The sequence below is a fragment of the Saccopteryx bilineata genome, chromosome 6 (assembly GCF_036850765.1).
Source record: "Saccopteryx bilineata isolate mSacBil1 chromosome 6, mSacBil1_pri_phased_curated, whole genome shotgun sequence".
NCBI classification, from domain to species: Eukaryota; Metazoa; Chordata; class Mammalia; order Chiroptera; family Emballonuridae; genus Saccopteryx; species Saccopteryx bilineata.
The window spans coordinates 28,515,707-28,804,064 of NC_089495.1; the positions used below are offsets into that span (position 1 = coordinate 28,515,707).

Genomic DNA, 288,358 nt, shown 5'->3' on the forward strand with positions numbered 1-288,358 from the left:
TTCTCTCGGCGAGGCAAAGTCCGGGATAAGTCTATTTAAAGAGCTGTCTTCCCCTTTCTAGAATGTTATCAAAAGGCCAAGGAAACTTGTCTGTATTATAAAGGCAGAAACAAAGAAAATTGTTTCAAGCCTTCACCCCACACACTGCAAGGCTGGAGGAGTGAGGTCAATCAATATGAGTGTTATTGCATTCAGTTCTGGCCGGAACACTATCCAGACAAGCCTTCATTCTTGTTGCTGCTCCTTGCAGCTGCAAAACTCCACTGGGTCTCTTGTGCTGTAGTCTTAGTGGTAGGAGTCTTTCCCTTTGCTGGAAAGTGTCAGTATTCTGTGTATGGACAAGGCTATTCACATCTGTAAATTGATTATAGGAGCCCAGTGAGAATCCTCTTAAAATGACAAAAGCAAGTTAACTTACAACATACACAGAGAGTATAGTAACTGGAAAAAAAATATGAAGATCTTGCTAAACCCTCTGAGTTTTTGATCCACTTCACTAAAGAAAAAGCCACTGACAAGAACAGCAGACCTTTCTAAAAATACATATTGCTTAATAAGTTAGATTTCCTTGCCCATACACTCCAGTAAGTAAATGGAATATTCAAATCTGACTAGTGCTTTTTGGGTTTCACGTGTCATACATAACTTAATTCTCAATAAGACAGGGAGTGAGTTATTATAATAGGCAGTGTGATCTGCACTCATATCTCTCTTGAGGACCCATTACCCATCCAGCAGCCACAGGGGAATATTAACCCTGACGTCTCACACTGCCTTCCTCTGTAGAAACTGCCCGTGGCTTCAGGGAACGGCTACACCTAAGACTTTTGCCTCCTTCCAGGACCTAGTATCTGGTCACCTCCAAAGAGCATTCACACTATTGATGTGGTAGGTGCATTCTTTTTATTCTCTATCAGAAAAGTTGAGAAGCACTTTCCACTCACCTGGGATGGACTGACAACAGGGTCCTTTACACTCAGCTCTGGGCCATCTGGCCTTTCTATTCTATTGATATAATGCTAATGGGTCAAAGTGAGCAAAAATGGCAATTTCATAGGAAACCTTGGTAAGAATGTGCTTCCGGGAGTGTAACATAAAACCTGTAAACACTCTAAGGCCTACCATACTAGTCACATTGTTAGAAATTTGGTGATCTGGGTGTGCTTAGGTTATCCTCTCCAAGGTAAACAAGACGTTGCCCCTAAACCCTCCATCACTCAGAAAGAAACACAATGCCTGTTAGGTCTCTCAGGTTCCAAAAGCAGAATATTCTCACTCAGGAATGCTGCTCTTAATCATGGTGAGGACCCAGTGGGCTCACTGTGAGTCTGGCCTAGGTCAAGATTCCATGTATTATCTGAACCCCAAGTACCTCACTCTAATGGGGGCATGATAACTTGGCATCCCTAGGGTTTTAATGTCAGCATGGACCCAATATCTAATAGATATTGAAAGATGGAAAGGTATAAGGATTTCTTTTTCCCTAGTATACATTTACTTGAGTAAACCATGGTAGGTCCCTCTGGGGTGGACTAGCATAATCACTACCGTATGTTCATGCCAGGGTGTTGCAGAATTTCTTCTTTATTGTGACCCAACTCTCCCCCTTAATAGCTTCTTGGTCTGAGAACTGGCTCATGTCTAGAAACTGAGTAATGATGTTGGTTATTTAGCATGAAATGGGGTAACTTTCTTCAGTCTCTCGATCATCTGTTCTTGATTTATTTGTTCTATAACATAAATATCCTTGGTGGCTGCTCATTTATTTTGCCTCTGAGAATACTGTGTCCTAGTAACCATTTTTATAGCTTGCTGCAGGCCAGGTCTATCAGACTCTATTATAAGAGATCCTGTAATTCCTGCTATCAAAGAGCCCAGTTGTGTATTAACATCTCCTACTCTCTCCCCTGTTCTACAGACATCAGAGAACCATTCAGCTTTCCAACGATATTTTTGCCCATTTCTCCAGGGTATTCCTTATTTCTCTGGTAGCTATAGTATCCTTTGAACTCTCTAGAGTGCAGTTTGCAGGGGAATATTCTGGCTTCCTCTAGCATGCCTATTTCTCTGAGCTTTTTGATTTGTCCTTTCACTATGTGCCATGGAAGTTATAGCACTTCACCTTAACTTAGTGTGGGCCTTAGCTTTCTGCAAGCTTCTAGGAGTATCCTATTAGCATATTTACATTACCTCCTAATGTCTCTTGCCAGGACATTAAATATTATATGTTCATATCTATAAATTCTCCATAAAGTTGAATAACTTTATGTTTTGCCCCATTTGATTTAGTACCATCAGGTTCCTATCCCATAAGTACACTCCATGCTCTTGCCAACTAAATCCTTAGTTCTTTCAAGCTCTTTCCTCCTTTAGCAGGCCAACGCTTCCCAGTCAGGGTTATATATCACTTGATCTTAGTAATTTGACCTGTGAGTGTTATGAAGGGATATGGGGGTAGATTCTAAGGGAGTATTACCATATAAGACAAAGGTCTCTAAACAGTTCCAAAGACCCTTCTCTTGGAACTTTCTCCGGGAATGAGACCAATGAGAATTCTATAGAAAGTGTCCCTTCATAGGAAAACTTACAATATGAAGCAAATGGACTTGATCCAATTAGGAATGCAGTATAGACTATTTTTTTTTCTGGATCACCATTTGGGACCAAACTACCTAGTCCCCAGAACTGGGATTATTAGCTGCTAATAGTTCATAACTGTGTCCCTTGCTGAGTATTGCCTACTGTCAAGGGATCTGCTTTGCCCAAGGATATACCCTTTTCCAGGGAGTGTCCCTCAGGGCGATGACTGGCTGATATAGGGCTATAAAGCCATATCCCCTTGCCTTGACTTGAGACAGTAGAGGTCCAGGCTCCATTGACTGATTTGCCTAACTTCTCTGTAAAATCAGCTGCGTCCTTCGCTGAGACACACTGCAGGGAGCTTCTCTCTTTGCCCAATGCTGCCTTTTCACTGGCACTTCCCAATACACCTTTAACATTCAACTGTCCATCTCACAACTTGTATCCAAGAAACCCAGTCTAAGAGTTACTATTATCATTCTCATTTATACTTTAGGGAAAGTGTTCTATAACCTTATGGTTGAATCTCAGTCTTTTAATGGGCCCATGCTCTCTGAGCTGTGGTCTTTGATAATGTTTCTACCTGATCCATACCCCAATCTTAGGTGAGATAGGGGATTATAGAGGGGATTATAGTGGGATCAATGTCCCTCCTCCAAGTGAGATAAGGCTCAGGTAGTCCTTCACCATGAAAAGAAGGACTTTGGGAGAATGGCCTGATCATGTTTCAGACTGGGTACTTTTCTTCTGCCTCTGTTAGAGCCATAAAAGGATCTTTCTTGGTTCTTCAGTGTGCAAATCTGGTGAGGTTCTTGAAGATTTAATCTATTAAGTATAGTGGTTCCCCTAAGACAGTGGCCTCTAATTCTCATTCTAGTTTATACTCAGCCTCCCCCTAATTGTCAAAATTATTATCTGAGTGTTTCTGTTATTTTATTGCTCAAGTGACAACTACCCCTGGTAAGAAGATCTTGGCTGTGACTTTAGATTTTCCTGTATCTCCAAATTTCAGTGTGGAGGTAATTTCTGAGACCTCAACCCTTGTATCTACAAGAAAGGTTATGTTCAGTTTTTTCTTACTATAATGTTGGGAATAATGACTTCTAGTTCTTTACTTGTCAGAGCAAAAGCAGGAATTCTCCTAGTCTCTTTTAAAAGTTAGTGTCATAAAAAATAAAGATGGAGAGGTTCTAGAGGTCAAGAGCCTAAATACTACCAAATACAATTTGTGTTACTATATTGGATCCTAGTTTGGATAATATGTATTTTTTAATAGCACACATTTTGGCTACAATTAGAAACATTTTAATACAAACTTGCTATTAGATAATATTAAGGAAATAATACTATATTTTGGTGCTATAATGACATTGTTAATGGTTTTCTCAGATGCTATGATTTTTTTTAAATGCATATTGAAAAATTTAGGGTAAAATGCTATGATATTTATAATTTACTGTAAAAATTAAAACAATATAGGCAAAAAATAAATGGCAAAATCTTAATTAAATTGTAAAAATCTATGTAATATATACATAGCTGTTCATATTCATCATATACATAGGTTTATAGATAGGTATGCATGGGTGTTTATTACACTATACTGTGTACTTTTCTAGATGTTTAAACATTTTTGTTATAAATTTTTAAAATAAACCTACAAGTTAATGAAATTTAAAATGTATCTACCTTGCCATGCAAACGAGTATAAAATTGGCACCAAATAAGGTAGAATGCAAAGCATATAGAAAGTGCTCAGTAAGTGTTATGTAATATTATCTCCTAATTGAGAATTCTTTATTCTAAAGTAAGGACTCATGTGTTGGCTTAGAATAACTAATGTGGTCCTCTGAAATTAGTTTCACTTCACCTAACACTCATCTTTTTAAAGTAATGAAGGGCAAATCAATGTTGCCTGCCAAGTAAAAACTATTAGCATGAATGCAGCATATGTTAATGCTATTGCAACTTAATGATAAATGATCAATAAGTGAGGTAGACACCTACAATACCATCCCAGCTGTGAATTTCCTGACATTTGGTAAAGATTCATTAAGTGATTGATGTTTAGTGAGGCAATGGCCGGTCAGCAAATTTCTTGACTTACTGTGCTTCAAAGATTTCAGTCTGTGAAAATATGCATTTAGAAGGTTAACGTGCATTTAATATGTGAATAGTTTACAAGTTGCGTGTCTTCTTATCACCCCAATAAGCTATTTAACAATTTTATATTTTACGAGTTATTAGTTGCTTTTAAAATCATTTGGAACATAGAAACAATCTGGCATAACTTTCTCATTTCAAATATGTGGAAACAAAGTTCAAGGAGATCAAAGGACTGCCCAGACCTGAAAATAGGACTCTCATTTTAAGTTCTATATTATGGTATATAAAACCTGTATAAAAGATGTTTTTACAAATAACTTTAGATGGGACTTCAACATAAGATGGAAACTACTTTTTATTGTATTCTCAAATGATGTTGTTTCCATCCAACACACATTTATTAATTGTTTACCATGTGACAAGTAATCAGGATAATAAAAGAAAATTCTGTGTTTCTTGCCATCAATGAACTCACAATCCAGTGGGTATCATGGAGGAAATAGATTTGATCTGAGTCAATAAGTATGTATTCACTGAATGAAGTAGGAGTGACAAAGGACAACATGAACAATGACACAAAGATACAAACTATAAAAGAAAGGAAAGAAAGGTGGAAATAGTAAATTTATCTGATGAATCAAGAACTTAGAAACTCAGAAACATTGATACGTAAAGACACATGCAGCCCCATGTTCATTGCAGCATTGTTCACAGTGGCCAGGACATGGAAACAACCAAAAAGGCCGTCAATAGATGACTGGATAAAGAAGATGCGGCACATATACACTATGGAATACTACTCAGCCATAAGAAATGATGACATCGGATCATTTACAGCAAAATGGTGGGATCTTGATAACATTATATGAAGTGAAATAAGTAAATCAGAAAAAACCAGGAACTGCATTATTCCATACGTAGGTGGGACATAAAAGTGAAACTAAGAGACATTGATAAGAGTGTGGTGGTTACGAGGGGAGGGGGGAGAGGGAGAGGGAAAGGGGGAGGGGGAGGGGCACAAAGAAAACTAGATAGGTGACAGAGGACAATCTGACTTTGGGTGATGGGTATGCAACATAAGTGAACGACAAGATAACCTGGAGTTGTTATCTTTGAATATATGTATCCTGATTTATTGATGTCGCCCCATTAAAAATAAAATTATTAAAAAAAAAAGAATTTAGCCTGACCAGGCGGTGGCGCAGTGGATAGAGCGTCAGACTGGGATGTGGAAGACCCAGGTTCGAGACCCCGAGGTCGCCAGCTTGAGCACAAGCTCATCTGGGTTGAGCAAAAAAAGCTCACCAGCTCGGACCTAAGGTCACTGAGCAAGGGGTCACTCGGTCTGCTGTAGCACCACGGTCAAGGCACATATGAGAAAGCAATCAATGAACAACTAAGGTGTTGCAACGAGAAACTAATGATTGGTGCTTCTCATCTCTCTCTGTTCCTGTCTGTCTGTCCCTATCTATCCCTCTCTCTGATTCTCTTTCTGTCCCTGTAAAGAAAAAAAAAAGAATTTAGCTTAAATTATTACTTTTAGTTTTTAAAACTCTTTTCAAATCTGTGTAATTAAGTAAACATCAGAATCAGGGTTAAAAAAAAACCCTCAATGTCACCATGTTAAATTTAATTTTTGAAATAAAATTTAGAAAAACCCCCACCAAACTCAATTTAAAATTAAAATACTATTTCCTCAAATTTACCTCCCACTCAAATATCTAACTACACTGTTATTAAAGAAAGCACATAGTAGGACATTCTCAACTCCCCTGAATTTACCAAATCCTCATAATACAATTCAACCCAGAAGTTGTCAAGCATTGTTTTAATTAGATCATTTCAAGGTCTGTTTATTTAAAAAAAACACTTAAAGCATATCAGAGGTGTGTCTGGCATGGACCTAGGTTCTGAGAATGCAACAGTGAATGAGACAACCCCAATTTCTGTACCCAGGGAGCTCCTATTCAATGAGGGAATTTATTTCATTCAGTTTATTTCAGTACTTCTATTTTCACCCTTTAATTTTATAAACAATAAATTTTGGTTTGGATTAAAATATGTAATCATTGTTTTCCATCCCCCCTTCCTATTGTTCCTCTTCCATTTATTGTCTCTATTAATCTCTTTAAGACACTGTCACTGCATGTCACTCCTTGTTCAATAGATTCTGATGGCTTTTCACCATAAGTATGTGGTCATTTTTTAATCTTTTCTCCCATCTCACTTTTCTTTGAGGATCACTCTTGTGTCAGCTCATGTTATTGAGATGGGTGGAACACATTCCCTGGGTTTACTAGGATGGAAAAAATGTACAAAATTCCTTACCTAACTGCAGCCATGCTTGACCCCATAACTTCTTGTTCAACTTTGTCAACCTCTGTTATTCTCATGCTTTCTACATCAATGCCTGAAATCTCTTCTATCACTCATTGCTCCCATCTAAAAAACCCCAGTGCTTTGCTTTCTGACTCTTCCAATTTTCAGCAACTTACTTTTTCTATTTTCTTGAAATACCATTCATGTCATTATTTTCATCTCTAGTTACCTCAGTAGATGAATAGCCTCTTGAAGAATCAGGCCCATATTTCATCATTGTGTGCATTATTCATAGTACCATGAGTAGTGGGCACACAGAGGCAGTTCTGGGATAAAATTGAGAGCTTTGTGCTTAAAATCAGGCAGACCTTGATTGGGATATCTGGTTTAGAATCTGACAGATTTTGATCTATTCAGGTACCAAGGAATAAAAGGAAAACACTAGATAATTTTTAAAAATCACAACTTTGAGTTTATTAATTTACCAACAAGGGAGCATGCAGCAGTAAAAAAAAAAATTACTTAGTTGTTCACTGGATGGGGGGGGGAATCAAGAGGTTTTAAGTGCTAGAAAAGAGTTAAGTGGTAGCTACACTAGTTAACCATTGAAGACTAGCATTATAGATTGAACTGAAAGAACCCATGGGTCCAGCGCAGTAAGTTGAAATAGTCCAACTGTTCATTTGATAGGAGAGTAAGAGTCTTCCGAAAGAGTCTTCAGAGTACTGGAATCATTCAAAGATTATGTTTTCTACCTGCTTCAGCTGCTTAGAGTCTATTATTATGAAACACAACAGTGAATTTTGATATCCCCTGGAAAATTGCTATTTTAAATGAAAATTTTTCTTCATAAAAGGTTGTTTAAAGAAATTTTAAGTAGTAAATATGGATGTCTTGTGTTGCATATTGTAAAACACAATAAAATTGTATGTGGCATTTTTATTATGAGTAATACTTACACATTAATTGATTTTTAGATCAATTTCCAAAGGAATGTCTTTGACTTTTTATTATTTCTGAAGAGAATTTGGAGAGTGAAGAAAACTAAAGATATTAATTTTAATAAATATTATGTAAGGATCTCTGTGGCTGAATAGTGGTCTCCCAAGTTCCTACCTCTAAGTCACAACTGCCATCACCTTAGAATATGAGTATTTGGGGACTAAGGTAAAATGAGATTACCTAGGGAAGTTGGGGAGCTAGTTCAGTGTGACTGTGTCCTTAAGAAGAGGAGATAAGTAGGACTCAGGCACTCACAGAGGAAGGATCTTGTCAAGACATTTATCTACAAGGCAGGAGTAGAGACCTCCAAAGAAACCATCCATACCTAGATGTTGATTTTGGACTTCTAACATCCAGAATTTTCAGAAAATAAATTTTTGATGTTTAAGCCACATAGACTGTAGTAATTTGTTATGGCAATGCTCGGAAAATAATAGAGATTTTGGTTCTGGGAAGTAGGCTGCTGCTATGACATATACCTAAAAGTGCGGGGAGGGGTTGGAACTAAGTGATCAGTGGAGGCTGGAAGGGGGGGTTGAAGTGAATGTTGCAAAAAGCCTAGATTGCCTTGGAAAGACTGTTGGTAGAAACCTAAACATTAAGTGTGTTTCTGGTCAGATCTCAGATGAAAAGAAGAAAGTGTTACTGGAAACTAAAGGAAAGGTGACCCTTGTTACAAAGGGGCAAAGACCTTGGCTCAGTTGTGTTCTAATATTGTGTGGAAAGTAGAACTCGTATATGATGAGCTTAGATATTTTGCTGAGATTTCTAAGTCAAATGTTGAAGGTGTGGCTGGCTGTCTCCTCACTACTTGAATGATTATGTTTGGAATTTATTTTGAAAAGGTTCATCAGAAAATTTATCATATGTATAATTAACTGTTATTTGTATGTGGATATGTATGTCTTTTATACATGCAACTTTAATTTATGATCCATATAGCTATAGATGTACACTTGTGTATGCATGTATATATAATACATATATGGCAAAATGTTGACAATTGTTTGATTTAGGCGGTGGGTATATGGATAATTGTACCATTCTTTCTGCTTTTAGCTGTTTAAAACTGTTAGAAATAAAATGTTAGAAATTCAAGAGGTTAGCAGAAGATTTAAAAAGTCACATGAGACATAAAAGTGATCCTAAACCTCTGAAAAGATAGCATAAAATAGCATAGCATTATTTTGGCACACACACCTGTATAGGGAGCAGTTTCTTTGGTTTGTTCACACTTTTACTAGCTTAACTTTAACAAAGCAAACAAAATGTAGAACTATGAAAGAGGAACATTCACTACGAATCAGAGACAGTAAGAGGAGATGTGGGATAATGAGAGCCCATCTCACTCTTCAAGAAAACATGTTTTCTCTAGAAATCTCATCTGGAAGTCAAGAGAGAAGCTTTAAATTCAATTCTTTTCATTTGCACTAACTTTCTGATCCCTCTATCAAAGATCACTCAAGAATTCTAAAAAGCAATGTGTTTAAAATCTGTCTCAGCAAATATCCCAAAGGGCTACTTAAATTCACTTAAGCTTAACTTTAGTTTGAAGCCCACAAGACAATGATTCTTTTTTTTTTTTTAATAAATTTTTATTAATGGTAATGGGATGACATTAATAAATCAGGGTACATATATTCAAAGAAAACATGTCTAGTTTATTTTGTCATCAAATTATGTTGCAAACCCCTCGCCCAAAGTCAGATTGTCCTCCGTCACCCTCTATCTAGTTCTCTGTGCCCCTCCCCCTCCCCCTAACTCTCTCCCTCCCTCCCTCCCATGTCCTCCCCCCCCCACCCTTGGTAACCACCACACTCTTGTGCATGTCTCTTAGTCTCATTTTTATGTTCCACCAATGTATGGAATCATGTAGTTCTTGTTTTTTTCTGATTTGCTTATTTCACTCCTTATAATGTTATCAAGATCCCACCATTTTGCTGTAAATGATCTGATGTCATCATTTCTTATGGCTGAGTAGTATTCCATAGTGTATATGTGCCACATCTTCTTTATCCAGTCTTCTATTGAAGGGCTTTTTGGTTGTTTCCATGTCTTGGCCACTGTGAACAGTGCTGCAATGAACATGGGGCTACATGTGTCTTCACGTATCAATGTTTCTGAGGTTTTGGGGTATATACCCAGTAGAGGGATTGCTGGGTCATAAGGTAGTTCTATTTGCAGTTTTTTGAGGAACCACCATACTTTCCTCCATAATGGTTGTACTACTTTACAGTCCCACCAACAGTGAATGAGGGTTCCTTTTTCTCCACAGCCTCTCCAACATTTGCTATTACCCGTCTTGTTGATAATAGCTAGTCTAACAGGAGTGAGGTGGTATCTCATTGTAGTTTTGATTTGCATTTCTCTAATAACTAATGAAGCTGAGCATCTTTTCATATATCTGTTGGCCATTTATATCTCTTCCTGTGAGAAGTGTCTGTTCATGTCCTCTTCCCATTTTTTTATTGGATTGTTTGTTTGTTTGTTGTTGAGTTTTATGAGTTCTTTGTAAATTTTGGATATTAGGCCCTTATCTGAGCTGTCGTTTGAAAATATCAGTTCCCATATAGTTGGCTGTCTGTTTATTTTGATATCAGTTTCTCTTGCTGAGCAAAAACTTTTAATTCTGATGTAGTCCCATTCATTTATCTTTGCCTTCACTTCTCTTGCCATTGGAGTCAAGTTCATAAAATGTTCTTTAAAACCCAGGTCCATGATTTTAGTACCTATGTCTTCTTCTATGTACTTTATTGTTTCAGGTCTTATATTTAGGTCTTTGATCCATTTTGAATTAATTTTAGTACACGGGGACAGGCTGTAGTCGAGTTTCATTCTTTTGCATGTGGCTTTTCAGTTTTCCCAACACCATTTGTTGAAGAGGCTTTCTTTTCTCCATTGTGTGTTGTTGGCCCCTTTATCAAAGATTATTTGACCATATATATGTGCTTTTATTTCTGGGCTTTCTATTATGTTCCATTGGTCTGAGTGTCTATTTTTTTGCCAATACCATGCTGTTTTGATTATCGTGGCCCTATAATATAGTTTAAAGTCAGGTATTGTAATGCCCCCAGCTTCATTCTTTTTCCTTAGGATTGTTTTGGCTATTCGGGGTTTTTTATAGTTCCATATAAATCTGATGATTTTTTGTTCCATTTCTTTAAAAAATCTCATAGGGATTTTGATGAGAATTGCATTAAATTTGTATATTGCTTTGGGTAATATGGCCATTTTGATTATATTTATTCTTCCTATCCAAGAACAAGGAATATTTTTCCATCTCATTGTATCTTTTTTGATTTCCCTTAACAATGCTTTGTAATTTTCATTATATAGGTCCTTTACGTTCTTTGTTATGTTTATTTCTAGGTATTTTATTTTTTTTGTTGCAATCGTGAAGGGGATTATTTTTTTGAGTTCGTTTTCTAATATTTCATTGTTGGCATATAGAAAGGCTATGGACTTTTGTATGTTAATTTTGTATCCTGCGACCTTACTGTATTGGTTTATTGTTTCTAATAATCTTTTTGTGGAGTCCTTCGGGTTTTCGATGTATAGGATCATATCATCAGCAAAAAGTGATAGCTTTACTTCTTCTTTTCCGATATGGATGCCTTTTATTTCTTTGTCTTGTCTGATTGCTCTGGCCAGAACTTCTAGCACCACGTTGAATAAGAGTGGAGAGAGTGGACAACCCTGTCTTGTTCCTGATTTAAGGTAGAAAGTCCTCAGTTTTATACCGTTTAATAGGATGTTGGCTGATGGTTTATCATATATGGCCTTTATCATGTTGAGATATTTTCCTTCTATACCCATTTTGTTGAGAGTCTTAAACATAAAATTGTGTTGTATTTTATCAAAAGCCTTTTCTGCATCTATTGATAAGATCATGTGGTTTTTGTTCTTTGTTTTGTTGATATGGTGTATTACGTTAACCGTTTTGCGTATGTTGAACCATCCTTGAGATTCTGGGATGAATCCCACTAGATCATGGTGTATTATTTTTTTAATATGTTGTTGTATTCGGTTTGCCGTTATTTTGTTTAGTATTTTAGCATCTGTATTCATTAGAGATATTGGTCTGTAGTTTTCTTTCTTTGTGCCATCCTTGCCAGGTTTTGGTATGAGGGTTATGTTGGCCTCATAAAATGTGTTTGGAAGTATTGCTTCTTCTTCAATTTTTTGGAAGACTTTGAGTAGAATAGGAACCAAGTCTTCTTTGAATGTTTGATAGAATTCACTAGTATAACCGTCTGGGCCTAGACTTTTATTTTTGGGGAGATTTTTAATAGTTTTTTCTATTTCCTCCCTGCTGATTGGTCTGTTTAGGCTTTCTGCTTCTTCATGACTCAGTCTAGGAAGGTTGTATTGTTCTAGGAATTTATCCATTTCTTCTAGATTGTTGTATTTGGTGGTATATAATTTTTCATAGTATTCTACAATAATTCTTTGTATTTCTATGATGTCTGTGGTGATCTCTCCTCTTTCATTTTGGATTTTATTTATTTGAGTCCTGTGTCTTTTTTCCTTGGTGAGTCTTGCCAAGGGTTTGTCAATTTTGTTGATCTTTTCAAAGAACCAGCTCCTTGTTTTATTGATTTTTTCTATAGTTTTTCTGTTCTCTATTTCATTTATTTCTGCTCTGATTTTTATTATCTCCTTTCTTCGGCTGGTTTTGGGTTGTCTTTGTTCTTCTTTTTCTAGTTCCTTAAGGTGTGAAGTTAAGTGTTTTACTTCGGCTCTCTCTTGTTTGTTCATATAGGCCTGAAGTGATATGAACTTTCCTCTTATTACTGCTTTTGCTGCATCCCAGAGATTCTGATATGTCGTATTTTCATTTTCATTTGTCTGTATATATCTTTTGATTTCTGCGCTTATTTCTTCTTTGACCCATTAAGACAATGATTCTTGACACACATTTCCTATTCCTATTAAAAGTGAATGGCACTGTCCTTAAGGAAGTGCTTAGTTCAGACTTGATCATCCTGCAAATAAAGTTACTGGTCTGGTTCCCATCGACAACTTTGTTATTCTTACACCAGAGACCAGAGATCAGAAAGACAATTCGGTCTCTGATGTCAAGCAATCTGTATAATATTGAATCTCTGGACAAATAGACTTCTATATCTTGACCCCAGATCATTATTTTAAAGGCTGTAATGACTTACTTATTCAGGAAGAGGTCATAATCCTCACCCAGAGAAACAAAATATATTAAATACAAAGTTCAAAATACCCAGTTCTTTTTTTCATAAGTAATTGAGATAAAGCAACTTTTCTTCTAGGTTTTAATTTACCTAGAAAAATATTTTAGTTCTTAAAGAAGTTTTTTTTCTACTTTTGGCCTGAAATATATATACTACAAAAATGTGCTGTTATATATAGAAACAAAACAAGACCTCTTTATAAAAAAGTATTTTTAACTCTACATTTTTCTATTTGTTTCATTTAGATCACATAAAATCATCACCATCACCAATTAAAACCATGTCAATACAATAAATTTTTAAAAAATCAGCATCAGTTGAAGTATGACTTTACTTTCTTTGTATATAGTCATTGGACAGTCAGCTACATATCTCCACATGACTTTTTTCATACATTTTTATAAACTTCTGGGAGGTAAGAGATGTGCTTTACACTGTAGTTTTTATTTTTATCTAATATCACACCTTGCAGATTAGAAATGCAAGATATACATTTGCCAAACTAATCTAGGGGGAAGTATATAAAAAAGCAACATTGCACAAAATACTTTTCTTATATCAACTCATATAAACCCAAAACTATTTACAAAGCATCCCAAAAGACAATAATGATAGACTATAAACAATAAGTGGACCAATTCATGTGGATGTGGATGTGCATTTAACCCTAACAGAGCATTGGAACATGTTAGTTCTCAAAGTTAAATTGTCCATGGAACTTAAATTGTGCTAAAGATAAACATAGTCACTTCCATCCTCAAAACCTTTCACCCAATGTTATCTCTTCTATACTTTATGGTTTAGATTAGTAGTTTTCAACCTTTTCACATTCAAAGATTGGTGAAAGTAAGATAATTATTTCAGTACTAGTAAGGCAGAAATCATGCTGAGCATAAGTGAATTTGAAGTTGGAACTTCATATAAGTTGATAAACCCAATTATCTCAGTCAAATTCACTTATGGAATAGCATAAAATTTCTAGCAGATCAGTCTGTAGACCAGCAGTTGAAAACACTGGTTTATATTTCTCTGTGGGCTAAACCAGGACTTTCTGTATCTTCTGAATAAAAATTTGTCTCCAGAAGAATTATTTAGCAGAGTATTCGTTAAGGTCAAATATGGGAAAATTCTCTCCATTGGTAAGATATGAAAGCTAAGTCTTTTGTTTTCAAAACAGAAAGTCAGTTTTGCCACCCTCCTGCCTGGATATTTAAATTTAATGAATCTTCTTTCTGCTCACAATTCAGACTATTTGTATTTCAGTTGCTTATTCATATCCTAAATTTGAACATTTTTGGCACCAATTTCTAACCTGATAGAATAAAAAGCACATTCATGACTGGTAAAAGGGTAAAATGTCACACTCTTTTGGAAGAATAAATAATAACTAGCACTAAGGACATCTGGGGTAACATCAAGCATAGCAACATCCACATCATAGGCATATCAGCAGGAGAATGCAGCTGATCAAGAACCTACTTGAAGAAACAGTGACTGAAAACTTCTCTAACTTGGTGAAGGAAAAAGACACACAAGTTTAGGAAGCACAGAGAGTCTCAAACAAGACGAACCCAAAGAGGCCCACACCAAGACAGCTCAGAATTAAAATGTCAAAGATTAAAGACAAAGAGAGAACTTTAAAAGCAGCAAGAAAAAAAGCTGTAAGTTTATCTACAAGAAGCTCCCAAAAGACTGTCAGTTGATTTCTTAATAGAAACTTTGCAGGCAAGAAGAGATTGGCAAGAAATATTCAAAGTGATGAAAAGCAAGGACCTACAACCAAGATTATTTTACCCAGCAAAGCCATCATTTAAAATTGAAGCATTGATAAAGATCTTCATCAATATGGAAAAGCTAAAGGAGTCCATCACCGCCAAATTAAGAAGTGTTAAAGGATTTTCTTTAAGAAGAAAAAAATATAAAAAGTATGAATAATAAAATGGGAATAGATACATATCTACCAACAATTACTTTAAATGCATGTAAATTAAATGTTCCAATCAAAAGATATAGGGTGACAGAATGGATAAAAAAACCAAGGCCCTTACCTATGCTGTCTACCAGAGACTCACTTTAGATTAAAAGACACACACAGACCACAAATAAAGGGATGAAAAAAATATTTTTTCATAAAAAATGAAAATGAAAAGGATAAGCTGAGTAACAATACTTATATTATACCAGACCTGACTTGTGGTGGTACAGTGGATAAAGTGTCAACCTGGAAAGCTGAGGTCTCTGGTTCAAAACCCTGGGCTTACCCGGTCAAGGTACATATGGGAGTTGATGCTTCCTGCTCCTCCCCCTCTTGTGCCTCCCTTCTCTCTCTCTCTCTCTCTCTCTCTCTCTCTCTCTCTCTCTCTCTCTCCTCTCTCAAATGAATAAATAAAATAAAAAAAAATACTTATACCAGACAAAATAGACTTCAACACAAAGACTATAACAAAGGACAAAGAAGGACCCAGAAATTCCACTTTCTGGGTGTTTATTTAAAAACAACCAAACCACTTAATTGAAAAGGCATATGCATCCATATGTTCATTGCAGCATTATATACAATAACCAAGATATGGAAGAATCTTTAGTGTCCGTTAGTGGATAAAAGGACCAAAAAGAAGTGATATATATATACAATAGAATATGACTCAGCCATAAAAAAGAATGAAATCTTGCCTTCTGCAACACCATAGATGGATCTAAAGGGTATTGCACTGAGTGAAAAAAAGTCAGAGAAAAACACATGCCATATGATTTCATATGTGGAAACTAAAGAGCAAAATAAGCAAACAAGCAGAATAGATTTAGAGAACATTTTACTATTGCCAGATGGAAAGGGGATTGGGGAGAATGGGTAAAAAAAGTGAAAGGATTAGAAAGTACAAATTTGGGGGAAAAATTCAAGAGATTATCTAAATTGGGTAGAACAAGATTAAAGAAGCCCTTTAAAGTCTCTCAGAAGAGCTTAGACTTATGGTGGAAATAAACAAGGAGCTAAAGTAGCTAAACAAAGTTTGTTGTGGTTCACATACTCCCCACTTTTGGAATTCTTTTGTTCATGTTTCCCTGTTATATATGTATAATATTTGACTGTGATAAACTAGGGATGCTTGTACCTGTTGACCTCAGAGGAGAGTAATGTTATTTCTTAGTAGATTATAAACAACTTCAATATAGCAACATTTTTTGTTCTTTTTATCACTCTTTATACATCTACACAGATAAGTACAGCAATGATTGTTGAGTCACCAAAAGACTCATGAAAGTTGCAAGAGGTAGGTGATAGATCATAAAATATGCCCTAATTCTTCCCTCTGACCTTGCTCCATGCCTCTGTAACATGTGACTTTCCAGCCAGAGACAGAATCTATTCCTTAATCCTGTGCATCTGGCCAGTACTTGCTTTGACCACAGAATGTGGCAGAAATAATGCTTTGCCTGTTCTGAGCTTACTCCTCAAGAAGCGCTGCATGTCTCATTCTCTCCCAGAATTTTCCCAGCCACCATGTGAACTGACACAAGCTAGCATGCTGTGCATTAAAAGATGCTTGACCTATTGCCCCCAGTACCTCAGCTAATGAGTAGCCAACCTGCAGAAGCAGATCCTCCAGGCTGACCAGAAGCCGACCACTGAAGCCTTGCCGAACCACTCTGGAAGCTGAATTCTGACTCACAGAACAGTGAGCTGAATAAACGTCTGTTGAGCTATGCCACTCTCTTGGTGGTGGTGTTTTGCATGCAGGGGTCCCCAAACTTTTTACACAGGGGGCCAGTTCACTGTCCCTCAGACCATTGGAGGGCCGCCACATACAGTGCTCCTCTCACTGACCACCAATGAAAGAGGTGCCCCTTCCGGAAGTGCGGCAGGGGCTGTATAAATGGCCTCAGGGGGCTGCATGCGGGCCCGCAGGCTGTAGTTTGGGGAGGCCTGGAGAGTATGATAAATGATGCAAAGCATGAAGGGGAAGAACAAGGAAAAGAAGAGGCAGAAGAAGGCAGGAAGGGAGAAGAGAAGACCTCACTATGTGAGTGACTTTTTCATGGAAGCTCTGAATCCCCTATTTTATTTAATCCGGGTTGCTGTTGCCTCGGTAGCATTCAGCAAAATCACAAAAGTTATGGTGCATCCCTTTTTCTATTTTATCAAACTGGAGATTTGAAATATTCAGACAGATAAAAGAACTCATTATAATTCAGGAGAAATGTCTTCATTTGCCATTAGTTCACATGTACGGAAGCAGCATCTGTCTTCTAACAATGGGTAGCTACTTAGTCTCACCTAGCAATTTTCCTTTTGATTAAGCCCACATATCAGAACATTATTGCTTTTCTGTGTCTATTAGGATTGTGGTGATTTACCTTTTTAAGACTGTTGATAGAGCATTGAGTGAGGTAATTTTTTTTTTTTTTACAGAGACATTGATCAGATTCCTGAAGCCACCATCATTCTGGACTCCAGTATGAAGCTCCTATTTTTTCCTTTCTCCCCATGACAAATCTCCTCTGAAGATATCTTTTAAAAATTAGGAAATACATGCAAAATAATATCCAGTAGAAAAATATTCAATATTTACAAGGACTTGATAAAAAAGATAGTGTCAAAGTTTAGATAAGAAGAGATCATTTATTTGATCCACTACTGAAATGTCCATCTTCCATCTTCATACTGTGCAGGGAGCTCAGAGAGTATCTGTGGAAAGAGGAAATTAAAGAAAGAAGCACAAAAGGTGAAATTAGAGAAATATCAATCCCTAGCATCACTCTGTTGCTTATCCTCCTGCTAGGGCTTTGAAACACTGGAAGAAACCTGTGAACCAAGGGGATGAGCAAGGCCGCAATGCGGATGTTATCAGAGAATAGATTGGCAAAAATAGAGGAAGCATAGGATACAGGCAGCTGATATTTGTTTCTGTAATTTTGGCTTTAGGCCACATTTCTTAGTCTTGGTGGACTGCTCTGGCAGATCAAACTGAAATTCTGAATGCAAATAAATATAATTCTACTTATCAGTATTCCTGTACCTGTTACACAGACAAGTGGCAGTAGTCAATGTGCTTCCTGCTCCGACAGTCCTCCCTCAGCCCTGAGTGAGAGGGGCTGAAGAGGACTCATGACACCCAAAACACTCGTGCAAAATAAGCTCTCTAGATATTTTCACGAACAAGGAAGACATATTTGAGGGTTGAAGACTGATTATCCAAATTCAGAAAACTCCCCCGGTTAATTTTCTCGCAGCCGTCAGATACTGGTTCATGGCCAGATTTGGGGGAACCACTGGACAAAAATGAAATGAAGCTCAAGATTCTAGGATATGGCATTTGTAGAGCTTTTGGTAGACTAAATTTGTTTCTATGAAGTAGTTTGGATACTTCCAGAAATACACCATTTTAATGAGGCTCCAAAGCATAGACTACAAAAACAAATGGCTACAAAATAAAGCAGGCAAGTGAAAAGTGTAAAAAAAATTAGAGAGCAATGTCCTCTCTAAAAGTCCTAGCCTATTACTGCCATCTGGAACTGAGGCACAGTTTGAGTTTTCTAATACATTGAGTGATCCAGATATTTTAAAGGGAAATTTCTTAATTTTAAAATGTTAACACCTTATTTTTTGAAACTTAAAACACTGTTCTCCTTGGGCCCAAACTGATGGATCTCTGGGCTAGAATGTTGAGCTGCCTGAGGGTATCTGCAGATGTGACATTACCTTTGTATAATTCCACTCTGTAATAAATATTCTAAAGTATTCCAAGTATCAAAAGACTCTAAGCATAGCAAGAAAATTACCTCAGATTTAATAATGACTAATCATTACCAAACATTACCTTTTCACTTATGTGTACATTCATGTAACTATGACCTCATTCTAAAAACAGACTTATATGGAGCTCAGCAACAGCCTTCTGCCCACACATAAACTCTCTCTCTCTCTCTCTCTCTCTCTCTCTCTCTCACACACACACACACACACACACACACACACACATTTCTCTTTCACCATCTTTTTTCTGTGAGTTTATGTGCAGGTGGTGTTTGCTTCTGGGCTGGAGGAAAGCAAGTTCTCCAGAGATACTTGGTGTAGTAAGTTAAAGGAACACTGGCTCCCACTCTTGGTGTTTCCTATGCCTATTCAGTCCTTGTGGAAAACGGCATTAAAACCACAAAACAGAACAGCTCTTTCCTTGGGAGATTGTGTAAGCCTCTGAGCCCAGAGGCTGCCCAGAAAGTCAATGCAGAGCCACAGGAAGATGGTCATTCTCTCTTTCTCTTCAGGTGACCACATGGCTCCAACACCTGGGGAACTCAAATACAACACAGCTTTGCTTGGCACCTGCAGAATGCTGAAGCTCTCAGAGGGTCGGGGTCAGGGAGTCAGTATCTTCTGGGGAGTGGCACTGGCAGTGACAATGACCTACTTAGAGTCAACTGTCAGCAGCCATCACCCACAAGAAGAATAGAGTTGACATAAGCCAAGTCACTCTTGTATATCAATGAAACCACTCAGGGGACAAACAGAAAATTGATCCCTGCTCACCATATACTTGCCACCATCATTACCTGTGGCTCTATTGAATGCATTATTTACCCTAACAATATCTACTAAGGCTGATCTAAAGCAATTGAGCCATTCAGGGTCATCAGGTTCTTTTTTGTAAATATTAGCTGCCTCCAGTAATTAGGGATGGTTGGCAACAATTGTTTCCTTGCATGGTCATTGCCAGATACTACGTTGTTTAATTTGAGTAGTATAAACATTCATGTACATCCTCGTGCCTCCTGACCACCCAGACTACGATCGATTTATTTTAAAAATGTGCAAGGCACCCTGGCGAGTTGGCTCAGTGGTAGAGCATCAGCCTGGCATGCAGGAGTCCTGGGTTCAATTCCCGGCCAGGGCACACAGGAGAAGCACCCATCTGCTTCTCCACCCCTCCCCCTCTCCTTCCTCTCTGTCTCTCTCTTCCCCTCCCACAGCCAAGGCTCTATTGGAGCAAAGTTGGCCCAGGCGCTGGGGATGGCTCTATGGCCTTTGCCTCAAGCGCTAGAATAGCTCTGGTTGCAACAGAGCGATGCCCTGGATGGGCAGAGCATCGCCCCCTGGTGGGCGTGCCGGGTGGATCTCGGTTGGACGCATGTGGGAGTCTGACTGCCTCCCCGTTTCCAACTTCAGAAAAACACACACAAAAAAAAATGTGCAAGGCAACATTTAAAAAAAGGCAAATGTATGTTTTTCTTGTTTCATAAATTGGTTAACAAACAAACATGATTTTAAGTTCATAAAACTGTAACTGGAACTAATTTCATTTTTTGAAAAAAACTCACTCTGGGGGTCAGCAAGCATGAAAAAAACGGACTACGCAAAGGGTTAAAAGAAAAAACCATGCCTAATTCTGCCATAAGTATCAATATTTATTAATGAACAGGCATCAAAACATGCAAATGATGAGGTCTTTCATATTTGTTGAAGTCCCCAATCTTCATTGTTTTCATTCCGTGCCATCTAGGCATGCCACAAGTGCCTGGTGTTAAAGGCTCATCTTGTTATATCAAATATTCTGATAGCAGAAACAGCTATGTTTCTAGTTTGAGTAAAGTGGAAAAGTCAGAAATAAGTCGCGTTCTAGACCAGGATACTACTCAGAAAATATTAGCCTGCTGGGATTGTCAGAATATTCATCAAGCAAGGGTAGATTTATCTGTACAAATGTTTCTGGCTGATATATATTAACACTGTTCATTTCTCCATAACATAATTTAATATTCTTTATGTTAATTAATAACCCCTCTTCTGCCAAATCAGACTGTGGTATGTGAAGCACTTTTTGCAAACCCCTCTGAGGATTATACACCATAAGGTTAAGTTTTCACATTCTAACCAACCACTCCTCTGAAATGTTGTGAAGTATAAATTATCGAGTAGCACACTTCACGTGTCATGTGACCATCCCAGCAGTATAGATCAATGCTAACATAGACATGTACACACACCTCATACTGACAAACTGTAGTACTTCAAATAAATTTTAGAAAAGAGAGCAATATTTCACATAACGTTGTTTAACCGAGAAACGCACTTTACAGGGAAAGAATCCAAGCCCATGGGATTTACTGATCTTACCATTCCACACGTCATCTAGAAGCAGCTAGCTCTGTAGAACAGTAGAATGTCTTGTTAAGACGCACATTAACTAGGAGGAAACATCAAACAAGGCGGGGATGTTACATAGATTTGGTATTCTCCCTGCATCACAATTCAGCAGTGCAACCCCTTTTCCCTGAATGTGCAGGTGTGGGAGTGAAAGCAGCCCCTCTTAGTTTTGCACACATAACGACCCTCCGACAAAATTTCATCTTGTGCAGCAGTACCTATTCCACTTGGATAGTCAATATCACCTCCTTTGCCCAACATCCCAGTGTCACCTTCTTTCTGTTTAATTGGAAGCTGGAGAAGCCCAAATGAGCCAGGTGTACATTACAGCTTCAGATTTATTGGAACCACTTTTAGTGGCAAAACTATGCTCCTGAAATATTAAAAATTTAAAACCATAGAAGCTCAGGGTCTTTCTTGGTATGGGACAAAAGGAGTTATATGTAGCAGTTATAATAACATATTATTATTATATTACATTATTATAATAACATGTTATTCCTGAATGTTATTTGAGACTCCTTTTACTATTTGAGAATCCCTCACATTATGAGTTGACGAGAGGCAAAGTCTACTCTCCACTATCAAAGCTCAAGTACTCCTCCCCCAAGGGCTGTTTGCAGAGAGCACATGAGCACATGATTGCATAGACAATAACTAGCACTCATTCTGGAACTTGAATAAAGAAGTGGTATAACAAGGAAGGAAGACGGGAGAGAACTTCCCTGAAAGTAGACCAGGGGTGGAGGGGGTGTGCATCCACTTTCCAATTGCACCAGCATCTGAAATGCCAGCACTAGCCTTCAATCGAAGGCTGTGACCCTACGATGCTCAGAGTTCATGTCAGTTTCCCATTGTTGTGAAACAAATTACCACCATCTCAACACCTTAAAACAGCACAAAGTTATTTTCTTGCAGTCCTGTAGGTCAGAATTCTGGGCTTGTTTTATCTACTCTGAGTCTTATAAGAAAGAAATCTGGGTGGTTGCCAGCCTGAACTCTTACTGCAGGTTCTGGGGGAGAATCCGCCTGGGGAAATGGCTCTGCTAGGGCACCCTGCTGACCTTGTGTGTATCTACAGAGGCCGTGCAGGCAAAGGCTTAAATCACATCTTATCTGAGCCTTGGCAGAATGCCTTGTGATCCTCCCAGAACACAAGAGGGTGGAAGGATGGTAAGGAGCTGCTATGAGGCTATATTTCCTTGGACTTATCCTCCCTGAGAAGCTTTTATAAGACAGTTTCTCATCACCTCCCAGGTTATAATGAGGTATGGAATGTCCTGTCCTCCCCGCCCCCCATCACAATAGATCTGTAAGATATAAAACTGCTTAGCTGTAGTGTAGAATCAGCTACTCAATAATGATATACAGTAAATACTCACTAAAGTCATCAATAGGTTCTTGGAGCCAAATGACATATAACAAAACCAGTTTTACTGGAGGCAAATTGATATAACCAAGAATTGAGTTTCTATCGCATCTTATCAACATTATAATCAAATGAGTGCCCTGGCTAGGTTGCTCAGTGGATAGAGAATCATCCCAGCATGCTAAGGTTGTAGGTTTGATCTCCAGTCAGGGCACATCTAAGAAGCAACCAATGAGTGCACAACTAAATGGAACAACTTGAGTGGAACAAGCTGATCCTTCTCTTTCTCCCTTTCTCTTTCTCTATTTAAAGTCAATGGGAAAAAATAAAAATGAAATAAAATAAAGTGAGAGATGTGTGACTCTTTATAAAAAAAAAACATTATAACAAATGATATTGAATCAAGCATTATTTGGGGACCTGATGTATCCACAATTTGCTTTATCGCCATCTGATCCCTCTTGCTTTGGTGCATCTTTTCTGGTGTTTGGGTAAAGGACCATAGGAACCAGAGCCTTCGGCTAATCTTCTGTTTGCTGTTTATGTAAATAATAAACTGTCTGAATCTAAAAGTGGTCTTGGCCTTGCCTTGTCAGGCGTGCTTGATAGCCCACTTCCAAGCTCATTCAGGTTGTTGGCAGAATTCAGCTCCTTGTAGTAGTAAGTTGAGAGCCTCACGTTTTGGCTAGCTCTCTCAGCTCCTTACGGACACCTGCACTCAGTATGTTGCTGTCTCCATCTTCAAACCAGCAATGGAGCACAGTCTTACTTGTTCTTCACATCTCTCTGACTTCTCCCCACCACCTTTTTCTGCCTACATTCAGAAAAAAGTTCTCTATTATAGGGTTCATGGGATTTGATTGGGTGCAACCAGATAAAACAGGATAATCTCCCTGTTTTAGAGTCTATCACCTTAAACACATCTGCAAAGCCCTTCTGGCTTTATTAATTAAATACAGGTTCTGGTGATTCGGATGTGGACATTTTGGTGGATCCACTCTGCCTGCCACAATTAGCACGGATGTTGGTATCCTGACAGACCAGATTGATCACACTGTTTGGACTTTTGGACTCTTGCTTTGGCTTTATGGTCCACAAGCTTGTTTGTTTGCCACTCTCGGCTGCTCAAGCTACAGTGTATTGCTCATATTCTTCTATGAACTCATTTTCTTCTCAAAAGGGTCCATTTCTATTTTTTACAACTAAATTCTAACTGATAAAGATACATGTGATTTTCAGCACTGTTGGAAAGTTTGAGTGAAATTTCCTGGGCTTTAACATTCTTTTGAAAACAATTACAGGTCACAGACAGGCTTACAAATATCTTCTATGCAACTCTTTAGTAGAAATGACAGCTCACACCCTCTTTTCTTTGTAGAGACAGTTTCATCTAAGACTTGTAGTATCAGTGTCTATAACTCTCATAGGAAATAATTTCTGTATTCCTGACAGTTCATTATAATAATAATAATAATAAAAGATTGAGAAAATAGGTATCCAGATACCAACATCTTACTTCTCAGACACAATGAGACACTTCCCACCTACTCCTCCTCTCTCAATGCTGTCCCCAGTCAAGACTGTGTTGCAGATATTATATGGAATTGCAGAGGAGAACAATCGTTTGTAAAGCCAGTAGCCACAGCCACCATCACAGCTGCCTGGCCCATGGAGGATCGCATTAGATTCAGATAGACAGTAATGAAACAATGGAACCAAGAACTGGTGGGCCATTACCTTTAATCCTAGCTTGCACACGGTGGGTAAGTAAAAACACACACTGGGCTCCAAAACCCACTCATTCAGTGCTCACAAAGCTACTGACTTATCCGAGTTTCCTAGAATCAAAGGTTTCTAGCTCACTAGCCTTATTCACCTCTGTTCCCCATCTCCTTCTTTCTGCACAAACTGGCTTCTCCTTTAGCATTCTGCCACCTTGGCTGCTTCTCCTCTCCTCCACGTGGCCTTTATCTGCTCTCCTTTCTCTGCTTTATCCTCTAATGCTAATCTCAGGAACCGAGAGAGAGCAAGCTCCCGGTTTGCCCCACTTTATAGTGTAGAAATCAAAACTTCTAATCCAATAAACAAATAAGGAAGTCTCTAATACAAAGTCACTTATATGAGGCATGATGGGATTCCTTATGAAAGTGCACCACCCTACATCATGTAACAGTCAAGGGTGTGGGCAAAAGCTTAGTTTTAAAACTAAGCCTTAGGCTATAATAACTTTGCAAGCTTACAGCCTGTCTCCCACACACAATGCAAAATATAAGTGAGCAAACATATATTGTGAAGCCAGTATCCACAGCCACCATCACAGCCGCCTGGCCCATGCAGGTTTGCATTGGATTCGGACAGGTAGTAATGAAACAACGGAGCCAAAAACTGATGGGCCATCATCTTTAATCGTAGCTTGCACCTGGTGGGCAAGTAAAACTCACACTGGGCTCAAAAACCCACTCATTCAGTGCTCACAAAGCTACTGACTTATCCGAGTTTCTTCAGATAAGCAACCGAATCAAAGGTTGCTAGCTCACCAGACTTATTCACCTCTGTTCCCCATCTCCTTCCTTCTCCCTGCACACACTGGCTTTTCCTGCACAAACTGGCTTTTCCTTCAGCACTCCACCATCTTGGCTGCTTCTCCTGGCCTCCTCCACGTGGCCTTTCTCTGCTCTCCTCTCTAATGCTAATCTCAGGAACCGAGAGAGAGCAAGTTCCCGGTCTGCCCCCATTTTATAGTGTAGATTCAAAACCTTTAATCCAATATACAAAAAAGGGAAAATCTCTAATACAACATCACTTATCTGAGGCATGATGGGATTGCACCACCCCATATCAAAAAGGGCGGGAAAGGCTTAGTCCTAAAACCAAGCCCCAGGCTACAAGGATCCTGCCTGCCCACAGCCCACCCCCAACACACATTGATACAATCACACCCATCCCAAGCAATCACCTGGGCGACGGGCTTTCATGTGGGCAGCGCCATCTTTAACAAAGTGAGCATAATATATTTTATCTGCCCAACATGTATCATATTTACAAACTTATTTGACCAACATCATTCAAGATATTTGTTAATTTTTTGGGACTAAAGCTGAAACTAATTACTCCCTTTTAAGACATCATCAGAAGTAATCCCACAATGCCCTTCTTCCGTGCTTACTGAAGTACTGTCTATAAACTCCTCTTTAATGCTACCTATACTCTCACCCTCTTCCTGCATGGGACACATTCCCCACAGCTTTCTGCTCCTGCAAAGCCTCCAGTGGGCACTTGGATCCCCTCATCTGGAAACCATTTCCTATGCTAACTCTTCATGACTGTGTCTTTGCTGAAAGCTGGCTCTCTTCAAAGGACTCCATTTCTCCAGTCTGTTCTTAGCTGTAGGCCTTTTATCTCCCTGTCTCTGTCACTCCCCCACACTTGCAGGACCAGGAAGCAGCATGAGTGCTCTCCTTGCTCCCGCTGCCTCTTCCACACCACTTCTCCCTGCAGCATTCCAGCTCATGTGATAGGCCATCAGGATGTACCAGGGCACCGCTCCTCATTGCTGCCTCCTACAGACACCTTACTCTTTCTCAATTCATTCCTGAAATGGTGATTCAAGCACCCTCTCCTCAGACTCCGTCTTCTTAGAGGAGCTTCCTGTGGTCACCCCATCAGGAGCCATTCTACCTTGTTGGTCAAATGAGTTTGTAAATATGATATATCTGTTTGCTCGCTTGTGGTTTGTGTTGGGTATGGGGGACAGACTGTGGGCAGGCAGGGTCATTGTAGCCTAGGGTTTAGTTTTAAGACTGGGCTTTTCCCCACACCCTTGACTGATTGTATGTATGATCTGGGTGGTGCACTCTCATGAGGAATCCAATTATGCCTCAGATAAGTGGCTTTGTATCAGAGACTTCCTTGTTTGTATATTGGATTAGGGGTTTTTGGTTTTCTACACTATAAAGTGGGGCAGACCAGGAGCTGGCTCACACAGTTCCTGCTATCACAATTGCAGGGGCTTCCCTGATCCCTTGCCCTTCATGAGAAGAGCTGGTTTTCTGCTTTTCCCTTGTCTTCTTTTGTGGTTTGCCTGTCTTAGTGAGACACCAATAAATAGGATGGCCCACCATCCTCCTACTCCGCCATTTCTTTATTGTCTGCCCGAATCCAATGGGAACCTGCATGTGAATGGCCACGATGGCGGTTCCTGGCCTTACATACCTCCTCCCCATTTCTTTTCTAACTCATCATCATGGCAGTTTCCTCCGTAGCATTTATATTGTAAAACTTTTTATTAATTTATTTTTCATTCATTAAGTGTTTGTTTCTCTTGATAAAATAAGTCAGAGTCTGTGGGTCAAATAAGTTTGTAAATATAATATATATGTTTGCTCACTTATAGTTTGCATTGGGTGTGGGAGACAGGCTATAAGCCAGCAAAGTCATTATAGCCTAAGGCTTAGTTTTAAGACTAAGCCTTTCCCACCCTTTTAATACTAAGATCTTCTCAACACTAAGCTTTTCCCCACACCCTTGACTGTTGCATGATATGGGGTGGTGCACTCTTATGAGGAATCCCATTATGCCTCAGATAAGTGGCTTTGTGTCAGAGACTTCCTTGTTTGTATATTGGATTAAAGGTTTGGATCTACACTATAAAGTAGGACAGACCAGGGGCTTGCTCTTTCTCGGTTTCTGAAAATAACGTTGCAGCAGAGAGGCAGCCAAGGTGGCGGAGTCCTGAAGGAGAAGCCAGTTTGTGCAGAGAGAAGGAGATGGGGAACAGAGGTGAATAAGGCTAGTGAGCTAGAAACCTTTGATTCTAGGAAACTCAGATGAGTCAGTGGCTTTGGGAGCCCTGAATGGAAAGGGAAGTGTTTTCTCACTGTGTGTATTTCTTGCCTACCAGATGCTGTTATAAAGTACTGTACCCCATATTCTGAAAGGCATTGTACCTTACTTTATTGAGTCCACGTAGAGATACCCAGTCCAGATGAATTTTGAAGAGTTTTATTAAAGGAGGAAATTTCAAATATGCCAGCCGCATATGGCTGACACGGGGCATTAGGCCCAAATAGTGCCGTTCCAATAATAGTTCAGGGGCTGCTTATATACCCTTGATCACATGCAGGCAGGGGAGAACATGACATTATGGCACAATTATTAACAAGAGTATAAATTTGTCCAGGGGATATACAGAAACATTAAGACTCTCAATGTAACACAATCAAAGACATTTACAAATCTTTCAGGATTCCTCTTCCCTTACTAGCATAGAGGTGTTTTACTCTCAAGATTCCAGGAAAGGGAGGAACTACAATCATTGCAAGGTGGTATGTAAATTCTGCCTCCTATTGAAAAAGAAGAAGTTTCTCAGTTAACCTTAATCCTTTCAGAGAATTTAAAACCAAATGACCCTAGTGTCCTTGTAAGTCAGACTTTTACATTCCTTTTCCTCCATTTTCCAAGGAAAGCCTGACCTTTTCTTCCTAGAATATTGTTGGGCAGGTAAAATGTATTATGCTCACTTTGTTAAAGATGACACGAGGAGGCCGTCGCCCAGGTGATATTAATGTGTGTTGGGGGTGGGCTAAAGGCAGGCAGAATCCTTGTAGCCTGGGGCTTGGTTTTGGGATTAAGCCTCTCCCACCCGTTTTGATGTGGGGTAGTACAATCCAATCATGCCTCAGAGAAGTGACTTTGTATTAGAGACTTCCCTATTATGTATATTGGATTAAAGGTTGTGAAGCTATACTATAAAATGGGGGCAGAACGGGAGCTGGGCCGCTCTTGGTTCCGGAGGTTAGCATGAGAGAGCAGAGAGAGTAGAGCCAGCATCGGAAGGAGGCCACGTGGAGGAGGCCAGGAAAAGCAGCCAAGATGGCAGAGTGCTGAGTGAGATGCCAGTTTGTACAGAGTTTGTATCTGGGATAAGGAAGGAGATGGGGAACTGAGGAGAATAAGGCTGGTGAGCTAGAAACCTTTGATTCTAGGAAACTCGGATAAGTCAGTGGCTTTGTGAGCACTGAATGTGACTGGGTTTTGGATCCCAGTGTGTGTTTTTACTTGCCCGCCGGGTGCAAGCTAGAATGAAAGAAAATGGCCTATCAGTTTTTGGCTCCGTTGTTTCTTTACCGACTCTCTGAATCCAATGCGAACCTGCATGGGCCGGGCGGCTGCTGTGATGGTAGTCGTGGCCATGGCTCCTGGCTTTACAAATATCAATATTAATTTGCAGCTTTTTGGTACCTTACAACAGTGCAAGCTAGGATTAAAGGTAATGGCCCACCAGTTCTTGGCTCCATTTTTTCATTACCATCTGTTTGAATCCAATGCGAACCTGCATGGGCCAGGTGGCTGTGATGGTGGCCGTGGCAACTGGCTTTACAGAGTCCTTGCCTATTTCACAGTGTATTCTCAGCACCTAGAATCGTATCTGACCCTTAAGTGAAACAGCCTATCTGAAATTGGTTTAAAATAACTCTGCATGTATTTCATAGTTATGTGAACTTGATATTTCACCTAAATAGCCAATTGTTCCGATACTATTTGTGGAATAATAGGCTTCTTCCTCACTAACATGCAAAATTTTCTCTTTTACATGTTGCATGCGGAACCTGACAAGCTCAGTGAAAGCCTGCATAGTGTCCTTACAGACTCTGGAACCTAAAGGAAACACACAGGATGGCCTGAAATGGAAACTTTTAAACTAAAAGTGGTTAGTGGTGTAGTGAAACCAGCGAGGGTATATAGACGTTCTCCACACCAAAGTCCAAATTTAAAAGAGTCTTTTATTCAAAGTTGGCGACTGTATGGAGATCTAAGTCAGTCAAATCATGCGGCCCTGAACACAGTTTGAAGTCAGCTTTTAAAGACAAAAATTACACAGATTGAGGAATACAGAGGAGGGGAAGCATAACAGTAAAACAAAGCAGTGAAACAAGCTCTTTTACAATATTTATCTATAGAATTAATTCAGGGAGAAAGATTCTGGGAACATCTGCAACCTGACGGAACTGTCTCAAGGCCACGCAGCCTGGGAAACCAGCTTCAAGGCCAGGGTAGGGAGTCTTTTAGAAAAAGTAAGTTCTGCTAAGAGTCTCTTTGATTATAGAGAAAGTCGATTCTTTTAAAAGTTACTTATGCTAAGAGCCTTTCTTTTCTACATTTCAGGGGTAGGTAGTCATGTCCTAGTTATTCCCTATCTGAATGAAAGTCAGTGTTTGCTTTGAAGCCTGTCTTGTTTGCATCTGCAATCATGTTCCTGATAACATAACTTTCCATCTACAATAATGTACCTGATAACATGCCTTTGAGGTGTGGGGGTAATCTTTTTCTGCCCCTTCAGGGCAGACTTTCTACCAGAGCAGAAACCAACAAACACTTTCATTGTTGTTATTGTCATGTTAATTAACTTAACCTGTTTTGTGCCTCCCTATGTAAGAGAGGTTTTAATGTACAGTGGTACCTTGAGATATGAAAAGACCAATATATGAATTTTTTAAGATACAAGCTGCAACTCGGTCTGTGTTTTTGTTCAAGATCTGAGCAAAATTTCAAGATACAAGTTGTGATTTGGGAAGCTGCCACTAGTTGGCGCACGGGTCCAGTATCGTATCGGCAGCACAACACCACCATCCCATTCTTTCCCACGTGTTACCCACAGAATCAAGTCGAATCTCATGCACTGTAATCGTTCTTGCATCATTTTGCATTTTTTACTAACTTTTTTGTGTGCTATCATGGAGCTGAAGAAAGTAAGTGTAAAGGTCAGTGGTGAGAAGAAAAGGAGAATGATGTCAATAGAAGTAAAGCAAGAAATAATAGAAAAACATGAGCGTGGTGTACGAGTGATTGAACTGGCAAGGCTGTATGACCACAATACATCTACAATTTGTACCATCCTTAAACAAAAGGATGCCATCAAAAGTGCAAATCCAGTGAAAGGAACTACAATTCTGTCCCAATTAAGGACAAACATCCATGAAGAAATGGAGAAGCTTCTGCTGGTGTGGGTGAAAGAGAAAGAGCTGGCAGGAGATACAGAGACAGAAACCATAATATGCCTAAAGGCACATATTATTTATGGCAACTTGAAGAAGAAAGAACCATCAACCTCAAAAGAGACAGCAGAAGATACGTTTAAGGCAAGTCATGGCTGGTTTGAAAATTTCAAGAAAAGATCTGGCATCTACTCGGTGGTGAGGCATGGTGAAGCTGCGAGTGCTGATGTTAAGGCAGCTGAGGAGTACATCACACGTTTTGCTGCGCTTATTGCAAAGGAAGGCTACATCCTCTTACAAATGTTCAACTGTGAAGAAACAGGATTGTTTTAGAAAAAAATGCCCCAGGAGACTTTCATCACTGCAGAGAAGAAGCTGCCAGGCCATAAACCCATGAAGGACCGTCTGACCCTTGCATTGTGTGCAAATGCTAGCGGTGACTGTAAAGTAAAGCCACTGCTAGTGTATCATTCCGAAAATCCTTGAGCCTTTAAGATTCACAAGATTCTTAAAGAAAAACTGCAGGTTATGTGGCGCGCCAATCCTAGGGCATGGGTTACACGGCAGTTTTTTATTGAATGAGTAAATCTCGTCTTTGGTCCTGCAGTGAAGAAATATCTTCAAGAAAATAAACTCCCGATGAAAGCATTAAAATGCTTTCATCCTTAAAATGCTAATCCTTAAAAATGCTCCAGCCCACCCACCTGGTCTTGAAGATGACATTCTTGATGAGTTCAAATTCGTGAAAGTCCTCTACCTCCCACCCAACACGACTTCAATCTTGCAACCTATAGATCAACAGGTCATTTCTAATTTTAAAAAGCTTTATACAAAGCACTTGTTCTGCCACTGCTTTGAGGTGACCGAGAATACAAATCTAACCCCTTCAAGAGTTTTGGAAAGATCACTACAACATCATGATATGTTTACGCATTATAGACTTGGCATGGCAAGAGGTTATAAGAAGAACCTTGAACTTGGCATGGAAAAAGTTATGGCCTGATGTTGTTGCAGACAGGGACTTCAAAGGATTCAAACCAGAGACTGAGACTGAGGTAGAAGCGTTGGAAGAGATTGTGTCCCTCGGTAAGTTGATGGGTCTGGAGGTAGATGAGGGTGACGTAAACGAGCTTGTTGAGGAACATAAGGAGGAACTCTCAACTGAGGAGTTGAAGGAGCTACAGATGATGCAACATATGGAGTTTCTGCAAGAGATTAGTAGTGAGGAGGACGTAGAGTCGGAGGAAGTGATTTCTACAAGTGAAATTCAAGATATGCTGGCAATGTGGGAGAAGCTTTCAAGTTTCATTGAAAAGAAACACCCAGAAAAAGTTTCAACTGGTAGTGCTTCAGCACTTCTTAATGACACTTGTTAGTCACATTTCTGTAACATTTTAAAAGGCAGGCAAAAGCAAACCTCTTTGGATAGATTTTCATTCAAAAGTCCTGCAAGTGAAAGTGCTGAAAGTGCAGCCAAAAAGGCAAAAACAGGTGATGATTAAAAGAAAAATACGTAATGTTAAGCTTAGGTTAAGTTTAAAGTTAAGAAAGTGCATTTTTTACAATTAAGTTTTTGTGGTTTCATTTTAAGTAAAAAAAGTGCAGTTTTAGTTTTGTTTAAAGTAAAGAAAATGCGGTTTTAATTTACATTTAGTGTTAAGGAAGTGTAGTTTTAGTTTACGTGTCTACAGTGCCTGCATCCCTTCCTCCCTCTCTCCTCCTCTGCCATTCACCTCTGTTACCCGCACTCGTCTGTCTCCAAGGTAAGAATACAGTACTAAATAACACTTTTTTCTTTTATTTCATATGTGATATTTTGTTATGCATTGCTAAAGTATACATGTGTGTTTCTTAATTAAAAACATATCTTTTTTTAAAAAAACACATGTCTTTTTTCATAATTTAGGATGGTTTGGGGATGTCTCAACAGGACTGTAATGGATTGTATCTATTTCAGTTATTTTAAATGGGAGAAATTTGTTTGATAAACAAGTTGACTGACTTATGAGCTAGGTTACAGAATGAATTAAACTCGTATCTCAAGGTACCACTGTATACATTTTCACTTTTATTCAGTCCCATAGAGTCTCCTGCTTTGCTTTCTCCTGCCTCCCTAATCCATCACCAGTCCATTTCATGTAACCACTTTACATCTTCTCCTTCGATTCTGATGTATAAAATAAAAGGTGAAATTGCCATTTGCCAAAGCACTGTCTCAATCTGTTGAGACTCTGCTTCCTGGCAATTGTCGACAGTTTGGCTCAAATAAACTCATAAAAATTCTTACAGGTTTAGAAGTTGCTTTATGTTGATAGTAAGGTCTATTTTGTGGTTTTCTACTCTGTCACTTGGATGCATATGTGTGATTGTTTAGCCAAAGCCAAACTATTTTAATTCTTATGAATTGATAAACTTTGTAAAAACTGATAGGGTAAATTATTACTTTTCCCCTTTTAAGCTTTTCATAGGAAGTCTTTTCCAGATAAAACTGAGAGTTCAGATTATTGGGGTACTTGCAATGTATTGTGACAGTGGAATAAACCATAAAGAAAAAAAGGCTAAATTTGATTACATAAAAATACGGACTTCTGTACACTGGAAAACATCAGAAACAAACTTGGGAAAGTATGTGCATGTCATGTAGCACTGTCTGGGTGGGAGTGAGACCAATGCTGTAAGTGACCATGATACCAGGTCATTCTGGCCCCTGGAGCCCTCCACGCTCTGGCAAGATCAGCCCAGATCAGCCGACAAGCTGTCCAACTGCCATGGAACACTCAGGAGAGGGGAGGGATCAGCCTTCTCCTTGGAAGTCTCCAGGAGCCAGTCTGAAAGAGAGAACATGAGTCTTGAACACATTCAACGGTGTCCTCAGATCTGGACAGAAAGAAGAAGATTGAGGAGTCTGTCTGGAAGAATGTGCCAGAGCCTAGAGGTCAGTGGGAAGGCTGGGTCTAAGGAAAGCATGAAGCTGGCCTGGCCAGTGCCTCCACCGCACTGCCTCGGCCCTGGGATCACCTGTGCTGTCCACACACCAGCGGCCAGGCTTGTGATGTAATCAAGGACCCCAGCTATTCCGGCATGGAAAATCCCTTCCCGAGATCTGGTTAAAATACAGAGGGGAGTCTGCTGCTCCCCATTCAGAGAGAAGAGCCCCGTGTTGGTTGGGGATTGAGGAGAACAGCATCGGGCTGACAGAAGGAGCAGCCATCATGGAAAAGCAAGGATATCTAATCTTCATGTGAGTCCCCCCCTTCCCTAACCAAATTCCTAAAGAATAATGTAGTGTGTGTGGTGGGGGGGAGGGGGAGGCAGAAGTGCTTACTGAAGAGGGGGAGGCTCTGATCATTAATAGCTGTGTAGTTACAGGACATTTGTAATGTCTACTAGGAATCCAGGACACCAATGGGTTACAAATAGACATGGCAAAGGGTTAATATTATCCTTGATATAGAAGAGGCATTTAACACTGAAACAAAGAAAGGACAGCCTTTCTAATGGTAGAAAAGGGTGTCAAAGTACATCAGCAGATAATTTACTAGTGAATGAAGGAAAGCAGAAAATGTTATCCCAAAATATGCCTTTTTTTTTTTTTTTTTGTATTTTTCTGAAGCTGGAAACGGGGAGAGACAGTCAGACAGACTCCCGCATGCGCCCGACCGGGATCCACCCGACACGCCCACCAGGGGGCGATGCTCTGCCCCTCCAGGGCGTCGCTCTGCCGCGACCAGAGCCACTCTAGCACCTGGGGCAGAGGCCAAGGAGCCATCCCCAGCGCCCGGGCCATCTTTGCTCCAATGGAGCCTTTGCTGCGGGAGGGGAAGAGAGAGACAGAGAGGAAGGAGGGGGTGGGGGTGGAGAAGCAAATGGGCGCTTCTCCTATGTGCCCTGGCCGGGAATCGAACCCGGGTCCCCGGCACGCCAGGTGGACGCTCTACCGCTGAGCCAACCGGCCAGGGCCAATATGCCTCTTTTGATGTAGTTTTTTTTTTTTTTTTTTTTTTTTTTGAGCTGAAGGCAATTAAGAAACAGTGAATGCAGAAAAAACTTCTCTGCCTAAAGACAGGATATAAATTCTCCTTTTACTGCAGACAGACTCGATCAACCCAAACATGGAACCTGCAGAACCTGCAAACACACCTTTATTAAGCTAACCCTACTTCTGCGTTCCTTACTCACCATTTACTACCCCGAGCACAAACCCTTTGTCTTGCCAGTCCTAGTTTAACATATGTGCAAAAGCTTCCTAATCTGGTTACTTCTTTGAGTCTTTATTCTCTTGTGAGGTCTCTCACATGCGTGTAAAATTCAATTAAATTTGCATGCTCTTCTCCTTTTGGCCTGTCTTTTCTGCCCTACACAAAGAACTGTGACTTACTAGTGCACATGTACAAACATTTAATTTGAAAATGAAAGAAGAAATAAAAATCAAAGTGATAAAATACATTAAATTATCAACTGAACTAATATTATAAAAACGGTTAACAGTACAGTGTGGATGGAAGGGAGAAGACCCACGAGCTTCCGTGAGAATAAAAACAACCAAGCTTTCCAAGAAGGGATTTGACAATAAATATCAAATGCTTAAAAATGCTTATGTTTTCTGACATAGTTATTTCACTTCCAGGAGTCAATCCAAGAAAGTCACTAAAGTCACAAATATTTACAAAGATACTTATTTTTATAATAAAAACAGCACATTTATAATATAAATATTACAAACCTAAATATTTAGGAAATGGCTAAATAATTAAGGTAACATAAGTATTACACAGTCCTTGGAACAATGTTAATTTAAGGTAATTTTAGTGACATGGAAAGTATTCACTATCTAATGTACAATAGGAGGAGAATAAAAGAATGTAAAACTGTATAGTGTGATTACCTACAAGCCATAAAATCACTGAACTGTAGGCTCAGACATCACCCCGGGCCCCTGCCATCATTTTATGATGAAGAGTTAAGGTTCAAAAACAAAATGAAGAATGGGAGAGGATAAATGACTTCCCCAAAGTCAAAGAGTTAATTAGGAGCAGACCAGGGCCAGAATCCTTGTCCCTCAACTTATGCAGAGTTCCTGGAATTTGCTTACAGAAGTTTCTCGATGCACATCGTGCACTTACAGGGGTTTCCGACCTCCCACCTGCACACCCACATCTCTCTCTTTTCATTAGCATTACCCTTACCATTAGCATCCAGTAAGGGCTCTAGCTCAAGCTACCTTACCTCCAGAATCATCATACCTGAACAGCTAAAGGGAATTCTTTTTCAACTACTCTGCATCCTACCTAAATTCTTTGTCATTTTCTGTACCATATCTTTAGCACTTTAAGAAATACGCATTCCCTGACGGAAATGTCCCTAGGCCTCCTCAAATTCACAAATGTAAAAATACCATTACCTATCACTTTCTCCATAAAATGCTATAAAGTATAACTTCAAGTTTTAAGTGACCCCCTTAGACAATTAATGATTCTACAAATTGAGTACTAAAGCCTTTTATATAGCTATTAAAATAAATTCTGGTGGAAGCAATTGCTGAAATAGTTTCACAGATTGCTTACTCTTGGTTCTCAGTAGAACACCTCAGGATTCTGAGTTGAACTCACCATTTGGGTTCTTAATGTTATTTTCTGGCTTAGAAACAGAACTTTCAGAGCCATTGAACTTTCATTCCAAACTTGTTCTTTAACTTCCTTTCAAGGTCATTTTTCAAAAAATATAAATGTGGTATTTTGTTTTATTTTTAATTTAATCATGAGCAATAGGGAATAGACAGCACTAAGGTAGATAACAGAGTTGAGTCAATATTTTGATATTGGGAAGCCAAGTAAGCTTACCCACTGAGAGATGCCATCATAGCCCATTCTAGAACATTAAGTGTAAATTCATGTGTCTTGCAAAATTACCATGACATGGTCCCAAATAATTGAAATTTTAAATGTTATTCATAAATGCTAAGAATCTACTCTATTGTTTTGTTCTTTATGGTTTTGTATTCTCAGCAGGACAATTTATTATCTACAGGCTGTTTTTTAAAAATTATCTTATGCCTATTGTACCTTTCTTTAAGTTAGCTTAGGTAGATGTTTCACTGTTCCTGACCCCATCCCTAGCGTGATGTTAAACAGTGGCTCAGTACTTACCTGTTTGTCTGACAAACGCTCTGCAACCATAGTAGCCTCAATTGTTAGTAGGGCAAAGAGAGGAAAGACTAAAATGCATGTTCTTGAGATGCCCCATTGATTTTCTGCAGCCAAACCTTTAATTTCCTACAATATCCCAAAGTGGATGCTAAAGGGAAAAGGGAAAATTGTATTGTAAATAAATAGTGGAGGAATCAAATTCCGCTAAACATGCCATTTGCAAATTTCAATATATATTCCATTCACAGAAAGCAGAGGTGAATATTCAAATAGTCACATTCTTCCTTATTTCCCCAGCAAATACCAGTTCACAGAACTGATAGGTATATTAAAACAGTTTAGCTTTGTCATGCTGAGGACTATGAAAGGATTTAGCATATGATCCAATGAGCCAGAAACCCAGACTTCTAACTGGTAACATTAAGACCTGTTTATTGTTACATATGTGTTTTGAGACTTTGAACCAGTAAATTATTTTGACTTGGAATTACTCTTGAATATTTTTCTGGTATAAATTTGCTTTGATTAAAGAAGAATTTTTAAAGATTTTTTTCCAATGATTATAATAAAACTTACCAGCTATTAACAACTTTTTGAGTCCAGTAAATAATTTTAATTAGATTTACATGATGAATACTAGTGTGCTTTATCACCTTTCCCATGCACAATCATGATGGAGTCCTCACAATTTTGCCTCCTAAAGAGCTCTCACATTCATCCTCTAGTCTCTTTTCTTACCAGCATCATCCCATATCACACTGCCATACTCCCTAACTTGGACTTTCACCATCATTTTCTATCCTGGTTCCCCACCAATGTCTTCTCCCCATTAGAGAAAGAAGTTTCAAAAACAAACTGCTGTCCAGTCTCTGCTCAAAATGCTTCCAAGGCTTCCCACAGCTGTCAAGATAATAACCAACACACAGGATATAACACCCACAATCCATCGAGCCTTACAAGGTATGGTCCTGCACACTTGCCACGATTGCAGCCATATCCCGTTCCACTGCCTGCTCCTTCTCTCCCTTCTCTCCGTTGGCCAATGGGTCGAGGTGTATATTCCCTGGAGAGAGGAACCTGAGCCAGAGGAGATGAGGCTGGTGGTGGCGTTGGGATTTATTTGGGGTATTTTAAGTGCCCCCCCATGATTCTAACATTCTTATATACAGCCAGAGTTGGGAACCAAACCTCTTAAGTTGTCTAGGTCAGCTTACTTTATTTTGAATTCTCAAAGAAACTTTTTTACTTCATTTATATACTTGTTTTTATTTGTAATTTTATACTTTTTTAGAGGATTGTCTTCTTGAAACCATTTGGAATCATTGTGTTCAAGTGCCTACCTAACACCACATAGCGGCTTTTCATAACTTGTTCAGTAAGTGAGTAAATGAAGGACAACTACAAGCTAGTTGATTATATTATTTACAACATTTACAACAAAGCAGTACACATTCTATGAGGCAATGAAAAAGGCATACTAAAAAATGCCTATACTTTCACCACTAAAAGATAACAGATATCCCTGCACTATCTTTCCTTCAAATCTTTTTCCCCTATGCATAAATATATAAATATCATTGGGATGATAGTGTACATTTAATGTCACTGCCTTTTTAAAAATAAGTTGTTATTTTATAATTTTCCATACTGTGAGTGGCAGGATAATATACTCTACCATGGATTGCTTTATTATTATTTTTTTCTACTTAATCTTTAGGTACTTTACATTATTTTTTTCATTAAAAAAAATATTTTTAAAGTATTTTGTAAAGTTCTGATTACTTCCTAAGGACAGATCCGTTAATGTAAATTGAGTCAAAAGAAATGAATATTTTGATGTTTTTGCAACATTTACATTTTCAACATCAGTATTTGAGGCACCATGTCTGACTACCCTTTTGAAAAGAAAACTTCTGACCCTGGCCAGCCTGCTCAGTGCTTAGAGCGTCAGCCTGGCATATGGACATCCTGGGTTTGATTTCTGGTCAGGGCACACAACAGAAGCTACTATCTTCTTCTATCCCCCTCCCTCTCCCCCTCCTCTCTCTCTTCCCCTCTCACAGCCAGTGTCTTGATTGTTTCAAGCTCTGACCCTGGGTGCAGAGGATAGCTCGGCTGATCCCAGCATTAGCCTCAGGTGCTAAAAATAGCTTTGCTGGTTCCAGCATTAGCCCCAGACAGGGGTTGTCGAGTGGATCCTGGTCAGGGTGCATGTGAAAGTCTGTCTCTCTATCTCCCCTCCTCACACTTAAAATAATAATAATAATAATAATAATAATAATAGAAAACTTCCTTTTATTAGAATTTTCAGATTGTTTTTAAATAGTTGTTCTTATCTTCATCAATGAATATTCATGTTCCTTTTTATTTTTCCAGTAATGCTTAATGTTTTTTATAAATTTTATAAGTTGTTAATAAGATATATCAAAATTTGGGCCAATTAATTACATTAAAATATTGCTTGGTTTTAATATTATGATGTTATGAAGTATAAAAAGTTGATTCCTATATTATCAAAGAAACTCATTTTCCTTTTGTGATTTTTCTTCTCTTTCATGCTTAGAAAATCTTTTCCCTTGCCAGATCAGATAAATAGCAACTGTATTTTCTTCTGGCTCTCATTTCTTTTCCCCTATTTTCTTCACTCTTTCTCTATATACCTTTCTTTACATTTTTTAGACATTTATTTATAAATATTATTTCTCTTTTATAGAACCAAGCTCTGAAATTAAGACGACAATGGTTTAAAAGAAAGAACACGTACTTTAGGATCAAATGGTTGGGGCTTTGTTGGTCAAATAAGTTTGTAAATATGATATATATGTTTGCTCACTTATAGTTTGCACTGGGTATGGGAGACAGGCTATAAGCAGGCAGGGTCTTATAGCCTAGGGCTCAGTTTTAAGGCTAAGCTTTTCCCCACACCTTGACTGTTGCATGATGTGGGGTGGTGCACTCTTATGAGGAATCCCATTATGCCTCAGATAAGTGACTTTGTACCAGAGACTTCCTTGTTTGTATATTGGATTAAAGGTTTTGATTTCTACACTATAAAATGGGGCAGAGGAGCCCATGCTGGAGGAAAGCAGAGAAAGGCCACGTGGAGGAGAGGAGAAGCAGCCAAGATGGCAGAGTGCTGAAGGAGAAGCCAGTTTGTGCAGAGTTTGTGCAGAGAGAAGGAGATGGGGAACAGAGGTGAATAAGTTTGGTGAGGTAAAAACCTTTGATTCTAGGAAACTCAGATAAATCAGTGGCTTTGGGAGCCCTGAATGGAAAGGGAAGTGTTTTCCCACTGTGTGTATTTCTTGCCCACTGGGTGCGAGCTAGGATTAAAGGTAATGGCCCACCAGTTCTTGGCTCCATTGTTTCATCACCGTCAGTATGAATCAAATGCAAACCTGCATGGGCCAGGTGGCTATAATAGTGGCCGTGGCTACTGGCCTTTCATACCATCTCTTCCTAAAAAATATTATCTGATCTCATGTCCCACCTTAGGGCTACACACCCAAGGGTATAATTAAGTACTAAATGCCTCTCTCTGCTTTTTGTGTGTTTCCTTCTCTGCACAGCAATCTCTTTCACTAAATTCAACATTTAAAATGTGAAGAGATTCTGCAAGATGCTGTGGAGGAGACAAAAGGAGATCTTACAAATCTCAACTCACTGACATTTTTATTCATCACAATAAAATGAGCATACAAGAAGTTAACCATTATGGAAGAAAATATGGTGGTTCCTCAAAAAACTGAAAATAGAACTACCTTCTGACCCAGCAATCCCTCTACTGGGTATATACCCCAAAAACTCAGAAACATTGATACGTAAAGACACATGCAGCCCCATGTTCATTGCAGCATTGTTCACAGTGGCCAAGACATGGAAACAACCAAAAAGGCCTTCAATAGAAGACTGGATAAAGAAGATGTGGCACATATACACTATGGAATACTACTCAGCCATAAGAAATGATGACATTGGATCATTTACAACAAAATGGTGGGATCTTGATAACATTATAAGAAGTGAAATAAGTAAATCAGAAAAAACCAAGAACTGCATTATTCCATACATAGGTGGGACATAAAAGTGAGACTAAGAGACATTGATAAGAGTGTGGTGGTTGGGGGGGGGGAGAAAAAAAGGGAGAGGGGGAGGGGCACAAAGAAAACTAGATAGAGGGTGACGGAGGACAATCTGACTTTGGGTGATGGGTATGCAACATAATTGATTGACAAGATAACCTGGACATGTTTTCTTTGAACATATGTACCCTGATTTATTGATGTCACCCTAGTAAAATTAATTTAAAAAAACAACATAGATCTGCTAAAAAAAAAAAAAAGAAAATGACTTTTCAAAAACTCCTGTGAAGCAGCTGTGACATACCTGCCCTCCAGCTGCACATGCAGCCACTAAACCAAACTAGCCTCCTTCCTTCTGCAATCTGTTGGCAGCTGCCATGACCAATCAGCAGCCTGTGGCTCCAAATGGGTGTCCCAGGGACAAGGATCCACCCCAGTTGTTAAACTTCTCCAGGGGAGGCGATCCAACCTGGCTCATATAAAAATAGACACAAATACAAAGATGAGTTTACTTATGATAAGAATCAGGCCAGGTCTTTAGTAATAAGTAACAGAAGTAGAGAGAAATAACTAACAAGACACATCACAAATTTTTTTACTGCAAAAGAAAATTTCTAGGACAATTCTAAAAGCCAAGAGTCCTTTTACTTTTTCTTTCTTTTTTTTTTATTTTTTAGATGGGATATCTTCATAGACTTCATCTCAGTGCCTCAAATTTGTTTATTTATTTCATTTATTCTTCATCTAACATCAGAATGGAAAGAGCAAAAACAACCTAACATTTTGCTTTTATTGTTTCTAAAAGATTTCCAGGAATATTTTGCAACTAAGAAACATATATTTAATGAAACACAAAATTCTTTATAGGAGAAATTTTCCACTTCATATTTTTACTGACAGGTAACTAAACTCCAAATATTAAAGTGCGTTGAAAATTCAAGCATATTTTTAATCAGAAACTTACCTTGCTTTTTCTACCCATGTAGTTTTTTGCAAACCAATCAGAATCCATGGCTTTAAAATTAGCCAAAATCTGACCCTAGAAGGAAAAATAATTCAGTAAGAACCTTGTTACCAATGTCTCTTGAGGCTTTTTTTTACACAAAAGTTTACCTAACTCTAAAGCTGAGCAAATTTTTAAATCAGTTTTCACTGAAAATTTTCTAAAGAAACCATTTGATACTTTTGAAGGGCCTTTAATAGATAGCCTCGCCCAGCCTGGGGTGGCACAGTGGATAGAGTGCTGACCTGGAACACTGAGGTCGCTGGTTTGAAACCCTGGGCATGCCTGCTAGAGTGAAAGCAACTATATCTCGTCCCCTCCTCCTCTCTCTGTAAAAATCAATAAATAAAATCTTAAAAAAAAAAAAAGAAAAAAAAAAAAAGAAGTTAACCCCTACTTTCAGCCCTATGCTAACCAGGGAACTTGCACCTTAAAAAGAAATCTATTTATAGATATGGAGGTATTTGCCAAATTCCAGCTACAGACACCAAGTATCAATGGCAAACAATGTACTCTAAGTTATTCTCCTTTATCAATGCATTTGAAAGCTGTGGGGCTGTTTCCTTGTTCTGAGTACAGTCTCCAAAATTAAGATCTCAAGTTGAAATACTTCTAGATGGCCTGGGCCCACCGCCCTGAGTACTGTCTTTCCTCCTTCCCAGAAGACCATAGAGCAGGGGTCCCCAAACTACGGCCCGCGGGCCACATGCAGCCCCCTGAGGCCATTTATCTGGCCCTCGCAGCACTTCCAGAAGGGGCACCTCTTTCATTGGTGGTCAGTGAGAGGAGCATAGTTCCCATTGAAATACTGGTCAGTTTGTTGATTTAAATTTACTTGTTTTTTATTTTAAATATTGTATTTGTTCCCGTTTTGGTTTTTTACTTTAAAATAAGATATGTGCAGTGTGCATGGGGATTTGTTCATAGTTTTTTTTATAGTCCGGCCCTCCAGTGGTCTGAGGGACAGTGAACTGGCCCCCTGTGTAAAAGTTTGGGGACCCCTGCCATAGAGATTTCCAAGTACAACAGCCTCCTAGTCTGACTTTTAGAAGAGCTCTCCTAAGTGCAGGCTGCAAATGCTGCTAATTCAGTGTGATGACCGGCCTCATGCCTTCAGTGTGCTTTGCCTTCCCTCTGCTCCATTCCCCACCCTTTTCTCCTTAGACTGAAGAGCTCCCTTTAGATAAGGGATTTCCAAATCAGAGCAGCCGAGGCAATCAGCAGAGTTATGTAAGGCCATTAAAGCTCCTTCATTAGCATTGAGTGCCCAGTGTAATGAACCCTGTGGCCTGAACAGAGGAGGGAGGCTTAACCTCTCTGCAGGGAAGGAGCCTCAGATGCTGAACATTTTACTGCCCAAGATCAAGGCAGGCTTGCTGCAGACCAGTCCCTAAAGTAATATTGGTTAAAGATCATGTAGAGAAGGAAAAAGTTTTCCTTGGCATTCTTGGGGTCCAGGGAAACTAACAAAGACAGACAGCCAGGAAAAAAATCGTAGAAATCCTACTTAATTTTTACATGTACAATGGGAGGAGCCTTTACAAGAGAATGCATACCCGAAGACTTGACCAGAGAAGGAAGCTTTCATACCTTTCAGACAAAGAACATTACAATTGTGAAGAATTGACAAGACAATGGTGTTTGCAGTAGGGTTAGTTCATGGGAAAAGGGTAAGGAGAAAAATAAAGGTTAGTTGAGCAAATCTTTTTATACAGCCTTCTTTCCCTTAAATTTTCTGCCTCTGGTGATAAGAATGCTTCTTTCCACCCGGTATGGTGTAGGGAGGGTACCTTGTACATGGGAGGTCTATGGCCTATTTCAGGGAAAGGCAAGCAGGGAAAGGGGTAGGTCAAAGTGACCTTCTTGTTTCTGCTATTTTAAAAAATTACTTAAGGTAATTAATATGCCAGTGTGCCATAGTTTGGGGTAACATGTCCTGAGCCTCATCAGTGAGTTGACTAGATTGTACACTGGGCTTGAATCAGAATTACCACTTGTTAGCTCAGAGATGTTGGAGAAATTGCAGAATTTCTCTAAACCTCAACCTTTTCGTCTCTAAAATAAGGAGATTATATCTCTTACAGACAGTTGTGATGACTTAGTGAGACAGTCCGCGCAAAATGTTTAATATGAAACTCTATGCACAATATATGACAGCTATTATTATTGAGTGTCCAAAGTACGATCCCACTAAGGGCTTACTACCTTAAATTTACAAAGTGCTTTCCTTCATAGTGTCTAACTGGACCCTCATGTAATCTACAGACAGTGTAGGTATTTTATCTCTTAGGAAAATTGATTTTTGTTGTTGTTTTCAGATCTAGTAAGTAGTGAAGTCAAGACTCAAAGTCATCACTTGACGGCCCAGGGCACGTCCTGTTGGCCACAAAGGACCACTTGACTCCCCAGGGGAGGGGCCACCACCTGCAGAAGCTGTGGCTCCCCTGTAAAGGATGAGTTTCTAAGCAATGTGAGACCTGTGTTGGTTTGGTTTCATTCCATGTACTTGACTCAGCCAGGCCAATAAAAGCTGAGAAGTTCAGCTATGTGCACTGCCCATTTGCCTAATGATTATTCTAGAAGCCAGTGATTCCTGTTAGGGTACAAGTGACAGATTGCCCATTTGATAGAAATGTATATTTCCTTGGTAAACAAGGAAGCAGAGCTGCCTGGTCCCCTACTCCCACCCAACAGAGAGGTTAACCATCTGATTACCACCAGGTCCAGTTGGCTCAGTGGTAGAATGTTGACCTGGCATGTGGAAGTCCTGGGTTCAATTCCCAGCCAGGGCACACAAGAGAAGCGACTATCTGCTTCTCCACCCCTCTCCCTCTCCTTTCTCTCTGTCTCTCTCTTCCCCTCCCACAGCAAAGGCTCCATTAGAGCAAAGTTGGCCCGGGTGCTGAAGATGGCTCCATGGCCTCCACGTCAGGTGTTGGAATGGCTCTGGTTGCAATGGAACAACGCCCCCTAGTGGGCTTGCTGGGTGGATCCCTTTCAGGGTACATGCAGGGGTATGTCTCTCTGACTCCCCTCCTCTCACTAAAATAAAAATTAATTTAAATTAAATAAAAAAATAAAAGTCTAGAAATAAAAAAGTGTCCCAGAAGCTTATTTTCCAGGTGATGAAGAGATTAGGGAGGACTCACAAAACCATGGAAGTGAGTTCTGGACCATCTTTCTTACAGCATCATTGTCTTTCTGGAGGAAACTGTTAAATTTCTCCTAGCTTTCTGTGCTTTGTTTTGCATTGTCACATTAAATGTGAAAAATTTTAAAAGATTCTCCTGCCTATTTCCTGACCTGTGCATTGGGGTCTTGATTGTGTATGATTGAGATCACTCCTGTAAGGCAGTCTTTGCAGCAAGAGAACCCCATGCTAAAGAAGACATTTTGAGTGGAAATGCAATAAAACAATATATCTTTCTGGTTGTTCCACTAAGTTTACCAATCCAATGATAATGCTTCAGGGCAAGGATTAATTTTGTAAACATGTTACAATTCTCTAATATATGAAAATCCAGAGAAGGGAAAGTACCTTGAGTAACCTCTCCCAAACTAATGAGATTCATATGCACAGACCAGATATGTCCTTCTAATTTCATTGAGGCGAGCCAAAGCAGACCAAGGGAGATCCAATGCATTTGCCCCTACTCTGAGCAGGACCTACAAAGGTATGATTTTTTGAAGGGTTTATTGGAATATACTCCAGGGGGAAAATAATATAAAATAAAATTAAAAAATAAAGTCTCTTTCCTTAATAAAAAAAAAATGGACAAAAGTTAGTCAATGTTGCACCCTTGTGGCAAGATTTCCAAAGAGCAATTCTTGCTTTGGTGAATAACTGTGATGACACTTGCAAGATGGGAACCTGGCCCTTGATATTATTGTTTAAAAATAGTGTAAAGAGGAGAGGAAGGAGATTGCTAGCTCAGCGATGGCCATTCCAGGAGGTTGATTTTCTCAACTCACAAAGTCTTGTCACCAAAACGCTACACTGTCTCCTTTCATCATCTCTCTTGGTTACAAAGGATTTGATTCTCTTCTGCAGTACTTTTTCTTCCCGTCATCACTTTAATTTTTCTTAGAAGTAAGATAAAAAGATATTTTAAAATACTCAGGAGGCTCAAAGATTTTATCAAATAAGCTTACCATTATTAGCCTTTGCTGACTACTCACCATCAGAGATTGACCTTTTTTTCTCCCAAACACGATGCATTTGGAATGGGTGGAAGGAGCTCTGCATTCACACACTGAAGAATGCACTCCTCCATCCTGGTCTGGATTTTCTTGTTTTAAAAAGACATAAGTAAGGTTTAGGGGTAAATAGATTTAATGATTAATAATTCTTGTACCTAAATGCTTATCTACATAGTTTTTGCATATTATATTCCAAAAGGTCCTTACTTCAAGAATATCCTGGAAAATAAATGTATCAATGCAACAGTTACATTGAAACTTTACATCAAGGGCATTGCTTATAAAGACTGTTTCTAGAGAAACACAATTAAAATTACGATCCTGATGAAGAATGTCAGCTATACTAATAAAAATGGCAACAGTACTTTTTGATGGGAAAAATCATAGAGAAGGGTGAATAACCAAGGTGCTGTCTTAGAGACATTAGCTCATTTCAGAACAATTTATTTGCTTCATGTTTGCCCGTTGTATCATTTTTAAAAAATGTCTTTTAAATACAGTGTGTCCGTAAAGTCATGGTGCACTTTTACCGGTCACAGGAAAGCAACAAAAGACGATAGAAATGTGAAATCTGCACCAAATAAAAGGAAAACCCTCTCAGTTTCTGTAGGATGATGTGGCAGCATGTGCACATGTGCAGATGATGACGTAACACCGTGTATACAGTGGAGCAGCCCATGGGCATGCCAGTCAAGATGTGGATGGTTCAGAGGAAAGTTCAGTGTGTTCTGTGGCTCGCTAAATTCGAATCCATGACCAAAGTGCAACATGAATATTAGCATGTTTATAATAAAGTGCCACCACATAGGAATAACATTACTTGGTGGGATAAGCAGTTGAAGGAAACTGGCAGTTTGGTGGAGAAACCCCGTTCTGGTAGGCCATCAGTCAGTGACGAGTCTGTAGAGGCTATACAGGATAGCTACCTAAGGAGCCTTTAAAAATCTGTGCATGAGCCCACATTGAACTGCACTGAATAGGTATGAAACTGGGAGAGTTTTCCTTTTATTTGGTGCAGATTTCACATTTCTATCATCTTTTGTTGCTTTCCTGTGACCAGTCAAAAGTGCACCATGACTTACGGATACACTGTATGTAGATTAAAATAAAGTGTTTTTTTGTTGTTATTGTTTTGGTATTTTTCTGAAGTGAGAAGTGAGGGGAGGCAAACAGACAGACTCTCGCATGCACCTGACTGGGATCCACCCAGCATGCCCACCAGGGGGTGATGCTCTGCCCATCTGTGGCATTGCTCCCCTGGAACCAGAGCCATTCTAGCTCCTGAGGTGGAGGCCATGGAGCCATCCTAAGTGCCTGGGCCAACTTTGCTCCAATGGATCCTTGGCTGTGGGAGGGGAAGAGAGAGATAGAGAGAAAGGAGAAGGGGAAGAATAGAGAAGCAGATGAGTGCTTCTCCTGTGTGCCCTGGCCAGGAATTGAACCTGGGACTTCCACACGCTGGGCAGACACTCTACCAGCCAGGGCTTAAAATAAGGTTGATTTTTTTAAAGAAGTTATTTTGTACCTATACTGTTACAGTTTTCTCCTGAGACAATAAAAAAAAAAACACACAAAACTGCTAGGCTATTCTCAAACCAAAGATGGAACTAAAATCCAGTCTTTTCATCTCTCAAATTTGCAAGGAGACATAAAGAGTTTGGGTGAACGTACCAGTCCAGAAGGAGAGAATACAGAAAAGATGACTTTTATCTTCTATGCTGTTGGTGACAACTCAGTTTTTCAACATAATCTTTCAGTTGGATATGATATCTGGAGACTCAAACACACAAAGCTCATTGAAATTGGGATTTTGGAAACCCACACTCACACGCACCCAAAAGAATAATACAACCACCTGCTGGGACAATGCTTGGTGATTTGATGGTAGACCAGAAATTCCAACCAAAACTAGCAGGGAAGATGGGCAAAGGGATGGCCTGATGACCACTGCATTGGAACCATGGCTAGAATTGCTGGTCGCAGTGGCCAGCACACCACTTTAGTTGGTGGGCATTAAGCATTCGGATGAAATCACCAGCTTGATGTTCAGCTAGCCCAGGGGTCGCGAAAGTATGGCTCGCGAGCCATAAGTGGCTCTTTTGATGGCTGCATCTGGCTTGCAGACAAATCTTTTTTTTTAACTTTTATTTATTTATCTATTTTTTCAGAGACAGAGCGAGAGTCAGAGAGAGGGATAGATAGGGACAGCCAGATAGGAACGGAGAGAGATGAGAAGCATCAATCACCAGTTTTTGGTTGCAACACCTTAGTTGTTCATTGATTACTTTCTCATATGTGCCCTGACCATGGGCCTTCAGCAGACTGAGTAACCCCTGCTCAAGCCAGTGACCCCGGATCCAAGCTGGTGAGCCTTTTGCTCACACCAGATGAGCCTGCACTCAAGCTGGAGACCTCGGGGTCTCGAATCTGGGTCTTCCGCATCCCAGTCTGACGATCTATCCACTGTGCCACCTCCTGGTCAGGCCAGACAAATCTTTAATAAAAAAAAATAATGTTAGAAATATAAAACATTCTCATGTATTACATTCCATTCATTTCCTATTGCTCATGTTCATGGTTGTGGGTGGCTGGAACCAATCACAGCTGTCCTCCGGGACAACACCAAATTTTTATTGGATAAGGTGTAATGTACACAGGTTGTTGTGAGGTCAGGAAGTAAACTTCCCTCCTTTTAATCAAGTAGTCAGCTAGCTAATTGCAGAAACCCTTTTGACGAAGAAGATGGCTGAAAGAAAAAAAGATGAAGAGTATTGTACTTTTCAGCAGGAATAGAGAGAAGGAATTTGCCTTTGTGGAGAGAACAGGTTCTGCAGTGTGTCTAATATGCAATGATAAAATTGGATCGATGAAACGGTCAAATATAACACTTAAACATACGCCATATTATATTTGCATTGAAATATCCAGCGGGGAACAGCAGGAAGAAAGCATGTTAAGAGCTACTGTACAGAGTGCAAACTAGTCAGCAGCAACTCCATGTTTGGACCCAAAAAGGTGACTGAAATTGGGCTAGCTTTGCTGGTGCTTTAGCAATTATGAGAAATGGAAAGCCATTCACAGATGGGGAGATGCCAAAATATTCATACTTGATGTTGCCAATGAACTTTTTGATGACTTTTCGGATAAAGACAAGATAATCAAACGAATAAAAGACATGCCTCTGTCAGCAAGAACTGTTCACGATCGTACCATCATGATGGCAAATCAAATTGAGGCAACACAAGTGAAGGACATAAATGCAGCCCCATTCTTTTCTCTCGGTTTGGATGAGTCAACAAACATAAGCCATTTATCCCAGTTCAGCGTGATTGCAAGGTATGCTGTCGGTGACACACTACGTGAAGAAAGTCTTGCTGTTTTGCCTATGAAAGAGACAACAAGAGGGGAGGATTTATTCAAGTCTTTCACTGAGTTCGCTAAAGAAAAAAATCTACCGATGGATAAACTTATTTCAGTGTGTACTGATGGTGCTCCATACATGGTGGGGAAAAACAGAGGATTCCTAGCGCTTCTTTGTGAACATAAAACAAAGACCCACCCTAAGTTTTCACTGCATCCTACATCAGGAGGCTCTTTGTGCTCAGATGTGTGGCGAGCAGGTTGGTGAGGTGATATCACTGGTCATTTGGGTGGTCAACTTTATTGTTGCCCAAGCTTTAAATGATCAGCAGTTTAAAACACTGCTGGATGAAGTTGGGAATAATTATGCTTCTGCACAGCAATGTGCATTGGTTGTCAAGAGGGAAGGTGCTCGCCTGACCAGGCGGTGGCGCAGTGGATAGAGCGTCAGACTGGGATGCGGAAGACCCAGGTTTGAGACCCCGAAGTCGCCAGTTTGAATGCAGGCTCATCTGGTTTGAGCAAAAAGCTCACCAGCTTGAGCCCAAGGTTGCTGGCTCGAGCAAGAAGTTACTTGGTCTGCTGAAGGCCCGTGGTCAAGGTACATATGAGAAAGCAATCAATGAACAACTAAGGTGTTGCAACATGCAACGAAAAACTAATGATTGATGCTTCTCAGCTCTCTCCATTCCTGTCTGTCTGTCCCTGTCTATCCCTCTCTCTGACTCTCTCTCTGTCTCTGTAAAAAAAAAAAAAAAAAAAAAAAAAGAGGGAAGGTGCTCAGACGTATCACGGCTTGTCTGAGCGAAATCCAGACTTCTCTAGAAATGAAAAACATCGAGCATCCTGAGTTAGCTAACCCTGAGTGGCTCCTGAAGTTCTACTATCTCATGGACATGACTGAACATCTGAACCAGCTCAATGTGAAAATGCAAGGCATTGGAAATACAGTCTTACCCCTTCAACAAGCAGTGTTTGCATTTGAAAACAAGCTGGAACTCTTCATTGCTGACATTGAAACAAGTCGTTTACTACACTTTGAAAAACTGTGAGAGTTGAAAGATGCATGCACAGCAAGTGACCCTGTTCAACATCTTGATCTCCAGCAGCTAGCAGGCTTCACATCTAATCTCCTGCAGTCATTCAAAGCATGCTTTGGAGAATTTCGTGAGTGCACTTGTCTTTTTAAGTTCATCATCCATCCACACAAGTGTGCAGTGGACAGCGTAGACCTGAGTTACATCCCCAGTGTCTCTATCAGAGATTTTGAGCTACAAGCTGCTGACCTGATGGTCTCAGACTTGTGGGTGAATAAGTTCAAGTCACTGAATGAAGATTTGGAAAGACTTGCATGACAGCAAGTAGAGTTGGCGAGCAAACATAAGTGGGGAGAAATGAAAAAACTTGAACCCGTGGACCAGCTGATTGTCAAAACTTGGAACGTGCTTCCTGTCACATACCACACACTGCAGCATGTGAGTATTGCTGTACTGACAATGTTGGGCTCTACATATGCATGTGATCAGTCTTTCTCACATCTAAAGAATGTTAAGACCAACCTAAGATCACGTTTAATGGATGGAAGTCTCAACGCCTGCATGAAGCTTAACCTCACCACGTATCAACCAGACTACAAAGCCATCAGCAAAACCATGCAGCACCAGAAGTCACATTAATGGTAAGAAGTACTTTACTCATCATTGGTTAGCAACAGCATAACAACGTTATTAAAAAGAATTCAGAGACTTATTGTACTTTAAAAGTGTTGGTCTTACATAAAATACACACATTTACTTGTTTTTAGTGTTAAACATATTGTATGGCTTTCACAGAATTACATTTTAAAATATGTGGCATTCATGGCTCTCTGAGCCAAAAAGGTTCCTGACCCCTGAGCTAGCCTGATTGCTGAAGAGACTGATTGCATTATTCATTTCTCATAAGAAGATTTAGGACTCTCATGGATCCATAGAGATTATATTAGAGAAAAAAAATACACTACAGGGTTATCAACAGTTTTATCCTTCTATTCTTTCAAAAGGGGCAGTCAGTCACAGGGATAAATAGAACCTGAACAGAAAATGGGTTTTTGGTGAGACTGAGTTTGGAAGCCCTCTATTTTGTAGAATTGGGTATCTCTCTCTTCATCACTTAGTTTCTGTTTCCATGTCTCCTTTCTATTTCTCTTCCAGACAGGTTTTTCATCTTCTAAAAAAAAAACAAAACAAAAAAACCCCCAAAATCAAAGAAATGGAACTCTGCTGCTTGTTAATTATCTATGAAATACTTCCATCTACTGGCCAGATGGAGAAAACTCATGTCTTAACTTTTTTGTTGTTCTACTTGTACCATGATTTATAAACACTGCCCTCCAAATATGTAGTACAATAATTAAGAATAACAAATCAGAATATTAAAGAGGTTGATAACATTCTTCACTTTGTACTTAGCAATTCACCCAAGTACAAGCCTCATGTATTTGATTTACAGATAGACACACATATGCAATCTGCAAATACCCAAAATAAACCATAATTCTGCATTTCCACAAAAAGCAAATTAGTAAGGAAAAGGGATGGGAGATGGGACAGAAAGAAAGGAAGTGATAGTCTCTCTCGCAAACCAGTTAGCATATTTTCTTTATTTTTATTTTTCTATTGAATTTATTAAGATGACACTAGTTAACATAATTATACAGGTTTCAGGTGCTCAATTCTACAACACAACACTGTACACATATTGTGTGTTCACCCCCAAGTCAAGTCTTCATCCATCACCATTTTTGCCCTTATACCCTCCTTAACTTTCCCTCCTCCCAGCAATCACCACACTGTGGTGTCTCCATGAGATTTTTGTTTTGTTTTTGTCCTTTTTTGTTGTTGTTGTTCTACTAGTTTGCATATTTCTAATTGGATCACAAACTAAAAATGCTCTGGATTCAGAGATTGAATCAGAGACTGTGGCCAAGCTAAGCACATTCCCTGTGAAGAAAATTCCATGAAAATAAAGAAGAATTCCAGGTTAATTTATCAAAAGGGGATGCACCTTCAAAAAAATAAAAATAAAGCCACTGAGAATCAATGCTTTCTCCCTTTTGTTTGTTCATTTTTCCAAGAGAATTCATTTGGGGAACGAGATCTGACACTGAAATATTTTAAAAACTTTATAATCTGTTAGAGCTGTAATCTAGGATCACAGCATCAAAGATTCATAGCATGTGAAAGCTAGTAGGAATCCCAAACACCAGCCCAGCGTCCTCATTTTACTGATGAGAAAATGAAGATTGGGGGAGCAGAGGAAGCTCATGCAAAAACTTACACTGCAGAAACATACCAACAAATTCGAAACAAACAAAGCTCAACCTTTCTGGAGAGCCGTTAAATATATTACATTGTTTATAATATCAGCCTCTCCAGAACTGATTGCTTCTAAAAATAAAACCACCAAACAGTATAGACCAGAGGTCCCCAAACTACGGCCCACGGGCCACATGCGGCCTCCTGAGGCCATTTATCCAGCCCCCGCTGCACTTCCGGAAGGGGCACCTCTTTCATTGGTGGTCAGTGAGAGGAGCATCTGCATCCTGTGCTCCTGGAGTACTGTATGTAGCGGCGCCGCAAAGCGCGGCATCGCTCACGTACAGTACTACTTCCAGTGATGCGGGACGCATGCGTTACGGCTCCGGAAGCGCGTCATATCACTTGTTATGGCTAGCAGTGACAAATATGGAACCGGACATTGACCATCTCATTAGCCAGAAGCAGGCCCATAGTTCCCATTGAAATACTGGTCAGTTTGTTGATTTAAATTTACTTGTTCTTTATTTTAAATATTGTATTTGTTCCCGTTTTGGTTTTTTACTTTAAAATAAGATATGTGCAGTGTGCATAGGGATTTGTTCATAGTTTTTTTTATAGTCCGGCCCTCCAATGGTCTGAGGGACAGTGAACTGGCCCCCCTGTGTAAAAAGTTTGGGGACCCCTGGTATAGACAGTCTATGGATTAAAAGGCCTACCACAGTGGAACATCTTGCTGTGGTTTATCCATTTAAAATAAACAGGAAGCAACAGTGAAGAAAGAAATACAGTGCCTTTTTTAAAGGGTGAACTTCAATAGACCATGGATCTAAACAGTATGGATTAAATCATATTCTTTCAAAAGTAAGCTTTCTCTATAAGTGGTTAATTTGTCTTATTCCTTGAAAGTTGAAGAGCTAAAATCAAAATGGAATATTAAGAAACTAATAAATTCATTTGAAAAAATAAAAAGGCAAAAAAAAAGGTGAAAGACAAAGATTTGGTGACTAAAATAGCTTCAGGTAAACACCTTGAGAAACTAATCTTGAAGTAACATTTTCAAATGATAGATACATTAAATCAGTAAGAAGATCTTCACCCCAGAAACACCTTTCTGTGATGTGCTTTCTCTGTGATGTGAGTATTCTGTAGAGAGAAAACCATCTTTATCCTTGACTTTAGACTTGGTTCTGTCACTGACTAAACCAGTATGTCCTCACCAGTGTGTCTGACTGCTGGAGTGGATGGTTTTGGGGGGGTAAAGAATAAACGTCAGCTAGAGGTAGAAGAAGGTAGGGTTATACTATTAGTGGGACAGATGGATATAGGCCCTTAAAAGATAATGTTACAATAGGATTTATTACTTTCAGAAGCATTAAACACCTACACACACACACACACACACACACACACACACGAGTGCTGCTGTATATACTTACAAAATGAAGCTTTTCCCTTTTCCAAGTATGGCACATTCTTTAAGAAAGTAAAATTTTAAAATAAAACATGTTCCATTTCATTATAAAGTATAATTTTCCATAATATTTGAGTGCCCAGAAGTAGATTATGAAGACATGCACAAAGTGAAGCTAGTTTTCTAATCAAATCATTGACATGTTATAAAAAAAAAAATCATCTAGGCCTGACCTGTGGTGGCGCAGTGGATAAAGCATCGACCTGGAACACTGAGGTCGCAGGTTCAAAACCCTGGGCTTGCCTAGTCAAGGCACATGTGGGAGTTGATGCTTGCTGCTCCTCCCCCGTTCTCTCTCTCTCTCTCTCTCTCTCTGTCTCTCTTCTCTAAAATGAAAAAAATAAAAATAATTTTTAAAAAAAGAACTGCTAAAAAAAAATCACCTGAAAAAAGAAATCTTCAATAGGACAGTGTTGTTTGTTTCTTAGCTCTAGTTTTAAAAGGGTAGCAGTGAAAGGCTCCGACAGCCATCCAGAAGTACCAGCCAGAAATGCAGGGCAGCTGTGACATGTCCTCATTTTCGTCTCGCACGGACGTGCAGATCTTACATCCTGGCATTTGCTCGCGCCTGTCCACTTGTCCCACCCACCAGCACACTCACTGGACTGTCCTCTCACGCTGGACCAGTGTCTTCTCTGGTTGGAAGCCAGGGAGACCCTTTTACAGCTGGCATTCGATCATTTAATTCTCTTCTTTAAAATCCTGCAAATGTTTCCTCTTATGATAAAGTGCTTGTATGTATTTTTTTAATGAGGCCTTGCATGATCTGGTTCCCTCATATATAGCCAGCCTTCTCCTGGATCATTGCTTTCCACTGCCCACCCTCTTTGGAGTGCCATCCCTTTTCCACCTTGGCCTACGGTAGTCCTTGGGTCCAATAATACGTGTCCCAGCTCCCCCAGACCACCAGACATCCTGGCCTGGGTAGCTTCTCCTGCTTCAGACCTCAGCGTCAAACATGACAGAGCCTCTGGACTCCTCCTCTACATCTGGTTCCTCCTTCATGTTTCTCCTCCCAAAATTTCCCCAGTTTCTAATTGCAAACGCCTTCCTCAGTTGATGGTATCACCTGTCAAGGAATGAACTACATTTGTTTTAACCACTGTGCTTCCAGTGGCTGGGTCAACACACACAACACACACACACATGCACACCATGTGTGTACCATACATATACACACATTTGAAAATAATTCTGCTTATAGTAGGTAGCCAGTAGAGTAGATGTTATTTTTTATTTCTTTAAATTCTCAAGTGCAAGAAGATTGCCTTCTTAGTTATTGTGAAGGATAAGGTTGCTTCATAATTGTCTACCTCCCATGTTCTGAACACCGAATTACTACAAGTTATAATGGCAGCTTTTCCTTGGTGACAAGCATCTGAAAATGTTATCAAATTCATATCTGTCAGTGAAGATAAAAACACTTTGAATAGCATTTTATCCAAATCAGATACCCTGTCCACTACACACACACACACACACACACACACACACTCACACACACACCACCACCACAGACCACAAACACACTACAAACTGGGACTTCCTTTCTGAGAACAGTTTGTAGTAAGAGATGAGAAAAACAGGGTAGAGAAGTGTGGATAACTTGGGTTAAGTTCCATCCTAAGAAATAATTTTTAAAATTAAAATATTTCTCAATTAGAGTTGACATACAATATGATATTAATTTCAGGAGTACTACATAGTGATTAGACATTTATATACCTTACAAGGTGATTACCCTGATAAGTGTAGTAACCTATTGGACTGCATATATAGTTATTATTATAATGTTACCTAATATTTCAAAGGCTCTATAATCTATTTAATCATCAACTATTAAGTTTCCATGATTTTCCAGGCATGTGACAGGTATATCACCAGACACAAGGTAGTGCCCGATAAAGAATGCAAAAGATAAGATCCCTAAGCATATTGAGCAGCGGTTCTCAACCTGTGGGTCGCGACCCCGGCGGGGGTCAAACGACCAAAATGCCGGGGTCACAACCCACAGGTTGAGAACCGCTGATATAGAGCTTGTGATGGAAGATGGAAAGTGAACCAGGCAACAAGAAAATAATGTAATTACAATTATAAGTGCTGTGACATGCGTTGAAGGAAAGGGTCAAATGCCATACCAGAGAATACTGGGACATGTGACAGGGCCCTCCTTTCTGTAGGATGGTCAGAAAGGCATAATGGGACATTTAAATGGAGACCTAAACACAGCAGCTTTGAGAAACGTGAGTGTCGTAGGCAACAGGAAAAGTGTCCTGTAAAGGCCTGGAGAAAGAAAAGGCTTTGCATGTTCTTGTAGCTAAGAGGAGGCAGTGTGGCTGTAGCTGAGTGTAGATAAAGAAGTGTGGGGTGCAAGTGATCAACAATCCCAGTTTGCCTGGAACCAAGGGATTTCCCAGAACATTGGACTTCTGGTAATGAATCTGGGAAGTGCAGGGGAAACTGGATGGCTGGAACACCTCTGGGTCAAGACAAATTTGAAGAGACTGGTTTTGAAACCACCCACACATTTTTGACCCATCCACAGAAGATAATTATATAACAGTAACAGAATTTAGAGGGTCAATCTCTTTAAATTGAATTAAATATTATTTGTTCTTAGGAATTAATTTCTGGGAAAAGGGAGAAGATGCCTATACAACATCTTCGAAAGAATTGGCAATATTTAATAGTAAGGATAAGGAAAATTAGAAAACTCCTTTGATGATGATAATTCAATCATTACGTAGAGTAATCAGACTAAGTAAATGAGATGAATATTCTTTGACTTGGAAACAGTAATTTTTATTTTCTAAATAGCTTTAGGTATGTGTGTGTGTGTGTGTAATTTTAACAAATAATTCCTTTCTTTCTCCCCCCCTTCCTTCAATCCCTCTTTCCTTCCTTCCTTCTTCCCTTCCTCCTCCTTTTTTTAATAATCAATGCCATTCAAAAGGAACTGAAATAGCTCTTCTTATATTGAGCTTTATGTTTTTCAAGATATAATCATACTAACTTACTGGATCCCTACAATAATTCTATCAAGTAGGTTATCTTCAACACAAAGTAAGACTATAAAAAGGAAAGGGACTTGTTGGTCATCACATAGTAACTTACTACAAGAATTGGGGCTGGAACCTCAGGCTTCCAACTCCTAGACCAGAGTCCTTTACAACACTGCCCCACGCTAGCCTAGCTAGCTTCATGTCAGGATTCCATAGGAACTATAAGTAAGCTTTAAAAAAAAAGAGATATAATGGTGGCAGCAGTTCTAGAAAATGTGTTTATTTCTGAGAAATAGTCTGCTACGCAGTGCGGAGTCACAGCAGACTGCAAAGAACAACGAAATTTCTCCTGGGCCTCATCACCTCATGTCAGGTCATCTCCACAATAACTCCAGGTGAGGGGGGAAAGTAGACCCTCCTCCAGACTCTGACATTTTGCTTGCCACTTGTGTACACTCAAAAGCATGACATTTCTTACACCTTTGAAAACATCAGAGAAAATAAAAGACATTGCTTTCATTCTGAACTTTACCTCTGTTAGACCAAAGGGTTTGCTGACAGGGCAGGGATAGAAACAAGAAAGGGGAAGAGCCCATAAAGAAGAAATAAAAGGAACAGAATTCTGGGTTCACATAACAATTGACTGATGTTCACATTTGTAAAATTGCCTTCTACGATACCTGTGCTTTATAGCATGTCTTTCTTCTTGAGAGAATAAACTAAAACTTGAAGTTCCTCTCTCATCTGTCCTTCCAAGATTACTGAGAATGTGGCATGCACTCAGATGAAGAACCAATTCACTGACTCACTGATAGCTGGATGTCATTTCAGACAAAAAGAATTATTCTGAAATTGTTTGACTGCACACACCAAATAGATAGCCCATTGACCATAACCATAAAGGATGTATTATAGTTTCCTCAAGGTCACAGAGAACGTAAGTAACAGAATCAGATCTAGAGTTCTCATCATCTGAAGACCCATGTTGTGGACCCCAGCTTTCTCTCTCTGTTCATTCATTTGCATCCTTTGAGTCAGCATCTTGTTGGTTAGCCAACCCACATTCTTAGAACCACTCATTGTATCGCACCCAGTGCGAAGACTCCATAATATAATGAATTCTAATTCCTGGAATCATTGCAATGTGATCATGACATCATAGAATTCTGATATTCAGTTTCCTGATGTCGCAAAACAAGCAACAAAATGGAGATGGGGAAGAATTGGGACGACCGTCCTGCACAACTGAGATCCAAATGGCGTTTATTCTTTCCTCCTTAGTGACCTTCTTAAGTGGACTCCTCATCTTACTCATTTTCAGGATAATTTGGAAGGCCATTAAAAAATGGCAAAATATCAAGAAAACAGGAAGTCTTTTGGTCAGTTTCCTTATTTGGGATCCCACTATATGAAGATCACAGACAGGTTTGACATGTGTTGGTGTTTAGAAAATGATTAAGGCTTCCCTGAGTTTTCACAGACTAATGGAATCAGCTTTGCTCTGGTGTCTTAGAAAGGGTTGATACTCTTCAGGCAGAGGTACAGGGCCAGGGCTTCTCTCCTATCACTTGGAGAAGAAAACATCTTGTATGGCTGACGATGAATTTTAGCTCTGGGGACAGAGATCACTTTTCTGAAAAAAATACAAACATTATGTTTATGCTTCTATTTTGAATTTTAAAATGACAGCTGTGGGCCTGGTCAGTTGGTTTAGCGGTAGAGTGTCGGCCCAGAGTGTAGAAGTCCCAGGTTTGATTCTCGGTCAGGGCACACAGGAGAAGCACCCATCTGCTTCTCCACCCTTCCCCCTCTCCTTCCTCTCAATCTCTCTCTTCCCCTCCCGCAGTCATGGCTCCATTGGAGCGAAATTGGCCCAGGCACTGAGGACAGCTCCATGGCCTCCACCTCAGGTGCTAGAATAGCTCTGGCCACAATGGAGCAATGAGCAATGCCCAGATGGGCAGAGTATCGCCCCTTCGTGGGCATGCCGGGTGGATCCTGGTTGGGTGCATGTGGGAGTCTGACTGCCTCCCTGCTTCTAAGTTCGGAAAAAATACAAAAAAAAACCCCGAAAAAGTTATGTTAGGTCCTATGAGGGCAGCAAAAGGAACAGCTAAGTCATCCTTGCTTTCATAAATCCATGCACTCACATGTGTACTCTTTATTTTGTATAACATGTTAACACAACACACTGAATTGCCCATACCTACACATGGACACCCATGCATACATGCACATGACATCCAGTCTCAAATGCAGAGACCTTTACATGTGGAGATAGTTTTACAAAAGTGGGTACTATTGAATAACACCTGGCAAATGATGGTAATGAGAATAAAGGTATATTACCCAGTTCAGATGTTGCTTAAGAGCTTGAAATAAAATTCTCAAATGCTATATAATGGCTATTCTATTACCAGTGGTCCAAGGCAAAGAGCTGTATCATGCCTTATGTTGCTTATTTCCAATATTTGTTTCCCAAACTTTGTTTGTTTCTCCCATTATAGGAATTTCCATAAAAGAGCACATTTCATCAGTGCAATATAATTAACACTGAAAGGCTGCTTAAAACACTTCTCTTAATGCTAAACATTGGCACAAAATAGAAGAATTTATAATAACTTGGTAACTTAAGATCATTGGCAATCTCAAAATATGGAATTCAGGTTTCCGCATTTGAGAAGTACCCAGTGTTGAAGTTTATAGCTTTTTGTTATTAAATAACTTCACTCTATTACTAATTATTTCTAGATTAAAAAACTTTAAGTGGCGACATAAAAATTAGGTACTGACTTAACAATACTGACAGAGTGTACAGATGGGTATAATGCATCTTCCTTTTATTTTATTTTCAATGCACAATTCAACTGACAGAATGAGTTAATCTTAGACTTCTGGTCTAGGAAATATTTTACACCATTATATTCATTTCTGTGTAGTTACAACAATGTGAGATTATATGTGTCCATAAATGTTTGCTGTGTTATTTAACTTGGGTGCAATTCCTGTCTCTTCTTAATCCAGATATACCTTTTCATTTCAAATAAGACACAAATGTTACTAAATGTTAACAAATGAGATCCAAGCTACCAGAATACTATTGTTCTGCTCTTGAATCTTGAGGAATTTGATAAAAGTTGTGTGACTTCTCAATAATTTGTTAATGTAAATTGACAATGATGTGTTTTATTTTCTTTAAGCTTTTGAGAAAGTTGGCCTAAGATAAAAAGTATCAAAGATGGAAACTGTCAAAAGTTGTTTTAAAAATTATTTGGAGAGTCATAATTTTTCTTTTTATTTTTTATTTTTTTATGTTTGACTTCTTTTTTTTTTTTTTAATAAATTTTTATTAATGGTAATGGGATGACATTAATAAATCAGGGTACATATATTCAAAGAAAACATGTCTAGGTTATTTTGTCATCAAATTATGTTGCAAACCCCTCGCCCAAAGTCAGATTGTCCTCCATCACCCTCTATCTAGTTCTCTGTGCCCCTCCCCCTCCCCTAACTCTCTCCCTCCCATGTCCTCCCCCCCCCCCCGGTAACCACCACACTCTTGTCCATGTCTCTTAGTCTCATTTTTATGTTCCACCAATGTATGGAATCATATAGTTCTTGTTTTTTTCTGATTTGCTTATTTCACTCCTTATAATGTTATCAAGATCCCACCATTTTGCTGTAAATGATCTGATGTCATCATTTCTTATGGCTGAGTAGTATTCCATAGTGTATATGTGCCACATCTTCTTTATCCAGTCTTCTATTGAAGGGCTTTTTGGTTGTTTCCATGTCTTGGCCACTGTGAACAGTGCTGCAATGAACATGGGGCTACATGTGTCTTCACGTATCAATGTTTCTGAGGTTTTGGGGTATATACCCAGTAGAGGGATTGCTGGGTCATAAGGTAGTTCTATCTGCAGTTTTTTGAGGAACCACCATACTTTCCTCCATAATGGTTGTACTACTTTACAGTCCCACCAACAGTGAATGAGGGTTCCTTTTTCTCCACAGCCTCTCCAACATTTGCTATTACCCGTCTTGTTGATAATAGCTAATCTAACAGGAGTGAGGTGGTATCTCATTGTAGTTTTGATTTGCATTTCTCTAATAACTAATGAAACTGAGCATCTTTTCATATATCTGTTGGCCATTTGTATCTCTTCCTGGGAGAAGTGTCTGTTCATGTCCTCTTCCCATTTTTTTATTGGATTGTTTGTTTGTTTGTTGTTGAGTTTTATGAGTTCTTTGTAAATTTTGGATATTAGGCCCTTATCTGAGCTGTCGTTTGAAAATATCAGTTCCCATATAGTTGGCTGTCTGTTTATTTTGATATCAGTTTCTCTTGCTGAGCAAAAACTTTTAATTCTGATGTAGTCCCATTCATTTATCTTTGCCTTCACTTCTCTTGCCATTGGAGTCAAGTTCATAAAATGTTCTTTAAAACCCAGGTCCATGATTTTAGTACCTATGTCTTCTTCTATGTACTTTATTGTTTCAGGTCTTATATTTAGGTCTTTGATCCATTTTGAATTAATTTTAGTACACGGGGACAGGCTGTAGTCGAGTTTCATTCTTTTGCATGTGGCTTTCCAGTTTTCCCAACACCATTTGTTGAAGAGGCTTTCTTTTCTCCATTGTGTGTTGTTGGCCCCTTTATCAAAGATTATTTGACCATATATATGTGGTTTTATTTCTGGGCTTTCTATTCTGTTCCATTGGTCTGAGTGTCTATTTTTTTGCCAATACCATGCTGTTTTGATTATCGTGGCCCTATAATATAGTTTAAAGTCAGGTATTGTAATGCCCCCAGCTTCATTCTTTTTCCTTAGGATTGTTTTGGCTATTCGGGGTTTTTTATAGTTCCATATAAATCTGATGATTTTTTGTTCCATTTCTTTAAAAAATCTCATAGGGATTTTGATGGCAATTGCATTAAATTTGTATATTGCTTTGGGTAATATGGCCATTTTGATTATATTTATTCTTCCTATCCAAGAACAAGGAATATTTTTCCATCTCATTGTATCTTTTTCGATTTCCCTTAACAATGCTTTGTAATTTTCATTATATAGGTCCTTTACATTCTTTGTTATGTTTATTCCTAGGTATTTTATTTTTTTTGTTGCAATCGTGAAGGGGATTATTTTTTTGAGTTCGTTTTCTAATATTTCATTGTTGGCATATAGAAAGGCTATGGACTTTTGTATGTTCATTTTGTATCCTGCGACCTTACTGTATTGGTTTATTGTTTCTAATAATCTTTTTGTGGAGTCCTTCGGGTTTTCGATGTATAGGATCATATCATCAGCAAAAAGTGATAGCTTTACTTCTTCTTTTCCGATATGGATGCCTTTTATTTCTTTGTCTTGTCTGATTGCTCTGGCCAGAACTTCTAGCACCATGTTGAATAAGAGTGGAGAGAGTGGGCAACCCTGTCTTGTTCCTGATTTAAGGTAGAAAGTCCTCAGTTTTATGCCGTTTAATAGGATGTTGGCTGATGGTTTATCATATATGGCCTTTATCATGTTGAGATATTTTCCTTCTATACCCATTTTGTTGAGAGTCTTAAACATAAAATTGTGTTGTATTTTATCAAAAGCCTTTTCTGCATCTATTGATAAGATCATGTGGTTTTTGTTCTTTGTTTTGTTGATATGGTGTATTACGTTAACCGTTTTGCGTATGTTGAACCATCCTTGAGATTCTGGGATGAATCCCACTTGATCATGATGTATTATTTTTTTAATATGTTGTTGTATTCGGTTTGCCAGTATTTTGTTTAGTATTTTAGCATCTGTATTCATTAGAGATATTGGACTGTAGTTTTCTTTCTTTGTGCCATCCTTGCCAGGTTTTGGTATGAGGGTTATGTTGGCCTCATAAAATGTGTTTGGAAGTATTGCTTCTTCTTCAATTTTTTGGAAGACTTTGAGTAGAATAGGAACCAAGTCTTCTTTGAATGTTTGATAGAATTCACTAGTATAACCGTCTGGGCCTGGACTTTTATTTTTGGGGAGATTTTTAATAGTTTTTTCTATTTCCTCCCTGCTGATTGGTCTGTTTAGGCTTTCTGCTTCTTCATGACTCAGTCTAGGAAGGTTGTATTGTTCTAGGAATTTATCCATTTCTTCTAGATTGTTGTATTTGGTGGCATATAATTTTTCATAGTATTCTACAATAATTCTTTGTATATCTATGATGTCTGTGGTGATCTCTCCTCTTTCATTTTGGATTTTATTTATTTGAGTCCTGTGTCTTTTTTCCTTGGTGAGTCTTGCCAAGGGTTTGTCAATTTTGTTGATCTTTTCAAAGAACCAGCTCCTTGTTTTATTGATTTTTTCTATAGTTTTTCTGTTCTCTATTTCATTTATTTCTGCTCTGATTTTTATTATCTCCTTTCTTCGGCTGGTTTTGGGTTGTCTTTGTTCTTCTTTTTCTAGTTCCTTAAGGTGTGAAGTTAAGTGGTTTACTTCGGCTCTCCCTTGTTTGTTCATATAGGCCTGAAGTGATATGAACTTTCCTCTTATTACTGCTTTTGCTGCACCCCAGAGATTCTGATATGTCGTATTTTCATTTTCATTTGTCTGTATATATCTTTTGATCTCTGCGCTTATTTCTTCTTTGACCCATTCATTTTTTAGAAGTATGTTGTTTAGTTTCCACATTTTTGTGGGTTTTTCCCCCTCTTTTTTGCAGTTGAATTCTAGTTTCAAGGCTTTATGATCAGAAAATATGCTTGGTACAATTTCAATTTTTCTAAATTTGCTGATATTGTCTTTGTGGCCCAACATATGGTCAATTCTTGAGAATGTTCCATGTACACTAGAGAAAAATGTATACTCTGTCGCTTTGGGATGAAGTGTCTTGTAGATGTCTATCATATCCAGGTGTTCTAGTATTTCGTTTAAGGCCACTATATCTTTATTGATTCTCTGTTGGATGACCGATCTAGAGCCGTCAGCGGTGTATTGAGGTCTCCAAGTATGATTGTATTTTTGTTAGTTTTTGTTTTAAGGTCAATAAGTAGCTGTCTTATATATTTTGGTGCTCCTTGGTTTGGTGCATATATATTAAGGATTGTTATGTCTTCTTGATTCCACTTCCCCTTAATCATTATGAAATGACCATTTTTGTCTCTGAGTACTTTTTCTGTCTTGTAGTCAGCATTATTAGATATGAGTATTGCTACGCCTGCTTTTTTTTGGGTGTTGTTTGCTTGGAGTATTGTTTTCCAGCCTTTCACTTTGAATTTGTTTTTATCCTTGTTGTTTAGATGTGTTTCTTGTAGGCAGCATATAGTTGGATTTTCTTTTTTAATCCATTCTGCTACTCTGTGTCTTTTTATTGGTAAGTTTAATCCATTTACATTTAGTGTAATTATTGACACTTGTGGGTTCCCTACTGCCATTTTATAAATTGCTTTCTGTTAGTTTTGTATCTAGTTTGATTCTTCTCTTTTGTTTTTCTATCATTTGTTTTTGTTTGTTTGTGTTCCATACTTCTTTCCTCTGTTGCTACCTTTTTTAAGTCAAGTGTTTTTGTGGTGGTTTTTTTAAGGGTGGTTACCATTAAGTAATGAAAAGGGTACCTACCATATTCATTGTAGTACCCTATCTTATAAGTATTTCTGCACTTCATCATCCTTTGCTACTGTTAATCTCCATCCTCTCCCCCCTTTTTTTCCTTTGTTGTCACAGTTTAAGTTTGGTTTTATTGTGTTCTTGGTGGAGCTGTTACTTGTGGTGTTGTTTTCTTTTGTTCTTTGAATCTGGTTGGAAAACCCCCTTTCGTATTTCCTGGAGTGGGGGCTTTCTGTTGATAAATTCTCTCATCTTTTCTGTATTTGTGAATGTTTTTATATCTCCTTCATACTTGAAGGATAGCTTTGATGGGTATAGTATTCTTGGCTGAAAGTTCCTCTCTTTCAGGGCTTTAAATATTGGGGTCCACTCTCTTCTAGCTTGTAGAGTTTCTGCTGAGAAATCTGATGATAATCTAATAGGCCTTCCTTTATATGTTGTACTCTTCTTTTCCCTGGCTGCCTTGAGAATTTTTTCTTTGTCATTGGTTTGTGTCATCTTTATTATGATGTGCCTTGGAGTGGGTTTGTTGGGGTTAAGAAAACTTGGTGTTCTGTTGCTTCTTGAATTTGAGGCTTTAGTTCCTTCCACAGGCTTGGGAAGTTCTCGTCTATTATTTGTTTGAGTATATTCTCCATTTCATTTTCTTTCTCTTCTCCCTCTGATATACCTATTATTCTTATGTTATTCTTTCTGATGGAGTCAGACAATTCCTGTAGGGCTTTCTCATTTTTTATTATTTTTGAGTCTCTTTCTTCTTCTCTCTGTTGTGCCTCAAGTTGTTTGTCTTCTATTTCACTAATCCTATCTTCAATCTGGGCTGTTCTGTTAGCTAAGCTTGTTACCTCGTTTTTCAGCTCGTGAATTGAGTTTTTCATTTCTGTTTGATTTGTTTTTATAGTTTCAATTTCCTTGGTAATATATTCTTTGTGTTCATTGAGTTGTTTTCTGATCTCCCTATATTGCCTTTCTGTATTTTCTTGTATATCTCTGAGTATTTTTAAGATTTCTATTTTAAATTCTCTGTCATTTAGCTCCAAGGCTTCCAATATGTTAAGTCTTTTCTCCATAGATTTTTCCACATCTATTTGTGTTACCTCTCTTTCTTTTGTATCCATAATATTCGATTTCCTCTTTCTTATCGGCATCTGAGGGTGGTCTTATTGATAGCACTAATTAGAATTAATAAAGAGTTAAAAGAAAAAAAAAGGGTAAAACACCCCACAAAAAAAAACAGTAATAATTTATTATTTCCCCCTTTTTTTCTCTCTTCTCTTTCCCTCCTCTCCCCTCCTCAGGGAAATATCGTGCCTATAATGGAGGGCCTGATTTGGGGTGAAGAGTTCAAGGGGCAAAAAAAAGGGAGTAGGGACCTACTAAATGCAAAAAAAAAAAAAAAAGGAAGAAAATCTTAGACAAGCATAAGATGATTTGCTTGTAAGTGATGGTCAACTAAGAGATATAATGAGAGGGATAAGAGAGAATCAGAAAAAAGGACCAAAAAAGAATAATAAAGGAGAAAAAATAAAAATAATAAGTAAAAATCTGTTGTATTAAGTGGAGCGAAGACTAAATACAATGGAGACCTTGGGTTGGGAGGAACCAAAATGCCACAAAAATAAACAAACAAGAGAAAAGAAATAAAAACAAAAGCAAAAAAGAGAAATAAAGCCAAAAAAAAGCCTTGAGTCCCAAATTAACTAATTTGTTCATGATTGAGGATTATATGGGAGGAAAGTAAAATGAGAAAAGAAAAAACGAATAGAAAGGAAAAAATAAGAAAAAGAGAAAAACGAAGGAAGAAATAAAATAGGAGGAGAAAAAAACAAAATAAAGCAAGACAAAAAAAAAAAAAAAAAAAGAGGAGAGAGTGAGAGTTAAGTGTTTTGGAGTATAACCTTAAAGGAGGGTGAGGATAAAGAAGAAAAATAAAATGCAACACTCATGGGTAGTGTGGTTCAAGAAAGGGGAAGCATAAGATGGGCAGAGAATAGAAGGACCGAGGTGGAGGAAATAAAGGCAAAAAGATAGAAGAAACAAACAACAACAACAACAACAACAAAAAAAATTAGTGGATCAAATTGTAAAGTCTGTGGGTTTTTCTTGATTTTGAGAGGTTAACTTCTTCCTTTTTCTTTTCTCTCCCTCTTCCTAGTCGGTGACTCTGTACCCCAGGCTCTGCCCCTGTGTCACTCTTAGGTAGGGATTTGCAGTTGATGGGATTCTATGGCAATGTCATATAATTGGCTTTAGTCTTGCTGGAAGTAAAGGCTTGTTGGCGTTTGCAGGGTCCAATGATGAGAGAGTTTGCTTTCCTGGATTCTCTCTCCTAGTCCCCCCTTTCTGAATTAGCAGCCTGGTGATCCAGCTATAAGGCTGCAACTGCTTCTGCCTGGGGAGTAAGAGGCTCAAAGAGCTGGGAAATCCCCACTCTATCCCCACTCAGTGCAAGGCTTTGGGAAAGGCTCTTAGAGTCAGGGCCTCCAGTGTAATCAGGCGGGGGTGGGAGTCAATTGTTGTCAAGGTGGCTGTTCAGCGCCTATCATTTAGTTGGACCTCTCAACCCAGGCTTTCCACACTTTGTAGCCTGTTTTTGCAGGGAAGAAGAGGCACTAGTCTCTGCTTACGACTAGTGTAGTATAGACCTTATTATCTGCCAAGTCCTTCTTGTTAGCGTTTATCCCTGAATATGGAGGCTCTATCAATCAGAAGTTGCCCCCGCCCCTTTAGTGAGAGGCACTAAAAAATATCACGCCTCTTGTCTTGGATCGCTGAACTGAGAGAGATCTTATCAATTAGAACCGAGGGTGCGCAGATTTTATGGGTTAAGCTAATTTCAGTGATTGGGTCGCAGCTGTGTTTCCGAAGGTATTTTAGGCTGCCTGCGCACGCCCCTCCCCCAACGCTTGATTGTTAGCTTGAATGGCTGGGTGAGGTGCCCCGCCCACGGAGAGAATCTCCCAAGCCTCTCCCGCTCACCCCGCCGCTGGTGGCTGGACCGCACCAGGCGCAGGATAATGGAGCCCCCTGGGTGTGCGGGCCAGTAGGGCGCCCTGGGCGCGTGGAATGCCCAAGGCACGCGTGCGAATGGGGCGCTCCGGGCACCGGTGGCCGGCGACCCCCACTCGCAGTGTGCGGGCCGCTGGGAACATCAGCGGTGCTCAACCGGACCGGGTGCGCGCGCGGCGGCTCGCGGTGTCGGCTCGCGTGGGTCGCTCATGGCGGCTCGCGGTTCCCAAGTATATGGGCTGACTCACCGCAGGCGCACTCCCTCGCGGCTTGAATGAGCGTCGCTGCTGCGGTAGCTTCCTCCACACCCTCGTCTCTCAGATTCAAGTGACAACAGTCCTTTTGCTCTCAGTCTGTGTGGAACTCTGGAATGCTCCAAGGATAAATTTTTCTGTTTCTAGTTGATAAATTTGTTGTGATTTAGGGGAGAGCTGTCGGACGCGCTTCTCACGGCGCCATTTCCGTGACGTCACTCCAATTTTTCTTTTTAAATGTGCATTTTTAGAAGATTCACTACATTAGTAAGAATAATTTTATTATATCTTTGGACCATTTTATTTTTCCACAGAAGGCACCTCCAATTTTATAATGAAATTCAAATGAGTGTTCTACATTAATGTCATATTGAATATGTTTTATTAAATAAATTCTCAAACATCATAGGAATGCACATGATGAATCATAGGTTTTAGAGGGCAAATCCTTGATCAAGATATGAACTCTATTCAATAGTCATTTGTTGAGACTTCTCTTCCTACCACCCAGAAAATATGTATAGAAAATTAAGTCATTTCAAAACCTTGGCCCCACATAAAATGAACTTATTCTAAGAGTCAGAGGGTCCCGTCAGCATAGTGTGATCAGTCCTGATTTGCTTGTGTCTTTCTCAGTCATAGTTCAAGACCATCAACAGACACAGAGGCTAGTTAGACTCTAGCTTTTCCTGATGGCTTGCTTATGGGCAAGTCATTTAATTTCTCTATACCTTGGTTTCCTTATCACTATAAAATGAATTTAATCATACTTGGCCTACATCATTGGATTACTATAAAAGCCAAATATAATAAGTAAAGGCATTTTGAAAATGTAAAGAAGGATTATAATTTCAGCAGAATATGTTACTAGATGAGGACTAAAAGCAACATAAGATTCCTAAAGCTTTCTTTCTTTTTCTCTCAAAACAGCAGATATTTAAGTAATCACCTAAAAAAAATCAATTTGTAATCTTTTTTCTTTGTCCATGTATCTTGATGGAAAAGGATAATACACTTGTTCCCAGAGCAAAAGAAGCATGGTACTCCCAGCCCTGATCATTACAATAATGTCAGTTTGAAGGGTCTGAAACCAAGAGTGTGTGAGACAAGTATGATGAAGACTACAGAATACAGCGTTAAAATCTGGGCACACCACCAGTAAAATACAAAGTCAGTAAAATGCATTTCATGAAATACTGAATAAATGACTTCAAGGTTCCCTGGGTTGGACTAGGTGGGGTAATTTCTGGCAGATACCATAGCAGGAGAATGTATATATTAACAGAGTACTTTCTTTGAGGTCCAACTCACACTCAATTCCTTTTTATGCTTATAGAAACTAATCTTGCCAAAGAAGGTCAGTAGTAAACATCTTAAACAAGCTCTCCACGTCCACGGAGTATTTCATGATCAAATAGAAATGTTACTTTCAGCACAGACTTTTGTGGGTCAAGTGTTGGTAAGTACGTTTTCATTGTTACCTTGCTAACTTTGGTCATGAGCATGGTTATAGTCAATATATATCAATATAATTTTTTTATTGGAGTTGTTGCATGTATTAGTAATTTGTTCCTTTTAATTGATAAGTTGTATTCCATGATATGGATATATTACAGTTTACTCAGAAGTGAAGGGTATCTGTGTCGTTCCCTCTTTGGGGAGAGTACAAATAAAACTACTATGAACATCCATGTACAGGTTGTAAGGTTGGTGGATAATGGGGAATGGTCACGTGGGGAACCCAGACCCGTGAACTTTGGCTAGGACCGCCCACAACCAAGTGCGCCAAAAGAAACTTTGCAGGAACCCTTTGGAAAAAAGCTACCATCTGCCAGACAGTGAGATTTCACCATGTCATATTAGCTCAACTTCCTTAGAGGGGCCCTTTAAATATCTCCCATGTGGTTTAATCCTTGTAATTTCCTTGGCCTCCATCTTAGCTCGGGGCCAGGGAACCTTGCCTGGCGGGATGTGTGCTCTGTATTCAATAAAGCCTTTACTATTTCACACTTCATGGCTCTGGGCCCTTCCTTCCTTTTTTTTTTTTTTTTATTAAATTTAATGCAGTGACATTGATAAATCAGGGTACATATGTTGAGAGAAAATATCTCTAGATTATTTTGACATTTGATTGTGCTGTATACCCCTCCCCCAAAGATAAATTGTCTTCTGTCACCTTCTATCTGGTTTTCTTTGTGCCCCTCCCCTCCCCTAACCCCTCTCTCCTTCTTCACCCCATCCCCCCGCCCCCAACCCCCCTCCCCTGTTGCCATCACATTCTTGTTCATGTCTCTGAGTCTCATTTTTATGTCCCTTCTATGTATGGATTCATCTTATTTTTTTTTCTGATTTACTTATTTCACTCCATATAATGTTGTCAAGGTCCATCCATGTTATTGTAAATGATCCGATGTCATCATTTCTTATGGCTGAGTAGTATTCCATAATATATATGTACCAAAGCTTTTTAATCCACTCGTCCTCTGACGGACACTTGGACTATTTCCAGATCTTCGCTATTGTGAACAATGCTGCCACAAACATGCGGGTACATTTCTCCTTTTCGAGCCGTTCTATGGTGTCCTTGGGGTATATTCCTAAAAGTGGGTCAAAAGGCAGTTCGATTTTCAGTTTTTTGAGGAATCTCCATACTGTTTTCCACAGTGGCTGCACCAGTCTGCATTCCCACCAGCAGTGGAGGAGGGTTCCCTTTTCTCCACATCCTCGCCAGCACTTGTTCTGTGCTGTTTTGTTGATAAGCGCCATTCTGACTGGTGTGAGGTGATATCTCATTGTGGTTTTAATTTGCATTTCTCTAATGATTAGTGATGTTGAGCATTTTTTCATATGCCTATTGGCCATCTGTATGTCCTCTTTGGAGAAGTGTCTATTCATCTCTTTTGCCCATTTTTGGATTGGGTTGTTTGTCTTCCTGGTGTTGAGTTTTACAAGTTCTTTATAAATTTTGGTTATTAACCCCTTATCAGACGCAATGTCAAATATGTTCTCCCATTGTGTAGTTTGTCTTTTTATTCTGTTCTTGTTGTCTTTAGCTGTGCAAAATCTTTTTAGTTTGATAAAGTCCCATTTGTTTATCCTGTCTTTTATTTCACTTCCCCGTGGAGATAAATCAGCAAATATATTGCTCCGAGAGATGTCCGAGAGCTTACTGCCTATGTTTTCTTCTAAGATGCTTATCGTTTCACGGCCTACATTCAAGTCTTTTATCCATTTTGAGTTTATTTTTGTGAGTGGTGTAAGCTGGTGATCTAGTTTTATTTTTTTGCAGGTAGCTGTCCAATTTTCCCAACACCATTTGTTAAAGAGGCTGTCTTTACTCCATTGTATTTCCTTACCTCCTTTGTCAAATATCAGTTGTCCATAGAACTGTGGGTTTATTTCTGAGTTCTCTGTTCTGTTCCATTGAACTATATGCCTGTTCTTATGCCAGTACCAGGCTGTTTTGAGTACAACGGCCTTGTAGTATAACTTGATATCAGGAAGTGTGATACCTCCCACTTTATTCTTCTTCTTTAAGATTGTTGAGGCTATTCGTGTTCTCTTTTGGTTCCATATAAAATTTTGGAATATGTGTTCTATATCTTTGAAGTATGTCATTGGTATTTTAATTGGTATTGCATTGAATTTATAGATTGCTTTGGGTAATATAGACATTTTAATGATGTTTATTCTTCCTAACCATGAGCACGGTATATGCTTCCACTTGTTTGTATCTTCCTTGATTTCTTTTATCAATGTTTTGTAATTTTCCGAGTACAAGTCTTTAGTCTCCTTGGTTAAGTTTACTCCTAGGTACTTTATTTTTTTGGTTGTAATTGTGAAGGGGATTGTTTCCTTAATTTCTCTTTCTGACTGTTCATTGTTGGTGTATAAAAATGCTTCTGATTTCTGAGTATTGATTTTATATCCTGCCACTTTGCTGAATTTATTTATCAGGTCCAGTAGTTTTTTGACTGAGACTTTAGGATTTTCTATATAAAATATCATATCATCTGCAAATAATGATAGTTTTACTTCTTCTTTTCCAACTTGAATGCCTTTTATTTCTTCTTCTTGTCTGATTGCTGTGGCTAGGACTTCCAGGACTATGTTAAATAATAGTGGTGAAAGGGGGCACCCCTGCCTTGTTCCTGATCTTAAGGGTATTGCTTTTAATTTTTGCCCATTGAGTATGATGTTGGCTGTGGGTTTCTCATAGATGGCTTTTATCATGTTGAGGTATGTTCCCTGTATTCCCACTTTGCTGAGAGTTTTGATCATGAATGGGTGCTGGATTTTATCAAATGCTTTTTCTGCATCTATTGAAATTATCATATGGTTTTCTCCTTCTTTTTGTTTATGTGATGAATCACATTGATTGATTTACGAATATTGTACCAGCCTTGCCTCCCAAGAATAAATCCCACTTGATCATGGTGTATGATTTTTTCCATACATTGTTGGATCCGGTTTGCTAATATTTTGTTGAGGATTTTAGCATCTATATTCATCAGAGATATTGGCCTATAATTTTCTTTCTTTGTGTTGTCTTTGCCTGGTTTTGGAATCAGAATTATGCTCGCCTCATAAAAGGAGCTTGGAAGTCTTCCTTCCTCTTGAATTTTTTGAAATAGTTTGAGAAAGATAGGAGTTAGTTCTTCTTTGAATATTTGGTAGAATTCCATTGTGAAGCCATCGGGCCCCGGACTTTTCTTTGTTGGGAGTTTTTTGATAACTGTTTCGATCTCCTTTGTTGTAATCGGTCTGTTTAGGTTTTCTGATCTTCCAGATTGATTTTTGGAAGATTGTATGTTTCAAGGAATTTTTCCATTTCATCTAGGTTGTCTAGTTTTTTGGCATACAGTTCTTCATAGTATTTTCTTACAATATTTTGTATTTCTGTTGTGTCAGTTGTTATTTCTCCTCTCTCATTTCTAATTTTATTTATTTGAGTCCTCTCTCTCTTTTTCTTGGTGAGTCTACTTAAAGGTTCATCAATCTTGTTTACCTTTTCAAAGAACCAGCTCCTAGTTTCATTGATCTTCTGTATTGTTTCTTTAGCCTCTATGTCATTTATTTCTGCTCTGATCTTTATTATTTCCTTCCTTCTACTACATTTGGGCTTTACTTGCTGTTCTTTTTCTAATTCTTTTAGATGCAGGGTTAAGTTGTTTATTTGAGTTTTTTCTAGCTTCTGAAAGTGTGCCTGTAGTGCTATGAACTTCCTTCTCAGCACTGCTTTCACTGTGTCCCATAAATTTTGAGTTGTTGTATGCTCATTGTCATTCGTTTCTAGGAATTTTTTTATTTATTCTTTGATCTCATTCTTAATCCATTCATTATTTAACACCCTGCTATTTAGTTTCCATGTGTTTGAGAATTTTTGAGCTTTTCTGCTGTGATTCATTTCTAGTTTCATGCCGTTGTGATCGAAGAAAGTGCTTGATATGATTTCAGTCTTCTTAAATTTGTTGAGAGCACTTTTGTGCCCTAACATGTGGTCTATCCTAGAGAATGTACCATGAGCACTTGAAAAGAATGTATATTCTGCTGCTTTAGGGTGAAAGGTTCTGAAGATATCTATTAAATTGAGTTGATCTAGTGTTTCCAATAAGTCTGCTGTTTCTTTGTTAATTTTCTTTCTTGAGGATCTATCTAGTGATGTTAGTGGGATATTGAAATCCCCTACTATTATAGTATTGCTGTTGATCTCGCCCTTTAAATCCATCAAAGTCTGTTTTATATATTTGGGTGCTCCTATATTAGGTGCATAGATATTTATAATAGTTATATCTTCCTGTTGGATTACTCCCTTTATCATTATGTAGTGGCCTTCTTTATCTCTTACTATATCCTTTGTTTTAAAGTCCAATTTGTCTGATATAAGTATTGCTACCCCAGCTTTTTTTTCATTTCCGTTTGCATGAAACGTTTTTTTCCATCCTTTTACCTTCAATCTATGTGTGTCTTTTGTTCTAAGGTGTGTCTCTTGTAGACAACATATGTATGGGTCCTGTTTTCTTATCCACGCAGCTACCCTATGTCTTTTGATTGGATCATTTAATCCATTTCCATTTAAGGTTATTATTGATATGTAGTTGTTTATTGCCATTTTCTTCTTTAAAGGTGTATTCCTTTTTTTTTTTTTCTGTATTCTTTTCCCACTTTGATCTGTTTACACCAGGCCCCTTAATATTTCCTGCAGCATTGGTTTGGTTGTAATGAATTCCTTGAGTTGTTTTTTGTCTGGGAAGCTTTTTATTTCTCCTTTGATTTTAAATGATAACCTTGCTGGATAAAGTAGTCTTGGTTGTAGGTTCTTGTTCTGCATTACTTTGAATATTTCTTGCCATTCCCTTCTGGCCTCAAGTGTTTCTATTGAGAAGTCAGATGTCATCCTTATGGGGGCTCCTTTGTAGGTGATAACTTTTTTTTCTCTTGCAGCTTTTAATATTTTCTCTTTATCGCTTAGCTTTGGTATTTTAATTATGATGTGTCTTGGTGTAGGTTTCTTTGGGTTTCTCTTTAATGGAGTCCTCTGTGCTTCTTGGATTTGTGAGAGTTTCTCTTGCATTAATTTAGGGAAGTTTTCAGCTATGATATGATTGAACAAAGTCTCTATCCCTTGTTCTTTTTCTTCTTCTTCAGGAACCCCTATGATGCGGATGTTATTTCTCTTCATGTTGTCACAGAGCTCTCTAAGAGTTTCCTCTGACTTTTTGAGTCTTTTTTCTCTTTTCTTCTCTGCTTTCATGCCTTCATTCCAGTTGTCCTCTAACTCGCTGATTCGATCCTCTGCTCTATCTATCCTGTTTTTAATTCCTTCCATTGTGGTCTTTATTTCTGATATTGTGTTTGTCATCTCCAACTGATTCTTTTTTATACTTGCTATTTCTTTATTTAGGTTTTCAAACTGCCCCTCCATTGTTGTTCTAAGATCCCTAAGCATCCTTACAATCATTATTTTGAACTCCGCATCTGGAAGTTTGATTATTTCCATATCACTCAGTTCATCTCTCGAAGGTGTCTTTTGTGGTTTCATTTGGATTGCACTCCTTTGTCTTCTCATCTTCTTTTTTTTGTTTTATTTGTAAAGTTGGTTGAGTCTAGGCTTGGTGTTGTCTGCCTCCAGTTTTCAGTTGTGTTATTTCTAGGTCTTCTTGGGTTGGTATCAGCTAATATTTTTAATCCACTTTCGGATTTGGGCAGCTTTGAAGTCTTGATTTGTTTGTTTTCTTAACAGGTGATAGTCTTGTTAACTGATCTCAGCAGGGGGCTTCCTTGAAACTGTAACCAGGAATGCTGTGGGTGTAATCTGAGACTCTGAAGGTCTCTTCCACCAACTCTCAATATAATTTTATTATGCAGGTAATCACCTAATGTTCCCTGATGGCCTTATTACAATATCACTACCTCCAAATGACCATCTCTGTGTCTACCTTCTTTAGCCATTGTTTTATTTGCTCTTTTATTTTTTGGTTTGAATATAATTGCTTGGCATTATATTTTAGATTTATCATTGGCTTATCCTCCAGAAGAAAAGCTTTAGTAGGGCCAAGGTTGTACACATTTTGTTCTCCTTGTATGGATGTCTGGCATATAGCAGATGTTCAAGAAATATTGATGTGTAGTGGATTATCTGGCCTGAAATGTGCAACTATTTTTCCCATCTTTTGAATCCAATAACATCTTTTCTTCCTTATTCAAACTAGTCATTTTTGCCCTTTCATAATATTTATCATTTTATTTTGTGTTTTAATCTGGGTACATATTAAAACTCAATCCAGACATCATCTCTTTGTGGAAATCTTACCTTATATCCATATTAATCAAAGGGTCTGTCTCTAAGGCTCTAAAATACACACTGAACCCTTATTAAAATTATCTGTGCATATGCCTCTCTCCCCAGTGCACTGTGAGCTCCTTGAGAGAAAAGATTATGCCATGGAAATTTTTATATCCAATTGTCTGGAAATACCAGATGCCCTATAAATGAATATTACACTGATCATCATTTCACTAGAATAGTTTGATCTGAAACATTAGAAGTTGGAATCTGTCATTTGAGGGTATACTGCCATCAGATGGCACTTTGATAGAAGTAGACATATACAATCTAAGTTTCCTCTAATTTTTTGTAATTGGTAAAACATTGTTCTTTTCTAGTTAATGTTGTTTAATTCAGATATAATTAATTTTTAAAACTTATTTGGAAGTACATATGTAATATTCCTTTGATAAAATCTGCCAGGAATGGAATCAACTGGAAAAGTATTTCTCCTTTCTCTTCTTTTTAAAAGTATGCAAATTCCATGTCAGTATGACCAGTTAAAGAAGAATTTTGTAATTCTTTCTGATTATAACAAGGATTTCTTGGTTAAGATTGCTTCAAATGCTCTAATCATGTTTGGATGAGGATACTATTAGCAATAATATATTAAAGGTCACTGGGGTGAGGCAGAAGAAAACTTCCACCATCTACCAAATTTCTCCTTTTTATGAGAACACCAATCACATTGGATCAGAGTTCATCCTATGACCTTTCCTTAACTAAATACATCTGTAAAGACCCTATTTCTAAACAAGATCACTCTTTGAAGTACTGCTACTTAGGACTTCAATGTATATTTTTGGGAAGACATAATTCAACACAAAATCATTGTAATGATAAATGTAACAAACTTCATCTAAAATGTGACATCACAAATATCACCACATCAAAAATGTAACTTAACAATAATGAATAAATGAAAAATACAAGAAATAAAAAAGAAACATTAAAAACACAAAGTTAATAGGAACTTTTAGTTCAGTTATCTCATATCAGGACATACTAAGTAGACAGAAAAAAAATAATCATCTAAAGAAGACCACAGTAACTTAATTAATAAGAATGATGATTGAAATGGTCAAACTCCACATGCTGAAAACAGAAATTAAATTTATAATTGTCTATGGACTATTTGTAAAAATTCATCATATATTAGGCCACAAGGAATCCCAACTATAAAACATACGAGGCCCTGGCCAGTTGGCTCAGCGGTAGAGCGTCGGCCTGGTGTGCGGGGGACCCAGGTTCGATTCCTGGCCAGGGCACACAGGAGAAGCGCCCATTTGCTTCTCCATCCCCCCCTCCTTCCTTTCTGTCTCTCTCTTCCCCTCCCACAGCCAAGGCTCCATTGGAGCAAAGATGGCCCGGGCGCTGGGGATGGCTCCTTGGCCTCTGCCCCAGGCGCTAGAGTGGCTCTGGTCACGGCAGAGCGACGCCCGGGAGGGGCAGAGCAACGCTCCCTGGTGGGCAGAACGTCGCCCCTGGTGGGCGTGCCGGGTGGATCCCGGTCGGGCACATGCGGGAGTCTGTCTGACTGTCTCTCCCCATTTCCAGCTTCAGAAAAAATACAAAAAAACAAAACAAAACAAAACAAACAAAAAAAAAACCATAAGAAGGACAGACAGACAACATTAACTAAACAGATTGTAATAAATAGATAAAAAATAATAAATAAATCCAGAATAAAAGAACCCAAAACAAAGACCTTACAGCTAAAATTAAAAAGAAAATCTTTCTTTAATGAGTCTTTACTCAGAAAAGTCAAAATAATAATTTTGATATATTTAAAGCATAAAAATAATGAAACCACAAAATATCATTTTCACCTAAAATATGAGAGTGGATCTAGATTAAATAAATAACAATAAAAACTTATTTTGATAAATAAAAAATAATTAAAACAAATGGATTAAGTATCAATCTCAAAAAGAGAAACAAAAACAATTAAATCTAAGCAGAATAAAGATAGTTAGAAATTAATGAATTATAAAACAACTGATTATTTGAAACAAAGAGTAAAATGGAGAAACCCATAGCTAGTCTAAACAAGGAAAAGAGGGGAAAGGCACAAAAGCATATGAAATAAGATATTAAAATGAGAATATATATAAGTACAGATGAAGAGAAATTTGAAAGATATGCTTGCAATTAAATTTGAAAACTGGGTGATTCCTTAGGACAATATAAATTACTAAGACTGACCATAAAAAAAGAAGAAGCTTAAACAGACCAAATATCTGGAAGAAATAAAGATGTTGTCAAAGACATACATACCATCACCCACCAGCACCCCTCCACCCCCCTCCTCTGGGAGTCCTAGATGATTTCAAGGTCTAGTTAAAAAATCTTCAATGAGTAGATTTCTCTAATGATAATTCAACACTGCCAGGACATAGAAAATAAAAGAAACACCCACTTTACATTTTCAATGAGGGCACCATATCTACATCAAAACTCTCAAAGATACCAAATTAAGAAACTCTATAGACTAATTAATGTCCTTAATACTTTGGGGGAGGATTCGTAGCCAATCACCCAGTGGAAGAAGAAGAAAAAAAGAAGGATGGGAGAGGAACAGGAGGAGGAGAGGAAGGTAAAAAAAAGAGAACAAGGAAAAGGAGGAGGAAAAGGAAAACAGAATATAAGGAACAGGAGGAAAATTCCAATAATCAAAGGGAAAAAAATACTATTTTCAAAACCAGATACCTTCTAGAGATCCTTCTAGAGATTAGAACATGACAAAGTAACAATCACCCTTGTTTTTCAAAGCCAAAGCACATTAAAAAACAAACAACAACAACAAAAATACAGTCACTAAGAGAATACAGTTTTGATGGTCCCTTTAACTGCTACATAGATGAAACTCCACCTTTGCTTTGAAAGAACACTTTTTCTTTTCCTCTTGGTTTGCACCATTCTCCTCTCACAATGGAGCATTTACTTCTCTTTGGGTCTCATTTTGCCTTGCTGAAAATTTATATATTTCATTAGTCTTATGATCTACATATATATATATATATGTATATATGCATATATATGCATAATTAATATGTCTTATTCTTAATTTCAGTATTCTGTTTTTTCCCCATTTTTGTTCAATTTCCTTTTTTCTCTTATCCAGTTAGTTTTGATGAATGATAATATATCACATACAACCCCACCACTTTAGGGTGAGAATTTTCTAATAAGTCTTTTTTGACACGAAATCTGCTTCTTTCTATATCATCCAAAGGTTCACCCCAAGTTTGGGGAAGAGGCAAGTCCTGAGTGTATTGGAAGAAATTCCCAAGTTGAGATTGGTCAGAGAGAGCTGGCTGTAGCCCCCATAGAAAGGATTAACAAGCAATAAACATGCTGCTCCATCTGGTAAAACTTGCCTTTAAATAGTAACATCCTTGAGCCACAGGTTATTTTTTTCACCCTGGCAGTGGTTCACTGTTTCTGGTGGGGTCCTGGGCTCCTTCTCAAACCTCTCCCTTCCCTCAATCACCAGAGGTAGCTGGCCAAGATGCTGCTATCTTGTGCACATCTTGTCCTATTGCCTCTTGATCACTCGCCCTGGCTGTAGAAAGCCTCCAGCAGCCCCTGCCACGGCTGCTCAGGCACCGCCATCTGTAGGTGCTGCTCTGTCACTCAGACATCATCCCCTTAAAGGAGAAAGCGGCCACACTGGTCTGCTAGTGGCACAGGGACCTAGTAGGAAGAGCCACTCTAGAGGATGGGTCCCAGGCTCACAGTTTTCAGTGCCGGATGGAATTGTGTTCAATAGTGGCCTGTTCCTTTGCAGAAGCAGCATGGTACTTGTCAAACTGCTTCGTTCCACAGCTTCCTGCGTCTGCCATGAAGGTCCCTGAGTGCTTTGTTTCCTCCCAAATGGTCATATTGGGTCTCCAAACATGATGAGCTGAAGTCTTCCCGAGGTATCGCTCAGTCAGCTCTGCCAAGGATTTGCGGTCACATTCCTTGTCAATCTAGGGTCCCTGTATTCAGGACCCTGGCCGCTGTGCTAGTCTGGCTGCTCAGCGTGAATGACGCAGGACTGCACTGAGCATGCCCCGTTCCAGGCCCCACCAGGCGTGCGCAGTCCTCCCGCAGCCAGCGATCTGGGCTGACCTAATCTTTCCAGTTTTTTTTTTGTTGAATTTTGATTTATAAAAAATTTAATCCTCAGAATACTTCATAGCTCATAGGCTTTAGCAAGTGATGATCTTATTTTTATTAATGCCTAATTCGTCTTTACATTGTTTTAAATTTTAATTTCATGTTTGATTCATAAACTGTTGAGAGGAATGTGGTCTGCTTTTATTTTCTTGAGGATAGAGTGGTTGCCTTTCTACTTTGGTAAAATATATGGACCAAGAGTATCACTGCCTTTATGACTTCTAATGTGTAGAATTTATGGGGAAATTGCTTGTTGCCTACTAGTACATGATCAATGTTTATTACTACTTAATGGACTTTTGAAAGAATATGCATAGTATTATCTGTTTGACACATATGCACTCTTAAGTATGTTATATATGCTTTCCATATCCTTAATTATTTGATGACTGATTGAAAGTTGCATGTTGCCTGACCTGTGGTGGCACAGTGGATAAAGCGTCGACCTGGAAATGCTGAGGTCGCCGGTTCGAGGCCCTGGGCTTGCCCGGTCAAGGCATATACGGGAGTTGATGCATCCAGCTCCTCCCCTCTTCTCTCTCTCCTTCTCTCTCTCCTCTCTAAAAATGAATAAATTAAAAAAAAGTAAAAAAAAAAAAAAAAAAAAGAAAGTTGCATGTCAAAATTTCCATTTATGATTTTACAGCTTTATCAAATATTTTTCATTTTCTACAGATATTTTATATTTTTAATAATTTAATAATTCACCAGCAGAATTATTCTCTTTATGGTGACCTGTTTTATTGATCTTTATGGTATTTAGATATTGAATTTGCTATATAATAGAATATCAAATATCAGTGGCTTATAAAATGGAGAATAGACTGATAGCTGTCAGAGGAGATGGGGGTTAGGTTTATTATAGGTGAAGGGATTAAGCAAAGAAAAAAAGCTTACAGACACAAACAACAGTGTGGGGATTGTAGGCAGGAAAGGGGGTGGGGAAGTTGAAGAGGGGTAGAGCGGGAATAGAAGGTAGACGTGTCTTGGGGTAATGGACACATAATGCAGTATATAAATGATGTATTATAGAATTGTGCACCTGAAACCTGTATAATTTTATTAACCTATGTCACCCCAATGAATTTAATTTAAAATTTTAAACACACACACACACATACACACACAAATGGATGTCTATTAGGAAAGAAAAAGGGAGAATGGGTACTGGATACACAAGGAAATTCCATCTCAGTCTAGCCTCCATATCTTACTAGAGAGGCAGAATCATATACTGTGAGAGACATGAGATCAAACATTGGCTCCTCCACTTCCTACTGTGTAATGTTGGGCAAGTTACTTTTTCTAAATCAGATTTAATTCTTATAATGTGAATAATCTCTTTTAAAGTATTGCAGTGAAAATTTATGGACAAAAGAAAGGAGAAAAAACTCACGGACACAGACAGCAGTGTGGTGATTGCTGGGGGGGGGGGGGGCGAGAGGAAGGTATCGGGGAAATAGTGATGGATAAAGACTTGACTAGGGGAAAATGAGCACACAATGTGGTGTACAAAGATGTATTGTAGAACTGGGCACCTATATAATCATATTAACCAGTGTCACCCCAATAAATTCAATTTAAAAAAAAGGAAATAATATGATAATGCGTGTAAATCATTCAGGGTATATAAGCACTAACCATTAGCTGATGTTTTCATTTTTGATTTGCTATATTTTATTACTGTTACTTATTTTCTTGCATTTTTGACTTGGATAATTCCATTCTTAATACAATAGTGTAGACATATTAGGCAAATCAAATTCAGAACAAACTTTCCTTTCTGTATTTTTCTGTCTCTCTGCACGTTTTATATCCATATCTTCTTTTAGCACAAGACCTTTGTCACACCATCCTCTTTCCTTCCAGAAATTGTTGAGCTAATCAGACATTTAGTTCTAGATTACTATTGTTTTTAGCATTATACACTTGTTAAAATTTTTTTCTTAGTTTTTGCTTTAGGGTAAAAATTGCATTATTTTTACCTTTCATTGGGCATCACTTTTATCTTTCTGGGTTATTTTCTTGAGTACTTGTCATATTCATTTGCAAGGAAAAGTTTGGGTAGTATACTCTCTGAATCCTTGAATATACAAAAATGGTTTTTATCTTGCTCTCACAAGTGAACAATTGGTTGAATGTAGAATTCTTGGCTTGCAATGCCATTTCCCAAAATCTTTGTATGAGTTGTTTTAGTGTCTCCTAACACGTAAGGCCAACTACTAAATACTAAGCTCTTAACTCTCTGCTCCAAATCCACCCTCTGTCCTCTGCTTTATGATGTGAGGCCAGGGCTCAGCAATTTGTGTCTCTTTTGTGAGCTCTCTTATGCTCCTCGTTAGGCTCTACTGACATGGGGTACAAGGCGAGGGGAAGGAAGCTGCTCCTTCTGTGTTCTACATCTGTATTTTTCAGCTTCGCTTATTCAATGGCTTTGCACTCCTGTACCAGTCAGTACTTGAAAAACTATTGAAAAAAGGATTTCTAGTGTTTTTCCTGCACGGCCAGAGCCAGGCTCACAGCAGCTCCTCAGAGGTACTATTACCGACCCAGCCAGGATCCCTCCTTTCAGGTCTGAGTTTCAACTCCCAAGAAAACCTCTTGTAACAGGCTTACTGTCGGTAATCCTGACCTCTTTTTGTTGATCTTTCAGTGTTAGGGCGCAGCTTCTTGCAGTTACAACATCTATGTTGCCCCCATATCCTGTTTTTGCCTTTCAAACTTTCCAGTACTATTTCACAGAGTTTTAGAATCTCACTAGGAACAGTAATTGCAATTTTAAAATGTTTAATTATGTAGTCTATGTTAACTCTTTCATTGGAGGTCATTTCATCTATTTTCTCTGCCTGAGCCTCCTGTTTTCTTACACTTCCCATATAACTGTCAATTTTCTATTGTCTGCTAATATTCGTAAGTGAAGATTTAGAGAATTCAGTGTCCCTGTTAACCGCATTGACTGCTGTTTGTATCTTGAAGACACTCATTACTATCCATCAACTAAGCAGGGGGATTTAAGCCCCATTGTGGAAATCAAAGCCTCAATTTACTGTGCATTTTCGTACACAGACAATTCTGGGGGATAATGCTGTGGCCAGCAACTGCAAACGAGGCTCTCTCTGGATTAGGTTTCAAATTCTTTGTTTTTCTGTGACTTCTTTCCATGGTGCTTCTGAGAAAACAAGCGTTGTGTGTTCTTCCACAGCAAATGCTTGGCTACAGAACACCTCCTCAGGTTCCTCTGGCTCTGGGGCTCTATCTTCGATCTATCTGTCAGGTAGACAGCTCTCTATCTTCACCAGATGGCCAGTGTTTCCAGGTTCTGCCCCTTCAATCCAAGAGGTCTTCTCAGAATCATCTCCCATTTCTACCTGACTCACTGAACAGTGTCCATAAGTTTTTGGGTCCCAGTACCCTCTTTTGGTTTGGTATTCGTTTTGCTGCTTGCTATATATTATTTCTGGATAATGTTCTTTAGGTTTGTGACATAAAGTTTGTGTTGTTTTCACTGTTAATCAAACTAATTTTTTTAAAATTTTTTTGTTAATTTAAATGACTTAGAGGATTGTAAACATACAGCCTGCCACCATTTTTCTGGAAGCCTGTCAATATATTATTTATATGTGAAGAATCACCTTTGAAATGTATTAAGAAAGAAAAAAGATTTATATGTAAATAAAAAATTTCATGAAAACTATGTTTTAGTAATTATCAATATGTTGATATATATATCTTCACTCCTAACATTTTTCCTGAGTTTAGCAATATATCAACAATTAATATAGATATTAAAATAGATGCCAATAACTCCCATGTTTTAAATAAGCTGCAACACTGCTATTTATAAAGTGGTCAGAAGAAACCCAGTCGAAGATTTTAGCATATCATATTATCCAATCACATGTAAATTAAGGTCCTTGGGAAATAGAAAAGGATTTTTGGAACAAGTTCTGTTGTGTCAGAGGTGTGGGAGTATACCTTCTCATGTCAAGCCTAAAGAAGGAAGCTTATGAGAACCACTCAGAAATTTCAATTTGTATCTCTTGGAACTTTGGGGACACAATGAACTGACATGTGGCTCATCTGTGATAAGGGACAGTCCAGCTAGCTGCTCTGTGCCAGAGAAGTTGCCACACTGAAGGTAATCTTTCCTTCTAGTGTTGGCTGGGGCAAAGAATGCTTGAGCTGGTCCATGGACCATATGCATGTCCCATGTGAAAGTTTCTCTTACCCACTCAAGAAGGAACCTGTAGGGTAAGGATTCCAGCAGGATGTGGGCATGTGAGGGGTACTGAAAAAAGATTTGACACCTGACCAGGTGGTGGCGCAGTGGATAGAGCATCGGACTGGGATGCAGAGGACCCAGGTTCGAGACCCCGAGGTCGCCAACATGAGCATGGGCTTATCTGGTTTGAGCAAAAGCTCACCAGCTTGGACCCAAGTTTGCTGGCTCGAGCAAGGAGTTAGTCTGCTGAAGGCCCGTGGTCAAGGCACGTATGAGAAAGCAATCAGTGAACAATTAAGGTCTTGCGATGAAAAACTAATGATTGATGCTTCTCATCTCTCTCCATTCCTGTCTGTCCCTGTCTATCCCTCTCTCTGACTCAGTCTCTGTCCCTGAAAAAAAAAAAAAAGATTTGTGAGCAACCAGTGAGAGGATACGCTTACACTAGTTCTCAGGAACCTCAATGGCACACATAACATTTAATTATTATCAAGACTGCAAATCTTCTGCCGCCTCCCTTGCATTTCTGATCCCCTTTACTTCGTTCTCCTTTATTTTCCTGACATGTGTCTTCTAACACACCACAGCAGTTAAGCTCCATATAGGTCGGGATCTTTGTTTTGGTTGTTCCCAGATATATCCCAAACACCAGAATAATACTTCGGTCATAGTAGGTACTAAAGAAATAGTTCTTGAATGACTTGTATCAGGTTCTCCAAAAAGCAATGAAAGAACTCATGAAAGTAAACATCAGACATCTCCCATGCTCAGAGAGTCCCAGGGTGAGAACATAGTGATCTAAGACCAGTCAAATTCAATATTTCCAGCTCTGACCTTCCCTTTCTGTTCTCTCCCCCACACTGACCTACAATTCTGCAGAGGCTGTAGATAGCCTAGTCACTGGGCAATTAGGAATAAAAACTCTAAAAATAGTTAACAGAGAAGAACTTACTTCTTTTTCAGTACAGGTAACCTGCCTCAGAAATACCTGAGCTGAAAGAGTATAAAGTTTTAATTATAAATAACTTCATTTTTATTAGTAGTATTATTAAAATGACACTAGACTGAACATATCAAAGAAACAAATGGTTTGTAAACTAGAAATAACTGGAGGAATATTCAGTTACCTAAAGTTGATCTGAAAAGTCAAGGGGGTTGTGAAAGATTTCATCCAAATGCATTGAGGGTTTTGGTTGGATAACTTTCTAATTATATTCTACAAGCTCTATTTATTTTATAGACCAGATGCATTAACAGATTAAAAGTGCTCTTTCCCCCCCCCTCACTGTAGCACTTTCCCTCCTGTCAAAATTCTGACCATCTTTTAGATGGACATGTTTGGGACTGTTTTCTTCTATGATATCACAGGCAATTCAACTCCGAAGTCCATATCCAGTAGTCTTCATTTTCTAGCATGTAATAAAGTACATAACTTACTTTGAACACTTGGTAAATGTTTGATAAGTGAGTGAATAAGTGATAGGACTTCTCTTGAGATTAGGAAACTTTAGGAGCAGCAGGAAGGACAAAATATTATGAAGTGTGTGAGAGTTAAAAATAAGTTAGTAAAATGGGTGAGTACATGTTTACTGAATACCCAGTAAAAATCCAATCAATTTTTCTTGAAAGAATAAATAAAAAATGAATGCATGAATACTAACATCAATGAATTATGAAAAAAATGGCTACACATATATAAGCAAGGTGAAAAGAAAATACAGTCTTGTTGATTTGTTTATTCATCTATGTTCATATTAATAAAATAGATTTGTTCACTTGTCTTTTTCTTTTCCAGGGGATTCTTGTCTTTGTACTAAGCATTGGGTCTCTTATAATCTATTTTATCAACTCTTCTGAGTAAGTAAATTTCCTAGTCATGTTTGTCTGCTATATCATTAGCTTGTCAGCTCATTTGGAATTTTCTGTCAAAATAAATGGTTAATATACTTTCTAACATATTCACATGCACAAGTTCATAAAAATGGACAAATGTTTGTTTCCCTCTAGGAAACAGTAAAACCAACTCTCTCTCTTGCATTCTGCCGTGCTGCACTGCCAGGGTTCAGGTGCTGTGCATGCTATCTACTCTACCTTTTTTTTTTTTTTTTTTTTGTATTTTTCTGAAGCTGGAAACGGGGAGAGACAGTCAGACAAACTCCCGCATGCGCCCGACCGGGATCCACCCGGCACGCCCACCAGGGGTGGCGCTCTGCCCACCAGGGGGCAATGCTCTGCCCCTCCGGGGTGTCGCTCTGCCGTGACCAGAGCCACTCTAGCGCCTGGGGCAGAGGCCAAGGAGCCATCCCCAGCGCCCGGGCCATCTTTGCTCCAATGGAGCCTTGGCTGTGGGAGGGGAAGAGAGAGACAGAGAGGAAGGGGGGGGGGGGGTGGAGAAGCAAATGGGCGCTTCTCCTGTGTGCCCTGGCCGGGAATCGAACCCGGGTCCCCCGCACGCCAGGCCGATGCTCTACCGCTGAGCCAACCGGCCAGGGCCCATACTATCTACTCTAGTCTGGGGCCGCCTGCCTCCCGCTGTCCTCTGCGCTGCTGGGCCACTTCTGAAGGCTTTCTATGCCTTTGAATTCTTTAGATATTGAAACAGAAGTTCTCTGGTCATTTCAGGGTTTCTCACAGGTTTCAAATAACTTTGGGTAGACTTGAGAAAGGAAAATGATAGATTTCACCTGGGATACAGGAGCAAATTGCTGTCTGCTCTTTTTTTAAAAGGAATTTCCTTCTTTTATGCCAAAGTGAGGATGGTTTCTTGAACAGACCTAATCTAATCTTAACCCCCTGATCCTCTGGGAATTACTCTGGATTTCCAGCAGGAGTAAAATTGAGATTTCAAGGCCACAAAATCCAAACGACTTTAGAGACCCTATGGAAGCTAGTAGTCTTTGTTCTGTGAATTCATGCTGATCTCTAAGGAATTTTTGTTTTTAATTTGGCTTGGATCAGTTTATTTGACTTCTAGCTCTATATCAGAAGGGTAGAGAAGCCTAAATTTCCTGGCTTGGTAGATGATCATGCAAACCAAGAAAAGAGATTATCTCTAGACCTCTGAATCCCACTGGTAAAACAGAAATAGAAGCAATAAACTCTATGAAAGGAAGAACAGGTAATTTTCCTATTATTTTCTACTCCGTGCACAATCTAGCAGTATTATTCATGCTTACTTCCACTCCCAAAAGAAAACAAATTTCCTTGAGATATGAATTTAAGTGTCTGTATTGACCATTCATGGTGAATAAATAAAAAATGCCTACCCTTTCTTTTTATTTGGCCCCATATAGACACAGCTTTTCAACTGTCCATCCTTCTAAGTACCCTTTGTTTCTTTCATAGCCCTGTTGGAAGCTGTTCTTCCTATGAAGACAATACCATCCCAATTGATTTGACTTTCAATGCTTTCTTTACTTTCTATTTTGGTTTGAGAGTAAGTACCTATTGAAACCGAGAGTAAACAGACAAACACAACAAGCACAGCACTCAAAGTTCTGTGTGTGCCTTGGTTATATAATCGGCCTATGTTTTCAGGTTCTAAGGTTAGAGGGGCCATAAACTAAATTGTTAAATATATAGTAAGACATAACTCTCTCGCGCCTGCATCTGAAGCTGTAAACCAGGCCAAAAATTCCAGCACAAATGAAAATGTTTTCATTTTAAAATATCATCATCCTGTCACACTGCCCTCTGTATTGGTTTCCTAGCTGCCGTTGAGAAACCCTTAGTAATAATCACAAGCTAGCAGAACCTGAATAACAAGCCTCTGAAAATGTCATGGGCTTCATTGATGGTATATGTGCCATGTAACTTTATAAAATGCTTTTATATCTTTGTTTCACTCATATATTAAATAGTCCTCTCATTCTACAAGACCCATCTTAGATCTAGATTTCAGTATATTTATCCATCTCATATGTATATGTGTATATGTATATATACTCTTACCACACTGACCATCAAAATCTTTTTAAATACAGCAAACTCTCCCTCTGGGAATGCTTGCTTTCTTTATATAAATAAGGAAGCTCATAAACACAGGCCTTGGCCATCCAAACTTCTAGAACAGCTTTTCCATTGAAGACACCCTATCATGTTTCCTCATTGCTCACAAATAGAGGATTTTAGCTTTATAATTATAAAATGTTAGGAGCAGCAGAAAGGTCAGAGTGTGAGAGTTAAGTGAAAGAGTTAAGATCTAGTAAGCAAAATGGGTTCATGTTTATTTATTGAACACCTAATAAAGGTACAGTCTTTATAGCTACATAAATATATGTGTATCTATAAATATATATATAAATACATATCACATACATAGCAATATAAGTATATATGTATGTGTTTATATGTATATGTATATAATAGAGTTAGATCAAAGCTCCAATTGATGAATGGAATATAGCTAAATAAAGCCACTTTAATGTTCCCTTTAAAATTCTTGAGGGTAACAGAATTTGGGGTCTTCTGTTTCCATTTCATAGTTTTTGGCAGCTAGTGACAAGATCCGGTTCTGGTTGGAGATGAATTCAATTGTGGACATCTTTACCATTCCACCAACCTTTATTTCTTGTTATTTGAAGAGTAATTGGCTAGGTAAGTACATTGTGGGAGTCAGAAGCAATCTCTAAAATAAACCTCAACATTCATTCATAAGTATCTTTCATTTTTCTTTAATAGTTCAGTGCCATTAAAAAAAAATTCCTCACTGTACTTGGATGGCCTTGTAATATATTTTCAGAACCCATTTTTTTAAGCTCATTTCCTAAGCAATGTGATGTACCTGATGCATAGTAGGTGTCGATGTTTGTTTTTGTTAATGGACTGGCCCATCCACAACTTGAGAGGCGAGGCCCCACATCCCAACCCCCTGTAGCCTCTTTGCCCTGGGATCCCAAAAAGACTGGAAGAGATGAGAAGTCTCCCTTGGTTTTTGAAAGTGGCAAGTCATCATATCCAGACATGCTATGATATGTTAGAGATTTATTTAATTACTTAGTCTTTAAGATAGATGTATTGACAGTGAATGACAGTGATGTGGCTTTTTACCAATTTTATGTAATTTTATATTATTATCTATAAAAGCTTTTGCTATCATTATCATGCTACATAAAATAAAACATCATAGAAACAGTAAAAAACATAAAGACATTGTATAGTCAGAAGTTTAAGTGGTTTATGGATAATTAGCTTTTTATTCTAAAGAAGAATTAAGTAGAGTAAGAAGTGAGTAGTGCTTATTATATGCTTTATATTAGCCAAGCAACCCCCTGAGGTAGATGCTATTATAATTCCCATTTTGCAGTTGAGGAGCGAGAGAAGTGGAGGGCTTTGCTTTAGATTATAACAGCTGTTAGGTGTCAGGGCTAGAATTTAAACTAGAGCTCACATTCTTCAACCCAGGACATTATAGTGTATCATATTGACGCATTTCAGGGGGAGAAAGATTGTAGTCCCTCCCAGTCGTGTTATAATTCAGATCATTCTCTGGAGTAACCTCTTGTTTGGCAGCTTTCTCCTTTCTGTTGGCTTTCTAGGTTTAAGGTTCTTAAGAGCATTGCGGCTGCTAGAACTCCCTCAAATCTTGCAAATTCTGAGAGCCATCAAGAGCAGGTAAACGCCCTTCCTCTAATATTGCTTACATAGTGTTTTGGGTTAAATCAAAATGTTAACTGACCCTTCAATTCAACTCATGTCTCGTCAGAATTCCAGTGCAAAAATCACAAAATCCTGTAGCTCCCAAGATATTATTCACTCACTTTCTCCCACTGGCTTAACATTACACACTGGCTGAAAAGTTTGCAATCATTTTGAAAATTTTGTTTCTTTAGAGCTAGAATTTGTAAGTCCATTTAGGCTTTAATTCCCTTATACCACCACCCTAACAAAAAGTCAAAACAATTCAGAGGCCTTAGTTCTTTTTATCATTTTTAAGGTGTTATTTATTCATTTTACAGAGAGAGGAGGGTGGGAAAGTGGGAAATACCAACTCCTTGTTGCTTTACTTTGGTTGTTCACTCATTGCTTATTGTACATGCCTTGACCGAGCAAGCCCGGGGTTTCAAACTGGCGACCTCAGCACTCTAGGTAGATGCTCTATGCACTGCGCCAACACAGGCCAAGCCAGAGGCCTTGGTTCTACACATCTGCTATTATGAATCAAGTCTTTCCTGGCTAGAAATGTGAGACAACTTCACAATTTCTCTGAGTATGCAAGCCACCTAGTAGCCACAGTACACTATTGCTTACAGAAATGGAGCCACCCAAATGTACTCCCCCCCCCAAATTCAAATATTTCTAAAGTTTTAAGCAATTTGGTCTTACTCACTCAAAATCTCTGTGCCTGTACATTCTCACTAGGAGCATTAAATGTTATAGGCCAGGCAGATTTCACTGCTAAAAGTGTATGCATGATGGAGAAGTCAGAATCATAAAAGGCTGTTCTTGTATGACAGGTAGCTCTCTGCCTGAAGACCCCAGAGATTTCAGCTAAACACTAGGGCTTTGTTTAGGAGACAAGAGCCTGTCTGATCTTCTTTACTCAAAGACCCTGGTATAAATTTAACAACATGAAACTACATTTCTGTGACCTACTCAGAATTTCATTTTGCAGGCTCACCCTGGGGTCCCAGTTCACTGCCATTTGTACACTTACTTTAGACAATGTAACTCTTTAACTTGCTTTATGATGATATACATATGATATGCTTTTTGAAGCAGTGTAATAGTAGGCTGGTGGCTATCATATCAAAATCTCAACCTTTTGAACAAGTGTGTATGGCTGGGTAGGTTTTAGAGTTGTGCATCTTCAACTCTACTGTGTATATGAATTAAGCAGATGATTTTGTAACAGTGCAGATCTGTAGGTTGGGGCGGGGCCTAGGATTCTGCATTTCTAGTACACTCCCAGGTAAGCGTATCATTGCTTTAGGTCTGTGAACCATACTTTAAGCAGCAAGATTTTAGAGAATCAGTTATGTGTGTTGTTCTGGAACCTGTGATAACCCAACAACTCTTTGTCTGTCGGTTTTCTAGTAATTCAGTGAAGCTTTCTAAACTGGTATCGATAGTTCTCAGTACCTGGTTCACGGCTGCGGGATTCATTCACCTGGTGAGCATCTCCTCAAACTCTCTCATGTTGCCAGTCAGCATGAATGTCTTTTCTCTTAAAAAATGTAGGTAATCCTCTGAACTGTCTCCATCACTGTAACTACTGTGAGCTTTATGTTTTTCCTTCCCATTTCAGGGGTTTCTCCACCGCCATATTTATGACAAATATGTATCTCCTACACTCCAGGTATCTCTATTCCTTCCTGCAACTTTCAAAATGTATACTCAGCAAAGGATCTAATAAAGCTTACCCTTGGAAGGTATAAACAATAGGTGAAATTTATCACTGTCATTTTATAAGGGTTCCAGTATTTTAAAAAAGATTAAAAAGTCAAATAAAAGCAACAAATGAGAGAATTTCCTACTTATAAAAGCTAGAGAACTGTGGGGGAGGTTTTGCTGAATTGAAAAGGGAGGCTTTGTGGATTACTTGATTCTCCTGAAATTAATCTGTATACATAGAAGCCTCCTTTGCCTATAGGAAAAGTTAGATTTTAGCTTTCTTAATCAGCAATATAATAAAGGGATTTTAACAGTAAGAAAGAAATTCCTAGACTTTATTGCTCTGGGAGAGTTGAGGAACAGTCATTAATAGTGCAGAAATTGAAGTAGGATGTTAAAAGCCTGTACAGGCCTTTCAGATAAACAAAGCAAAACTGAAAATATAGCAGAATTTGTTTTCATGTGGATCCGTCTATCAGAATTAATTAAACCAGTAACAAGAAAAAAGAATAATGTCAAGCATCAAATGGAATTTTTCATAGGAACCTTCAAGAAATCTGAGATCAACCATATCCTTTCTCAGTACTCGAGCAAGTAGGAGAGAGATTTTCCTGAAACAAAGTGTCACAGCAGTAAAGGCAGGTCCCTGGATCTAGAAGATTGGTCCTAAGGGCATGAGCCTGTCAGGGGAAAGAGCAATCATCAGTATCTCTGAAGAGACATGTTGGCTATCACAGAATGGTAGGGAAGAGAATGCTAAAGGAGAAATCATGGTAACAGTACTTTTTGCCTTCAACAGTAATTCCAGGGAATGGTTCTCAGTTCAAACGTGGACTAAAGGCATATTTTATTTGACCTAATTATGTTTGTATTTTATTTTTTTATTGCTTTCCAACTTTAATAGGTAACACATAAAAACCCAGATTTCTAGATTTTTAGGTAAAACACAAGGTTCTAGCAACTCATTCTACCAAAGCCACCAATAGTCTTAGTTGAAGACTAGCTGCTGTCTATAAATCACACGTGGGCCTGAGTTGGACATGGTCTCTGCCTGGCTTATTTGAATCATTGAAGTTTTCTGCTTGACCCATCTAAGCATGTGAATATTTATCCTTGTTGGGTATCTAGTCACCCAAGCAAGTAGACTTCCAGCAAAGATGCATGTAGAGAAAGCGAGAAAAGCAACCAGATGGCTTGTGATTTCAAGTGATGCACTGTAAGTCACACCAACATCTGGAATGTTAAATCTTAGAAGAGCTATTTGTATTCCAGAGCAAAAAAAGAAAGTAGCAGATTTTGTTGAAAGGACATTTGAAATGACAAAACAAAGTAAAAGCGGTGATTGTCACAACTTGCCATCTTCCCATACTCACAGCTAAAAGTGATACCATTCAAAGGCATTAACCAGAAAGGAATCAGTTTGGTGCCTATCCTTAAATTCTGCCCAAAATAACAAGAGGGTATGATGGAGAGCAGACATTAGCTTAACAACAGTTATGTAATAGAACAGTTATAAAAAACAACAATTACAGGGTAATGTACCCAGGGAAACAAAAGAAAATTTAAGAAAAAGCCCCTTATATTTGAGAAAAGGTACAAATAAAGGGCTTCAAACACTAAAAATGATAATTAAATAAAATATATAACATTTAAAATAAAACAATACTAAACAGTAGCAGGAGTTGAAAATGGGTTGAAAGATATCAAGAGGAGAAGAAAAAAGTAATATAGAATAGAAACCACACTGGGGGAACCTAACTGTAAGCAATGTGGCAAAAACATGCTCAGGATGGGGTGGGCGGGACTGAGGCAAAAACACTGACATGGAAAGAACAAAGATACTCAAGTGATTGTTGAGGAGAAACATGGAAGATGGGCAATGTTGATTCAGCATACTATTAAATTAGTGTTTTGAGGAAAAAGACACAACAAATAGTACCAGAAAAAATGTTTAAAGGGCATACTGAATCCAGAAAAAAACAAAGCCCTAAATTATTTACTCTGACCGTATTTTAGAGCAGTTTCCGGCGTTTGAAGATAAGGAGAGTCTCCAAACAATACAAAGCAAAGGGGGAAAGAAATCGAACTAGGCTCAGATTTCTTTGCAACGTCAATCAATACAGGAAGATGGTAGAGCAGTGTCTGCAAAGCTGGTATGAAAGAAAGGGTAATCCATCTTGTCATTTTAAACATGAAAGAGAAACTAGCGACTATGAGCCGCTTTAAGAAAAATGTGTCTTGATAATGAAATGAGCCACAGAGGAGATGAATCAGAACTCAAGAACTCAAGAATGAAGAAAACGTGATAAAAATGAGTGGTAGTAATTGTTGAATAACTTTAAAATAGAACTAAGACATAACTAAGGGAATTATGGTTAAGGACCGTATTACACATATACAATGTAAAAATGATGTAACTAATACAAACGATGGGAAGGTAAGAGATGAGAGAGTGTCTTTATATCCTCCTCATCCATAGCATGTCTAATCTAAAATTGAAACACAATATTTAAAAGCATAAAAATTCAGTTACTTTGACTAGGAAGTTAAAAATAGATAATTTAGTATCTTAACATTGGTCCATAATCCTTTATCTTAAGCTTAACTTCCCATCTGGGACTGACAAGTCAGTGGTTAAGAGGAAGAGCAGACTGGACAAACTGACCAGCAGAAGGCTGCCAAGCTAGGGGTGGGGAGGCGTTTGAAACACTAAAGAGCAGACTGGACAAACTGACCAGCAGAAGGCTGCCATGCTAGGGGGGTGGGGAAGGGTTTGAAACACTAAAGAGCAGACTGGACAAACTGACCAGCAGAAGGCTGCCAAGCTAGGGGGGTGGGGAAGGGTTTGAAACACTAAAGAGCAGACTGGACAAACTGACCAGCAGAAGGCTGCCAAGCTAGGGGGGTGGGGAAGGGTTTGAAACACTAAAGAGCAGACTGGACAAACTGACCAGCAGAAGGCTGCCAAGCTAGGGGGGTGGGGAAGGGTTTGAAACACTAAAGAGCAGACTGGACAAACTGACCAGCAGAAGGCTGCCATGCTAGGGGGGTGGGGAGGCGTTTGAAACACTAAAGAGCAGACTGGACAAACTGACCAGCAGAAGGCTGCCAAGCTAGGGGGGTGGGGAAGGGTTTGAAACACTAAAGAGCAGACTGGACAAACTGACCAGCAGAAGGCTGCCATGCTAGGGGGGTGGGGAAGGGTTTGAAACACTAAAGAGCAGAGTGGACAAACTGACCAGCAGAAGGCTGCCAAGCTAGGGGGTGGGGAAGGGTTTGAAACACTAAAGAGCAGACTGGACAAACTGACTAGCAGAAGGCTGCCAAGCTAGGGGGTGGGGAGGCGTTTGAAACACTAAAGTAATACTTCCAAAGAGATTGAGCTACACTTGAAAGGGTTATTTAAATTATTGTGAGGATTTTCAGGTTGAAACAGATTTAGTTTTAGCTTGTACAACAGGTTATACAAAGATATGATTAGAACCATGTGTTAAAATGTTATTAAAAGACACTGTAAGGTTTTACCTTAAAGGGAACTGTCTCAAATAACTCTTGTAATTCCTGAGTGGGATATAGACAGGGTGGGCAAAAGTAAGTTTACAGTTGTTCATATGGAAAGCAATATAATAATTAATAAGTAGTACAAGAATATACTCTCTGTATTAACTGCTCACAACTGTAATTCTACTTTTGCCCATGTATACACACATATACACATATATACACATATGCATATATATACACACATAAATCTGCATGATTTAAAGTTGGTTTTCTTATAGTATGATAGTCTCAGAAAATAGTGAAGACTCAGAAGTCAATAGCAACAGATTCATATACTTTTGAACATAATCCAGTCCAGCCATGGCAATTGACATATACTTTTTTTTTCTTTTGGAGTGGAATATTATAGGAGGCCATTCTTATAACCTACTCATCAAACTTCAGAAAGTGTGAGCATTGTGTGTAGGGGGAAAACAGAGGAAATATTTTTCAGAGTGGTTTGAATTCTCGAGAATTAATCACTAGAGATTTTTGTGGGGAGTGGGGGAATACTCTGGGAAATTTGTTTGCTTTTCCTCAGACACTTGCTTTTCTGAGTTTAAGCTCACTGAAATGAAGTACTCATTTGAGTGCTTCTTTCTTTAATGATAAGTAATCCTGATTTTGTGAAAAAGGAGAATGAATAGTAATTGCTCAACCCGAGAGCCTCTGGTGTCCATGATGGTTCCAGGGTGCTGTCATGTGCCCACGTGGAAAGGAGAGACGGGGCAGCAAGTTTCACTATGAGACATTCTAAATGGGGCTCTAAAGGGGCTCAAGCCAAGTGCCCCTTCAGGTTTCAGCAGTAATCACAATGAAAGAAAACAAGAGTTCATAATCACTACCCATAATTTGCCAACCCTTCACAGCAGTCTATAAATCATTTAATATTTCATTTGCATTGAATTAAGTGATTTGGCTTATTCTTTATAAACTTTCCTAGTTATTCCATTCAGAGACCTTTCCTGAGTCTTTTTTCTCTTTGTACCAGGTGGAAAATTCTGGTGATCCCTGGCTCAAAGGTAGAAATTCACAGAATATATCATATTTTGATTCCATTTACCTGGTCATGGCGACAACCTCAACTGTTGGCTTCGGAGACGTGGTAGCCAGGACATCCCTAGGACGGACCTTCATCATGGTTTTCACCCTGGGGAGTTTGGTGAAGAATATTTTTTTATATATCTTTTGAATATAGCTACATAAATGAGAAGCATTTGGTTAATGATGAGAAATAAAGCAATATAGGTTTGAGAGTGAATGTGACATTATTCAGGTGTCAAATGAAAATGAAAAGATATATGGATCCCAAGTTTTCCCAAACTGTATCTCCTGGAGCACATGATGTTAAGGCTTGCTTGCCAGAGATGAGGATGGTTGACAACAGAGAGCAGACTTTCTTCACCATCCTCTACACTGATTTGGGCAACCCTATCTTCCTTCATCTCTTGCCCATCAGATTAAAGTCTGTCTTCCAAAGAGGAAGCGCATTTGAGATCTGATCTGAAGAAAGTTTTGTTCTCTCCAGCTCAAATGAGTAAGCTCTCTAAACCAGCACTCTACTTCAGATAAGGGAACATCTGTGCATGGTTCAGGAGTGTGTGTAAAGGACAATAGAAGCCTATTTTTCTTTTAGTTTCTAATTTCAATTCTGTAAAAGCCACACCAGAGTTCTCTACTTCTTGGTGTTCTGCTGTCCACATTGCCACACTGCCTCATTTTATTTTGCCTTAATTCTGCTCTGTCCCAAATGCTTTTTTCCCTATGGCCCCAAACAGCAGCAAGTCAAAGATTCAGAAGGGCACTCAGTAGTGATAAGGGAACAAAATGGGAAGGGAGATTGACTTTCTGCTTGTTTCTATCATTTTGAATGCTGGAAAGTATTTTATTCTGTTTTACCTCAATGCAATGGCTGAAGTAAGAAAGAAAAAGGATGTCTCTTTAAAAATATAGTTCACAGTGAAGCTCCTCATAGATGAAAGATTTGTGTACCTTCTTTCTCCTTTATAATCTCAGAGTTTTGGCTTATCTTTTAAAATAATGAAACCTAAGGTATTATTCGATGTTCATTTTAGATACTGTTTGCAAACTATATCCCTGAGTTGGTGGAACTTTTTGCTAACAAGAAGAAATACACCAGTCCCTATAACGTGCTCAAAGGGAAGAAGTAAGTAGCTTTCAAATATAATTTCTACAGTTTGAGATCTCCTAATAATCATATATCTCTTTCTAAACACCTATTGTATGGCCTAGGTGAATATATTAGCAAAATCCTTCATTCACTAAAGAGGGTTGTTCTAAAATAAATACCATAAGAAGATAGTATTTGCTACTTGATACAAACTACTATCTAGATATTCATAAGGGCATTAAATCAACTAAAATAACAGATAATATTGTCAAATATTAATTGTGACAATATTTTGACCTTTCTTTCTATCACTGACTATATTCTCTTATATCTGTGACTAAATGTCTTATTCATTTTAATCATGTGGTTAACTCAGGCTGACTTTACATAATGAATCAAATTCAAGGAATAGTTCAAATTTAAAATAATAAATTAAGTTTTCTTAGGCCAAGCTCCCCTAAACCTTGTAGGGCTCATTCACGGCAGAGGTTTGCTGGAGTGAGGAGCAGTTTCAACCTCTTTGCCAGAACTTTATAGATCCATATCACAGCCATTTGTTCCCAGGAGAAAAACAGATTTGTTTTTACCCTATTTCATTGTGGGTATATGTTACCACAGTTTCCTTTATGCTATTTTCATCTAAGAAAAAAAAAGAATGGATTAGGAATCTTCAATTGGAAGTGATTCTTTTTTATTTAGTCTCTATCCACTGCAGAGGAAAGAGGCACAATGGAGGCAAATTTTCTTAGAGCGGTCTCGAAGCAGTTGGATGAAAACCAAGACTGATCTAGGACTAAGAAAATAATGAAATGGCCTGACCAGGTGGTGGCGCAGTGAATAGAGCATCAGACTAGGATGCATAAGACCCAGGATTGAAACCATGAGGTCACTGGCTTGAGCGCAGGCTCATCTGGTTTAAGCACTGGCTCACTAGCTTGAGCGCAGGGTCACTGGCTTTACCATGGGATCATAGACACGACCCCATGGTAGCTGGCTTGAGCCCAAAGGTTACTGGCTTGAAGCCCAAAGTCACTGGTTTGAGCCCAAGGTCACTGGCTTAAGCAAGGGGTCACTCACTCTGCTGCAGGCTCCCCTCCCCAGTCAAGGCACATATGAGAAAGCAATCAATGAACAACTAAGGAGACTAAGGAGCTGCAATGAAGAATTGATGCTTCTCATCTCCTTCCTGTCTGTCTGTCCCTATCTGTCCCTCTCTCTGTCTTTCTCTGTGTCACAAAAAAAATAGAAAGAAAATAATGAAATGAATGCAATAAACTAGATAAGCCAAAGTCTATCTCAGGAAAGGGATATGCGACTTAAGCTAAATCAGCTTGTAAGGTCTGAAAATTTTAAGAAAAACTTAGGCTAAAATTAGACTTTTCATTTCCTTCAATGACAAGTAGAGGGAAAAAAGTAGGCTTTACTTTCAAGCCTAAGGAAATTGACAACTATTTTCCACCATAAAAGTTACATGCTTATATTTTTACACCTGTCTTAGGTGTCACTCCATTGGACTTACTTTTTTTTGTGCCAACTAAGTAACTTTAGATGCAGAAAACAAACAGAAATAACCTAGATTCTGGTGTTACATCAACCATAGCATTTAACTACAGGGAAATCAATTGGACTGTCTGAGCCTCCGTTGTTCCTCAGTGAAGAACAACTACCTCAGCCAATCAGGCATCAAGTGGAAAATCAAATTAAATTACACATTTGCAAGTCTATTATAAGTTATGAATAACCATGAAAACCTATCAGTTATGATAGTTATTGTTGTATCCCTAGAAACTATGTGTAATTCAAATGTATACCCTATCCGAGATGAACTAGAGAAGACAGGAATCTGCCGCTTCTTTTGTATAATGGAGATGTAGTCCTTGGTGTTTCTGTTGTTAAATCTGGATGATTCAAATACCAAATTTGTTTAAAACTAAGTTTAAGCTAATTGTTCATCTCTAAATGTAGACAGGAAGATACTTCAGATCTTCAGATGACCCACCTAACACGTTCTTGCTCCCTAGGTTCATTGTGGTCTGTGGAAACATCACCGTTGACAGTGTGACTGCTTTCCTGAGGAATTTTCTCCGTCATAAAGCAGGGGTGATCCACACCGAGATTGTTTTTCTGGGAGAGTAAGTATATCTGTTTGGTTCGTGAGCTTGAAATTAATACTCGAAATATGTGTGAATGTTTTCAATGGAAGAAAATTACCCTTGTAATAATCAGAAAAATTAAGAAACAATAAGAAGCAATGAGAAAAGAAAAAGCCATTTTGTGATCGGAGTTAACTTTGAAAACAGTTTGGCACTGTACCTTTCTAGATGTTTTCCTGCATATGTATGATTAAGTGGTACCTTACTTTTAAGGTTATTCTATACTATTTCTATTATATATGACCATAATTTTCTGCACAAGTCTGGCACACTGTAATTATAATTCTAACTGTTAATTATTAGGCTTGAGAAATCTAAAGTTTAAATAGATGCACAAAAGATTTGTTTTGGTTATGTTTTTGTTCTATGCAGTTTACCTCTTCATCAGCAGAGTCCAAGTCAAATGCTTTGTGAAACACTGAGAAATGCATATTTAATGCAAAAAGGTTTTGAAATAGGCAAAATGTTTTCTAATTGTTTAATTTCACTATTTTTGTTCCTAGTGATATGAAACTATTATTTTATGTTTGATGGTTCTCTTTCTTTTTTGAAATGCCTCTTTTTCCTTCCTTCCTTCCTTCCTTCCTTCCTTCCTTCCTTCCTTCCTTCCTTCCTTCCTCCCTTCCTTCCTTTTTATTAAGTGAGAGGTGGGGAGGCAGAGATAGACTTCTGCACGCACCCCCAACTGGGATCCACCTGGCAAGCCCCCTACCAGGCAATGCTCTGCCTGTCTGGGCTGCTCCTCCATTGCTGGGCAACAGAGCTATTTTAGTAGCTGAAGCAAGGCCATGGAGCCATCCTTAGCACCCAGGGTCAACTTTGAACTGCTGGAGCCATAGGTACAGGAGGGAAGAGAGGGAGAGAGAGCTCTAGGGGGTTGGGGTGGAAGAGGAGTGGAAAATCCGAGAGTTTCTTCTCCTGTGTGCCTTGACTGAGAATCGAACCCAGGACATCCACACACCAAGCTGACACTGTACAACTGAGCCAACCAGCCATGGCACCTCTTTATTTCTTTCATCCTCTTTTCTATGAGGTTGATCATCTGTTATTTTACTGACTTCTAAACATCAATATGTTTTCATCTGAGCTGTTTTGCATCATATATTGTAAATATTTTTTCTAGTCCTTGACTTCTAATTTTGTGTGCTTTTATTTTAGTATAGGAACATTTGACTTTCGTGCACTTTAATCCATACACTCCTTTTTCTTGTTTGTTTCTTGCTTTTCTTACCTTCTTAAGCCTTCTTATTCTAGGAACTAGGATTAAATAAATGTTTCTCTAGCATTACTATGTTCTCATGAGGAAATAGTTTTATATTTAAGTTCTCCCGAATTGATTTGGTGTAATGTGAAGGAAACAAACTATTTTTCCCCCCAATGGTTAATCAGTTATTTAGACATCACTCAATAAATAAGCCAGGCAGATTTGAAATGACATTTTGATCTTTTACAGGACTATATATAGGATTCATTCAACCTTTACACATTTTGCAGTTAAAGCAGAAAACTAAGCATTGTCTTTGATATTCCTGTCTCCCTCAAGCCCTATGTACACTTTCATCAATGTTGTCTCCTAAACAAATTCTAATTCTATTTCTACTATTTCATCTCCACTATCACAATCCTATTTAAAGTTAATTCTCTTGTTGCACCTGAATTTCTGTAAAGGCTACTTTTTTTTTTTTTTTTTTTGCATTTTTCTGAAGCTGGAAACAGGGAGAAACAGTCAGACAGACTCCCGCAAGCGCCCGACCGGGATCCACCCGGCACGCCCACCATGGGGCGACGCTCTGCCCACCAGGGGGCGATGCTCTGCCCATCCTGGGTGTTGCCATGTTGCGACCAGAGCCACTCTAGCGCCTGAGGCAGAGGCCACAGAGCCATCCCCAGCGCCCGGGCCATCTTTGCTCCAATGGAGCCTTGGCTGCGGGAGGGGAAGAGAGAGACAGAGAGGAAGGCGCGGCGGAGGGGTGGAGAAGCAAATGGGCGCTTCTCCTGTGTGCCCTGGCCGGGAATCGAACCCGGGTCCTCCGCACGCTAGGCCGATGCTCTACCGCTGAGCCAACCGGCCAGGGCTGTAAAGGCTACTTTATTGACCATTTTTTCCCTCAGAATTTCTTCTACCATTATGTGACCAGTTTATTTTCATCCTTCAGCACTCAGAGAGCTCTTCCTTATACTACCTATTTAAATTAATGACTTCTCATCTTTCTGCCTCTTTGCTGTTATATTTCTTTTAAAGTAATTATCACCTTCTGTGATTGTGGTAGATTTCCCTTTAATATAGCTATTAACATTTCCTTTCCTTACTGTGCATTCATGCTTATGCTCTTAATAATAGGCGGAGTCTCTTTCTTCTCTGTTTGAATCTGGACTGCCTAGTAACTTGATTTGATAAATAGAATGCAACATAGTTAACACTTTGCTAGTTTCAGTCCCTTTAAGAGGATTGTCAGTTTCAACTTTGACTCCAAGAGAGTCTTAAGCCCTTAAGCCATCATATAAAAAATCAGACTCGTTTGCTGGGAAGAAGGCCCAGCCAGCTCTCACCTGCTCTAGTCAGGTAGTTTAGACAACAAACGTGTGTACAGAGTTAGTCTGGTCATTCCAGCACCAAAGTGTGGTCTTCTCCTTGGAACCGATGGTAGGCAGAGGCTGGAAGGGTTGCATGGAGACTCTTACTGGAGGCCAAAAAATAAAAGTAAAAATGAGGAAATTGGAAGAAGAGTAGAATTTTGGTAACAATGTCACTAAAAGTAACATCAAAGATAAAAAATGTACCTAGTGTAGTTGTGCAGCTAGCTAAGCACATTTCCCAAAAGAGTATTGTCATGTGCCATCATATAATCATGTATGATAATGTTGGAAAGTTGAGAAAAGAAGAAACTCTTTAGTGTTCAAACAGAACATAAAGGAAATGTAGAAGTCCCAGAACCTTCTCTCTAGATGGCCAACAAATGTCAGAGGAAAATGACCCCAGGAGAAAAAATAATCCTATTGTTGGGCACATGAGTTTGCAAGATTTGTATTTTTTTTTAGTTTTCTCACTTGTATTGTTAAAAATGGCACTGGGCAGCCACATATGTGCTTACACTCAGAGCAGGGCAGTTGATTACAACTTGCAGACTGCATTCCTGCTTGGGAAGGGCCCTTGTCTTGCTAGTGTTTGCTGGAGGAGAGGTTTTCGCTCCAGAAAGTTTTGAAAAAGAGAGAAGAAGGGGAGAGAAGTCATGTTGTAGGGGAAAGAGAGAGAAGGGGTGCAGATGGGGAACCAGAGGTGCTCCGCTGAGACTGTTGGGGCCTTTGATTCTAGGAGAAACCAGAGAAGATTCTCCTGGTTGTGGAACCAGAGAATGTGTCAGTAGCTTTGTGAACTCTGAGTGAAAAGGAAGTGTTTTCCCTGTGTGTTTGCTTGTCAGCCAGTGCGAGACCTTAATAAAGGAATGGCCCACCATTTTTTGGCTCCACTGTTTCTTTACTGTCTGTCCGAATCTAATGGGAACCTGCATGTGAATGGCCATGATGATGGCGACTGCTGGCCATACACCTATAAAATATGACCTCAAGGTCAAAGGTTAAGATCCAAACAAGAATGCAGCTGAGGTCTTAACAAAACTCTTTGTTAAGACCTCAGAAAGATTTAGGGTGGTAACTTTTTGATGCTCCTCTCAATCAGGCAAATGGCTTCTAAGAAACCTGAGAACATTCTTCCAATCCTAACATTCTCAAAGTAGAGAGAGATTTGTCCTCAGAGGAATGTGAATATGATTTTGTGGGCATACCATAAACCTGAATGATTTGTATATAAATTTGTCAGAGCTTTAAAGAATTGTTTACTGGTGAAAGTACTGCCAGCTTGGGGTAAAAGGGACAGAGAAAGTTAAAAAAAATGTCTCTGGACCACCATCCAGTGTAGCCCTGGCACGAGTCATACTGAGACAGTTACTCAAATACAGACACGGTACATTTATTAAGGTAGAGGAAGGATGGCTCAGGTGGTCAGAGGGCAGAGACAAGAGTCAAGAAGAACAACGAATTAGCTCAAGACAGAACTGAGCTTTAATCAAAAAACATCCACTGCTCATAGAGTAGGAGGCCCTAATTATAGGTGCTCAGATAGATTTGGGGATTTCTATGTACTGATTTCTAGTGATTTATATGTATGTGCCCTTCATTATCAGCCTCACCTCTTTTGATTGGGAATGTCTATAGTAATCTTCCTCTTCTGCATCATGGTATACTGGCTGTGGAGATGGAGATAAAACTTGTCTATTTAGTTCATAGGTCTTCAAATGAAAAGGAGTTGTTACCTGAAGAACCCTATCCACATTTAGACCTGATTTAAGATGACAAGATCCAGGGTTTGACCTGATTGCTATAAAAAGATGCGACTTTGTGGGAAAACCATAGAATATTTTGCACAGGGGGGGGGGGGGATATGAATTCTTGTGGCCAGAAGAAAGACTGTGGTAGATTGTTTATAAGAGATGGCTGTCAGAAATATCTCCGAAACGTTTACACATATACTATTCCTTTACCAAATTAGACCGAGCTTCAGACTCATCCCTTAAATTAGGCTACATCACCTAAGGTCAACATCACCTAACCACGTTGATTAATAACAGAGTATAGATATTCTCCAAGAAGAGATTAGGGGTTCTATTAAATGCAAATAAATATAACAGTCTATTAAGCAAAGTGTACCATTCTTTTCTGTCTTTGGTACTGCATTCCTTGTCCAGGGCTCTTCCTTCTTTGGAACTGGAAACCATATTTAAATGTTACCTGGCCTATGCAACTTTTGTTTGTGGATCTGCGCTGAAGTGGGAGGATCTGAGGCGAGTTGCGGTAGGAACTAATATTTTTTTTTATTCTTCTAGTTAAACCTCAGCTGCAGCAGTTAAGATGTTAGGATGTAAGCATTACTCCATATCCTTAAATTTGGGAGAATATGACTATCAATTTGAAAAACTGATCATAAAGGAAATGTTGTAGTTGACCTATAGATCCTCCTTGAAAAATATCAAGCAGACTTCACTGTTTATCCACCCTTATAGTTAAATTATTTATTTCACTCAATTTCTCTATCTAGAGCAATTTTATTTTCACAATCTAAGAGATCTGAAAAAAATTAAGGATAGCAAAAGAGTGTTTGATCTTAACCATTCAAATGGGATTCTTACCAGAGGACAGATTTACCAGCTTCTAAACACATTGATGTGCCTTCTGATAGGAGAAACATGAAGGGAAATAGCAGAGATCCCATTAAGGTTGAACTAAAAACTAATGATTAAAGGCCAACCCTCCAGACAGCCTTCATTTAAGATCAAAGCCAACTTCCTCTCATTTTGTAGGTTTCACAGAATCATATAAACCAAAAGATTTCAGTTTTTTAAAGTAGAGATCTATAGAGTTAACATAAAAGGTTGAAGCAGAAAATGACAGACTCAAAATTTCTCCTTACTGCATCTTGGTTTTATGAGAGCCATATCAATAATCTTCTGGAATCTTAAGATTCAGAATCCACCAATATTGAATAACTGCTTACTTTTGGCTAAGCAATGTTCCAGTTCATTCTTTGCTGTCCTGAAAGGTAAATAAATTTATACACAGTTGATTAAAAAGGTCTTATTACTCATCAGTAGGCATAAATTGATGGTTAGGATGATAGGAAATATATAACTATGTACTGCACTCACTTTAACGCAATCTAGCATCTATAGTATTTTGGTGACACTGTGCCCTAGTCCAACCACTGTAGTCCTCACGGCCCTTGCAGCATTTGCAAGACTATGACCCTGTTATGAAAAAAAAATTAAAAAACATGATAAAACCCAAAAAAGGAACATTAGAGCGTTGCTCATGTAATTAATAAGACAGTTGCTGTTCAATCTTGAAGAATAGGTGGAATCCGCAGAAGCATGCCTGATTATAGCCAACCCTTTGTGCAGTGACTCATACGCTGAAGACACTTCAAACATTATGAGGTAAGAAGCTGGCACTGTGTTTTTTATGCTCTAATGCTGATTTATTTCAGCCTCTTTTAAACTAAAGCCTGGGGCATGGGTTGAAATGGGGGAAGATACCATCTATAACTAGGTTATCATATTCCAGGTTTCTGCCTTTTTTTTTTTCTGCCCCCAGAGATGATGCAGATATATAAGAAAGTAATTGAAAATAGATTATCCTTAGTGTCTATGGGCTTCTCCACATACTTTCTTGAAGTTTCATATGGATAATAGCTATTTAAAAAGAAAGGTCTGACCAGGTGGTGGTGCAGTGGATAGAGCACCAGCCTGGAACACAGAGGAACCAGGTTCAAAACCCCGAGGTCACTGGCTTCAGCGCAGGCTCGCCAGCCTGAGCGTGGAGTTGCTGGCTTGAGTGTGGGATCATAGGCAGGACTCCATGGTCACTGGCTTGAGCCTGAAGGTCGCTGGCTTGAAGCCCAAGGTTGCTGACTTGAGCGCAAGGTTGCTGGCATTTTATTATGCTTACTCACATTATCAGTTTAACTCCGACTGAAATATATTACGAAGTCATTGTATATGGCACTTCACTGATGAGCATATTTGTTGTTTACGTAGGGTACTCTCTATCAAGAACTATAACCCGAGCACCAGAATCATCATACAGATACTTCAGTCCCATAACAAGGTATTGTAACTTTCTAGTCTATCCAGTCACCTCGTCTTTTAGCCTGTGGAGCTAGTGAACTTAGTACATCTAAGTAATGGATGGATTTATTACTTCCAAATGGCTTTACACTTAAAAAGTTTTTGCCAATTGTAAGGGAAAGTTGGAGTCTCATGAAGGTTGTTAATTAATTACAAAAATAAATTTGGAAAGATGTATATTCGCACACTTTAAAAGCTGCTGCCTGAGGGTCTAACATCCAATCAGCTTGAATCTAGGTGGTGAGTAGATCCTCTGCTTTGGGAGACTGACGGGTCTTGGCATATGCTTGACTACTGGGAGCCACTGAAACGAAAGTAGGCTGATGAAACAACCACCAAAGTTTGAGAGACAACCAAGAGCTAGGCCAAGGTTGATTACTAAGGATTGTCTTCTACATGAAGCTATTCCTCTTAGAGAGTCGAGGAAAATGAAGAAATATAAATAAATGTTCTAAACAAACAAACAACAACAGCAACAACAAAAACCCAAGGTAAAGCCTCAGAAAAATACCTTAATGAGAGATGAGTGAGTTACATGACAGGGAGTTCAATAACTGTAATAAAATTATCACTGAACTTGGGAGAAGAATGGATAAAAAAATATTTCAACAAAGAAGGTAGACAATATAAGAAAGTACCACATAGAAGTCACAGAGCTAAGGAATACGTAACTGATCTGGGAAATGCAATGTAGGGGCTCAGCCAGACTATATGAATCAGAAGAAAGGATCAGTGAACTGAAAGACAGAGTCACAGAACTCATTTAACCAGAGCTGCAAAAAAAAAAAAAAAAGAAAGAAAAGAATACAAATGAGTGAAATTAGCTTAAGCCACTTACGGAACAACATCAAGTGAACCAATATTTGCATTATAGAAGTCTCAGAAGGAGAAGAGAAAGAGAAAGAGGCAGAAAACTTATTTGAAGAAATAATAGCTGAAAAAATAATCCCTAAATGGGGAAGGAAATAGACATCCAGTTTCAGGAAGCTGAAAATTGAAAAAAAAAAAAGAGGAAACCAAAGAGACCCACACCATGACACATTAAAGTAAAAAATTACGAACAACCGAAAGTTGTTTATGTGAGACTTTTCTTGTTTCTCAAGGTAAATATTTATTGCTGTGATCTTACTTATATACTGAATCTAAAAATAAATAAACAAACAAAAACACCAACCTTGAACTCATAAATACAGATACCAGATTGTTGATTGCCAGGAGCAAGGATGAGAGTGGGTAAAATGGATGAAAGAGGTCAAAAGATACCAACTTCCAGATAAGAAATAAATAAATCATTGGGGTTTATAACATGGAGGCTATAGTTATCAACACTTTGTTTATATATTTGAAGTTGCTAAGAGAATAAATCTCTAAAGTTAACATCACAAGAAAAAATAATTACTATTATGGTGATGACTTATTGTGATCATTTTGCAATATATGTAGATATCAAATTATTATGTTGTACACCTGAAACTAATGTGTTTTATATATATATATATATATATATATATATATATATATATATATATGCCAATTTTACCTTAATAAAAACAAAACCCTCCAAAACACAAATAAAGAAAAAAAGATTGTAAATTTAGAGTAGAATCAGAGGTCTAATCCATTTGCCCTGATTTTGCAACTATAGCTCGTGTCTTTTTAAAAATTAGAAGCATTGATTTCTAACCACTTTTAAATGTTGAATTTGTTCTTATCACTTCTACTTGACCTGGGCACAATCAATGTTAAATAAAGACATTTATCTAGAAAAAAACCTTTCTTAAATTATATTTATTTCTAATGTTTGACCTCATTTCTATCATAAAACAGGTTTTTCTGCCAAAGATTCCCAGCTGGAACTGGACTACTGGAGACAACATCATCTGCTTTGCTGAGTTAAAGCTTGGATTTATTGCCCAAGGCTGTTTGGTGCCGGGCTTGTGCACCTTTCTCACGTCTCTATTTGTTGAGGAAAACGATAAGGTAACCTTGTAAACTGATGTTGAATCTTGGCTCGATCCCCATGTGCTCTCATATTAGAATCAGAAACAGGTATAAAAATTGAGGAAAGCAAAGAGGCCCGAAGAAGTGAGCTTTGACTTCTGTTTGAGCTGTGAAGGGATGGAGAAATCTAGACTGAGTTCCCAGGTACTGCATCGACCTTGAAAAAAATTATTGATCTTAGCTTTGTCTAAGAATATTTATCTGCAAAATAGAGGTTATAACTCATCTTTCTACCTACCCCTGGATATTATGAATGTAAATGTATTCATAAATGTAGAAGCACTTTGAGTTATTGAAAGTAGAAGTATAATTAAGGGCTATGTTATTAGTGGAGAAGTAATATACTTAAATATAAATTAAATACAAAATAATCAACATAATAAATAATTATATTCATCAAACAGAAATAATAATACCAGTTATAATTAAAATTTAATTTTCCAGGTTATTTTGAGGGCATTCCATACAGATATAATAATAATAATCATATAGTGAGTGCCTACTATGTGTTATACATTTAAAATATGCTTTGTTTCCCCCCAATAATATTTCCAGGTAGTATCTCAGTAATGGGTCAGTGATGCTCACTAACTTGGTCGTATAGTAAGTGAGTGGCAGAGCTAGAATTGTCTGACTGGCAGTCTTACCACTGTGCCCAGTACCTGTGGTATTTGGATATCTACTCACAATCTCCCGCATCGGGTCCTATGATAATTGTGTCTGACACAAAGTGATTAGCTAAAAAGGGCTATTGGAATGAGTGAATACAGCACAAGGTCTGGCCTTTCAAATGGCATTCCCATGAAATGCTCTAAGAGAGGTGTTCTAACCCTCATCTGGGCCTGGTATCTTATTGTCCAAAGCCCCTCCAGAAATTGACCTTCCTGTCCATTTAGTTAGGAGTCCACATTTGCCTTTCTTTACATGCAATTTCCCTCCTGGTCTTCTTTCACATTTTACTTCCTTTGTTCAATACATTCAAAAAAATTTTACATCTTTTCTGGTTCTTTGTCTGGTGCTATTGAGGAAAAACAAAAGAAGTGAAAGATACTCTGGCCAGCAAAAGGCTAACAGGACACATACGATTCTTCTGTACTGCCTTCTATGAATGTGAAGAGACATCATAGACAGGTAAATAGGAATGGCCACCAGGCAGTAAGAAATGAACTGGCTGCTGCCAGTGACCATGATTTAACCTTCCCTTAGTGGTCACTGTGCATGGCCTAGGAAACAGCGTGTCAGTAAATCCTCTTTGGAAGTACAAGACAACTGCAATGTTTGTCGTGGTGATTGTGAGTTTAATCTCTGTGGCTGAAGAAAATAAGAACAAGTGCTCTCTCTGATGACCTCATCTCTCATGGAAATATAAAAAGTAGAAATGGAAAACCAGCCCTATGATGCTTTCCTTTTTGTTTTTAACCTGAAGTTGTAACCTCCTCACTGAGGATGGTTATCTCTCAATATATATTTAAAAAGTAGTTTTTAGAATATGGGAATATGGAAATTGAGAGATATTTGTGGTCATGATCTATTTAAAAAAATTTTTTTTTGGAAGTGAAGTCTGAAATTCACTCTCAGAAATCCTAAATGGGGCAGTCAGGGCAAGATTTTTTTTTTCAGAGACAGAGAGAGACTCAGAGACAGGGATAGACCAGAACAGACAGACAGTAACGGAGAGATGAGAAGTTTTTCGTTGCGTGTTGTGGCATCTTAGTTGTTCATTAATTGCTTTCTCACATGTACCTTGACCGCAGGCCTTCAGCAGACCGAGTAACCCCTTGCTCAAGCCAGCGACCTTGGGTTCAAGCTGGTGAGCTTTTGCTCAAACCAGACGAGCTCACGCTCAAGCTGGCAACCTCGGGGTCTTGACCCTGGGTCTTCCGCATCCCAGTCCGACGCTCTATCCACTGCACCACCGCCTGGACAGTCAGGGCAAGATTTTTTTAATGCATGCTGCTCTGTTCTAGATTCTGTAATTTACTATTTACTTAGGTTTAATGGCCAGGGCTCCAGTGTCTTATGTCTCCCTTCCCCCCTTTTTTTGGATCAGACTCTTAAATCTTTCTCTGTAAATTTTTGCACTTTTAAGTGAGAATTATTAATCTCATAACCAGATTTTCCCCAAGTATTGAGTTAATATTTGTAAAACTTTTGAGTACTCAGATTAAAAGGCCTTGAATCAACAGTAATTGTTTTTAATTGTATAAAGTATATGGTGGGAAATTGCAGTTTGAAGAGCATTTTCAGTTGGTTTTAGACACAAAGCTTTCCTGACAAGCTTAAAGTTAGATTAGACCTAATCCAGCTGATTTGCTTGAACTCCCCAATCCTTCTATCAGAATCCCAAATCCATCTTATCTACCTGTTTCCCTTTCTGATATTTTAAAAACTAACTCAGGAGGTCTTCTTGATCTCTGTGGTTATCATTTTTTACCCTTTTCCAAAAGTGAAGCATTTAGATTAGAAGCAGTAAGCCAATTTCTTAGTAATCGGGACTTAAACAGTGATATGGACAGCCCAATGACCTGGGCCCTTCTCAACAGAGGAATTTAAGAGAGTGGAAAAAGGCAGGAGATTCACTTGAATCTTGGAGAGGAGTAAGGGAAGGCCTGGCTTGCCTGAAATGGTAGTCCATTATAGCAGGGCAGAAATGTGTGTTTGTGATTTTCTTTTTATTTTGTTTTTCCTAAACCACAAGTTGGCAATTGGAGAACTGGCTTTAACTTTACATGGTTATAATATTTCAGAGTTCATAGAAATTTTATACCTTTATCTGAGATTCTGGGCTTTAAGCGACTTGTTCTGCCAAGTCATGATGCCTCCACTTCATTCTGAACTCTTTAATGAAAATAGTTAGATGTATGTTAGAGTTTTCGTTCTTCCTTTGACATTTCTCTAGTTAAGCACTAAGACTAATCTACTTTCTAACACCTAAGTACAGTGGGTTCTTTTTTTTTTTTGTATTTTTTTGTATTTTTCCGAAGTTAGAAGTGGGGAGGCAGTCAGACTCCTACATACACCTGACCGGGATCCACCTGGCATGCCCACCAAGGGGTGATGCTCTGCTGCCCATTTGGAGCATTGCTCCATTGTGGCTGGAGCCATTCTAGCACCTGAGGTGGAGGCCATGGAACCATCCTCAGCACCCAGGCCAACTTTCCTCCAATGGAGCCTTGGCTGTGGGGAAGGGAAGAGAGAGCTAAAGAAGAAGTAGAGGGGGAAGGGTGGATAAGCAGATGGGCACTTCTCCTGTGTGCCCTGGCTGACAATCGAACCCAGGACTTCCACATGCCCAGCCGATGCTCTACCACTGAGCCAACTGGCCAGGGCCTGCAGTGAGTTCTTTTTTGCTGCTTAACAAAACATGCAACTTGAATTACAGCATCCTATATTCCATGTCAAGTGCTTCATGTGGCATGATTGTATATTACAGGTTGTTCTTAAAGAGCCCTGGAAAAAAATTTTTTTAAGTGGCCTGAAGAACAAAATCTTGACTCAACGTCTCTCTGATGACTTCACTGGAATGACTTTTCCTGAAGTTTCCCGGTATGTTAAAAGAATTATTTTCCTCATTTTTTTCATGCAGTGACAGTCTCTCAGCAATGTTCATGGACGGTATTTCTGTAGGCCAGGTTCCACGGCAGGTACTGAAGATAAAAGACCGTAAAATATAAGAATGAGTAAGTCTGACTCTCTGCAACCTCAAAGTTGTGGGACAGTTTTATCTCTGTCCCAGGTGGCATGCTGTCTATGAGTTACTTTAGGATGCATTCATTTACAAGTGGGAATTCCAGGTTTGGAAGGTCTGGAGTTTGGAGTTCTTCTCCCAGGTGCAGAGCTCAAAGTGCTAGTCGTAGTATTGTGAGTCATGCCCTGCTGTTTCCCCTTTCCTCACAACTGCTTGTCTTCCTCCCCAGGCTCTGCTTTGTGAAACTGCACCTCTTATTGATAGCCGTCGAACAGAAGTGCATGTTTTCCTGTCACAGGTATCAATCTGGCTTTGAACCTCTTCAGTTTTTTTTTTTTTTTGAGGAAAATCTTTATGATTAAGACTTTTCCAGACATATAGTCACGACTAAGCTTTCTGCCATTTGTTGAGAGCCAGGCTATTGGGCACTCAGGGTGCTATGGGGCATTTAGTATTATCTCTAATTATTGGGGTTAGAATAGTCACCTTAAAGTGTGGACAGGTGCTTTACCTTTTTTCCAATGACCCCGCCTTAATTCTCATCAGCAGAAGAGAGAAGAAATGACCACCTTCTCAGATCTGTTCCTCTTAATATATTACCAACTCTTGATCATGAAACCGTACTATGAAATAGAATTGTTTATGATAAAGATATTCTCACAAACTCTAATCTTAGAGACAAATCTGCAAAATATGGCAAAATGGAAATTTGAATGGCAAGCTAGATAAACTCTCCTGTTAGTAAGGGAGCTGAAAGAAAGAGATAACATCAGCATTTCCTGAGAACCCAACTGGATAATATGAGAAGTTATCATGTATTCAAAATAAATTTTAGGACAAATAGAGAATCAGCTCCAATGCTATATTAGAAAAGATAATGAAAAATAAAGGGAAGCGTCTTAAATGCATGGGAACAAGAAAGATGTTGGCTTATGTAGGTTTTTAGTGCAAAACTAACTTAAATTAAATTAGAATGAATACACTAGGTTCTAGTCTTGTTTATGATTTGCTAGCCCAGTCGCCTTGGCAAAGTGTGCATCATCTGTGAAGTGAAGAACTTATGTTAATTAACATCAGAGACCCCTTACAGCTCTAAATTGACATTACCAGGAACCCTGAAATTACAGGGAAATAGTCACAATTCAATAATTTTGAGTGACAGCATACAGACTACAAAGGAATGACTTTATATGAAAGGTTGGAATGAACAACAGTTCTGTGCAAGTAGAGAGCGTGCTGAAGGAATCTGGGCAAAAGAAATCAGTCAGGTACCTTGCAAAGCAAGTGGTTAAGAAGAGAATAACAACTAGTATTGTCTGGCTGACTAAATTCTATTAGCAATCCTGCCATACTCCAGAAGATCTCAAAATCTAAAACTAAATTGGGCAGTTTGGGTTTCAGACTGGCCCAAACCTTGATCAAGTTTTAGCATCTTTTTGACTTTCCACAACCCGAGTATGCATCAGAATTATATGCAAAGTTTTACAAACATATAGATTCCAGAACCTCACCTCTTTACAAAATCAAAATCTCCAAGGGTGGGGCCTATGAATTTTTTGTCTTCATGATATATGTATTCAGTTTATTCACTGGCATTTCACAACTACTGGGCCAAATGCTTTTAAGGTGTTTTTCAATTCTGACACCCAAGAATTCTATAAACAGTATTAGAATAACTATCAGGACATCATAGGCCAGAAACACAAATACCTGGTAAGCAACTAATATCTACACACATTTGAGAGGCCCCAGTGCTGTTTAATATCTAGCACACATCCATCCACAATGACAGAGGAACTTGCTCTAACACAGATTTAACTTTGGTTTCTAGCCAATAAGTCAGGTTGAGCAAAGGAATTAGATCCTGATTTCACATAGATACTGCTAATAGCAATCTCATCCTTGATTGCTAGTTCACGACCTACAGCTCTGTAAGCACTTTACTTACATTATTAACTCTTGAATCCTCACAATAGTGGTGTAAGATGTGCACAGTTATTTGTTCCGTTTCACAGAGGAGAGGGTTGAGGTCAAGAAAGGCCAGCTAATTTCCCCAAGCTCATACTACTCCCAAGTGGCAAAGACAGAGTCTGTACTCAGTCTGGCTCTGGGGGCTGCACTTCTGATCCCCAAGTTGTCTGGAATCCGCCATAGTCATATATAAGAGAAAGAAAAATAGGGCACCTCAGTGGCAGGCTTTAGGCAAGTATATTGAAAAACTGGTGGAAAACCTTTTTTCTCACCTTTTATTTTCTCTTCTAATTGATACACTTGAACATACCTCAGACTTGCACAACCCCTGGATAATCATAAAGATTTATCTTAAAGAATAATTTGTCACCTGCTAAGAGATAAAGTTGGACCTGACCCAGTTAGATAATATTCTGAGATTGTTCCAGCCACGAACATTCTCTAATAAAGCAACTGGCTATGATTAATGAGAAGAGGAATTAAGCAATAATATCAGTTCAGAAAAATCTTCAAAGGTTCACCTCTTTTTTCAAATGCAACCAGAGGTATTAATCATGACAGTGTCTTCGTAACTCAATATTTATTAAGAGTTCAGAGGACCAGCCCTTATAAAAAAAAAAAAAAGAGATCTAAAGATACTACTAAGTTTATGCTTGTGAGCTAGTGAACATTAAGCAATGATATTTGGGGTCAGAGGCACAAATCCATGTTCTTTCTCTTTTTCAGTAAACACAATCATTCCACTTATTAATATCAGTCAGTAAATATTCAGAAAATGCCATCCAATGTCTCAAGTAATAATCTACCTGAACATAGCTATTCAGCAGCTTTCTAGTCTTGACATTGGGCTGAAGAGTTTTTGTTGTGCAAGCCTTTTATTTTTGTAAGGCTCTGACACTTGCAAGTCATTTGGGAGTACCCTCACAGCAGAATAAGCTTTGCCAGAATTAAGATTTAACCTCTTTTCAATGAGAATATAAAAGGAGTGTGTTTTAAAGGAGGAAAGGAATACTGTCATTATCCACAAATGAAGTGCGAAGAGTTGTAGGGTTATAAGACCTTATCGTACTGGAAGTCTAAAAAAAAAAAAAAACAACCCAGGTTATCTGATAACATAGGGAGAAATATGAGAAACTCAAATAGTCACAACAGAGTACTGCATCAAGGTGTATCACAAATGAAATTTATAAGACAGCATTTCAAACACACGAATCATAAAATAATTAAAAATAAGAATGTTCAAGTAATGTAGAAATAAAAAGAATTCAAGTAGTTCCTACTCAGAAATCTTGCAATTTGGAGACAAAAATGAAGTAAAAAAAAAAAATGTGTAGGCAAACAAAAGGAACTTTTGAACCCCGTTGATTAATAAACGTAATTTAATTTTAAAGGTTAAGTAGCCTACGGATGAACACCATTAGGAACTCTAGCAAGGGTGTGGCCTTGACTTACATGGCAACGGGTAGCCTAAACCATCAAGGCTTCATATGTTTGAGCTGGTTTGACCATCTCAGATTCAGGGCACTGTCCAAGGAAGAGCTTACCCTTAGCTCAGTGTGTATGCAGCTCAGCAATCGTGTTATGACCATGGCGTTCCTCTGCATATCTAGCAGCAATCAGAGTATTAAATATAGTCAAATTCACATTTTCTACCATGTTTAGCAGTAAAAAGGAATTGAGTCCTATTAACTTTGCAACTTAGAGAATCCACTGATTATGACAGAAAGACACATCAAATATTGGCACAGATATTGGAGGGGAAAATGACTGTATTTTTATTATTTATTTTTGTCTCTAGTGGCCTATTGTTAAATCCACCTGCGGAGTTTAAGTTGCATAAGAACACATTAGGTTTCTTTATTGCTGAATCTGCAAGGAAAGTCAGAAGGTAATTTTTTTATTACTTTATGGGGAGAAAGTCCTAAAGGACGTACAACTTAATGGCGGGTAGTCTGAGTCAGCACCATGCTTCCCTAGTGTTAAGCTTCACATAAGTCATTCTTGATTTGCTTTCATTGTCCAGAGCCTTCTTTTACTGTGCCACCTGTCACAGTGATGTGCATTCTCCTGAGCTAATTGAAAAATGTAACTGCAAAAGCAAGAACAGCCGATACTTCACAGGTAACTGCACTTTATATCTGGCTGTTCTCAGCCCAGCTTCTGGGGCTGTGGCCAAGGAAAGAGGAGAGGTTCCATCCTCTTAAAGGACAATGCCCATTTGAACTTGGCCAAGAAGTGGCAGACATTTCCCCACTGGGCATACAAGACCTGAATCCATCGTTTAGCTCTGAAAGCAACCTGAGTAGTTATCTAGTGCAGCTCGTTCACAGGCCAGGTAAATGAGTTCTAAAGGAGAATAACCGAGGAGCAGGTGCATGGAGCTTCTCCTGCTGCCGTTCTACCTGCAAGATGAAAGACTCTGTCTTCACCCTGTCTTCATTTTCTCTGAATCTTTCCATTTTCCCTTGAGAACTTAGGACAGTTATGGGCATTGGAAAGAATAAACTATTCCTGTATAGGTTCCTGGAATGCTTCAGTCAGAAGAGTATTTTTAAATAAACGGGCATAAGACCCTATTTTGGATTCAAAAGTTAAACATTGACTCTTTTTGAATTCTGTAATAATATGAATCTTTATTGAGGCAATAGATGAGGCTGACTAAATGGGAGAAAAAAAGGTGTGAATAAGAAGGAAAAAAATGTTAAATTTATCATTTCATTATACATTTCTTTATACTATATGAACATTTAATATGGTTTCATGCAGTAGACACATCCCTACAAATACCACGTACAAATAAAACATTGGCAAATTATACACACTCATATGCTTGTACTATCATCAGTCATTTTGCAAAACAAAACAGTTTTATAAAAATGAATAATCACCCCTTTATTTAGCTGACATTTTAGTGTAGTTTTACTGTAAATATTTTAAAGCAGGAAGTTGTTCTAATATAAGAATGGAAATATTAGTGTTCAAAGAGAAGGCTCTGCCTTCATATTAGTATATATGCCACTTTCACCCACTTCTATGGCATGTGTTTTATAGTGTCAAAGGAATAAATTAGTAAGACTTTCAATTTACAATCTAATGTTTGAGCTTCGATGTAGTTACCACGTTTCTCAGAATTTTTTATTCTTCTCATGATAGAATTATTTCTTCTTCCTGCTCTATACTGATCCTCAGTCACTGCTCCTACCAATATTATCTCACTGGATTGGGGAAACTATCTAGTATCAAGATTCTTAAATAACAGCCAATGAGCCAGCTGTTCTTGACTTCAGTTTGCCAGATGATGGCAGCAGAGTACCATGAAATGCTCACTGCTCTGACAGCTAGTGTAGAGTTGAGTGTGAATTTGAATCTGGAGAGTTAGTTCTAGCCAAAATGTGCCAAGAAGTACATCATTGTAGAAGCTGACTGTTTGGCCTTATAGATTTAAAAGTCATAATAATATCTGGAAATTGTCCCAGAGGATTAACTTTCAAAACAGGACTTAGGAATTTACCAATGGATGCCGAAATAGATCCCTTACTGACTTCGGATTAGTACAAATTCCAGGTTGACTATTTCATGTTTCAGAGCCAAGTAAAAGGTGTCCCCAGTTTACTCCCTTCAAACAAATATCATTTTCATGAGATAATCATGAGGTAATTACGTTTTCTGGGTCCCATCAATTTGTTCCACCTACTATACCAAATGAAAATTCAAAGGACTTGAATTCTGACCATAGCTGTATTACTCATTAGCTGTGGTTTAGGAAAAAAAAACACATTACTTTCAGGGTCTTGGTGTCATGATTTCCAAACTGGGAACTTATCACCTCTATGGCCCTTTGACATTCTGATATTCCAGCGATTTTCAATCAGTGTGCAGCAAGAATTTTTAAAAAGATGTAATACCTGACTATTTAGTCAGAGACACTGACCTCTTTTCCTTTAGATTGTATTAAAATTTTTTTTCAGCCACCAATACAACAGTAGCCATCTAGTATGAGTGAATTTAAATTATACCTACTTTTTTTTTGTCAAATTGGCAAAATAAAATAAAATTAAAAAGCCGCAGGATTTTAGTAATTAGTTTATGTGTGCCATGAGATATAAAAGGTTGAAAATAACTGTGATATTTTATGATTAGTAATTCTTCTCCCTTTGATTAAGTTTTCTAAACTAAACCACATTAGAGGTTTTCCACTTAAGTTCATAATCTAAAGTTTTAGAGAGGCAGCAAGGTGTAGTGGTTAGAATATGGATTCAACATCGATCACTTCTTTTTTCTTCTTATTTTATTCAGTGAAAAGAGGGAAGGTAGAGAGACAGAATCCCACATATACCCCAACTGGGATTCACCTGGCAAATTCAATAGGGGGTGATGCTTTGCCCATCTGGGGCATTGTTCTGTTGCTCAGCAACCAAGCTCTTCTTAGCGCCTAAGGTGAGGCCATGGAGCCATCCTCAGTACACAGAGCCAACTCTCTCCAATCGAGCCATGGCTGTAAGAGGGGAAAAGAGAGAGAGAGAAAGAAAGAGAGAAAGTGAGAGGGGTAGGTAGGGATGGAGAAGCAGATGGTCACTTCTCCTGTGTGCCCTGACTAGGAATTGAACCCAGAACTCTCACATTCTGGGCAGACACTCTACCACTGAGTCAACTGGCCATGGCCATGATCACTTACTTCTTAGCTGTGTGACTTAAAGCAAATTATTTAAGGTCTCTTTATGCTTCATATTTCTATAAAATTTTGATACCTCAGAAGATTAAGTGAGAATATTAGTATATAAAAGTATACAAATTATATTAATATAAAAAGCATTAAGACTAGTGCTTGGTTAATGGTAAGTACTACATATATGTTAATTATCATATTACCTATGGCAGTGGTTGGCAAACCGAGGCTGGTGAGCCACATGCGGCTATTTGGCTCCTTGAGTGTGATTCTTCCACAAAATACCACGTGCGGGCACTACCTCGATAAGGAATGTACCTACCTATGTCGTTTAAGTTTAAAACATTTGGCTCTCAAAAGAAATTTCAATCGTTGTACTGTTGATATTTGGCTCTGTTGACTGATGAGTTTGCTGACCACTGATATGGGAACATGAAAAGAATCATATTTTTCTAGTCAATGATATACAAATGAAATAAAAATTGGCAGAGAACTTCTAGTAGATTATATATACTTATTTTAACCCATTCCTTGGTATTCTCTGCGGAGAAGAGAAAAGAACATGAAGACTGAGAGGTCTAGTCTTCAGAGCAGGAATAATGTCTTTCTGCTTTTCTGTGTAAGTTAGATAAGTTTATTAGGCAGGAACTTTCCTAATGCCAACTGTAGAGTTCTCTGCCTGCTAGTTCACCATGGAAATCTCTAATGCCTAAGGTTTTAGAGAAGTGGTCCTCAACCAAGGCAAAGAGGAGCACGTAAGAATCTTCCTGTGTGATGGAGTGGAAGGACTGGGCAGTGTGAAAATAGCCCTCAGGAAAGTGTGGGAAAATACCCCTGTCCCTCACCCCTGAGCACTGTTTTAGAGTTCTCATTGGAATGCTCATTTTTGTGATGGAGTCACACCTAAAAGAGAGGGAATTCTGAAGATGAACTGGGAAAGAGGGTGTAAGAGAATTAGAAGTGGTTTGAATAGGTGGCCCCAAAATTGAATTTACCTTACTTTACAGTTTTCTTTAGGTTAGGCACTGGGTCACTTCTTTTTCATAAACATCCAAGATTAATTAACTCCTTTTAAGAAAGGAGTCACCCAGCCAATGTTCCCTAATGACTCTGCCAGCTCACCTCCCTAGATTGTTTTACCTAAGCAGCTCTGAAGTCCAGTCAGAGCTCTCCTCCTGTACCAAGGGCCTTACGTAGGAGAGAGAGAAGATGTTTCTGTATGACTCTTCTCCACAGCAGGCTCATGATCACATATCTACTGAATTCCAATAAAAAGGAAAGCAATTTGGTAATAAGTCTACAATGAACATACAGAAATATCCTGAATTCCTATATTCACAAAAGTAGTTCTTGTTCTTTCTAATCCTTTACTTGACTATGGGGCTCTACATTCTTTGGTCTTTATTGTCCCTTTCCACCTCAGCTGTGACCCCCTTTATTTCTCATTCCAATGATTACAGCAGTTTTCCAGATGATTTCCCTGGATCTAGTGGATCTAGCCTCTTTTCATGTCAAATCCTGACATTTTTTATGGTGATAATAATTTTCATAGAATCAAGTTCGGATCATGAATGAGTATATATATGAAGAAATAAGTGGGCCCTGGCCCATTGGTTCAGCAGTAGAGCATCGGCCCAGCGTGTGGAAGTCTCGGGTTCGATTCCCTGCCAAGGAACACAGGATAAGCACCCATCTGTTTCTCCACCCTTTCCTCTCTTTGTTCTCTCTGTCTTTCTCTTTCTCTCCTGCAGCCAAGGCTCCACTAGAGCAAAGTTGGTGCAAAGTTGGCCTGGACTTTGAGGATGGCTCCCTGGCCTCCTTCTCAGGGGATAGAATGGCTCTGATTGTAGTGGAGCAATGCCCCAGAGGGGCAGAGCATCACCCCCTGGTGGGCATGCTGGGTGGATCCTTGTCCGGCCCATGCTGCGGAAGTCTGTCTGCCTCCCCCTCCCTCCACTTCTCACTTCAGAAAAATACAAAAAAGAAAAAAAGAAAAGAAAGAAGTGGAAGAATTGTATCCTTACATTTGCAGGACTAAGGCATTGGCTTGATCTGTTGTCGTGCTGGTCCTTCAGCTCCAACGAGCAGTGGTTCTCATCCAGGATACACAATACCACTGTTTAAGTGTGTCACAGTGATTGCTAAATATAAACTTTTGTAAATAATTGCAACAAATCAGCTTTTTAGGAAATTGGAGAAAATTCAGAATTACCCACATAATACAGAAATTAGTTTCCCTCATTTGAACATATGATAAGATTTCTTAAGAGAGACAAGAGTAGAGTTATTGCTATCCATATGGAAGTCATATATAAGGCATGTCTTAACCTGAAGTCTTATCATCTGTGCCAGGAAAGGAAAATGTTTGCATGTAGCTTTCAAGGAAATCAACTCTTAAAGAAGAGAAAAGGATAATTATAACATTGGCCATGTAGAAGACGTTCACTTTTTGTCAGTCATTCACAGGTCTGAGATGCCATGTCTTTTTTGATGTCCAGTGCTTTATTCAAAAATCTTTTATAGGCCCTGGCCAGTTGGCTCAGCGGTGGAGCGTCGGCCTGGCGTGCGGGGGACCCGGGTTCGATTCCCAGCCAGGGCACATAGGAGAAGCGCCCATTTGCTTCTCCCCCCCCCCCTTCCTCTCTGTCTCTCTCTTTCCCTCCCGCAGCCGAGGCTCCATTGGAGCAAAAGATGGCCCGGGCGCTGCGGATGGCTCCTTGGCCTCTGCCCCAGGCGCTGGAGTGGCTCTGGTCGCGGCAGAGCGACGCCCCGGAGGGGCAGAGCATCGCCCCCTGGTGGGCAGAGCATCGCCCCTGGTGGGCGTGTCGGGTGGATCCTGGTCGGGCGCATGCGGGAGTCTGTCTGACTGTCTCTCCCCGTTTCCAGCTTCAGAGAAATACAAAAAACAAAAACAAAAACAAAAAAACCTTTTATAGAATATTCATAGAGAAGTCATAGTAAGCTGTGGCAAGACATTATCAATCCAGTTAGATTGGTAGCCAATATCAATTCCATTTTTTTTTGTCTAAAATATAAAAAATAATTACTTTCACACTGTCCTCTATAGCTAAGTAGATAAAAAATATGAATAAATAAAATGATCAAACTGTCTTAGAAGGAAATCGGAGAAACTTCAGTTACTTATCTGTTGCCTTAAGAGAAGTGACTTTGTTTTCCCATTTTTATTTTATTCTTTTTCTTAAACCAGGGACAAGGGCAACAATAGATCATCGCTTATTCTTAACTGCCTTATGTGCACCTTGGTAGAGAGAACCCTGTTAGACTATTTTTGAAGTTTATTAGGATTATAGAATTCAGAGTTGGAAAAGATCAAAAGAGATCATGTGTGCCAATTCATCTTCTACCTTCAGACTGCCAGCACACAGCCAGAGACTTTGCCAATCCTCATACAGGCTTTTTTTAATACCTGGCAAATGTTGGCTGCAGAGTTATGCTTTGAGAAAGCAGAGACTTCCCGCAAGTCCCGTTGTTCCTAAGCCAGTTTGAGCATGTTGCCTTTTGCATTCCACAGCTCAGCTTCTATCACATGTACTAAGCCGCTAGCCTTTAAAGACTGACAGTTGGTAACACACTCAGTTCTCACTCAGACTTTTCTTCAGATGTTCCCTTCCCAGGCCATTCCCCCAGGGCAAAAGGTAACCATGAAATAAGGAAACGTCAGTCACCCTGAAAGCCACTGTCAAGCTTCCATGTGTAAGTGGCGGCTTCTGAAGATTACAGGTAGAGAACAATCTTATGCCAAACCTGGCTCTTAGCACACCTGTGTGATGCAATTACTGATGATATAAGCCAACAAATCACATGTCCAAAGGATGTCCCTCTTCTTTGTGTTTTGACTCAGTTGATATTTTCCATGGATTAGAATGGTTCAGAAAGAATTACAACAAAAGAAGAGGGATGCCAAGATTTTCTTGCGGCTTTTTCTGTCTGCCATTTTCTTAAGCCTGGTGATATGTGGGTTTAACGTGCAATACTGAGTAGTCTCACTGCAGGAGATGATTCTTAAATTGACACAAGAGGAAAAGGCCATGCCTCTCTTCTCTGCTTGGGTAGGGTTGGGGGAGTAGCGATGATGGATACTCTTTTACTTTGTCCCCACCTTGATAACTTCTCAGACAACCTTTCCGTTTCTGATTCACTTCAGAAAGCAGATAATAAATCCATTCAGAAAGCAGATAATGCAGGGACCTTAAAGAGTGGAAGAGAAGCATTTAACTTCCAAATTATCCTTTAGAATATTACTTTTTACATAATACCAAGTGCCAGTTGACCAATAAAAGCTTCCCATGTGTGTTGAAAGGATTCCTAGGCGGACTGAGGGTTCTGGCCTAAGAACGGCATGACGGCGCACCTGCCTGTGGATGCAGGAAGAAGAGATGGCTGCTGGGTCTGCTTTTCCCATCCCAGGGCAGTGTGCTGTCGCTCATTTAAATAGTCAATGTCAAACGTTCTTGCGTTTATCCTCACAATCACCCTCTGAAGTCCCAGTATTATCTTCTTATGCAGATAAAAAAAAATTACTTTTGTGTTCCATCATTAGAAATTTATAAACGTTTTGAGAATTAATAATAAAGGAAGCCATGAAGGAAAAATAAAATAAAAAGAAGCAATATCTGAGTAGAATGAATGACAACCCAAGCCCTATTTGCAGAATGGAGGAGGGGACTTTGTAGAGTTTTTTTCTTTGAGTCCTTCAGTGGCTCTAGGCCCCACCTAGACACAGTGCTCTTGGGTGAGATGGGAGGTGACAGATTAGAAAAATACAGCATCAACTCAATAGGCACTTATTTTAAGCATTCTGTATGGTATTGAAATTCTCACAATTATTTTCCACCCACTTTTACTTCTATAGAAGGAAATCACAGAGTCTTCTCTAATTTATCCTCCTTGAACTAGTGTGTAGCTAACATTCTCCAGCTTCTCCTTAGTTAAGGGCCTAGAAATAACTCAGCCAATAGTAAAGCTCCAACATCCCTTATGAATAGATATTATGCCAACTCACTAAGATTTGCTATGTGATTGCAGAGGCAAAAATAATGATAAAGATCAACAGCTTGAAGAAATTCCCAAGGACAGCAATGAGGGATTCTGTTCGAAGCACGACTAGCAACTTGAGCTCTGCCACCAGGTAAGAGCCTCAGAGAACTCTGGCCCCTGTCAGCTGCTATTCTGACCAGTAGAATTGTTTCTCACTAACGTCATTCTCCTATTATCACTAAACTAAGCAAATATACCTCTGCCAACCATCCTGAAATAATTTATACGTATGATGACCAAAAGTAGTGTACCCAGTTTCTTTCAGATCACCTGTCAGGCACTCTAGAAATGTGGGTTGGGGTGAAATTTCAACTATTTTCTAACGTTTTTTTAATTATGAATATATTCCCCATTACTGAAAAATTGATGATGAGATTGCCTTTGTTTCAGACTCTGCAAAATAGAGTCAGTAAATCCCCCCCCCCTTTTCCTTACAGCTCTTTAATACATTAAACCTTGACTCGCTAGAATGTAGGGTTGGAGGGGAGGGTGGTCTGTCTAGTGATTTTAAATAGATGGTATCTAAAAGTTCTATTACACTAAACTTTATTATGAATAACTCTATAATATGTTGGCAACATTGCAGTTTAGTAGCTATCCTATACCAAGAAAATCTTTAATGGTTGAGGAATGTGACTGTGTACCATTAAATACTGATTAACAGAAGGCATTGTCGTTGTGCCCTGACATTACATAAGAAGTTCGAAGCTGGCTCTAAGCTGTGTGATCTTGGGCAAGTTGTTTAACTTCTAGGTATCTTAGTTTGGTTATTTTTAAAAACTATAATAGTAACAAACTCTTTATAGGTTTTTTTGTAATGAGGTTAGGTATTTAATGCCCTTTTCTTGATTCCTGGCTGAGTATAAATACTTATTACATATTCCTTGTTATTGTAATGATCAATTATTATATCTAGGAAGGTGTATACAAAATTAGACTATATAATAAGTGCAGAGCCTTCCAAATATGTGGATTTTGAAATAAATCCATAATCATGTTTTGCTCTGATTCATCCCTTTCATTAATAAATTAAAACTCATGCTTTTGTTTAAGGATTGTGGATTGATGGGTCACTTTAACGGAGGTTTCACTGTACCTCTTCTGCAGGTGAGGTAGGGGTTAAGTGTCTGAGCCACCAAAGGTGCCACTACTTCATGTGTGCTCAAGGATATAAAAGTCCTAGAATTTTAGTCTGCCTTCCTTGCCATCTGCACATTGGGCCCATCAAGATTTTATGAAACTAAGACACTCTGTGAGAAAGGATAAAGAACTGTTTTAGAGGAAAAGAGCTATGGAGTTTTGTGAATTTATATTTTGCTTCATTCCTAATGACAAAACAACTACAGATTAGCTTTAGGATTTGCTGACTTTTTTTTTTTCTTTAAAAATGGTTGGTAAGTAGTATTTATTGAATACTTCTGTGTGCTAACTAGGCAATGTGTTGTTGAGGTTGTAGATACAGAAATCGTGTTTCAACAATTCCTAAACAATCTAGTTGGGTAAATAAGATAGACTCATAAAAAATCAGTAAGAGGCCAAATAAGGCAGTGTTCCTTCAAGTGCTACATTGATAATTCTAACAGAAAGTTAAAGGACAAAGAGGTCAAGGAGGGTTGGGTGGATTATTTCCTGTGGGAGATGGGATTTGGGAAGGGAAGGTAGAAGAGGATCCTTTGAAGGATATGACATGGGCAAGGTGTGGGACAAACATGGAGCCCTCTGTGTATGCTAGACTGAACGAGAAGTAAGAATTTGCAGTAGAGTACTATGAAACTTAACATCTCAGATTTCTTAAGAATACATTCTTTGCTATTGATATTGTGCATGTGTGTATAACTGTGTGCACATGATATCTATGTTAATGCAAAGTTGTTACAAAAGTTGTTCAAACTGGAAAATCATTTGCATAATATAAAAGACAAGATGAGTGATAACACACAAACTGCTCCAACCCTATTTATTTATACTTTCATTTATTCTCTGCTGTATTTTCTCTGTGACGATAGAGGATTGGCAATTCATGGGTAATCATGCCACAGAAAATCCTTAAATGTAATTTTAGCTATTCAGTTTCACTGACTTTTCCCACTATTCTTTAACACAGCTATAAAAACAAAATAATTTACCTTATTTGTATTTTTTTCATTGTCTTTAATTCCCCAATTGTCTATGGTAAATAAGGGAAATTATCTAAAGCAGACATCTGAGAGAAGAATTGATCCACTCAGTCTAGCGTATCTGCATATTGGGCCCATCAGTCTTATATCTGTCTGGCTGATCCCTGAATATGCTTTATATATGGTGAGAGATAGTGATAGTTACCCATCTGGTTCATCTCTTAAAATGATGTTTAATTTGCTTGTACCTCTTAATTTAAAAGCAAGATATGTTCCCATGAAACAACACTAATCAGGGCCATACTGCTGATTAGACAGTGGTATACCCTTAGGCAGATCAGTAGCATTTGTGAATTTCTGAGATACTTCTTCAGTGGGGTTGGTTTGCTCACTTGATTTAAGTACAGTGTCAATGGGATCAATGACAGATCCTGCTCCCACTTTGTGCTATAGAATAAGGTGGTTTTTGTTTTGTTTTTATTTTTATTTTTTTAAAGGGCAAAGGTAACTCCAGCCAACAAATTGGCATAGATAAGCCCTGGGTAACAACAATGAGTGATAAAATAAACTTGATGGCTTAATAAAGACAAACAGGCATTATTGGGGAAAAAACGCCAAATGCGCGATATGTGCTATTTGTGTTCCATTTTTTTAATGTGTTAATAGTATTACACTCACATACCAAAATTAGCATAGTATTATTTATAGTTTTGCTGGCAATGGGCTTAATGCTTTTAAAAATGTAATCTTCAGGCCACCAGCTGGTTGTCTGGTCAGTTCAGAAACGGCAATTTTCTATTCTTAGTACTTGAAACAATACAGACAGCTCTAACTTATACAAAAGTTATAGTCCAATATTTCGTTGCATCCCTTGTGTCTCTGCTTTCCCATAGAATAAGCAATGTTATAAATAGCAGTTAGGATCTTATACTAGCACACAAATGTCTATTTAATAGATGGTAGTTGAATGTATAGTTGTTGAATAAATAAACACTAGTTCTATTCACCTGAGTTCTGTGTCCTTAAATCAAGGGGTCATGTAATATGAGAAAAGATGAGTATTTCCTCTTCCTTTTCAGGGTAATAATGTTAGACCTACACACAATTTTATGATAAGTAAAAATGCATCTCAACCGTTCCCAGAGCCCCCTTGTCTCCACTTTCAACTTCATTCTGCTCACCCTCCTTTGGGTGAGGTGAGGGAGATTCTGCCCATTTACCTGTTCCACAAGTATTTATTATTCTATTCCTCTTCTCTCTCAATATCCACTTCTTTAGTAAAATGGATTTTAATTATATATTAAAAGAAAAAGATGTAGATACAACTGTTTTGTGTTATGTTGTGACTGACCCATAATAATAATCGCATCAAGTCATTCAGTATTTTTACAAGTCGGTGTTTATAGACCAAGTAGACATTGATAGATATCTAATTGGTGAAACAAGGAGAGACAGACATTTCTAAGCAGTGCATGATAGATCTGGGTCAGGAGAAGCAACCGTTTCTAATAGGAAGGTTGGTCTACTTTGGGCAGCCCAGCCCTTCCCTAGCATTTCCCCCTCTGGGTCTGCTTCATTCAACTCTAATAGAATAGATTGAAATCTGCACGTACTATCCCACATAACGTCCCTTCCCATTATGTCTTTGTAAAACTTATAGCTAAGGTCATTTTTATAATATCAGCTGCTTTATACTCTCCATGCTCTTTCAAAGATACCAGAGAGAACATAAATGTTATTTTTCTCTCTCTCTCTCTTTTCTAACATCCAACCCAGCCTTAGCTCTTTAAAGGTCAGGTTGCCCCAAACATAAGCTATGGGCATTGTCACTATAGGAGGCATGAGTCCTAGATTATTACTGTTTTCTTTAGCCTTTAAGCTTCTCATCTGCAAAACGGAAATAATATTAGAATCTAAACAATTGAAGTGTTGTGAGGATTGAAGAAGATAAAACATTAACTTTTTATGTAGTGTTTAACACAATAAATTTGAGCAAATAAAAAGTGGTTCATGTTACAGTCGTTCTGTTCCCCTACACCCCCCACCCTCCGCCAACATCTACCTCGCTCTTAGATTTCTATGCTTTGCAACCAGTTACTTTCACATTCAGAGGGAGAGGGTTTGAAGTTTAAGACCTTCCAAATTTCATTATCTACTACCCACCCACCTATAGACTGTCAGCTCAGTGGAGCACATCAATAAGGTTTCCAGTGAGAATCTACAATGCAGTGCCACTCACTGGTTCATTCACTTGGCCACGTCCAAGTCCACCCAGAGCTTGCCATTTCTTCTCCAGATCACTCTTCTTCAGGACAATTCCAGCTTCTTCTCTGGCCATTTCCCAGCACCTTTCCAGCCCAACTGACACCATGGCAGTCTTCCGTCTCTGAGCCAACTATAGCCCATTCAGAGGGACTGCCAGGATATCCTCTTTGAGGCCAGAAGTATGTTAGCATAAGCGGTATGCTGACCCTAAAGCCATGGAGAAATTCATCCAGCTGGGAGAAATGGTTTGTTTCTCTTCTGACACACCCACTTCTGGCCCTATGTAATTTATGGCACACAACTCCTGAGACATCTGTCTCTATGGCCTCTTACTTTAAATATAATGCCCCCCTCCACCACACACACACACACACACACACACACACACACACACACACACACACACCTCTTAAGGAATAAAACAGGACCCTTCTTCCTTTTTTACTCTCAGCTCTACACACCTTATTGAACTCCTCGCCGCCATGGTCCGGAGAGAGAAATGCCATCTTTTAGCTTCTGTGAGGTCTGAACTTCTAGTGAGGATCACCTCCCAGGGTCTATCCAAGGGCAGAATGTTGGATATAAATTACCGTAGACAGTTCTTCTCTCTTCACGTACATCCTGTCTGAGCTTCCTACAGAAACTGATCGTATGAGACCTGAGCCGGTACTTTTTTCCTCTTCAGTCATCTTAAACTTTTAAATTGACTTTTCCTCTCAGCAGGCAGACACTTTTCTATTTGAGTAAAATATATTTCATAACAAGAAAATCAAAAGCATACCACTGGTATGAAGTTTGGTAAGCATTTTACCAAGTGTCAATACAAAGTCCAAAGAAAACAATAATACAATATGTATCCATATATAGTTACAGGAATAGATATGGGGTTGGGGATAGAGATAGACTTGCACATACACACAAAAAAATGATATTTTTAAGCACAATGATCCTGAGTTCCAAACCCAGATAAAAGAGCTGGGGTGGTAAGAATTATAGGAGAATAAGAATTTCAAAAGAATGAGTAGGTACTTTCCTTTAGACTCTAAGTAACTCTTTCCTAGTTTTGTCTTGTACTTACCTAGGCAACCATTGGATTTCTGAGAAGCACTGTGCCACAGTGTTAGCAAAACAACACATGTAGAAATAACTTATCAAGTATGTATTGAATAAATAAGTTCTTGAATTAAAAAACAGTATTTTATTATTATTACTTGAAAGTAGAAGACAAAAAAGCTTCAGGCTTCAGAAGAGCATCACAGTAACACCACAGAAAATTTAACATATCCCTCCATTACCCTAGCTGTCCTCGCCCTGTCTGTTTGACTAGTCCAGGAGGCTGTAACAAAGGAGAGACAAAGGCCTTTTGAAACCTCGTTGTGATTCTGTGGACAGGTCTTAAGAAAAATGAAGTCAGATTCTCCTAGGACTTGTGGTTATGGAAATTTCCATTGATTTGCTGGGTGGTCAGATGAGGAAGCAACCCTCATAACATGGGAATAAAAATTACAGTGTGACAACTGATCATTTACAGAGTGTGTATGTTTATTTGCATTAAAGAATGAGCATGTTTTTATGCTTATGCGTGATCTTCTAAAAGGCAGGGACAACCTTGTCTGTGTAAGGTCATGTATAAAAGACCAACTGGACAAGACAAGGTGAAGATTGTGGGAAATGTAGTCACTGTTGTTAAGTAAAGTTCGCTTCAAGGACTAAGGACATGGCTTATATAGTTTCTAAGGAAAAATATGTAAAGTAGGAAATTGCCACCGACTTTTTGTTCTTATTCTTTGCCCTTTGTTTGACACCCCACCATAGCCCTTCTCAGAGAGTCATAATCCCTAGCCACTTACTGCCCCATCAACATCCATTTGAACCACCAGAAGTTTAAAATATTAACCCTCCCAAGGGTAGATTTGTTTTTTATTAAGGATCAAGGACTTCAGCTAAGGAATAGAGCTTAATCGGGAAATTTCAGGCATCAACCAGAAGGGGAAGTGTGGTTTTAGGAGATGCCCAGGAAAGGCCTCCTGTGTGCATATAGTGCCACCACACCCCAAAGCCCGCTGCATGCGTCGTCGGCAGGTTTGTTTTTAGGTTGCCGCAAAAGTGATCAGGGCGGAGTCCACCTGGTCCTCTACTGCAGTGGGGGTTCCAGAGCGGGCTGTCAAGGGCCAGTCAGATCACAGCTCGTTGGCTTCCATGCTGCGTGATGATGAGCAAGTCCCTCTGCCCCGTGGTTCAGGTTTCTCCTCCCTAAGACAAGTGGTACCAATCTCACAGAACCAGTGAGAAGATTAAGTGTGAGATTCCTGGCCAAGTTCTCAGCAGAGATTAAGCTCTCAATAAATGTTAACCATTATCGCAATGCAGAAGACAGGGTTGTCCACAGAGCAGTGAACCTGTGATCTGCGGACTCACCTCAAAGCAGCTTTCTGCTAAAATTTTATGAACATTTTTACATTTGTGGTGTTAAACCAACAACGTGGTAGGAAAGAGAGAGGACTTAGAGATAAATGCAATTTTAGCCTAACTTGTGAGGGGTGGCAAGGCTGAAGCAGAACTCATCTCTAGTCATGTGAGAGGTTCCTGTCCCCCATGAGGCAATAGGGTCTTTTCCTGGTAGAAGTGATTTTTTTGTTAGCCCTTTCTCTAAGGGCACGAGAGCATAAGAATTTTCTAGCCTATGTTAGACCCATGCTTGGCTCCTAAAGACCACACTGGCTTTGACAGAGAAAGTCAAAAGTCAAGAACAAGACCAAAATTGTCTTGAACTCAACATTTAAACATCCGGGATGTTTACTCGATATATTATTGGCTTTCATGCAATTATCTATAACTTTTCATTCAAACTTCCAAGACCAAGTTAACTTTTGAATCTGTAACAGTCCCCAAATGATTGGGGGTTATTTTTCTTGCAAAGAGAATATTAAGAAAAAGGCACCTTTCACAAACTCCTCTCCTCCTCCAGAACCCACTTTCTTGTCCCTCCCTCTGCCCTGTCCTGTTCTATAGCCCGTTGACGAAGGCAGACCCAAGGCAGGCAGAACTCCAGGGGTGCTGGGCAGCTTTACACCTCAGCAGCTGTCTTCACCGCATACGCAGCTATCAGGACAATAAAATATTGCTCGTTGCTTCTACCCCACAACCAATTAGGTCAGCTGTAAATATTGGAATTGCTTGGTAAACATGTTGGAAGATTGTGCTGACTCGTTAATATAAGTGAAAATGCAATTAGATTTATAACACTTTTTTTCCAAACCATAATTTACAACAACAACAACAGAAGAAAAAAAAATTCCCCCACAACCTGCTGAAATATCATTATTAAAATGCACATGAAAAGTCAATTATGCCAGAGGGAGGCATTTAAGAGAAGTGAGTTTCCATACCCTGGGATTATACCGTGGGGATCCCATATTTCTTATTTATTTATTTTCTTCCCTGAGATCTTTGCGGCTGCCAAATGAAAAGGAACAGATATTTTACTTATTTCACTCTGAAATATTGTTGCAGATAGTGCTAAAAAGTAAACTAAATAACCCGGCTCCCTGGAAACCTGCTCTGCTCTCGTCAAAGCCCAGGGAAAAGCCATGTCATCACCATTCCTTTTTATTTACAAGCCTGTCTTTCTGTAAGCAGTAGTCATATTCCTTAAAACGTGGAAATTAGCTATTGTTTTTATCTAAACGTTATTCTGTTTTACAATCTAAACGAATAGGTTATTAAGTGTAATTCTCAGGAGAACAAGAAATAAGCTCGATTGCCAGGGTCAGACTGGGAGCACAACTCCACCCTCAGACAGGATAGCTCAGGCGCCACCCTGAGCCTGCGCCCCCAGGAGACGTGGCATCCATGTGCTGGTGTTGGGCAGATAAAATAGATTATGCTCACTTTGTTAAAGATGGCGCTGCCCACGTGGAGGCCGTCACCCAGGTGATATTAATGTGTGTTGGGGGTGGGCTGTGGGCAGACAGAATCCTTGTAGCCTGGGGCTTGGTTTTGGGATTAAGCCTTTCCCACCCTTTTTGATGTGGGGTGGTACAATCCCATCATGCCCCAGATAAGTGACTTTGTATTAGAGACTTCCCTGTTTTGTATATTGGATTAAAGGTTTGGATTTCTACACTATAAAATAGGGGCAGAACGAGAGCTCGCTCTCTTGGTTCCTGAGATTAATATTAGAGGAGAGAGCAGAGAGGAGAGCAGAGGAAGGCCATGTGGAGGAGGCCAGGAGAAGAAGCCAAGATGGCGAAGTGTTGAGTGAGAAGCCAGTTTGTGCAGAGTTTGTGCAGGGAGAAGGAAGGAGATGGGGAACAGGGGTGAATAAGTCTGGTGAGCTAGAAACCTTTGATTCTAGGAAACTCGGATAAGTCAGTAGCTTTGTGAGCACTGAATGTGAGTGGGTTTTGGAGCCCAGTGTGTGTTTTTTACTTGCCCGCTAGGTGCAACCTAGAATTAAAGAAGATGGCCCATCAGTTTTTGGCTCCGTTGTTTCTTTACCAACTGTCCAAATCCAATGTGAACCTGCATGGGCCAGGCGGCTGTGATAGTGGCCTTGGCTTCTGGCTTTACAGCTGGGCTGGGCTTTCTCTGCGGCAGGGGCCTCCGCGGCAAGCAAGGCCTCACTCCTCTTCCAGAGGCTGGGATTCTAATCTCAGTTCCCATTTTAACCCAGACGGTTTGTGGCCCCTCTGCTTTCTGGTTCCCTCATCACAAAATGTAGGCATTCTTATTTCTCATCTGCATTTAAGGTACCAGTAGGGGAAAGCCAGCTTAACAAGAAATCATAAAGCAATTTATAAGGATGAGAGAAGCTGCCATTTTTAGTCTCAAACTTCTCTTAAAATGTTCAGTTTAAATAATGGAAAAAATTTTAATACTTATTTTTTATAATTGCTAGTACATATATTGTGAATAAATTAACTCTGGGGGGAGATTCTGGTGTTGCTATATAAAAATTAATAAAGTAAAGCACATACATCTGTGCATATATGTATTTGGATATATGCATATGATTTACTTTATACATTTGTACTTATACAGCCTTTATGTACATACATTACAGATAGACATATTTATAGGAGATTTACAAAGACCTGAAAGGGAGAATGGCAAACTTACAGACTTTGGAAGTAGCATCCTAATCCATCAGTATGGCTTAGTATTGGTCAAATAAGTTTGTAAATATGATATATATGTTTGCTCGCTGATAGTTTGCATTGGGTGTGGGGGACAGGCTGTAAGCAGGCAGGGTTGTTATAGCCTAAGGCTTAGTTGTTTTTGTTTGTTTGTTTTGTTTTTTCAGTTTTTTAAGTTTTTATGGGAGTGAGTGTTGTAAACTCAAAACGTCATATGTCGAGAATGTCTGTGTAATTGCCGGGTGTCCATCCCTTTTTCACAGGATGCTACACTGTCAGCCCCCCCGCCCCTCCCTGCCCCGGGAACATTGCATGGTCATAGCCAAGCCGCCTGGAGAGGTCTGTGATGGGTCGGAGTAAGGCGCTCACTCGGAATATTTCAAGCAGCACATGTTTGATCGCTTTTTCCTGTCTCCAAGAATGCAGTACTATGTTTCTAGATGATTAAGCTGTAAAGAAAAACTACTTACATTTTATTCCCATATTTGGGGGGAAGAGGGTGTTAAGAGAGGTGTGAGGCTTTGATTAATAAGCACCATGCTTGTGTTTTGGTATAAGTAGGGACCATTAATACAGAAAATGGCCTGCTATGGAACACTGAGCTTTGCAATTCGATTGCCATCAAGGCTTTCTCTGTTTCCGAAGGCTTAGTTTTAAGACTAAGCTTTTCCCCACACCCTTGACTGTTGCATGATGTGGGGTGGTGCACTCTCCTGAGGAATCCCATTATGCCTCAGATAAGTGACTTTGTATCAGAGACTTCCTTGTTTGTATATTGGATTAAAGGTTTTGATTTCTACACTATAAAATGGGGACAGACTGGGAACTTGCTCTCTGTTCCTGAGATTAGCATTAGAGAGTAGAGCAGGGAAAGGCTACACGGAGGAAAGGAGAAGCAGCCAAGATGGTGGAGTACTGATGGAGAAGCCAGTTTGTGCAGAGTTTGTGCAGAGAGAAAGAGATGGGGAACAGAGGTGAATAAGGCTAATGAAGTAGAAACCTTTGATTCTAGGAAACTCGGGTAAGTCAGTGGCTTTGGGAGCCCTGAATGGAAAGGGAAGTGTTTTCCCACTGTATATAGTTCTTGCCCGCCAGGTGCAACCTAGGATTAAAGGTAATGGCCCACCAGTTCTTGGCTCCATTGTTTCATTACCATCTGTCCAAATCAAATGTGAACCTGCACGGGCCAGGTGGCTGTGATGATGGCCACAGCTATTGCCTTTACACTTAGTAATCGTGAACAATGCAAATGGTCTTCCAAAATAAAAATGTTCACAGTTTTTATTTATTTACTGATGTTATTATTATGATTAATACCTTTAGATTCACATTTGATTACAAGTACAGAGCACATTAATATTCCTAGTTCTTAAAACAATATTGCACAAGAAACGTTTTCGTATTAGTTAGGTAGATTCACTTCAACTGAAATATTCTGTTAGATTTTACAGTCAGCCAAGCTTGGTACATGGCTTTTGCACTGTTGGGGGCTAAATCTGAATATTGTTGGACCTTTCTAAAGATCCCTGGTTTCAGCTTTTGCCCACAGCTTAAATATTCGGCCATTGGGACCATGGGTAATGTGTTTTCTTTTATTCTCCTTTGAATTCTGTTATTCCTTTGAGAAACCCTTTTTTGTGGATCAGCCTTGGAAACCAGTTTTTTAAGATTCAGAGGTGGCTCAGAGAGAAAAAGACAACTAGGAAGGATTTGTAAGGATAGGTCAAATATCCGCTTGGCCTATGAGCTCAGCCTTCCAGGAACAGCTCTCAGCATCTGTGCCTGCCCCACCCAGACTAATTGGTTTTCATTTGCATCTCTTAAACTCACCAGGAACAAGCTCTGAGGTTGAGGGTGGGGGTGGAAACAGTAAATTTAGTGGCATAAGGCTTGCCCTCTCTATATGGATTCTGGTTTGGTTTTTGTTTTTTTTTAAACAGTTAATTTTTAGGGGGAAAGGGTGAAGTTGTTAAAGTGTAGATGTAAAGCCAGGAGGCACGGCCAGGGCCAGCATCAGAGCAGCCCAGCCCATGCAGGTTCGCATTGGATTCGGACAGTCGGTAAAGAAACCATGGAGCCAAAAACTGGTGGGCCATAGTCTTTAATCTAGCTTGCACCCGGCGGGCAAGTAAAAATACACACTGGGCTCCAAAACCCAGTCACATTCAGTGCTCACAAAGCTACTGACTTATCCGAGTTTCCTAGAATCAAAGGTTTCTAGCTCACCAGACTTATTCACCTCTGTTCCCCATCTCCTTTCCTTATCCCAGATACAAACTCTGCCCAAATTGGCTTCTCACTCAGCATTCCACCATCTTGGCTGCTTCTCCTGGCCTCCTCCACGTGGCCTTTCTCTGCTCTCCTCTGCTCTCTCTTCTAATGATTATCTCAGGAACCAAGAGCCCAAGCTCCCACTTCGTCCCCATTTTATAGTGTAGCAATCCAAACTCTTAATCCAATATACAAAACAGGGAAGTCTCTAATACAAAGTCACTTCTCTGAGGCATGATTGGATTGTACCGCCCTACATCAAAAAGGGTAGGAAAGGCTTAATCCCAAAACCAAGCCCCAGGCTAAAGGATTCTGCCTGCCTTTAGCCCACCCCAACACACATTAATATCACCTGGGCAATGGCCTCTTTAACAAAGTGAGCATAATACATTTTATCTGCCCAACAGTAGAACAGGTAGAAAGCATCCTGGGTGGGTGTATATTCATCTCTTTTTCAAAGTGAAAGGCCTGTATCAGATGACTGTTGAGCAAATGAGTTTGTAAAATTTGTATTTTCTGAGTTGCTCACTTTTATTGTTAAAAATGGCTGCTGCCCACGTGCATGGTCACTGCCAGGTGAAACTGCTAATTACCTTCCTGCTTGGGAAGAGGCTTTGTTATGCTAATGTGTGCTGGAGGAGGGGTTTTTGCACCAAAGAGTCTTAAGAGGAAGGAGAAGGAAGAAGGAGGCCATGTTTTGGCAGAGTGAGAGCAGGAAGGAAGAGTGCGGAAAGAGGAGCCAGTCTGTGCAGAGATGAGGAGGGAGAAGATGCACAGATGGGGAACCAGAGGTGAATAAAACTGGTGGGACCTTTGACTCTAGGAAAATCCTGAAAGGATTCTCCTGGTTGTGGAACTGGAGAATATGTGAGTGAGTTTTGGTGTCCTGTGTGTTTTTACTCGCTGGCCGGTTGCGAGGCTAGAATAAGGGAATGACCAACCAGTTCTTGGCTCCACAGTTTCTTTACTGTCTGACCGAATCTAATGTGAACCTGCATATGCCTGGCTGTGATGTCTATGACTACTAGCCTTACAGATGACTCCAAACCTTAAGGAATATTTGGGACCAGGAAGAACACAGGAAAAACATGTTTTTGCAATCCATATAAGCAGATTATCTCTAAAAATCCTGATCATATTCTCCGCCTTCTAGTGGATCTTTCAAAGTCTACTTTGCCACCTAGGAACCTTTTTATGTGTTGCTGAGGGAGGGAGGAGGAATAAAGGAAGCTGTTCCGAGTGGAGCACTCTTTCACCAGTGTTGGGCAAGTAAGTTATTTTTTCTCACTCTTAGTGATAAAGATGGCCACTGCCCTCATATGATACAGCTAATTGCCCTTCTTGCTTGGGAGGGGGCTTGGTTATGCTAATGTGTGCTGGAGGAAGGGGTTGTCCCGCTAAAAAGTTTTAAAAGGAGATTCTAGGAGGCCATTTTAGAGAGAGAGAGAGAGAGATCACATTGTTCCAAGGAAGGGAGAGAGGCCACGTGGGGGAGAGGCAGCCAAAATGGAGGCAAAGAGGTGGGAGCCTTTGATTCTAGGAATGCTCGGATGAGTCAGTGGCTTCGGGAGCCCTGAATGGAAAGGGAAGTGTTTCCCACTGTGTGTTTTTACTCACTTGCCGAGTGCGAGTCTAGAATAAAGGAAAATGGACCACCAGTTTTTGGCTCTGCAATTTCATGACCGTCTGTCCAGATCAAATGCGAATCTGCAAGAGCCAGGCAGCTGTGATGGTGGCCACGACTACTGGCCTCACGACCAGCTATCTCACCTCCACCTCCTGGTCCCCATGGAATGAACTCAGGCTCTCTTCCTCTGCCTCCATGCCTCTTTACTCTCCACCATTTTACTGTTCCAGCCTCAGAACCTTGTCATGGTGTTTTTCCAGGTGTGTTTTCCCAAGCCAAGTGCTAACAGAAGAGTAGAGACGCTATGACACAGCAGTTCCCAGGGATATGAGGGTGTGTACACGGACACGCATGGAAAACTTTCAGGGAACATGAGGCTTCTTCAGATGGTGTCCTGACCCATGCTCTGACACCTGCCCTGGCTGGCTCGGATTCACTCTGAGAGGCACAGTACGCAGGGTCAGGTGTGAACAACTGGAGCACTGAAGCAGAAGGGAGCAGACCTGGCGAAGCAGGAAAAGTTAACTGGATTCTAGAACAATTTAATATGCCAAGTTAGGGAATAAAATTATAAAATTAAAACTTTCCCCAAGTACCTGATCTGCTTCTGTTAACTGCACTCAGAAACACTTTCTAAGGCAGGCAAAAACAAAAGGCAAACCAAACAATAAAACAAACATTGAACCCAGCCAGATGGCTCTGTGGCTAACATGTAGGCTAGCAGTCTGGGTAAGGGAGAAAAGAATAAAATAGGGAAACTGAAAGACATTTCTATACCAAATTAAATAAATTCTCAATTCTCATTTTTTCTCTGTCTTATCTTTAAAAATTATCTTGAGTCTCTCTACCCCTTCCATCTCTAATATAATCCCAATCCAGGTCACTACCTTCTCTTCCTAGACCACTGTTAACATGGCTTTTGACCTGGACTTCCCACATCTCCTCTCATCCCTTTTTATCTATTGCTATATTATACTTAGGATGATGAATCGGAAGTGCAAATTTGACAATATTGCGTCCCTTCATTGGTGTTTCAGTGCCCGTAGAAATGAGATTCAAAGTCTTATACTGCTTCTGATCATGTGGCCCTGCCTCTCACAAACGTCCTCTGGACTCAAACGATGCCACTACATTCTCTCACTTCCCCACCCAAGTATGCACTAGACTTCATTTCCTGTCTTTGGCTTTTGCATCTACCTAGATTGTGCTTTTCTTCTCATCAGTGTCTAGTAAATTCTTACTGTGTTCCAAGGGTACCCCAAAACTCAACTCAAAATATTCTGGATTAGCAAAATACAAAGGTCTTTGCATTTGATCAACATCCAAAAACAGTCCAGCATCCCAAAGTAAGGAATGAGTTCCTTTCAAACAAAAGTATGTCATTCTCATGTAGTCTTTTATAAAACTGATTTATAAACAACAAATTCACATTTAAATTAATGTATAATTAATGTATAATGACTTGCAAGTAGCAGAAATCCTTTTAAAATAAAGACAAGGCATTCACAGAACAGAAAATACATGAGGGAGAAGGGGATGCATGTTTCCTGAAGAGACTGGAGGCAGGAAGTGGAAATCCGACTGCACGAGGCGACTGTACTCTGCCGTGGGGTCACGGGAACTGTCACCTAGGTGTCATCTCCTGCACAAAGGCTTTCTGTCACTCTGTTCTGTGGAATTTGGCTACTCCTATCCTAAAGCGACTTATCTGCTCCAGTTCTACAAATGAAGTGACAAGATTCCAGTATCCCAGTTTTCCATTTCAGGAGGAGAGTGTCTGATTGAATCAGCTCAATCACTTTCCATGACTTGTCCAAGCATATCTGGGAAGTGTAGTCATCAGGAACAAACTTAGCCATTATGTAGGCATTGAGGCAGTTCTCAAAGAAGTAGAGGTACAAAAAGTAGGTCTGGTATATACCCCAAAGGTTCTCCTCCAAAGGTACACAAGAACTACAATGATAATACATAAGTGCATTTAAATACTATCACATCAATTAGAGGCTATATATATCATTGTCTATACCAGTGATAGTCAACCTGGTCCCTACCGCCCACTAGTGGGTGTTCCAGCTTTCATGGTGGGCAGTAGCAGAGCAACCAAAGTGTAAATAAAAAGATAGATTTAACTATAGTAAGTTGTTTTATAAAGATTTATTTTGCCAAACAGTGAAAATCTGACATAAAGTACTTGGTAAGTAATTATTGTTATATTCTTTAACTTGCTGTAACTCTGCTTTATAAATTTTATAAAGTAAAGTTACTTCCCTACTTTATAAATCACCATTACTGTGGAACTGGTGGGTGGTTAGAAAATTTTACTACTAACAGAGATACAAAAGTGGGCGGTAGGTATAAAAAGGTTGACTACGCCTGGTCTATACAGTGCATACAGTGGTATAGCGAACACTTTGGTGTCCATTAAATAGCAAATATATCCTCAAAGAGCATGTATATGTTATGCAAGAGAAAAAATGAGGCATCAGTTAATTGTAGAATGGATCACATAAATCAATGCACTGTGTATTTCCAGCTAATATTCGGTGACTGCCTTTTATGTGGATTGTGCTTTCAAGGATTCATTAATTACAAAGTTGCTTTGAGGGATGGGTCAGCTATTGTGCTAGAGATCTGGAAATTAGTGAAATTAATAAGGAAGGCTTCCCGCAGGAGGCAGATCTTGAGCTACATCTGAAATGCCAAATGCCTTAACAGCTGGCATACCACAATCTGCATGAATAGCGAATAATTAGTACAAGGCAAAACAAACCTGATGGAAGGAAAATGCACGTTGGCTTTGTCTCAGGTGAAATCTACTTGGCGACTGGTAAACCACTGGGGCCTTTTCTCAAATCATTTTCTCCAGTATTCTTGAAGGCCTGCCTGGGGCAGGCACTGTGCAGGTCAGTATATGGCTTCGGTATTTGTAACATTTTAATAATGCTCGGAAACTTAGATGTGATTCACGGCAGCTACCAATCAAGTACCTGCATGAAAGTGAAACAAACATAACAATAAATGCGAAGCACTCCAGTGTTCAGCCCTGCTGGCAGGATGCACTGCAGGCTTCATAAATGTGTGAGAGTGAATACACAGAAGCTTGGGAAAAGGTCATTGGTATTTTTGGAGCAATAAATCAAGTACAGAGAGATTTGCATTTGGCTGTATAGCATACAAGGCTGGATTAGAGGAAGAGAATACTTTGAAGTAATATTTCTCTGCTGATTTGTTTTATTAGCTTCCTTTAAACATGTTACATTATTGCTTATAGAATTTCATTTACTCGGATTGGCAGCTTGATAAATACATCTATTGGCGATGATTTGGATTGCTCTGGGCATTAATATTATTAAAACCTGTCACAAGGAAATGTCTGAAAGATGACTTACTGTAAAGATTACAGCATGAAATAAATCATCCTGTGGTATTTGTTACCATTTATGGCCTCTTGGAGCTGAGTCAATCCCTTTTTATGTTGCATTATTTTTCAAGTTTTTATAGCCTTACATTATATATTGCTGTCAGGAATGAACAGATGGGGTGTGGAACATGAGCTTTCTGAATAATTCCCACCCTCCAGTTATTTGTATGAAGGGCAAATGCAAAGCTGTGCGTTCTCAAGCGAAAAGGAGAGAGGAAGAGGTGGCGAAGCTGCTGTTGGGGAAGAGGGATCCCTTTTGTCATGTTGTTTGGGCCAATTCCGCCAGCTGGGTGGAATCCCTGACTGGCATGCACTCCGTCTGGGTTGCCAGTGAGAGCTGCAGTGGCTGCATCTGGCTCCCGCGAGCCCACAAATTCCGTTTTCAAATGCATTTTCTCCAAATGCCTCTTGCTAAGACACTTCCACATTTGGAGGTGAATGTATGTCATACTGTCTTCTGAAAAAGCTGAGAAATTTGAAAAAAAAATAACAACCATAAAAACAGTAAAACAAGAGGAAGTAAAACATTGAAAAGATTTCATATTCTTTGAGTAATGACGAATGTGCGAGCGTCCTGTGAGGGTGCACAAAGGAGCCTGTACAACCTGAATTGTCCGACAATCTGAATCGTTTAGAATCAACATAAAAGGAATAAAAGCAGCCCATGGAGTTTTTGAGGGCCCGAATGGAAGAGACAAGAACAGAGGTCTGCAAGGCCTGTGCTCACTGGAGCCAGGTGTGCCCTTGGGTTTCTTTAGTTCTTCTCCCTCCTCTGATGGGACCAGGCAGCTGCTTAATTGTCCCACAAGCCCCTGTGCAGAATCCTAAGGCTCTGCCACCATTGGAAAAGGACAGGAAAGTAACCCACTAAAAAGCCAACCAGCTTTTAAAGGGGGTGGGAGTGGGGGAGAGGATGTGTGAATTTTCTCCAACTACCTATCCATTCTGAGCACTCTATAAAGTACCAGCACACTGCAGAGCAACACGTAATAGGCACAGAAACTTGGTGACTGGCATCCGATGCTTACCGCCTTCAGTGAGAACTAGAATATTCTCCTGTAAATGAGAATGTTTTTTCTGCTTATCTCACACCATTGCTGCAAAATGTCAAATCATACAATAGACAGACAGACACACATACCTTAAAGCTTACTGGCTCCTCCATCTGTGAAAGGTAGGTATTTTAATCTCCATGGTGCAACCAGTCTCTGGCCTTCTTTCATATAAAGTCTGCATTTTCTTGAGTTCATCACTGTTTCTTACTCATCTCCTCATCGCCAGGTACCCTTATGTCAATCCAGCCCTTCAGCATCTCTTCAAGTTGTTACCTTACTAGGAGTGACGTGTAGACATGTCATCTGAGTTTTAACAGCCCTTTTCCAAGACCATACCCATAACCTAGTACCAGACCTCTGACTCTCTGGTCCCCTATCTCTTCTCCTTTTATATGAGTTTCTGTTTGTTTGTCTCGTTCGCTTGAAGATGCCATCTGGACACACCCACGCAAGTGTTGACATTCCCTAGTCACACCTGAAAGACGCAGAGCTGGGGAGGACTGCTTCATTTTAAGCAAAGTTCACAACTCTGCTGGTTTTCTCTAGAGAGCTTACTCTCTAGCAGCACAGGAAGTTGACTGTTCTTAACCCAGGGACAGAGGGCCATGAGATAAATTTCAGATAGTTGAGGAGTTGATAAAGGCAGTCAATAAGTTATGCAGAGTTGAATTTCTGTATTTCTTTAAGAAAGACCTAGCTCTACATCTCTCCTTCTCTCTCTCTCTCTCTCTCTTTTTACCATTGCCCCTCACAAAGGAATATTTGCATAATCCCCATCCCCCACCAAACCAAACTGGCAGTTAAGACCCCCACTCACAGTCTTAACTGAACATAAATGTGTAACTCTTAAATCTTTCAACTGTCTATAAAGTATGCTGTTCTCTTTTCTTCTTTCCCCTCTCCTTTGTCCCTTCCCTCCCCTTTTCCCTTTCTCCCTTCTTTCTTCCTTCCTTATGTTTTAAATGTTATTTACCTTTGCTTCTGCTAAGGTGTACTGATGAGTCATCAGAGTAATTAGCCTTTTCTGAATAAGCACCATGATGTCTGTGTTTTTATGTATAGTATCTCTCTTGCTCCGATGAGACCATGACTTCCTAGTTCAGAAGTCAGTACTCTGAAAAAGTGTCAGAGACCTGCCTTTGATGTCCTCTCACCCTTTCGTCCACTTCCACGCTCAGAAAACTCTGGCTCTCACCAGCTTCCCCCTTAATCTGTGGCCTTCTATACAAGGAGAAACCTGGACCTGAGCTCGGAGCCTGGATCTCTGTTCATGAGCAGCCCCATAATTCCTATAGACTTAATCCTCTAGCTGTAAAATCAGACAGAAAAGGAGATATGATCACCTAAGTCTCCTTCAAGGTGTGAGTTATCACTTGCTCCTGCCACTTGTCATAGCAGGAAATATCCTCATGGTAACTGATTCCTCCTTGTGCTTTACCTTTGCTAGAAAGGATTCCTTGGTGGTAATGACCAGTGTCTTTCTCTGGCCAAATCCAAGATAACACCTCATTCAGAGTTTACAGACCCTTCTTCTCCTTGTTTTAGCTCTCATTATAAAAGTTATAAATCCACTAAAACCATTAAGCCATCCATTAAACAACCTTAAGGGTATGTGTGTGCGCGTGCGTGTGCGTGTGCGTGTGCGTGTGCGTGTGTGTGTGTGTGTCTCAGACCTAGGGTCAGGAAGAGATGTAAGATGACCCAAACTGACCTGACATAATAAAGTCTCATAGTATCATCTAATTACTGCTACTCACCTTTTTATTATTAATTCCTCAATTCCAGCACGTAAAATAACTTAATCACTTCAGAATTTGCATGACTAATGGAGTGAGTTCTGATAGAATAAGGATAAGATTCATAATTAGAATTTGCCAGGAACTTGTGCAAACCAGTCTATTTATAATTTGGTCAGCTCCTGATTTTTAATGAGGGCACCGAGAGTGACTGAAGCCTCTGGCAGCATTCACTTTATATTTTAATTACCCACAGTAATTCTGACAATTACACACATGTCATAAATCACATCATAATGATCCATGAAGAAAGTATATTTAATTACTGAAGGGGGAGTTGTCAGATTAAACAGGTAGATGGGACGTGCTGAGATGTGAACCGTCTTTGAAAGCTGAGCTGCCTGATTCTGTGACATGGAAGGACCAGCCTCTGAACCTCGCACTACAGAACATAAGGACATTGCCAAACGTCCAGATTTAGCTTCAATGTGTAAAAAGCTTTGAAGTCATCACTCCTGTCCTTACAACAAGAAAAATCTGGTCAGACTGAACACTGAAGACTTTTCTTTGCCCATCAGACAACTGAAGTTGTGGGGCCAGCCACCACTGTGTCTCTCTCTGGAGAGACACAGCTGAGATTTGCTTACCTAGAACAGAAGCCACTGAAGTCATAAACTAGTAGAAACACTTAAATAGTAACTTTGATGAATTATTCCAGTTTGAGTGTGGACAAAGTGCAGAGTGAGGAACTCCTAAGGGCTCTAAGCTTAGAGCTACCTCCACACTTTAGGGAGTTTTACCTCCAGGAATTCGACCCAATTTTCACGGTGAAGAACCAAGAACAATCCTCTCAGTAAGTCCGGCAGTGGAAGGGAAGAGGAACTGTAGTGAAACAGGCCCGGGAAATCTCCATAGCAAAGGATTCCTCTTCAGGGAAAATTTTTTTTACCAGTTTTGCCAATGCCTTATCTCAGGTGAAGAAATGGCATTTCTCCCACTCTAGCCCCTCCTAGCCTTCCTGTCTCACCTGAGGGAAGCAAGGTGTAGCTACTATAGTTGAAAGAGGCTCAGGTTGCAGACTATTCAAGAAAGGGTTCTTAGAGAAACTCATAGTCAATAAAGAAGACAAAATTAAGGACACTAGGCCATTTGAAACCTGTGGAAACTTTAACTACAGCAAACATTAAACACAGTGCTATTGCTAGCCAGATGAACATAAAACTCCACACTGCAGATCTATTTACCTTAGTTCTGTTATCCAGCATGCATTATCACATTGCTAAAAAATTTCAAAGCATTCTAGAAGGCAAGAAAAAATACTATCTGAAGAGACAAAGCAAGTATTAGAATAACACGGAGGTATGACATTAATGTGGCATTATTAGATAAAGAATTTAAAATGAGTATACTTAATATGTTAAGGGCTATCATGAAAAAAGTAGACAACATAGGCAATGTAAAGGTAGACAACAAATAGGCAATGTAAGCAGAAAGATGGAAACTATAAAAATAATCAGAAAGAAATGCTATAAGTAAAAAACACTGTAACAAAATTTAAAACTCCTTGGTAGGCTCACCTATAGACTAAACAAAGCTTGAATATGTCATCAGAAATTTACCAAATGAATATGAAAGAGAAAAAATAGCATAAACTCCACCAGAAAATACTGAAGAAATGTGGGACAATATCAAAATGGTAACATGTATGTAATTTGAATATAAAAAGAAGAGTAGAATAGAAGAAATATTTGAAGTAATATTGGTTTAGAATTTTTCAAAATTGGTAACAGCAAATCACTGATCTGGACAGTTCAGAAAATATTCAGTATGACAAAAAAATAACTACAACATTCATATCATATTAAAACTAAAAAACAAAGAAAAACAAGAGAAAATTGTGAAAGAAACCAGAGATGGGAAAACACCCTCCCTATGACAGAACAAGGGTAAAAATTACAGGGTGGGGCAAAAGTAGGGTTAGAGTTGAGAGTAAAGCGAAACACCGAGTTTATTCTTGTATTATTATTTATTATTTTCCATACAAATAACTGAAAACCTATTTTTGCCCCACCTTATATGGTTGTCTTTTTGTTTGTTTGTTAGAAACCATAATAAAGAAGACAGTGGTGTGAAATAGTCAAAATATTGAAAAAAAAAACCCACAAACCTACAAGTTTATATGCATTTTATATTTTCCTTCAAAAGTAAAGGAAAAATAATGACTATTTCAGACAAACAAAAATTTAGGGACTTCATCACCATCAGACTTGCTCTGCAAGAAATGTCCAAAGAACATTTTTTCAGGATGAAGCAAAGTGATACAGATTAGAAATTGAGATCTACATAAAGAAGAGTGTTAGAGTAAGAATAAAAAAAAAGGTAAAATAACATCTCTGATTGTTATTATTCCTAATTAACCTAAAATATAACTGTTTAATAATAATAAAATCATATCAAGTAATTATAGCATATAGGTACATGAAATGAGTAAGAGCAATATTATAAGCAATGGGAGGGAGGAAATGGGAACACTTCATTATAAACTACCAGCACTAAACATGATGCAGTATAGTTATTTGATGGTGGACTTAGATGTGTTAAAAATGTGGTTCACAAATTTGTAGAGCTCCTAATTTAAAAAATAAGTACAAGTAATATGTTAAGAGAGAAGATGAAATAGAATCATATAAAGTCCTCAATGAAAACCACAGAAGGCAGAAAAAAGGGGTAGGGGAAAGCAAATACAACAAATAACAAACAATTACAAACATGATTGACAACCCAACTATATCAGTAATCACTTCTATTAAGAATGGCATAAATAAAACCAAAGAGATAATGTCAGAGTGGATAAAGAAACAGAACCCAGCAACCCTGGCTGGATACTCAGTTGGTTAGAGCATCATTTGGATACACAAAGGTTGTCAATTTGATCCCTGGTCGGAGCACAGACAGAAACAGATCAATGTTTCTGTCTCTCTGTCCTTCTTCCTCTCTCTATAAAACTAATAAATAAATTAAACACACACACACACAACTTAACTATATGCTATCTATAAGAAACCCACTTTAAATATAAATATTTTGATTGGTTAAAAAATCAAAAGATAGAGTAAGTTAAACAATGATAGCACTAATTAGAAAAAAAGCTTGAGTAATTATATTAGTTTTAGTCATGGATAAAAAGAGACATTACATAATGATAAAGAAGTCTTTTCTTCACAAAGATATAACAGTACTAGACATGTATATGATTAAAAACAGAACATCAAAATACATGGGGAACCCTAGCGGGTTGGCTCAGTGGGAGAGCGTGGGCCCAGTGTATGAAAGTCCTGGGTTTGATTCCAAGTCAGGGCACACAGAAGCACCCATCTGCCTCTCCACCCTTCCCCCTCTCCTATCTCTTTATCTCTCTCTTCCCCTCCCACATCCAAGGCTCCATTGGAGCAAAGTTGGCCTGGGCACTGAGGATGGCTCCATGGACTTTGCCTCAGGTTCTAGAATGGCTCCAATTGCAGTGTACCAATGCCCCAGAGGGGCTGAGTATTGCCCCCTGGTGGGCATGCCATGTGGATCCTAGTCAGGTGCATGTAAGAGTTTGTCTGTCTGCCTTCCCTCCACTTCTCACTTCAAAAAAAAAAAAAAAACATAGAGAAATAGACAAAGCCACTCTTAAATTTGGAGACATTATGAGACCTCTTATGTAGTAATTGATCAAATTATCAGTAAGGATGCAGTTGATCTAAATAGTACTATTGATCAACTCAATCTAACATTTTTAGAATACTCCAATAATAGCAAAATGTACATTATTCAATGCACAAAATACACTACATTCTGGGCCACAGAATTTATATTAACAAAGTTAAAATAATAGAGATCACATAAAGTGTGATTTCTCAGGACACAATAAATTTAAACTAGAATTCAATAACAAAAAAAGAGCTGGAAAATTCCCTAAATATGTGGAAATAGACAACTTCTAAATAACATGTGGGTCAAAAAAGAAATATAAAGAGAACTAAAGAAAAATGAAAATACAAATTATAAAAATTAGTGGGATAAAGCACAGCAATTTCTAAAGGGAAATTTATGACATTAAATACATATATTAGAAAACAGGAGATTAATAAAATTAGATTAACATCAGAGAAATGATGGCATGAAAGATACTCCTCATCTCTCCCCTTGAAATTTCAACAAATTCTACAACTATCTGCAGAGAAAAAAATCCAGATGAACCTGAAATATACACACACTGGATAGACAAAGGTATGATCATGCAAGAAAGTGGGCCAAAGCACAGAAGAAAAAATAATACCAGAGGACTGAGTCTTTCTCCTTCCTCACGAACTTGAGGGAGGAAGGCACTGTTTGCGCAGGCTTTGTCTCAGACTGGGAGGAGCCGAGTGGAGAGACGGGGGAGGAAGGAGCAGAGCAAGGGGCAACGACCAAAAATAGGGAGCAGGGCTGCTTCCCGACGTCTGCTGCACCGTGATTGCAGGGCTGAGCTATTACAGGCACAGTGTGCACACAAAGCCAGTGGCAAGTTCCCAAGAACTACAATTGAATAGTTTGTGGAGATCAGCCCACAGGACACTGGAACATGCTTTATTGCCTGCCCTGCCAGCACAATTTAGCCCTGTGGCACCAGACATGCTTGATCTGAGATCTGCATACCACCGGCTCTGATGCTTAGGCACTGGCTTGCTAGAGGGAGTTTAGTTTGTGTAGATGGGAAGCCCTGGATCTGCAATCTCTGCCATAGCTGCTACCAAAACTCAAGGATACCGGCTTGTGGCATGCATTCCTGGCCCAGCCCAGGGCTGTGCTTGGAGAGCTTAGAGTGGTATCAGAGGAGGGACTGGACTCTGTCACCCCAGCTTCTCAGTTCCTTATTGCTCCCCTTGCTGTGAAAACAGCAGTGGTGGCAGACCCCCCTCCACTAGGTTTCCAGGCTGCTCTCTCCTATTAGAGGCAGGGGAACCCAGAAACTAGATCCCCTGCTCTGTGGGGATGTGGGGGTGGGCCCTGAAGGACTCCTGTTCAGCCAGTGCTGGTATCATAAAGTTGCAAAGCCCTAGCAAAAAGACCCTCCTACCAATTCAAGGACTTTGCCTTCATCATTACAAAGGTGACAGCTAAGCCTTAACAGATGCTCCAAGAATCTCGCAGAGGCAAATCTTGTAGTGCAGTGCCTTCCAGAAAAAGGAATAATTATCTCTTATTGGAGTTATTAAAATATCACCCACAAATGCCATCAAGAAAAAACAATCAAATATGGATATACAAGATAGAGATGTAACTCAGATAGATGATGAAAATCCTCAGGAAAAAATTTCAATTACATGGAAACCTTGGAGCTTAATGACAGAGAATTCAAAATTGAAGCTCTAAGAATACTCAATAAGATATAAGAAAACACTGAAAGGCAATTTAGTGAGCTCAAAAAACAACTTAATGAACAGTTTCACCAAGGAAACTGAAACTATAAAAAAAGAACCAAACAGAGATGAAAAACTCAATACACGAACTGAAAAATGAGATAACAAGCTATGCCAATAAAACAAGCCAGATAGAGTAGAGAATCAGTGACATTGAAGACAGGCAACTAGGAATACTTCAGAGAGAAGAGAGAAACAAAATTTAAAAAAAAAATGAGAAAGCCCTACAAGAATTGTTTGACTCTATCAGGAAGAACAATATAAGAATAATGGGTATATTAGAAGAGGAAGAGAGGGAAAAGGGAATGGAGAACATATTGAAACAAATAATCAATCAGAACTTCCCAAGCCTGTGGAAAGAGTTAGAGCCTTGAATCCAAGAAGCCAACAGAACACCGAGTTACCTCAACTTAAACAGACCTACTCCAAGGCACATCATATTGAAATTATCACAAATCAATAACAAAGAAAGAATTCACAAGGCAGCTAGGGAGAAGAAGGATATACATATAAAGGAAGGTCCATTAGGCTATCATCAGATTTCTCAGCAGGAACTCTAGAAGCCAGAAGAGAGTGGAACCCAACATTTAAAGTACTGAAAGAGAGGAACTACCAACCAAGAATACTATATCCATCAAAGTTATCCTTCAAATATGAAGGGAAAATGAAAACATTTACATACATACAGAAGCTGAGGGAATTTATCACCAGAAAACCCCCACTAATGGAAATACTAAAGGGGGTTATCCAACCAGATACAAAGAACAAAACAAGACAAATATGCAAGTAAAAAATATTTAACAAAACCACAATGAAAACAAGGATACTCTGTGACAACAATAACATAAAGGGGAGAGGATAAAGATTACCAGTAACATAAGAGGATGGAGTGCAGAAGCACTCATGAGATAATGGACTCTAATAAATATGATAATTTTTCTTCTAAAAACCTAATAGTAACCACCCCTGAAAATGCCACCACTGAAACACATAGCTTAAAAAAAGAAGAAACAGAAGATAGAAGTATGGAACACCATCAAATAAAACACAAATGACAGAAAAACATAAAAAAAGAACCAAACAAGACACAAAGCTATCAGAAAGCAGTATATACAATAAAATGGCAATAGGATATCCTCAAGTGTCAATAATTACACTAAATGTAAATGGCTTGAACTCAAAACTAAAGAGGCACAGAGTATCAGATTGGATCAAGAAGCAAAATCCAGCAGTATACTGCCTTCAAGAGACATATCTAAGCTACAAGGATAAAAATAGATTCAAAGTGAAAAGCTGGAAAACAATTTTCCAAGCAAATAATATCCAAAGAAAAGAAGGAGTAGCTATACTGATATCTGACAATGCTGGCTATAGACAACAAAGGTAAACAGAAACAAGGATGGACATTGCATAATAATAAAAGGGACAGTGTATCAAGAAGACATAACACTCCTTAATATATATGCACCAAACCAAGGAGCACCAAAATATATAACACAACTACTAACTGATCTAAAAGTGCAAACCAAAAAAAATATAATCATATTTGCAGACCTCAATACACCATTGATGGCTTTAGATCATTCATCCAAACAGAAAATCAATAAAGAAATATCAGCCTTAAATGAAGCACTAGAACAAATGGACATAATAGACATCTATAGGACATTTCATCCCCAATTGACAGAGTATACATTTTTCTCCAGTGTACATGAAACATTCTCAAGAATAGACCATATGCTGGGTCACAAAACCAACACCAACAAATTCAGAAAGATTAAAATGATACCAAGCATATTCTCTGACCATAAGGCTTTGAAACTAGAATTCAACTGCAAAAAAGAAGTAAACACACCCACAAAAATGTGGAAAATAAACAACATACTTCTAAAAAATGAATGAGTTAAAGAAGAAATAAAAGATCAAAAGATATATACAAAGAAATGAAAATGACAGCATGACATCAGAATCTCTGGGATGCAGCAAAAGCAGTAATAAGAGGGAAGTTCATATAATTAAATGCTTATATGAAAAAGCAAGAGAGAGTCCAACTAAACAAACTAACATCACATCTTAAGAAACTAGAAGAAGAACAAAGGCTACCCAAAACCAGCAGAAGAAAGGAAATAATAAAAATCAGAGCAGAAATATATAAAATAGAGAACATAAAAACTATAGAAAAAGTTAATACAACAAAGAGCTGGTTCTATGAAAAGATCAATAAAATTGACAAACCCCTGGCAAGACTCACTAAGGAAAAAAAAGAAAAGACTCATATAAACAAAATCCAAAATGATAAAGGAGAAACTACCACAGATATACAAAGATATACAAAGGATTATTACAGAATACTATGAAAAATTATATGCCACCAAATTCAACAATCTAGAAGAAATGGATAAACTCCTAGAACAATACAATCTTCCTAGACTGAGTCATGAAGAAGTAGAAAGCCTAAATAGACTGATAAGCAGGGAGGAAATAGAAACAATTATTAAAAACTTCCCCAAAAATAAAAGTCTTGAGCCAGGTGGATATACTAGTGAATTCTACCAAACATTCAAAGAAGAATCAGTTCCTGTTTTATTCAGTCTTCCAAAAAATTGAAGAAGAAGCAATACTTCCAAACACATTTTATGAGGCAACATAACCCTCGTACCAAAACCTGACAATGACAACACATAAAAAGAAAACTACAGACCAATATCTCTAATATATTGCTAAATATACAGAATACAGATGCTAAAATACTAAACAAAATACTAGCAAATTAAATACAAGAACACATCAAAAACATAATTCATCATGATCAAGTGGGATTCATCCCAGAAACACAAGGATGGTTCAACATATGTAAAATGATTAACAATTAATGTAATACACCATATCAACAAAACAAAAAACAAAAACCATATGATCCTATCAATGATGCAAAAAAGGCATTCGATAAAATACAACATCCTTTTATGTTTAAAACACTCAACAAGGCCCTGGCTGGTTGGCTCAGCTGTAGAGCGTTGGCCTAGCGTGTGGAGGACCCGGGTTCGATTCCCGGCCAGGGCACACAGGAGAAGCACCCATTTGCTTCTCCACCCCTCCACCGCGCTTTCCCTCTCTGTCTCTCTCTTCCCCTCCCGCAGCCAAGGCTCCATTGGAGCAAAGATGGCCCGGGCGCTAGGGATGGCTCTGTGGCCTCTGCCCCAGGCGCTAGAGTGGCTCTGGTCGCAACATGGCGACGCCCAGGATGGGCAGAGCATCGCCCCCTGGTGGGCAGAGCATCGCCCCTGGTGGGTGTGCCGGGTGGATCCCGGTCGGGCGCATGCGGGAGTCTTTCTGACTGTCTCTCCCTGTTTCCAGCTTCAGAAAAATGAAAAAAAAAGAAAAAAAAAGAAAAAATAAAACACTCAACAAGATGGGTATAGAAGAAAAATACTTCAACATAATAAAGGGCATTTACGACAAACCATCAGCTAACATCATACTAAATGGTAAAATACTAAAAGCTTCTTTCTTCTCTAAAATCCGGAACAAGACAAGGCTATCTACTCTCTCCACTCCTATTCAACATAATGCTGGAAATTTTAGTCAGAACAATCAGACAAGAGAAAGAAATAAAAGGCATTCATACAGGGAAAGAAGAAGTAAAGGTTTCACTTTTTGCAGATAACATAATCTTGTATATAGAAAAACCCTAAGACTCCACAGAAAAGCTATTAGAAATAATATATCAATACAGTAAGGTCGCAGGATACAAAATTAATATACAGAAGTGTATTACTTTCTTATATGCCAACAATGAAACCTCAGAAAAAGAACTAAAAAAAATTCCTTTTACAGTAGCAACAACAAAAATAAAATACCTAGAAATAAACATAACAAAGAACGTAAAGGACCTATATAATGAAAACTACAGAGCATTATTAAAGGAAATTGAAAAAGCCACAATGAAATGAAAAAATATTCCTTGTTTGTGGATAGGAAGAATAAATATAATTAAAATGGTCATACTACCCAAAGCAATATACAAATTTAATACAATTCCCATCAAAATTCCAATGTTATTTTTTAAAGAAATGGAACAAAAAATCTTCAGGTTTATATGGAACCATAAAAAACTTAAAATAACCAAAGTAATCCTAAGGAAAAAAAAGGCGCTGGAGGCATTACAATACCTGACCTCAAACTATACTACAAAGACACGATAATCAAAACAGCATGGTACTGGCAGAAAAATAGACACACAGATCAATGGAACAGAATAGAGAGCCCCAAAATAAAACCACATATATATGGTCAAATTATCTTTGATAAAGAAGCCAAAAACACACAATGGAGAAAAGAAAACCTCTTCAATAAATGGTGCTGGAAAAATTGGAGAGCCAAATGCAAAAGAATGAAACTTGACTACAGTTTATCTCCTTGCACAAAAATTAATTCAAAATGGATCAAAGAATTAAATATAAGATCTGAAACAATTACATAGAAAAAACATAGGTACTAAACTAATGGACCTTGGCCATAAAGAACATTTATGAATTTGACTCCAAAGCAGGGGAAGTAAAGGCAAAGGTAAATGAATGGGACTACATCAGACTAAGAAGCTTCTGCACAGCAAAAGAAACTGTAAACAAAAAAAAATAGGCAATCAACTAAATGGGAGATGATATTTTCAAACAACAGTTCAGATAAGGGACTAATATCCAAAATATATCATATAAAGAACTCACAAAACTCAGCAAGAAACAATCCAATAAAAAATGGGAAGAGGACATGAACAGATGCTTCTCCCAAGAAGAAATACAAATGGCCAACAGATATATGAAAAAATGCTTATCTTCACTAACTATTCAAGAAATGCAAATTAAAACTACAATGAAATACTCAGCAAAACAGGTAATAAGTTCTGAAAAGATTGTGGAGAAAAAGGAACCCCCATTCACTGTTGGGGGGAATGTAAATTAGTGCAACCATTATGGAAGAAAGTATGATGTTCCTCAAAAAATTAAGAATAGAACTACCATATAACCCAGCAATCTCTCTCCCCACAAAACTTGTAAACATGGATACATAAAGACACATGCAGCCCCATGTTCATTACAGCATTGTTCACAGTGGTCAAGTCATGGAAACAGTCAAAATGCCCTTCAATAGAGGATTGGATAAAGAAGATGTGGTACATATATACTATGGTATACTACTCATCCATAAGAAATGATGACATAGTATCATTAAGACAACATGGATGGACCTAAATAACATTATACTGAGTGAAATAAGTAAATCAGAGAAAGCTAAGAACTGTATGATTCCATACATAAGTGAGACACAAAATTGAGACTCATGGAATTAGACAGGGGTGCAGTGGTTACCAAGGGGAAGGGAGGGGTAAGGATGGATGGGTAGAAGGGGAGGGGCTTAAAGAGAAACAAAATATAGGATGACAGAAGATGATTTGACTTTGGGTGATGGGTATACAACATAATCGACTGTCCAAATGATGTGGAGATGTTTTCTCTAAATCTATGTACTCTGATTGACCAATATCACCATGTTAAATTTAATTGCCTAAATAAAAAAAAAGAGGAGAGAATTAAAATCAATAATCTAAACTTCTACCTCAAGAAACTAGGGGAAAAATAATAGGCCTGAAGAAAACAGAAGAAAAGTAATAAAATTGAGTGATAAATTCATTAAAATGAAAACAGGAAAAGGAAAGAGAAAATCAACAAAACCCAAAGGTAATTCTTTGAACATAATAATGAAATTTATAAACTTACAGCCAGGCTAAAGAGAAGGATCATAATTCCTGATCTGTAGACATAAAAGGATAATTTGAAATGCTATGAACTTGATGCAAAAACCTGATAATTTAAATTATATGGAATAATTCCTTGAAAGACACCGAGTACCAAAACTCACACAAAGAGAAGTAATATTTATTAAATAAATGTTCCAGTGATTAATAAAACCCACCACCTTTCCATTTTTTCACCATCCCCAAAGCACCAAGCCCAGGAAGTTTCACTGGTGAATTCTACCAAACATTTAAGACAGGGTTCCCCAGACTTTTTACACAGGGGGTCAGTTCACTGTCCCTCAGACCGTTGGAGGGCTGGACTATAAAAAAAACTATGAACAAATCCCTATGCACACAACACATATCTTATTTTAAAGTAAAAAAACAAAACGGGAACAAATACAATATTTAAAATAAAGAACAAGTAAATTTAAATCAACAAACTGACCAGTATTTCAATGGGAACTATGCTCCTCTCACTGACCACCAATGAAAGAGGTGCCCCTTCTGGAAGTGTGGCCAGGGCTGGATAAATGGCCTCAGGGGGCCGCATGCGGCCTGCGGGGCCATAGTTTAGGGACCCCTGATTTAAGAAATACCAGTTCTTTCCAATCATTTAAAAAAAAATGAGAAGAGCGTATACTTCCTAACTCAAGGCCAGCATTATCTTAAAAACAAACCAAACCAAAACAAAACCCCAGATATTTATAGTACAAGAAAGAAAACCTATAGGCTGACATCTCATAAGAACATAATGCAAAAATCATCAACAAAATAAAGGCAACTCAAATGCAACAATGTATAAAAATGACCATGCAGTATGACTATGTTGGTTTTATTACAGCTATGCAAAACAAAACAGGTTCAACATTGAAAGTTTATCAATATAATCAACTACATCAACAGACTGAAGTAGCAAGATCATATAGTTATTTTAATTGATGCAAATAAAGAACTTGACAAAATACAACACTCACTCATGATTTTTAAAAATCTCAACAAATTAGGAAAAGAGAAGAACTAATAAAGAATACCTACAAAAATACCTACAGGTAACATCATATGTAATAGAAACTGAATGTTTCTCCCTTAAGATCATGGACCAGGCAGGATATACCCTGTCATCTCTCCTATTTCACAACCTACTGGATGTCTTAGCAAGTAAAATAAGGCAAGAAAAGGAAAATAAAAGTTATATAGATTGGAAAGAAGAAAATAAAATGATCTTTCTTCACAGATGCCAAAATAAGTAAAAGCTTTTAACATTGATAAACTTTCAATGTTGAACCTGTTAATAACAAAACAAAAGATTTAATTAATAGTGGGCAAAATAACTGAAAGGACACATTAACAAAGAAGATATACGGATGGGAATTAAACATGTGAAAATATGCTTGTTATGTATCATTACTGAATTGCAAATTAAAACAAGATACCACTACCTATATATTTATATGACTAAAATTAAAAAAAACTGACAATACCAATTTCTCCCAAGTATGCATTACAACAGGGGCTCTCATTCATGGATAGTAGAAAGGTAAAATGGCAGTTATTTTGAAAGACAATTTCATGAATTCTTACAAACTAAACATTGTCTTACCATGTGATCCAGTAATTGTGCTCCTAGTATTTATTTACCCAACTTCTTTGAAAACTGATGTCCTCATAAAAAACCTGCATGTGAATGTTATAGCAACTTATTCATAAACACCAAAAACTGCAAACAGTGAAAATATCCTTTAATAGGTGAATGGATAATAAACTGTGCTTTATCTAAAGAATAGAATTTTTATTCAGCAGTTTTAAAAAATGAACTATCAAGCCACAAAGAGACATGGATGAATCTAAAGTGCTTTTTGCTAAGGGAAGTCTGTATGAAAAGGCTACATACTGTATGATTCATGGAAAGAACAAAACTATAATGGTAGTAAAAACAAAAGTCATTACCTACCCATCAAAACTTAGGCTAAATAGTTGACTCTAAATAAAATAAAATTTGTGTATGTTTTGAAACATAGCATGATGTTCCATTTGTGCCACAATGAATTCATTTTACTGCAGAAATACACTTTTTCAAATAATGTTCAATACTTTTGCTTCTGTAAATGTTGATATCAACATTTAAATGGGAAAAGCAGGCAACATTTGCTTGCTTTCAAGCCTTCTCAGAGGATGATATTCATTTGGTTATTTGCCACACATTAGAGTCTGATTTTCAGCTTGATAGGGTTTGATTTGGCCTTCCAGGAAAGGATGTATACCAAACAAGTGCGCATATTACTTTATAATAAAACTATAAACATAAGCTCTCAAGCTGGTATGGCCAGAGCATCCCCCCTTATTAACAGAAAAACAATGGGATCTTATACAAGGTACCAAGCTTCCTAAAATTCCTCATCTGAAAATGAGGTCATTGCAGAGTTGCTATGAGCATTAGCAATAATAACTGTAAAGTGCCTAGCACAGTACCTTCCAAGTAGTGCTTACTCATTACATGGTACCTATTATAAAATAGATTATAATCTGAATTTGCAATTCACATTTGAAGAATGTGAAATTAGAGCAAAATGAGTGAGTTGAGTGATTCTTATGCCAATCACAGCCTGTTGCAATTACATTTCAGTACCAGAGTCCTGCTTCCAACCTGTTGCCTCAGGAGTTTGAGCCCAAGAACAAGGGAAACTTTCCCTATGGTTAGAAGTTAGATAGGTGATATTGTCTCTAGCTACTCTTTTTATTTGCTAGAATCTAAATTAAAGAGCATTTATTCAGGCAATATTTCTTCAAAAATAGTATGTATTAAATCCATTTGCTAAATAACAGTTATATTCAACCTACTATCCTGAACATTTTTCCCTGGAACTTGGGGACTTTAGATAATACCTTGGCTTGCTCTCATATATAGCTAGTGGTAGTCATCATGGGGATTCTATTACACTAAATTTCACCATCTATTTCCCATTTTTTAGACAGGGGTGCATTTCACTGTACTCACAACATACCTACAAATAGATATGAATTTCCCTAAAGATCATGGAAGGTAAAAGCTGTAAGAAAGTTGAATTTTATTTTTGAGTTTGAATTTCTTAGGAATAAGAGTGGTGGTCTGGACTTATAACTTTCTTACATCAATAAGATATGGTAACAAAACTTGACAAGTTTAAGAATACACTCAATATGCTGGCTTCCACAGCACATGTACTAAACATACAATCAATGTCTATCATCAGTTACTTAGTCTTCAATCAGTAAGTCAACAAATATTTATTGGGAATTCAATGGATTTTCAATGTGCCAGATACTGCGCCGAAAGCTAGAACACATACGTGATCTTTGTTCTTATGGAAATCAGTCAAATATGTAGAGGTTCTCTGTAAGCCTTATGGAAGAAATTTCAATAGTTCCTCATCCTCTATAAATTTCAGTGTCATGCTATACTCATAATAACTGCAAGATATTTTCAACCTCAGTGAGTCAGAACTCTTGGAATGAATTATTCTGCATAGGTTTACCTAGAAGTTACCTAAGCATCGTTATTGTTCACATAATTTAGATAGAGATAATCCTAGAAACGTTGTAGGTATTTTACTGATTCTTTGTGGAAGAATGTATTGAATATAACTTCTTCTAGATTATTCAATTACCATTAGTAATTATATGTATTATAGTACACAGGGCAGTTATAGTTCATTAAATTAAAGGGGGATTTGACCATGCAGGAAAATAATAGTAGAGACAACTCTGGAAGTTACTTTCCTCCCTTGCCCCAGAGTGTGCTGCTGTTTCTGCTGTTTGTTTAGTAACTTTCCTGAACTAATTCTCTAATGTCGATCTTCTTTGTTGTGTACTGACACTGAACCCTCTACTCATTCAGCTTCGTGGTTAGCAAATGACTGCACTGAGATTTCCCCGAATCATTAAGTCTCTCTGCCACTGCCAAAGGGTACTATGTACGTGTTGGAGAGCGCCTTTAACACACTAGCAGTTTACATATCTTCCTTAGTCTTTATTTTCTGCTTGTGCAGAGTCTCAAGGTCAGCCAGAAGTAAGAGAAGGGATTAAGGATGTCTCAAGTGTTCCTGGGTATTATGTACATGTGGTTTTCTTTTAGGTCCCTAGAACAAATTAGTCAAAAATGTTCAAAACCCCCAGTGGACTTATTCTCTAGCTTTTCCATTTAAAGATTTTGGTTTGCCTCTTGCTTACCACACTGTTATCTCTACCTCAGGTATCTGGAATTTTAAGCAATTCTGCTCATCGTTGTTGTTTTTTGAAAATTCCCCAAAGTAACCAACTGTCCCCAGTGAGAAAATGGAGTCATGTCAAATAATGACAAGGCTTTTGATTATTTTTCTCGAGAGAATGGCCTTAAGAGGAAATAAATGATACTTTCTGTGAATAGAGCTTTTTGAAAAGCTCAGATCCATTTTACCCTCTGTAGTGGTTACTTGATTGCTAGTTTTCTTGGCTACCTTGATGATGAGTCCATTGAATTTCAAGGCTACTGTAGAGATGAAGAAAGTGGGGTGGGAAAAGGCAAGTTAAAATGCTACAAAACTCACCAAGATTCTGCCATTTCTCTTGAATTAAGCACTTTGGATTCTTTAAGCTTTTGGTTAATTTCCACGGTTGTGAAAAAGTTGAATTTGAAAATATTTACCAGTGTTCTTACTGATTTTATGAAAGAGGAAATTTTTAGAGGTCCTTACTGCTGTTCTGGAAGTGCTTTTCTTCAGGGCTACTGTTTTTTCTAGCTTGTTTTTCATCTTGCTATTAAAATTTCTGTGATCCCTTAAGCAGATATAAAACCATCTCTTCATCACAAATGGTCTTTTTAACTATAATTTACCACTTTTAATATTAAAATTTAAAAAAACATGCTAAAATTACAGATAATGCATGTAAAGATTTACCATTAACGAGTGCCATAGGGACTATGTGATATCTTTGGTCTGTCAGGGTCTAGTCTAGCTCAAGATTCAGAAAATTATGGCCTGAAGGCCAAATCAGGCCCACCACTTGTGAGTGTATTGGTTTTAAAGGCAAAGTCATATGTTTAATTTACAATGGCCGTATAGCTGTGCTAAAAGAATGTAGTATATATTGACAGATTAGGCACTAATCCTAGTTCACAGGAAAGCACTGGTTTAAAAATTAAAAGTTTATTTCATCACAGCAGAATTTGAAACCAAATTTTACTTAACAGTGTGGTTCATTTGGTAGCCAAGAAAAAGGAAGTTATTTACTGATAGTGACTCAATTAAATTGTTATATTTGATTACAACAGCCAAGAATTGTGTTCAGAGAAGATAAAATTGTTTAATATCATAAACCTTTCTGCAAAAAACATTTGCTTGAAGGGTTGATAGTGGGAAAAATATCAATAGTCAATTTTTTAAAAAGACATGATTTGAGTAGTTTCCTTTGACTCCTTTGGAGATGACAAATGCAACTGATACTGTCTAGTTGTTTATGAAGGGAGCTACTGAGTTTGAGAAATTACCCTCCTCTATAGTCTGTCTACATGACACAACTACCTGTGAAAATATATTCAAAAAAGTTGAGAAAACACTAATTCAGCACAATCTGAAGTGGAATCTGCTAAGATGTATTACAATTGATAGTGGTAAAAATACATGTGGAGAAAAATGATACATAAGATAATAGAATGAAAAATAATAGATAAGAATAGGTAAAATTTTTGCTTAGACAAATTTATAAAACTTGTGAAATGCAAGGTATGTAAAGACTGTTTATTCATTGTATCATTTATTAGCATATAATTTTGTAGATAATAACTGAATTTATCATAAATTATTTAGTCATTAGTGTCAAAGGGGAACTTCATTTGCTCTTGTAAACGTCACCATTGCTTGTTCTGTGAATTTTGTCAGAAATAGGAATTGCATATCCTGATTTGCCCTACCACAAAGCAGTTCAAGATTTTAGCAGTATTTAAGATTTCTTGTAATTTTTTTTACTAAAATTCTTCTGAATGAAAAATTTCATCAATCACTATTGAATACTAAGTTGCTTTAAAACTTGCATTCACTGAAGAATTCATCATTTTTCTTAACAAAAACATAAAATTAAAAAAAACAGAGCTTATATGTAAAATGTATGCTATGATAAAGTCATTACAATGACAGTTAATATTCTTTCAATCACATGTCTGGCTTTTTTATACATTTTTTTTACGATTTCAAGTTAAAACAAAATGAGATCGTTATTTCTACATAAATTTACAATGGGCATATTTTCTAATTCAGTTCCAGCAGTTTTATTTTGGGGGGTGAGGGGACCTTGATGCAAATGCAAAGGAAATTTTTATATTTTTAAGTTCATTTAACTGCTATTGAGGGGTATCCACCTAACCTTAAATTGCAAGTGATTAATCTGCTATATAATGACATGCTAAAAGCAACTATTGAGAGAAGAGTCTAACAGAATTCTATAAATGCCTTCTAACTGATGAGTATGCTCAATTAGAATCATATACTTAGGGCATACTATCAATATTTGGAAGTACCTGTCTGTGTGAAATAAAAACATTTTTAAAGATGATATATATTAAATCTCATTAGGGTCAGCATTAACATATGAACCGTTGCAATTGATTTTGATAATAGAGAACATTAAATTTAAATGCCAATTAAGAAAAATTCTTTTAAAATTATTTCCTTTTCATTAGTAGATCTGTAATATAAAAATTATGCTTATTATTCTTGCATTTTGAAGACTTTCAATAAAAAATTTTGAGCATTTTTCTTTCTTTTGCTATACAATGACCTACATGCAATCAGTTTTGCCTCTTGGTTTGCAAAGCTTCCACATTTTTACAATCTGGCCCTTCACTAAAAATAGGAAAGGTAAATGCACTGTCAGTTCTGGTTTAGATAGTTAAGTTGACCCTTATCACATCAGATGTCTGGAAATAATAGATAAAAATAGGTAAAATTATTTTAGGATAATTTTGTAAAAGCAATAATTCTCATTTTAAACTATTACTGAAATTTTTGAGTTTAGATTAAAAGGTTGTTGAAGAACTTATACAAGTAGATGTGAATAAAGAGTGCCCACATGCAGACTCTTCAATGACATAATGTCAATTATGAGACTATAAATATTTATATTTATATTAAGTATCTGTATAATTTTATACCGATGCTAATGTATTCTGGATAATGTATTCTGATTTATAAAAGCCAGAAGCCCTTAGCTGAAAACCCTAGACAACGCACTATCTTCCATTTGGTCTACAAGAGCAGTAAGAAATACCTGCATGTACTTATACCTTCTGGATGACTAGTGGTTATCCATGGGGTGGTATTGTATCTGCTGCAAGACATAGCAAGAAAGTGCAACTCAAAACTCACCTATCAGCCTGCACAATGGTAAAGGAGAAATTTAAGTGAGACAGAAAAATTTTATTGCTAAAAGGTGCGTGTGTGTGGTGATTTTTATTTTTAAATTTTTTTTAAATTGAATTTATTGGGGTGGCATTAGTTAAGATATTTATACAGGTTTCAGGTGCCCAGTTCTACAACACATCTCTGTAGACTGTAATTTATAGAAAAGTTCCCAGAAAGTTTGGAGAATCATATTTATATTCTTATTCTCTCTCTTTCTTCTGTTTCTCTTCCCTCCCCTTCCCTCCCCTCCCCTCCTCTCCCCTCCTCTTCCCTTCCCTTCCCTCCTCTCCTCTCCCCTTCTCTTCCTTTCTTTTCTCTTGTCTTTTTCTCCTCTCCCTCCCTGTCCTCTTTCCTCTCTCTTATAAGTGGCTACAACTAAGTAAACAATATTGGAAAAGCAAAAAATGACTTCTAAAAGTTTCTTCTGAAGTAGTAGTGGTAAGAGATGAGTCATTCAGATGGTTTCTTAAAGTGAAAGGTTTCAGCTGCAAGAAATTCAGATATGAATGTCACCTGTATAGACACACAAAAGACCAGTCAAGGAGTTATGTGTTACAGAAAGCTAATTTTAAATTAAAGGTGAACAAAACAGTATGAACATTCTACTTTATTTTTCTTTTATTCTGATTCATCATTAATTTAAAAACCTAAAACATAGGAAACGTCTCGGAAAGCATGCTTACGACCCTCCTGCCTTATTAATGCTGCCTCACCCTGAGACTCCTGTCTCCCACTAAAAAGCCTGATTCTTACCTTTCATCCCTAAAAACTGCCCTGCTTTAATCACTCCTTCTTGTTAAAGAATGCTAACCATAACCTTTTCCTTCCCACCAGAGACCCCTAATTGTAACTTTTCACCTTTAATTAAGGCATGCCACTTTTTTAAAATAGCCATCATGTAACACATAGAGCAGGAGGGCTCCATGTCATGAGTGATCCCAAGTGGCCTCCATCTCCATTATCTCCATTGCTTCTTGACAGGTCACTGGTGCTAAGTAAAATGTTATAATACTCAGGATGCCTTTATTCAACAGGCTTCCTTCCAGTGATGGCTTCCAGATGTGAGGAAATTTTAAAAGTCTACAGCCCTCAAAACATCATTAGGTCCTTCCAATGTTTCCAGAAATCTGTAATCACCAGCACACTAATCATTTGTCTCCATTTTGACATTCAGCCACAGGTATTTCGGAAAATTAAAGAATGTGGATAAGAAGATGTCACAAATAACTTCCTATTTCTAGGGGTAAAAAAATCTAATAGTATTCACTTACCCTGGAATTATTTTTATTTTCTCTGCACAGTTTATAGCCTTTCAATTTGACGCTCCTCCCTCTCTCCTTCCCACATATGCAGATACACACACACACATACACACACACACACACACACACACACACACATGTACACTCACAGTAACATTTTGCTGATGCTAGTTTTTCAGTCCTAAGTTTTTGGAGCGAGTTATTGCAGTAATTGCCCAGGCCACGCCTCTTACCCCACTGCATAAGGAAGATGTTTTTGTCATGCTAGTCTCTGACCCAGGCTTAATCCCATAAAACCTTAAAAAGGGTATTAATATAATGAGGAATGAGCAGTCTCATTGATCTGCTAGTTTTCAGATTTTTCAAATTTCTACTTCCCACCTCCATATCCCAACACAAAGTAAAAGAAAGCCCTTTACTTGTAATTTGCATTTGTTTCGGTAATATGTTTTGGGGCAAACGTATCAGAGTAACTGATTAACTTGTTCAGTTCCTAGTCCGTGAAACAGGGAGACTGACTGTAACCTTACCTGTGCATAGAAGGAAAATATTTTTCATTTAGGTCAACCTCTATGTTCACTATGTCATTTGATATTTAGAAGGGTTAGGTGATGCTGGAAAAAGTATCTAAAAATACAACCTCATTCTCTAGAGATTGGATGAGGAAATTGTTCCCAATTAGATGTGAGTCTTGCCCTAAGCCCCAGGCTCTTCTGCCCAAGGCACAGACTCCAGCCTTTATTAAAGGTACCTGCTGCTTGAGGTCATGCCTCATTTGTCCTCACATTGTAGAAAATCCCAAATGCAATATCCAGAAAATATAAAAGGATTTAAATGAGGGCCCATCTGGGGAATGGGTGAGGAAAAGGAAAGTTTCCTTCCTTTCTTCCTTTCTCTCTCTCTCTCTCTCTCTTTCTTTTTTCTCATTGATCTTCTATCTGGTAACAATTTAAATTATGAGATGCCTACATGCATGTTTTCAGAGAATATATCCTGCAAAAAAGCTGTCAGCTTATACACATCAGAAATAAAGCAAAACTTAGCAGAGATGCTCAAATGTGAACTCAAATGTGGGTTTATCTATTAGAACCATCCTGTTCTTGCCTTCACCTGGGTTGGGGCCACTCTGACCTTGGGTCTAACTTCTAAGCAAGAGGGTGGAAAAAATTCTCTGCAGAGATTTTAAATTGTAAACATTGAAAACAGAGGCCATGGATTTGATGGAATCCATCTGTAAAGCAGCATTTAAAGGCAAACAGAACACTATTCACAACTCATTTGGTTTACCTTAGAACACAGTTTACGTTCTCTTATGTAGACTGAAAAAAATATTGCACTGATTACAATGATATCTTGAATTTTGATATCTTAAAAATACCATTTATAGATTTAAAAAAATCACACCTACTATCTTTACTATTAAAATTTATAATTCCACCATGGCTTCCAAAAGACTTGACATATGCCAAAGAATCAGGAGACAGGAACCAGAAGGAAAATGGAAGATATAATTCACTGGGACTGGCTTGTCGTAAAACACATAGGGCTCCGGCCACCCAACTGTTTTTTCTTTCAGTGAACATCAGCCAAACTCATCTTAACACATAGACATGTGTACAGGTTTCTGAGCACACCATAAAGAGTTTTCTGGGCATGGAGTTGCAAGGTGTATTTTTCCTTCCTCTGTCTTCCTACCTCCCTAGGAGTGTTTTGTTTCAAGAGGGAAAAAGATCCCCATTGTGACACTGGAGTGACAAGTTTAGTACTGAAAGCTTCCTGTCCTAAGCAAACCGGAATAGCCAGTCACCCTGGCTGCCTCACAATGGGAGTCCTATTCCCCTCCTTACCTAAGGTTTTCCCACATGGCAACCCAGAGGGCATGGTGCTTTAGAGACAGCCATTCTGCTGCCAATGTGTGTCACATCCCATGAGATTGCATGGGAGGTTTTCTCCCAGTTTACCCAGTAAAGGAGTCTCAGTAAGGATATCTGGTCAAGCTGGAGGGAGGGGAGGTGCAGAGCCTAGTGCACACTTCCCTTTCTAACTTCAAAGGAAGGGCTCACCGAGGGCTCACTGATGGGGAATGGGGACCGTGCTCTCTGCCTTCCTGAGATTCTTTGTGGGTGCTTGGTCCTAAAGTTTCCCAGAGCTCCCAGGAACCCTTGCCACCTGCTCATGCACAGGTTCCTTAAGAGAATGCACTGTAAAACTTAGCCTTGTTTTTAAACTTTAAGTTTTCCTCCAAGGTAAAAATAATGCCTTGTAATGAGTAAATGGCAACCAGGTGAAACCCAGAAAAATAAAGTCAAAATGTGGCCACAAAGGCTCATATTCTGAAATTGGACTATAGCACATGTGTAGGTATATAGGGATGTATGAAGAGGGTGGGGCAAAAGTAAGTTTACAGAACATTTTCCACAATACAATAGTTAATAACACAAGAATAAGCTGTTTCATGTACTCACAACTGTAAACCTACATTTTCCCTGCCCTGTCTCTGTGCGTAAGATTTAGAGGGGGGGGGGGGTGGGAGGGAAAGAGAAAAGGATGAGGATAGAGTGGGAAACACCAATTATACAGCTGCCCTCACATTTCCAAATATTCAGTGATTTTTTTTTTCTTAATTCACAAAAGGTGGTGGTCAGAATAGACAATAAATGAGTATTTTCTGGTTAAGTATGGACGGAATAGCCTTGTCACTATATTCCAAGTCATTGGAGATAAGGCAGCTGTAGCCTTCAAGATACAAAATCCTCATTAGCACAAAAGGCATCCTGAAACTAAGGGTTTTTCCTCTAGTTTTGGTGGGATAGATTACGACCTTCAGGAAATTGTTACATTAGTTTTTTCCAAAGTTTGAACCAACTGAAACTCTTGAACACTAGGACACATTCTTCCTTTTTTCTCCAACCCTCAGCCAAGGGCCTTGTTATTCACTCTATGCTAAGACTTTATGAAACTTGTTATTTTTATTTAGCTCAGTTCTGGGGCAAATAATATATTTTTCTGCATCCAGGCCAGAAAACTCTCTCCTAAGAACTTACAAGCCGCCTATGGAGTTTTAAGTAGGTTTCAAATAGAATAGACACAAGCCAGGATTTGCTAACACATCCAAAAATGAGGCCTGTAAAAGAAAAAAAAATAATAGGTGCCTTTTGAACTTCCTAATAGATATTGTGAACAGTGGAGGAGCTCATCCATTGATCCATTAGTAGATCATTTTCAAGAATAATTTGAGTCAATTCTGTAAATTGGAGAAAATACTGACCCGTTACTAAAGCCTACCCTACCTTCTTAATAGAGGCGATTCTGCATGGCTTATTCTTTCTCTCGTCAGGTGCCACCACTGGAAACTGAAGGCACATTGTCCTTCATTTATATTTCCCATTCAGTGGTATGATTCATACAGGATAAATTGCTGTGGTCATCACAGAATAAAAGTTCTCTTTAGAATAGTTCCACACAGCGTAGAGGAAAGAGCCTGCCTTTCTCAGCTGGGACATGTTCAAGCATGTGCTCTCAAGACGGGCTTTCTGCATATGAAAGCAGCCCGGAGGAAGGTGGTCAGCAGCAAAGACAGCTGGAGGCTTTATTCACATGCTGCTCTGCACATCCACAAGTGTACTGGCTGGAAAAGCTGTTCTCACCCAGCACGCTGGAGCTATCCACTTTCAAAGGGGGAAGGTCGTTCAACTTTCAATGCCTCTTGGATGATCCCAAGTAAAAGTACCATGTGTTGCTTATGCAATAAGAAGCCTACCTTATGACCCGTAAACCAAACCCATCTTCATCCCAAACATGTCCTACTGAGGCCCCTCTTAGATGACCCCACCATGTTTCTTGCCAGGCTACATAGAAAGCCTCTTCACCTGAAAAAACGTCTGTCTGTGGCCAGGATGTGGCTTTTCTCCTTTTGTCCTGAATGACCTGGATGGTGCCCTGTGGCTACCTTTTCCTCCAATAGCATCAGCCTTTATGTTATAATCCTTGTTTCCAAGTCCTAAGACTGCTAATGCTGCACATTCTCAAAGATGATTTATTAATCTCTTTAGGAAGGTATAATTCTGCAAGGATCATGTCATTTGCAAGACATACGGCAGGAGGGAGCTTTAGTTAAGGGATGGTGAACGGAATTGCACCGGGTTTTGCTTTGGCAAGGACACCAGATGGATGCCTTTATGATGAAGTGGGTCTTCTCCAGCCTTTTCTTTTACAAAGGTCTCCAACAGGTGTTTCCTCTAAGGCATATCTGTTTTCCATAACATCAGAATGAAAAAAGAAATGAATGAAGAATGAAGAAAGCTGTCTGTGACAGTTTGTGTACATAGATCATGCTTTTATTATGATAGAAAAGTGCATAGTGAATGATTTGCTATTCTGAGTCAAGTGAAAATGTGCTCGGGAGAAGATTATCTTCCATGTGCCAAAAGGACATTTAATTTTCAGATTTAAGACCCTTCATTTATTATGAGTGGGGTGGGGGCAGGGGGAGGAGAAGAAGAAGTGGGGAAAAGCTGAAGAAAGTGACCAGAAGAAAAGTAGTGGTGGTTGTAAATTTGAGTGCTTAGGGCAGTGTGCACGAAGCCACCTCCCTAAAGGTAAGTTGGTCCATTATATCAACATCTGAGGGAAGATGTCTAGGAAACTACACATGGAGAGAAAAGAAGGTTCTATGAATAACACAGTCAGTTTTTCAATTCTGATAAGAATCAAAACCAGACTTGGCCCTTAGCAAGCCTGGCATGAAGCCATCACCACGGTCCTGTCCAGCACCATTAAGAGAGCCAGTATGGCTCTTAGGATTCTGGGTCGAGGCTCATGACTGAGGGATATTTAAACATGAAAAGACATGTTAATTTAAATAAACAAGGTAACCCATTTTGGTCAAGCTGACCTTGAGGTTTGCATTACCCCATCTTCTGGCTAGGTAAGTGACTAGAATCCACTAACGTTATAAGTAGGTCTTGATGGGAGAGAAAAATAAGGATTGCATATAGTCTTTGGCTTATCTCATTAGTAATTAGCCTCTCTACTTTTCCAAACCTTTTTCCAGTGCCCCAGTTCCCTACCCTAGTTTCTCAGCCTGGGTCTTCTCTTTCTCCCAATGCTTGAGATCTGACACTTCATTCTCAGTTTAAGTAAGTCCTTTTGTCTGAAAAAAAATTATGATTTAAGATGACAATTTAGAAACTAACCTGGTTAAAAGAGAAAAAAAAATTGCTTGTCATTATGCTGGTGTCTAAGACTTTGGGCTAAATGTTGAATAACAAGCTATATTAATTCACAGGGAAAACCCCCAGCCCTCAGCACAGAGAGTGATAGTTGTGTTGTTCCTAGGGTGTAGAGTATAATCTCACAGGAGAATGGTGCCATCAGCTATTGATTACCTGGGCTGAACCCATAGTGTGAGACAGTGTAGTGCGTCCCAAAAGAGGTTTCAAGGGATGGTAAAAAATATTTTTAAATAAATAAAGTAAATATGAAAGTAAATGTTAAAAATTTTGTGGTGAAACAAGTGTGTGAAACACTGATTGTACAAATTTTAAAGGATTTTATTTGTGCAAGGCTTTTCAGAACCTTCTCATGCTCAAGGGTAGTATGAATATCAAAGAGGTGATACTTTTCTCAAAATGCATTGGACTACATTTAAAAAACAGTTCCTTCAAGCTTCTCCAGAAACTGATATTTCGTGGAATATGTTTTTTAGAGAAGGTATTTGTGTTAAGATAGGATGGCTTATGCTGTGGAGGAATCATGAAATCCCAGTGGCCTTAGCACAAGTGTGTATTTCTTGTTCGTGTTACATGTCCAGCACAGGTCAAGGAGGCCAGGGCCCTCTCCTTCACATAGTCTTTCGTGTACTCAGGCTGGTCATCTCCACGGCAGTTTAGAAGAGAGCATGGCTTTCACTATGTCAGTCATTACTTCTCACTTCTCACTGGCCAAAACAAGTCATGTGGCCCCACCCAACTGCCTATATGCTAAGGAAGGTAAGAATTGGATATTGTGAGGCCCAGTAACCTCAACCATAGCATTATATTCAAATGCCAGCTTTATAATTGTTAGCTCTTTGACTTTTATCCATAAAGTAAGGGGTTTTCTATAAAGTCTCGGGAAGAAACAGAAATGTTCAAATATTTCAATTGCTTCCCATGTTCCTCATCCCCCTTAAAGTTAGCAGGAGACATGTGGCTAGTTCTGGCCAACAAAATGTGAGCAGCAATGATATGTACCACTTTGGGCCAAGGTACAAGAGCCTGGGCTTGATCCTCCCATTTCTTTCTCTTCCCTTGCCTTAATGACTGAGGATGATCTAAGTTCCACATATGTAGCCTTAAGATGGTAAGGTCCCCATCCTCCTAAGACTCTGAGTGGCTGTGTGGAGCAGAGACAAGTTCACCTGAATGAGTACACACTGTGAGTGAAAAACAACCTGTGTGTGTGAAGCCCCTGGGAGTTTGATGTTGTTTCTGCAGACTACACTTAGATTGTCTTGACTCAAATACATCCTTTTGAACCCTAAATTTTCTGTGACTTTAAAAGAGTTTCCTTTATTCCCTATTAAACACATATACATTCATTAGGAGGTAAGTGAGATTTTTCAAGATCATCTAACATTTTTTGGTGATTGAATACATTATATGATAAACATTGTGCCCAACTGCAGTGTGGAGTGATCATGCGGAGGGCTTTGTCAAAATTTAGATCAAGATTAGAGTAGAATCTAGTCAAATGCAGGTCAGTGGTGGAAGTCATTAATAATGCAAAATGCATTTAATCAGTAAGTATGTTTCAACGGAGACCTATAGGAAAAACATCAAAAGAAGAGAGGAGGAAAACAGGCATGGAGAAAGATGCTGCCCATGACTTGATCTCACAGCCTTTAAAATTTTGTATTCAGGTACCCAAAATACCTCTTATGACTTCCTGCAAGCAATAGTATCATCATGATAGTAGCAAAATTAAGAGTAGAAATAATTATCTTTGATGCACATATAGTCTAAGGTAAAAGGACTGATGGGTCTGTTAAACACACACAGATGCATGTACACACACACTCACATACACATACACAATTCTTGTGGCTTTTGCCCAAAGTGTTAAGCGTGTCTTCAGCTATGTCATAGTCTATACATTCATCTCCTGGTGTCCTTCAGACATGAATCTTTGTTCTGGAGTCTCAGAGACCTAAGGTTATTTTTCTAGTGTTATTCTTTATTTTGGACATGAGGCTCTAATGGATTCTGCATCTTGGCTTTGTTATACCAGAGCCACAGGTGTTCTCAGGCTAACTCCCCATTCTTCCTGTTCAGGAATTATCTCCATGAAGTTCATGACTGTCTTGATAGCAGCGGCACGTTTCACTGGTGCAAAGCAACCCCTTTGGACCAAGTGATTCTGGTAAGTGATCTCGCACCAAATCTGAAATAAAATAAAGCTCTTTTAGGGTAAAATGAAGCACTTCCACTAGTGATGAGTACCTGCTATATCTCTTTGTAAACTATGAACTGTGGAGGAAAAACACACATCCCACCCACCAGATGAATGGCTTGCAGAGTAACAGATGCGGCATTTGACAGACTCTGTGGATAAAATGCTGGGATTTAAAACAGATCAGATTCATCAACTACTTTTTTTCTCCTTTTAACAGTTTAGCTGAGTCAGTTATTCAGAATAATGTTCTCTAGAAATGTTGCTGTTTTGCTAGTAAAGCTAATTAATTTAAATACACCAGGGAAACATACAATTTACAAGAACTCTGAAGTCTTTCTTTTTCCAAAATATTAAACATTTCCCTAACCTATTGGTTTTAAAGTTTGAATTTTCTATAGTAGTTTTTTTAAAAGCTAGCTATATTTATACTTAACACATTAGCAAAGAATGCATCTTCTATCTACTTGCCTGCCCCCACAACTTAGGGGAATTCTTATAGATATTAGAATCCTGTCCCTGTCTCTGTCCTTTCAAAGTAACTCAAGCTTGCTAAAATGTAATGTAAAACACCTTGTACCCTAATTCAGGCTCTGATATCTTATTTCTCGATCCCCGTCTCTTCATTTTCCACAGTTAGAAACTCAAGTATAATCTTAAGAGGTTCACCTTGCAAGCAGTAGTTGGTAAATTTAACAAATAAAAGTGATTGCTTGTATCTTGTATGGACCCTATATAAGTTTTTCAGCTATGACTAGTTGACAATAATTTTTTTCTTGCTTTCCAAAAGTAGTTTAGTTCACTTTTTGTTACACACACACACGCACACACACACAAAACACACACATAATTTTTGTGCTAGTATACTGAGAGAATATATTTCAATTTCTGTAAAAGCATGATCAATCATTTGATCAAGAGCACATAATTGTCAGAGCTGTCATATCAACTAGAAGATTTTAGAGTTGCTAAAACTCACCATTTTAGCAATTATGTCTTATTCTAAACTCAGCAAAATAAGCATCCGTTGATCAGGCAGCCAAACATGTTTGCAGTGGGAGGGAAATCTTTAGAAAGATTGAGAAGCTGTGTGCAGACCCAGTGGAAATAGATGTTTTATTAGACCACATTTATTAAGCGTGCAGACAGGTTTCTATGATAGTTACTCCTTCATGACATTTGATGTAGAATATAGGTCAGAACTCCAACTGAGTCTTTTGATAAGTATAAAAGGGCTTCTAGTTTAAAAAATTCTAAAGGTTTTGAAACTTGTGACCCTAGAGGAAAAACGACCAGATTACAGAATTCAGGGAGGCTTTGAACTAGGTTCAGTTTACAGAAGGGTCAAGTGGAAGTGATCACTTTAAGTTATTTTGAACATATAGTTCATCCTTCCTTTCTCCCCAAAGCCACCATCTTTCTCAGCTGGGAGACAGTTTTGTGCCACAGTTTCTTAGAGAAATTGCCTCTCTAGCTGTGCCCATTAATGCACTCTGCCATGTATCTTGTTTCTAATTGTTCAGTGTTACTCAGAAGAGCAACTGTTGGACTTCAGGCATGTTGCATTAAATACTGTTAGAGGCTTCATTATTCAAGTTAAAACTAATTGGGTTAGCTAGAGATGATTATTTAATAGATTTGGTTAAGATTCATATCACTCTCTAGGAAGGCTCTCCAGACAAGTAGTTTTATTTCCCCTCACAGGGTGATTCCCTTTGGAAAGAGAGTATTTCCCAGTATATGCTAATTTGACAGATTCTAATTGTTGAGATGTCAGATGGTAACTATTTATCCTGTTAGATTTCATCAGCCCCTGTTTCATGGGAGCTTGTTGTTTAACCCACTAAGGACTGACATGAGAAAGAACGGTATACCTATTTGAAATATTCTGGTCTTCACGTGCTCAGAAATGTAAAACAACTCATACATGATGTGCTTTTAAATATATTTAACTTGCTGACTACCAGCTACCAAGAGTCCTCCTCCAAAAGTCTAGGAATTCTGTAAGATTCAGGTTTGATTAATTGTTATTGAACAACAGTTAATGAGTCGAACACTGTACTTTCAATATATTATTTAGTTTCCTCAACAGAATTAACTTCTATTTATTTTTAAACCATTTAAACTTAAAGTCAGAAAGATTAACGACTTTGTTCATACTCATATAACTAATGGCAAAACCAGAATACAAAGCCAGGTCCAGGGCTTGCTCAAGTCCATCCCAGCTCTAGGAGAGGAGAGAGTGACTCATTTCCTGAAAAAAATCATACAAAGGCTTGAAATAAATTTCCTTCAGTAATACCATTCCTTTTTGTAAAAAAAAAAGTTACATTTATTGTTTTTTAAAGTCTCTGAGAACGTGGGGAAAACCTGATCTAAATATTCATCAAATTAGAGCTGTAGGGGATATGTGAACAATTGGCAAAGCCAATAACAGTATGAGACATATTCAGTGTTTGGGATCAAATGAAAATTTTAGAGCTTTTTAATTTCTTTTGTCCAGTTTCCATGAATAATTTTTCTGTTCTCTGGACAGAATCTATTGAATCAGCTCAATTTTTGTAAAAGTGTGATCAATCACTTGATTGGAAGCACAAAATTGTCAGATCTGTCATATCAACTAAAGACTATTCGGGTTGCTGAAACTCATCATGTTAGCAATTATGCATTATTATAAATTAAGAAGAATAATTATTAAATATAAATATTGGGTAGAACCATGTCAAATTGCCAATATTCAACCATTTTTTACCCATAGAAAGGTAATTATATATGGTTCAAACAAATATGTGTTTTTATATGTATGCAAATCCACTGAAAACTGCAACATCTTGTGCAACTTGATGCACTTTTGAGGGCTCACTAGAAGCCATAGGTTTAGCAATGGAATTTGGAATATTTCAGTTTGTCATTGACTCTCACAATAACATATATAAGGCTAAATACATATAATAAAATTAAGAAATATTTCCTGCCTGACCAGGCAGTGATGCAGTGGATAGAGTGTCAGACTTGGCTGCAGAAGACCCAGGTTCAAAACCCCGAAGTCACCGGCTTGAGGGCAGGCTCATCTGGTTCAAGCAAGGCTCAGCAGCTTGAGTCCAAGGTCACTGGCTTGAGCAAGGGGTCACTGGATCTGCTATAGCCCCCCAGTCAAGGCACATATGAGAAAGCAATCAATGAACAACTAAGGTGTCATAACGAAAAATTGATGTTTCTCATCTCTCTCCCCTCCTGTCTATCTGTCCCTATCTGTCCCTCTCTCTATCTCTGTCTCTGTCACCAAAAAAAAAAAAAAATTCCCCATTTGGTTCAGTGATTTTTATAGTGAATTGAGAAATAATGATGTTGATCTACGTTTTCATTGATGCGCCCCAGGATAATAGAAAACTAAAAAAAAAAAAGTAAAATAAGAAGGAACTCCACAAAAAGATCAAAAGTATAATTGCCTTACTTATGAGCAGCTTGCAAAATGCTGTTATTCTTATGAACGTACTGCTGTGATGGACCTAGAAAAGTTGGGATGAGGGAGAGGAGCCTTTTTTGAGGGACTCATTCTTGTTTTTAAAAATGACCAGATTCGCCTGACCTGTGGTGGCGCAGTGGGTAAAGTGTCGACCTGGATATGTTGAGGTCGCCGGTTCGAAACTCTGGGCTTGCCTGGTCAAGGCACATATGGGAGATGATGCTTCCAGCTCCTCCCCCCTTCTCTCTCTCTCTCTCTCTCTCTCTCCTCTCTCTCTCTCTCTCTCTCTCTCTCTCTTTCTCTCTCTCTCTCTCTCCCCCCTCTCCTCTCTAAAATGAATAAATAAAAAAAATTTAAAAAAATAAATAAATAAAAATGACCAGATTCTGGCATGTTTAACCTTAGAAACGAATGGACAAGTCAAAACATGAGTTTGAGAACCACATTGTAGCATGCGTCTTCGGAGACGCCCACTCGGCACTGATAGGACTTCGGAATTTTGTAATGCCCCTGAGAGCCAGCAACTACACCCGGAAGGAGCTGAAGGATATCGTGTTCGTCGGGTCTCTGGATTACCTGCAGAGAGAATGGCGATTTCTCCGGAATTTCCCCCAAGTATACATTTTGCCTGTGAGTATTACATAAGGGATAGTGAATATTTATATATAATGATAATAACACAAACAATACTAGCATTAATAGTTTGCCATTATATAGTAGTACCAGAAACTATTTTATGCATTTCATATATATATTAACTCATTTAACCCTCAAAATACCTCTATGAGCTAGATTTTAAGATTGGAATTTAAATCCAGACATTATGCTCAGGAGTTACCATGGTTAACGATGATAACCATGTTTTATGGTCTTTATAGAAATAAGACTTTCTCTGCATTTCTGAATCTGATTCTGACATATTGGTTAACCCTAAGCTGAGACTACCCTGTCCCTATGCTCTAACTTCCTCATCTTTTCTGGAGGAATTAGGTTCACATTTCCGAGAAATGGGTCCATTATGCATATGTGGCATTATGGTTGTAACTGTATTTGCTCTGAACCCTCATAAGTCTTATTCCATTATATACTACCATTTCTCTGAATTAAAAAAAAATTATGTGTACTGTGAAATGCACCAAAGCATTTGATTTTTTAATAAAAGAATGTTGGCTATATGTAAGAAATAGTATTTTTTTAAACCTCAAAAATTGTTCTCTCAAAAATTTCATTTGCTTCTTAAAAAGAAGCCACCATAAATTTCTCATCACCACCCCCTTAGATTAGTTTAAAAAAAAAAAAAGAAAAAAAAAAACCTGAATTCTTCTGATCCAGCTAATGTTAGATATTTCCAATTACCAATATTAAAGTTAAAGATACCAGCAGTCAGGGCCATAGCTGCCCTATTTTTCCACCAAAGGAAAGGAACAGCTGCCACTTTGCAGCTGACCTGGAGAGCACAGTGGAGGAGTCAGCTGCAAGTGAAATAGTGAGGACACAAAATTTGCCTTTAGAAACATGACTTCTCCTTTCTCTGATTTTCCCCCCTCACCACTGTCTCCCTCCATCACTTCTCTTCTCCCACTTGAGTCATTCAAATGGATTCAGGCTCCTCACTCTCTACTTTCCTTAGTCTCCTCCAGACTTGCTCTCGGGAAAGGGTCTGTGAAACATAGTCACACTAAGGTACTAATGATTGATAAGGCTATGTCAGTTATTGGATATTTCACAAAGTCTTAAGACCAATTCAGTGGCGGCTGGAGAGGCTTTGGCTCAGAAATCATTATCACCCACAAAGATAGACCACCATGAACCATGATACAAAATCAGTCTATTGAGAAGTCTTCCTGCTCGTTTTTCTCTCTTTAGGGATCTGCACTCTATGCTGCAGACCTCCAGGCAGTCAACATCGAGGAATGTGCCATGTGCGCTGTCTTATCCTCCCCATCCACGTCCTCAAGCAGCCAGACTTTGGTAGACACAGAGACCATCATGGCCACCCTCAACATAGGATCACTGCCGATGAGCTGCTCAGCCCGGACACTCTCACAGCCGGGTAAGAATGACACCCTGACGGGAAGAGGCTAGGGAGAATGGGATAAGGAGAGAGAATTAATTTTTCTCTGAAGAATATACTTTATTCATGGGGAGGAGGAGTGGACAGTTTAGTCCTTGGGAACTCTAAGTCAACTGAAAAGTGGTATCCATTTTCTAAATGGAATGCATGTAATACCTTTGCCATTTTAAGTAAAATCACAGAGTTGCCAGTGCTCATGTTGTTACTAGTCAAATATCACTGCAGATAGCAATTTGCATATTATTTTTATTAATAGAAGGTATAATTATTATGAATGAAATTCTCATTGGAACTTATAGATGTTCAAGTTATTATTCTTAGTTTTATAGGTGTTTTCAATATATGAATTTTAGAAGATTATCTAAGGTACGTTCCAGCTTCTGTAGACTAAAAACGTCATAATTCCGCTTCAGATTGCAAAGTGATGGTAAGAACAGGGATCTCTCTGGGATGAGGAGCATGTCTTGGCCTCCTTTGTATTCCTCTCAGTGCCTAGTTCAGTTATGAGTTGTGGTCACTGAATAGATGCTTAGCACATATTTATTGAACGGAAGTAAATGAGCCAGTGAGCTGGACTCTTGAGTAGTTTCCACACATTTCCTGTGACCAAAATGTGCTTGACGTAAATTCCCACTACAAAGTTGTGGTTTCCCTCCTCCTCACCCCCAAATAGAAGAAAAAGCTTTATATTTCACCCTCTTTCTATATATTGACTACTGGCCACTGAGCCTAATGTGAAAGTACTCTTACTGAAGAATTTTCTGTACCAAAAGCAGATTTCCAACTCAAATAAATCATGATTGGAGTTCCCTGGACCCAGCACTTCTCTTGGGGATGTTGATCCTCAGTGTTAAGATCGGGTGCTCCGTCCTCTGGCCACGTAGCTGCTGACTACAGCTATTCCCCTTTGCACGGAGCTTGGAGAGGGCAGGCTTTGAAAGCATTGCAAGGCTTTTATGATTATGGATGTGGATAGGAATGCTCATGAGTCAAACTGGGAAACCAAAAGAACTCTCTCTGACTCCTAGGCAGTGTTGCTAGGTGGGAAAATATCATGTTCTTGGGGCAAAAGAATAAACAAGTAATCAGGTCGAATCTTGGGTAGGTGAACTAAGCCAGCTAGGTGACACACCCGCACTAAACAGCCAAATTCCACTCAGCACCCAGGAATTCGGAGTTCTATGCAAAGCAGAGCCAAAAGTAAGACACTTCATGATGTTAAAGTACACTGAAAATCCAGACTAAGGAAGAATGAGCCATACCTCCGCTGAGCAAATCTGAAGGTCCATAAAAAGGCTGTTGTGCCCTGGCCGGTTGGCTCAGTGGTAGAGCATTGGCCTGGTGTGCGGAAGTCCTAGGTTCGATTCCTGGCCAGGGCACACAGGAGAAGCGCCCATCTGCTTCTCCACCCCTCCCCCTCTCCTTCCTCTCTGTCTCTCTCTTCCCCTCCTGCAGCCAAGGCTCCTTTGGAGCAAAGTTGGCCCGGGTGCTGAGGATGGCTCTATGGCCTCTGCTTCAGGCACTAGAATGGCTCTGGTTGCAACAGAGCAATGCCCCAGATGGGCAGAGCATCGCCCCCTGGTGGGCATGCCGGGTGGATCCCGGTCGGGCGCATGCGGGAGTCTGTCTGACTGCTTCCCTGTTTCCAACTTCAGAAAAATACAAAAAAAAAAAAAAAAAAAAAGGCTATTGTGTCCTGCATGCTCAGCAGTTAAGCTCCCTTAGATTTGCCCAAGATCTGTGTGTGCTGTGGATGTGAGTATGGTGTTGGAGTAGTGTGCGAGGTTAGTGCACAGTGTGTGTGAATATATGCAGGTGTGGATGTCTGTGTGCATCATGCTTGCAAGTTTCCAAAATTGGGCAGAGAAGAAGTATTGACTTTAAAAGCTGTATTATCAATATACAAATGAAAATGCCCACTCAGTAAAAGCCTGGGATAAACAGACAACATTGTAAGCCACCTAGTTAATCATCTGGGTGACTTGTCCTTCCTGGTATTTTTTTAATCTTATATCCTGTATAAGCTAGAAAGATATAAACCTGATTTCAATTCTGGTTTCCTTTATATCTAGTGATTTTCATTCTTTTACTAGTTCATTCAACAAAAATATATTGATTCTGTATGGTATGTCATATATTTTGCTATAGGCCAGAAGATTGCCCTTACAGGAGCGGCTGACTGGATTGGTGGAAGGAGGTAGAAGAGAGAGGGGGGGAAAAGGCCCGGAAAGGAGGAAGAGAGAATAAAAACATGTAAAAGTATGGGGTGGGCAGAAGTAGGTTTGCAGTTACAAGTACACAAAACAGTTTATTCTTGTATTATTATTTATTAATTATTGTATTATTTATTTGTATAACAAGTATAAACCTACTTTTGCCTACCCCTGCATTTGAATCATCATGAAGCATAAATAGTTTCTTCCCCAAAGATAGAAGGGAAAGTTTAGAGGAGAAATTACTGTGTATGCCTGGCACCATTTCTTTTACGGATGTCATACCCACTTGGGTGGTGGGGAAATATAAGTCCAGATGGGCTCTCCTGAGCTCCCTAACAAAAGTGATCCCGTCTGCTCTTTTGCTGCCATAGCATCTGTAAAGTCACATTCTGAGCAGGTGTGAATAGCAAAGCAACATTACTCAGAAACCTCACCAATGACTCTAGTATTGTAGGAATCTATCTGAAATTTATCTATAGAAATCCTCAATGTGTGGAGAAGCCTGTTTCATTCTCTTTTTTCATTGGATTTGTTGGGGTGACACCGGTTAGCATAATTATACAGGTTACAGGGGCCCAAATCTACAACACTTTATCTGTACACTGTATTCTTTGTTCACCATCCCAAGTTAAGTCTGTTCATCACCGTATATGCCCCCATCATTTTGGTTCTCCTAACCACTCCTCCTATTTCATAGTAATATCTTCTTGCACCATGCGAGGCAGTAGTGGGAACACCCACCTCCCAGAGCTGACTGTGGGAAGGACTGTGAAATTCGGCCAGGAGGTGGGAAACACCCCCCACCCGGAGCACCGTCCTCAGACTGGCTAATGGGAAGTTTTCTTTCCCTTTCTCTAGGACAGTGGTTCTCAACCAGGGGCAGGTTTGCCTCCAGCAGTCATCTGACAATGGGGAAAGTTTTGTTTGTCACAACTTGGGGGGGGATGCTATTTTGGCATCTAATGGGTTGAGGTTAGAGATACTGCTAAGCGTTTTACAATGCACAGGACAGCCCTACATGATTAAAAATAAAAACTTTTTGGCTCAAAATGTAAATAGGACTGAGATCAGAAATCTCACTCTGGTCTCTCTGATGAGCCTTTTTGGGGGTTCAGTGGGCTTTTCTACGTCATCACGCTCGTGATAGACTTCCACGTGAAGCCTGGCTAAGACCACCACGCTATTGCGTACAGGGATTCATATTCTCTACGGGGATGTCAGGATGTGTGGGGACAGCAGAGGGAGGCACCTCTGAAGTATCAATAAGAGGCCCGGCCTCCTGGACATCATGGAAAACGTTAGGTTTCCCAGTGACGCTCTAATTACCGCCCTGTCACATCACAAGGAGAACAGGTTGGCAAACCTAGGTGCTGAACTAAATAATCTGTGGCATAATCTAAACACATAATGATAATTAAGCCTGACAACTTAATATGCGACTGAAATTTAAATGTACAGTAGCAATCTACAATTAAGCACTCTTTTATAATAATAGCCTGCCAACCTGAGAGATTTCAGGTATAATACTGTGTACAATTAGCTAACAAAAATATTGACATTAGTAAAATGTACCCAGGCCATGATCTGACACATATTCAACTTAACCGTTGCTCTGCAAGAAAAGATGGAGTTAAGGCAGGAACTCCATTGTTCTTCAGCTGGTGTCAGAAGCAGATGCGGAAGCTGTCGCTTCAACCAACGTGACATGGCTGTGTCCCACGAGAACATTTAACTCGGAAAGTCAGGATAATCCAAGCCCTTTTTTAGAGCGCAGTGGAATGAGAAAGAGGGGGACTCGAAGGAGGATTGCCCCTTTGGGGAAAAGTGAGCTCCAGATTTTACTGAAAATGTCAGCCAAGCCTTGTCTATTTTAGTAGGGCTCCAGAGTGGCCCTAAATAGGACACAGGCTTTGAAGGTGGTGCTGAGTGGAGTATGAAAACCCATCCATCATTCACAAGCTGTTTCATCTCGGGCAAGGTATATATATACACCCTGAGTTGGTTTCTTCCCAGGCGCCCTAACTAGACCGATTCACAGACTCGTGGGACTGTGGTGTAGCTCTTATCTCACTGCAGTTTCTACGGCACACGGCAGTCAGAGGAGTCTTCACAAATATAAATGTTTTTCAGATCGTGTCAGTCCCCTGCTTTAAACCCTGTAGTGACTGACGGCCCATGACGATTATAGGGAAGCCTCACAGGGTCTTGCGGGCCAGTAGGGAGTTTTCTCCCACTTGATCCTGTTTATACCGGCTCTGTCCTGCCAGAGGTGCCTGATTACATTCCCTCTGCCTGCATGGCAGCGTCTCACCCCTCGGGCTCCATTCCAAGTCAGAGAAGCCTCTCTCCAAACCCTGTCTAAAGGCCTCTCTCCAACTCAATCACTATCCCCTAAGGTTTGTTTTTTTCACGGTACTCATCACCATCTGAAAGTATTTTTTATTTGCAACATGTGCCATGTAAGTGGAGGCAGAGGCTTCCAGAGTCCTAGCACGAAGTAGATACGCTTTTAAAGTTTGCAGAAGGAAGAAAGGAAAGAAGGAAGGAAAGGGACACACAGCCGATAAAGCTTCTTCTGCAGTTCTGAAAATAAAGCGGAATCTCAGTTCCTGGGACTTGCCTGCATCATGGAATCCCAGAGGTTTTGGTTTTGTTTTTGTTTAAAAAGAATAAGTTTAAAGTTTTCAGATTTATCACGACCAAGATTCACCAGTGAATTAGAATATCTGAACCCCCTCTTTTATAGTTTATTGAGGTAACTGGTTCATAACATAATTCTATATCTGTATGCATTAGAGCGTGGTCGCCACCGAGTCTGTCTCTGCTTCTCACCATTTATTTGACCACCTTCACCCACTTTGCCCTCCCCCAACCCCTTCCCCTCTGATGACCACCCATCAGTTGTGTGTATCTGTGAACCTGTTCTAGTTTTGTTTGTCCAGTTCTTTCTATTTGTTGTTGTGCTTGCATTTTCCTGTTTTCCAGTCTACATGGGAGTGGAATTATAGGATTCTTGTCCTTTTCCATCTGACTTGTTTCACTTAGCACGATGCCCTCAGAGCCCAGCCTTCCTCTTAAACCGCTGTGTGAGCAAAGCTAGCCGTCCGGCCTCCGTTTCCTCACCCAGATTCCTGAGGGCACTGCTAGCTCTGGCCGGAAACCACATGTGTTGGGCTCTTTCTGTAGAGTGTCAGTTTTTACCCTGAATCCTCCTTGAAGCATGACTCAGAATCTCGGGGGCTGTCAGCAGTCTATTCCCGTCTACTCTGCATTAACAAGAAGTGGCTGTCGCACTGACTGTTTCTTGGGGAGATGAAAGAGGTGGTAAATAGTGTAGTGCTTGGCATTGTCTCAGACAAAAACCTCCCTCTGGGCTTTCTCCCCCCACCCCCCCCCACCCCGTCCCCATCTCAAGGGCCAGAGTCCCACCACCCTCCTTTGTCTGTCTCCCAGGCTGCCTTACCTGCCGCTCACTCCATGCATCCCACGCCTCATCTTCCCTCCTTACCAGCTACTTGGATTGGTAAACAGAGGGCCCTCCAAATATTTTACCCTTTCAAGGCAGCATGGAATTTTAATTAAAAGCAGAATTCTAACTTCCGCAGTATTTTTGCCCTGTTACATAGCATTTTTAGAAAAGTTATAAAAGGTAACCAACAGTTTTTTAAAGCATAACTTCTAACGAGGTCATTGTGTGTGTGTTTGATTTTTCAACTGAACCCCAGCTTTCCTTGTCCTTCTTTACGTATTTTTTAGTTTAACTTGGGGACCAAAACTCTGGTGCCGCGCTTGTTTCTGAAACTCTTGGCAGTTTCCCACCTGATAAAACTGTTTCAGCCAGTGCTGTGCATCGGCCCTCCTTCGGAGTCCAGGCTCGCTCCCGATGCCGGAGGGAAATCCGTCTGTCTGTTAACTGAACGCAAAGGGCGAAGGTGCCAGGTGACGGACTACCCCAGTCTTTAAGGAGCTCCCAAGGCATTCTGGGCTTGAGCCACCAGACAGAGGAGGCGGCCAGTTCCGCTGAAGAAGAAAGATGTCGGTCGCGTCTCGATCTGTACATCTCAGAGAGTGCCCGCAGCCAGGAATCGGCTGCAGTGTTACCAAGTGCACACACGGAGAAACATTGCCTGTTTATTCATAGTTTCCTAAGACTTCTACAAGCAAATGGATGTGGTTAGAGGCACTGCCTGCTTGCACCATTACCCTGCACGACCACGCTGTGGAGAACAATCGTATTTCACTATGCTGTCGATAAGCAAGTACTAGGAGAGCTTTATTTTGTAATTCATTAGAAACGCCACTTAGAAAACACACAGTCACACACACACTGTGTCTCAAAATGACAGGCCAAGGATGCCCCAATATTTTTTTTTTTAAGTATAGAAAAGGATTTGGGCACGAGAGGAACTTTACAGTAAAGATAAAGCATCAAGTTGCAAGGTGTAATCTTCCATCCTGTTAAGTTGTGCTAGCCACTTTGTGTGCACGTCTCAATGTCTTCTGTTCTTTATTGTGTCTGTTCCTACAGAGGGGATTTCATCGTACTTCAATGGATGTTCTGGGCTCTCAAAATACCGGAAAATCCCCATCCTCACCGAACTGAGTAAGTTCTGTCTCAGAGACAAAACTCAAGGGAGAAATCTGTATGATCCATAGTTGGTGTCCCAGGGTTCTTTCTAAAATCCAAAGTCCAAAAACTGAGGCAGCAGAATGGAGCCTAGAGAGCATTAAGTGCTGGACAGGGCATGACACGAGACTTTGGCCCTGTGGGTGATGACATCTGGCAAGGCCTGTTGTATCTGGTGTCAGGGTGCAGGAATAGCACCTGCCTTCTCTGCTATTTTGTTCAGGAGAAGGAGACCAGCAGCTGACTCAGTCTCATTCAGAGACAGTCTCCCATGGGAGGGGACACGGACTTGAAGACTGCCGGAAAGATCTTCCTATGCCAACTTTGCTACCCCCGGGACTTTAGGTCAGGCGCCTCTCTTTCCCATGGTGATGCCAGGGCTGACACGGGGGTGAGCGAGTAAGGCACCAATGTGAAGACTTACAGGAGATGCTCGCTGGTAGGGCCCTTCAGTCTTTTGTCCAGATGTCTCCCTTGGGTCATCTTCATTCTGGTCCTGAGTGGTGGTCTTCTGAAATGGAAATAGTAAATACAGAAATATCAGAATAAGTCGTTATCTCTCACCGACACCTTATGGAAAACACTGTGAAATGTTTCTGGATGTGAGGCGCTCCAGGAGCAGAGAGCAGGGCGGGGAAGGTGCCTGTGTACGTTGGGAGGGAGTGTTTGTGAGGCACTGGGGGATTTAATCCTGGTAATAACCGATGAGAGAAGGGGAAGATACCAAAAAGGCAAACAGTGCCGTTAATATTGTTGGACCATCTCAAAGACGATCTGTAAAGCTGGTCCTGGGCATGCGATGTGACTGGATTCTATAGTAGAGCCACATTCTTAATGGACATTTTATGACTTTGAGTATCTAAGCTGAGCGAGATGCTGTTCACGTTCAGCTTTGAAGATCTCAGTTCTCTTGATCCTGCCTGGTGCCAGCCAGCCTGCTTGTAACTCACTTCCTCTTAACTGTCAGCTACAGTTCTTATTTATGTTTTAATTTTATTTTCCTACCCCTTTGAACCACCCCTCACCCTGAGGGGTCGCTGGATAAGGACACGGATTAGGAGACTGAGATGGAAGTTAGAGTGGCTGGGAGGGCACCAGGCAGGTGCGCACTGGTCGCTCTCGAGGGACTTACAGCTTTGTCCAGCTGAAGACTTCCTGGCACCAGGCGGCCTTTGTCGGATCAACCTAACAAATCACCTGCCAGCTCACTGTTGTTTTTTATTCTGTGGCTGGCTGAACAGGGTCCCAGTGACATGGGAGCCACAGCACTGACTGCCAGCACTTCGGTACAGAATGTCCAGTGGCCTTGAGGAAAGTGCCCAGGAAAGCTGAGGCCCCTGGTTTAGGTGACACAAGCATATCTGGATGAGGGCTCCTGGGACATGTGCATGTACTGGGGGTTAGCCATACAGGAAGAGGACATTGTGTGTGCTTGAGAAATGTGGTTCATGTTAGTGAGACCTTGCTCCCTTTAATAAAAGTATATGGTTCCTAGAAAAAAATGATTCACTAATTCCTAGCAGTATATGACTTACCCAAACTTACTAAGGAATAATTTAAAGAATTAAGAAACAGTCTTAGTTAGGAGTGTGTTTTGAGTTATATGCCCAGTAGATTTGTTTTGATCTGTATATGACTGACAAGAGCTGTGAAGGGTAGAAGACTTTAAGCTACTTGTAAATGAACAAGTTTACAGTTTCATGGATGCAGGCAGAAGACGCAAAACCAGAGTCAGAGACAAAGAAGAGTTTATTAATCACAACAATAGCAGTAGCCAAAATATCACCACTTTTGTGCTGGTTGCCAAAGCCCTCGTTCCCACCATGTGACATGACAAGGGTCAACTGACACCTGTACTCACTGTGGATTGCTTTATAAGACAGGAACTAGTAAATCTTTCGTAATGAGCAGTAAGCATGCCTTCTCTTTGCTCTGATGGGAGACATCATCTCAGTCTTCCAGTGCCATTCTGTGTGCAAACATTATGTGTGTGTGTATGTGTGTGTGTATGTGTGTGTGTGTGTGTGTGTGTGTGAGGGGGGTGGACAGATAGGGACAGACAGACAGGAAGGGAGAGGGATGAAAAGAATTAATACTTTGTTGCAGCACCTTAGTTTCTCATTGATTGCTTTCTCATATGTGCCTTGACCGGGGGACTATAGCAGACTGAGTAACCCCTTGCTCAAGCCAACAACCTTGGGCTCAAGCTGGTGAGCCTTACTCAAACCAGATGAGCCCAAGCTCAATCTGGCGACCTCGGGGTTTCAAACCTGGGTCCTCTGTGTCCCAGTCTGACACTCGATCCACTGCACCACCACCTGGTCAGGCATGTATGCAAACATTTTTAAAGCAATAGTCTTAGAAAAGCTGTCAGTGCCCCCACTGTCACTCTCAACAAGGACCAGTTCCATTCACTTCAGAGGCTGCTTACAGGAGTCTGGGTCATAGCCTGGGCCAGTATAGATATGCTCATTGTAACATAGCCACTGCTACACTGGCCTCAATTAGGATGATTTTTGAACCCTTGAGTATAATCCATGTGTCAGCAGCAGCACTGGCAGCACTGGGAAGCTTGTTGAGCACACAGAATCTCAGGCCCCACCCTAGACACAGTGAATGAGAATCTGTATTGAAACAAGACCCTACATGATTCATTTGTGCATTAAGTTTTGACAACTACCACTTTAACTCATTCTGGACCCAGATAATCTAGGAACCCAAGTATATACCAAGCCATCTGTGGCCCACTATTATGAAAAAGTCTATAACTAGGTGAGCATATGTTCCTATTTATGCCTCTTGTCCCAGTGCAGTTATTGAGACTGCCCCCTCTTACTTCTAAAAGTGTCCTGGCTTGAAAGATAAGTTACATAGAAGGGTGACAATCAGGACAGTTGCATGAAGAAACTGAGCCTGAGAGACAAGGATATCCCCTCGATTTTGAGCATATACAAGAAGGATTCATGTCTTTATTTGGTGAAGAATATACTTAGAAAGAAAAAAAAATGTACTGAAGTCGGGGAAGATCCCACATTGACCCCAACGTAGGCATCAAATGCTTTGATCAAGTGGTCACCCATCGGTTCATCTGTATTAAGGCAGTTCCTCTAGTCTTAAACGTGCCTGCTTGCCTTTTCCTGTTTGCCTCTTTTGCCTTGCAGAAAATCCTTCCAACATCCACTTTATTGAACAGCTTGGTAGAATGCAAGGGCACCTCCCAGGAACAAGCCTGCACCTCAGCACTTCCTTTGCCACAGGCGCTGTCTTTTCTGGAAGCTTCCTGGATTCCCTCCTGGCCACAGTAAGTGCAGCTAAGATGAGGAGCCCCCAAGACCAAGCTCCTAGCGGAGGGAAGAGCGTCTGGCTTAAGGCCTGGGTACATGATGATAACGTCTCACAATTCTAAATTCTCTTTGATTTTTCAAAAAAGCTTGGTCACATACAGCATTTCATCTTTTATAACAACTATCTGGCAAGGAGAGCCAACTCTTTACATTTTTAAGATTAAGAACGTAAGAGCCGGAACATTTGCTACCAGGGGGAATGAGTGGGTAAGCTGCAGCCTGCCTGCCTTTCAGCTTCAAGTGCATCGGCCGTTGGTGTCACAGCTTAGGAGACACTGCTTTCTCCTCTCTCTAAACGATCCTCCAAAAGCTTATGCAGAAACCAGTCCCTGTATGACAGGGACACAGAGTTCAAGGAGAGAGCTTTGGCCTTTGAAGGTGTGCGTTGTGTTCAGAGCCACGTCGACTCTCCCTCCGTGCTGCCCCTCTCTAGGACTGATGCTTTGACCACATGGTTGTTCTTCAGCTCTCAGCACCTCCCTAGCCACTGAGCGCACCCAGTGCATCGATCACAGGATTTCCATAAATAAGATTAATTCCTTGTACAAATGTATTGAGCAGCTGTGTGCAAGGCACTGTCCTAGGGGCTAGGAACACATCAGTGATTGAACAGGCCAAAGTCTCTGCCCATGTGGAGTGCTTGCTGATGGAGGAGGTTGACGTAGACACAATGACTGAGGAACAGATAAGGCAGGACAGAAACATAGAGGCGCTCGGGCGATGTGACATAGGAAATGTAGGGTTAGAGGAAGGGGTTACAAACTTCACTGACATGGCTGGCGAGGGCAGCCCTGGGAAGGGGGCAGCATGTGTCCGGTCCGGAGGAGAGGAGAGTGCACACCATGCTGCTCTTTGGGGAGGAAACACTAGGGCAGGAGGGAGAAGGGCAAAGGCAGTGAGGTGGGAACACTCTTGGTGTGTTCAAGAAGGTTGACTAAAACTCACAAAATCTGTGCGTAGCCCTTTGTGAATGGCTGCACAAACTCCTCCAAAGGAAGTCCTTCTTACCCACTGGCTCACAGACTCCTCCTACCAGGCTTTTCCATGGAAAGGCAGCAAAACAACTGGAGATCTGTACACAGGTACTTCAGTGACAAACCAGCTGCCTCTGGAATTCTGCGTGAAAGAGGCGTCATTCCTGAATTCTGTGGGTGCCGCAGAAGTATAGCCTGCACTTTTAGGGGAGCGTGGCTGGTGCCTGTGTCCCCCTCATGGGCTCAGTGGCATTTAGTACTGAGAGAATTGAGTTGTCCTGGGCTCAGCCCCCCTAAGCCTTGGCGAACACAGGGTCTCATACATCCCATCAAAATGGCAGAGAGAGAGAAGAACACTGTGTCAGTGGTAGGTAGCCACTCGGTGGACTGACCCTCCTGAAGGGCTAAGCAGCCTTCAGCTGTGACTGGGCCAGGGAGAGATGCACGGGAGGGACTGAGACAGGTCACTTTCCCAGGAAGGTGGCCTTGCCTGGAATTAGTGACTGGTGTGTCAGGCAGAAGGTGACTTCTGATGGACTGGACCTGTTTGCAGGATACATTTTTTTTTTTTTGTATTTTTCTGAAGCTGGAAATGGGGAGAGACAGTCAAACAGACTCCCGCATGCGCCTGACCGGGATCCACCCGGCACACCCACCAGGGGCGAAGCTCTGCCCACTAGGGGGCGATGCTCTGCCCCTCCGGGGCATCGCTCTGCTGCGACCAGAGCCACTCTAGTGCCTGGGGCAGAGGCCAAGGAGCCATCCCCAGTGCCCGGGCCATCTTTGTTCCAATGGAGCCTTGGCTGCGGGAGGGGAAGAGAGAGACAGAGAGGAAGGAGAGGGGGAGGGATGGAGAAGCAAATGGGCACTTCTCCTATGTGCCCTGGCTGGGAATCAAACCCGATTCCCCCGCATGCCAGGCCGACGCTCTACCGCTGAGCCAACCGGCCAGGGCTGCAGGATACATTTTTAATGACTTTCCATCCCAGTTCTCTTCAGAGAATCCTGGATGGTGTGCAGCTCAGCGCCTTAAACTATAGTCGAGCCTTAATTAACCTGCACTGACCCACACAGGTAGGAGCACAGTCCCAGAGTCTGTCTAGGGTTGGTGCGAAGACTAAGATGGGCACAGAAGGGCGGAAAGAGCAGAAATACAAACAAATGAACACATTACATAAAACATAGGAAACAAGCACTTGGTAATAAGAATCAATACTTAGGCCTCTCATCACTTACTATATGATGAGCGTGACCTCATAGCCTCCTTAAGGAGTACGCCATCCTCCCAAACTGCCTTCAGATATTGTATTAATGGGCTCCTCCATGGGAGAGGAGCCTGCTGGAATAGGAAGGGAGCTATGGAAACACGCACTAGTTTTCTGAGGGCTCACAATAAAGTTTGTGGAGGGAGAGAAAGCCACATGTTGTGGCTGATTCACGGTATACTCACAGGAGGTCACAAGTCACGTTGCCTGTAAGTACTCCTGGTAAGTGCTTAGTTTAGGAGTGCCGTGTGGTCACCTGAATATGGATGATCATGGCCATAGACCTTCATTAGAAGACATCCTTTCTGTTGAGGGGGCCAGCTTGGATCCTGAACATCTAAATCTTTATTTACTGGTCTTGTGTCTCTCAGCTCTTGGAATCTTTACTGATGTATGGTACAGCAAAATGATACCACTTAATACTGTTGGAGCTCCGGCCCCAAATCTCTGGTCATTTGAGCTGAGCTAGACCTTTGAAAACATTCAAACCTTCAGAGAAACTTGGCCATTCTGTTTTTTATTATTATTATTATTATTAGAGAGGGGGTGGGACAGGCAGAGACGGACAGACAGGAAGGGAGAGAGATGAGAAGCATCAACTTGTTGCTGCAGCACCTTAGTTGTTCATTGACTACTTTCTCAGACATGCTTTAACCAGGGGGCTTCAGCCAACTCAGTGACCCCTTGCTCAAGCCAGTGACCTTTGGCTTCAAGCCATCAACCACAGAGTCATGTCTATGATCCCTCACTCAAGCTAGTGACCCTACACTCAAGCTGATAAGCCCACACTAAACCAGCAACCTAATGCTTTGAACCTGGGTCCTCAGCATCCCAGGTCCATGTTCTATCCGCTGTGCCACCACCTGGTGAGGCAACCCTGCCCACTCTTTTTTACCTCCTCCCCTGCGCCAGGTACTGCTTACTCAGCTTAGCCTTCTAAGGGTGGGAGTGATTTCCTGTTATCCAGCCCCACAGAAAGAGCCCAAAGTACAGGCCTGTGCCTCTTATTCCATCGTCTCCATTCTTTTGAGGACCATTTGATCTTGGTCAGCCTCCTGACTTTATACCTGCTTGCTAGCCTCAGAGAGGAAGACAAAATTTGTCTTTTTGCACTAGAAACATTTGGGGCCACTTTGGTGGCTCCAGACTATATTCTCTAACATCCCATTTTATGCTCCATCCATAGCAAAGTGTCTCCTCGCAGAGAAATGCAGGAGGAAAGCAAAGCCTCGACCTTCGCTCACGTGAGCATGGCAGTTCGTGGGCCAGGGTCTGCCCTCCTTTTAGCAGTCTCTCATGAAGACACCACTAGCGATCACGGCATTCTGCCTCCAGATCACACCTGCATCCTTCCCAACACAGACCTCCAGTCAATTCTTTCTGCTCAGTTTGTTGTTGAGCTAGTATTAATAATCAGAACAATATCATGATAGGAGCGGTAATAACTACATCTCGATCACTCGCTCTGAGGAAAGGTCTTTGCTAAGTTCATTACCTACATTGCCTTGTTTAATTCTCCTGTCAACTCAATTAGGAGAATACAGTTATGTGCTTCATTTTATAGATGAAGAATCTGAGGCTTAGAGGGGTAAACAATGTGCACTCACAGATGACAAGTTGATGTTCAGACCCAAATTTTTAATGATTACAGAGTCAGAACTCACTACCACAAACTGCCACTCCAGAAATCGCTCTCTGTAATAATGACTGTTTTTCCAGTGCATTGACATTGAACTCCTCCTGCTTAAAGGAGCCTGTCTCCCAGAGTGCTCCAGAGTTGTTGAGGAGACAGGCAGAGAAGATGAGACTGGGCTGCACCCACCCCGCCTTTCCCACCCACCTCTACCCTCCAGTCAGAACAAGTCTGCCTTCTTCTGGTTGTATGAGCCTCCTATGTAATTTTTTATTTGTAGAAGGATTTCTGCTGTTGAAAAGCCTTTGAAAACCACTCTCTAGAAGTTAGACCATATGACCAACAGAGAGACATAAAAGAAAAGAACCAGAATGTTGTTCTCTATTTGAAGACAGGTTTTCAATTTCCAGTCAGGAGTCCGGCATAGGAGACAGGAGTCAGCCATTCTGTCCCATTTTGCAAGCCCCTTTCTGTCCCATAATTTCCCCTCTCCAGAGAACATCTTCTGGGTTTAGCTTTTCAAACCTGCTGCCCAGGTTTAATGCACCAACAAATGTATTTCTGGTGTTACACAGTCCAAGGTTATAATTAGAATCAAATGTTTGTTTCTCTGGCCCTGGCTGGCTGGCTCAGTGGTAGAGCATTGGCCTGGCATGTGGAAGTCCCAGGTTCAATTCCCAGCCAGGGCTCACAGGAGAAGCGCCCCTCTGCTTCTCTACCCTTCCCCCTCTCTTCCCTCTCTATCTCTCTCTTCCCCTCCCACAGCCATGGCTCCATTGGAGCAAAAGTTGGCCTGGGAGCTGAGGATAGCTCCATGGCCTCTCCCTCAGGCACTAGAATGGCTCCTGTTGCAACAGAGTAACTCCACAGATGGAAAGAGCATTGCCCCCCCCCAGTGGGCATGCCAGGTGGATCCCGGTCAGGAGCATGTAGGAATCTGTCTCTCTGCCTCCCCACTTCTCACTTCAGAAAAAAAAAAAAAAAATCTCTGATGCATACACTACCTAAAAGGGCAAGGCTAAATCAGATGGATTCAGGACAGACTCCCTCAAGGAAAAGTCAAGTAACACCTGAGCAGTTTCTGAAATAAGATGAGAGCACCAGTCTCGACTCCAGCTTGGTGAACTCTATTTCCAACTTAACACTTAAGGGCCCTCTTCCCTCTAGTGGGTACTCAGAAGACATAACAGGGCTTCTCTACCTTTTCCTCCAATTCACCTTTAAGAAACACAAAGCAGATTGAGCCTACAAGTCCCAAGTACAGAACAAAGCCTGGATGAGGTGGTATGAACTTGTCACTAAAGTTTTTCAGCAGAGATTCCCTACTTTCCCTTGATATACCTGGAATTTCTCTCTCAACACAAAGTAATGTGGTTTCCCTCCAAATCTCTTGATTCACTTGACACTATGGCTTCAAGTATCTCCTGGTATACTATGTATACTCCTGCCCCAGTTGGCAAAACGTGCCTATCAGGTATGATTCAGATCCACTTTGAATTCTCTCTCGATTCAATGCTATAAAAATTAAAATATAAAGTAACACTCAGGACCATAAAGCAGGATTCCCATATGGTTTTATGTTTCTGAAGAAAACTTCAGAACTGCACACGAATTAGGGAGCATTTCCCTTTCTGTATAAGAAAAATGAGGCCCAGAGAAGTGAAATAACAACATCAAGGTCATTCATCTGGTTAGTTGCGGTTGTCCTACCATATGACCTCATTTTCAATTAGAAGTATTTCTCAAAGAAATGTTTGGTCGTAAGGCCTTTTGAGACTCTCAGAATAAAAAGCAGCAGTGACTAAAATCTTATTACCTATGTTATTAAATAGTATGCTATATCGTGAGACAGACCTCAAGCTTAATTGTAGCTAGAAGTATTATATAAACACTGAGGGCTACAACATTTTCTCACACTGGAAGTCCAAATTCTAGTCAGTAGAATTGTATTAGAAACACTGTTTAAGTTTAGACGTCCTAAAATATTTCAAACATTTTTCAACTTTCGTATTTTCTTGAGAAATAAAAGAGGGAGGGAGGAATGAAATGAAAAATGAAAGAGACCTCTAGAAGGACAATCCCTCAGAATCCCAAATGATAAAAATATAAGATGAGCCCACAGGGTAAGGGTGACATGTAAATCCTATTATTGTCCCCAATATAGAGTTGCAATCCTTTTGATGTCAAAACTGAAAAAGCTAAGCCTCTCTCAGTTAAATATGTAAAGTACCTATTTCCCTAGAGCCCCTGACACCAGGATAACCCTAGAATTTACTCCTTTTCTTTAATCAGTGGAGAATTATTCTAACAGCATTATGTTTGATCACTGAACACTATGGCCACTTGTTCTTAAGTGGATTCTGGCTCAACCTGGATTTACATCCTCTCCTGCCTCCTGGATTCCAGGAGGGAGGCTTGTGTGTGCTAGCTGTGGGAACAAAGGAGAGATGTGAGGAGGCCATGCCTAGGGGAATGCCTTCAGTCTGGACTCAGGTTGTTTTAAAATAAGAAGTCAGCCCACATGTCCTCCTTCGGTTTCATTTTGATGTCAAAGATTTTTAAACTTCCACTTATTCATTCAATAGCTACAGTTTATGAAGTATATGCTAAGAGCCATGGGAGAGCTGACTATTAATAAGACATAAGTTAACACCTGTCTTCAAGGAACTCACAGTCAAAAGGAGTATCAGTAGCTTCACATCCAGAAGATTCAAGTATGGATGACAATATCAGTAGTCCCCTAAAGAAAAATCTATGGAAGTCTCATCAAATACATATTTTAAGATATATGTTGATGATTACTAGGGCATATGTGGCCTGACATACTTCTCTGGTCATTTTTGGGAAAGGAGAGCTACTTGATGTCAGTGTAATTATATTATCGCTTATTGCCTCGTCCCCAGTTCCATCTGTGGCATTTGAAATGCCACAACCACTGTATAAGACACGCTAAATTTTCAGAGCCCAAATTTTTCAAAATATGGCATGTCTTATACATTTGGAAATACAGTACTCAGTTCCTTCTTGGTTACAGTGTAACCCCCAAGGGAGCAGGAACTGGGTCAGTGTTCTTTTCTCTGCACTTTGCCTGACCCAGTGCCCTATCTAACTGTCAGCCTTTAGTTGATTTTAATAATGATAGTAAGAGATACTGCCTTACACCATCGGGTTCATTCCAGTGATGACCACAAAATTGCCAAGAAGATACAAATCCACCATTTAGAAGTTGGCTTTTCTGACTTAACACATGGCCTGTCCTTGCTTTTCAGGCCTTCTACAATTATCACGTCCTGGAATTAGTTCAGATGCTGGTGACAGGAGGGATGAGTTCTCAGATCGAACAACATTTGGATAAGGATCAAATCCATCCGAGAAATGAATCCTGCACTACAGTTTTGTCTGGAAAAAAGCGTTGTAAGCTAGGGCTTCTGTCCTTAAACCAAAGCATTTTTTTGGACATTGAAGTGAGTCTACTCTTTTTTTTTTTTTTTTTTTTTTTTGTATTTTTCTGAAGCTGGAAACAGGGAGAGACAGTCAGATAGACTCCCGCATGTGCCCGACCAGGATCCACCCGGCATGCCCACCAGAGGGCGACACTCTGCCCACCAGGGGGTGATGCTCTGCCCATCTGGGGCGTTGCTCTGTTGCAACCAGAGCCACTCTAGGGCCTGGGGCAGAGGCCAAGGAGCCATCCCCAGCGCCTGGGCCATCTTTGCTCCAATGGAGCCTTGGCTGCGGGAAGGGAAGAGAGAGACAGAGAGAAAGGAGAGGGGGAGGGGAGGAGAGGCAGATGGGCACCTCTCCTGTGTGCCCTGGCCGGAAATCAAACCTGGGACTTCTGCACGCCAGGCCGACGCTCTACCACTGAGCCAACCGGCCAGGGTGAAGTGAGTCTACTCTTAATAGAGTTTTCTACTTCCTCACATCTCTGAGTTTCTGAAAATGGTCCAGGCTATTTGGTTTCCTAGATGGCCTGTAGCACAGAAATAATAATACAATGACAACAAATTCATACAACTCTTAACCATAGAGTATTTTGCAATTTGCAGTGCATTTCCACATGTTATTTTTGTTTCAACAATGTCAGGAGGTAAATAAAGCAGTTGTCATTACCTTCATCTTTCAGATAAAAAAAATCCAAGTCCGCAGGAAGCATCAGAGAGGTCCAATAACTTATACATTGACAAGTGTATTAATAATAATTGTAATGTTTGCAGAGCATTTCTCTGTGCCTGTCTGTTTCCTTTTTTTTCTCTTTTAATCTGGCCAAGGATTTACATGGTAGCTATTGTTATTAACCCCACTGAATAGGCCAGGAAGTGGAAGCCTAGAGAAATAAGTGCTTATGCAAAACCACACTGTCCATTAGTGCTGCCTCTCTCAGTACATCTGAACCACCGAAGAGATCTGATCAGCTCAGCTGAAGTCAGGCAGAAGGCTTCTGTGTTCGGGACTCAGAAACTGATGCGGTTAGACAGTGCAAAATGCTTGCGTGTTCTTAGCCCAAGAAGCTGGTGAACAGTAGATGACAGCCAGGTAGAAGACAACCATTCTGGCAGATCCCAGCGGAGCATCTGGGCATTTGGGGTTCAGAAGTAGAGTCCAGCATGGGAATGAGTAATCTATTATCAATGTGGTGCCTTTTGCTTTAGCTTTCATTGGCATTGCATTTAGCTCTATAGTGTCATTTTAGGGGCAGGTTTTTATACGGAAGCATCTTTTGTTGGTTCAGAGCATATCAGCAGAACCCCCTTTACAAGACGCAGGCTCCTCCAGCCTCTGTGCCTGCTTCGCCTCAACAGATATAGGCAGAAGGGCGAGCCCCATGCTCTGTGCATCTGACTTCCACATGCAGACAATACCGGAGCTCCCTCGGTATGGTCTGTCCCCTTGCACTTTTGTGGTCCTGGGTTCCCCACCTAAGGTTGACTTGTGAGTGATTATATGCCCAGGATAACAGCCACTGTCAATGTCCTGTAGGTATCAGAGGTGACATGAACTGGCCAACACACTTCTTTCTTCACTTAGGTCTTGTCCTGGGGAGTGGAGAGTCACCCACAGAACAAGACAGTCTGGTCTCTTTTGACTTCACTGAACCCATTAGCGGCTTCTTTTGAACCTGGCATCCACTTGTAGTGCCTTTGTTGGCTATAGCCTGAGAGCAATGTCAAGGGGAGTGCTCAGTGCTGTGAGCTCTCGTAGAGTGGGATAAGATGATCTGTCTCAGAGGTCACTTAACATCCCAACTATTCACATACCCTGAAAATGGAATGTTCCAATCTGGGTTCACTGTTGCTTCTTCCTGGTTACCACAGCAGCAGTGGTACTAAAGGCGAGCATACTGACAGACCACACAACACTCACCAGGGGCTCTTGAAAGACCAGGGTGATAAAAAACAATCACTGCGATTAGATGCTAGGGACTAATCATTACTCTCACTTCCAAGCCACTTGACATTGCCACTGTAAAGATATTAGAAAACAATTGTAAAGTCTTCCAAACTTCTACAACAAGAAAGAGGAAATGATAAGCCAGTACGTGGTTGTCATTGCTTGTTTAAGGAGCCAACAGACATAAGTTTCGATCTTCTCTCCCCAGCCAAAGAAGACCTTTGGGCAAGTTTTCTGTGCATTATTAGATAAGTTTGGAATCCTGTGCCTTGGCTTATACCGCATGATTGATGACGAGAAGCACCACATGGAACACAGAAGGGGAGTATGCTGGTTTGGAAATTGGTAGCCATGTGACCAATCATAAAAGCCAAAGCTACTTTATTCGGTGTGAAAGAGAGGTCCAGAACTCAGGGTCCACAGTGGCAAAGAAGGATGCAAAGAAGGAGACTATGATGTAGGAATAAGGAATAATGAATATAAATGATGTGAATAAACCCTGGCAGTTATGATCCAGCGTAAGCAATGTAAGAGTAGTGCGTCTGTCCCCATGAGAACTGAAACGTAGACGCAGATTTTGAACCAGGGCTTTTTGTTTGGTTTGGTTTTTGTTTGTTTTGTTTTGTAACTTATCCCTTCTTTGTCTGTGTAACTTTTTAAAGCTAAATACCACTGTTCACACTGAAAAGATTTATGCTGGGTAAATATTTACTGGGTGCCTCTTTTCTAGCCACTGTGCTTTGTATGTATAATTTATGGGAGTTATTTATTCACATTTTTCTTTTTTTTAATGTTTTTATTGTTTATTGATTGATTTTAGAGGGAGAGAAAGTGAAGAAGAGAGGGTGAAACAGGAACATAGTTTTGTTTCTGTACATGCCCTGACCAAGAATCAAATGGGCAACGTCTAAACTTTGGGATAATGCTCTAATAAACCGAACCATCCAGCTAAGACTATTTATTCAAACTTAAGTTTAAAGAAAGATCAATCTGACATCAGTGGGGAAGAGGCAGGAAATATATGTAGAGGATAGGAGGAGAAAAGCGACACATAGCAGTGTAGACCCGATCTATGCTTTGCACAGTGAGACTGGACAGCAGTCAGTAGAGGAGGATAAAATAAAAATAAATAGGGTGGGAATAGACTGACAGAACCTGGTCCAGGAGGAAGGGGAAAGAAGCCAAATTATTCAAAATGGAGTTGGCTTGAATAGACTAAAAGATAACCTCTCTGCTCATAGGAGAAACGAAGGAAAAGGATGAACACTAAGGCAAATATAGCAATAAACAAGGGGTGTGTTTAAGGGAATTTTTATGTAACACTGGAATTTCTCTGAAGAGATCTGATCAGTTCAGCTGAAGTAAGGCAGAAGGCTTCTGTATTCGGGACTCAGAAACTGATGCGGTTAGACAGTGCAAAATGCTTATATGTTCTTAGCCCAAGAAGCTGGAAAACAGGCATAGCCATTGCTGAAAAGATGGAGGAGGAAGTATTACAAAGAGTTGAGAAAGAGGTAAAAGTTTAGATTAATTACTAAAAGGAATGAGGGAAGCCATTTACAGTGCGTTTGTAAGAGCAGTTCTAGACTGGGATATGAAAGGACAAAGGTTGGAAGTCCTGACAAAGTTGAAGAGTAGATGTACTCAGAGTAGGGGAATGAGAGAGAAAGAATGATAGAAAGTTGTGGACAGACAGTGATACACTGAAGCATAAGATTTTAGAAGTGAGACATACCAAGAAATTATAATGTCCAGTATGTGGCCATGAATGTGTGCTTTGGAGGTAAAAATCACTAGGTACTGAAAATCAAAGAAGTGTGTCCGGCTGTTGGAATTGTAAATAACATAGACACTGCAGGTACGTACGATGATGGGGGCACTAGAGTTTGAAAGAAAAGGTGTCCCAAGTGCCAATCACCTAAATAAACATGGGGGGCCATATGTGACACAGATGAGTCAAGAGGGAGGGTGAAAGGGCTGTAGAACACGAACCACAAAGGTGGTGAGGAGGAATGATGTTTCAGAAGCAGCATTGGGAAGAATAAAATGAATGATACTGATCTCCCCCCTCCCATCTCTCTCTCTCCTCTCTCTCTCTCTCTCTCGCTCTCTCTCTCTCTCTCTCTCTCTCTCAATGCCTGAGCTTCATCCCCTTCCCCTGACACTTCTGGAAAACCTGTGGATCATGGTAATTGGGAAAAAGTACAGCCCATCCTTGAGAGGACCTCAGAAAATGAGACTTCTGTTTTAAAGGGAGTATGTGATGATAGTAGGTCTTGTTTAGAATATTATAGAAGTTATAGGGGACTCAGTGGGAGAGATAAAAGTGGAAAGATTAGTCAGTAAAATAAAGTCAGTGTTGCAATAAGATTGGTGTTTAGGAAAGGAGAGGTGATTATTTGAGGCACCGATGAATAAACGCAGGCTGAAAGTCATGAATGTTCATTCTGTCTCAGGGTTCTGACAGGAGGACTGGTATATTAATTAATGTAACTCACATTTATCGAGGATTTGCTATGTGCCTGATACTGTGTGAGGCATCCTTGCTCCCTATATTCTTTCCATGCAGGTCCAGGCTCAGGGGGTTCTTTAAGACTCATCTACATTCACTATTTACTTGCCAGTCAAGGTTTCAAATACAAAATTTTCTTTTCTTCATTGACTAAACTACGTTCTATGAGAAAGTTGGTTAGATATGTATTAGGGTAAGCTTAAACCAGAATGGAAGTATTTGGAATTTTCATGTAATGGTCCAGTTTTTTGTTTTGTTTTGTTTTTTGTATTTTTCTGAAGCTGGAAACGGGGAGAGACAGTCAGACAGACTCCCGCATGCGCCCAACCGGGATCCACCCGGCATGCCCACCAGGGGGTGACGCTCTGCCCACGAGGGGGCGATGCTCTGCCCCTCTGGGGCATCGCTCTGTCGCAACCAGAACCACTCTAGTGCCTGGGGCAGAGGCAAAGGAGCCATCCCCAGCGCCCGGGCCATCTTTGCTCCAATGGAGCCTTGGCTGCGGGGAGGGGGGGGGGAAGAGAGAGACAGAGAGGAAGGAGAGAGGGAGGGGTGGAGAAGCAGATGGGTGCTTCTTCTGTGTGCCCTGGCAGGAAATCGAACCCGGGACTTCTGCACGCCAGGCCGATGCTCTACCACTGAGCCAACCGGCCAGGGCCTAATGATGGTCCAGTTTTGATAAAGCTTGGCTAAGTGCTCAGTATCGTGCCGGTTGAATTCATTGCTGTAGTGGATATTAAAAGGAAAGAACCTGGGATCAGAAAGGTCTTTAGAGATATATCAGTCCAAACTACAGCCCTATCCCTCTCCTATTAAAATAATGAGAAAAGCAAGGCACAGAGAAGGGATATGCCATGCATAAAGATGGTTAGAGTCAGAGGCAGGGTTAAAGCTAGTCTCCCAGATTCTAGTCTAGGACCTCTCCTATTGCACTGTGCCAGAGACACTTGTTATTCACAAAACAAAACAAACAACAACAATAATGAAACAAAGTAAAAAAGAAAGTCTCCTGACCCGCAAAATGACTGCCCTATTTTGGGCAATGCCTATAGCCATGCTGGCCCAGCTGCAGAGGCTCAGACTCATCTTTGCCTTTTCTTACAGGTTTGTGATCACCCGGCCAGCCAATGAATTTAAGCTGCTGCACTCAGATCTTGTGTTTTGTGCCATCCCTTTCAACATTTATTACAAAAACGATAGTCTTGCATATCAAGGTTCTTATGAAATTACAAATATAATGCCAGTGACACCAGAAGCACCTGCACACATAAATTGTCCTCCCACAATGGACCCAGTTGGCCAGAGGACAACACAGCCAATGAATATACCAGACTGTATTTTGAAGTCAAAAGCTATCTCCTTTAGTATTTCTAAGCAATCCATTTTGACTCAGAACGATGAACTCTCAGTCCAGACACATCAAGGTGAAACTGTGAGGGAAAATGGGAAAGAAGACATGAAGGAGCCCTCTATGGAGAGTGACAGTATGTATTCATTCTAGACCTGCTGACGGTCTCCACAACCTTCTAGCTCACTACTTACAAGGCATCTCCAGAGATGTCATCTTTGAACAGGGAAACTAAAAATGAAAGCATGTCATTTGCATTGCTTAGTGGTTGACAAGCAAGCAAAGGGGAAGAAGCAAAGGGCTGATCCAATCCTACTGATTCTGGCACGATAAATAAAGACATATCTTCTATAAAAAATGTCTCTGTAAGGAGAAGTAATTGTTCTGTGTCCTTTGAGAAGAAAACGTTAATCTGAGCTGCGTTAAAGCAGTCCTATAGCATGTCTGGTTTCCTCCAGTCAGAGAATATATGATAAGTGATCAAAACAGAAATAAAAAGGACTTAGACACAGGAGACAAGAAATAAAGAGCCCCCAAATCATGAAAGTTCCATTCTTTCCCTCAGACAGGCAAATAGCAAACTAATATATTATCATCTTCTCTTTTTTTTCTCATGCTTTTTCTTTCTTTATCACTCTCTGTAGGAGGTGAAAAAGACCATGTGGAGAGATGCCAGTTTGAACTGGAAACTGATTTATATAAAACTAAGACCTAAGTATATGCCTAGCACAAGAATAAATATTAAAGTATCTTGGGATGGGGTGCCAGTTTGAACTGGAAACTGATTTATATAAAACTAAGACCTAAGTATATGCTTAGCACAAGAATAAATATTAAAGTATCTTGGGATGGGGTGCCTAAGTCAAGTGAAGTAGATTGAAATATGTAACCTCCCAGAATCAAGAATAAAGAAATACAGCATAAAAATTATAAAACATTTCCCCATATTCCAAAAAGAACCAATCTACTGCTCTATAAAACCTCATCATCAATTATGTCATTTGATCTAGATATTAATCTGTTAACATAGGAAACAAAACATAGGAAACAAAAGTTAAGCATATCCAGGAAGCATTTACTCCCAACTGGTGATCCTATAATGAGGAGTTTCATAAACAATGTCTTCTTGGGTTATATAGACACCACATATGTAGAAGGGAAGAGGAAAGAATAAGAAACCATATTTCTCATAAATGGTTTTACATAATGTTTATTATGTCTTTGACTTTTTTTTTACAACATCTTTTCTGATTTGGTATTATTGCCTATATTTTACAAAGGAAGAAACTATGTCACAAATAGAGTTGCCAAATAAAGCATATCCAGTTAAATTTAAATTTCAGATAAACAACAAATTTTAGTATGACTGTGTCTTAATTATTGTATTGAATACTTAACTAATAAGTGATCAAATCATCATGTATCTGACTCTAGCACTTATACACATTATGCCTTCAAGAGTACAAATACAAGAAATAAAACAACAAAAAATTTTCATTTAAAGGAAATATATTGGTTAAGTTTAGGTTGTAATGAAATCAACTTAATCTATATAAAAAACAGTGATTGTAAGGAAAGTTGTCAGAGAGCAAAGAAATAATTTCTTTTTCTTTTCTAAGCTTACCTGTATTCTTCATCTTTTTCTTTACACATATAAATGGTAGAGTATACTTTCTGCAATTTTAAATTTATAAGTGGAATTATAGATGCATGAAATATTTAACTGCCCTGTCTCTGAATTTCAAATCCTAATTTCTAAAATAAAATATATAGTGGGGCCCTGGCCATTTGGCTCAGTGGTAGAGTGTCGGCCTGAAGTGCAGGAGTCCTGGGTTCAATTCCCGACCAGGGCACACAGGAGAAATGCCCATCTGCTTCTCCACCCCTCCCCCTCTCCTTCCTCTCTGTCTTTCTCTTCCCCTTCCGCAGCCGAGGCTCCATTGGAGCAAAGTTGGCCCGGGTGCTAAGGATGGCTCTATGGCCTCTGCCTCAGGTGCTAGAATGGCTCTGGTTACAACAGAGCAACGCCCCAGATGGGCAGAGCATCGTCCCCTGGTGGGCATGCCGGGTGGATCCCGGTCGGACGCATATGGGAGTCTGTCTGACTGCCTCCCCGTTTCCAACTTCAGGAAAAAAAAAAATATATATATATATATATATATATACACACATATATATATGTATATATATATATATAGTAGGCTCAGCTTTGACCACTTTATCCCACTATCAACGGCTGAGGAGCTGGATGCTCATGAATGGAAGACTTGTCCTTAGGGAAGGAAGGGATAATGGTCCATGTCCTAGAACGACATGCTGCTGACATCTACTGCAAAGACAATACCATTCTTTTCCCCCATTCCTTGGGCCATTTTATACACAGAGAAGCAGGTTTAGCAGAAACTAAATTCTTCTGAGAAAGTATGGAGGTGCCCTACATATACTCAAAACACAAAAATCCACTTCTGTATGCATATTGGCCAATCTGTTTAGCGTCTTAACCTTAGTTCTCCAGAGTTAAACCTCATTTCAACACAGCAGAGAAATTAGAATAAGAAATTCATTATTATTCAGTATTTTATTGAAATACATACCAGAACCATGACTAAAGAAATATTGAGGTATAGGCAACTATAGCCAGTGTGTGAGCTCTCACACTGCCAATATGGATAAATAAAATTGTCAGAGTACCCCTAGACTTCGCTGTCAAGTGATTCTTTAATTTCAGACCAAACTCATTACTTATAGATAGCAACATAGTAATACAAGTCACAACACTATATTGTTTGACAATATAGTGAATACAAAATTCATAAGGCTTGTTCAATTCATATTAATAGAAGAACTGATATGAAGACAAGAAAAAAACATGCAAGCAATTTCAGTTTGTAAACAATATGTAGACTAGGAATTTAAAAAAATTTTAATCTCTACTGATGAGAATATATCTGAAGAAGCCCAAAACACTAATTCAAAAGAATATATGCACCCCTGTATACATTACAGAGTTATATACAACAGCCAAGATTTGGAAGCAGCACAAGTGCCCATTATTAGATGAGTGGATAAAAAAGCTGCAGTATATTTACACAACAGAATACTACTTAGCCATAAAAAAAGAAGGAAATCTTACCTTTTGCAACAGCTTGGATGGACCTGGAGACTATTGTGCTAAGTGAAATAAGATAGCCAAAGAAAGACAAATACCATTCACCTATACTGTATATGTAGACTCTAATGAATAAAGAAAACTAACAAACAGAAACAGATACAGACTTATAGATACAGAAAACAGATTGACAGCTGTAAAGAGGAGGGAGTTCAGTGGCTGGTGAAAAAACTGAAGGGATTTAGCAAAAAAAAAATAATAAACCTCATAGACAACAGTATGATGATTTTAAGATGGAAAGGAAGTGGGGAGGTAGGAGAGAATAAAGTGGGGATAAATGGAGATAGAAGGAAACTTGACTTGAGGTGGTAAATACACAATACAATATACAGATGACGTATTACAGAATTGTACATCTGAAACCTATATGCTTCTATTAAGCACTTTCACCCCAGTAAGTTCAATAACTATAAAAAGAAAAAAAATTAAAGATGTTTTTTGATCCTATAACCCCTTGAAAATTGGATAAGAGCCAAATAATAATACTTTTTAAAACAGACAATAAGCCCATCAAAACTTAGAAATGAAATGAAATCATCTTTTTAAGTGAAAATCACCAGACAAATGAGACAAGAGGGTTAACATGACCCCAGATTTTGGATATTAAGACAACCTGGAAAAGACCATAAAATGAATACATTTAAAATGATGAAAAGTTTTAAAAGTATGATTACAAGTCATAACAGAGAATTTAATACTTTGAAAAAATGAGCAGGCAGAGTTTTAAAAAATCAAAACTTCTAGAAATAGTTGATTAAATTAAAATTTTAATGTGGAGGTTGAGAAATAAATACAGATAATCTGAAGAATTAACTTAACATGTAAAATGGAGAGATAAATACATGAAAAATATAAAAGATGTTAAGATATAGAGGAAAGAATGAAAAAGTTCAATATATCAATAATTCAATTTTCAGATGGGGAGATAATAGAGTAGATGTCCCCTCCAAAATAAGAAATATGAAAAAGGTGTGATTAAGTAAGATTATTGTAATATCATAGCATTGTTCAAGAATAAAGCAGAGTTAATAACTGGAGCACCTAAAAAAATAAAGAATAAAGTCTGAAGATAAAAGGAAGACCATACGACTTCTAAATCAATTGATAGAAACTAAGAAGTAAAGAAACAAAAAAAATAAAATTTAAAATTTTGAATCAATATAAGTCAATATTTTTTTAGAAAATCAAATTAAACTAATTGCATATAAAAAAGTAAAGGGTTAGTAATAAATATAGGTATATATTAAATAAATGTAAATGGATCAAATTTGTTAGGTTAAGGATTAAGATTTTCAGAATAGATTTTAAAAACAGATATATGCTATTTATATAAATTATAAAGCTTCATAAAATATGAAATGGAAGAAAAAGAGACATAGAAAAATAAAGACAAAAGTAGTGACCCTACTAGTATCAGATAAAGTATTCCTTAGAGCAGAAATTATATCTGAGAAAAATGATTTCATTTTATAACCATAACACTAATCTTCAGCTAGCAAACAATATGAGGTTTGAAACTTTATGCATATAACAGGCCTTAAAATATAGAAAACTAAAACTGACAAAATTACATTAAGAAATTGAGAAATCCACAATTATAGGGAAGAATTTTAACATAAATACTTTTGTCAGAAACTGAGGATAAAGCAGGAAAAGTTGGTACATAAATAAACTAGTATAAACTACATTGTTTTGACTAACTTGATTGAATAGAGATTAGATAGTATAAGGCAAGAGAGGCAGACCTGGGAAATTGATCTGGTGTTGTTGTGAGAGCCCAAAGAAACCACAAGGAGAATCAGATGAAGCAAACATAGCCTTTATTGTTTACATACAAACCAGTTACCAATAGTGGAAGGTCTGCAGAAGCTCTGCACTCTGTTGAGGGTAGTCATGGTTTTCATAGCTAAGCCCTGGGCAATAGCTCAAGTGAAACCCTTTGTCTACAGGCAGGCAAGCAAGCAAGTAAGCAAGCAAGCAAGCAAGCAGGGGTTGTTGGGGAAATGACCATGTCATTCTGTTCTGTTTCTCCTTGGTAATATCTCATGACACAGTTTCTTTGTCCTTAGTGAAACCTTAGCTACAGTGTTTTTACTCTCTCTTCCATAGCAGGCAGCCAGGAATTGTGCCCATGGCTGCAGGGACTGAGGAAGGAGAAGTGCCAGTGTCCAGCATTAGTGTTACACTGATGATAGATGATAGATGATAGATAGATAGATAGATAGATAGATAGATAGATAGATAGATAGATGATAGCTAACCTAACTAGCAGCAAGTGGACATTCTTTATCAGCACACATGTTATATTTTAATTTTTTATGAAGTTATCAAAAGCGATACTTTACCAACCACATTGCAATACAATTCAAAACTGGTAACAAATACCCAGACCTCAACAAATAAAATTTTTCAACACATTTGGAAATAAACAACAACACAAAAAAGTTCATCTATCATGGGTCAAATTTTAAACTTTGTAATGGGTATTACAAACTTTTGAGACCCAAATGACAATGAAAAGACTATTTATTAAATTTTGTAGCATTTCTTCAACAAATGGTGGTAAAATAAAACTGTATATACACATGCAAAAAGTGAAATAGACCTTTACCTTATATAGTATACAAAAAATTAACTCAAAATAGATTAAAGATTTAAATGTAAGTCTTAAAACAATAAAAATCTAGAAAAAAAGTAGAGGAAATACTTTATGACATTGGAATTGGTGATGATTTCTTAGCTATGTCCCTAAAAGAACATACAACAAAGGCAAAAATATATACTGTATTTCCCCATGTTTAAGATGCTCCATTGTATAAGACGCACCTTAATTTTGGGGCCCAAAATTTGAAAAATAAATGTATTACATAAAGTTATTGAGCTCAAGTTTTATTCATCATAAAATTCATACAACTTCTCATCATTGTCAAAACTCCCATCCATTAGCTTGTCCTCATCTGTGTCTGATGACGAATCACTGTCTTCATATATTGCCTTGTCCTCAGTTTCATCTATGGCAGTTGAAATGCCACAAACACTGTATAAGACACACCCACTTTTTAGACCCCAAATTTTTTGAAAAAGGGTGCATCTTATACATGAATAAATATGGTAAGTGGAACTACATCAAATTTAAAAACTTCACAGCAAAGGAAACAATCAACAGAGTGAAAAGGCAACCTACTGAATGAGAGAAAATATCTGTGAAGATCTTCTACAACTCAACAAATAACATAAAAAATTCCATTAGAAAATGAGCAAAGGACTTAAATGAACATTTGCAAATGGCTAAGAATCATAAAAAAAGACGAGTCACAAGTCATCAAGGAAATGCAAATCAAAATCAAAATACATACATACAATGACATATAATTCAGCCTTGAAAAAGAAGGAAATCTTTTTGTATGTTACAACATGGATGAACTGTGAGGACATTATGCTAACTCACAATTGTCAATTTTTCTCATCTCACGGCACACATAAACAAACATTACTAAATTTTGCGATACACCAAAAATATATTTATTGTTAATCTAACAAAAAAGTAGATATAATTTTGATTCGCTCACATTGGATGGCTATTGTTGTGTTGGCTGTTGTCATTATTTTATTTGACAGTCTAAGGGAAAAGAGGTCAGTGCCCCTGACAAAATAATCAGATATTACATGTTTTAGAAACACTTGAGGCAAACAACTGTGCCTGCCATGGCACCCTGGTTGAAAACATTGCTGAGTTAAAAGAAACAAGCCAGGCACAAAAGACAAAGGCTGAAGAGTCCACTTATATGAAGTATCTACAGTACTCAAATTCTTACAAACAGAAAAAACAATGGTGATTGCCAAAGGCCTGGGAGAAGGGAAAGTGAGTTATTCAATGAATATAGACTTTCAGTGTTGCAAGATGAAAAAAATTCTAGAGATCTGAGATCTGTTGTACAAAAATGTGCATATAGTTAACACATCTGTACAGTATACTTAAAAATGGTTAAGATGGTAAATTTTATGTTGTTTTGACCACAATAAAAACAAATGAGCTATACATATAAATCAGTACAAAGAAATGGAATCATAACTTTATATGCATATGTGGAATTAAATAAAAATTAATTAAAAGTTAATGAGATAATTGTTCAATTTAACAAATTAAAGAAATAATTGTAATAGAGAAAACTAACATAAACCTAAAGAGATTTCACATCACCCTTGGTATTTCCCAGTATAATCGTTGTAATCATCTGGAACAGGAAACCAGAACACAAATCCAGAGTCTATTTCTACTCAAAAACTCACCATTTGTTATTTTGAAAAATAGCAAAAATGCCCTCTATCAGATAAATTATTCAGGTATACATAAAATATGTAATATAGAACTCTTACATTACACATTTACATATACATGGGTCCTTGGGTTACAACAGTCTTGACATATGATGTTTCAAGTTTACAACACTCATAAAAACTTAAAAGAATTGAGATGTGAGTTTTACAGCTTATGCCATTAGCATCATACTTACGGACCATGTGGGTGAACTAGTTTGCGCTCTGTGAAAGAATACATAGTACAGTGTACAGTACAGTATATCTATATCTATGTCCTTTTCCTTTTTCTGTGACTTAGTTGTGTTTTTATGTTCTAGATTATGGCTTTACAACTATGTTAGGATATGTAAGTGACTTACTTAGGCTAGGATATGTTTTGACTTAACACCAAAGTTCATGTTACATCACTATTATAGATATGGACCTGTGTTATAACCTGAGGATCCCCTGTATATATCATCTATACATGCATACATATGCATATATAAATATGCACGCAGATAGGGTGGCTTCTGTAAAATTAAAAGATCTGGAGGTTTGGTTTTAATGAAAACTACCTCCTCCAACTTTTAACTATTTGATATGTTAACTTCTATTTAAGACCTATATTCCAAACACTTCTAATTAACTATAAAATCCTCAGGCTAAGTACCTTCAAACTGTAAAGAAGTTAAGGGAGGTTGGAGTTCAATGAAAGGTGGTGCACAGTTTCTTGGAGGAACAATAATTTACAGCTCAAAGCCAGGAGTTGCTTCTCCCAGGCCAAGAATTCAAAAAAGCCCAACCTCTGAAAGCCATCTGATTTGCTATTCTGGATTGGCGTGCTCAGGGAGTGCTGGGAAGTGAGGAGGAGACCAGGCAGGGGGCGGGATAGGCTGCTGGCAATGGGAGAGAGAACCGGGAAAAAAGGCCCTAACATTAATTAGGTTTGAAGGAACACTAAGTGAGTCCAGCTCCTGCATGCTGAGAAGAAAGAAACCTGAGCAGCTGATGCTAAATTCAGACTAAACTAACTGCAAGTCCCCTGGGGACAACACAAGGAAAACCCAATTGTCTCTGTCATTTATGATAATTATCAGAGAGACTGTTTCTGTAATTTTACTAGGGAGCCAATTAACAGATCCCCGAAGCGAAGCGAAGAGGGGATGTCCCAGCCCTCCTCTTGTTTTTGAAAAGGAAAAATAAGGCCGAATTTTTGCTACTGTCTCCGATTGTTAGATCACTTAGGACAACGCAGTGACTCCTCAGCTCTGGTGAAGGGTTGGAGTCAGCCCTTTCTCTGCCCTCCTGTACTCTGTTCTCCAGCAACTCAAATTAGCCTCCAGATAGCCCAGCAAGACTTGTTACTTTCTTTTCGAAGATATGGAAATACCGGCCATCTTTCACTCTTTCTTGTCTCCAAGAAAATATCTTTGCAGCATGTCATCTTGCAAGTGAGCGGGGAAAGGCTGCCTGCACTGAGAAGGCGGTATCTTAAGTTTATCACTCAATCCCACGCTTTCCCCTGACGCCACCCTTTCTCATGCCTTCCTGTCTGTCAGACTTCTTAACTAGTAGTTGTCTACGTTTCCTACTTTATTCCCACCTCTCTGAGCCAGTGGTGGGATTCAAACAACAACCGGTTCTCTGCCCTAATGACCATTCTAAGTATAAAAAAAAGATTTACCAAAAGGTAATTTATTATTTCATGCATTTAATACTTAAATAAGAACAATCAAAATAGGTACACAAAACTAGATTGTGTTATAAGAAAGAGTCTTAAAATATTAATGAAAAAATATTAAATAATACCTGACCAAAAAAAAAAAAATACAAGTTGTCACCCCCTGATTGTTTGGCACTTTTTCTCTTTACATTATATGTTTGTTTACTGAAGTAACGAACGTGAGGGAATTGAGATGTAGTATTTCATCAAAGGTATAATGAGTTTTATGAAATGAATCAGTAAATATTACAAGCATAGTTCTTTCAAATTTTTTTCACCTATGGATGGAATGAACAGTACTAGGGGTACTTAGAATACGCTGTTGCTCAGATGAACGTTAAAAAAGAGTAAGGAATGTAAATTTGTGATTTCAACATTGGGCAGCTGTCCAGGGGCCCAGCTTAGAGAGAATCCTTACTACAAGTGCTATTATAACAACTGGTTCTCTGAACTCAACAAAAAATTAGGTATCGGTTCTGCAGAACCGGTGCAAACCAGCTGAATCCCACCACTACTCTGATTCACTACATACCGTAAGCCATCCCAACCTGCCTGTAACTCCCCCCAAGTATGCTGCTAAAAATACTGTTTCTCAGATCACGACGACATGGATGTGACTCTGTAGAGGAGTAGAATTATATACAGTAGGACTAGCCTGGCTTGACGCCTCAGCAGGATTCAGCACAGTTGATCCTGAAACATCATCTTACCTTGACTTCCATGAAACAACACTCATTCTACCCTCCTTTTATATTATTAGCATTACACAAAGCTTGATGATGGACCCTCTTTTATTTTTATTTTATTTTATTTATTTGTCTCAGGGGTCCCTGAGAGATCCAGATAATTAAAGAACATAGATCTGAAATGAAAAGGACAGGGGCTACTTGCCTCAAGCCTTTATTTCCATGCAAGAAGGCGGGCCTAGTGTTGTCAGGGTTTTGAAAAAAAAAATTTTTTAATTTTTATTTATTTAAATTTTCAGAAAAGTTGAAAATTCTGATTTTCATATGAAACTATTATGCTTTTAAATTTTTGTTTAGATCTATGATGGAGTAGTTGTAGCAGACCAACCCTCATGCCAAGAAAAAAAAATTGTTTTAACTGGATAAAAGTTTTTTTAAAAATACCTGTTTGAAATAATCATAGAAAAACACAGTCCGTAAGAACTAAAAGGCTAAGATCCAAGAGAAAAGGAAAACACTGAGGTGAGCTCACGGTTCTACACTGTTTTTCCCCCAAGGCAGGTGCCAATTCCTGTGCTAAGTGGTACTAAACAAGAGATCACATTGAACTTGAAGGCTACAGAGCTTTCAGCAGTCTCATGGGGCTGGAGGGAAAAATAATTGGAGTTGAAGTTTATCGAAGCAGCTTGGCATTGAGGCGACTCAGTTTTGGAGGAAAGAGACTTGGAAAACTGTGCACATGACTTTCTGTGCTGCTCTTTACCCAGAGGCAGTTGTTTATTCCTAATACTTTGAACATGAGAGGCTGAGAAGCTAAGAAGAAAGGCTCAGCTATGAAACTAGAAAGCTAAGCAGAGCTCCTGCCAGACTCCGAGTGCTGGGGAGGTGGAAATTGGCACCCAAGACCTGGCAAGACGAATGGACCCAGGTAAACAACCTGTGCTTTCAGTAAGAGCCTTGAAAGGTCCTACTTGAAGATTAGCTCAAACTAGAAATAGAACAGTTCTCACAAAGTCTGATATCAGCTTTGATGCCTCCCATTTGTTGACTGGATGGAAGTGATCAATCCCTACAATAACTATTTATAAGTAAAAAATTAATCCTCTCTTCCAGAAGTTAGCATTATTTAGAGTGTCTACACTTTTTTCCCACACATGATCCAGCATTTAATAAAATGGTTGGAATCATCTTATCTCTGCCTTAATTTATGTTTTTCTCTAGCAACCTAAGTAAGCCTCCAGATAGGCCAGCAAGCCTTCTTTTCTTCAAGTTTCTAAGATATGGCAATGTTGATAGTCTCCTTTGCTCTATTTTTTTTTCCTTATAAATAAGTAAATAATTACCATGAATGATAGTGGAGAGACTCAAATGACAAAAACTGAAAGAAAATACATAAAAAAAATAGAAATAGCCCATAGATGATTTAGATATAATAACATAAAGACTTTAAAGTAAGTGTGATTATTAACATGTTCAAGAAATTGGACACACTTTCAGGCAGGTGCAGAGTGAGTACAGAGGGATAACCCTAGCATTGCAGGTGTGGAGATTCTGCTTGCTTTTTTACCCCTGAAGGAGACAGTCCAGGAGGCTGTTCCCACAGTGGTCCAAAGGAATGGTGGGATGCTTCAGCGCCTGAAACAGCTGGACAGAGTGGAGCAGTATTAGAGAAGAGAGGCCAGATTGAAAGCCCCTATCTAGTTTAATGAGGTGTTCATGGGCCTAATCAAGGCTCACAATGCATTGAATGATGTCAAAGACATCCACTGACATCAGCAAAGACTGGAGTCTGAGCATCAACACCGTCAGCTGCCTCAAGCGCATGAAGGATGCCTTGTTTCCAGCCACCTTGCTAAAACTGTGAAGAATTTCAAGACTATTTCAGTGCCCTAGACTGTGAGGAGACCAAGGACCTCATTAAATAAGGGGCTCTGCTGCAGGCTTACCAGAAGCTAAGGGACTGGAAGTGCTCCCGAGATGGACTGACATATGAGCAGCACTGAATGAAAAGTGGGAATGTGCACACCTTGACCTTCATCCATACTTTCTCAGAAGCATGGAGCGACTCTCAGATGTACTGACCAAGCAGCTATGGATGGCGCTGCAGAGGTCACTGGTCACCACCCACCATGACTCTACTTTGCTGATCTTGTTTGTCAGGACCATCAAAAGGGGTAAAATAAAATTGGCAGGTGCATACCTGACCAAAAAAAGCAAATTAGCTTTGTTCCTTCCAAAAGGTCCAAGAATTGGAAGGAGAAAATGATTGCCACCTTGGACAGAACCATGCCTAGAATTGAGGGCACTCAGGCAAACACCAGGGAGCCTGGCAAGATGTGGTTGCCTGTCACCTGGAAATCATAAGTAAGTACCTCCTGGATAACCTCATCTTGCCAAAACCCTCGTGGGTAAGTGTTTTCTTCCCTACTATGAGGTTTACAGAAACTTTCTGAACCTGTACCAAAAGGCCCTGCATTCATGGACACAGGACCTCTAGTTGGAAGACCTAGAAACAAATGAGATCATGAGCCTGTTCACTTGGGTCTTAAGCACCTACCCAGGTTCAGAGATGATGCAGAATGTGGAGCTGGCTCCAGAGTGGATGTCAGTGCCCTGGAGGATTTATTTTCTCCAAACCTGGCCTCTGAGCTGCTCCACACATACATGTCAACTCTCACTTCAAGCACCATTGTATGGATATGGAAAGCACTAGAAGCAGACAAGAAAGACCAGGTAGTTTGACTAGGTGGGGAGCAGTGGATAGAGTGTCAGAATGAGACAGAGGACCCAGGTTCACAACCCGAAGGTTGCCGCCTTGAGTGCGGGCTCATCTGGATTGAGCAAGGTTCACCAGCTTGAGCCCAAAGGACGCTGGCTTAAAGCCCAGGGTTGCTGGCTTGAGCAAAGGATCACTTGGTCTGCTGTAGCCTGTAGGTAGAGCACAGAGTGCATTTCTAGCAGCTGTGGCTGATGCAATGCTGTGAGAACACTCTAGCACCTGAAACCTTCCTAGGTACACCCAAGAGGGAGCTCACCCACTGTAAGGAAGTAACTCAGTGCCAACCAGGCAGCTCCCTGACCTTTCCAGCCATTGGCTGTGAAGGACATGCTGTAGTACCCTATAGGCTGAACCTGTGTATATAAGCTAGCTTACTTCCTGAATAAATCGGATCTGTGTCACTGAACCTGGTCTCCAGAGTTGAGTCTCTGTGCCTCCATCATCATCACCCCCAGTGGGCCTTGTCCACAACTGGCACCCAGACAGGGACCCAACCGGCATCCAAGGGACAGGTGAGTGACCTTCTGCAATAGGAAACCTTCTCCCTCACTCTTGAGCCCTGCAAGCTCGAGCCCTCTATGCCCTATTACAGAGTAGGTGAGTTAAAGTTAATGAAAAGGATCTTTGTACTTCTAGGAAATCCTCTCAGGTTTCAACCCTTGGCTTCGGGAGGTGCCTCTTTGGGATCCTGATACTTGGGTCCGAGCTCTCCAGCACATCCGTTCAGCAGAGGTACACGAAGGGCAAACCTTCCCACTCAGTCTCACTCCTGCCCTACTAGCTATCTCCCGCCGAGGACCCTCCCCCTATTCCAAAAATATTATAAGCTACCCCTCTCCCTGAGGAGCCCCTACCTCCCTATTCGCCCTCCTCCACTGAGGAGGAAAGTGGCTTAGCCTCCGACTTTAACACACTCACAGCTGAATGCGCAAAAACAAAACCAACTGAATTGCTAACTGCACCATCTACTCCACCAGCCGAGAAGTGAAAGTTGCCACTCCTGAACCCCTTTAACATTGGTACGCTGGAAGGGCCCAGCCACGGCACAGTGGCGGAGTTCACACCCCCTTCTAATGCAAGGGAGAGGTTATGCTTGTGTCTTTCCAGAAAATAGCCCTCAGCCAATTTGGATCCCAGGATGAAACATAAGGCTGGTCCCAGTGTCCCAAGATGACCCCTCTGACAAACCTCCCAATCCAGGAGATGGCGAATCTCCAGAAGAAGACCTCACAGCCAATGTGTGCACCCCATCACCTGGGGGGATATGAAGGCTTTAGCAGAGCAAGCCCAGAGAATGGCCCCCGATGGGCCCCCAGGCCCTGGTACTCTGTTCCTGCTTATTTGTGCTATAATAACCACTAACTCCCAGATGCGGGCGGACCCCCACATCTGGGCTGCTTTTCCCCACCCTGGCATTATCCTTCCCATAGAGACAACAACAGCAAGCTGTCATTCAAGTCCAACTGGCCCTAATTAAAAGAGAAGGGGGAAATGTAGGTAGAGCGCATTCCTAGCAGCTGTGGCTGATGCAATGCTGTGCAATGCTAGGCACACCCAGGAGGGAGCTCGCCCACTGTAAGGAAGTAACTCGATGCCAACCAGACAGCTCCCTGACCTGTAAAGTACACGCTGTAACACCCTATAGGCTGAACCTGTGTATATAAGCTAGCTTACTTCCTGAATAAATCAGATCTGCATCACTGAACCTGGTCTCTGGAGTCAGGTCTCTGCATCTCCATCATCCTCACTCCCAGTGGGCCTTATCCACAGTAGCCCCTCAGTCAAGGCACAAATGAGAAAGTAATCAATGAACAACTAAGGTGCCACAATGAAGAACTGATGATTCTCATCTCTCTCCCTTCCTGTCTGTCTGTCCCTTTCTCTGTTTCTCTCTGTCTCTGTCACAATTAATCAATCAATAAATAAAAATTAAAATAAAGAAAGTCCAGATAAAAGAAACTGAGCCTAGCCTGTTCGGGTGGTGGCACAGTGGCTAGAGTGTCTGACTAGGACACAGAGGACTCAGGTTCAAAACCTAAGGTCTCTGGTTTAAGCATGGGTTCACCAACTTAAGCACAGGGTTGCTGGCTTGAGTGTGGAATCATAGACATGACCCCTTGGTTGCTGACTTTAGCCCAAGGTCACTGGCTTGAGAAAGGGGTCACTAGCTCTGCTGTAGCCCTGCCAGTCAAAGCCATATGAGAAAGCAATCAATAAACAACTAAGGTGCCACAATGAAGAATTGATGCTTCTCATCTCTCTCCTTTCCTGTCTGTCTGTCTCTATCTGTCCCTCTCTCTGTCTCTGTCTCTTTCTCTGTGTCATAAAAAAATAATATAAATAAATAAATAAATAAAATATTAAAAAAATAAGAAACTGAGCCTGAAGCTGACCAAAATGAGCACCGTCACTCAAAAATCCCTGCATAATCTTCTAGATATTTGAACAGATCCTTCAAGTTGCTGCTCAGATACGTGACAATTTAAAAACAAAGGTACTGGTTTGTGTCTTCAGTTAAATAGGTACAAAGATGAAGCTCAGTTGCATAAATGAACACCTGAGAAACTGGCAGTATGTAATAGCAATCATCAACTGCCAGAGTCCACAGCCAGTTTAAAAAGGAAGTACTTAAAAAAATGAAATGAAAAAGGGTATATCTCTGAGCCAACCACACATGGATGAAGGGACTTGAGGCACCATTGCAAAAGAAGGTTGCAGCCACCTGGCGGAGGTCTTCTTGGATTTGGGGTAACATGTCAATGAGCTGATGCCACAGAAGAGGTTGTTAGGCCTGAATGCTATAGGCATCATCTGTGTCTCCATGGAAGAGTAGTTTAATGATATTGCTAAGAGTAAAAGGTCACATTGAAAGAGGATGAGTGCAAGTGGTGGTGGAATACCCACAAACTCTCCTGCAGAAGCACATTTTATTCTAGAATCCAGAAGGGTACAAAAAGGGTGCTGAGAGGGTCAGGGAGGTCAGCATCTCCTTCCTGATCCAGAAGCTGGCTTCTGGACTCAGCAAAGATACAGATGGGGCATGGTGATGCAACTGTCACCAATGCAGAAATTATTAAGCTCATGAACCCTTCTCTACTGTACCTGGAAGTTTTAACTCTGGTCAGCAAATACCCATACATCAAGGATGACCACATCAGCATGCTGCTGGCCATGCTAAGGGACACCAGCTGGGATATGAAGCAGATCATCACTAAAACTCTGGAACAGGGCCAATGCAAACACATTCAAACTATGTGCTAATCTTCAAGAAAATCAGTTTTTTGTTCTTTGGGGGTGTTGTTGTTTTTTTGGGTTTTTTTTGCTTTTATTTTTATTTTTTTATTTTGTATTTTTCCGAAACTAGAAGCAGGGAGGGAGTCAGACAGACTCCCGCATGTGCTCAACAGGGATCCACCCGGCATGCCCACCAGAGGGCAATGCTCTACCCATCTGGGGCATTGCTTCGTTGTGGCCAGAGCCATTCTAGCACCTGAGGTGGAGGCCATGGAGCCATCCTCAGTGATAGGGCCAACTTTGCTCCAATGGAGCCTTGGCTGTGGGAGAGGAAGAGAGAGATAGAAAGAAAGAAGAGGAGGAAGGGTGGAGAAGCAGATGGGTGCTTCTCTTGTGTGCCTGACCAGGAATCGAACCCAGGACTTCCACACACCAGGCTGATACTCTACAGCTGAGCCTACTGGCCAGGGCCAGGGAAATCAGTTTTGAGTCTGTACATGGCAAAATTTCTCAAAGTAGCCTGTTAATTTCCAGCTTTGTGTACATTTTTCTTCACTTACCGTCCCTCTGCCTTCAGAAATATATTAAAGCAAAAGTGACTTTCCAGGGTTCACGTTAGAAGTTTTAGTTTCCTGTACCTGTCTCTTGTGGGGCCAAGCATGTTGTCTGTGAGGTTTCCTAGTACATAGCTTCTTGACTAACAGATACAGGCTGGCTGTTATCCTTTAGGCTTTCTCATTTTTATTGTCAACATCCTTTGTGAGGCAGGATGCTGATGTCAAATGCCTTGTGGTTGGTTGTTTATCACAGTGGTGAAAAGATGTGTGGAGGGGACAAGAGGTTCTGTCTTCATTCATGTCATGGTTCTCATGCACTTCTGCATAGTATAAAAACTTCTGAGACCCTGATGTTTAACAAAAGAGGCTAAACTCCTGCACAGAAATAAAAATTAGAAAAATAACAATCAGATGAAAAGATGGATTAATTTACTGAATTTGTTTATTAGCTCAAATCTTTTTTTAGTGGCATCTTTAGGGATAGGGATTTTTACATATAAGATCATGCCATCTGCAAACATAGACAGTTTTTCTTCTTCCTTTTTCATCTGGATGCCTTTTACCACTTGCCTAATTGCTCTGCCCTGGACTTCCAGTATTATGTTGAATAAGAGTGAAGAGTAGGCACCCTTGTCTTGCTCCTGATCTTAGAAAAAAAGCTTTTCACCTTTTACATTGTTTTTTAATGTTCAGTCAAGTCTTTCTCTTTGGTTATATTTATTCCTGAGTATTTTATTGTTTCTGATGCTATTGTCAATGGGACTGTTTTCTTCTTTTCTCTTTTGGACTGTGTATTGTTAATATATAGACATGCAACTGACTTTTCATGTTGATTTTATGTCCTGCAGCTTTACTGATTTCATCTCTTAGTTCTAACAAGGTCTTCTACGTATAAGATCATATTGTATGCAAAAATAACTTTACTCTTCCTTTCTAATTTGGGTGTCTTTTCTTTCTTTTACTTGTCTAATTGCTCTGGCTACAATTTACTGTACAATGTTGAATAGATGTGGTGAGAGTTAGCATCTTTTTGAATGGATATATTTGTGGTTGCAGCCTTTAATATTTATTAGCATTCTACATAAAATGCCTGACAGTTCCAATTTGTCTGTTCTTAGAAATCTAAATTTTTTAATGTTTTGTTTCTGCTGACTTTTATCATTATCTGTATTCTCTTGGCTTGCTGGTAGTTTATTTCAAACATATTGTTAATCTTAGACTGTGGAATAATTTATTAAATGATTTCTGCCTCCTAATAATAACTTAATAATAGCCAACTGTACCCTGAAAGCTGTCCACTATTGGGTCCTAGCAACCTGCTGCATCTCCAGCCATAAAATATGGATTTTTGTTTGTTGTTTCTCTGCTTTGAGGTGTAGTTCATAAAGAATTCTTCTACCTTTTTGTAGCCAGCAATGCCTCAAAACACATTTCCTATGCAGGCTGTATTTTTTTTCTTCAGTGAAAGGACTCTCCCAGAACACCTGTTAACTATAATGACAGAAGCAAAAGTTCTAGCTTATTTTGGCTCAAAAGCAAATGAGATGTTTTTATGACTAACTTTGATAAACTCTGGCCAAAAGCAGTGTTGTGCAGGGGTCAGGTGAAAGTATGACAAGAGATGGTAGAGGCAGATGCCAACGAACTCCATTATTCTTGAATTTCAAAACCATCTGGCGTGTTGAAGAGTGACAGTTTGGGGGAATTAGGAAGGAAAAAGTACCCCTGGCACATGCACTGGCATTCTGATGGAAGGGTTCTTTGGCAGAGACAGTGGCAGAGTGGCTCAAATCAGTTTGGATGCTGTTGTTGTATAGAGAGAGCCCATAAAGTTCACACCATACAATTGTTTATTTGCTTCTAGAGATCTGTATGTGTATGTGCAATCCTCACATTCTTGTAATCCTTTCTTTAACCTTTCTTAAAAAATGATTTAAGATAATCTATTATAGAACCAAAGAAAATAGACTTCTTGTTCCTACTGCATAGATCTCCTCAGGGACCTCCCCAGTTGTGGGTCTATCCACAGTGACCTGAGCGGAATTGGGATTGAGGAGCAACCTAGAACCTCTGCAGCCAGGAAACTTCTAAACTCAGGCATCCCCCTGCCTGGCTGTCTTCCATCACAGCAGAAAATAGTCCATTACTTTGAACAGCAAAGGCCAATCACCTTAATAGTTCAACAATTCTACTGAATGGTCAACTGATCTTACACATGATTTTACCTGTGGTTTTGGTGCTTGAGTCTGCTATAAGGAAAGAGCCTACAAACAGGCCGATTCAATGTCAGCTGATGGAATACGAAATCCAGCCAGCCCAGTGATGCACGAAGTAACAGTTAAAATCTGCCTCCACCTGACAAATGGGAATAAAATATAGGATATTTGAGAGATGGAAATACTTGCTTTGGGGTGCCTGAAAGTCCCCTTCATTCTAAAAAAAATACAAAGCAGACAGCTACAATCTCAGCTGGCTGAATTTCTGTTGCCCTGGCTCTTAGATAAGCCTTAAAATAAGTTTTACTTTGATAGTAAAGCTAGAAAACACACACTCAATAAGCCCACAATTTTGCTGAGGGGACAGCGGCTTGATCAGAGGTAGTGGAAGTAACTCTGACTCTCATGAAACCTGTGTAGTTAAGGGCGTGATTTAGAAGTCTCCTTTTATGAACAGCCACAAATTAATGTGCACTAAAATGGACTTGTCTCTCTACAAAATTACCAGTACTGCGTTGACTAACATTGACTTTTGAAATCATAGATCTAAGGAGCAGTGTTATCTAAAATACATGTAGATTGCAGACACCAAAAATCAGATCCAATGCTGTCTGTATGGAGGGAGCAGAGCCCTTGATCAGTAACCCTTCCCAGATACTGTCAGTGGTGACATTGTGGCTGAATTCTAAATAGGGCTAGGAGGCTGGGTCTCTTGGTGAAAGGTGAGCTAGAGTTATTTAAGCCAGCAACTATTTAGTAACCATCATGGAAATATTTTAATACTATCTCAACCAGTCTTGTTATGTCAGTGTCTAATGGCCACATATCAGTCTCTTGAGAGACTTACTAGATGACCTACTACTTTTCAGATAAAACATGTGGTATTTATTTGGTCATGTGACTGATATTATTTTGAGAGTCCTAATATTATTTTTTTTCCAATCAAAGTGGTTGTTAGTTGCTCAACTTATTTTCTTACCCCCATTCTTCCTTCAACTCACTTCAGTTGATCTTTCTATTAAACACACAATAGAAAAAATTCTTGTCAAGACCACCAGTGACCTGCATGTAATTCAGGAGAGTGGCTAATTTTCTGTACATATATCACATGCCTTCCCATCATTTTACACAAATTATCATGTCTTCTTCTGAAAGCCCCTTCTTTACTTCACTTTCATGATATCTCACTCTCTTGATTTTCTTCCTTCCCCCATGGTCACTCTTCCCCAGGCATATTGAATAGACCTCAATAGCTATCCTTTAGTGTTAGGGTGTTCCAGAGCTCATACCTAGACTGCCTCTTCTCCTCTCTGTTTATTTTCGTCCTTGGTGATTTCATTCAGATTTATAACTTCAAATATCTTCTCTATGTTGATGACTTTAAAATTCACGTCCTTATCCCTTATACCTTCCCGGAGTTTCATATGTTTACTAATTGCAGCACCAGGATTTCTCATAGTATGTGAAATTTAATATGGCCAAGACAGAACACTGATTCCACCACTCTCGTGGCCCCATCATCTCCTCCTCCACTATACAATGTCTCAGCTAACTCCGCACCAGCTCAGGCCAAACGAGGAAGGCTCTATCCTCTCCCTTCTCGGAGTCCACACCCAAGCCATCAGAAGTTCTGCCACTTCTTCTACAACACGTCTTGGTTCCATTTACTCAGGGACCCTCTATGGCTACCACCTCCTTCACTCTAGCTCATCGCTTTAATACTGGACTCTTTTCCTGGCTTCCTAAGAGATTTTATTTTAAACAGGAAGAAAATTAGTTTGGAGATTTATTTTAAAAAGACTCATTGCCCCATTCACTACAGTATTCTTGATAACTTAGAAGAGTGCTTCATGTCTGTTAGGTTCTGTGAATAGATATTAGATGAATGAATTAATAATAAACATGAGATTTTACACCAAAGGAATACTTTTCATGGCTTTACAAAGTCTTGCTTAATTCACAAGTAAATTTATAATTCATCAGAACATGTGTCCTGCAGTCTCATACCACTAAAGACATGAACAAAAGCGGCTCAGAACAATGGCGGCTCATTATTGTATCTCTAGCAAAGATACTGCACGTTAGGGCGTTTTATCTGAGACTCAGAGGAAATCTTCCCAGACTGCTCCTGTGGGGTTGGTACTCCAAGAAGTCTGGGAAGAGTTGTTCTTTTGAAACCATTCTGCAGAAAGTGTGTCCTTTCTTAATCCATGTGTTTAAAGTAGACTATTAAAAGTTTCACACTCAGTAGAACCTACCATTCTCTTAAGTCACTCCAACATTTCCTAGACATGCTCCTCACTGAATTCTCGTTTTGTTATCGTCTATGAATAACCTCCAAACCAGATAACCTACTAAACCCTCATCAGTCAAGCACTGTCTTCCTGTTGGAGTAAAGGAAAGTCTGAGCTCCGGTCCTGTGTGGAATGCTGGAGGAAGAAAAGAAGCTGGTTTTAAAGGCAGAGTTTTGGCTCTGTTGATTTGTTGGATATGAATTTGGGGAAGTGGCCTAACCTTTCTACATACATTTTCTGACCCAAGAACAGTTGCTAATAATCCCTCCCTTATGAAGTGCTTATGAGTATAGGCAAATTCTGTCTGGGCCGGTGCACACAAGTAGAGTGCAGGCTGCATGCCTGGAGCTGTTTGGTATTAGAAAGTTGCTTTGTTCTGAACTTTTCATCCTAGGGTTCCATCCATCTTGGTCTCTGTCCATCAACCATAATGGATTACTATTACTAGAGCCAGTGGCAGGGCCTGCCTCTTCCCAGGATCCAGACAACCTGAGGACAGTGAAAAATGGGGCAATCCTGAGATACTTGTAATGTCTCACTCATTAAATTAAATGTAGCTACCTGAGCCGACTACAGTCACACTGAAGATAATCAATAAACATTTCAGAAGGAATTAACAGATGAAGATGGATGATTTTTCTTTCATCATTTACCTACCAGATCAATCTGGCCATATTTTTCATTAGTCTGCTGTGTTTTACAGGTAAGAAACTCTCGGACTTGAGAGACGGTACACAAAGGAGCGTGGCAGGGCTGAGTGAGACAGAGGGCCCCAGGGGTGGGGGCTGTGGGGGAGGAGTTGTGAATTCCAGAGAGCAGAGATTCCATTCTGAAGAGAAAATCCTTGCTGGGTCAAGGCCGCTTTTGCATAATTCTATTATCACCAAGAAGAAGAGAAATAATCATATTAGGTGTCTGCTGTACTTCTCACTGTCGTTTGGCTTACCTTACTTTTGAAGTCAGACAGGTTTAAATGTTTGTGTGAGTGGGTTATTCAGAAGGTGCCTGATCAATAAGGCAGGTGCTGCCAGAGCCAAGCAGGAAAGTTTTTTGATGTTGACAATGACATACATTCTTGTGCAGAAAGGAGTAATCCATTCAGTCACAGTTAAGAAAGAAAAAGTTATATGTATGTTGCTTTGGGGAACAGAGGCAGTGCTATCTGGAAGCATGGCCTCCAGGCAGGCCAGCTTCTGGGTATCAGAGCAATGGTGGGTCACCCAGGAGCAAAGGCAGCCCTTTATTGAGCCTCCCTGGCCTCTGAGTGGGAAAGGGTGTATTTGCATGCACAGCCACAAAGGGCTGCTTTCAGTGTTGACTCCACCTCACCTTGCTTACAGATCCTGGGCATCATCACATCAACCAATATCCAGTTAATGCCTGCCATTGCCTCTCCCTGAAGGCCAGCACAGTCTATAGCAAAGCCCGTGCTCATTCAGGGCTCTGCTGATTCCAGGTCAGGCTTATAAGAAACCTTACCCACACTGAAACACAAGTGGCCAAAGAAATACTTTTTTTTTTACCTGTCTCCCACCATAGAGATATATCCAGTATAAAGAACGATAGCAAGAGCTGTGGTCTTGTGAGAGTCAGCTATGAGCATTTCTTCCCAACTCCAGTGGTCTTACTAGCTTTAAATGGACTATAATTTTTATTTGCACCATGGAAACCAGTAAACTCCACAAATAATGTTTTTGGTGGTTTGTTATATTTTAATTTTTGAGAATTTATTAAACATTTACTAGCACAACATTGGGTGAGGTGCAGGGGAAAGATAGAGAGGTTCTGGAATTCAAAGTCCCTAATTACCCTCTCTATCCTCTTCTCTGGTGACTGCTTAGATAGCTCAGCTGAACCTTTTCCCTATAGTCTGACAACCACTGCAGGCCATAGCCAGCCACAGGTTTTGTGTGTGCTTTTGTTTTTAAGCAGATTTGTATTTTAGAAAGATAAATCAGGCCACAATGTGTTGGATAGACTGAAAGGGTATAAAATCAGAGATAATATTAAAGGCATAGAAATCAGATGGTAATCTAACTGCCTTTGTCCAAATAAAAGACAACGAGGCTTGAACTTAGGCAAGAGCAGTAGGAATGGAGAAGAGAAAAGAGATATAGTACATGTTAGAGAAATAGAGATCACAGGACATACTGATTGACTGGGTGTCAGGGTGAGAGAAAGAAAAGACTAGATGATTATACTCAAGTTTCACATGACATTGCCATTCACCAAGACAGAAGGATTTGTATATTTAGGTGGAAATTTTACAACTTACATTTAGAGCAAGTTGAGATGCCTGTGGGGCAGGTAGATGGGGCACTGAAGGTCACAGGAGCAGAGTTGACCAGAATGCATTTTGAAAGACAGCAGATGGCAGTAAATGACAGCAGGTGATAAGCAGGGATCATTTGGGGATGGCATAAAGTGAGAAGTGGACTAAGGAAGAAACATGCATGGAAAATATGATATATAAGGCACATGCAGATAAATTAGGGTCAGCAGAGGACAAGGGAAGGGTTGGTCAGTTAAGTACCAGAGAAGTAGGAGAGAAGCAGTGGAATAGTAGGGGAGAAACAGAAAAGAGTTAGAGAATTGGATAGCCATTAATGTAAAATATGAGTCAAGACCAAGAAAGAAGAAATCAAACAAATAACGCATTAGGTTTAGCTGAAGATATGTAGGACCTTTTACCAGATCAGTTTCTGATAGCTCAGGGGAAGAAAGAGCTGAACTGAAGGTGTCTGAAGATCAGTGAACAGAAGGTGGAAATAATAGAAAACAAGTGAAGAAACACAAATTCAAAGTTTAGAAGGTAAGAAAAGGTGCAAGGCGATGCAGGGTCAAAGGAGGACTTTATTTTTGAAATGGACATCAGACTTGATCAAATTTTATGCTATGTGGAAAGGACCAATCAAGGTGAAGTTGCCAATTTGGGAAGAAGAAAGCGAATCAGAGATGTGATAAGGTCATAGACGAAACAGGAGGATCAGTCAAGAGCACAAGTGAAAGGAATGGCCTTAAGAACAGAAATAATAGTTCCTCCTACAAGACCAGAAGGATGGGGATAAGAATAATTGCAAATATGGATTTTTAATTGCTGGAAATTGAGAAAGCTTAAACCTTATGTTCTCAGTTTTGTTTTGTTTTTCTTGAAATTCTGAAAAGTTTAAGGAGAGTGGTAGAAGTCTGAAATAAGAAACATGGGGAATGGGAGAGGGCATAACACTCATTTTAAGCCAATATAACTTATTTTTATTCAATGTCTAAAATAAATGTGAGAGGAGGGGAGGCAGAGACAGATTTCCACATGCACCCCAACTGGGATCCACCTGGCAACCCCACAAGGAGGCAATGTTCTTCCCATCTGGGACATTGCTCTGTTGCTTAACAACCAAACTCCTCTTAGCACCTGAGGCAAAGGCCATGGAGCCATCCTTAGTGCCCAGGACCAACTTGCTCCAATAGAGCCATGGCTGTAGGAGGGGAAGAGAGAGAGAGAAGAGGGGGGGAGGGATGGAGAAGCAGATGGGCACTTCTCCTGTGTTCTCTGACCAGGAATAGAACCCAGGACATCCTAACACCAGGCCAATGCTCTACCACTAAGCCAACCAGCCAGAGCCCAATATTACATTCTAATGCTTTTATACACAGACATAATTTGATTGATGTGTTTTGTTGTTGTTTATTTTATGCCCCTCCCCCATGGCATCGGTACTATCACAGACATAATAGCACATCACATCTCACATTGCATACTATTGCTCCTTTGATTACCTGTCTTTTCATCTAGCATGAAACCCAGATAAGGTAGAAACACTGCTTCTAACCTAACAGAGTGCCTAAAGTAGAATGGGTGATTAACAAATATTTGTTGACTAGAAGAATGATTGAGTAAATGAGTAGATGTCTGAATTCACTCAGTCCTCCCAACGAAACTGTAAACCCCACTATATCTTAAATTTGGTCAAATTACTCAGCATGTTCAGTACATAGGGGCTGCACAATCAGAACAAAGTAAAACGAATAGATCAAAATGTTGACATGAAAATCAAGAAGTGTATTCCAGTGAAGAAGATGTGATAATGGCCCTGGCTGGTTAGCTCAGCGGTAGAGCGTCGGCCTGGCGTGCAGAAGTCCCAGGTTCGATCCCCGGCCAGGGCACACAGGAGAGGTGCCCATTTGCTTCTCCACCCCTCCCCCTCTCCTTCTTCTCTGTCTCTCTCTTCCCCTCCCGCAGCGAGGCTCCATTGGAGCAAAGATGGCCCGGGCGCTGGGGATGGCTCTGTGGCCTCTGCCTCAGGCGCTAGAGTGGCTCTGGATGCAACAGAGTGATGCCCCAGAGGGGCAAAGCATCGCCCCCTGGTGGGCATGCCAGGTGGATCCCAGTCAGGCGCATGCGGGAGTCTATCTGACTGCCTCCCCGTTTCCAGCTTCGGAAAAATGAAAAAAAAAAAAAAAAAAGATGTGATAAGATGCTAGAGATATGTAATTTTCCTGTATAAGAAAATACACCTAGCTAAACATGTACAGAAAAATACAGCTATCTTCCTATTCACAATAGCTTCCAGTTATTAATTTTCCCCCTAGTTTTAGGGACAGTATCCTTTGATCATCCCAGTGCCTAGTATTTTCCATTTCTTCATGGAATCGACAGGTCGTGCACAACGATTACTGACGTACCTCACCCAGTCTATCCTCTGACTTCTTGAACTGTGACCCCTGTGGTCTGAAGACTGAGGTTCAGCGAAGGTAACCAGAGAGTGTCAGATGTGTCCCTGCATTGTCATTTCTGTAGCCCTAAAACTGTGTTCCCAGTTGCCAGCCCTCTGTACTGATAGACAGAGAAACCCTTCAGGCAGGCAATGAAAGGCAGCTCCTCCCTGCCTTGCTCCGAGATGTCCCATAGCAAATGAGATTGGCAGGGAAATGTCTTAATACAGTGTGTTGTTTAGCATAATTGATGTTCAGATGCAGCGCTGGTAGAAACAAGCCCAGTTAATTGGTCTCTCAACCTACATTAGCTCTTGAATTGCAGCCAATTAGGCAGGAGCCAGAGGGCCCTTTGCTTGGCCGTTAGAGCCCCCCACACTGGGCCGAGGAAGGTGCTGGCAGCCAGGCAGCGGACCTGGTATGAATGACTGCAATGGGCTGCGTGTGCAGCTGCACCGCAGCCGGAGACATCTGTCCATTCAGGAATGCGAGACCTTAAGCAACCGGTCTTAAGGATGATAAAAGTAAGGGAATGTTCAGGAGAGAGAAATCTGGGGCTTTTCCAAAGGATGACGCGCTAGAGGGATCTTTGAAGATTATATAGATTTGAAGGTTATACACCTAATATTAGTCCTAGAGCAAGATTCTAATGAACTAAGACCCCGTCACTGCTCCCTGAGACTCTGTTTTTGGAATGCCCTGGACGTAGAAAGGAAGGACGTATTTCAAGGAGACACTGCAGGGTTGCTGCTCAAAGCGAGTGGCTCGGAGCAGCAGCACCACCGCCAGCTGGTGAGGAACGCAGGTCTCAGGCGCGCCTGTGACTCGCTGCACCAGACCCGGCATTGGACAAGATCCCCAGCTGTTCTATCTGCCTGTTGAGTCTGAGAAGCAACCCCCTAGGCCAAAAGTCAGCAAACACATTTCATGAGAACACAGCATGTCCTTTCATTTGCCTCTTGATTATTCTGCTTTCACACTATGGCGGCAGGGTGGAGTAGTTGCCATGGACCTTGTGACCCACAAGCCTAAAATATCACCCTCTGGCTCTTTGCAGAAAGAGTTGGCCAACCCCTGCTCTAGGCAGACGTCTCAGTAACCGACCCGTGTGATTGTGATTAACATTTCCGGTAGTCCTCAGAGGGCAGGTGAGTACCAGGTGTTTAATTGGCTGTTGAAAGGTGGTCGTGGACCTTGTGGACAGAGAGTGCAAAAATGTCCGAGGATAATGATCTCAATTGTAGGGGCGCAGGAGGGTCTACGTTTATACAGACTCCAGCAAAAGTTGGCAGAAACTTGGAATTTTCTGCCACCGTGACGGAGCCAAATGGTCTGGAGGGTCCCTTCCCTCTCTCATTCACTTGGAAAATAAAGAGACAATGATGACCTGGCACCCGCAATAAAACAACTGCCACATTTCTGTGTTGCATCCTTGGTAGCATATGTATTGTGACTGGAAGTATTAACTTTTTTTCCAAATATACCAAAAGGTTTGACTTTATGCCAGTGTTTGGGGATCATTTTATATCCAGTGAGTCACCTAAAGACACTACATGCTCTTCCTCCTGTTTCCACCAGGGTGGAATGGTGAAACAGGTGCGAGCGCTCTGCTTAACATATGGCGAAGGCTTGTTGAGAATCCGCACCTCTGCGTGTGTGCCATAAAGAGAGCTGAGGAGAGAACCCCGTCAAGGACCGTGGTGACTGACGGTGAGGAAGGGGCCTGCTACACCGACATTTCTGAAATTGCCGAGATATTTTGATAGGAGTTCCTGGCCTCGAGCTCCTAAACTTGCACTTGCATGAGTATTAAAGAAGCACCTCCTTGTATTTTTTAATCCCTTGCTTTTTTTCTAAGCGTGTGCTTCCCAAGTCTGTCTCTCTCTCTCTCTCTCTCACACACACACACACACACACACACACACACACACACACGCCAACAAAAGCCAGTCTGCAGCCTCAGACTCCAGACGCACGCATCAATCATAATCGCAGCACTGCCAGCAGTCATGTAACTGCTTAAAGACCTCAACAGCCTTCTGGCACTTAAAGGGAAAAAAAATCATCTAATTAATCACAGGTGAAACAGCTTGGACTGTCTCTAAAAGCCCCTGAATTTACTGCCAAGCTTTGATGCTAATTTTCTTCCTAAGTAACCCCCTAAAGAAATTTACGATTAGGTAATTAAAGTGATGAATAAAGAGATACTTAGGTGGAGGGAAATGAGGAGGGAAAAGTCTATGCTTCCATCCTGCAATCAAGGCATCTGGGCAGGCATCATTTGTGAACCCCAACTTCAAGGTCCCCAAGTGGCTTTGTCCCAAAGAATATTTTAAAAAATGAACATTTGAAAGACCAAAACAAGGCATATAAATGAAGTTGGGAGCAGGTCACCTGCCAGAGCCTGTAAGACAGGAAAGGAGATCTACCTTCTGCCTGATCGTCTGGACTTTGTTTATCACGCCACAGTTTGTGTCCTATGGGGAGGTTGGTGGTGGCTCCTCTCTGGGAGCTGATTGGTCAGCATCACTGGGTTTGATTTAAAGTTCTCACCTTCCTCATCTCCTCCATGTCTCTGCTGGGGATAGATCCTAGATTTCCGGGTTTAATTGGCTGGAAAGAAGTTGTTCTGATCTTTTATTCAGGAAGTGTTCAGGGGCTTTTGGTTTTATCATCCCAGCCCTGACCCTTGCCTCTGTCTGACACTCAGTATTGGAAAACTCCAGGATTGGGAGCTTTAGTTAATTGGCTATTCTAGTTTTCAGCATTAAACAGAAATGCTCTCCATTTCAATGATGAATCAAACAAGATCCCGCTGAACTCCCAAGTGCCCAGAGCGCCAACCATTACTGAAAAATCTTGCTAGCAACTATTTTTTTGTCTTAATAAATATAGTATAGTAAGTAGACTGCTTTTTCAAATAATCCAGAATCTTCCATTTTTGGTTGAAAAGCTCTTTGCTCTGATTTATATCTACCTTCAAGATAGTTTATGAGCTTTTTGAAAGCACAGATCAGAGCAAGCCTCCAGCTTGTTTCTTTACCAATTCTAGCAGAGTGAGTACTAATAATTTGTTATTGCTTGCTTGTATCATAGGTTTATTTAAAGGATGTATAAGAGATTATACTAAATAAGTACTAAATCAAAGATGCTCCTGGAAAATTTAGTTTTTAGTTTTTTTTTAACTAAGTTACTATATGAACTTATTTGCTAGCTTATTTTTTCCCTCCTGAAACAATACAGTGGGGGGAAAAAAGTAGAATCAAAGTTTTGATTTCAAAGCAAGGTCAGAGATTTTAAAGTCTTAAGCTTCATTTCAGAGCTGAGGGAGGAACTGAGGCTCAGAGAGGTCAACTGATTTGGCAAAGATGCACAGCCACTCGATAGGCAGTTAGATTACAGAAGCAAGACTTATTTCACTTGTAAACTGCTCTGCTACTTACCAGCCATGAACTGTGATAAACTTCTTGTCTTCTGAGCATCCTTCTTCTGACTTACAAGATGAAACCAATACTATTCATGAGTTATAGTAAGTATTCAATGCACTCGTTGGGTAAGATGCTCAGTATTGTACAAACACTAAAAAAAAATACTTAGTTCTTATTAGTTTTATTTATTTTCAAGTATTATGTATTCATTATAATTTCATTTTTATTGAATAGATTCTTTCTTATTGTTCACAATTTCTTACTGCCTGCTAAGGAAGATATAGGGTCATAGTCAGACATGGCCCTTCGCTTGCTCAGGGCCAGAGGGGTGTGAATGCCCCTGTTTGGGGAGCTGGACCAGAGCTCACTTGCTCAGTATAAGAAATATCCACACATTTGAGAGTCTTCTCTTTCAGATCTCACCTTCTTCCTGGACAACACAGAATGATATGAATTTTGAGTCTCATTCCCCCGGAGAAGACAATTTCAGGACAGGAGTAAACTTCAGAAGAGAGGTGGAGGGTGGGAACGGGGGTCCTTCAGGGATTCGGGTTCCTTGCGGATTTTCCTGAATCGGCCAGCAGTGAAGGTCGCTGCCTACTCAGCCCCGTCTCCATGGTCTGCTCCCGAGTCCTAAGAGCCACAGTGCCTTCTTCTTCTCTGAGCCTTTATCTAAAAGGCCAGGAAAGTTGGAGAATCCTGCCAAATAGGAATTAAAAATGACAAAACAGCTGATTAGATCTGAGGTGACAAGAATGAGAAATAAAAGCCATTAGAGCCCATTTGCAACGTGCCCTCAACGAGTCAGGTTTCAAGGTGTTCCTGTGCAGATTATTAATGGCATGACAGTGTTTTCCGCACGGGAATCAGGTACATGAAATAGTACCAGTGCACACACACTGCTTTCTGGATGGGAAGAGGGCCCTGCCTTCATTCATTTACTTTCACTGATTTGAAGAGACGCCCTAATTTGGCTGTCAGGGTGAGCACTTGTATAAGCACCCAGTGCTTAGAGGAACAGATTTCCACAGTAAATAGTTTTCTTCTATAGCAGGGGTCAGCCAACTATGGCTTGTGAGCTAAACCTGGTCAGCTGCCTTAGTTTTGTATGGCCAACAAGCAAAGAATGGTTTTTCTATTTTAAAATGGTTTTCAAAAAAATCAAAAGAAGAATATGTTATGACATGTGGACATTTTATGAAGTCCAACTGCCAGTGTCCATAAATAAACTTCTTCACACTCATTTGTTTTCATATACTCCATGATGGCCGCTGTGCTGCACCAGCAGAACTGAGTGGTTATGACAGAGACTGAGTGGCCCAGGAGCCGAAGCTATTTGCTATCTAGACATTTACAGAGAAGGTTTGCCAGCCCCTGTTTTATAGGATTTCTCAGCCAAAATACTTTCCTTTGCAAAAAAGAAAAGTAGTTACAACTTATTCAAATATCATAATGGGTTTCTATAGAAGAATATCGCCTCATATTAAAGTCACAGCATGGAAATTCATTTATCCACTGTTCCCAGGGATAACTATCCAACTCCAAGAGCATCAAGTTTTAGGTTTTGTAAAATGTCATTGAAGTTGAGGTCCATGTGGCCATTGAGACACATGAGAAGGCAGTTGTTACAAAGGCAATGTGTCTTATTTTTTCTGAAGTCACCCTAGGCTATTGATCAGAAATCCTTAGAGTTGGTGCCTTCCCATTTTACCTTCACCCATAGAGATAAGTGAAAGCCAAGAGAAGACCTAATTAGTTTTGTATCCGCCTCTGAGTCATCATGGGTCCCTGTCTCATTCCTATGTTTGGACTCTTTTTCTTTTGCAAAGTTCTATGTAATTTTCTTTCCCCCTTCAGTTTAGTCATGGCCCTCAACTGGTACAATCATTTGTGTCCAAGACTCTCATTATCCTGAGTCATAGATTGCTTATAAAGTTCTTTTCCACTCAGCTTTTATAAGTGAGAGCCAATGGGGTGATGTTGCGATGGAGAACACTGTTGCTGTGTGATGGAGAGAATGAATAAAGACTGCCGGTGGAGAGCTGCAGTGGGACTAGCCTGGGAGCCTCCGTCCCACATCATCACAGGGTCAGTCAGGAAGTCAGTCCTTCATTTACAGACATGCTCAGGAGAGCTGCTAGGTGCCAGTGGCCAAGGCTGTATCATCCAGCAGGACAGATGCACACACATTCATAACTAAAGCAGGGAAAGACAAAACACATCAAAGAGAAGAGGCAAACAAAACAAAGGGGCACTGGGGACACGCCCTCGGACAACTTAACGGAACAGGTGGCATTGGAACTGAGACAAAAAGAACGGTTGGATTGCACTGGTCGGAGAAGGGAATTGGTGGAATGTTCGCGGTGAGAAAATCATTAAAAATGGAGTTAATACCTTCAAAATTATGGGTGGCAGAGCCAGTCTCTGGATCACCTAATTGAACCCGCTTTCACAAAAATAAAGAATAGATAGAGCACCTTTACAAATGTTCAGTAGCCCGAGGAAGGAAGCTTTATAGTTTAGAGTTTTTAAACCTAAAATGCTTCTTGGGTAGCCCGATGTTTGGTGAGGTGGCCAAAGGAAAATGAGAGGGACTTTTAATCCTGCTCTTTTATCAGAAGAAATCAACTTTGGGCACACAATCTCCTTCCTGGACTGATGCAATTACAACAGCCTCGGTTTTAGGGCCCCTTCGCAGGATCAATAATCTCTGGGTAGAGTTAGGGAGTGCTGGTCTAGTGCCACCCACGAGAACCCTGAGCCAAATGCAGGCGCGGGGTCACTGAGATTACTCTTTTCCCTCTTTAGTTTTTAGAGGTTCTTTCTCGTAGATCTTCACGGTATTTTTCTTCTTTTTTCCATGGTGCAGAATCGCTCATCTGTGGATACTGTGGTTTCTTTCCGACAAATTTGAAAGGAAAATAAACCCCTCATTTTGTATGGTGACCTCATGAAGTAGATGGTAGGAAAAATGGGGGGGGGGTTCATTTAAATGACCTCAAAGAGCCTTTTTGTTGTCTCTGAATTTCATTCTTTTAAAAATGCACCCCTGAGTTATAAGCAGTGCCATCAGATCCGACTGGACAGAAATTGCGAGACACTCAAGTTAATGATCTTGCAAAAAAAAGTAGGTCATTTTGGAACCTGGCACAAATGGTGTTTGAAAACAGGAAGCGTGACATAATGGCTGTCTTATGAATAATATCACAGTCCCCTCAGAGTATCGCAAAGAAACAGATGCCCTATGAGCAGAAGGTGCACTGTAGGCAGAGGTCCCTGTGCCTCCCTCGGGTGGTTGCCAATAGGTAAACTACTGCAGGTGGAAATTTCACCTGACTGGCTCTCTGCAGCTCTGCATATGCCATCCGTGCCCGTCCTTTGAGAAGTGCGGAGGACTGTTGATGTCAGTGAGTTACATTCAGTTCCTCAGAATAAATTTCCTAATAATTGAGACCTTTGCCAGCGGTCCCACCTGGTCATCCACTAACAGAAGAGCAGCTTCACAAAGGCGTGGCAGTAAACAGTTCTGCTATTGCCTTCCAAAGGGCCGAAACGAATCTTCCAAGAGGCACAAGATCACCTCTAGCCTAGAGAATATCAACAGAGAAAGGCAGACAAGAACAAGCTCTCCATTTATGCACAAATGCATACTTCTATATAGAGAAAGCAGGTACCCTTCCTCCATCATGTAGCCGGGAATGTATAGTGTTGTGTCATGTAATTATGTTTCAGGAGAAAAAAACCCACTTACTGGCAGTGTACAGTTAAAATGAAAAGCCTCCTTAACTAAAATAAAGTTTACTCCTGTTGAAACTCAGGAGAGCTCAGAAGCGGAAAAGGTGGCTGCACGTTTCACCAGAGAGACTTCAGGTTTGAACTCGCCTTTCTCCTCTCCTCCCGACTGCCAGTCATGGGAAGCCTGAAACCCCTTTGACACTCACCGCAGTGATGACAGATCCTCCCCAAAGACTCCACAGCCACAAACAAATGCATTGTTCTCCTTGTCAGCCCACTATTGAGAGGTGATCCACAGCAGAGCCGCAATTGGCCTCATTTATTCGTGTTAGCAAGTGCAATACTGAAGCTCATTACCCCAAGGAAAGCGAAAGCTGAGAACGAGTTCCTGAAATCAGGCTCCCTGTGGAATCAGAGACCTGTCAGCAAACCTGGGTATGAATGCACCACCTCCAGCTGGTGACTGAGGGCTGCTTGTTCCACTTCTCAAGTCTGCGCCCACACTTGCCTTGAACAGCCCATTTCTAGAGAGTGCAATTATAGAGGTGTTTTAACCCGAGACATGGATATTTGGTTTTCTAATCCAGTTTTCTTTCCATCAGCACAAACTGCCTCCCTATGAAGCAAAAGAACCAAGTGGCTATGACTTTTAGGAGCACTTTGACCGTGTGGCCTTCTCAGGCAGAAGTGGCCACTCCAGTGTCTTAATCCCCATTTGGAAGGCATTACCCACTTCAGCACTGCAAACAAGATTGCACGCTGCATAAGCACTAGTAGTTCACTGATGTGTCAATCATTCCTTATTCGACTGTGATGTCTTAAAAGACAGAGTCTTCGAGGACAAGTATGGGCCAGTGGGGGCATGGGCTTTGGCCTGGCTTCAAAAGCTGACTTTACCGTACGTTCCAATTCAATTCTTAAACCTTCCTAAAACTCAGTTTTCCTCCCTACACAATAAAGAAAAGAAGTAAGGAATATTATGGACTGAATTGTGTCCTACACCTCCCCACACATTCATATGTTGAAGCCCTAACCCCTAGTACAGCAGAATATGACTATGTTTAAAGATAGACTCTTTAATAGGGTAATTAAAGTTAATCAAGGTCATTACAGTGGGCCCTAATACAATATGACTAGTGTCCATATAAAAAGAGGAGATTAGGACACAGAGAGGCACAGAAGGAAGCCCATGGAAAAATTCAGGGAAGAAAAGATGGCCATATAAAAGCCAAGGGCACACTTCAGAAGAAACATCTCTGCCAACATCTCTCTTAGTCTGTGTGGGCCACTGTAACAAAATTACCATAAACTGGTGACTTAAAAACAACAAAAATTTATTTCTCATAGCACTGGAGGCTGGAAATTCAAGATCAGGATGCCAATTTGATTGGGTGAGGGCCCTCTTCTGGGTGGCAGACTTCTCCTTGTGTCCTCATATGGTGGAAGAACTAGGGAGCTCTCTGGAACCTTTCATAAGGGCACTAATCCCATAGGTGAGGGTTTTGTCCTCATGATCTAATCACTTCCCCAAAGCCTACATCCTAAGACCGTCACCTTGGGGCTTAAGATTTGAGGATGGAGACACAAATATTCAAACCATACCACATCTTGACCTTGGAATTCTAATCTCCAGAATTGTAAGAAAATAAATTTCTGTTCTTTAAGCTACCCTGACTGTGCTACTCTGTTATGGCAGCTGCAATATTGTGATTTATAAAAAATATATGTATGATCATCAGATGAACAAAATATGTATCTCATATATAATTGGCCTTCATCCATTATTCATGGCCTACAACTCCCAAAACTTTGAAATTTCCTGAGTGTTGAGAGCAATGAGAACATCTTTTGTCATAACATTTGGTCTCCTGTTCTTAGTTCCTAAAATCTTTAAAACCATAAAGATAAAATCGGTGTCTTGTTATTCATAACAAGCCCTCTCTACCACAACTGGGTTTGTGTCAATGAGGTGACTTTTGGAAAGCACCCAAGGATAGGGGTTGGTTGCCAGGGAAACCAGCTATGGATAAAGGGGTGAAACTTTAAGTCCCACCCTTGATTTCTAGAGAGGGAAAATGAGATGAGCCAAAGGTTGAATCAATCACCAATGGCAAATGATTTAATAGTCATGGCTATGCAAAAACACTTTCATAAAACCCAGAATGAACAAGGTTTAGAATGTTTGGGGGCTGGTAAACGTGTGAAGATTTAGGGAGAGTGGAAAATTCAGAGAGGGCATGGGAATTCCGCACTTCTTTCTGTATACCTTGTCCGGCACATCTCTTCATCTGACAGTTGATTTGTGTTTTTAAAATATCCTTTGTAATAATCTGTTCTCCAGTGAGTGAATGGGTTTACTGAGTTCTGAGAAGTGCTCTAGCAAATTGATAGAACACAAGGAGGGGGACACAGAAACTCCTGACTTTTAGCCAGTCAGGTAACAAACTGGGTTTTCAACCGACATATGAAATGGAAGGCGGTCTTGTGGGACTGAGCCCTTGACCTGTGGGATCTGATACCATTTCTGGGTAGATAGTGTCAGGCTCAAGTTGAATTGTAGGACACCCAGCTGGTGTGTCAAGAATTGCTTGGTGATATGTGAAGGGGAACCCTTTCTCCACACTTTGGAATTGGGTCCAAAACCCAAAATAGAAGGAACTACTATAGCAAACTACTATAATGAGGTCTGAGCTAGAGCTCTTTTAGCCTTAACAATCTAGGCTCATGGATTGTGATCCTCATAATTTTGAGGATCACATACCCCTTTGAGGAGGTAATAGAATCTAAGAACTATCTGAGAAAATGTGCAAGCACACAAAAGTTTACAAACCATTCAGGACCTCAATGATTTACCTATGGGTTATTAATGTCCTATGGCCTTCTGGAAGATTCACTAATGACTTGATCTTTCATAAGGCAGAAAGAGAAAAGGAATGAAATCCTTAAGTGGTAATGAGACATTCTTATGTAGGAAGGACCTTAAAAAGAGTTAAAATCTGGAAAGAAAGGATGTCACTCTCACTTCAATTATCATTCCCTGAAAGTGATTTCAGTCCCTTGTTTTAGGAGTAGAAAATAGATGCTTTGCAGACATCAGAAGACTCCCTCAGAACATTTCCTCTACTTTCCACCTTTGCATGAAACACAAAGAAATGATCCAAACTTAATATACTATGATATTCAGGAAATTGACCTTTTCTACTCAGCTCTGAAAGGTAAAGACATTTGGCCATCTCACTTTATCTAAAGGAAAATGTATGTCATGGGCAAGGAAGGGAGTGGCCTGGGTTCTGGTTCTAAAAGGTCTCACTCTTACCATCACAGAAACTTCATTAACAACTAAAGGCTCAGACTTCAGCTAGAAAACTCTAAAATTTAGCATATCAATCCTTCCTATTCCCACCGGTGGTCACCCACTCCGTGGTCTGCAACTTCTCATCGCCAGCAGTGCTGGAGATCTCTGGTTCTAAGCTCCCCGGCCCCAGGCTCTCCCTCTTCCATCCCCCCTCCACTTCCCCATCATGTAAAATCAGCAGCTTGAAATGATCTCTATGGTCCCTTTCAACTAAAATAATTCTATGATTTTATGATTCTCTGAATCCCAGTGCTGTGGTAGCTCTAATTTCAGGCTTGTCTTTAGTTCTTTGCTTTGCTTCACAGAGCAGGAGAATAGCTTATGTTGCAAAATGCATCTCAGAGAGCAGCACCCCAGAGACCAGGTACAGGGTGAATGCAGGCGTAGCTAATGAGGAGCACAGCAGCCCGGCCAGGTAGAGTAGGAGGGAGGGGCCTGTTTGTGGGTTGTAAAAAGCTTTGCTTGGCAATTTGGCAATGCTGACAATGATAGAGCAGGGGAAGCCAGGAGTAAAATGGTGGTGGAGGTTTTTGTTCAGAGAGCTGTTTCAGGGGTTTCTCTCTAAATGGCTGTGTTGGAGAATGGGAGAATTTGCAGAGAGCTAAGGATACACCTTGAAGAGAATACAGCAACTTCCTTACCACCCTAGTTTTAGGAGATCGTCCGCATGTTCTGTGGACATTGGTCTTTGGATAATACTGGGGGACAAAGGGGTGGCAAAGGGTCTTTCTTTGCTGTGAGAGGAAATGGCATTTACTTACCCTTACACCTGCTGTAACATGTGTTCTCAGGTAATCCTATCAGATAGAACCTGGGATAAGTGATTCATGACTTAAAAAACTTCTTTAAGAAGTAAATGAGGTAAAATAGGAGGATGGGAAGTTATCATATGATGATCCAGAGAGGCAGGGCTAGAGAGCAAGAAGCACTAGCTCTGTAGATGACAGAACTGGTTAAGATCTAGCTTTGCACTGAGCACTTAATGAGACCTTAGAGCCAACCCTCCTTAAGTCACACTTCCCCTAACCCTAAAGCAGTGTACACATTTTATAATTGTAATAACAATTACAGGGTAATTTGGGGCTGGTAATTAGTAATAATAATAATAACAACGATAATTTTCTTTCAAAAGGAAAAGAAAGCATTTTCTAGAAACTTTAGCTTTATCCTTGATACTGAAGGATCTTCTCCTTGAAGTTCTCTCTCCATGAGGTTGGCTAGGCCAATAAAGTTCTGATTATGATAGTGGCAAGTGACATTTTTAAATTTCAGAGTTCTGAACCAAATCCTATTGCAGCATTTAAAATTGTCCAGTGAGGAATCACTCACCTGGGGCCACCAAGGAAAGATTTAGGTGTTTTAAATGCCTCCAGAGGGCATCGGAAATTTGGTGTAACAAACTCATCAATTTATATAATTCTAACTATAAACATAAATGTAACTATTGTCAAGTGTTATGGTCATATATGAATATACATTGTAGAGACTCTATGAGTGTCTATGGGTGATAAAATTATTGATGATTTTTGGCATTTTTTTCTTTTATTTATTTATTTATTTATTGACAGAGACAGAGAGAGAGTCAGAGAGAGGGACAGATAAGGACAGACAGGAAAGAAGAGAGATGAGAAGCATCAGTTCTCTGTTGCAGCACCTTAGTTGTTTATTGATTGTTTTCTCATATGTACCCTGACTGGGGGGGCTACAGCAGAGCGAGTGACTCCTTGCTCAAGTCAGCAACCTTGGGCTCGTGCTAGCAACCTTGGGCTTCAAGCCAGTGACCTTTGGACTCAAGCTAGCAACCATGGGGTCACATCTATGATCCCATGCTCAAGCTAGTGACCCTGCGCTTAAGCCGGCGACCTTGGGGTTTTGAACCTGAGTCCTCTGCATCTCAGTCTGATGCTCTATCCACAATGCCACCGCCTGGTCAGACTGACATTTTTTCTATATATTTTTTTATTTTCTATTTTCCTTCATGAGCATGTATTTTTCTTTCGAATCATAAAAATGACTAGAATTGTTCCTAAAAGTTGTTGAGTTAGCCCAGTATCTTGTCCAGGTACAATCTCATCTCTCAATTATAACTATGTCTCTCTCTCTCTTTTTTTTTTTTTACTGATAGGCTCCAGTGACCCTTTATAACAAAGGAGGTTTTTTTCCTGAGGTGTCTATTTCTTTAAAGATAACTGGAAGAAGCCAATTAAGACAGTAACTTACTTTTTCCCAAACCTATAATATAGGGGTCAGGAACCTTTGGCTCGCGAGCCAGATGTGGCTCTTTTGATGGCTGCATCTGGCTCGCAGACAAATCTTTAATAATAATAATAATAATAATGTTAAAAATATAAAACATTCTCATGTATTACAATCCATTCATTTCCTACTACTCATGTTCATGGTTGCGGGTGCTGGAGCCAATCACAGCTGTCCTCCGGGACAACACCAAATTTTATTGGATAATGCGTAACGTACACAGGTCGTTGTATGGCTCTCACGGAATTACATTTTAAAATATGTGGCGTTCATTGCTCTCTCAGCCAAAAAGTTTCCCGACTCCTGCCGTAATAGCTTTGAATTTTCCCTTCTTTTATAAATCCTTACCCAAAAAATATGAGGCCAATTCATGTCAAAAATAAACAAACAAAAAACATCGACAAAATCAGAGGTGCATAGCATAGATAGAGAGTGGGACTAACTCAGGGTTGGGGTTTTGTCAGGGTCATATTATGAAGGGAGAGAAGGCAAGGGTGTCCAGGGTGTATGGAAAAAAGTGATTTGGGGATGCCCCATGGAATCTAGGCTGGGTAAAGAATACTGAGGAAACATTAGAATTGATAAATTGGCAATCCTCGTTATACCAAAGATTTGCTGGAGTTCAGTCACTTAGAAGAAACGAGCGGAAATGTTAGGAAGTGGTGATCAAAGTGTGTGATGCTAAAAATCAAAATGGGGAGTCATACCCTCATTATTAATGAGAGAGACTTTGCTATGACCGAGGGAATGTGCGGCAACAGTGAGGAAGAAGATGCACTCTGCATTGAGAAGGAGGGGAGGAACTGAGAGGCCAGGGTATGAGAAGGATTTTCTCACCTGACCTTGATGTCATGGAGAATTAGAACAAAAATGAGAGAGGGAGGGGAAGGGGAAGACCTGTCAGAGTAGTAAACAAGTGTTCACTATTCAGTGATTATTAAATGGAAACCCAGGCTGAAAACGGTGTGTGCTTCAAAGAGCAGGTGAAAACAAAAGCCCAGAAGCTGCAAAGATGGGGGAGGTAAGCAGTGCTCTACCCCAAGCCTCTGCTGAAAGGGAAAGCAGCCCTCACCAGAGAGCACAAGGTCCACTGCAGGCTTCAGCTAGAACAGGACGGTGAAGAAGTCAGAGAATCTGAGCATACACCATTTTGCAAATGACAAACAGCACTACACTAGGGAAAACTTTGAAGAGATTGGGAAGGGTGAAAGGCGAAGGTGTATTAAAAGATAAACTGAGGCGTATCAAAATGTTTCAGAGTTTATTTGAGCAAAAATTAAATTGAATTGAACAGCGCCAAACTGGAAGTGGTTTAGAAGTGCTCCGCAGCCAGGCCTTATAGGGGAAAGCTGTTATAAGGAAGCAACGCAAGGAAGTTCTTTGAAGCATTTGCCTTATTTGAAAAAAAAAACAAAACAAAACAGCCTAGTTTGGCTATTTGTGATTGGCTGTTCTCAGGTTTTGATTTTCTTTTTTTTTTTTTAATTTTTATTATTATTTATTCATTTTAGACAGGAGAGAGAAGGAGTGAGAGAGGGAGAGAGAGAGTGAGAGAGAGAGAGAGAGAGAGAGAGAGAGAGACAGGGGGGAGGAGCTGGAAGCATCAACTCCCATATGTGCCAAGCCCGGGGTTTCGAACCGGCGACCTCAGCATTTCCAGGTCGATGCTTTATCCACTGCGCCACCACAGGTCAGGCAGGTTTTGATTTTCTAACCTGACGGCATTTCAGGCTTAAGTTTTGGTTGGCTTACATAGGCTGCTGAAGTATTAGAACCCCTCAGTCTAGTGGCCTTCTTGCTTAACTGAACAGGTGGGTTAGTTAAGGTACGAAACTCTATGGGATGAGAGTCTCAGCATCAAGAAATACCCAGGAAGGCTTAGAAGTTTTGTGGACAATGAAGACCAGAGGAACGTTGAACATGACCGGTGGTCCCCTATGGTGAGCTAGGTAAATCTTTCTTGGGATTGATTTCTCCAGAAGACTGAAGCAAAGAAATGGGACTGTAACAAGGACTGGGAGGGTGAGTAGGAAAAGAAGCATTTGGCACTCTCTTTATCATTTCTGCCGATAGTTTCAAGGCCTGAGTGAAGGTGAGGAGGAAGCCTGGTTTCTTTGGAAGGGACCTGCAATGATGTAAGGGATTCTTCCTCTTGCCCATTAAGAGGAAAATTAAAGAGGCTCAAGAACAAGAAGTTCACGTGTGCACGCACTCACGTGCATGCACACACACATTGAAAACAGATATCTGATTCAGGAAACTTGCTGTAAATGCCTACTTTCCTAACCTTCTCACAGTAGGCAGGGGGAAACTAAAAGGCCCACTTCCCCGGCAGCTAATGGCTTTCTCTTTTATTCCACTCTTTTCTAGAGATTCTGTTATTGTTTGGGTTAAGGAAACAGAAGCAGAAAAAGGAAAAGGCCCACAACAATGCCTAGGCCTGCTTCAAGGGGAAGTGGGAGCTTGGACTGTTAGCAGAGGAGGTGCATGTGGATCCAATCCTTCCTGAAAGCCAGCCTGTTCTCTGTTGCCTCACCAAACACATGAGTGATTTATGGCTTCTAACGTCTTTTAGTTTGTAATAAAGTTTTCAGCAGCTCTTTTTAGCTGCTGCAACCTCTGCCCCTGTAAATACACACACACACACACACACACACACACACACACATTGATTTCACTTTGTTCTTTTTTCACATAATGTCGACTCATAAAACTTTCATCAAGTCAACCAGGTGGAAAAATCCCCACGCTGAAAAGAAGCATTCATTCAGGAAGGGGGAGGCAAGCCACTGCGCAGAAGAGGGGCGTGGCAGACAAGGTGGGGAAGAGAAGAAAGTGCACTGATGAGAAAGGTTTTATGCCTGGGGATGTGAGTGTAAGTGTCCCAGGGGTGTGCCCTCTTGACAAAAGGTCTCTTCACCTTGCATACCCTGCCTGCCAACATCCATAGCAGCTGACAGCTCTGTCATTACAAGAACAAGGAACAGAATTCATAATATACATATTCAAAGAAGCAGAGCTTTGGGGCTAATACCTAATGATGATAAGAAGGCTTAAGCAAAGTCAGGCATTTCTCCCAGTGTTAAGCCCAGCATCTTGTGAAGAGTTTGGTTTCTGCTCCTTTCTCTTGTGATCCTACTTACCCCCTGGTTTCCATCTCCAGCTCGGCTATACCCTGCTGTGGTTGTCCCAACCAGCAGGCCCCACCCAGCCCCTGAGAGCTTTCTCAGCCCACTCACTTAATGTTTGTCATTACGTGCTCTAGCACCATATGGGGTGGGGTGGAGGGAATAAAGCCACTAGAGGAAAAAATGTTTTTAGAGAAGAAAGGAACTGAAAAGATCAAGAATACAGAAATGGTAGAGTAAGAAGATTTATATGTCCTTTATTCTCCGGGACTAGTATCACTATATAGGAGTTTAAGATTTGGGGAACAGTTGAATATGGCCAGAGCCCTTATATCAGGGGTCCCCAAACTATGGCCCGCGGGCCGCATGCAGCCCCCTGAGGCCATTTATCCGGCCCCCACCGCACTTCCAGAAGGGGCACCTCTTTCATTGGTGGTCAGTGAGAGGAGCATGGTTCCCATTGAAATACTGGTCAGTTTGTTGATTTAAATTTACTTGTTCTTTATTTAAAATATTGTATTTGTTCCCATTCTGTTTTTTTTACTTTAAAATAAGATATGTGCACTGTGCATAGGGATTTGTTCATAGTTTTCTTTATAGTCCGGCCCTCCAATGGTCTGAGGGACAGTGAACTGGCCCCCTGTGTAAAAAGTTTGGGAACCCCTGCCTTATATCTTAGCGTGTCTCCCAAGAGGTTATAATTTGATGGACATCCCCTCAATTTATAGAATGTAAATGAAATCCCATGTTAAACAGTACTTTCAGGGATCTTATGAAACACCTGGATTTTAACCTTGTCTTTCCAGAGATTAGATGGAAAAGTCTCTGAATTCTTGTTTTTTTTCCCTCACTTATGATACTTGATAAGAACATATGTAAAGCCAGTATACAGGGCCACCATCACAGCCACCTGGCTGTAAGGCCAGGAGCCGTCATCGTGACCATTCACATGCAGGTTCCCATTGGATTCGGGCAGGCGATAAAGAAATGGCGGAGTCAGAGGATGGGGGGCCATCCTATTTATTGGTGTCTCACCAAGACAGGCAAACCACAAAAGAAGACAAGGGAAAAGCAGAAAACCAGCTCTTCCCATGAAGGGCAAGGGATCAGGGGAGCCCCTGCAATTGTGATAGCAGGAACTGTGTGTCTGAGCTCCTGGTCTGTCCCACTTTATAGTGTAGAAAACCAAAATCCCTTAATCCAATATACAAACAAGGAAGTCTCCGATACAAAGTCACTTATCCAAGGCATAATTGGATTCCTCATGAGAGTGCACCACCCAGATCATACAATCAGTCAAGGGTGTGGGGAAAAGCTTAGTCCCAAAACCAAACCTCAGGCTACAACAACCTGGCCTGCTTATAGCCTGTCCCCCACACCCATTATAAGTCACAAGCGAGCAAACATATATATCATGTTTACAAACTTATTTGACCAACATTCCACCCCTTTTGCTCGCTTTACAATCTAAACCACAGGCATCTTCCATGATGGTCACTGTGCAAAGAGTAGGATACATTGCATAAACAGAAATAGTACCAACTACAGCAATAGGATTAACAGATCAAAAACTATGGGCGAAATGAGAGAGCTGTCAGTGGCACCAAGAGAGGCAAATCTTTTCCCTCTGGCAGAATACAGGCCAGAGTTTTATCTGCAGACAGCACTGTAGCTGGCACCAGAGGCCGCCCTGAGCGGGAGTACCAAACCTTATTGGCCAATACACCAGCATCTGCTGGTTCTATGTGTAGTAAAATAGGGGAACTCATTATTGGCCATAAAGAGATTACAAAGGTGCCCTTCAAAATGCTGTCCCCTTGAGCACTCAAGGGATAATACACTTCTACCTTAGGTGGCCAGGTGCTGGTTACCCAAGGAGTTAACTGGAGGTTCACCTCTAACCCCTTTCCCCATGGTGCCAACAAGGCCACCCATCTCAGATGGGGGGCCTGTACAGTCCAGGGCCAAGTCCATTGAAGCCGTTGTCCTTTAAGAAGGGCTGTTGGAGCAGGCAAGAGCACGTTGCCCTGCTGTCCGAAACCTGGCTTGAGTAAAATGTCCTTGGTGCGTATCTGCAACTGAATAGGGGCAGCTGTCCGATGCAGGAGGGCCTCTACTGGAGCTGGGCTTCCCCGTCGAGGTCGCTCATTCAAAATCCGAAGTACTGTCCATAAGCGGCGTGTCCATCCAGTAAGAGAGCCGGTGCCCCCCTCCTGTCGCAGTCCCTGCTTTAAGAGTCCATTATAACGCTCAATGATGCCAGCAGCCTGGGGGTGGTAGGGAACATGGTACTTCCAGTCCACCCCCAGCTTTTGAGCCCATTGCCTTACCGTTGAACCAGTGAAGTGGGTACCATTGTCACTTTCAAGGACCAGTGGTCGCCCGTATGCAGCACTCAGGCGGTCCAGAGCCTGTATGACTGCCCTCTGGTCAGGGTTACGAGCGAGGTAAGCAGCAAGCAGCCCGGTGGCAGTATCTACACAAGTGACTGCATACTGGTACCCTTCTGACTTTGGTAAGGGTCCAATGATGTCTATCTGCCATCGTGTCAGTGGACATGACCCCTCTGGATCTGTCCAGGTGACACCAGTGGTCTCCGAGGGTGTTCCTTGGAACATACTGCACATTGCTCACAGGCTGCAAGTACCTCTGCATAGGACACAGGCAAGTTCCAAGCCTTAACTGTAGCCCACATAGTTTTCTGTCCTGCATGGAGCAGGCGCCGGTGGAGCCACTGTGCCACATCACCTGCAGGTGCAGTCTCCAACCATCGCACCCTTGCCAACGTATCTGCCTCATCATTCCCAGGATGGGCTAGAGGGGCATGCCCTGTGACATGATATACTGTCACCTGCTTCTGGTGTCCTATTTCCCATAAGTCCTGCCACATGGCCTGACCCCATAATGGACGGTGCATTACCATCCACTGGTTAATGTGCCAAGTAGCAATCCAAAGGGTCAGTCCACGATAGACAGCCCAACTGTCAGTACAGATCACCAGAGGTGAAGGTTCATTATGGGCAACTAGCCAAATAACTCTTAATTCTGCCCATTGGCTGCTTTGGCCTGTACCCGTGTCCATCCAAATAGTCTCAGTGGCCGGATGGAAGGCGATAGCCGTCCATTTGGTAGGTTGGCCCCTGCTGGAACCATCAGTATACCAGGCATCTTCGGGGATGGGCACCCGCCCCTCCTGGTAAGGACTGACCTCAGGTTCTGCCTCCTGAGCCCCAGTTGCACCTGACTCTAAGGTCGCATAGGTGACTGGACCCAAGACCTCCTGCAGTTCTGCCCTCAATGGGCTGGTGCTAAGAGCACAGCGTTGTTGCAGATAGGCACCCCACTTGGCCAGGGTAGACATTTGGGCCATACCACTACGTGGTTTAGTTGCCCAATCTCTCACCCATCCAGCTATAGGGTATGTTTTGACTGTAACTGGTGTTGTGGTTGTAATACTCTCAGTTGCCAGGAGGGCAGCATACACAGCTGCCAGCTGCTTCTCTACTAATGAGTAACGAACTTCAGCACCTTTCCACAATTGAGACCAAAATCCAATAGGTTGCCGTAGGCGCTCTGTCTGCTGCCACAAGCCCCATCCAAACCCCTCCGAGGTTACATGAACATCCAGCTCACAGGGCCTGGCAGGATCAAACACATTCAAGGCCTGTGCCACCTTGACAGCTCTCTTAGCAGCTGAAAATGAACCTTGCGCCTGCTCAGTCCAGTCCCAGCGAACCCCCTTTCGAATAAGGTTGTACAAGGGGCGTAGTAACTGAGCCAAATGCGGTATAAATGCTCGCCAATACCCCAACAAACCTAAGAATTCCTGTAACTGTTTTACCGTAGTGGGCTCGGGGTATGCTTGAATCTTATCTATAACTGCGTCAGGGATAACTTTTGTCTTACACGACCAGACAACTCCCAAGAATTTAACAGATAACCCAGGTCCTTGTAATTTGTTCTTGTTAACTGCCCAGCCACATGCTTTCAAATGGGATAGCAGGGTAGGGACTGCTTGCTCCAATTCTGAAAGAGAATCACTAGTTAGCATAATATCATCAATATAATGGTACATGCGGACTACCTCTGGCTGTTTCCATTTAGCCAGGTCAGCAGCCACCAGCCCATGGCACAAGGTGGGGCTATGCAAATAGCCCTGGGGTAACACTGTAAAGGTCCATTGTCTCCCTTCCCAACTGAAGGCAAATTGGTCTTGACTCTCTGCGGCTATATCAATAGAGAAAAAAGCATTGGCCAAGTCTGCCACAAAGTGGTATGTCCCCAACTCATGGCTTAGCCAATCCATCATGTTAGCTATCGAGGGAACAGCAGCGTGCAAAGGGGGAACAACTTTATTAAGTTCCCTGTAATCTACTGTCATTCTCCAGGTTCCATCCGCTTTGCGCACGGGCCATACTGGGGAGTTGTAAGGACTGTGTGCTGGCCGGATGATCCCCACCTTTTCTAGTTCAAGGATTGTCCCTGTGACTTCTTCATAACCACCTGGCAGGCGGTACTGCTTGGTGTTAGTCACACGCCGAGGGATGGGTAATTGCAAAGGGGAATGTGATGCATGTCCACGCAATACTGCCTTCACAACCCTGATCCGCAGCCGGAACTCCCCAGCTTTAGTTTCCAACCACAGTCCTTACAAGACATCTACCCCCAAAATATATTCAGGAATAGGAGATACATACACCTTATATGGCTTAGGAGGCAGTCTCCCTATCCCCAATGGAATAGTTATTGGCTTCACTTGGACAGTTTGGCCCCCATAACCGTCAATGGCCACTGGGGTCCCAGCAAACCACTCTGGGTTTCCATAGAGAAGGGAACATTCTGCACCTGTATCCACCAAGGCCAACACCTGTTGTACGTTGGAAGGGGACCAGTGGATAGCCAGTTCCACATGTGGCCTCCGGTCCCCGCCCATCCCCGTTAGACGGGTCCCTCGGCCTTTTACCTATTCAAACTGGTACAATGGGTCTTGGGAGTTCCCCTCTCCCTCGGCTGTCTCTATCATATAATCTTGTAACCGAGCTGTGCGCGCACCAAACGTTTTATTGGTAGCTGCTGGGGCCTTTCGTCTCAGTGGCTGGAACTTCTGTTCTGGTTTAAGCTGCCGCCAAAGCTCCAAAAGAATTTTATTAGACTGGCCATCCAATTTCCCCTTATCTGCTCCAGCCGCAATCAAGTCTACCCACATCTGCGTTCGGGTAACCTTTACAGGCCCGTTTCCCTTGTTAGTTGGGGGGGAAACATAGGCAGCAGCCCTCACTGCTTTATGATCCCGAGCGGCCTCCAGCTCTCCCAAATCTGCTACCATCTGTGTAACTGCATTGATGGGCTGCCCCACATAGGGGCCCAAGATAGCCACAAGTGACCCAAAAAGGGCTGACGGGGCGCTAGCAAGGACAAATTCCCTCATTTTGGCCGTAAACACTTCTTCATCTGGCCCACGAGACCCAGGGTTGAAAACAGCATTCTTCATACCTAGTTCTCGAAGGACCTTTACTAACTCACTGTAGCACTGCCACCGACTCATTGCCCCCGGCAGTTCTCCAGCATTCTGCCAGACCATATGAATGGCAGCCATCACCCATTCTAATAGGGTATGGTCTCCTGGGTTGCCATGGCAGTTCTGAAGACGCTGCCTCAAGGAAGAGTGTGTGGTAATGGCGGCCAATTTCTCCATCTCTGTTCCGGAGAGCATGATGCCATCCACCCCTATATCCCATAATCGTAGTAACCAGGCTACCAGGGATTCAGTAGGTTTCTGCCTAAATTGTGCCCCCAACTCCATCAGCTCTGCCTGGGTATAGGGCCAGACCACAGAGTGTTCCATTACCTGGGCAGGAGGCTGTGGCTGCCCCTGAGGGACTCTTTGTTGCTGGGTTTTTACCTTCTTGGCGACAACTGGTCGGGCTCTCAGTGTGCGTATGGCAGTTTCAGCCTGAGCCTTCTCATCCTCAGAAGAGGAGTCGCAAGCGCCTGCTCCCGCTGACTCAAAGCCAATCCACCAGCACGGATGCTGCTGCTCCTTTGGTGACCGTTTAGGCTCCTGTGGCTGCTGGCTTTTGGCCAGAAGCTGAGACTCGAGCTCTTGAATCCGGAGTTGTTTCTCCAACAACTGCCGGTGAAGACGTTCAGCTTCCAGGGTAAACTGCAACTCTCGAACCCGTAATTCCTTCTCCATTGCTCGCTCCAGTTCCAGCCTTTTCTGCCGTTCTGTTTGCAATTCATGCTGAAGCTTTTGACCTCGGGCAGTTTCCTCTTGAGTAAAAAACATGTAGCCCATGGCCCCTAAAAGGACAGCCATGGGGAGCCAGAGCAGCAACCAGTACTCTATCCCACCCATCAAGGGTGGTGGCTCCATACCAATCTCTGAATCCTGCCGACTACGCCAGTTGTAAGGCCAGGAGCCGTCATCGTGACCATTCACATGCAGGTTCCCATTGGATTCGGGCAGGCGATAAAGAAATGGCGGAGTCAGAGGGATGGGGGGCCATCCTATTTATTGGTGTCTCACCAAGACAGGCAAACCACAAAAGAAGACAAGGGAAAAGCAGAAAACCAGCTCTTCCCATGAAGGGCAAGGGATCAGGGGAGCCCCTGCAATTGTGATAGCAGGAACTGTGTGTCTGAGCTCCTGGTCTGTCCCACTTTATAGTGTAGAAAACCAAAATCCCTTAATCCAATATACAAACAAGGAAGTCTCCAATACAAAGTCACTTATCCAAGGCATAATTGGATTCCTCATGAGAGTGCACCACCCAGATCATACAATCAGTCAAGGGTGTGGGGAAAAGCTTAGTCCCAAAACCAAACCTCAGGCTACAACAACCTGGCCTGCTTATAGCCTGTCCCCCACACTCATTATAAGTCACAAGCGAGCAAACATATATATCATGTTTACAAACTTATTTGACCAACACTGGCCCATGCAGGTTTGCATTGGATTAGGACAGTCAGTAAAGAAACAATGGAGCCAAAAACTGGTGGGCCATCATCTTTAATCCTAGCTTGCACTCGGTAGGCAAGTAAAAACACACACTGGGCTCCAAAACCCACTCACGTTCAGTGCTCACAAAGCTACTGACTTATCCAAGTTTCCTAGGATCAAAGGTTTCTAGCTCACCAGACTTATTTACCTCTGTTCCCCATCTCTTTCCTTCTCCCTGCACAAACTCTGCACAAACTGGCTTCTCACTCAACACTCCAACATCTTGGCTACTTCTCCAGGCCTCCTCCACATAGCCTTTCTCTGCTCTCCTCTCTAATGCTAATCTAAGGAACCAAGAGAGAGCAAGCTCCCGTTCTGCCCCCATTTTATAGTTAGTGTAGAAATCAAAACCTTTAATCCAATATACAAAATAGGGAAGTCTCTAATACAAAGTCACTTATCTGGGGCATGATGAGATTGCACCACCCCTCATCAAAAAGGGTGGGAAAGGCTTAGTCCTAAAACCAAGCCCCAGGATACAAGGATCCTGCCTGCCCACAGCTTGCCCCCAACACACATTAATATCACCTGGGCAACAGGCTCCCATGTGGGCAGCACCATCTTTAACAAAGTGAGCATAATATATTTTATGTGCCCAACAACATAAAATATCTACTGCTATGTAGCAAATTAACTTTGTCTCAGAATCATGTTGTAAACTAGAGAAGAAGCAGCAAAAAAAAAAAAAAATGAAAATACCAGTAAGACACAGCTGAATTAATGTGCTAAGTAAGTCTGTTCTTCACTCTCTCCTTAACTTCAATAACAAAGATTTGGATTCCCAAAAAATAATGATTACTATAGTCAAATAATGTTTCTACTTTTATCAGTATTCTCTCTTTTCCTTTGGTTTTCAGCATTTTGAATATAATATATAATTATATTCGCTCATTTTGTTTGATATTTATTCTACTTAGAGTTCACTAGCTTCTTGTTCTGTAAAGTTGTGTCTTCCAACCAATTGGACAAGTTTTTGAACATTATTTATTTAAATATTTATATTTTCTGCCCGCTTCTCTTTCCTCTCTTCTGGCAGCTTAATTTTAAGAATTTTTGATATGGTATTGATTTATCTATCAGTAAGGTTCTGTTTTTTGGGTTTTTTTCCCTCTCTTTTCAGATTGGAATTTCTAATTGTTCTGTCTTCAAGTTCACTGATATTTCTGTCATCTTCAGTTTGTTCTTCTTCTTCTTTTTTTTTCAGTGAGAGTAGGGGAGATAGAGAGACAGATTCCCACATGTGCCCCAACTGGGATCCACCCAGCAACCCCGTCTAGGGCTGATTCTCTGCCCATCTGGGGTGCTGGCAACCAAGCTATTTTTAATGCCTGAGGTGGAGGCTTCAAGAGCCATCCTCAGCACCCAGAGTGATGCACTCAAACCAGTCAAGCTATGGCTCCAGGCAGGAAAGAGAGAGAGAGAGAGAGAAGTGGGAAGGGGGGAGAAGCAGGTGATCACTTCTCCTGTGTGCCCTGACTGGGAATCGAACCCAGGACATCCACATGCCAGGTCGACGTTCCACAGCTGAGCCAACTGGTCAAGGCCTGTTCTTTTTATAATTGCATTTTACTGGGGTGGCATTAGTTTACATAATTATACAGGTTTCAGGTGCCCAATTCTACAACACATCTCTGTACATCATATTGTATGTTCATCACCCACCCTCAAGTCAAGTCTATTTATCACTGTTTATCCTCCCATACCATCCTCCACCTCTTCCCTGACCCTGACAATCACCACACTGTTGTCTGTGTTCATGAGTTTTTTCTTGTTTTTATTTTTCTCCTTTTTTGCTCTATTCCTCCATTCTTATCAAGGTATCAATAGTATATTTCACAGAACTAGAACAAATATTCCAAAAAATTATATGGCATCACAAAAGACCCCAAGTGGCCACAACAATCTTGAGAAAGAAGAACAAAGAGGGATAACGCTACCTGATATCAAACCGTAGTACAAGGCCATGGTTACCAAAACAGCATGGTACTGACATGAAACCAGATTCATCTCTTTTCCCCTTGATTTGTTAATCATTCATTAATGTTTGTTTTTTATTTGTCCACTAATTATTAAAAGCATTTATTTTTTACATTCTGGAGCATATCTGCTTAAAATCTTTTTCACTAGTTCCAAAATCTGGTCATATTGTGGTTGGCCTCTATTGGTTGCTTTTTCTTTTAAATATATGCCATGTTTTCTTAGCTCAGTCATTTAGGATTGTATCTTGGACATTGTGAATGAAATATTACAAAGATTATAAGTGTTCTTCCCAGTCTTCTAAAATGTTTTGATCCTTGTGTGCATGTGTGTGTGTGTGTGTGTGTGTGTGCGCGCGCGCGCGTGCGTGTGTAAGTGGGGAGGGGGCTACTTTTAGCAGTCAGTTAACCTGACAGGACTCAAGCTCCAAACTGTTTCTCTGTAGTGGACAGCAGCAGCTGGTATCTTCATTTAGTTCTTTTAGAGTTAGTCAAAGTTTTGGAGTCTGCCATGCACATGTGTAGTTCAGAGAGCAACCAGATATTTAGGCCATTTAAGCACCAAATGGGTTTCTTGCTTTCTGGATATATTCATTCTAGAATATACCCCTATACTTTCCAATTTCAGTGGTCACTCTTCTATTTCTTTGATTAGCAAAACTGTAAGTTTCTATCAGTTTTAGCCATTCCACATGGGGCCAAACTAAAGCTAATGGGTCTTTAAAAACAGGAAATTCACCAATGTCATTCTCTTCAGTCAAGTATATATATCCACTCTAGTTTCTAGTTTCTGTTTTGAGTCATTTGTAAGTGTCTTCGGGTAGGGATTTTGTTTTTGTTTTTGTACTCTGCCCAGAATTGATAGTTGTTACCAGTGGAATAGTTGGCCTAATAGGAGCTACTCATTATTACTAGAAGCAGAACCCTGTTACTGCTTTTTAATAGTAAAAAAAAAAAAAGTCCATTGATTATACTATTGTAATATTTTGAGTTGTTTATAAAACAATTTTTTTTAAAAAAATTGAAAGCAAAATTTCATACTCTATTTACTTAAGAAAACATGAGATTTCATCAAAGATTTAGTTTCAACATTTATAAATTTAATTGAGAACATATTGTACTTATGGCATTTAACTGTCTGCCCTCAGGGAAGATACAATCCACTCAGAGAGATAAAACTTAGCCATAACAGATAAGCAGCATTATTCAAAAGCAAAAATAAATACTGACCTAGTGATGTGATAATAAATACTGAGCAAGAAGAGGTCTAAGTGAACTGAAACACTCCAGGAAGTCTGCTGGCACTAAAAATTGAGCTGATCTTGAAGGAAGCAGAAACATTTTAATAAACGGATAGAAAAAATCAAGAATTATTTAAGAGGGGAATAAATATGTGAACTTAAAATTACATTTTGATTTAAGGATCATAAATAGACCAATTGGGCTAAAACAGAGGGTTTAAGTAGAGAAATTATCAGATATAATGCTGGACCAGATGGTAGAAGACCAGAACTTTATAGCAAAGTTATTTGGATTTTATTCTGTTATTGTCAATGGAACTAAAATTTATTATACTGGTGATGTGGTGATCCCAGGACAAGATAAAGTAGAAGTAACTGTGTTTCTATATTTGGCTATGTTATGACATGACAACTATAAAATATGGAGAATAGCCCAGTACCCTTTTGTTGAGGGTGTGGTCTCTTACTGAAGTGAATAGATTGTTTTTAAAGTCAATTATCTGTGAAAAAGGTAGGGTTTAGAAAGAAAACTTGATTAGGATAGTGAACACACAATACAATATACAGATGATGTTTTATACACCTGAAACATAATTTTATTATCCAATATCACTCCAATAAATTCAATTAAAAAAATAAAAAAATAGATAGGAAATTTAAACCAGTCTGAAACTACCTAGAAAGGAAATTTCTCTTCTTGGCTCTTATTTTCCTAAGTTTCTACTTTTATTTTGTTTTTAGAAAGCAGGGGAAAGATGATCCCTCCCAAAGAGGACAAGTTGGAGATGAGTTAAGGAGATAGACTGTAAGCACCATTAAATCAAAGATTTACATATCCATGTGGTTCAACAGCCAAGGGCTTGCACTGCCTGGCAATTAGTGGCCACTGAGAAAGTATGAACATTTGTATGAAGATGAATGAGCTCAACCAATACAAGTTATAATTTTTGCTTTTTTCCCCCACTCTTCTTTATTTGTTATACATAGATATTTTAACCTATAAGTTTAAGCTTAAGCATTAATTAAAAGTGAGCAGTGGTGGTAGAAGCAGAAATCAGTGACAAATACTCAAGAATATTACAACTTTGTCAAATAAGAGTCTCTGGGTTTGCCTGAATTAAGGAAGTTAAAAAATTCCCCAATGGGTAATTCAAAAAAAAATTTTTTTTCTGAAGTTGGAAATGGAGAGGCAGTCAGTCAGACTCCCGAATGCGCCCGACCAGGATCCACCAGCACACCCACCAGGGGGTGATGCTTTGCCCATCTGGGGCATCGCTCTGTTGCAACCAGAGCCATTCTAGCACCTGAGGCAGAGGCCACAGAGCCATCCTCAGCGCCTGGGCCAACTTTGCTCTAATGGAGCCTTGGCTGCAGGAAGGGAAGAGAGAGACAGAGAGGAGGGAGAGGAGGAGGGGTGGAGAGGCAGATGGGCATTTCTCCTGTGTGCCCTGGCTGGGAATTGAACCCGGGACTCCTGAACGCCAGGCCGACACTCTACCACTGAGCAAACTGGCCAGGGCCAAAAATTTTTTTAAATTGTATATTTCCACCAACCCTGTGAGTGTGGTATTATTATTCACACATCAAAGATGAGGAGAATGGGACCCAGGGTGGTTAAAAACTTCCCGGAAAGACACACAGCTAAGAGGTAACAAAGCTAGACTTTAAAACTAGATGCTTCTCAACTAGACTACCAATTAGGACTAAAGATTTGGGCTCACAAGCTTGCCAAGGTGTCATGTCAATGAAGTCTACAAATGAAGGGAAATTCACCTTCAAGAGAGATGGTGAAGGAATAAGCTAATGACAGAGCTTCACAATAGGGTAGACTTTGGGTTAAGGATAAGAATAATAACATCAGTTTGCTTCTTCTTGACATAATCTGTAATAAATAGTCTGAACAAATAAAATTTAGACCAGATTTCCTTGAATCATCTCAATTACCAGAGCTTTACTATGGGCAAAACTAGAACTGTAAAGAGATCATCAATTGTTATAATGAGAAAATTATTATATTGCCCTCTTGGAAATTCTGCATTTCCTATTATTTCTTTCTCTCCTTCCCATGTAGTCTAAATTGAAATTTAATTAAGGCTGAAACTCAGTTCAGAAAATTACTGACAATCATCTCTACTTGATTTTCTCACTAAAATAGATCCATTGAAGGACTAGGCAGCTAAATTTGGTCTTAGTTCTTTCTTATTTAATTAACTCATTCAACAAAACTTATTGAAGACTTGCTATGTCTCAAGCATTTGTTGTCTCAAGAATTGGTATACTAGGCATAAGACACAATCCTTACCTTCAAGGAGCTCACAGTACAATTACATGATCTAAAGAAAGTGACTTCTGCTTGACCTGTGATGGCGCAGTAAAGCATTGACCTGGAATGCTGAGGTTGCTGGTTTGAAACCCTGGGCTTTCCTGGTCAAGCCACATATGGGAGTTGATGCTTTCTAGCCTCCTCCCCTAAAATGAATAAGTAAAATCTTAAAAAAAAAAAAAAGAAAGAAAGTGACTTCAGTGTCCTCAAACTCAATTTGTTCCCCTGTAAAACAGATAGAACAATTTTAACCCTTTGAGTAGTATGAATGTTCATGTATGTCCTCGTGTCTCCTGACCATCCAGAGTGGGATCAATTTATTTTAAAAATGTGTAAGGCAGCATTAAAAAAAGGCAAATGTATGTTGTTCTTGTTTCCATAAATTGGTTATCAAACAAACATGATTTTAAGTTAATAAAACTGGAACTGAAACTAATTTCATTTTTTGAAGAAAAAAACCCAAAAAAACTCCTGGGGGTCAGCGAGCATGAAAAACACTCACTACTCAAAGGGTTAATCTCTTTTTTGAGAAACTAAATATTCCCATAGTATCAAGGCAGCCTGTGCTGCATTGCAGAATGAAAAGTAACTTATGAGAAAATTATTTTTACCTTTTATACACTGCTTCATTTAACAGTCAATAAGCTAAACCTAAACTATGTGGATGAATTAGGCAATTTTCTGCCAAATGCTCTGACTTCCTATGAAACGACTTGCCGAGTTATATGAATTCACCTCCTCTTCTTAAGCATTCAAGATGTAGAAGTAGAAGAATGAGTCTGATTTTACAGATTCACTAAATATGACATTATTTAGGATTAGGTTTGTCTTTAGGTAACAGGGCCCCAAAAAAGAGTAATTCAAATAAGACAAAAGTTTATTTCTCTTCCACATAAGAGAAGCTGGAGGTAAGTAAGTCCAAGACTCATCTACTAGTTCCAAAATTGTCTCGATGAAATCAAATTTGATATAGTCTTTGTCCACTTGGTCCAAGAGATTACAGGCATCACATTTATATATTTCCTAGTGGCAGGATGGACAAAGGTAGTTAGAATGGCATACCCTTTTTCACATGACCAATGTTCTTGCAACCCATTGGTCAAAACTTAGATACACAGCCACACTTTGCTACAAGGGAGGCCAAGAAATGTAGTTTTTAGTCAGGAGACAATGTGCCTAGCTAAAGGTCTTATTAGAATAAGTATTTGTAAGGCAACTAGCTGCCACCAGCAGAGGGAACATCAGAAAGACTATTGATAAATATTCATTAACCTCTCCCCCAGACTTCCTTCCTTTCTGAGAGCTACCATCTGCTGCTGCCTAGTACAACTCCAACTCTAGCCAGTGGTTTTCAAATGTTAGCAGGCATCGGAGTCACCTGGAGGACTTATTAAAACACAGATTGTTGAGACGAAGCCCCAGCATTTCTTATTCAGTAGATCTGAAGTGGGGCCAGACAATTTGCGTTTTAATAAGTTCCCAGGTGATGCTGGTGCTGCTGGTCTGGGAACCATACTTGAGAATTACTGCTCTAAACAAATGCACAAAACAAGAATGAAAGGAAAAATGGGGAATGCAAGAGATTACGAGTGTTAATGATAAAGTGGGCAATAAAGAGTAGGACTGGCAAATAATAGTGACATCAAGCCATGAAGATCAGAACACTGTATATCAGCACCTCTAAGCCATTGACTAAGCCTCAGAAGAGTTCTTCTAGTGTTCCAGGACATTTTGGCACATAAAATAAACCAGACGATGTTTTTCAAGAGATTCTGGGTGTAACTGTGCCCTGATCTAACTCAACCTGCCTTTTTGGAAATAGCAGAGACCATACTTTATCACTCCAAATTGTTAAAGTCTGATTTGTTCCTTACTTCTGACACATCATCCACACCCTCACTGGAATTGTTGGTGTATAACCTGCCTGGGATATTTGACTCAAGTTTTCCCTGGGAAGGTAGAATACCGACCCTGAAATAATCATAAGCAGCTTCCTGTCTCCCACACACTCATGAAATCAGTTACCTGAGAGGCCCCCACTTTCCTTGTCATCTCTCTGGAACCTCTTAAACATGAGCTCTTCTATTGGTGGAGTTGCCAGGGATGGCAAGGCAGAAACTTCTAGCCACTGGTCAGAAGGAACAACCACATTCTCTGGTTAGGTGGGGCACCTTACTTTCTGACTATGGGCTTGTTTTTGTATTTATTTTACATGTTTCCCCCAAGAAGATAATTTTACTAATGGCTATATATATATGGGATGTGGGTTTATAGTTGTAATTACACAAAACAGTTTATTCTTGTATTATTTTTATTATTGTATGGCCAATAGCCACAGCCACCATCACAGCCATCTGGCCTGTGCAGGTTTGCATTTGATTCAGACAGATGGTAATGAAACAACAGAACCAAGAACTGGTGGGCCATTAGCTTTAATCCTAGCTTGCACCCAGTGGGCAAGAAATACACACAGTGGGAAAACACTTCCCTTTCCATTCAGGGCTCCCAAAGCCACTGATTTATCCAGGTTTCCTAGAATCAAAGGTTTTTAGATAAAAGTGGCAGAATATAAATTCCTCACCAGCCTTATTCACCTCTGTTCCCCATCTCCTTCTCTCTGCACAAACTCTGCACAAACTGGTTTTTCCTTCAGCACTCCACCATCTTGGCTGCTTCTCTCCTCCATGTGGCCTTTCTCTGCTTTCCTCCAGCATGGGCTCCTCTGCCCCATTTTATAGTGTAGAAATCAAAATTTTTAAGCCAATATACAAACAAGGAAGTCTTTGATACAAAGTCACTTATCTGAGGCATAAGTAGGATTCCTCATGAGAGTGCACCACCCCCTATCATGCAACAGTCAAGGGTGTGGGGAAAAGCTTAGTCTTAAAACTAAGCCTTAGGCTATAAGGACCGTGCCTGCCCCCACACCCAATGCAAACTATAAGCAAGCAAACATATATATCATATTTACAAACTTATCTGACCAACAATTATGAACAAAGAAAAAACTACTTCTGCCCCACCCTGTACCTGACTTTGATGAGACCTTACTCTGTGTATGCTATCTGCATGCTCTAGGTATTTGTGTCTATCCTCTCTCCTCCAGCCAATGTGAACACCTGAAGCATCCAACATTGTGCCCAACATCTAGGTAATCTTTAGTGTTGAATGGTTGACACTGAGCCTGGGGTTTTTCCATCCACAATTGACCACAAGGCTTTGAGATTCTTTGTTGATGGCCCTGTCAAAAGCTCCAGGCTTGACCTTCACTTGTGAACACCACCAGTTTGTGGTCTCATTCTCTTTTCCCCTTCCATCATATGAAAAAAAAAGATAGTGCTCAAAACACATACATCCTTCTTTTGAAAGAGTGTCAGGTCCTAATGCAGGTCTTTGGCAGGGACACTCAGAGATAAAAGTGGCAGAATATAAATTCCTAAAGATTTTCTGTGCAGTAGGAATAGCAATCTCAAGGATTGATCCTGACCCATTGGGGTCAATGAATGTTCCATGAAGTTAGTTTACACTACTGTTCTCTCTCTTTCTCTCTCTCTCTCTCTCTCTCTCTCTCTCTCTCTCTCTCTCTCGGTGTGTGTGTGTGTGTGTGTGTGTGTGTGTGTGTGTGTGTGTGTGTGTGTGTACTGAAGACCCTTTGGGAAAGATTTATTGAGAGATCTTTGAGGAAGTTATAGAAAAATCAGGAAACTATTTATACTCTAAAAAACTTGCATCTTCCTTATTCTTCTCTGTTACTCCGTTTGGCAATAGAATCCTAAAGCTCAGCCAGAAAGCAAGAACAGATGAGGTTTTAGAGTCACCCATACTTCAGGTGCCAGGCTGTCTATGGAAAATGAACTTGATCTGTTTTAAAGGCTTGATTGGGTTTAGGAAGTTAGTTCCTTGTGCTCTGTTCATCTGGCCTAATCAGCTGCATTTTTTTTTGTTGTTCTCACTTAACATTTCTTGCCACAGGGATAAAATGAATGAGAACAATAAAAAGCAAAGGAGTGATGAAGGGATAGAAAGAATTAAAGGGTTCCTGAGTGAATAGGTAATTTGATTCACTGTTTACATTGCTGGTGGAGATATTTAAACAGTTGACCTACTGATGACCCTTTAAACTTAGATTTCAGAGAAAAATTTAAAAACAAATAAACTTAAGAGAAATGAAGACTATTTTGTAAACTCTAGACTAATCCAGGTGATCAGACTAAGAAGGGGTTGGACAGGGGTCGTTATTGGGGTGGGATCTGAAAAGATAGTTTTTATTTTTCCTGCTTAAAATTGCTATAAACCATTGAAATTTTATGGCAACAAATTATGTGCAAAACATTATACTGAGCAATTAAAATATAGCTTGGAGGAAGATACAGTATAAGGTACACAGAAAAATATTGTATCTTTGTATGTTATAGCTACTAAATGGTACACACAACAACAGTCACAATAATGACACAAAATAGTAGAGAGGGAGAGATTGCCACAGAATGTTATATTCAAGAAAGATTTCACATAATAAATTAAGACTGTATTAGGGTTTGTTTAATATGCAAAATTTAGGTAGAAGAAAGGTGGTTGTAATTCTAGGAAAAGAAAAAGGCATGAGATTAGATAAGGGAAGAACAATGGCATTAGAGATTACTATGTTAATAGCTGCTTATCTAAGTAATGAACAAAACCCCATGAAGAATTTTTGGGAATGATGATAACATAAGTGAAGATTCATAAACCTATATACTGCTCCCAGAAAACCAATAAGAAGCAAAGTAGAAACAAATATTTTATTACTGCCAACGGAGGGAATGATCTTTACTTTATTCATTAAAACCTGGGAAATATGTGTCAGATAATCAGGTCCAAATTGAAACAAGTTATAAAAGGCTAAAAACCTGCTCCCACTTCTCAAGAAATTTGTGTGGTATGACGAGAAGACGAAGAAACTCTATAAACAGTAATAATTTTAAAAGATTCTGACCCTTAATTTATAAAAATGAAGATTGAGTATATGAACTGGCTGTAGGCAAATAAAGGCAAACACCTTATTCTGATTTTCTTTCCTAACTGATGTCAAATGTACCCTGTAGACCCTACAATTGTGATAGGAAATTTCATAGTCGCACCACATTATTTCTTCTCTTGAACATGCCTCCCTAAGCTGACTCTGCAACAAAGACAAACTCAGCCTAATATGGAGAAACATATTACAGAGAAACTGTATTTGCACAAGTTTAGGTACCCATGACTTGAGATCCTCACCCTTCAATGAATGAACAACTAAACTATTTCAATCCATTATCCAGGCCACCAAGTAAAATTTAAAGGGAGGATTAAAATGGTGTACAAGTAAACTGAAAATAAAAACATGAAGAACTCACTTCAATTAGGCAAATAAGAAGCCCAGAAAGAGTTTCTCTCATTAAAAAAAAGTAATAGGCCCTGGCCGATTGGCTCAGTGGTAGAGCATTGGCCTGGTGTGCGGGGGACCCAGGTTCGATTCCCAGCCAGGGCACATAGGAGAAGCGCCCATTTGCTTCTCCACCCCCCACCTCCTTCCTCTCTGTCTCTCTCTTCCCCTCCCACAGCCAAGGCTCCATTGGAGCAAAGATGGCCCGGGCGCTGGGGATGGCTCCTTGGCCTCTGCCCCAGGCGCTAGAGTGGCTCTGGTCGCGGCAGAGCGACGCCCCGGAGGGGCAGAGCATCACCAAGGCGGCCGGGTGGATCCCGGTCGGACGCATGCGGGAGTCTGTCTGACTGTCTCTCCCTGTTTCCAGCTTCAGAAAAATACAAAAAAAAAATTATAAATAGCCTGACCAAGCAGTGGTGCAGTCAGGCTATGGAATGCTGAGGACCCAGCATTAGCCTGAGATGCTGAGGACCCAAGTTCAAAACGCCGAGGTTGCCACCTTGAGTATGGGTTCACCAGCTTGAGCACGGGGTCGCGGGCTTGAGCATAGGATCATAGACATGACCTCATGCTTGCTGGTTTGAGCCCAAAGGTTGCTGGCTTGAGTCCAAGGTCACTGGCTTGAGCAAGTGGTCACTGGCCCAGCTGCAGCCCCCCAGTCAAGGCACATATGAGAAAGTAATCAATAAACAACTAAAGTGCTGCAACTATGTGTTGATCCTTATTATCTCTCTTTCTTCCTGTCTATCCCTCCAACTCTCTCTTTCTCTCAAAAAAAAAAAAAAGAAAAAGAAAGAAAGAAAGAAAAGGAAATGATGAACAGGAAAACAAAACAATCAAACATAAGACCTATGTAAAAATCCTGCAATGATAAATGTATATCTAAAGAATAAAAATGAAAATAAATTATAAATTTTTTAAATTCATTCTCTAGAATAAGATTCAATAAGAAAATATAAAAGATTTAGACTGCATCACACTCTTAAGAAACTTTTTAAAAATAAAGTCTCTCAATAAGAAAAGAGGGGGATAATTAGTAAACTCGGTATTTTACTAAACTATAGAGAAAAATCACAAAACACTAAAATCAGCAGTATTTATGGAGAATTAGCATAGAACAATCATACATGTGATAAATTGAATTAAAGAATAAAATGAAACAACTGGAACAGAAACAACACGACAGAAGAAAATGTTCCTAAAATAATGAAGATTACCAATATTTAGACTGAAAAAATTTGCCATAATTTATCAATAAAACTCAAGATATATCCTAAAGAATCTTCTGAATTTCAAAAAAGAAAAAGAAAAAGAAATACTACAAGCAACCTGACAAGTGTAACTAACAAAGAAAAAAGTCAGACTGACTTCAAAGGAACAGAAAGACAAACTAAGGATTAAAGCATGACACCCATGAAAATACCTGCTTGGTAGAGTCTAAGAAATGAATCAAAATAAAAAGGCCATAATAAAGAATATTTGGGAAAAATCAATGTTGAATGTTTATTATATGTAAATGCAGAGTTGGGCTCAAGTAATTTTGCTAATTATATTGAAGGAAAAGATTATAGTTATCTAATTCTTCAAGGACAAGGTATGTAATATAGAAAATAATAACTAAAATATAATAATAATTTAATTAGATAATAATTTTACTAAGAGAGTCATATAGGAATATACCAACAAAACCCAGATAGCAAAGTCTAAATGACCTAATATCTATAACAAAAAAAATAAATTAATGCTATTTAGTTTCTCAGTTTAAGTAGTAATTATAACTTTTGCCACATTAGTTAAACACATCAAGCAAGCATTTGCAATCAGAGGAAATAGAACACAGTTATCAAAAAACTGACCCACAAGGAACATAAACATAAAACAAAAGAAAAGATACAGACAGAAGTAAGCTCATACCATAAAACAACAGGGAAATTATTTTTTAAAAATTAATTAATTAATTAATTAATATGAAAACAAATGATGTGTGTGGAATTGTGTACCTGAAGTCTGTATAATGTTAACCAATGTCACTCAATAAATTCAATTAAAAGGAGAAATAAAGAGGGGGAAAAAACATGTACAAAGCAAAAACATAACAGAATAAATGTTTTGTAAACATAAATTGATAACTTACCTATTCAAAGAAATACTCAATTTAGAGTTATAAAAAGACATAAATAACTTCAGTCTTAAAAAAACTAAAGTGGGTATTTATTAAGGCTGAAACTAAAATGATGTGCAAACATATTAGAGATATGAAAAGTAAAATAAAACGACAAACAGCTAAACCAGAAGGAATTAGATTTTCAAAAGCTATGTCTTGCAACGTTGCATTCAGAATTAAAGGATTAAATAGGACAAAGCAAGTCCTATTTTAATGATGAAGACATAACATTCAATGAATGTATATTTAACCTCTACCTGTATGCGTCAAGTAAAATAAAATTAAATATATGAAATAAAAATCTGTTTAAAGTGCAATAAAAATTTTACTGAAATACACTGGGAGTAGGAAACTTAAATGCAGTTAAAAATCAACTATAAAAAGACTTTAATGTTTTAAATAAAGCATACCTGTTCTGAATAATATAATAAGAAAACTTATAATACACATTATTCAATTTCAGGTTCTATATATAACACTCCATATATAATAAATAAAATATACCAACTTTTTATGTTCCAATGCTATATTTTTTAAACAGTATATCATATAAAATGTGAAGGAAATTTAAATAAATTCCAAAGATAATGCAACACCTCTTTGGATCACAATGCTGCAAAATAAGAAACAAACAACAGAAGTGCAAATAATTGACAAACTAAAATATTTTAGACTCTAATAAAAATGTGTGTTGTTTTAAATCATCTGACTCAGGTCAAAGAGAATGGCAAAGTTATAATTAAAACAATAAATAACAGTAAAGAAAACTTTTGCCTTCAAACTTACTGAATGTGAACAAAATTGTGCTCAGAGGATGATTCATAGCCTTAAATGATATTATTACTTAGAAGAAACTGGTATCAATTATAGTTTTAATTCATAAAGTTGAAAAGAATAAATTTTAAAATTTAAGGAAAACATATGAAATAAATTTACATGGATAAAACTACAACTCAAAGACTTCATGTTTTATAACCCTAAACAGCAAAACAGATGAATCCACTAACTTATCTTCCAAGAAGTAAAAAAACCAAAACACAAATATACAATACTAGATAAGATAAAGGGAATATATACACATGTTTAATGAAAATTGGAAGATATTTTTTACAAAAAAATACTCTATTTGATACTATATTAGTTAAATGGAAAAATGGATAATAAAGACTTTATTAAAAAATATAAACTATGCAAATTAACTCAAAAAAGTAAAAATATCTAGGTTAATAACCACTGGGAAGAAAAATTAAGAATACTAAAAAAAACCCAAAAAAACAAACAAACAACAATACCCTTACCCCCCCCCCCAAAAGTAAAGACAGAGCTCAGATGGTTCTAAATGTGATTCAAGGTAGTGCAGTAGTTTTTGAATGAAATACCAAATTCTGAAAAGATGAGGATTTTTCTAATGTTTTCCTGAGGCTGTAGCCCTGGGAATAGCCTGAACTCATGGCCAGCTAAATCAGAAATAAATTTTAAACCTTATTTTTTTAGGCAGCATCAGGAGCCAAGAGAAAGTAGACAGTTAAATAAAACATCAGTTCACACCTATTAAAATCAGTAGAGGCAAGGTTTCATGCCAAATTGGCTTGAAGAAATAGTGTGGCAGGTATGCTTTTAATGAAGATCATTTCTCCACCTTCCTGTTTTAATTTGATTTCCCTGGCAGAGTTGTGCTTCTTTGGCTTGGAGGAAATCTGCTTAACTACCACCATCTCAACTGGGAGCCAGACAGGACTGGATTTCCTCACCACTTCTGCAGTTTGGCTTTTGACTTCCACACGGATAACAGCCTTGCCTTCACCAAAGTCCTGGAGATGGTCCAGCAGGAAAGGAGAGACTGTTCTGTTTGGCCGGGACAGGCCACACGATGTCAGTGGCAGAGGCTGTGCCTACTTTAAGTTAAATTATGAACGATATCCTCTTCTCAGATTCATGGCCGCTGCCTACTCTCTTTGTAAACAGCTCCAAACTGCAAAGCAGCCCCTCTAGCTGGGAGCCCAGCTGAGGCCTAAAGCTTCTGTCTAGCTTTAGAGCAGGCTGGTTCTGCATTCACAGTGAGCCTCCAGGGCTCTCCATATATAACCACACTTTCCTTATAGATTACATAAAAATTTCATGGCTGTTTCATTGTTTTTCAAATGCAAAATGTCCCATAAGGCCTTAATCCAGACAGACAAGGGTTTGCTGAGGATGTCTGTATTTGTTTCCTACTGCTGCTGTAGCAAACTGCCACAAACATAATGGCTTAAAACAACACCCATTTTAAAATCTTACACGCCAGGAAGTTAAAAGTACAAAATGAGTGTTATGGCTGAAATTGAAGTGTCAATAGAACCCTCTAGAAGTTCTAGAAAACCCACCCCTTGCCTTTTCCAGCTTCTAAAGGCCTCCTGTATTCCTTGGCTCATGGCCCTTTCCTCCATCTTTAAAGTTCATTATGCCAGTCTCTATTCCAATTGTCACATCTTCTCTACTGACTGTACCCCCTTACCTCTCTCTTAGAAAGACCCTGTGATTACATGGGGCCCACACAAATAAACCAGGATAATCTCACCATCCCAAGATTTTTAACATAATCACATCCACAAAGACCCTTCTGCCATGTAAAGTAACATAACCACAAGCTCCAGAGACTAGGGCCTGGACATCATGGGAAGCCCGCTTTTCTACACACTACAATGTCCTCTATGGATAGGTCAGCCTGACCAATATAATTCAACCAGGCAGGAGCTGCAACAAAGTTGTAAGTGATTAAGAGCCGATGAAAGAACAAGAGGTGTAATGAATGCTGAGATGTCAAAGGAAAGAGGACATTTTGTTTGAGAGTGGTCAGCTGAACCATCATGGAAGCGGAGGCAGGAAGCAGGACTGCATCATAAAGGATGAGGGAGAGTTATGTTTCCCTGAGTCCTAGAGGGGGCCTTGATGAGCAGGAGTCAGTTAAGGATATGAAATGCCAGCACTTTCATTGTATTTCTTGTAAAGGCATCGCCAGCCCTACGAACACCAAATAAATGGTTCTTGAGAAAGAAGTGAGAGACTTCTGTACGTACAGAAGTGAGAAGTCTTCTTTATCTTTGGAGAGACCCCTTTAACTCCCACCTATACACTCCCGCAACTCCCAGAAAAAATCAGTCATTATCCCTCAGAATACATTGGAGGTGACTGGGTCAAGGCTATGACCAAAAGGAGCCTCTATTCCTTAGAAGAAGTCTTATCAATTTCTCTATTCAACAGGAAGGGGATGCGTCCTAAATTCCTCAGTTAGAACTCAAATCCCTTTCTCCATGAAACAATGTTCATAATGAATTTAAAATGTAGTTGGAAAGGACATCAGAGAGCAACTAGCCCAGTAGTTTTCAAACTTTTTATACTTGGGGACCAGTGAAAATAGGAGAATTATTTTTAGGACCACTAAGGCAGAAATCACCCTGAGCATAAGCAAATTCAACTAAGGCATTGGGTTTTTAAGCTACATACAACATCAGGGTGGTTAACTCTTTCACGGACCAGCATGAAATTTGGCAAACTGGGGACCGGCAGTTGAAAAACATGGACAACCTTCCTCAAAAAGAAAGCTGGTGGTAAAAGGCTAAATTCTCCCATCTACAAAAAGATATGTGAAACCTCTGTTCCATTTTTATTTTCCTTGGATTTTTAAAAAGTATTTGTTTTTTGTTTAATTCAAAGCCATCTGAACTCTACCGTTCTTTAAACAGATACTTATGTAACAGTCATTCACAAATATAAGAGGACATGGCCAAGAGGAATGTATTCCCACCACTAACTAATAAATAACTGGCAAACTGAACAGGTCCCTTAGCAAGCTGGCCCAATATAGTCACTGATGTACAATACACTACTCCTCCTAATTTCTGAGGGAGATTGTCAGTTCCTCCTAAATTATCATCTGACATATTAATTCCATATCCATGGAATTCTCTTTCTGCAGATTTGCTTACCAAGACCCACATCTATTCATTCCTCAATCCCAGCTCACCCCTTCTAACTTTTCTAACATGTTTTGTATCCATCCTCAGAGTCATAATGTGAGTGGACAAAGAAGAACAATGTACACCTTAACCACAGCATTCTTGCTATCAAGGACTAGCATGCCCCTAATAAGATCGGGGATGATGCTACCAGGCTAGACACTGTACGTACAGAAAAGAAAACGTCAAGTATGGTCTCAGGCTTAGAGCATGCTTCTATGATCTCATGAAGCTTACAGTCCAATGCAGAAGATAAAAATTAAACAACCATCCAAATGAACATATACAGTAATTTTATGTTTTCATAAGTACTCTGAATAAAATATATGCTATGACTCGTATTTCATGTGTTTTCTCTTTCTCTTCATCCTCCAAATTTGAAGACCAGATATCTGTTCTATCAAGGCTCTTTGATTATACTTTAGAACTCTCTGTGATGTAGGCAAACGTTCCATATCTCTACCATCAGATATGGTAGCTACTAGCCACATGTAGTGGTTGAACACTTGAAATATGACTAGTGTGACTGAGGAAGTAAATTTGAAATTTTAATCAATTTAAATGTAAGTGCAAATAGCCACATATGGTGAGTGGTCAGTGTACTGCGCAGCACAGGTCTCAATATTCAAGCTGTGTAAGAGCCTCAGCCATAATTGTGTCATCCTCCTAGAGCAATGCTAGCCTAGTGCTTGATACATATTTTACAGTAAGTAGATATTTCCTATTTGATCGAATGGAGAGGAAAGAAGGATTAAATGTACCTATTGTGCTAACATGGAAAGAGGCAACAATTTCTTGCTTAAATTCTCTCTCTACGTCTCCTTGCTAGTTGTACAAATTTTGGCAAACTATAGTTTTTAAATTTTTAATAATATAAAAATAATATAATAATTGTTAGCGTGTATTAAATATTTAGTGCATGAAATCTTTTATGCAAATTTGTTTGATGCATGAGACAAGCCTATATTTCAAGTGAGGAAACTAAGACTAACAAGTTAAGTAAATGATTTCAAACTGAAGGTCATTACTATAAAATTAATTAAGTTGATTCTACTTGTCTAAATGTACAATTCATATATACTTATATATGTACGTGTATTATGTGTATATATGGTATGTGCATATATGTGTCTATGCATTTTCCTGAGTGTTTGAAAACCACTAGATTAAGTAACATTTTTTTGTTTGAACAGAGACAGAGAGAGAGTCAGAGAGAGGGATAGATAGGGACAGACAGACAGGAACGAATAGAGAGGAGAAGCATCAATCATCAGTTTTTCGTTGCAACACCTTAGTTGTTCATTGATTGTTTTCTCATATGTGCCTTGATTGTGGGCCTTCTGCAGACTGAGTAACTCCTTGCTCGAGCCAGTAACCTTGGGTCCAAGCTGGTGAGCTTTGCTCAAACCAGATGAGCCCACGCGCAAGCTGGAGACCTCGGGGTCTCAAACCTGGGTCCTCTGCCTCCCAGTCTGACACTCTATCCACTGTACCACTGCGTGGTCAGGCAATTAAGTAACTTTGCCAAGATTATTCATCTAGCTAATTGGTGAGTTAGGATTTGCATTCAGGCTATCTGACTCCAAGTCTTATACCTTAACTGGTATACTCTACAATATCCTCTGTTTTTTTAGGAAATGTGTTTAGATTTTAGCAACTTACACAAAACCTCACTGTTCCATTAGATATGAAATGTGCATGTGTCTGTGTGTACTTTCTCTGAGTAATGCCTAATATCTTTTAGATTTAGTCCATTGTCTCTGGCTATGGACCAAGGAAAATTGATTCTAATTTAAATGTATCTAAATCACCCTAAAGGATTCCACTTTGGCAGGAATTGCTCACAAATATATGAATTTCTTTCCCTTTCATACTGAGTACACCACTGGGCTATATTTCCTACTTACCTTAAAGTTAAGCAAGGCCATGTAGTTGAGTTCTGGCCGATAGAATACAGCTAGAAGTAATACACACCATTTCTAGGACTGGCCTCTGAATCTCCCATATAGTTCTGTAGACTCTCTTTCTGCTTGTCAGAAGGCTGGATACAGAGCATGAATTGGAAGATTCTAAAACCTAGGGAGATGGCAGAATGCAAAAGGCTTTGGCCCTGAATGACTATGTAGAGCACAGCCCCTGCTCTCTCCCCCAAGCCTGCTTTGCACCGTGACATGAGTGAAAAGCAGGCCTTAGTTGTAGTATGCCAACTGCAATGTGTTGTTTGTCGCAGCAGTTAGCCTATCTTGACTGATCTATTACTTTAGTTGATGAGATTCACAAAAGAAAACAAATCTGAGCTGTGTCTTTCTGCTTCTGTTCTATCCTCCACTGTCATATTGAGTGCAGGAGGGCTATGGAACCACCCATGAGCTCCCACAGTCAGGTTGAGTGAGAAGTCTATATCCAGTTGTTCAGGTATCAGAAAGGACAATGGATATTTAGTCATCTTAATAACATCAAAGAGCTTGTATAGTTCTTTGTAGTTGCAAAAAGAGCTTTCTCAATACATGATTTCATGTGATTAAACTGAATATGGACAAGAACCCCCATTTTATTGATGAAGAAGTTGAGGTTCCAATATAATAAATTTACCTGCACTAGGCTTTATACATTAAGAGTAAGGATTTGATTCATATCCATGTCTATAAACTAGATCCAGTGACTTACTAGAAGGTGGAGTGAGAGGCAGCAGGAGTCCCAAAGCCAAAGTTAAAGTTGCTCAGTATTGGTCTTGTTGCAGAAGCTCACGGTCCTGTCTGCTTGCTAGAAAAAAGACACACATCAAATGTGATGTTTTAAGCTTTCCAAAATAGTGTTATGTCTATCATATCATTTGAGCCTCATAATAGCCCTGTAAGGCAAGCTAGGCTGATAGACAAGGCCCCTTAGATAAGGGACCACAGGCTCTGATTTTCCATCTTGGAATTCACCAGCTGATTGACAAGAGGTGTTAAAAAGCAAAAACTAAGATGGTGAAGGGTGGCCATCACTGTCAGGCCTGCACATGCCTCATTGCTCTTGGGGTTGGAGATTTAGAAAATAATTCTCAGGACAGAAGATCATAAATCATTTCAGTGATGCAGTTCAAGAAAAAAACAGACATTCCACACTGTGAGGAGTGATGGCAGAAGGTGTAAATAATGCCAGAGGCAGAGATGTAGTGGGCTGAACGGTGGCCACACCACCTCCTCATCTTCAGAACCAGGGAATAGAATATGACCTTACATGGCAAAAAGGTGATTACACTAAGGATCTTGAAAGAAGAAGCTTTTCCTGGCCTTTCGTGATGGACTCTAAGCGTAGTCATATGCTTCTTTCTAGGTGAGAGGCAGAGGGAGTTTTGAGACAGATGCACAGAAGAGAAGGTGATGTCCAGATGCAGCACAAGCCAAAGAATGCTGACAGCCATCAGAGTCTGAAGGAGGCTAAGAAAAGGTCCTCCTGTCAGAGGTCCTCCATCAGAGTCTGAAAGAGGCTAGGAAAAGTCCTCCTGTTGAGCCTCCAAAAAGAGTGTGGCCTTGCTGACACCTTGATTTCAGACTCTTGTTTCCAGAACTGAGCAAAAATAAATTTATAGTGTTTCAAATTACCAAGTTTCTATATAATAATTTGTAAGGCAGTTCTAGGAATTTCATATGGATGGGTTATATTATCATCTGAGGCAAATACAGAAAATCTGCAGAGAGGCTAACCCTCCCCTATATCCAGAATATGCAGGAAACAAGAGCAAGACCAAAAGGAAGTGAGACTTCAAATAGATGGCTCAGAAAAGAATTCCAAATCGAGTCCACTGTGAAACTACAATGGAGAGCAGAGAATGAGAACAAAAATTCTGGGTTACTCTAGAACAGCGGTTCTCAACCTGTGGGTCATGACCCCGGCGGGAGTCGAAGGACCAAAACACAGGGGTCGCCTAAAGCCATCGGAAAATTAGGCGACTCCTGTGTTTTGGTCGTTCGACCCCTGCCGGGGTCGCGACCCACAGATTAAGAACCGCTGCTCTAGAAGGTCAGACAACTAACAGACCAGTGAGTAATGAACATAAATTATAAACAAAAGGTGGTTATAATCTCTACATCTTTCCCCCAAGGACACACCCCCTTTAATATCCTCTTCTGAAATTAGGGGAGAAATCTAGAAGTTAGAGATAAATCAGATTAACAGAAAAGAATTTTGAAATTAATTCAGTGTGTGTGTGTGTGTGTGTGTGTGTGTGTGTGGACATTAGACACGTGCATTCCCTTCGCAGAAGCAGAACTGGGTGGCCAGGGCAGTATCTGGAGCAGAGAGAGCATTAGCCCCTCCACGGTCTGTGCGGTGGAAGAGTGAAGGCATACTGCCCACAATGGCCAATCCAGAGGGAGAGACCACAGCATGAACCTTCCAATATAACCTCCCCAGGAGGGAAAAGAAAAAAAAAAAAAAAAAAAAAAAAAAAAAAAAATATATATATATATATATATATATATATATATATATATATATATGTTAAAAGGGCAGTACACAGTTTACCTAAAAACCAGTATTTCCTAAATCTCTCCACCTTTTCCCATGTGTTTTGGGAGGTATACTAAGCAGGGAACAATCACTGAAATCAGACAAATTAAGTCCCAGCTCCAGTGCTTAGCTGTCTTTCATCAAGTTACTAAATTTGAGGCCCTATTTCCTCTTTGATAAGAAAAGCCAACGTCTATTTCACACAGTTTTAGAACTAAATAAATGATGTATGTAATTCTTTTAATATAGACACACAATCAGCTTTAGATCCTCTTGAATGTGATATTGGCTTCAACATCCCGGAGAACCCAACTGGCATCTGAGATGCCGTCTTTAAACAAGGACTCAGAACTGACCCTGTTATTCTTAATCAGCAGCAATTACTTCCTTCGAAGTTTGTGCTCCTAATGCAAATCTAAAGTGATCCATCCACTTCCTAAAGCAGACCTCATAAACATATTTTCTTACTGACATATCTTGAATTTAAAACCATCTTTTCATTCGATGTCTTCATTAAATACATTTGCAAAGATCCCGCTAATCATGGCTAACCATTTATTTATTTATTTATATTTTAATCTCAAGGGGTTGCCATTAAGCAGTGAGAAGCTTCTGTCCAGGGACAATCAGCAAGTCAGGGGCAGAAGAAGTAGGACCACCAAGTCCAGAATTCACTCTGTGGCTGCCTCAGGCCCCTTCCTCCAAGCTTTCTTGTCACCAAGGGAACAGGCAAAGGCCTCAGCCCTCAGCTCTCTACTGCAAAGAGAAAAACACAACAAAATCACCTGCCTTTGCCTACTGTCCCTTTTCATTTCATTAGGCCAGTGAAAAGCAGAACCAGAAAAAAAAAAACACACAATTTTTTTTTTAATTTTAATATTGTCAATTGTAATAAATTCAACTAAGTTTCACTAGCAAATTGCTCTCTGTTTGTTCAGGGAAATTAAGCTGTAGTCTTCAAATCTTACCTTAACTAGATGTTTGGTTTTGGAATAAGACCGCAGTCTCTCGCGGACCTAATGAATTCTGCTGGCCACTAAAGACCTGCAGCCAAGCCAATGTTGCGCTAGGTGGGCTGTTTGATTCATTTATCTCTAGTGACTCACTTAATACAATATATAAACAAAAGGGGAAATGCCTTCTGAGGCGATGGAAGCATGTAATGGCATCAGACAAGATAGTCATAGCAAGTTTGTTGACTCTTTCCCCAACTTAAATGGCAAACCAATTATCTCTGCAGAAACATGCAATTGAGATCGAAGTGTTATGCAAAGAGTTGAGATGAATAAAACTTTATTAAGTGGAGCGGAGTATTGGGTGACTCCAGATAGCTGAGTGTCAGGTGAAGGCAGCCAAATCTCAAAGGATGGGCTACTGGTCTCCAAGGAGTGCACTGGTTTCTTCCCAGAAGTTCCTGATCTGGGAGTGCCCTCTGTGCCTGCAGCCTGCAGGGACTGGCAGCCGTGAGTGGGTGTCCTGGTCATGTCTTTCCAGGTCATAATGACAGCAGCAACATAATCAGTCCTCTTCACATTTGTCGTTTTGTTGGTCAAATAAGTTTGTAAATATGATATATATATATATATGTTTGCTGGCTTATAGTTTGTATTGGGTGTGGGGGATGGGCTATAATCAAGCCAGGTCATTATAGCCTAAGGCTTAGTTTTAAGACTAAATTTTTCTCCACACCCTTGACTATTACATGATGTAGGGTTGTGCACTCTCATAAGGAATCCCATCATGCCTCAGATAAGTGACTTTGTATCGGAGACTTCCTTGTTTGTATATTGGATTAAAGGTTTTGATTTCTGCACTATAAAGTGGGGCAGACCAAGAGTTTGCTCTCTCTCGGTTCCTGAGATTAATATTAGATAGGAGAGCAGAGAAAGGCCACGTGGAGGAGGCCAGGAGAAGCAGCCAAGATGGTGGAGTGCTGAGGGAGAAGCCAGTTTGTGCAGAGTTTGTGCAGAGAGAAGGAGATAGGGAACAGAGGTGAATAAGTCTGGTGAGCTAGAAACCTTTGATTCTAGGAAACTCGGATAAGTCAGTAGCTTTGTGAGCACTGAATGTGAGTGGGTTTTGGAGCCCAGAGTGTGTTTTTACTTGCCTGCCAGGTGCAAGTTAGGATTAAAGATGATGGCCCACTAGTTCTTGGCTCCATTGTTTCATTATTGTCTGTCCGAATCTAATGCAAACCTGCATGGGCCAGGTGGCTGTAATAGTGGCAGCAGCTACAGGCTTTACACGTTTCCAGGTTGGGAGAATCAAGGAAGTGCAGAAGAATCTAAACTCAAACCACAAAGCCACAAGCTTATAAATATCTTCAACCTAAGAGGAAATAGTAGGAACATGTGGGCCAGTAGGACGACATAATTCTTCTCTGAAGTCAATTTCTGACCATGCTTCTAGTTAAGAGAGCTTCAAAGGTGTCATCTGAGACAGAGATGTTGATAAACTCCTGAATCCAGCTGTCAGGTTCTGATTAGATTCCCTGCCTGTTTCTTCACTCCTGCTCTTACTAGTTCCAGTTCTGTTCCAGAACTCCCTGGCAGTCTTGCAGCTGCCTCCACCCACCCCCGCCCCGTTTTCCTCTTCTGAAGGAGTTTGAATAGCTTATCTTCTCTGCCAGAGAATCCTTCTCCTGAATAAGTCTTATTCATTCTGGCCTAGGGCTTTCTTTACTTACCGTCTTTGCCCTGCCCATGGCTGAGGGAAGTGCCATTCCATCTGCGTTACATTATTATCTTAAATTCTCTGAGTACTGTAGGTATGGTCCCCCTCCTCCAATCTGAGTCTCATGAAAAGGGACACATTGACCATCAACTGCTATAGCTCTGGTACCTTACAAAATTTATGGTACATGTTCATTAAATATTTGTAGTCTGAGTGGGTATCACAGAAGTTATCTATAAGTATATATGTGTTTCAGCCCAGTGATGAGGGGTAGAGAAAAAATAAAAACCCAAACCACACGGCCGATGGTTTTAGCTCTTGAGCACAGGCCATCTCTCCCCTTCTTGGTGGGCATTTGAACCTGTGAACTAGAGAAACCAAAGCAGCTCTCTGGTTGTTTTACTTGACTTAAAAAAAAAAATGAGAATCAGATCAGTGTACCTCCAAATCCTACAATTTCTAAAATACTTCTGCATTCTCAGTCCATCTGTCTGGGCTCATGGTGTCCCTTGCAACACACCTTTGCAGCTCTCTCCACACTTGGGTAGTTTTCTCAGTCTTGCTGGCTGGGTTCACTCACTAGGCTCAGCTCCGAAGTCTTGGACCTGGGCATTACTCTTTGGCTCAAGCTGAACATGCAAGATTTTCCCTTCATCAGGCTAATGAAGTAAAAGTCTTATGTCATCATTAGTGCTGGTGTTTATCCAAGCACAGCTAATATTGGTGTTGTTCCAGGTAGAATTAACCAAGCCCAGCCCCCAACCAGCCAGATGTTAGGCATTCCTTACTGATGTTAATGAATAATTCCCTTGGGTTTCACAAACAGCTGAGTCCACCAAATGAACTTCAAGGACCCAGAAGCAAGCTGCCTGCCTAACAAAGATTTGTCTTAGGAAGATACTGAGGCTTAGAATGTCTGGGCTGAAAGCAAGTAAGAGTGTCCTTTTCTGGGTAACAAACCACCATACTACTCTCAGCTGCCCAAAAAGCAAGAAAGGGTCACTTGGGGGCACGTTTCAAGCCCCTGGGTTTTGTAGGGAGTGTTCCTGTGCAGATTCCTCTGTCTTTCTGTGCCTGTCCCATAGGGGTTATGCATATGTGTGTTTATTTCCTCCCACTGGACCATGAGTGCAAGGACTGTGCCTTTTCATCTCTATGTCTCTGGAATCAGGTAGAGAAATCTCCTAACTGTTGTATGAAAACAAACACTGGCAGATGTCTTCCCAGAGATGGTTTGCTTTACCTTCTAATTCCACTTGGCTCTTTCCTCACTCTCCATCAAGTAAAATGTATCCTCTCTAGACTCTCCATTTATATTTGATCACTACTCTCATAGGAATTTGGTAATAAAGATAGAAACCATTTATAGAAAGGGCCAGACCTTGTGCTAAAAAAAAAAAAATGCATGCATTTTGAACAACCCAATGAAAGTAGTGTATCTAGGTTTTAAAATACATGCTCAAGACTTGGGGTCTGGGTGGGGTTAGGGAGGGGAGGGGTTGTTTAAGTGATTTGCTGCCCTGGCTGGGTAGCTCAGTTGATTGGAGCATCAACCCAGCCCACCAAGGTTGTGGGTTTAATCCCTGGTATAATAAATACATAAATATGTGCAAAAACAAATGGATGTTTCTTTCCCCCCTTCCACTCTCTCTTTCTAAAATTAATCAATAAAAAAAATGATTTGGTGATTTGCTTATAGTCATAGCACTAGACCAGAAAAGAATGGCTGGTGACACTGTCCATTCCACTAGTAGTTGGGTGACTATGCAACAGAAAATTACCCATCTACCTCACCGGAAAAAAAATGGGGCCAATGTCTGTAGTACATACTCCTTGAGGTGTACCATCCCCATAGTAGAAGAATATGTAAATGATAAGCTTAAAATATTACAAGAAAGAATACAAGGGGCAAGGAGGATAAATGAGAGCCTTTCGGAATATTTTTTGGATTGTTAAAATAATGAAGACATTGAAGGGACTATCAAAACCATTGGCAGATGTTTTGTTATTACTCCTGGCTACTTTATAGTTGATTTCCATTTACTCCACCACTCCCCTTACGCTAGCATGTTTTCAGGCTCTCAGTTTCAGTGAGATGCATGTAAATGTTTTTAATTAGTAGCAGATAATATGGGTACTAAGAGGATTTTTCCCTCGGTGACTGCTCCTCAATCCAGATGTTCAGAGTCCTGTCAATAATGACTCAGCTATTGACTCCCTCCTCTTGGAACCCACCAGACCTAGAGATGAAGGGAACTTGGACTCCTGCATGGAAAAAGTGAGGCTCTATCAACTTGCCTCCCGCTATGCTGGAACATTCCTCCACCCTGACAACTCCACGCAAGAGCACAGCACAACACCCTGACCCGACTCTGCCCATCCTCTCACTCAAGCCTCAGCTCCCACCTTGGTGTGAGGACAAGTATGAGCATCCCAAAGGCCTGCTTCAGATTGTCTCCATTTCCTTTTCCTCTCTTACAGAGGCATGGCAGAAATCTCTATGCTTATTCTTTCTATTATCTCTTCCGTTTTATTCCCTTTCTCTCTGCCCAGCCTACAGTTTTCTTCTCTCTTTCTCTATTATCCCTGCAAAGAGTGACTAAAACTTTCAGTATACTCAGACTCAAATATTCAGTTGGAAGAAAAGTACATAGAAGGAAATAAATTTATAGTAGGATTTTCTGAAATAACCCTCATGGTTGGGGACACTTTCTGCATATAGATTCTTTCCGTGAGTCAAGGTCTTATTCATTTGTGCAAATTTGAGCCAGATAATCACAATAATAATAGACTCACATATTGAACACCCAACCCTGTACTTCAAGCACTACGTTGGGCTGGGTACTTCCCATGCAATATCTGTAGTTTAATGACCCTCTAAAGAAAATATGATCATCTCTATATAACCAGTGAAGAAACTGAGGCCCATTATCAATGTTGATTGATTTGCCTTACAGTTACACCTTTGGAGACAAGTTCACTTCTCTTTCCTTTGTCTAGGAAACAACCATTTATACTTGAAAGGGAAGAGGCGTGTTAGTGCACTTAGAATAGAGAGCTCCACACTTCTCCGGGTAATCTCTCAGGACAGCCTCTCTCCCGGAGACGTATGACTTCAGAGCCCCCAGGGCAATCAAAAATATACCCTACAGACTGTCACTCTGTGCCCTCCCATGCCAACCCTGCTCTATGTGATCCAACATAGAACATGATCAGATGTTTTCTGACAGATAAAATGCCATATTTTGAAAGCCTCCCTTTTGTGTTTGGTGTTTATACTTAACAGGCAGTTCTATCTCTTCTCTCAGCCCTTTCAAATCCTTACATTTCTAGTTTCAAATTGAGACATAGTTCATAACATTATATGGCATTTTGTAAGGATAAATGAAAAATCAAGGCATGCTTTCAAAGGAATGGTTTCCCATTTGATCATAAGGAATGAAAGACATTAGATCTAAACTCCCTTTAAGACTAAATCTAACCCCAACTTGAAATGATCTACTTCACAGGGTCTTTTCCCTTTCTTTCCATGCCATCTGTATATTCTCAGGGGCTATAGGTAATCCTTTAACCTCCCTGTGCCCCCCCCCCCAGGGTCAAGGCCTAGAGCTGACAATACCTAGGGAGATTCTGGCAAAAGCAGAGTTGATGAGAAGGATCCCCCTAAACCTCCCTCCAGGAAATGAGAAAGATTCAGGGGTGGGAGAAACAGCTTACAGTTGGGCTGAGGGCTGAAGGCCAGGCCCACCTGAGCTGCCGGCTCCGAGCCTCCATGGCCCATGCACACAACACGGGGCTGGGCCTTGCCGTCCTGCCAGGGAATGTCGTCAGTGCTGCAGCTGTCCAAGGTGCGGGACCCTCGGGGAGAATGGACGAGGTGCCAGCGTGGCAAAAATAGAGACAGAGAACAAGGCAAGGACTGGAAGTTATTTAAGTTATTAATTTAAAGCAAATGATGTATATATTTTGACTGGTAGATTCAAAAGCAGCTGCCTGTGGAACTAGCCCAGTATAAGGCATTCAAGAGCATAGAGTTATAAAGAAAGGTTTGAAATATGCATTGCTTGCGATTATAGTTAACAATATAGTATTATATACTCGAATGTTGCTAAGATGGTAGATCTTCAATGTTCTCGCCACACACACAAAATAAAGAAATAATTATGTGACTTGGTGGAGGTGTTATCTATCCCTACGGTGGTAATTCTTTTGCAATATATAACTGTATCAAATAATCATGTAGTATATGTTAAATTTGTACAATATTATATGTCAATTATATCTCAAGGGAGCTTGGAAAATAACTAATTGTAATTAAATAGTTAATATGTATTTCTGTAATCTCTTAATTAAATACCGTATTTTTTGCTCCATAAGATGCACCTGACTGTAAGACACTCCCAGGGTTTTGAGGAAAATAAGAAAAAAAATATTCTGAACCAAATGGTGTGTTAAAATATTTAATAAAATACCATACTTTTTGCTCCATGAGACGCACGGGCATTTTCCCCTCCACTTTGAGGGGAAAAAAGTGCATCTTACGGAATGAAAAAATATGGTATATCTTTTATTCCTTTCCCACCTGTGTCCTACTCTAGGTCATGGGGATGGCACATAGGCTGTGGGAAATTGTACAGCAGTACTGTTTATCCCCAACCCGTCTCTGTGTCGTTCTCTGCCTCACCCACACTCACACACATATGCACCTTCATAGGCACACCGCGGCGGCTGGGTCAGCACTATTAATGTGTACTGGATGACAGCGTCCCCGGTGTAGTAAGGGAGTTCCAGTGTCAAGCAGTGCTCTAGTTTGGGAAGTAATCATTCAAAGTGTCTCCACCCATCTGAGCAAAAACACATTTCCAAGCACGCAAGTATATTTTTCATTTGCATCTTTTCATAACAAAGGCCCAAACAGTCATCCTAATAAAATGATGAGCACACGCCGAACGGACGTTCAGAGCCTCAGAGCTCCCTAGCGCTCCCAGCCAAGCTCTCGCACACCTCCACACACACACCCTGCAGTGTCCTCTGCCCACCTCTGTCCAGCCAATCGCCGGACTCAAATGCCCTCAGCCCCCTCTCTTGACTTTTCAGACTGTCAAGTCGCCAGCCGCCTCTGATCCCTGCCCTCCTTTTCCTACAAATTAAATTTCAACTTTTTGTAAACCTCCATGAAAATGACAAGCCAGTGCCAGGGCTGTCTTTTAATATACAAAAGCATAAATAATGCCATCCATCAGGTCTGTCACTCAGAAAGATAGATTGCTGGTTGTCCAGACCCCCAAATGACACCAAAGCCAAAGTTAGAAAGGGTCTCTTTTCTTTCCCGTAGTGGCTCTCTCACTGCCGAGCTCGCCGGCTCACTCTCTCTTTTATTTGCCGGACTGCTTGATTCTGATTAATGGTCCTGTCAGGGTGGGATTCCACTTGCTCGGATAATGAGTCAAGAATGTATTCCCTGTCACAGGCGCAGCAGATGTCAGGGGCAGAAGGGCTCAGGGATGCCAGAAACAATATACAGTTTCTTCCTAGTCCCCTGACAGGCCAATATGCTGCACAAGGTCTAATTTATGTAGACAAAATGCAGGCGGGGCCACAGCAACCAGAAAACTGCCCCAGAAATCCCGGCTACAATGCGGCTCACAAGCGGGGCCGGTGTGTCGGCTGGGCCGGCTGGCAGCGGGCTGGTAATGAACATCAGCCGGAAACTCAATAGTGCCGCCTCCCAAGGCCTGAACACACCGCGAGGCCCAGGACCCCTTTGACTTCATTAAACTGCACTTTATATCATTATGGGAAGAAATCAAACAGGGCAGAGGGCTTCTGTTTCCTTTAATGGCTTGATGAGGTTATTCTCCGTTGGGCATGGGCGTTATCATACCGGAGCTGCTGAAGGGTGCCTAGCAGTATCAGCTGAATAGCCGCTCCAGCCAGACGCTCTCTTTGCTTTGACGGGTCTAATTTGATCTCAGGAGTTTGTGTGCACTGACTAGACCTGAATCAGGGCCCCTTGTCATTCCACTGGCACTTCAAGAAACAGAGCTGCTCCTTGGCCAAAACCTTGATGCTTGTGCTTGGTCTCAGCCCAAAGGTGGACACACTTGCATACAATCAACCTGTCCACACAAATTTTGTGCATATGCATGTATTTCTCTCTCTTTCTCTCTCTCTCTCTCTCTCTCTCTCTCTCTTTGAGAAAAACCTCTTGGGCTGTTTCTTGAGTTATAACATTAAATCAGTATACATTTCCCTTAGAGATGAAAATATGACCACATTCCTTTGACAAAGAACTCAAGCAGTTGAATGTTCAGGACACACTAGAATTAGATAAATCAAAATCAGGCAGGGGACAGTCGTGTTACCAAGACTGCAAAGGTGGAATTCATATTTACCAATTTCCATTTGAATTTTAATCATGCCACAAACATCTTCCATTTAAAAAAAAAAAAGAACCTTCAAAGAGATGCTAACGCTCCATGTATTGAGTGTTAAGTTCTGCACGGCTTCCAGACTTCATTTCTGTGGTTTCCGCGGACTCTTCCGGAAGGGTCTCGGCTGCAGGTGCAAGGTTGTGGGTCCTGCTTGTTAACAGGCAGAAGGCCGCATGATTGAGCTTGAAAGCCAAGTAAAATGTTATAAGCTCAGCTGGCATTTTTTTCTTTCTACTGGTGTTTTTCTTTTTCCCCCTCCCCGTTATTTTATTAACATACTTTTCTCCCTCACAGAGACTTTTTTAAATAGGATGTTGTCATGATAGGAGCCAAGGTGATTGTGGCAAAAGAGTGTGGCTTCCAGAGGTGGGTGGGTTGGCATTTGAGCAGGTTCTCCCTCGTGCAAGTTTCAAGGCCATGGTCAAGCTGCTTAAGCTCTCTGAACCTCATGCTTTTTAACTGTAAAATGTGAGTAATGCCATCTACGTGGTGTCATTTGAGATCAAGCATACACAGTGTAGAATAGCATTAGGCCTTGTGCAAGCATTTTCTGAAAACCAGGTGGCCAATAAATGGTAGCAATTATTGCTATATATTTTGTTCCACTGCCTAACATTATACCATGCAAAAGCTACTACTATGCAGATACGATATGTTCTGTACTATTCAGCGGAGAAAAAAATTAAAATGGGCCCCTTGTAGTTGTCACCCACTTTGACTGAATTCAGATACACCAATCATTAGTGTGTCAGTACCAGTCTCATCCTTACCCACACCTGCCAAAGCTCATCACAGTTCCAGAGACATTTCCCAGCTCTGATCCTTGCCCTATAAGTTTAATCCTGTTCCTTCCAAATTCTGAGTGCTGATTGGGTCTCTCTTAATTCTGTCCACATAGTTTCCACACTAGTGGCCACCTGAGATTGTCACAGGAGAGAGCAAACAGAAAAGAAAGCAGGAACAAAGTTCGAAAGTAATTTGCCTCCACTAAGATGAAAAGTCGTACTGTTCAATAGGGGGATAAATCAAGTTGCAGAAGAATTATGTGTAATAAAATTGAATCCGTATTATATGTCTGTGTTTATTTAAATTTATTTAAATTTCAGAAGGATACTTAAGAGATTTAACAGTCACCTCAAGGTAGTAAGTAGAAGGTCAAATTTTTTATCATGACTCTGCATTATTTTTATATTAAGAATCAATTTTAAAATAAAGAAAAAGAACTGGGAAGGCCAAATGAAGCAAAGCTACTTTTGTTTTGAACTGCTCCCAATTAAAACACGGGTCTCGGCCCTGGCCGGTTGGCTCAGTGGTAGAGCGTCAGCCTGGCGTGCAGGAGTCCTGGGTTTGATTCCCAGCCAGGGCACACAGGAGAAGCACCCATCTGCTTCTCCACCCCTCCACCTCTCCTTCCTCTTTGTCTCTCTCTTCCCCTCCCACAGCCAAGGCTCCATTGGAGCAAAGTTGGCCAGGGCACTGAGGATGGCTCTGTGGCCTCTCCCTCAGGTGCTAGAATGGCTCTGGTTGCAACGAAGCAATGCCCCAGGTGGGCAGAGCATCGCCCCCTGGTGGGCATGCCGTGGATCCTGGTCGGGTGCATGCAGGAATTTGTCTGCATGCACTGCCTCCCCATTTCCAACTTCAGAAAAATACAAAAAAAAAAAAACAAAACAAAAAAAACCCAAAAAAGAAAAAAACGCGGGTCTCTCTGATGGTCTAGATTTATGTATTAAGAGAACCATCAGGCCAAAATACATATCACAATATAAATGAGTGCCACTTTGTGAAAAATTCAGTGTGAAAAAGCCGAACATCAAGCAGGGCTCCAACAAGAACAAGCTTCAGCGGGGAGCCCGGCTGTGACATAGCAACGAGGGAAGTCAGACGGCAGGAATGGAGTTGACCATGGGCAAGGGCAGCCGTGGGCAACAGGAGAGAGCACAAAACACAGGGGCTTGTGGGATGTTTTAGAATCATTAGAGGATTTTCATGTTACAAATACTTCATTCATGGTAAGCTCATACAATATGTTTATACATTTTTATACATGCATAACTAAGAAATGCAAGGCAGGAAAAATTAACATTTGCAAGGTTTAAAGACCATAATACCAAATGGTGAAGAATCAAAAAGATAGGTGGGCAGATAGTGGCTGCCTTCCCCCAAAAAATAACCCAGAGAAGCAATATACAGGCACCAGTGGGAACGCTTACTGTGTAAAATGAGCCGCATTTGCACCAGCTTGACCTTGAAACATACCTATTTTGATTTATCTGAGTGGAGGTCATTTATCACAGAGGAAAAGAATCCCAGAGCTGAGGCACTGAGCAAGGTCACCAGAAAGATGTCAGGGTGAGCACGCTGGAACAAAAACTGAGTGGAACGATGGCATGGAAAATTAATTTTAAATCCCAGTTACTGAACTGTTTCCAAGACCTGTCTTTTCCAGGGCACAGGGAAGTGCAGTGTGGAAACTGGCCCTGGCTGATTTGATGCCCCTGTCTAGGGCCTTGCTAAAGTGTTCTGGGACCAGGGGGTCAGCCCCGTGGTCACCAGTGCAGACAAGCATGGAAACAATGACGTCATTGGCAGTGGAGAGTGGAGAGTCAGGGCGAGGAAGGGCATGTGTGTTATTAAGCCATTTTCCTCCAGGCATTCCCTGAAGTGACCCTTCCCAGTCCTAATGAGGGGACGAGCTGGAGTTGATAGCTGGTTCATCTCCGGCCACACACAGGACAGTTCCAAGCTGGGCGTCAACACTCAGGTTGTTCCACTTCCCCGAGGTCCTCGATTTTCCTTTCCATCTTCATCAATCACCAGTGCTGCCTCTGAGATCAGCCCAGATCCGGTGCTCTCCGCCCTTCTTGGTGTAAGATACCCTGAGTCATTATTTGAAAGCTGACTTTCAGGCGTGAAATATAAACTCCTTTCAAGAGCCTTCCTTTGCGGCCCCTCGGAATATGCACTCTGGCGACACACTGTGGAAGGGGAAGTTGGGAGGACTGACCTTGAGCTTTCTCCAGGCAGGGAAGCACCGGCCCTCTTTGACAGGTGCCACAGTGCCCGGTGAGGCTGCTGCCCACTGGGTGACAAGTTATTCAGTGGGAGGGAAAGATAATTAACCCAACTGTGAAAGTTGTTCTCACAATTATCTCCTCTAAGCCAAAAGCACAGGGCATCGATGACAGTTTAAGCAGGTCTTCCCCGAAGAGGTTAATATAATAATTATTCCAGTTCACTTATCATCTCTTTAGGAATGACTCACTAGTTAGAGTAGTTTCCTTCTAATTCCTACTCACTGTATTTTTTTGTTTCATCAAGCTTATCTTAAATTCTGGGATTCCTCGAAAGCAGAACCCAAGCTGATGACTTGGGTGTAGGTTGTTTATTTGGCAGATGACCCCAGGAAGCAGAAGTAAAGACAAGGAAAAGCCCATGGACAGGTGTGTTATCATGAGTTCTTCATACCCCAAAGAAGATGAGAAGAGCCCAGCATCATCCACCTCAAACACTGGAAGGACTCGCCCACCAATTTCTAGTGTCCCCTATTAATTGATGATCGTCCCTGGAAGCATGACTTCCCCTCACTGGTCAGATGCTGACCAAGGGGCTCCTGAGAGATATCTGAGAAGACTGTGGGCAGAAGGCAGGAGACACAGGATGCCAGCTGAAACTGGGCAGTCCAGAAAAGTCTGAGCTCACATAGAATTGTCCACCAGTAGTACTCCTTGAAATCAGAGGTGGGCCAAAGGGACATGGCATGGACACCAGTGGCACGTCCTACAGCAGGGGTAGTCAACCTTTTTATACCTACCGCCCACTTTTGTATCTCTGTTAGTAGTAAAATTTTCTAACCACCCACTGGTTCCATAGTAATGGTGATTTATAAAGTAGGGAAGTAACTTTACTTTATAAAGTTTATAAAGCAGAGTTACAGCAAGTTAAAGCATATAATAATAATAACTTACCAAGCAATTTATGTTGGATTTTTGCTAAGTTTGGCAGAATAAATCTTTATAAAACAACTTACTATAGTTAAATCTATCTTTTTATTTATACTTTGGTTGCTCCGTTACTGCCCACCATGAAAGCTGGAACACCCACTAGTGGGCGGTAGGGACCAGGTTGACTACCACTGTCCTACAGCATTTATTATGAAATTCTCTTATTTTATATAAGTTATCTACCTACTTAATGTCTCCCACATCACACCTTGACCCATCCATGAGAGCAAAAACCACCTTCCAAGGGCCCATAATAAACCTTTGTGAGAATTAGAAAATGACACTGTCCCCACCCTCACTCAGGTGGTCACAGCTTCTCAGCTATAGGACTCGACCATAAGACCTCACCTTCAATGCAACTGCTCGCTCTGTCCCTCAGTGGAGTGCTCCTTGCAAGGCGAGCCCTGCACATCTACAGAGGAGCCCTGAATATTTCTTCTGTCCTGCTGACTGGCTATCCATAGTACCTGGAATAGTAACTGCCTCATAGTAGGTGCTCAACACGTTCTGCTGGATAAAAGAATTCAAGTCACCATAGCCGCCTCCTTTATATGCATTGTAAGTTTGATAACTTTTGCATCTTTTAAACATAAGAAGCAGTTCTCTTCTCTGGATGTCTGGTGGTCACAGGGAAAGGAACCATGTTTTCCGACCTCAGGGTCCACTGGCTCCTCCAGGAAGGACTCAAAGGATGAGGGCTTCTACAGATTGTCCTGGAGTCCATAGTCCTCCACGCCATGCTGCAGTGGGTTGCTGTCTAAATAACCTGAGTCTAAACATACTTTCAAAATTCCCAGTTCAGTATACACACTTCTGGTTCTATTTTAGAAATACGCACCCCCTCCACATTCCTCTAAGTTTGATCATATTTCTTGCAAAATCCTAGCTCTGTCTTTATGATTTAGGTGTCCTGAGGGTCTGAGTTGTTTTATCGCAGTAACTTATATTAACATCCAACTCAGCTGCTTTAAAAAAAAAATTAGACTTTTTTTCTGAACATAGGTCAGAGACCAAAGGATGATTCTATGATAAGGGTAAAGGTTGGATTTCATCCACCACAAAAACAAACAAAAGACTCCAGATTTTATGTCCTTATTTGTGGCTTTTCCTTGAATTCTCTTAAACCTACAAAGTTGACAAGAGGAGTAGATACTATCCTAGCACCTCCAAGAGTCAAGGGATCTAGTTACCAACGCACAGGGCACCACCAGGGCTCTCGGATGCACCCAGGTATCTGGAGCTCACATATGCATCTGCACACACATAACCGCACAAAGAAATAATCAGGAGTCAAGAGTATTTGATTACATTTTATGAGATGAACCTAGTCACAATTACAGGTAGAACTCTAGGCCTGTGGCACTGACCCTAATTGTTCATATGAGAACTAGAACCAAACCTTACAGATAAATGTATTTGAACAGATGTGAAAGACTATTTTTAGTTTCATAGGACTTCTATGTCAATTATTCACCCTGTCCCCCTACCTCAGTCAAGTGTTAGCAGATAGTCGCTTATGGAATGAGAGCAGCTAAGTTTATAATGGCTTACTGAATTCTGGCCTTCTCAGAGAAAGTATAACGGGTAATAGGGAATGCAATAGCTTGAACTGCCTTCCCTCAAAAGATATAATTAAGCCCTATCCCCTAGTACATCAGAATGTGACCTTATTTTGAAACAGAGTCACTGCTGATGTAATTAATATGAGGTCATATTGGAATATGGTAGGCTTTTAATTCAATAGGACTGTCATGCTTATAAGAAAGAAGAGCACCATATAAAGACATAGAGACACACAGGGAAAAGGTGACCATGTGACAACAGAGGTAAATATTGGAGTGATACATGTCCAAGTCAAGTATTGCCAAGAACTGCCAGATTCTAAGAAGAAGCAAGGGAAGATTCTTCCAGAAAGTCACCGGAGAGAGTGTATAGCCCTGCCAACATGTTGATTTCAGGCACTGGATTCCAGAACTGTGAGACAATAACTTTCTGTTGTCTTAAGCCACCCAGTTTGTGGTCCTTTATTACAATCCCAGAAAACAAATCCCAAGAGCTAACTAGTACACCATAGGAAACAGATCCCTTTAGAGCTCTGTAAGTATACACATTACCACCCCCTACTGCCCACAGGTGTACGTGCACTGGGCCTCTGGGTATGCTGGACATGCTGCAGTGAGCAAAGAGGTCCCGCAGGGAAATTCTGCTCAGTGGCCAGAACACTGTGGCTACATCACCAGGCATCATGCAGAGGAAGAGTATGGTTCTTTAGTTATAAAGTAGGTTCCTGTGGAACTGGGAAATGCAGCCCTCCTTGCCCTGAGCGTTTTTAGATCTCTAAGGAAAGTGAAATGTAGATTAGATGTTCCTGGAACTTGGATAAGGTTGAAAATCAATGTTTCTTCAAGAACATAGCTCACTTTCTCAGGGAAACTTGGGGGATTACTGTAGAAGAACAACAAACAGAGAGAAGAAAAAGAAAGAGGAGGGGGAGGAGGGGGAGGTAGTACTTAAGGTGGAGAAGGAAGAGAAGTAGGGGGCGGGAGAGGAGCAAGAGAAAGAAGGAGGAGAAAAAGGAGAGGAGAGGAGAGGAGAGGAGAGGAGAGGAGAGGAGAGGAGAGGAGAGGAGAGGAGAGGAGAGGAGAGGAGAGGAGAGGAGGGGAGGGGAGGGGAGAGAAGAGGAGGGGAGGGGAGAGAAGAGGAGAGGAGGGGAGGGGAGAGGAGAGGAGGGGAGGGGAGGGGAGAGGAGAGGAGAGGAGAGGAGAGGAGAGGAGAGGAGAGGAGAGGAGAGGAGAGGAGAGGAGAGGAGAGGAGAGGAGAGGAGAGGAGAGGAGAGGAGAGGAGGGGAGGGGAGGGGAGAGGAGAGGAGAGGAGAAGAGAGAAGGGGAGAGGAGGGGAGAGGAGAGGAGAGGAGGGGAAAGGAGGGGAGAGGAGAGGAGAGGAGAGGAGGAGAGGGGAGAGGAGAAGATAGGAGAGGAGAGGAGAGGAGGGGAGGGGAGAGGAGAAGATAGGAGAGGAGAGGAGAGGAGAGGAGGGGAGAGGAGGGGAGAGGAGGGGAGAGGAGAAGATAGGAGAGGAGAGGAGAGGAGAGGAGAGGAGAGGAGAGGAGAGGAGAGGAGAGGAGAGGAGAGGAGAGGAGGAGAGGGGAGAGGAGAAGATAGGAGAGGAGAGGAGAGGAGGGGAGGGGAGAGGAGAATATAGGAGAGGAGAGGAGAGGAGAGGAGAGGAGAGGAGAGGAGAGGAGAGGAGAGGAGAGGAGAGGAGAGGAGAGGAGAGGAGAGGAGGGGAGGGGAGGGGAGAGGAGAGGAGAGGAGAGGAGGGGAGAGGAGAGGAAAGGAGGGGAGAGGAGAGGAGAGGAGAGGAGAGGAGAGGAGAGGAGAGGAGAGGAGAGGAGAGGAGAGGAGAGGAGAGGAGAGGAGAGGAGAGGAGAGGAGAGGAGAGGAGGGGAGAGGAGAGGAAAGGAAAGGAAAGGAGGGGAGAGGAGGGGAGAGGAAGGGAGGGGAGAGGAAAGGAGGGGAGAGGAGGGGAGAGGAGAGGAGAGGAAAGGAGAGGAGAGGAGAGGAGAGGAGAGGAGAGGAGAGGAGAGGAGAGGAGAGGAGAGGAGAGGAGAGGAGAGGAGAGGAGAGGAGAGGAGAGGAGGGGAGAAGAAAGGGCAAAGGGGAGGAAGAAGGCAAGATTTCAAAAAGGAAGGCTCCTACCTTAACGCCTCTGCATCTTCTGCATCCTGTTTATCCCCAGAGACACATTAACTTTCTCCCTTCCCTCGACCAGGTGCCTCATTCAGAACCTCACACCCCTTTATCCTGATTGCTATGAAAGCTTTTACTCTAGACTCCACCTCTACACAGCACCAGAGTGAGCGTGTACTTCCCCTGCTCTTGGCCCCTGGCTTTCTGTCACCCACAGGTAAGATCAAGACTAAATTCCTAACACAGAACACAAGGACCTCCAAAATCATACTTCAACCCACACTTCCTATATTTTCTTGTACCCCTCACTGCATAGCATCCTAAACTCAATTCAGTTATATACCTTGGTTATTTCATAAGCATCTGATTTTTTTTCCCTTGAAATGTGATGCATCCTCTTCACCTTAGGAACCTCTATGAATTCTCTTAGATCCAGCCCAAGTGTTACCTCCTTTGTGAAGACTTCCATTGCCTCATGTTTATGCCAGCACGGCAGCAGGAATTTGTCCCTCGCCTGGACTGCCATAGAATTTCAAAAAGGATACCTACCACACCACGTTGTGGTTATCTGGCTAGAGGACAATTTGCCTCCACAGAATGTGTGTCCCATGAGCACCTTATTTGACCGCAGCATCCCAAGGCCTGGCATCATGTTTGAAATGTGGAAGCTTTTCAATAAATGTTCAAAAAGCAAAGTCTACTTGAATGAGAATAACATACACCATGCACAACAGTTTACCCTCATGGTCCCCACAAGCTGGCCAGATGTCCTCCATCTGGTGTCCTTTCCCAAACCCATTAGAGAAATTCACTTGATTTTTGAATACCATTGCCATCTCCTTCTCTGCACTCTGCACAGGGCTCTCATCAAGTTCAGCGCTGGCTTCGGTCTAGGAAAATAACTAAGCCTCCCCTTAGACACATAGAGCCAGCTAATTCATATGACAAGGAGATTCCAGGCCCCCCGCATCCTGGACTGAGCAGAGAGAACAAGATGACGAGTTGTATCGAGAGTTACTGTGTCCAGCTTGGCCTCTTTCTAACATCGGGCTCTTTGCACAAAGCTTTGTGCTAGAAGTCATTAAGGTTTTCTGCCTAAGCACAACATGTTTCTTTTTAAAGGCCTTTATTCCCGCTCACAAGTTTCTTAATCAGAAACAGTGACTAACTGTTAAACTGCGAATAAAGGAAATAAAATTAAATGTCCCAATCGCTTTTGCTGATTTGGGATTTGGTTTCATTTTATTATTTTTTATAAGCCTTAGGCTTATGGAGAAGCTCCCCAATGCCCAGTTCCCCACTTGGCTGTAGAGAGGGAGCGCTGTAATGCTCAACATGACGCTGGAGTTATAGTTTCTCTAAACCATGTGACCGTGGTGATTGGAAATTTAAAACGAGCAAACCTGGCCTGTGATTGGGAGACTGCTGTGGATTCCAACCTGCTAAAGTACCGGGGTGTTTCTAGAGCCAAAGAGCCAACGGTTCAGGAGGCGAGAAGAGGATTCTGCCAACTTACACCCCTTTGAATGGATTCCAGCCGCCTGTCCTATTTATGAAAGGTGATTGCAGTTGGCCTCTTCGATTCAACCATAGAAACCTGGAATACGTCCATTTGGGGACATTCTAGAGAAAATTCCATAAAAGAGAGATGAAAACCCAGAAGAGAAAGAAGCAATAAGAATGAGAGAAACTTAGTAGCTGGTCTTACACTTATATTTTAGGACCGTAGAATGTCCCATTTCATCGTCCACATTTATGAATAAGGGGAGTGAAGCCCAGAGACACTTGGGCTCCCAAAAGGGGAATAAAAATTGTTCCATGCCATCTTAACTTTACTGGATGAAAGAAAGCGTGAAAGAACAGGGCAGGAAGTCTAAAATTTAGCACAGTTCCTGGCAGAAAGTAGTCAATAATAAATACTTGAAAAATAATAGTTCACACACAGAATAAAATAACCCAATATATGCATTGTCCCTCATGCAACTCCC

At 40.1% G+C, this 288,358-nt stretch overlaps 1 protein-coding gene, 1 non-coding gene and 2 pseudogenes across 2 annotated transcripts; all 4 read left to right on the forward strand.

The window, feature by feature from the left end:
• The first annotated feature begins 58,467 nt into the window (after window positions 1-58,467).
• On the forward strand, window positions 58,468-200,110 carry KCNU1 (potassium calcium-activated channel subfamily U member 1). Its single transcript, XM_066237500.1, has 30 exons — window positions 58,468-58,662; window positions 69,466-69,588; window positions 86,139-86,200; window positions 87,689-87,779; window positions 88,828-88,939; window positions 89,881-89,956; window positions 91,379-91,454; window positions 96,210-96,380; window positions 97,294-97,385; window positions 99,371-99,481; window positions 104,245-104,350; window positions 105,407-105,489; window positions 106,090-106,159; window positions 108,007-108,159; window positions 111,614-111,726; window positions 112,098-112,166; window positions 115,638-115,727; window positions 115,863-115,960; window positions 123,552-123,654; window positions 143,912-144,046; window positions 170,428-170,515; window positions 174,417-174,641; window positions 175,878-176,042; window positions 180,047-180,071; window positions 182,830-182,904; window positions 186,090-186,229; window positions 193,414-193,608; window positions 195,744-195,868; window positions 199,152-199,531; window positions 200,040-200,110. Exons 1-30 carry the CDS (start codon window positions 58,468-58,470, stop codon window positions 200,108-200,110), a joined length of 3,618 nt encoding a protein of 1,205 aa, XP_066093597.1.
• A 1,062-nt stretch (window positions 200,111-201,172) lies between these two features.
• On the forward strand, window positions 201,173-201,248 carry TRNAF-GAA (transfer RNA phenylalanine (anticodon GAA)). The gene has a single exon. It is a non-coding gene; the product is annotated as a tRNA-Phe (tRNA).
• A 7,948-nt stretch (window positions 201,249-209,196) lies between these two features.
• Window positions 209,197-213,042, forward strand: LOC136309271 (exocyst complex component 3-like; annotated as a pseudogene).
• A 276-nt stretch (window positions 213,043-213,318) lies between these two features.
• Window positions 213,319-225,578, forward strand: LOC136309272 (exocyst complex component 3 pseudogene; annotated as a pseudogene).
• Window positions 225,579-288,358: the final 62,780 nt, after the last annotated feature.

What these genes read in the sequence shown, in the direction of transcription:
- KCNU1 (XM_066237500.1), top strand. Translation starts at nt 58,468, where the DNA reads ATGTCGCAAAACAAGCAACAAAATGGAGATGGGGAAGAATTGGGACGA. An exon ending in GAACAGCCGATACTTCACAG is followed by an intron (nt 115,961 to 123,551) that starts GTAACTGCACTT and finishes ATGTGATTGCAG; the next exon opens with AGGCAAAAATAATGATAAAG. An exon ending in GCCCTCTATGGAGAGTGACA is followed by an intron (nt 199,532 to 200,039) that starts GTATGTATTCAT and finishes CACTCTCTGTAG; the next exon opens with GAGGTGAAAAAGACCATGTG.